This window comes from Athene noctua, chromosome 3 (assembly GCF_965140245.1).
Source record: "Athene noctua chromosome 3, bAthNoc1.hap1.1, whole genome shotgun sequence".
NCBI classification, from domain to species: Eukaryota; Metazoa; Chordata; class Aves; order Strigiformes; family Strigidae; genus Athene; species Athene noctua.
This window is the reverse complement of record NC_134039.1, coordinates 13221687-13489106: the sequence shown is the minus strand read 5'-3', so window position 1 is coordinate 13489106 and position 267420 is coordinate 13221687. Positions and strand designations below refer to the sequence as shown.

General features: G+C 42.4%; 1 protein-coding gene across 1 annotated transcript; it reads right to left on the bottom strand.

Moving 5' to 3' along the window:
• Positions 1 to 31067: 31067 nt before the first annotated feature.
• Positions 31068 to 253719, bottom strand: TMEM178B (transmembrane protein 178B). Its single transcript, XM_074901272.1, has 4 exons — positions 251698 to 253719; positions 190540 to 190653; positions 48444 to 48581; positions 31068 to 31318 (listed from the first exon to the last, which is right to left on the bottom strand). The coding sequence occupies exons 1-4, from the start codon at positions 252077 to 252079 to the stop codon at positions 31068 to 31070; spliced, it is 885 nt and encodes a 294-aa protein (XP_074757373.1). The 5' UTR covers positions 252080 to 253719.
• Between the last annotated feature and the right edge of the window lie 13701 nt (positions 253720 to 267420).

The window sequence follows — 267420 nt, the reverse complement described above, 5'->3', positions numbered from 1 at the left end:
AGTGTCCCGCCAGGGACGGGTGGAAACACAACTAAGTGGCAAGACGTGACCTCACGGTGGGAAAAGCTGTGAGACAATCTAGTGGTGGTGGCTTCTTCTAGCATTAGCTCAGGCACCTGAAAGATGGCGAATGGCCTCAGAGATTTCACAAAAGTGCTGAGTGGTGGCATGTGTGGCTAATGTTCAGAGGCACCCTGTCCTATGAGAAAGAAAGAGGTCATTCAAAATGAACCATTGGCTAAGTAAGTGGTGTGAGGAAGCAACACTGCTTTTGTAGACCACTGCCCTCCTCTTGACAGGGACCTGGGCTTGACAACTCACAATAATAACGATGCAGTCTGGCAGGGACTAGCAGGTCAGGATAATGAACATAAAGCTGGCCAGAATTTTTTTTTCAGAATTTTTTTTGTCTTGCAAAATGCTGTTTTCAGCAAAATCTGAACATTCACAAAAATGTCAAAGTTAATAAAATGGGTTTTCTGTAAAAAGCTTCCCCAAATCCTTCTGCTTAATGATGTCTGGATGGGATGAGCGTAGCAAAATAAGGGGGCTGCTTAAGGCAAAGTTTGGGACTCTGGGTATGCAAAAGTCTGTTCTGCAAAAATCAAGTTGGTACAGAAGATGGTCCAGAAGACACTCTGCTATTTCCTTATCACTATAAGGAAAGCAGATTAAACCCTATGGATTAACTTCCCTACTCTGTTTTGGGCTTCCCTTCATTTTGTAGCATAGAAGATTTGGGATTTGTTTTTCTAAGAAAAACATTAAACTATCAGCTTCTGATGAATATTTCAGGCACAACCTCATCCAGTAGCCATCACTTCCTGCTTAAATATTCCAGGTTCATCTGTCCAGTGCATCTCAGTGTGCTGAGTACATGCACTTGATGTACTGCTGAATGTTCCAGGTGGTGTGGAGTGATTAAATGTCATGCTTTTTTTTTGGTGATGTCCTACTTTCTGTGAGGATTCAGGTGGTGTGGCCAACTGCTAATAGCAAGAGATACTAGTACTCTCATCCTGCTTTCCTCAGCTTATTAAAAGACTGTGTGCTGATAAATACTTTTCAAATTCGTAATTCTCATGAGGTGCCCCAAATAATTTATAAGCATCTGTAACTTCCTATTTCTCAACCAAGTCTACTGAGTACAGTTGTGTTTATTAATGATGCTTCCAAAACAAGCTTGAATTTTTAAAATAAAGCCTCTTTAGTATGCCAATACATGTTCGGAGCAGTCAGAAAAATGCTTAAATGCATGAAAGACCTGAATATCTCTAAGATGGCTGAATGGAAATTTTCCTGAGTTCATATGCATGAAAACACATCAGAGTTAGTCTAAATGAGAAATTTTAGCTCAAATACTAGTTGTCTTTCAGCATCCCTAGCAGAGGGACTTGACCTTGGTCTGAGCAGAGGGGCTGGACGGGATGGGCTCCAGAAGTCCCATCCCATCTCCATTGTTCTGGGATTGTGTGACATTATCTGAGAATTTGGGCTGGTGATTTTGAGATGGGGCTTTTTTAAGAGAGCTGCCCTTAGAAGAAATAAACATTGCAGACAACAACGACAGATTGTGCACTTGTCTCATTAATTGGCTTTACTTAGGATGCAGTGCCCATCCTGAAATCCCTCCTGGTAAACATGTGTGTCCTAGTTTTTGGCTATGGCCGTCTGATCACCCTCAAGGTAGATCACACCTGCCATGCTGCTGCATGTACCAGGTGCTTCTCTTTTAGTTCTCCTAGTTTTCTGAATGTTAGATCAATAGAAGTGAGTATTAGAGTATGAGCAATGGAAAATGAGAGGATAAAGCGTTGCTCTTGAACATCCTTTAGATTATATACTAGCCAAATAAAATGACTGCTACCTTTTTCAGAAAACTGCTTAGAGGAGGCTGGAATATGTGTTTTGTTTTCTTACAATTGCTATATGGCTTTGTAAAAAAGGTCATTCGAAAAGCTGCTCTGCAACTCTAATATTTGACTGGGCATGCTGTCACCTAAAATTATCTCACAGGTTTGTGAAGACAGGTGAGTGCCTCATCCTGGTTACTCATGTCTGACCCATTTTTGAAGAGCAATTTTTTTATCATTCTGTCTTTACCATCAGTGCCAAGCCTGTTAGCAGAAGCAGCCTCAGATACATGACCACGCTTCAGGGACGTATTTGTTTGTAACTTTAGGAAAGTTACATGCTCAACCATCTCAGTTCTCTTCTTAGCCAGAGAGTATGATTGAAACAGTAGAGAGATTTTTCTCTATTACTTGGCAATGCCCTACAACTGACAAGGACAGAGAATGATTTAGTCTCCTTTTCTTGTCCAGCACAATCTGTCCTCATGTCCTCACCTCAGCTAACTCATCTGGGTTGCTGTGTTTATCTTGAGGTCATTTCTCTGGGAATGGGATTGAATATACGTAATCATTTTACTGAAGTCACTGATTTCATCACTTGGTGTCTAGTTTTGAGTGGGACCTTTGAAATCAGGAACAGAAGTCCTGTCCACAGCCACCACATAGTACCAGCAGGGCTTTTTTCAAATTCATGGTCTGAAAGCTCCTTCTAGCCATGTGGTCTATAGGTAATCCTCATATGGTTGAACTGGATAACCCCATCCTACTTCTCCAGTAAATTCTGTATCAGCACTGTACAAGGGCAGATGGGAGTTTTTGAATGATGGTAACATAAGGGATATATGCCTGTGTGTGCATAAAAGAGAGGCACATCCCCAGTCCATTGTAGTCATTCTGTCATCCTTACAGCAACAGAGAATGGAGACCCCTTTGCCTGCTGGTTATTCTGGCATTTGTGACTCAGCTAAGGATGGGCTGAGAGTATCAAATAGCAGTGCTGTCAAACACATCTCCTGCCATCATGGTGATTATATGTCTTCAGGTGCTTCCTTACAAGTAAAATACAAATAGCCACTTGGATTCCAAAGAGGCCAAATTTATTTCTCTGTAGGAGCTACCTGTTTGCCCCTTCAGTGTAAGTCTGTGTTCCTGCGAGACCGAGGCAGTGTTGTTTCTGGTTGTAGTCTGCCCTCTCCCCCATGCCCCATGTTGTTACACACCATTAATATCACTGTGGCCAGAGTGGCAGGGGAGAGCATTTTCACACAACCTTCAAGCTTTTGTGCAGCTGATCAGAAAAAAAACCAGATGCTATATCTCTCCATGCCTCTGGCCCAGCGAGAAAGATTATAATTTGTTTTGCTTTAATTCCACAACACCTGAACGCCAAGCATGCTTAAGGTGAGGAAGAGCCCTTTTTCTTGGTGGATGGGAGCAGGACCGACTGAGTGTCTCTCCAGACCAGGCTGTGGGATGGGAGCTCCAGCCTTGCAGGCACATCCACCTCCAGCTTTTCTGTCCCCACAAGCTGTGGACACAGGGTGGGCTGAAGAAAGAGCGAGCTCTTTTTCTCTCCCTGTTGGGGGTGGTGATGGTGGTGGTTGTTCTTGTGCTAGCTGAAATCTCTGGTGGGCTTCCCAGTGTTTCTCTGCTTCTCAAGGTTTTGTGTCCAGGGCCTGAAGCCGTTCTTCCACGCCATGTCCCAGGTCCCTCTCTGTGCCACCGTTGGCCACTGTCCTGTGGCAGGGGAGAGGGAGTGCTGCAGCCACTGAAGCTAATCAGAGAAAGTTCCTGCCTGTGAGAGCAGAGAAAGTTCATGATGGATTCTCTTGCCCTCATTTCCAGCTCTGCCTGGAGGTGTGAGTCCCCGGGGTAGTCATGTCTGCAGTCAGTGCCTGCTCCACTGGCTTGAGAAAGATCTGAATCACACTGGCAGGGTTTTTGGTTGGGTAACTCAGAGAAACTCTACACAAAAATAATCTCTCCCCTTCCTTCCCCTCCACGCTCTTCCTTGGCTCTTCTGTAAGCAGAACACACCGTGAACTTCACCTTCCCTAGAAGGAAATTCAGGAGTGTGCCTAGCATATTTCTACAGCAAAACCCACCACCTTTATGCCCTGCCTCCTCTTTCCACAACCGAACTATTACCAGAAATATTCCCTGATTCTCAGAGTTTATTAACCTTTTTTTACAAGGGAACGAATAGAGATATTCACAGCTTTTGAACAGCAGCAGAAATCCATTAAATTGCTGTGTGGCAATCTTGTCGGGAACTTGTTCCTTTAGCAGAGGCACATTTCAGAAGGCTCTGCACTCACTCCAAACCTATTTGGATTCAGTAAATGCAGGTGCCACTGAGGCATTAGGGTGAGCAGCACTGGACCCTAAACTTTAGATCTAGCAGGGTGACAGACAAAAACTTCTCTAAGCTTGTCGTCTCAAAGTTGGCCAGAGATATTAAGTCGTTCCTAGCACCAGTTAGATCTCCTTTGAGTCTGCTCTGAATGAAGGAACAAGGACAGTGCCCTGGGACTGGGATTTATCCATTCACCCAGCAGCACAAACTCCTGCACAGAAAAATCTGTAGCAGCTCCTGTGCTAATACTAGCCACTCTATACTCTGCTTTTCAGTGAAGGTGTTAGTGAGAGCTACACTGAGAACATCAATTTCATTACTGGTACAGGTTCCTACCCTTAAGAAAGTCCTGCTGACCCAGGCTAAGGTCACTCATCTCAGAGCTGATGCTGTTACCATGGTCCTGCTATGTATTAAGGGACTCTACATAGAAAATAGTGTGATACAAGGAGGGAGAGAGAAGGAGAGAGACCAAATGCGTAGTGCAGGCATGCTCACAGGATGTGCATGCTTGCTAAGCAGCATTTATTTGGGAGGTAGCTGTCATCCAGCATGCTGGTAATGTCTAACATCTCCTGGATTTACATCTGCAAGCAGGCATTTTCACTTCTGCAGACAGAATCTGAGTGATTTAAACTATGAGAATTTCCACTCAGTCATTTTGCTTCTGGCAGAGATTAATGCTTATTGTTTAACAAATAGGAAAAAAAAAACCAAAAAAACCAACCCAACCATATTCTCTCCATTTATCCCTGTTGTGCAACTGGATGAGAGAGAGGGTAGGAAATTAAGGCTTTTACACTGTTTCTTAATTTCAGTGTGCCCAGAAATGTGATGTTACATACTACTTACCTGTGTTTACATTAAGATATCACCTACCTGAAAATCCAGCTGCTGCTATATATACCGTCTTAGTTACATCCTGTGGCCAGATGATTTTATATTCAGAAGAGCTCCTGAAAACTACTAATACATCTGTATCAATGATTCATTTTTCACTGAGGCAGTGACATCCTAATCTATGGACCAGATGGAGTGGGGCCTTGGGCAATTGTAATCAAAGAGCAACAGCCACAGTTTGAAGGAAAGAGATTCCCAGTTGGTTTCCTATTAAATGCTTCTATTTTCATTTTGTTTTGACTCAATTGTGTGCATCACCATGGCCCACTGAACACATCTGGCTGACATCTTAGATGGCATACCCAGCACATTACTGTGTTTGCTCAAAGTTTCACTTCTTCCAAAGTCAATGGCAGTGCTCTGTGATGATTTTATCCTTGTCCTTAGGTGGAGTTGGGGGAACAAGAGAACCAGTCACAGGCAAAGGCGGGCTGAGAAAATCCATCACTGTAATGATGAACCACTCCCCTTCCTCTTCTCCAGCAAAATATCTTTGCCTCTGTAGAAGCTAGAAGATTAATTTGTCTTGGATTCTGAAGCACAAAATATGGATACATAGAAAGAGCACAATCCCTCTGAGTTACTATAAATTGGTCTAGTTGAGTCTCTGCCAAAAGATATATCCCACATCTAATACTGACAGTGACCTTTGCTTATAAATTGTTACTGGCCATTTCATCGGTCTGTGAAATAAAGGTCTTAATGTTTCTGGGTGTTGGCGAATGCATAACTCTACTTTGTTTTTCCTTTTAGATTAGTTAAATTAGAATAAAATCTGATATTCTGCTTTTTCATTGTCTCCCAGCTTTCAACTATTTCAAAGGTAATCTTTTCACTCTTCCCATAAGAAAAAAGTTGCTGGAGTTACGGATCCTGTCAGATATATACTGCTTCCTTAGGTTTTGGAAGACATTAGAGAGTTCTTCCAAATGTGTTTTCTGTATAAACTCTAGCTTTTCAGGAAATGTATTTCAACAAGCTCCGTGGCTAGTTTGGTGTTTGTACAGTTTTACATCGCGTTTGTCTTCCAGAAAGTTACTCAATGATATGATTTTTAAAATTGTTGTTATTCTTGTGTTATTAATTGACATGATAATTATAACACAGACATTGCATTTGAATTCCATGTAGTTTCTTCCACTGCATACAGTATATTTTCTTTGAATTTCTATCACATTGTGATTTGGTGTCAGTTCAAATGTTGGCTTTGCATTTCATGCTGTTCATTCTTTTCACTTAATAAGCTGCTTTAAGGATCTATGATAAGATGATGCTGAGGGCAGTGTAAAACTCTGGGATTCAACTAGGCTGCATTAGAACAGCATTGTGTTTTACATTAAATTAAAGTGGTTTGAGCCACAGTTACAAGCCACTACTTGTTATCCATGCTCTCCAAATTCACCCGAGTTATTGACTCTGCTTATATGACATCTTTGTGTGCTTTGTTTTCTTGCTTTCCCTTTCTGAGAACAGATGGGAAGAGTAATTTAAGTACTGAATACCATAAGGTACCTGGAGTAAAGTAAATTAAGGAAATACCATAAGTGAAAGAATGAAGCAGTTAAACCTCTAACAGGAGATTTACAGTTAAGAATTAACAGATAAGCTTTGCCAAGAGACAGAAGTCACTTGGTCCAGTGTATCTTGCAGAGGATGGACAGGGCTTTCACATTAGAGATATGTGGAGAATCCCAAGTCATAGAAAAGAGGAGACTCAAGGCATCAATCATGCAAAACAGCTTATGGATTTATGCACAATGTAGCAGGTAACATAAGTTGAGATAATGTCCATTATATGATGAAAGATGCAAGGAGTACTAGGGATTACCTCACTTTACAAGAACATGTGAATACCAACAAAAGGAATAAGTAGGATGAATAAAGAAAATAAGGGCAGCACCACTTGCTTAGATGAAAATTTTATAGCAAAACTATACAACACAACAGCAAAAGATGAAATGGTTTAACTGGAAGTAAATAGGACATTTATTTTTTAACTGTTATACAGAAGCAAATGTGTTGACAGAAATACTTTTAGAAGATGCTCGTAGGAGAGTCACACATAGCAGAAAGTAAGTATGGAAACCAGAATGTACAGTGATAAGCTAATTAAGCACAAAGATGTGAACAAAACTGGAAAATAAATGGGAAATATATTGGGAAAAGCGTAATTTGTAGTAGTGACTCAGGAGAGATCTCAAATGAATACAGAGCAGATCTGGAAGAGTCTCCCTCCCTTAGCCTCATGCTACTACTTCCTTCCTGCAATTTTAATTTTAGGAAAGATACCTTTAAGTCAAAGGCAAAGAGGAGATGTTAGCAGGATCATTGGACAGAGGATGTTAGAACAGGTACTGTCACATTCCTTTTTGTAGGGACAAAGCACAGTATATCCTAGTGCCAGAACTGCCAGAACAAAGCTAAGCAAACAGAAAATTGTAGATAATGTAAATAATGTATGAATAAATTACATTAACATAAAAAGTCAAATGAGTAGATCATGGTGAGATGGCAGAGGAGGGCCTGTCCTCCCCATAGATGAGGAAAATGAGATTCATCGGGAAGGTCGGTAACATAGAGACATTTTCCTCCAATGTAGCTTTTTGCAGCAACCACCTGGAGCACTGCTGCGTGGTGATGTTTAATGGATGTGCAATGTTGATATTAATACAGAGTCTGAGAAAATGAAGGAGTTGATTAGGGGACTCTATTCCAGTAGCTCACAGCACGAGTTAAGTTATACACTTATTTCTCCAAGGACACTATTAATGGTGCAAAACAATTTCTGTGCCAGGGATGCCAATGAAATGTGATATCAGTGTGTTCTAGTAAATAAAGAGATTTTGGCTTTAATTCACAGAAAGCAGTGTTTGCTGCAATTGGCCATGCCACACTCACTGAGATGGTCAAGCCTGTTGCTCTTGGAATTACTGTTTGCAGTTAAATGCACAGCTGGCAGGTATTTTGGGGGCCCAGACCCACTCTCAGCTACCTGTGTGCAAATACAGTAGGTGCAGCTTAGAATTAGATTTTGTGTGCAATGATCAGCTTAGAAAAACAACTAACCAAATATCCAAAGTTTTGTCCAACACTTAACAAAAGACAGACTATGATTGTCAGAGATATAGCTGAGAGACCGTAGAGAAAATAAATAACATTATTAGCAGAATTACTATTAAAAACTATGTAAAAATTCTCATTAGTTAGGATCAAAGTGGAAGTGTGAAAGTCCTTCAGGGACTGAAAAATCTAAGCAAAGAGTCAGGAAACTATTCCACAGACCATTAAAGGTACCGAGGAAGCTGGTAAAACTCACCATCTATACTGAAAATGCAACTGATTTAGATGGTTCATTTGGATGACGAGGACAAGGTGCAGAGCTGTGTATCTACTTGTGTGTGTGTACAGTAGTTGCCATCACTTTATTAAAACAGTGGGACACGAGCAGCTGTGTATTCACTGGAGACTGTGACCTCCAGCTATGTGATCATCTCCAAATCCAAGCAGGGCGGAAAGAAAGGGTCAGTGAGTCTACAACTACCTGATGGGAGGTTGCAGAGAACTGGGGATGAGCCTCTTTAACCAAGTAACAAGCTATAGGACAAGAGGTAATGGCCTCAAGTTGCACCAGGGAAGGTTTAGACTAGATATTAGGAAGCATTTCTTTGCAGAAGGGGTTGTTAGGCGTTGGAATGGGCTGCCCAGGGAGGTGGTGGAGTCCCCGTTCCTGGAGGCGTTTAAGAGTTGGGTTGACATAGCGCTGAGGGATCTGGTGGAGTTGAATCACACTCACAGAATCATCTAAATTGGAAAAGACCTTGAAGATCCTCTAGTCCAACCATGAACCTAACACTGACTGTTCCCAACTACACCCAACTATTGAGAACGATCGGTGTTTTCTTCAAGTTTTTTTCCAACCTAGATGATTCTGTGAGTCTTGTTTCATACAGGACAGGTGTCAGCCTCAGGATCTGCGGGTTCATGGCTATGCGACTGCTTTGTCCCAAGCCAGTATCGCAGATCCATACAGCAGCAGCAGATTCCTTGCACTGATCCTGAAATGTTGCTAAGCATTGATTTAGAAAGGAAAATGTGGTCTTGAGACTACAACTTTGATAGCCAACCATCCCTGTCACCGCTGTGCAGTCAGACTTTTGTCCCCATCACACACAGGCAATGGGAGCTGGACAAGACATAAGGCAGAGCTCTTTAAAGACAGGTACAATTTGATAACTTGGACTTGGCCAAACCTCACAGTTCACGACCCAACAGTAAAACTGGCAGTGGCAGTCCTGTAAATACGTTGGGTTGTCTCAGGTGTGGGTGCTGAGTCCCACCTCCACCACTGCACCTTGGGCTGTGGGGAACCACTGCTGCTGCCTGCTCACACCCTGGGCAAGGCTTTGTCCCACAGCCTCACAAGGCGGTGGGAGAGCCTGGACTGAGCATCAGTCACCAGATATTTCACTGTAATTAAATGTACATCCTGCTAATTTGGGAATAATTGTCTCTTAGGTTGATAGCCATTGATATCTTCCCTCACCAAGTTTATTTACTCCATTACATAGTTACTGTGTCTTAAACAGAAATCACCCTCAAAGTATCATCTAATTATCTTCTCATCATTCTGCAAATCTGTTTCATATTACCAATAATCTTATTACTACAACTGCAACATTCATTAAGCAAACAGAGGCCAATAAAAAGTACATGTGATAATAGCAATCAAATTAAGTTTGAATCTCACAGTGAGTGATGGATAATTCTGGAGGAGATTGTTCTCATAGATTTTTGCCCATTATTTTCTGAGAAAGGTTTAAATAGCTCAAGAAAATCCTGTTTCAGTTACAGAGTTCTTTTCTAGAGTTTGGCTATTTTACATCACCCAGTTATAAAAAAAAAAAAAAAAGGCACAGTCAGGACCAGAAATGGTTGCAGAGCCCTCCCCTTGTGAGCGGGAAGATCTCTCAGCAGAGACAACATTGCTGGGTTCCCATAGCAAACACGTTTTCGCGCGGGCCAGCCCAGAATGCTGCTGGAGACATGGTGAAGTTGAGCTCTGTCACAGCGATCCAACATCTCTTGGGTATGTCAAATGCTTCCAGGTGACAAACTGGATGGTCGTGCATGGGACTAGGAAGCCATCACTTTCTTCTTGACATGTGGCAGCTCCTAATGTTGCACTAAGCAAAGCAAAACCACAGAGGAGTTCTGAGGCATCCATATTTAAAAGATTTGGAACCCCGATTCTCAGCTCGTGGAAGCAAATGGAAATGCATTCATGAAGAGCAGACAGCTAGATTTTCAAGCTGCTGTTGCCTATCAGCCATGCCAGGTTATATTTAGCTCTGTTACACCTGCACAGAGCCACTTGAACATGTATCAAAAGAATTCCCATCCCCAGCTTTGATCCATACTGTCTAGTCCAACAACAGATCATCATTTGTCTCACTGGTAAAATAACTGCAGATAAATGTAAGGGTTTGGGTTTTTTTTTTTCAGCTGCAAATACATGAAAATATATTTGGAACATTTTATGGGTACATTGCACACCTGATGGAAACATTTATGACTGCTTCCTCTCTGGGAACATCAAAAATATCCTCATCCAACTTCACTATTTTTATCAACTCCACTCTTATACTTGATGTACATTTTGGCCTGGAAAACTTTTTTCTTAGTATCATAGATGAGTTTGTGACCTCTTTGATATGCCTAGCCAAATGCCTGAAAAGGAAATCCAGCTCCTGAAGTGAAGTAGGGCCCATTAAATCAATGAGGGGTTAGTATGTTATATGCATGTGTGTATGTGCAAATTACTGTATAAGAGAGGGCCAAGGCAGAGAGATGCTTGGATTTCGTTTGGACTTGGGAAATGTTACTGGTCATTGTCTTTTTGTGCTGGCCCAGCCTCTTTCTAGTTTGTATTCCTCCAAATAATTGAAATCCCTTTTGTTTTAATATACAAGTTTGCATTTACCTCAGTAATTCAGTACTACTACTGCAAATATAATAGAAATATAGAGGTACCCAGCTATATTTTTCAGTAAAGTGGGCAAAGGGATAACAAATAAGGGTTTTTAAAAATACAGAACTCTCCTGGATCCATAAAGAAAGAATAAAACAGAAAGTTGGAGAATAATATCCCACCTCTGCTGGTATAACTGCCTGTAAATCTCTTGTCCGTTTGTCATTCATGTTGTGTGACCCTCCTGTCTGGTGTACACTTGCCTATGACTATGTTCCTGTGGAGAAATACATCGCAGATGATGTATGCAGCCAGTTTTTGGAGAAACAAGGGGTATCCTAGGCCACAGGAGCTCCCACTATGCTGTTAAAAGTGATGCACATCTTCCAGTGTATGTGGAGGAACAAGAGGTTGAAGCTTTCCTCTGTGCAGCTCACCCATAACTCATGTCTTGTGTTGCACGCTGCCAGCATTTGTTCTGCTGCAATGCTGTCTGGAGATACAAAAATACAATCAACTTCGAGAAAAAACCAACAAATGAGTGCACGTGGTTTAGCGTTTGCTACATGGTTAGGAATGGTCTATCAGCCCGGTGCTCTGCCTGGCTGCAGGTCCCACTCAGGACTCCGTTTCATCCTCCTCCTGCCTGGTGACAGGGTACCATTACTCTGTCTAGAGCTGCTGAGGAGGAGATGTTTCTTTTTCTGAGAGAGGTTTCCAATCTCCAACACCCTCACACTGCTTAATAGGGGCTGCCCAGAGAGGAGAATTTGTAGGAGATCCCTTTCTAGCCAACTCTCCTCAGGGCTGCAGGGGGAAGCAGGGACAGAGCGATACCTCAACAGCTCTCAGTGTGGTTCACAGCTTTGGAAATGCACTGTGAGAGACTGGAAAACACTAACATGGTTACTCCGGGCCATTCTCTTCATGGGATGGAAGCTAAGCAGCAGACCATGGGAATACGGTTTGCCTTCAACCTCCTCTGATCTCTGCAAGCAAGAGGCAAGTGTTTTCTGAGCTGTCAGGAGTGAATGTGACAGCAAAGAAGAAATGAGAGAGGAAGGAGGATGAAGGGCTCTGCACAGAGATGGAATCCTTGAGGATCAAGCTGGCTAGCTGAGACCTTGGCCTGTTTGCAACAGCGTGCACTATTTGTGACTGGATGCAGGCAGCAAGGAGGCAGTAAAAGGCTTTTTAAGGTGCTGACACTTAAGGAGAAAATAAGAAAAAGAGAGATGCTAAAAGAAAAATACATTGCCTTTCATTCTTCTGTTCTCTCACTTTTTCCTTAAATTTTATGGGATGAACTCATTCAATTTAAGTACTTGTCAGCAAAGGTCTGACAGGGCAATCAAGAGCCATCCACAGTGCTGGTTGGGAAAACCGCCCAGAGGCCAAGTGCTGACAGCCACCTCAGCTCCGCCTGGGGGTAGAGCACTGCTCCCCTCCACCTTTTCCCCTCTCCCCACACACGCTGGACAGTGAACCTGGTGCATGACCTCCTGCACTCCCGTTATCGAGCCTTGCGAGCCCCTGGGCTGCAGGAGCACACCCTGTGTTTGAGAATAGATGAGCATGTTACTAATAAATGTGTGACTCAGATCTAGCTCTGCAGAGAAGTCACCAGGCTAGTGAAAATTAATTTGTTGTTACTGGCAAAATGGCGCAAAGGCGGCTCTGGGGCTGTTTTATACAGACTGGGACAATGCCACCTGGCAACATTTGTAGTGGCACTACCTTAGTAGCCTTCACAATAACCTCTTGCAGATATTAGCCTCCATCCCTGCGTACTGTTGGGCAAAGCAAGGCAGGCAGGTGTGTTGCGAGGTTTCCTGCAAGGCCGCTCAGGATGGTGCTGCTACAGCTAGAGGAGGGAGGAAAAGCTGGCTGACTGCCCATCCTGAGACACAGCTTCCCTCAGGGCATCCTCCTGTCTCTGCAGATATGTTTCAACTTGCCAGGTTTAGCTTGGGAGCATTCAGATCTTGTCTCAGACAATATGGATCTCTGCTCTGACCATGAATGTTTCCGTATCATCCTCCTTGGCGGGCTCCTTTTTCAGGGCTCGGACCCAGAGCAAAGATCTCAACAACCGCAGAGCCTCCCAGCTGAAAGGGAGAGCGGGCGCGACGTGACGCACCTTTGGCAGGAATGGCAATGGCAGCTGTGATGGGCGAAGGTGTCGCCCAGGACACAGAGCTGCTGCTGCCACCTGTGTCGACAGACTTGGCTGGGCCTCCTGGGAAACTGTGCATCTTCATGGAAAAACCTGAACTCTGAACGTAATATTTTTAGCCTGGTTTCCTAAGGAAATTAAGATTCTGTCACTTCATGTCTGCCCATCTGTCCCCATCAACCTTTGAATCTGCTGGCTACTTGCAAACAAATTCAATGGAGCATTAGAAGTCTCAAAAACTTTAGATTTCTAATTTTGAAAATCAGTAGCTGGGAAGAGATGAGAAATGCAAGGCAGTGCATGAATCTCCATCTGACAGAAGGGAAGGAAGGGAGGACTCAGCAGTCACCCGTTCTGTTTGAAAGCTCCTTATAAACCTCAGCACATGGTATTTCTTGCCACAAACATGGTGGGTAGATAATTCCCAAAAGGAATGAGCTAGGTTAAATGAAGCAGAAACTGCAGCCTGTCAGAGACACCCCAAATGTGAAACTGAAAAGTCAAGGCTTTGTTCAATGCACAGAACAACTTGTTTCACTCAGCCTCCTTTTCTCTGACAGGTTTGCAGGAAGCTTGTGAGAAAACAGAAAAGGAGGAAATCTGCCTTGCTGTGAAGATGGATATTCAGTTTTGTTTCGTGTTTTACCTACCAGTTGAGGGTGCGTGTGTGTCTGCATGTGTACATGCGTGTGTGCTCACTTAAAGTTTATTTAGCCATCAGAAGGCACTGAAGTACTAAGCAGCTTTCTGTGCCTAGCAGTTTCAGATATATATGGCCAACTCCAAGTGCTGACTGGCGCTATGAAGATTTCGCCTGTGCATTTTATTCCCTTCTCTCACCCTTTGGCTGCCTCTGCGTTTCCAAATCACATGCGCCTTATGGCAGGGTTCATTTTTCCCTTTATGTTCCTGGCATGCATTTTGAGTATTGCTGTGAACAGTTAGCAAAAGCCAAAGCAAGATCTCAAGTGCCTCCAGTTCTCCTGTTTAATACCTCCTGAAATACCCACCACCACCCTTGGCTGAAAAGGTTGTCTCAGGGGAGTTGAGTGGGGGAGATGATGGCACAAAGCTTAGACCTTGTGACCTCTCACGGAGTGTATCTGCTGGCAGTACAGCTCTTGAGCTGCTGGGCAGGCCCTTAGGCCACCAGCTCATTTCCTGGTAAAGAGCTGGGCTCTGTCAGAGGGCTTTGCTATCATGGCCAAAGCGGGTTTCACTCTGAGCAGCCAGCTCCAGGTGAGATCTTGCTCCTGGAAATGGCCACTTTGAATTTCAGAACTGAGAAAACCAAGGGTTTATCTGAGGACGGGAAGAAATCGCAGGGAGTTAAGCAGTCAAAGGGAAAGTGCAGTTTCTCACAAAGAAGTGGTTAGTGGTCGACCTTTGCAAATCAACAGCAGAGAGAGGGTTGTTGAGGCACACTGAGGACCCTGAGGCAAGCACGGGTCCTGCGTGGCGAGCTCTGGGGTGGCAGCAGCCTCTGCCACTGCTGGCTGGAGACAGGCTGAGTGCTTTGTTTGGCATGGGTTAGCAGGCTGATAAAATCATCGCTGAGCTGGCATAGTTCTTCCACTTCTGTCTGATGCAAATGAACAAGACCACACTCCCCTCCGAGCAGAGCAGGAGCAAAAATTCTAGTAAATGTAGCTTGTTAGGTGGTCTGGTTTTGGTCTCTGCAGGAAAAGAGCTCAGCCGTGACTCTTTAGAGGGCCCCTGGGGAAGAACCCAATAATGTATTGGAATAATGAGTGTCGAGCTATGAAAGCATTTCATTACCAGCATCTTCACCCCATGCAGCCCCAGTCTGCTGCAGTTATCATGTGCTTCTGACAAGAAAGGTCACTGTGAGATTATCCTGCCTCTGAAACAGAGCAGTTGCATTTCAGTGAGAGGGTCCTTGCTCCTGCGTGGGCAAAAGCATTAGCAGATACCCCAAAGCAAAGGGAAAGCTGTGCTTTGGGGTGTAGCTCAGGGGCAGAGCAAGAGATTTCACTGCTCTGAAAAACTGGAGTTGTTGCACCCTCTTCCTCTGACCTGCTGAGGCACCACTGTGTTGCAGAGGAAGCCAACGGATAGATTTGTCTCTCCTATACCTAATTCTCAAAATATTCACTACTTTCCTTTCTAAGCCAGTAGTTACTTCCCTTCATGACCAGGTGGAGTCTTAAATAGATGGAAGTATCTTTGAAGGTGATGGTGCTAATTCAAAGCGGGAGTTAGACCATGAGAGATGAGCACTCCTGCTGCACTTCCCAAACCATGAGCTGCCGATTGCAGGTGCCTGGCGCGGCAGGGAGGCAGTGTCTGTGTAAGGCAGCCTCAGCCCTTGCCTTCCCGACTGAAACGGCCTAACAAGGGCACAGCAAGCCCCTGCTCTGCCACAGGCGACTTGTGTGACGTTGAGCTATTCAGATCCCTCTGTTCACCCTTTCCTCTGTGGTGAACTACAGTTACGAGTCTTCCCTGCTCTTGCTCGCTCTCTGCTTTGTTTAGCTGGATTGCAGACTCCTGCATGGTGCTATGGCACTGCCCGGTGTCTTCCCTTGTGCCAGACAGCTTGCCCCTGAGAAGTGAGCAGCAGCCTGCAAAGCCCCATGGAGTCTGCAGCAGTGGGGCTGGGTGGCCTGGGCGCTGCAGGGAGCAACAGTGCACTGGGGGCTTAAAATTCAGCCTTCACATGGCTAATGCAAACCTGGCGTTTTACACACAAATCTTTCCTGAAGTCGACTACTCTCTTTCTACAGGACGGACCCTTCCATGATGGCATCTCTAGTTCAACCTTCAAGAAGCATCTAGGCTCCTTCAGTTCATGGTCTTCTTTTCCCTTCCCCATACAAGTGCTGAGCAGCTGAGCCTCCTGCCACGCAGCCATGCTCCTGAGGCTTTCCCTCCCATTGCTGCCACCAGAGAGGGCACCTGCTTTTCTCTTGTCACAAAGTGAGCTCTACAGTCTTCCATTTTTAGCACCAATGAATTACATTGCCTCTGCTGATGGCAGCGCAAAGACCCAAGCAGCCCTTACTACAGGCATTTCCCACCAAACCAGAGAGGTTTTAGGAAGCAGATGCAGAGGTCTGGATGGACAGCTGTGCCTGGCGTCACGGGCAGAGTAGGCAAGAAGAGAAGACTTAATTGAAAGGGTTTTAATTCCTCATGGTGCTGAACATGCCACCGTACAGCCTTTGCTCCCTTCATTTGCCTTGTGGGGGTTCCCACCTTCTGCATCCCCCAACCAGATCTTTCCCCCACCAGCTCTCTGCTTTTCTCTGCACTTTGTTTGCAGGAGCAGGCATGAGCACTGGTGATGCAAGTGATTTCACTCCAAATGTGGCAAAAATAGGCACATCCTCCCGGTTCTGAGTTTAGTATATCACCAAGATTTCTCACTTTCTCAGCCATTCGTGATAGGGAAAGAGGTCAAGGAATTTATTCTAGTACCAATGAGGTTTTTGACAGAGAATTCCCATTTATGCTCCTCCATTCAGACCCTTTGTGTGGTTCCTTACTGCAGCTGATATTTTAGACAATACCTCTATGGGGGCAGGAAGGACTCCATTCTGAGAACTGCAGGAGATTGCTGTTGCTACAACCCAAAGTCTGTTGATAAAAATCAGTCAGCTTGGAAAGAACCATCACCTAGAAAAACATGCCCCCTGGCAGCATGTTTTAGGTGCCTCCTTATATTTGACTGTCAGGTCCTGATAGGTACAACTGCTAAATCAGGTAAAAACAGTCAACACAGACAATTTCTATATTTAACACCACATCCAACAAATGTTTTAAAAATACCTTGACTGCATTTTTTTTTTTCATAGTTTGGTTCTAGGTTAATTAATTTAAAACTCATTGATTAAAAAAATAAAAAGTTGTGGTTTTCTCTTTGATTTGCTCTGTTGCTTTTCCTCTGCTAGGACAGTTGAAATCACTTTTGTCTATTCCTCTTAATTTATTTTTTTTTATATATTTGGGGTAGGTTTTATACCTTGACATTTGTTATGAATACCCTGATCTTTGGTGTTCAACCTGGGACACCTGCAGCCTCACTCTAGAGTCTACACTCAAAAGCTGTATAGAAAATGTATGTCTGATTTGTTATTGTTGGCCTGAGGTTACAAGCGTGCTGAGGAAGCACTAATATCAGTGCAGCATTGTGCCTGACAGGTTTCCTGAAGCCGTTACAGCTGAGCACTGAAAACCTGAAAGGCTGTATTTCATATTTGGTTTTGTTTGTTTATTTACTGGGGGAATTTGGGGGCTAAACTACTGTGACATCTCTATACATTGCAGTCTAATCACGAGCTTCTATATGTTAAGTGGCTCCAAAAAGGGATTAATGGTGTTAAGAGTACGTGCAGTTCCCAAGGCTCCAGTAGGAATCAATCCCTTCTATGACAGGAAGAAAAGTCAGACTGAGATACTGGCTGTGTTTGTAATGTTTCGTACAGTGTTTCTGTGGTTTTAAAAGAGCATTTCCAGTACCCCATAGCTCAGAGGACACCCACCTTCCAGTTCTTCTCTTTGTCCTTCATCCTTCAGGTGGGGATGGTGAGAGCTGTTCCAGTCCCGCTCCTGACACAAGCAGACACAGCCGCTTAAAACACACAACATGATTTTTTTTTATTTGTTTAATCAGTTTACATTCCACAACTGACAGTTTACTTATTTATTTTTTAGTTTTCCATGAACAAGTTGTTTAGTTAGTTACCAGACAAGATTTTAATCAATGGAAATACAGTATTCTGTGCCAATCTGGATAAAACCAAAACCAGACAAAATCAAAACAAAAGGAAAATTGTAAGATGTAACCAGTTTTTCAGCAAAGTCCTGTGATGCCTTCTGCAGCTTTTGTCTTTCAAAGTTACAGGGGTTTGTTCATTCCCCTGTTAGTTCCCTGATCTCAACCCTGCCACTAAAATGATTCTTCAGGGCCATGGTCCTGCAAACACTGATGCATGTACACAAACACCCATGTGTCTGCAGATTAGCACCTTGGATTAATGGAACAAGAAGTTTGGGTTTGTTTTGTGTTTAAACAACTTCTGTTCACCTCTTCTGCAACAGATTACAGGAAGAAATGGAAAAATACAATACACTTGATAACATGTCGCATTACTTGTGAAATTAGCCACCACACTCACATCTCACCAGAACGACCTAACGCAATAGTCAGTTGTTGATGTATTGTTAGCACCGATGGCCACAGGAGCCACTTTGCCTCTCACAGAAGCACAAAAGTCCAAACTTTGCAGGATGTGCCACCCTCAATTACTTCTGACAAATGGATGTTACTACCCAAAACTCATTGAACTCTGAGCAGATTGGCTAAAACATGTTCCACTTGGTTGAGTGGCTGCATACACAGTTCAAATATCCTTGACAATGCCCAAAACAATCAGAAATGGACAAATTTTTAGACTTTCAAAATATGCTAGTGTTTAATATATTTTAATATACTTTCCAATCTAGCAAAGCAATTAGGCATGTGCCTAGCTTTAAGCATGGCAATAGCATCATTAATGGGACATTCATGCTTGAAATTAGGCAAGTGCTTACGTGCTTTGTGGGATCAAAGCTCTGTAGCAGTGCTCTGATGAAGTCAGGAACCTGGGTGCCCTAATCCTGGCTTTCACATTTACAGCCACTGCAGATTTGGATAAACCAGCCACAGTCTGGATTTTCAAAAGTGCTGAAAACAGAGGCTCCACTTGGAGCTAGCAGAAGTTGCGAAGGGACATCAAATCACTAAACATCAGGTCTTTTCCCAGGATTTTGGCTTCCCATCTCTGAAATGGTTGTAACATCTACCTGCCTCAGACAGGTCTGATGTGACTAATATTTGTAAAATTTTCTGAAGAGAAAATATGCCAGATAAATGCAACATATCAATGCATTTTTCTGAATATGCCCAACTATTGTGGCATTCTAGGTCTTTTCTAATCCAGCTTTGATACGTGTGTACTGCACTTAGAAGAGATACAAACATCTTGGCCAAGATGCATCCACATGACAAATGTCTTGTACTACTCATATTATTTTACTTGGGAATGTCCTAGAAAAGTGCTGACATACTTCAATTTGCAGGCATTTAAGTGAATTATTATCCTAAGCCTCCCAAACTGTCAGTTACAGACAGTGGTGATGTCAACCTTTGTCATCACCAAAGGATGGTTATGGGAGTTGTTTCATTTCTTCTGAGCAGAAAGATGCTTTTCCTTAAGGAAAAAGGACCAATGAGAGAGTCAAGGAAGGGAAACCCTCCAAAAACTTTTAGCTAGTGTGTTAGTTCATAGCTAGGACAAATATTACTTGTGGCAGAAAAAATCCCGAAGAGCAAATACCTGCATGAGATGCACATACTGTGGATGGAGGAGACTCCAGTGAGTCTGATTTCTCACTAACCCTTCTGCAAAACACTAGTGCCTTCACACAGGTATGTTTTGCCATCCCTGCATGTATTTGCCATAGGGTTGTGTGGTGGCACAAGTGTGAGACAGAGAGGAGTCAGACCTACATTCTGAACTGGCCAAGTGGTTCATGAGCAGCACGGTGGGAGCTTGCAAGGGAAGGTGACGCTTTAGCTCTCTGATGCGAGATGGCCATGTGAGTTCCACTCGTCCTTCTGCCTGCCCCCTAGGATTGTTGCTGCTGTTCCGTGGGAGGCTGTGCATGTGCACCCTGCTGCAGGATCACAGGAGTGCCTATGGCTTTCATTAGGAGGTGATACAGGGTTTTTTTAAGAGAAAGTGGAAAATTATCCAAGAGGATAACTCAAGTGCTGCATGGGGATGAGGGGGCCAAGCAGGCCCCTCTTGGCAAGCGATACCCTTGGCAATGTCAGCCCAGGAGAGAGGAGAGTGTGCATGGCTGGACACACAGGGCTGTTGTAAAGAATGGGTAAGAAAGATAACTGGGGCAGAGTCACCCTTTAGAGCCTCCTCCCATGTGATGTTGCACATTGACTATCATTGACTTTTAAAAGGAGGTTTCGTTTGGCAGTAAAACTCTGAAAAGTCTGCAAAACCCTTGTGGCACACAGTGAGCTGACAGATAAAAGAGCAACCTTTGAGAGTCCCACATCCCAGGACCCTACCCATCCCTCTTACAGAGAGGGAGGGCAGGAGGGTGATGGTGAGAATTTAAGAACATTTTGAAAAGTCTTGCAGAAAATGGTGCTGCATCCTTAAATTTGATTTATTCTCAGGCTCCTCCTCATCTCCAGAGTTCACTCTTAAAGCCTTTATTTCTTTTTCACAGACATCTCAAGTAACAAAACAGTCACATATGCAAGAGTTGATATGGGATGGAATTTAGAGAAAAATGTCTTTACAGGAAGCATCTCTATATTGTCACACAGAGGAAGGAAAAGGAAGAGAGGGAGAGAGACATACATATCTGACTCCTCAAAAAAGGGAAAGGGAGAACAGGAGAGGAATGTCAGGATGAAACAGTACAGCTTGGTCAAGGTACCCCATGCTGAAAATTAATTTCTGATTTCTGGAACCCAGCTTTATCTTCTACTCTCTAGCTAAATTCTCTCCCTAATTACTGGCACACAGTATTGAATCTGTACTTTACAGGTCCCTGCAGGCCAGCTGAAGTCCCTCTTGTCATAACCTTAACAACCTTATTAAAAGTAAAGTTGTTCTGAGAGATGGGTGAAGACTAAGTCACTGACTTAAATTTAGCTGTAGAAATAAATACTAGTGACCATACATTGGCACAACATTCGAAGTTCACTTAGCCCTGGAGTTTTCGGAAATCAGTTTAATTCTCCCACTCCTCTGACAGTGTTTGTTTTATTCAGGTGAAATATGGGAATATACAAGAGCTCTGGAGTTCTTATACTGGATTAAATTGCTAGTCCTTCCAGACAGACTCACTATTAATAAGCAATTCCAAATTTTGGCTCTGAGAGACTCTTACTATGAGATGGAGATATATGTTCAGCCTTGTCAGAGCAGGTTTCTGAATAATACAGTCACAGTTCATTCTCTTGTTGAGTCCTCAATTTTTTTTGTTGAGGACAACTATAATCCCAACAATAAGGAATGAAATTACAATCTCTTTAATCTCCATGATGTAAACTGTTTGTAAAGCAGTTATTAACATTAAAAAAAAAAAAAACAAAAAACAAACCAACAAACCCAAAACCAAAAAACTACCCAAACTGAACCTTGGAGGACAATTTTTTGATTATCACTACCAGCTAGATGACTTTTTTCCGGTCTGTTTGAGGATGAAGCAAGAAAGTAACGTTCGAACAGTTCAGCCATTCAAATTTCTGGATATAAATTCACTGTTTGAACTGCTTCAGCAGTACCCAGGACTGGCAGAGAAAGGTGAAGAGTACGAAAGATCTCTGACCTCCAGCACTGGGACCACCTGTGTCTGGAGACCACCATGAGGAACTCACCTCAAATGCAATTTCCAGGGAGTGGGGCAAGCCCTATCCTTTGCAGTCATAGTGCAATTTTGGAGGGGAAGGCTGCTGTGAACATCTTCTTTTGCTTCAACAGTCTTCCACAATTAACACCTGTGTTTTGCACGGTGAGCCAGACCATGCACCTGATGCAAAGGGCCACAGCTGATCTCCGTATGGATGCTCTTCTGCGCTAGGTTCCTGATTCATCTCACCGGGGTTTAAGATTTTGACACCACTCAAGTTAGGTGAATTGTCATTCTGTGGGGTGAGAGGGAGCTCCAAAATCTGACTTAGATGCCAGTTTTACTGGTTCACCATTTAGAAGCAACTCTCTCTGTTCATTAACTATATAAGAAACCAAGGGACATGAGCCTGTTAATACAAAGAGCTCGGTTAAGTGCCTAAGGTTAATGGGGATGAATGCAAGTCAGAAAATCCAGGCCTTTGTGTAACTTGACTTCACCCACAAAGGTGCTCCTCACAAATGCATACCTAGTGTAGAAGAACAACGTCCATGCAAAGGGCCTCTCAATAAAGGATGAATGAGTCTACTGAGAGAGCTAATGTGCAACAGAAATTCTGCCATGGCTTTTTCAGTCCGTTTCTTTTCCTTAAAACAGCCCTTGAGACCCAGTTCCTATGACTGGATATATGTGTGTGGATGTGCGTGCTGCTGACCTTGGTGTGGTATCTGTCCTCAACAGGTGCAATGGCAGAATGAGGATTCTCCTGTGGAATAGTACTTTTTAATTTGTTTTGATTAAAATCTGAGATACATGAGGAACATGAAAAAGAATTTCTTTGCCTGAAATTCTGTACATCAACCTCAGGTTATTTCAGGCGATCATGAAGCTATGGACATTTTTCATAAATTTACAAATATATATACATCTATATACATATATACATGCCTATGTGTGTCAGCTTATGGGCTAGATTTACCACTGTGTTATTCCAGCCACAAACAAGTATAATGGATGTTTTTTTACAAAAAGAGAATGGAATAAAGTTGGAGTGACTTAGCAGTGACTGTTCCTGTGTCTATGTGAAAGATCCTTAAGTGGACTGACATACAAGTACAGTCCCCTTACCAAAGTCCCCTCATCACATACACGCATAAGTAGGACTCAGTCTTACAGTTGCTAATGAAGCAAATTTCCCATTGGTTTCAATGACCTGTAATCAAAAGGAATTTTACTTGAGAAAGAATTGAAAATTCAAGCCTGTTTTAGGTACAGTTTACAGGCTTGAAAGTTGTAACGTGTGTCATACTAGGCTTCAAAATGCTTTAAAATAATTAAAATTACTGCAGAAAAATATCTTCAAAAGTCCCCAAATATGCTTTTCTGTGTAAGCAGGGGAAATTTTGTCCTGCAAAAGATCAAACAACAAACACATTAATTTAAACACTCTAAGTGATGGAAATTGCTGAGTAAAAATAGTAACAGTTTAAATTAGATGTCTGTGATTATTGTTGGTGCCCAGGAGTTATAAATAATTCAGTACACTCTAACTGAATAGACTAAGGCTGCACTTTTATTTTTCTGATTACTCAAAACTTTTTCTTATGATCTATATTGTTAATGAATAACCCTTCATAAAACAATACAGCCTTATGGTCTACAGTCAGATGAAAACTATTCTTTAGATGAAATGTCACAAGAACTTAAGCAAATTAGGAGGGTATATGTTTTTTTAAAAAATATGTAGGCACCAAAGGCATTTAATCTTTTCCTCCAATGCACTATCTAAGGAGGAATTGGATGCTGAGGCCCTTTTGTGTAGCTGGCCCCAGGAGACTGAGTCGTATCTGATTCGTGCTCCTTGGTATCTAGATCACTTTGAAATGGGTAAAACCCGCAGGTCATGCAGCTTTTTGAAAATTTGACTCTTATCTCATCTACTGCAGAACTGCTGTTACTGTTTGGGTATTTCTGACCAGCTGGCAAAATAACAAGGCCACTGGAAGGAATTGCCTTTACAGAGATATTCCCGTGCCCTGCTGCCACAGGTAAGGCTCAGAGCCAGGGGGAGTGAAGCTCCATGCTGTGCCAAGCAGCATCAACTGTGGCCTACGTGCCACCGACAGCCCGCACAAAGCCCTCTGCAGAGGACAGAAATAAGACGCAGGTGGTGTCCTGCCATGGTGCTGCCTCTCAGCACAGAGAGATTTTTACACTAGGGGATCATAAACTTTTCTGATTTGGAGGTGATATGGTGCAATTGTGACTGAGGCCATCTGCGTCAGAGAAGCATCTTGCAACAGCGGGTTGCAAGAACCAATCTTGTGAATACCAAGGCTGTCCTTCTAATGGGACTTTTTTCCCTTAGCCTTATGCACTCAGTGACACCCATATGTACTGCACACACATGGTTACTAGCAGGGTCTGTGGCGCTGGAAGGTAGTAAGGACTTGTGGACAAAATTGCGTTTTTGGAGGTAGGGTGGCTAGCTCAGGACTGATTGGATCAGAAGCAGCTTTGTAGAAACCCTGTATTGAAGAGCACTGGTGGTCAGCTCTGGAGAGTCTGGCTGCAGTGTTTCAGAATGTTTCTGCCCTGAGCTGTTCAGTGCCTCCCTTCCTGCTGAATGTATCTGTTCAAAGGCAAAATAGGCAGAAAGAAACACATATTTGTGTCTCAGCTGCTTCCTTTCCCTGCATCTCTGGGATCAGAACAACACTGGCAACTCCTTCTCAAATATCCAGATACATTTTGATCGCAAATACCCAATTAGTCCCAGTTGTATTGTGCTTCCCCACGTCTCTTCAGCAGATAGTTTCCACGTGATCTGCACGCACAACCTAACACAGACACAGATGGCATCTGAATTGCATTGCAATTCCTGAGTTAAGTCTAAAAGAATAGAAAACAAAGTATTATGCTGCATTTCGCCATGTATTTTCTCTCTATATAGTACACATATTTACAGGTTACTAGCACCCACGTCGTGTGGGATATGCATGTGTGTGTGTCTAAGGAAGAAGGGGAGTGAGGGTGTCTGTGTGTATACACCCTAAGCAAGGAAACTTCTGAAGTTGCTTTCTGCCACTCTGCATGAGGGTTAATCAGCAAAGGAAAAATATAAAAATGCAGTCCTAGAAGGGACTGACAGTTCCTGCTGCTGATGCTGCAGGCAACATTGGATCGTCCTCTCGTAATTCTACCAATGCCTGCTAATTTTGACCTATAGGAACTGCTGTTAGGTTTCCTTGTTTTCACTCCCTTACCTTCCCCTGGAGATAAGCTATCTGAGCCTCCGTTATTTTCACTGCAAGTCTTCCCTGAGCAAGGAAGGACAACTGGTCTGTGATTCTGGAGTGCTTTACTAGAGGTGACCAGCATTTCATTTCCCTCTTGTGGCCTATAGTGAGGCAGTTGTCTAGGCTCTTTCTCAAAGTTAAATCCTAAACACGTGCAAGGCATGTTGCAATCAAATTAACAGCATTGTATCAGGCTCCAGTTCTCCCACTGATGTCAACAGGGTGTTTGCCAGAGCCCCTGGAACCAGCAATAGGTCATTTGTTTTAAAAAAAATGTTGCAATCTCTAACTATGGCTCTGAAGAAGTCTGTAGGATTGGGGTGTTAGTGGGGCAGACAGAATGGAAACCCTAAATTAAGGGGGGAAAAAAAGGTAACATCTGATGACTGTTGATTTCTAAAGCTGAAGATTAGATATTGTGTGTAAGCACGCATTTCATTTTCAGTGTTAACCAAGACGGCACTAAAATATTTTCTAAGGTACCTGATTCAAAACTCACTGGAGCCAAGGGGAAGCTTTCTATGGACTTCAACAGACTATGGAACAGATTCATTATATTCCTGGCTATAACTAGAAACAGTGGGGCTATAAGATTTGCACTCAACCCTGTTTTTATGAGTTTTCAGCTTAGACTGGCAGTATCAAGATCTTGTGGATCTGTCCTGCAGTTTGCAGTCAAACTTTAGGTTTTTTAGAAACTCAGTTCTTGACCTTGGAAAATCATCCATCACTAATCTTTACATGCCATTTGTGCTTCATGCACACTCTTTTACTCTTTGTCTTTTAGTGGTGCCTGGCAATTGTTCAGAACTGTCTCAGTTTTTCACCTTGAGTCTTCCCTTGCTGGCTGGATGAGCACAGCAGTATGGACCATGAAAGAGTGCAAAACCTGGGGCCAAGGAAATGCAGTACTGGTTTGCGTGAATGTGCCTGAGCACTCCTCTAGGCCTATGTAGAGACACACAGAGGAAAGAGCCTGAATAATGTATGTCTTTATTTAAGCTATATTGGTAACATATTATTTCCTCTCTGTTTCACTGCTGGCAGTTAGCTTGGCACTCAAGAATTAAGGACAGATTACAGTGATTTTCTTCTGAGCTCTGCTTATCAGTGGGGCTCCAGGGATGAGCCTGATTCAGAGGTGCTGCATGGTGGGTAAATGGACAGCCATGGACACACAGTCTTCCAAGAACGCTTGGGAATCTGAGATACGCTCTGCATATCAATCCTCTCCCTCACCAACCATTATTTTATTCACCATCCAATGAACTGCACACGTGCCATAGCTAAAAGTGGTCCCAAATGACACTTGCATCTACAGGAAAGCAGAATACCTGCACTCTCACAATTCTCTCCTGGGATCCTTTGTTTAGAGGACTCTGAGGGTTTTGGGGTTTTTTCCTTTCATTTGTTACTGCAGCTAGAATAACATTAAAAACAGTAATGGCAATTTTTCAAAAGAAATATTTCAAAGAAATTGCTCTGGTCACTGGTGGTTTGTGATCCACTTGTGACTGTCCCTGGGGTAGAATGAAAGGATTAAAAAAAAAAAAGCCCAACTAGAAATTTAACTGGAGGGACTGTACTGTTTAGATCAAGGAAGATCAGCTGTGTGTTTGCGGAGAGGGAGAGGAAGAGATGCTATATACACGTGGCAAATACGAGTCAGGAATTTTAACACACAAACATCTTTAGCTTGAAGAAGAAGGTGTCCTATACAGTACATAAGATACAGAGCACATGGACTCCTGCCATGTAGCCCCCTCACATATACAGTGCCCCGAGCAAGGACGGACATCAGAACCCCCTGTAGCTAACTTGCTTCAATCTTTGGACAACTTCACTGGACAATAACTGAGAGTCACTATACACAAAGCCTCGGGCCCCAGACTGCAGTGGGTTGAGCCAATTCATCCTGTGTCCCTAGGACTGGCATTTGATGACACCTGTGTTCACTGCAGTCAAGTTCCTCTGTGGTCTCTGGAGCAGAGTTGTGTTGTCCCAGCAGTGCAACATGGAAGGCCACATGCAGGAAAAAGCCTGCCAGCCACAGACTCCACGTTACCACCTCATGGAAAGGGAGACCAAACACCCGCTGGTACACCAGGCTGGGACAACAGTGTCACTTTATCTACAAGGAAGGGATAGGAAAAGAAGAGCAGGGGCTGGAATCTGCAGAAAACTGATCATCACCCAGGAAAGCATTCTTAACTTCAAGCACACGAATAATTTACCAAACTTAAGAGGATTAGTCACATGCTCCAAGTAAAGCACATGCTTAGGTGCTTCGCCAGAGCAGAGCTGAGGGATGGCGTCAAACCCCTTACTGCTGGGATCGCAGCCAACAGATTTCCAACTAACACTCCTCCAACTAGAAAACCACACACTAGTCAAAAAGCTTGAATCTCTGTTCAGAAAGATATTTCAAAGCCTCCCAAAACCGCAGAAACTCAGACTAGATGGGGAGTGTGCTTTGGCTCAGGACAGACAGAGACACTAACCATCGCAAATTTGGATTTGGATGTATTTTGAGTCAGCCGCTCTCTAAAGATGAGTCTGAGCCAACAGAAAGCATGGTGGGGCTGTGAGCCCCCTTCAAGGGTATCAAAGCATGCAGGGCTCCTCCTGGTTCTGCAAGTAGCATTGAGGGAAATTCACAATATCTCAAGGGGGTTTTGCTCTTATTTGAGCCAAAGATGAGAGAACTGGTGTTTGGATGAATGGTCCCTTTGGGGATCCAGTCTAAGATTAAGGTTATATGATCATCTGCTGCTTCAGACATTTACTCCCATAGTTTTTAAGATGCTTCATAGTCACACAGGTCTCAGAGTGCCTATGCTATAGTGAGTGGAAACCCACAGAACTGGCCTAAAGATCCAGGGCTAACATTTTTCTGTTGCAAATAATTGTAACCCTCTGCCACCATCGCCACACACAGACAAACACACCGACTCATATACAGCTTGTAAACCAACACTGTCAGAGAACACTTCATCAAAGCAGAACTACTTTCATGCCAGCTGCAGAAAGAAAGCTTTGAGAATCCATGAAAGAGCAAAATTATTTCCATTTCTTTAAATCTTATGCTTCTACCTCTTTCAAAACTGTATCTTTAAAAGAATACACCCTGTGACCAGTCACAGGCCACACAAGACTGTACAACACCACAGGAGCTGTTGCACTGCCTTCCATGCCACAGGACCTGACACTGGAGCCCAGCTAGATACCTCTGTGCCCTTTAGTTTACCTGGGTCACTCCAGGTGTCTCTATTCACATGAAACACCTTCCCTATTGCACTCAGAACTGCAGAGGAAGAAGAAAGTTTGTGTTCAAAGCTGCTTTAATGAAACAATTACCATTTTTATAAAGCATCAATCTCATAATGAGAAGTTGTTTTCTCTCAAAACTGTTTATATTTTGAAAAATTTCACAAATTTCTTTATAGGTCTCTTTTCATTTTCAGTTATTGATTTTCTGCTTTCAGTTTTCATTTAGCTTTCCAAGACTTGTTTTTATTTTTATTTTCCTTCTTCACTCCAACAGTAGTTCATCAGCCTCCTTACCTAGCAGACACTTGCACAGTCAAATGGTTTCAAAGCTTTTCAAAACCACTCTATTTAAAAAGCTTACCAGAAAAAAGAAACAAACCAACCTAATTAAAGAGGAATTTTCTTCAAAAGCCATTTTCAACATGAACAAATAAATACTTTCTCCAGTCAGATCTAATGAAGAATGAAATGACAAAACTTCAGTTGCCAGGGATGGCACTTCAGTGGCAACACACTGACTTGGCAGCTGGCATTGGCATGTTTGGGGAATTTGTAGACCAGAGAAAGCAAAAGCTAGGTAGTTGAGCAAGAATGAAAGAAACCCAGATTTACCCTACTCCAAAATGCCCTCTTGAAACAATTTCTTTGGGCACTGTTAATAAAGCAACATCATCAAACAAGGTGTAACGACGAGAGTAAGGAGGGCTGAAAGGGGAATGGCTGTCTATGCAACTGCATTGCATAAGAATTACTCGTGGTTGGATTTTTTTAACTGAGCAAAACACTGTTTCTTGACAGCTGTGTAAATGGCATGATCTGGAAATTAATGCCTTCATTTCTGTGCAGTAGGCACAGTTTCAACAGGTTGCCTCCTTCTCCTGGTGAGCTTTTATAGATGCAGAGGATGATTTTTATTGACGAATGAGGACTGATGGCATGCAGCTATCATGTCAGAAAGGATTGCTGGTACTAACCCTGAATTAAGAACATGTTGGGGTGGGTTGGTTTTGGGGAGGCCTTTTTGCTTTGCCCTGTCTCCCTTTGCCTGTACATTTGTCAGTGGTACCCTCACTCCTGCATATGGCCATTCAGTCATCGCCTCTTCAGACTCCATTTGGTTACACCCTTGGCCCTTCTTCCCCACTGCCACTGTTCTCCTGCAGGGATCCACTGCCCTCACAGCCAAAATGCTTTGCTTCCCCTAATGGCATTCACTCGCCTCTCCAGACTTCACCATTCATTTAGCTCTTCTGGGACATATGACCTGAATGATGTGAAGAGCAGTGAAGGAATAAGGAGACAACGGGAAGAGGAGTAGCAGGAAAACGAGAAAGACCAAAAACGAGAGAGTCCCATTTGCAGATTCACAATTATATCATACAACGCTTGAGCTCATGGGAAATGGATCTCCGTTCTCTGCATCTGACACTTTTGCTTCCATCTGTACACAGTTCTCCCAGATGGAGAGTGGAGATGTCCAGTGAACTGGGGCAGTTTCCAAAGACAAGAAGTGGGAAGGTCTTATTTGGCATACATGAACACAAAAAGAGGCGTCTCTTACTTCTCCCTTACAAAACTTAGCTCCCCTTTTCTCCTCGGCAATGACTTTTGCCCAGTCATCTTAAACATCCAAAATGGAAACTTGATGAAATCCTGCTCCAGCAAATACCTGGGAAGAACAACTGCCAGGGCTCCCCCCACCTCCCTTCTCCCAGGTTGGTCTTCCCTTGGATCCAGCATCCTGAACTCTCAGATGCTCCATGAAAATAAAAAAACATCCTGAAATCCATCAGAGGAGACACACTCTCTCAGACCTGACGGCTTTCCTCATGTTCCTGCAGTTGCGGTGCCTCGGTCTTGGGCCACAAACACAGCATGGATGGTTTAGTGGACAATCACATTGCAATGTTTTAAATTTTTCTTTTTCTTAAAAAAAAATAAATAAAAGAAGAGGGGAAAAAAAGGTTATACACACATGTATCACAGCATTTTCAAAAGGCCTTCTGCTGCATTTACATTAGCAGTTCAGCCTCAGTTGTAAGCCTGGATGTAAGGCAGCTGGAAGATTAAAACCACATTGTTGGAAAGTCCGCTGAGATGTCCTCATGGAGTTTTTTTTGTTGTTTTCTGTTTTTGTTAGATCTGTTTATTATTATTATTATTATTTTCACTTGTTTGCTTCTCTCTAAAGTTTGGCAGGCAAAAAGAAAACGCTTTTCTGTTTTTCCCCATGTTCTGTCCATTTTGTTTTCTGTGTTTTAAGAAAAAAACAAACAAAAAACCCCAAAACCAATGACAGGGCAGACTTCTGTCATTTTGTTTTAAGAAAGAAAAAGAAAAGATGGGTTCCTGATAATGGCCTTGAGGAGGTACGTTGTAGAGGTGGCTCAAATGCTCGATTTGTTCCTTTGCTTGCTGTTTGCATTTTCCCTTCTTGCTGCAATGGACAGACTTTTTTTGTCCCCCTCACCCCACCCTCCATGTCCTGCACAGATTCTGGTTTCAGATCCCCCACACGGACCCCCTGTTCCCCTTCCCAAATGGCAGTAGGTAGGTGCAACTGTATGTTCATTCAACCTCTAAGGTATGATGCTGAAGTTAAGAGTTGGATGGAAGAGCCATGTGAAAGAAAAGCTTTCCCATCACTGTGAGAAAGAACGAAGCAACACAGAGTCCGGTGGAGATGTGAGTGCCGTGTTGGACTCAGCTCTACCTTGGCACTGGCATTAATTTCAGATTATATATATATATATATAATTATATATACATATATATGCATGTATAGGTTTACATAGACATATATATATATATATATATATATATGTATGTGTGTGTGTGTATTTGTTTGCTATTTGTTTTAGCACACTGTCCCATTCTCAGGTCTAGATTTGGGGCAGTTGGTCCTGGGGACAGGTTGGACAGAAGGGGCCAGAGTGCAGAAGAAGCCAGAGATAAGAGTGAGGCCCAGGCCCCCCCACGCACAGAACATGGACCAGCCATAGCCATGGCTGATGTCGTCGGGAAGTCCATACAGGTAGCGAGGGTAGCGGGAGAGCTCAAAGTTGATTCCAGCCACGCACGTGCACAGTGAAATGATGCAGAAGGTTCCTGGAGGAGAGTGGGAAGGGGAGAAGGAGGGAGGAAAAAAAACAAAGAGAAGTTAGAAGAGTGATAGACATACCACTTTCCAAACTGCCTGAGAAGAGCTGGTGCAAGCATTAGGAAAATACCTAAGGGAAGATGTTCATTTAGAAATTGGCTTAGTCTAGCAGCTCCATGGGGAAAGAACTGAGTGCCACCAGAGCCTTGAATATTGATCTGATGCTGAACAGAGCTGTATGGAGAAACTTCAACAGGAACAGGTTTTTCATTGTGAGCACTCCTTTGGGAACCAGAATATTTAATGAAACCATTGATTTTCGTGGAATTTTACTTTAGCCAAATACAGAGTGAATTATCATGTGTCAATATTTTTGTGGGGAAAAAAAGCTGGAATTTTTTATTTCATTTCAATTTTTCACTGACAGATTTTATAGAAGAAAAGACTACAGAATACTTGACATACTCTGGCTCTGTTGAAACATACATTTGAAATGACTCAGGAGATTTTTTCAGACTTTTTTAATATCAAAATCTAAAATCTTTCATTATACACTCCCCTTTTAAATACCACTGTCAAAATCTTAAAATCCCTCACAAAATTCAGATTCTACCCTCAGCATGACTCCAGTCCCAAACTAGATGCCCTCTGCAGTGTTGGGAAATCTTCAAAATACCCTGTTCTTGTTTTCCATCTCTGCAGCAATATTTCATTTCTTCCTAAGAACGCTGCAAGGACAGGCTTCATAACTCTGTCAGGTGGTAAGTGTTACAGAAAGACACATGTATCAGATGAGGCTGAACCTTAGCCCACCCATATGAGTCTAATTTTGATCTTTGGCCCCCAGCTTCATCAAAGCTAAACTTTGAGCTCCTGAAATGTCACAATTGCCACCCACACACCAAATAATGGATAGCTACAGATGCTATGTGCCTGTCTCAAGAGGTAACTATTAAAGTCAACATAAAGCTGGTAGTTTATTTTTTCCTCTCTAATTCCTATGTGGGCCTCTCTGAATTGCCTGGAGAGCCCTGGGCACAGAAGGCAATCTACGGGACGCATGCTACAGTAACACGGGTGGTCAGTCCCGTGTGTCATCCCGCTGTTCATGCACCAGTCAGTAGCGTGCTATGTGTGCTACCCGTGCAGCATGTCCTGCCTCTGTTCACTAGCTGCTGCTGGTGAGGAATCTCCTACTCTTCCCAGTCCCATCCCTAAGACAGTAACGATCCTTCAAAGCAGTCACTGCCAGACTGATTTTAGTGTCAAGCTCACTTCCTCTGGTGCCCTTGCCTCTTTCCACCCCTTCCTGCCCCTGCTCCTGCTTCTCTTCTACAACACCTTTCCTGTTGTTTCTCTGCTGCTTTGCTCTTTTTAGTTGCAGATGCATTGAAGAATCTTACACTCCCCACTCTGAAGACACAGGTAAGATTATGTGGTGAATTTGCCTGAAATTAGGCTCAGAAAGTGGGGGCATTTTTAGGAACACATATACAACACAAAAAATGCGTGGACTTCCTACCATACCCACCTCTTTTACTTAGTAGGAATGTCACACAGGTCTTGAAATCTGCAGACAAAATGGACCTGCTGTGAGACCACCATCACAGCCCTCTCTCTGTTCCTTCTTCTGATCACTGCTTTGTCTATTTGGACTGTCTTTTCTCCAATGTGTTTTGGAGTGCCACTTGTAGATAGTGTCTGTTGTAAAGGTCAGTGAATATGGGAATTCTGGGTGCCTCCCCTAATGCTATATATAGCTGCCAGATGGCCCAGGTTATTCACAAGTACGCATATTATGATAGTGCCACAGGATACCAGGGAGGACCAGCAAGCTGCTGCAGTAGGTACTATGCCTATTTAAATAAAAACAGCCTTCTTGCCTCTCACCAGCACTCAGTTAGTCTACAATCAGTGCTCTAGACTTTTGCAAAAAGCCTTGTGAGATCCCAGGCTCTGGAGCTGTCTTCAGAGATGTCCTATGCTGCTTCAAAGCACAGAGGAGGGTAAATGGTGAGGTCTCCCTCCCAGATCCCTTACTCAAAAATCAGGTTGTTTGATTAGAAACCACACACTCCGTTTCGTGTTTTACCATGTCACTTAGGTTATCTAGCAACATGAAGGTGTCTGGCAAGAGCACAGTTGTTCCCTTTGTGACATGTCAACATGACTAGTACATTGTGGGATCAGGGAAAAAAGGATCCATCAGAGCCACTGTGCTCTGAACCAAGCTGTGTGGCTCATTTCAAATGACTGTGGTTAGAAAATGACATGAAAGGCCTTTCTTTGCTAGCAAGAACATGATAATTTCAGCTCTCTTGAAATATAAGATTGTTAAGAGAGGTGGGTGGGAAAATCTGTGCGGCCAGACTGAAGCTGCATTTGCTAAGTACAAAAGGAAAGGAAATAACTATGGATTTCAAATACTCCCCGTGCTTTCATGCTTTGTCTTGGCTGTTTTGAACCCAAGCTCTTCAATGCAATGAGTGTTGCTTACTCCTTGTATTCGAACAGTGCCCAATATATTTGCGCCCCACCTTTCTAGGGGTATTTTCCCTATAACAAATGAACGATAAAGAAGAATGAGTAACAACAATAGAGAATAAAGCATATCACGAGAATGAAACTTCATTTAAAAAAGCCTGCCCCTATCCTGCGCCTTCATTGGAGGATATGCTAAACCCACGACAACAAATGACTACTGCCATGCACAACATTAGAGGACGCACAGTACGGTCCTCAGCCAGCCACCTTCCTGTGCTTCTGCAGGATGTCTTGTACGGCACAGGTTTATCAGCCTCCCTAGTGCTATTCATTACAGACACAAAAAGTGCCATTTTATACCACCTAGAGGAATTTTTATGGCCATTATGTAGGTCCTATGTGTTTGTATTCAGCCAAGCAAGGAAGTTCCCACTTGTAGTTAATCTGGCCTCTCACCAGGAGGGTTACTGATAAAAACTGCGTAACTACCTCATGACTGTTCTGTAGCTTTTCCTCATGAACTGGCAATCAGAACACAAAGGATCATCCTTGCAAATTGCACGATTGTTGACCATCATAGTGAAAGAGTCATGCATGGAAGTGATGCACAGACTGAGCTTGCACTTGGAAATGTAGCCTCTGTTAGTCTGGCTAAGACACGGATGCCAGGAGGAGGAAGGCTGTTGCTCCTGCCTATGACACTGCCTGCACCATGGACACAGCACTTCAGAGGCAGCAGGATTGCAGCAAATCATGAGCATCCCCAAGCCTGAGATTCTTTTTCTTCCCAGAAAATAAACTGAACCCTTATTCAATTCCTTGGCAGGTTCTTGCTGTCGATGAGATGCCCTCCTACACATGCACTAATGCCCCAGATCCCCGGGTAGCTGCAGAAATACAAACTTTAATTTCTTTGTGAAAAACATTCCCTATAACTCCAGCCCAAGCAGATGCCCAGACCTGAAAGCTGGTGGTCCAGCCATGGCACCAGTACAGAGTGTGAGTGACAGGCAGTAATAAGAGCTCACTGGGGATGTGCTGGTACACAAGCTGGACGGGGGAGATAAAGACCATCTCCTTCAGCAGCTGGGGAAGAGCAGAACGTGCTAAGTTCTTTGTGCTGGGATTTACACATTATCATCCTAAGTGAAACACTAATGAATGAGACAAGGCAACAGTGGTGTTTTTGACAAAGGAAATTCATGTGTCACTGCAAAATGCTTCAGTCAGGTGAGAGATGAAATTTCATGTAAATCTGTGTCTGTGCCACAGAAACTGCTGTTTGACACGTAGTCAAACCTCCATCCTGACTCTTTATCAGATAGCCGCCCTTCCTCTCAGGCTGGTTTTGACAGTGCCTGTCCTGCTCACGGACCGATGGGCAACACTGGTTTAAGCACCTGAACTATTAAACAACTCATGGCTATCTTGTGCTTTTCCTTCTTATATATTACAGAAGAGTAATATTAAACATTACACTGAGTGTCTCTTCCATTTAGACCGGAAATTTGTTTAGGACAGAGATGAACTTATTTGCTATTTAAGTGTTTTAAGATTGGGGTCCTGCCATCCTTGATGCAGGGGCAGACATGGTCAGAAGAGGGATGACTGCAAAAGGTAATATCATTGTTGGTCAGAGACTAATTTTGTGTGGATTATGAGTCAGAGCTCTTTGCTGTAGCTGTTTTTAAGTGTGATTATATCAAACAGAGCCGTGGGCCTCTGCTGCTAAGGGGGGCTTTTTTTTGGTAAACATCCCTTTTCCTTCCGATCAGTCCGGCTGTGTGTGGGGCTGCAATGCCTCCGTTTGCAGTTTTCAAACCTCACCTCCAGGGGAGAGCAGAACTGCTTGTGAGTGAACCAATTTAAACACAAACAGGCTCAAACCACCCAGGCCAAAGATGTTTGAATTTTGCCTCACGCTAGCGCTTCCCTGAACAATGTCAGAAGCCATGTCCTTTGCCCACAGACCTGGCTCAGCTTCCACAGCAGTAGAGCTTGAGGGATTTCACAGGGTCTGTTCTGTGTTTTGTGAGACAAGAACTGCTGCTTTTCCTAGATATATTGCAAACGAAGGTGAGCCTTCGTGGTGCTGGTGTGCAAACAGACCCTGCTGGCAGGAGCTTCATCTAAACATCCTCATCCCCAGTATTAGAGATGAGGTGTCTGACTGTAGCCTGAAGGATACATCACCAGTTTGAAGTCAAGGGAAATTCAGAAAGCCAGTAATTAAAATGATCTGGGCAACAAGCCCATCTCTGAGGCCTTCCTCTCTACAAATAATTTTTCTTGTTATTTGGAAAACACTTCTTCCACATCTGACGGAACGATGCTCATTCTCCCCCTTCCCCCAACAGGCAGAAATGACTCACGAACTAACTGTGCTGTCAGATGTACAAAGTAAACAAACAAAAAAAACCCTGATTCTTCTCCCCTTCTGTTGGGTTTTTTGTTGTTGTTGTTGTTGTGGTTTTTTTGTTGTTGTTTTGTTTTTTGGTTTTTTTCAGAGATAGAAATGTCAAATATTACTTATAAACACTAGTAGATAAAAGAAGAAACACAAAGGTATGGTCATCAAGGTGTCCTCTGAAACCATGCAGTTCTCTAATAACTGTGAATCTCCACCTTTTAAAGTACTTCTAGTAGTTGTGACTAATGGTGATTTGTGACCACTAATGTCTTTGGAAGGAGTGCTGTTTATTGTATTACCATCACTTTTTTATTATAAGGTTATGGGAAAAAAAAATCTCACAAGTGAAACAACATTATGTTTACTTTTTCTCTGCCCTACTAGCTTTTACTGTTTTCAAGGTACATCAAACAAACAAATAAAATGAGGTCTGATCCTAAAATGAGTGTGTACCATTAGCTATTTAAATTATATTACAATCAAATGAAATTATTAAAGAGTAAACCAAATTCCCTCCCAACACAGATATGACAAAAGCCTTTTGGAGGGAGCAGCTTTGCAGTAAACTCCTTCTGTGCACGGATTAAACGCCTCAGCAGCACGCAGCTCTTGAGAACACTTTATTGCTCTGTGCATACACGCACAGAATATAAATTATTGCTTAATTATGTACTGTTCCAGCAGAAGCAGATTGCAGCATCACCGATAGGTTGCAGAATAGCAAGGGGTTTACTGGAAAATTGCCCTTATAAAAAGAAGCCTAGATGGAAGGAGAAGTCTGACTGGGTGATGGAGATTCAGTGTCCTTGTGAGACCATATATGCACATAGGCTGGAACTGAATGCATTTTTATTTTGTATCATGAGCCAGAGTAAACTGCAGGGTCTGTAGTGATGCTATGATATTGCATTATAGCCACTGACAGAATGCGGTTTGCATTTGGCCTTTGGCCTCCTACCTCAAAATGTACCAGCAGCACCCACACCACACCAGAGCTGTGTGCCTGCCACGTGTTACTTCAGCAGCGGTGCCTGTCTATTGAATTGCTGCTGCACAAGCCATAATATGTTATGGCACCAGAGGACTATGTATCCTCTGTCACAACCACAAATAGGTAATGTATACCATCCTCAGGCTCACGTAAATCAGTATAGTATACAGAACACTATTACAGCAGTTGTGGGCTGATGTCCAGTTTGCTATGCTGATACAACTGTCAGTCTATATTGCACGTTATAGCATGCTGTAGATGTGCACATGGTGACGTTTCTGCTACTGTATCCCATGGTGCATGGGACTGCACTGTGAGTGGACACCCAGGCTGTGCACTACGGCAGCCAGTGAGCTCCAGCTATGAGCAAGCACCCTCTGAAGTTACGAGTTGGCACGTAAGGCAAAAGCAGCACTACTTCGCTAAAGGCACATTGTTTTGATAAAATGGACTAGGGAGAGATAGGGGAGTTGATCAAAGCCTGAGTTGAATAACTCTCTGATTATTTTAGCAATGCTGATTCCTATGACCCACCCAAAATAACCTGGCAGTAATAAAGTGACTTGACTACAGCCATTAAGCAAACATAATGGCTCATGAACTTGCAGCCACAACAGAGGAGGCAGCAAAAATTGCGCCAGTTGTAGTAGTGGGATGTGATTCAGTATTTCACTGGGAGCAAAAGGGAAAGAAAGGAAGAGGATCTTTTAATGTCAAAATGAAGAAACACCCTAATCAAATGTTAGGGAAATTATCCTGTCCCTGTGCTGGCAAGCACCATGCTTGGCAACATGCAGAGGCTGCAGGCAGGTTTCTTTCATCCCCTGTAGTATGGACCTCCCAGGATGGCTCAGGCAGAGGCTAAAAGGACCATGTGCTGAAACCTTTCCTCTTGCAGAGGAAATACCTCAGCAGCATCTGTAGCCCACGTAAGTACATCGGCATGACTCGTGTCTGTATCCAGGTTGGGCAGAAACAAGGAAGGCCCCACTCATCTAGTTTCCACCAGGTCCAGCTGCTTTTTATGTGGAATTTCCAGTGGCCGGTTGGACTCTGTCCAGGCAGATTAGACCAAGCAAGCGTAGCAGTGATTTGTCCAAGGGGAATGTTGTTTTTCTAAGTTGATAACCCGAGGAGCCAAGAAGGTGAATCTAAATCTTGCTTCAGCCTCTGCATTTAACAACAAGATCTGCCACACACAGAGATTTGCTTCCCTTCCTCTCTGTAAAGAATTCTGTCTGTCTAGCAAATCATGCCAGTATTGCTCTTCCTTCTGTTGCATGTGCAGTCTTCTTTCCTCTTTGATGCCAGACATGCAAAAAACTCAGCAAAGTTTTTTTAATAAAAACGAACCCAATAATAAATGCCAGCTTTTTTTTCATTGTCTTCCTTTGGCCTTAGTGCGTCTTGACATTAGAATTCAGAAGCCAACAACAGATCAAAGACCTGGTGACATTACTAAGGGATAAGGAACAGCCACAGAATTTTAAAATACACATAACTTATTTTCCCGGGCTGTGGGTGGGAAAGTCTTTTGTATTTCTGTCGGATCTGTCTCTCCTACTTTGCTTCTACTTTAATTCACCTTCTCTCAGCCCCCCAAAGACCTACTGACATCCCTGAGCAGCAAACTAGATTGCATGCCCTTCATAGACTATGCTAGGTTTTCTGTTCTCCTAACTCTAGAAGGTACTGATGCTTCTGTCAGTACCTCCCGTCATGGTGAGAGAGAAATTACAAGTCAGTATAGCTGATTTAAAATGAACACACACGGGAATATGAACAATTCTTTTTGCTGTAAAGCTGGAGTGAGCTGACTCCTTATTTACTGTACACCAAGTTCAGGGAGACTGATTTGAGTTAAGGCTGAAAAACAATGAATTTATAGATATACATACACTACTTGCCCTGTCTTTTGCTCCAGGCTATAAGATCTCTGCACCTCATTATGAAGCCTTTCCTCTCCTTCTCCTAAATGTCAGTGCTCTTCTGTGATCAGGTACAAGGTTGCCGGAATTGCTTGTGTTGATGTTTCTCCCCTCAGTGTGCAAGTGCACATCTAGGAGCATCAGAAACAAGCCACAGGAAAAAAAAATCCAACACATTTGAAGGTTGTCTTTGAAGTTAGCTGATGATGTTTCCATGGAGATCAAATGCTATGGACTTGACAATGAATTCTCTCGTTGTGCCTCTTCCTCCAGGTAAAAACCCCCACCTCTAAATGACTACACCCTTCAGTACAGCTGTGTTATTGATTTTAAAAAATAATTTCTATATCCCACCCCCATTCTCTTATGGAGGTGTTAACTCTTAGGTCGCAGCTTTTCAGGGCTAGATCTGTAGTATTGACTTAAAGAATCAGCTAAATTCCTGAGGTACTGGAAAAAAAATAGCATCTAATGAAAACAGTATTCTGTGAGGAGTATTATAAGATGAAATTATAAAAGAGCATTTCAGTAACCGGTACACAGTAACACACAGATGCCCATCTAGTGAAAGTAGGTGATCTTTCATATTTCCAAAAAGTCTCCTACTTCCTTTTTAAAATGGGTGCCAGCATTAATGAATAAATGCAAAATGTTCTCAGTGTACCAGTAAGCATAGAGAAGTAATAGAATTAAAGATGTAACACGCTACCCTAGCTCAGCCTTTTAAGCATAATGTATTGTGAGCTTTGTCATGCCATCAGCTGAGAAACTCTTTCCTGACTTAGAAATGCTAAACAGGCCACCTTGGCATCATATTAAAACCCCAAAAGATGGCAAGGGGGATGCATGTCTGCATGGATGATTTCCTAAATGTTTATTTTTAGAGTGAAAATAGGAAATTAGATAACATTTAAAAAGGAAGGCGATACCAATTTCTAAAGACTGATTGTCAGGACGAAGAAGCACCTCCAGCCCTACCCACGTATGTGGACTCGACATGTATATGTCCAGTGGACCTATATCCATATATATGTATCTCGACATGTATCCATCAGTGTCCAGGTTTTGAAATACATAAAGAAAAGAAGGTCCACTGTTTAGACCCCAGAAACATAGCCTAAAACGGGACCAACCGTTTTGTGTTGCAACCCCATCTGTGAGGGATACCACAAACTGTGCAGAGCGAGCTGTTTGAAAAGAGGGACTGAAAATCCTGAAAGTGATGAAAAAGGACATTTTTCAAAATAGACAAACTCTTACTACCTTAATATGCATGTGCTTGGCCTTGTTACGTTACTGCGTGATGGGTACTAAGGCGCAAAGCCTGCGTGGCTGCTCCAAGCTCTGGGTCTTATCACAAGTCCATAAAGACCTTCATCAGCTCCTTTTCTGCCTTCTGCAACACCCTTGTAATGTGTTTGAGGGTTTTAAACACTCATGAGCCTTAGAGAGGTTTAAACATTTAAAACCTATTAACGATGTACATTAACTCAAGTTCATTCCAATTTGAGGCCTTAAATCACTTTAGAGCATAATGCAAAATTTAACTAAAAGCACAAGTAGGAACGAGTATGTGTGGTGTGGGAGGCATGGCAGAGGAGGGACTGACCTTGTCATGCTGAGGCTTGTTTCAAAGACTTTCATAACCAATTTATAGCATCTCTTGGTACAAAGCAGCCTTTGTCTCCATCTGGAGGTCAATCCATATAAATAAATTCTTAGGGGTCTGCAAAGAGTTGCTGAATTCATAGGTTCCTCTACAGTCATCACTAATTTAGTATCTCCAGCAGGATTAAAACATGATAGGCATCTCATTTTTTCCAGTGATCCAACATTTTTTCAATTATAAATACTTTTCAAACTGGCAAAAGGTATTAAGCCTTTGTGAAGACTGTACTGATGCCAAACTTCACAGCTCAGATTACAGCCACTTATTGTAGCCCTCTGTTTTTGTAAAGATCACGTGCTGTTGCTGAAGAATTGTATGCACACATTCATGTGCACACATATGCATTTGCACTTGCCTTTCCATATGGAAATAACAGCTTTATGTAAACTTTCTAACGCTATTCCCTTTGGGAAACAAGCACAAGAAACTGGATTTTCAAAGAATAATGTGGAAAAGAAAAAATAAATGTGATCACAGAAAATATCTTCCATCTTCAGGCATGAAGATCACATCACCACAAGTGAACATCCTGAAGAATGGGTAGAGACCTTGATTATTAGTGAGAAACAGAAATCCTAGGTGCCCTGTGAGACCCACTGTATTTCCAGATGAACTCTGAAAAATGTCTTTTACTTTCTCTTATTGTTTATCTTTCTCTTTGCCTCCTCTTAGCAGCTGCTATGGAGGTACTTCATAACCGCTTAGGAGATGTCAATCACAGAGATTTGCCTTACACTAGCTGTATTAAATTGCTCCATTTTTTTTTTCTTAAATTATTCAGCAGCGGAATGATTATTTTGAGATGGCGGGACCACAGTTGTGTAGAATAAACACTCTTATTTTCTATCGCTATGTGCTATTTTCAAAGTACAGTGAGTTAAATTTGGGACTCAAATGACTCAACAGCTGGTAACGATCCATGGCTGCAAATACGCAGATGCCTCTGTTGTCATCTACTAACATATGCACAGCACACGCAGAGGAAGCCCAGCACACAGGCTTGGTATTTTGTAGACAAGACTCTCCATGGAGGTAGGGAGTGAAAGAGGATACAGACATGTGCAGCACATCTGTACTGACAACTGTGCCGCACAGGTTCCCAAGCCCCGTTTTGAAGTCCCACTTTTGGATGGGGTTTACATCCCTCAGTATCAGCCTGGTCACCAGCTCCTGGACACAGCAAGTAGTGCTCTGGCAGCTGCTGGGCTCTAGCAGGCACTGGCACAAAGCCCTGAGTGCATCCTCGTCCTCCCGGCACCTTGTGACAGACCTGCATGAATCTGGCATGGCAAGGGCAAGAGGAGGTGACCCATGGTAAATGGTCAGTTCATCCTCTGGCTGCAGGGCTAATAAAGCAGTTTGTTGACTTACCCCTGGACTGAGGGAAGGAATATTCTGTAAATATTTCTGAGAAGGGAGGAAGATGGAAATGATTTATAAAAGATTGTTTCTCCCTGGATTGGAATATGAAAACAGAATGCACTCATACATTCATAAGAAGATTGTTCTTTATTTCTTTAATAAACATCCTTTCTTGCATATCTGAAATAAAGTGTTAAATTGTGCCAGCATACCTGCATAACTTTATTTTTTCTTCCCTCTCACACATCTTTCCTGCCTGCTTATCTCTGCTGCAGCAGTCAGCACTGGAAAGAATAGGTGTTCACCTCTGCTGTAGGAAAAGGTTTGAAGCTTTTGTAACCCTGACCTATGTGAGTATGGACAGGCTGCAAAGAGCTGTGTCTCTGCAGCACTCTTAGGTGAGTAGGAACACAAATCAGCAGCAGAAGTGGAGCTGGCAAATGGTGCTCAAATCCCCTGGACTCGCAGATCATCATTGGAGAGAAGGGAGGAGGAGAGGTTGAAAGAAATTCCTGATGTTTCTGAAAGCAAATGCTAGGGCAGAAAATCAGAGAGAAAAAACTCCATACATCGCTCTATGTGTATAGCAACAGTTTCAGGCCTTTCAGTTCTAGTAAAAAAGGGAATTTCAGGCTCACAAGCAAAGCCCCAAGCCCAGTATTTCATACAAAAATGTTGCTAGGCAAAGACAAGAAATGAGCTGCTATGTGAGACCACAGATCATTTTATTACAGATCTGCATGGTGAAGCTAAATCACATGCATAGGGCATTTAGCAGCTGGAATAATTTCCAAATAGACTAATTAGAGGCTGAATTATTAATGGAAAAATTTATCATTGGCTCAAAGCAAGGTTACAGCAAGAAACACACTTGACTTTGCAAAGAATAATGAATATTTGCAAGGCTAGTAAAATTATATGCTTCTCTAAGGAAACTGTTAGCAAATGGGGAAAAAACCCTAAAGTGATCCTAAAGTGCATGTCACAGGACAAAACTGGCAGAGACTAGGTAAGAGTGAAGAGAACAGGTAAAACAGTAAACAAATGCAGAGGTGATTTATTGCATTTATTTGCAGTAAATTTGGAATAAAATAAGACAAAACAGAAGTCTCCCCCTGAAGGGCTGCCTTGTTAGACATGCAGTAAAACCCCTAACTATTTCACTGAAATGTGTTCTCAATACAAATTACAGACTTACACAAGGAAAAGACACGAATGTGCAGCTGAAGGACAGAGCTCTGATAAGGATGATAAACCGTCATTCTTTATGGGTCTTTTAATACATTTACAAAGGCAGGCAATGTAGCTTTGGCCAGGGATAATTTTGTGCTGAAGTACCAGAACAAGACATTAGAAGTGCCATTTTATATTTCCAGCTGGGACAAGGCACAGCAGTTCATCGGGAAGGTGCGCCAGGAAGGGAAGGGGAGAACGCAACCACTGCCAAAACACTGGAGCGTGCCACCACGGGGCAGCCCGTCCACCTCATTTCCCCATGGCAGGCACTGATGAGAAGGAAAAGGGGTTTGGGGCATTTAGGTACAAAGTCAGCCCTGTCCTCAAAACTAGAAACAAAGCAAGCCACGTGATGTTTCAAAACAGCAGACTGAAAAGAAATCAGAGCTGAACTGGGAAAACAACAGGCTATCAGAGATAAAACTGATTTCATAAAGCAAGTACAAAAACAGAAGGTGTGGTAAGGTTGGGTTTGCATGCTTGTGGAAGGACAATCAACATGGCAGAATCTCCAATGCTGAAACAAGAAAATCCTATGAATGAATATGCTGGAGAGCCAGTGGAAAAACCAATAGTCAGATGGATATATAGCTTGTCTGCTTACCATGATACAGGAAATATTCTTAACCAATACAATGAAGAACTGAAAGGATGAATTCCTGAAGATAGAGGAATTTGCCTCGTTAGAGTTGCCAGTGTGCCAGTTCATGATGTCCCAACTCTTTATAGTTGGAAGTAAAACTGAAATTTGACCTTAACCTGGCAATAATATTATCTACTGTTGAGGGCGTAAAGACACCAACCAAATGAACTGACAGGTTTGCCACGATAGTAAAACCACAAACAAGTTATTGAATACATTCAAAGCCAGAAAATGTGAGCACTCTTTCCTGGAAACTGATGAGGAGGTCATATCTAGACTTCAAAAAGCAAAGGCAGGGTTTTGGTGCAAGTACATATACTTAGGTCAAAATACAATACATAAAACGCCCCACATGCGTTTCCTCAGGTAGATGTTTAACTGCATTCCTTTTAGACTACTACTAGGTACTTGATGAGCGTGACAGCATCAGGTTTGCCACAGGACTCTGACATTTGTAAGCAGTGTTACAGTTGTTTCTAATTTTCCAGAAATTGTTGTAAAATTATGGAATTACTAGATGACATGCCCAGTACGGAGCTTTTACTGGTGCACAGATTTTCAATAATTTCTATGTAGAGAAAACACAAGAAGCTGCAAGAGGATGTGCTTGGAGTCATGTATAATTTGAGTATGACCCACTTCTGTAACAGCATTGAACAGTCTCAAATAAGATGCATAAATTGAACTAGTCCTAGTGAAATTTAAGAGCACAATTCCAAATGGAGAAATTCTTGGAAATATAAACTCTCCCACCTTGTAGGATAAAATCATACTGACAATACTGAAATGAAACTACAACAGATAGTGCAACTCTGGGTACAGGAGGCTATGCAATAGTACCACCATGCAAAATGAGGTCAAAAATACTAAACATAATTTGCAGTATCCATCTGGCTCTACACAAGATGAGGGACTGAAAAAAAATCCTACTGTGGTCAGGCAAATGCTGTCGTTCAAGATAAGGAATCCAAGTACAAATTCTACAATAAATACAGAAAATTATGCACAAGAACTTCAGAAGCCATAAGAGGCCTGTGATTGCTGTTGATACAGATACATTTGGACTAAACAGAAAAGATGAATTATTAATAATTTTTAACTTGTTACAAAACTTGCTGAATAACAGTGTAAAACACACTCTAAATCACAGTTTACATGTCCTGGATTCCAGATGAGCTAATACCAGATAACGGCCTGCATTTCACAAATTACTTATTTCAGCAATTTGCTTGAGAAATTAGATCAAGCATACTAAAGCAAGTCCTTATTAGGCACTGCCACATGTACTAGCAAGAAGACTGTTCAGTAAATATAATAAAGAACCAGAGGTCCAAAGAAACCACGTCTGGTCTTGTTAGATTATCACAACACACTTCTTAGTGCTCCACTGAGATTTCCTGTTTAAAGAATTATAGGCAATAAGGGACAAAACACATACATACAGTAAGCCAGGAATGTTTAAACATTACAGAAGAGCTATTTGTCTAGAAATTAAAACAGAGCAAATGCTACAAACATGGCCAAGACAAGCAGCATTGCATATGGAAGGGAAAGTTACATTTCAGGCTGATTATATAGCTACCAGTTTAACAGTCTCCTCTCAACTGCAATGTGGTCAGATGTCATAAGCCTCCCAAAGCATTTTTCTCATGATTGGACCAGAGAAAAAGGCAAAACTAAGTGGCAGTCAGGTTCCATGCATTTTGAGGACCAATAGGATGATATGTCAACAGAATTTATGTCATGAAGTAACAGCTTTGTATTCAAACACCATCCAGCAATAAAAAAGTTCAAATTAAGACTCCTTGGCTATAGAAGGAATGACTATGTAACCTATGACACAGTCTGAAGACATTGATAGCTACTGACTTTTAGATTAGATGGCTCTAGTTGTGTATTTTACTGACTCACTGCTTCAGTTTGTAGATACTACTTTATGCATGTTTTCTGTTAAAATCAATCAGGAAAAGTATAGCAGTTGCCACTGACTTGTGCAAAACAAGAAAGAGAGTAACCTTTTGTAACCCTGATCCACGTGTCTATGCTGGAGCAGAAAATAAGTTTGATCTCCTCCCAACACATCTTTATTAAAATATCACACATCTTGACAGAATTTGGCAGATAAAATAATCCGGTGCCTCTCATTTCAATTAGTTTCAGATTCCAACTGCTGGATCTTGTTCTTATTTTGTCTATGGAGTCAAAGAGCATGCTACTATCAGATGGGTTCTCCTTGCACAGGTACTTCCACACTGTGTTCAAGTCAATTATAAACCTTCCGTTAAACAGTTTCAAGCAATTAGCTTTTTGCAGCATGATGTGTTTCCCTTGTTTTTCAGACCTTGAGTCATTCTTGTAGGTCTTCTGCAAACCTCTCCCAATCTTTCCACATCCTTCTTTAGTATGGACACTAGATTAGGATGTCCAGAAATAGTTTTGCTTTGCCCAGAGTAACCCCACCTCATGGTCTTATTGCATATTCCCATGAAAACTGGCACATTTAGCAGCTGCATTGCACTGAGAGCTCCTGCACAGCTGGATGATCCCAGAAACCATGATTCCAGAGACCTTTTCAGTGCCGCTGCTTTCTGAGAGGCAGCCTCTCATTCTGCAAGGATGACTGACACTTTTTGTTCCCAGCTGAATGACCTTGGATCTGTCTCCATTGAAACGCATATTGTTTGAGCACACCAAAAGATGGCTTTGTAAGCTATGAGCGACCCATCCCATTATGCATGGTTACACTGAATCTTATTTCACCTGAAAACTTTTATCAGCCATCTTTCAAACTACTGACAAACAAATAACATTAAGCCAATAAGTAATCTTTGCAGCTGTGCTAGAAACTCTCCCATATATAGTGATAATTTCCAGTTAGTAAATAAGATTTAGCTAGTTTCTAATAAATTTTAGTTTTCTGTATTTATTTCGTATAGTCCTAATGTTTTAATCCAAGTGTTGTTGCATATTAGAGCAAAATAGCTCCCTGTGCAAACTAGGTTTTTAATTACATAAGAAATACCAAGGTAATTTAGCAGACTCATTGCCCATAAAGCATTGACACCCACAACAAACCATTTACAGACATCCACACATAGACCAGTGTGTGCTTGCACAAGGTACTAGCAAACTTCAAATGTGTTTGTGGGCACTGAGAAAACTAATGTCTCTGTCACCAGCACCAACAGCACTGGAATATAACTACTTGTGACTTGAGCACTTAGCTCCTCTTCTGGGACTACAGAAGCTTTCCTGTACTTCACACACTTAGATGTGTCACACCACAGTACAGATGCACAGGTGACCAATGCATCAAAGTGATGATCTGCCTGGGAGGCAAAAACCCAGCCAAACAAAAACCACCAGCAGAGAAGAGAGAACAGAAGTGGTGCTGTTCACTTTGAGACAGTCACCCTGCACTGTGTTTGGGACTCTACTCTTACACCCTTCACTTCAAGTAAATGTGTGCCATGAAACTTGCTGATGACCTGGAGGGCTGGTGTAGTAGAAATGGGAAGAAGCTCAAAAGCACAGAGTGCCAGGGCACCTACCTGGGGAGAAATAAACAGAACCTCTGCTGTAAATTGGGAGATCATCAGTAGAAAATTGCAAAGAAGGAGAAAGGCCTGGATGTATTATCCAACTGAGGGATGACTGTGGGTCTCCAGCGTGACACAGCATGAAAAAGGCAAATAAAACCACAAAAATACTTCAGGAAAAGGATTTCCAGCAGAGAAAGGGAACCGTCACATCACTTATATGAGGCATTGATCAGACCTTATTTGGGAATGGTCCTTCTCATCTGTATTTGAGAAAGGCAAGTACCAACAAGAACAGGTCACAGAAAAGGCTGTTGGACTGATAATTGCTCTTACAGAGGAAATTCTGCAAGAAATAGCATATGTAGAGTGGGAAAAGGAAAACAGAGGATATCGTTTCTCTTCATAGTTACATCAGAGAAAGAAAGGAGACACATAAACTAAAGGTTACATTTGACTCAAGAACAACTGATGAGGAATAAATATAGGTTAAAGCTTTGACAGTTTCTTGTTATCAAAGTAAAGCATCCCATTATGGAACAGGATAGCGGTGGGAGTAACATCTACATAATCTTCAGATTTTTATTACTAAGGCTAAGGGTGATAGTCTTACTTGCAACAATAGAGTAAACAACTCAGAAGGCCATTTCCAGTCCTGTGTCTTATCAACACTGTTTTGTGATAGAAGTCACATGTAACTATGGTTGGGTTATCCTTGAGGTACACCAGAGGGAGCTCAGAATGAAACCTAGTCCGGATCACCTAAAACAACTCTGAAAACATATTTTCAGTGACTTAGGAGGGACATGTGGAAAGAGAGAACATGAAAACAACAAGGAAAATACATTTCTTCAAATGCTAACATCCTTACCTCCCATGAGGAAGAGAAGCCCCGCCACATACTGCATAAGGCCTCGATCCCAACAGCACCCCAGCACCCCGATAATCCATCCAAAGAGGATGATGGCCACAGCCATGCCCATGAAGCCAGCTGTCATCCTGCGCAGATCTGCAGTGGGGAAGACAGAAAAAAAACCATGTGTGTGAACAGTGATAAATTAGCATAATCAGAGATTCATAACAGTTTTAACCCAAAATGCTCCTGATCTGCAGTCTTCAGTGTGTTGGCACAGGATGATTTCAGTAAGGATGGTTCAGAGGGAGCAGAATCCATACATTAAGACACTACCTTGGGCTGGGGAGAAAAAGCTGGTGACCATTTCACCACACAGTGAAGCTCAGTGCATATGAACCCAAGTGACTCTTGACAATTTGCTCAGGAACTAGAAGTTGTAAAATGGCCTCAGTGCAACTCTGTGCCTAATAGCTCTAGTCTCTGGGTACTAGCACAATGTCTGTTTAAATCCTGCCTTCTCATCTCCATCCATTGCTCCACTGCATCCAAGCAATGTACCTGCTCAAACTGACATGCAAAGCAATCTCTATGCTTTGCTCCAGCACAGACATGATGGAAGATTCACTTCAGTTCTGACCCGCTGTGTCACTGAGCCCCTCTGGGCTGCAGCCTCCCATGTGTAAGTTGGGCCATAGTGCTTTGCTGTCCAGTGGTGGTGTGTGTGAAGCCTGGCACCTCCAGGATGGGAAGGCACACAGATATCCTGGTGTCAGAGATAATAAATGCACTGCAGATACACAGCTGGGGCATAGGACACTTTATTGCCCTCTCTGGTATCTAGACGGTGACCTTGTCAGTTGATTTTTCGCAAGGACGTGTTTAAGTGCTCCAGGGAACACTGAGAGTAGGAGGAGGGCAGTGGGGTGGAGCGAAGCATTTTGTGCTCTGTAGGTAGGGACTGAGTGCCACATCTGACATGGGTGCATGGGGTTGACCTGTATTTATTTCATAAATAAAGGAAAAAGATCCACAAGACCTAACGTAAGAAACCCTTAAATTAAGACCTGGATGAATTGCGTATTTGCCTTCTGCAAAAATGCTGCAAAAAGGATGGGACTACTGGGATCCCTCCTCTTGCATGTGCTCGGGGAAAAAATCTTCACAGCTGTTTTGATGTGAAATCTGGGCAGGGAGACCACCTGGCAACAAAAATAGCAAGGACTATGAGAACTAAAGAGCATCTTTACACCCTTAAATAATGGAACAGATGGGGGCATGTTCACTAACATATGATTGTTCCCTGTCCCCCCTCATGCACACACAGAAAGTTTAAGCAGTGATATGGCAAGTGTATATGTGAAGGGAAAATTCCAGCCAAGTCAGCTCTTCAAACATTTGCTTCCTTCTTGAAACAATTTTTTTTTTTTTTTCATAGCAATGATTCATTTTCTTTCAAGAAACAGAATGCTTATGACAGGGCGAGGAAGATTTGAAAACCATGAATCATCCACCAGTCTCTGTGGCAGCTTTTCTCCTTGGCTGGCCTTTGACTGTTTCTCTATTTCTGTTATTTTTACCCTTTTCCCACAGTGGATCTAAAGGACCACCAATACCAGGAGTGCAGGTTCAGTGAAATTTCTGAACAGTCATAAATTAGCATCGAGATTTATAAAACTTATCCAAAATGCTAAGTGTTCACAAGGTCTATAGGTATGTTGGGACCGAATGATTCAACTCAGTGGATGGCAGTGTTCATTATAGTAATTCTTATGCAAGATGGAGTTGCAGAATGCAACCCCTCCCCTGAAACTATAACCAGTTCCTGTAGATTATCACTGGTTCTTACAAGGAGTCCCTCCGACAACATAAAGATTACCAGGCCTTCAGCCCACCAGGGTCCTTTTAACAAGATACACATCTTAAAATTCATATATTTATCTTAGGGTTTGTGACTGTCCCATAAAAAAAAAAAAAAAAAAAACAAACAGAAACTCCCCACAAAGCATTTGAATATGTGCAAGGAGGTCTGGTGCAGAAAAAAAAAATGCACTTCCTGCAGAGACTCGTACTTCCCACAGGCAATACTAGTCTCTGTTCCTTGGGAATTTCTTAGAGTGCTTTCTAAAACAAGCAGTAAATGTAAGCATCTTTGATGGCAGAGTGTCTTCCAACTTTTCAGTCTGTGAAGGCCTGGGCTCAATTTGAAAGATAGATAAAAACATAAAATGTTTATTGTTTCCTATGTCATCTTCAATAACAGCACAACACGTCTCTGAGAAGCGCTGCACAGCTGTCTGTGTCAGCTCTACAAAACCCTTCCATTTTAACTTGCGACTGCTGACTCTGGGTAACAGCACTTGCTTGTCCTAATGGAAACATACCCTAACAACCTGCTTTTAATGAGCTGAATTTAAATAGCTGTATTCAGCTGCAAGATGCCAGTAACTCCTCAGACCTACCCCAATGACTAGCTGATGGAACCAGTTTTCATGGGTCCCGGAGGGCATCACAAGCATCCCCAAATCCTATATACCAAACTAAGAAACAGTTTTTACCCCACTAAAATCAATGTGAATTTTACCATTGAACAGAAGAGCTGAAGTAGCAAGACCAAGACCTCTATGTCCACTTTTGAAGCTTGTTTCACTTGTCCTCTCTTCCTGATGGAACCTGAAGTTCCCTTACTGACAACACAGCAAAATCCATCAGCATCTTAACTCTGGGCTTACATTATCTCTTGAAAAAAACAGAAAGCTAACATCTGACACACTTAATATCACATATAAAAGAATTAAAAACTGAAATTCTTTACAAAATCTTAATTCTTGCAAGTTCATTGGTCTTATTTTAAGATTACCACTGCTTTGGCCTGTTGCAAATCTGCTCCTCACAAGATCATCTATTAGGGCTTATGTGAAATAAATAAAATATAGTTTCTTTTCTATTCAAAATTATCTTGTCTTTTGTCCTACCATAACCTTCCTCTAGGGCAGCCCTTGCAAATGGCAGTGCTGGGAAAGGGGGTTGCAAAGTTGGTTTCATAAACAGCCTATGCTTGTCCAGCAGCATCTTCCCTGTGCTCCTCACCTGTCAGAGCCCACAGGAAGCTGAGGTCAGTGCAGGGAACAAGTCTCTTCAAAGTGATTATTTTTGTAGGAAAGTACTTAATGTATGTAACTGAATCATTACCCTCAGGCTATTTAGTGAGGAGATGGCCAGGGAACAGGAGCCTCTGTTCTCTGGACACAAACCCCTATTAGTGGTACTTTTTATGATTACTGTTCTGTTGTTGTGGTGCTCGACATGGAAAGGACAGCAGAAAAGCAAAGATTTGCGTGGTGTACTCGAGGCAATATATAAATTCCTTCTACTAATTTAGAAGCAAGGGATGCCATAGAAATAAACAATAGCTCATCAGTACGAATTGATGGGGTTTTGTCTGAGTTTGATTGGCATTGATAAGACCTTTCCTGAATACATCCTGCAAAGGTAAAAGGGGTCACACTTTGTCATGTAATACCACTTTATGACATTTGTGCACATCCTTGGGTTTGTTGTCTTATTTTTCTGAATTTGCTTTCTTTATTTTTGGACTATGAAATGAATAGTTCTTTACACTCTTCCTTTCTTCAAAAACCTCTCTGAGTAACCACAGCATCTCAGGACCACGGCATAACAGTCTCAGTCAACTGTAGGAGTGACTATGCCAGCAAAATGCATTGTTGAATCTTATGCAGTCAAATGGGAACTGCAACAGCAAATGTACCTTGTCTCAGCTCACTCATGTGCACTGCTTCACTGGTTCTACAGCTGATCCTCTCCTGGACATCCATCCCAAGTCCTCACACTGTAGCAAAGGGCACTGATTGCAGGGGTGCTATGAAACCCTCTTCTCAACCTTCTAGTAACCCAAACCTTTAGAAATGTAGGTGTGCAAGTAAGGAAGGTGTTACTTTGCTTGTTCTCTAAGACCTATAATACAGAAGTTCATTTTCAATGACTTGCCTGTATGACTAGTAGTTTCAATGATCTACTACATGGACTTAGGTATCACCATCACTTGTGGATGAAAGTGCATTATTATCTTTCCAATCATGTTTTAGAGACACCATCTTCACCCCATTTTCTATTCAATATTAACAGACTAAAAGCTATGTGTGAGTATCTTCCCCTTGGGAGTACTTTCCATGCCTAGCACTGCTACAGGTGCTGCTGCATGTAATAGGCAAGGAACTCATTCCTGACTCAAAAACAATGTGGACCATCAGACAAGGAATACGGGCATCATGTTCATGTAGGCTGGAAACAACAATTTCTTGATTGATAACATTGGAGAAAGGACAGGGAATGAAGTAATCCAATTCCCATGACTGAAACTGAAATGGTAAATTTGAAAGCCACGAGCTTTGTGATTCATGATGAAAAGAGGAACATTAGCATTTTAGACAACCTCCTTAAAAGAGAGGCAGATTCTCAACATGCATTTCCTGAAAGCATTGTAGTTTTCTGCTGGAGAATATTAGCTCTAAAGGCTTTCTGAAGATAAAGAAAAGTAGAAGAACTGATTAAGATCTATTTATTTCTAAGCAGCATGTGGTGGAAGGTTCTGTCAGTTTGCAAATGACCCTGTCCTTCATTTCACCCTGATATCTGTCCATCTGTATTTGTTATGAGCAATAAAGTAATTCATGCTGGTTGTCACATTGTGGAAGAAGTTTCACACCCCAGCAGCTGCAAACATAACATGTTCTCAATCAGCACTGCTTCTTGAAAATTTCAATATGCCTTTTTGACTTATGATCTGTCCTCTTCCTTGAAATTGCAAGTCATCTTTCTAAAGCAAGGGCTTGGTTTTCCTGTTGATGTTTCTCCATCTTCCTTTCGACAGAGAAGTTTAAAAATACTTCCAAAATATTAGAGATTTCTTTCCTCACAACACATACAGGAAGGAAAATATGAGCCTCTTGTGAAAGACGGGAAACCGAGATGAGAACAGTCAATCTGCTCATGACTAGGTGAAAAGTTTCTGGAGGAGTACATAATTATCAGGCTTTTTGGTCAGCCCTTTAACCACAAAGCACTGCTTTTGCTTTCAGAACTCCTTGTTCTCAAGCGTTTGTTACGAGATCAAACTACAGTGCTTGTTATCAGACCATCAGAAAGTGCAAATAGTGTTTCAGATAGTCCATCCTACATCTCCTCCTTTCTTCTTCCAATAGAGAAAGGTCCATGGGGACTAAGGACCCTGAAGTCACAATAACTAGAACAGCTTAGAAGACATTCTGGGTATAGCACCATTCTTTCCTGAGACGTCCCAACAAAAAGGGAAACTGAAAAGGAAATCACAGAGGTATTTCTATGCCCCTCTGGGACCAAATGTCAGAATATAGTATCGCCACAAGCAGAAATAGACTGGGATAGCATAATTCTTTAGCATCACCCTTCATTGTAGGTCACTTTGATTTATACCCTCCTGTACTAGACTCATTCTCATTTGTCTTTACCAGTGTGGGATTAAAAACATTTGTACTTGAAAAGAGTCTATACCACTCCTTTATCATCTTTTCCCAAACAAATATATGTATTGGAAATTGTTCGAGAACTGCACAGAGCCCAAGAGCACAATTTACCAGATTTCACTAAGCTCTGTTGAAGTGACTTCTCTTTCAAAGAATCAGCAGCACAGGGGTACTTTTCTCTGACATCATCCCTTCTCTTATCTCATACCAAAATTTCAGGGGGGGGAAGATGTAAAATTGGACAGATGCATCTTACGGAATACCAGTCCTACCAGATCCTAGCTACAATGAACAAGTGAGTATTAATGCAGGTGATTTTGAGTTGCACCTTCTGGCTCTTACAATTCTTGCTGCACAGCTTAAAACTGTATTTTAGATGAGGTTGGCAAATAGAGGGTGAGGTTTTAATCTTTTCTTTCTGCTTCAGGTATGGAGAGATAAGAAAAGAAATATGCATTAGTCTACCTGAGACTCAGTTAAAATCTCTGAGTGCCTTTTACTGAATCATGTGGCAACCCAGTCTTCAGTTTAAAGATTACTCTAACGCAATCATGATAAGTGCAACCCACTTCAACAAAGTAACAGTGGATTATATTTATGTCTAAGTACTCTGCACCAGAGAGTGACACAGAAATACGCATGTCACAAACACATACGCTAAAACACAACCCTCTCAAAGCAGAGAGAAGAGCAGCAGAAGGTCCTCACAAAAAGAGACACTGGGACTCTGAGGGATTTAGGTGAGCCTTCCTATCACAAGAGGTGCAATGGTGTTTATAAGATACATGCATAACTTCTAAATCAAAAAATCCCACCACCCTCTCTTGACTAGATTTTGTTGGTTTTGTGATGGAGTGTGAAGTTTTCATTGCCAGCATGTGTGAACTCGCCTATATGGAAATGCTGATAGGAAGCTTCACAAACTGGCTGTGGTCTGTGCTAGCCAACGTGTCCCTCAGGACAGGGTGTAGAACAGACATACTGACACAGGATTTATTCTTGTCAGGACAAAGCATCTATCTGAATTTCCTCCATCAGAGCTCTTGAGTGTTCTTACAGCTATTTAAAACAGAAACAATCACAAAAGCAAGGTGCCAGGTGTGCACTGCTGGCACTTCAGCCTGCCTGCCTTCATAAGAAATCCCACAACTTCAGAGTCAGATGGGGAAGAAACTCCTGTCTTCTACAAAGGCTGACACCTTCAGAGGTTCATGCTGACAAATGGCAAACTCCACATGACACAATTTCTTGTCTCTGGTGAACCTAAAGCACCAGGGAGGGGGTGTCCCAGACCAGGTCACACACTGGTGTGCTACTGTCTGAAAGCAATTCCTCCAGTATTTGGGAAAATTATAGGGGCTCAAGAAATTCTGCAGTGGCTGAAAGCACCATCTGGAGGTTGAATATCAAGTCTTGATTTTACTCTTGCCTTTTGCTTGTGTAGAGGAGAGGGGAGACAAAAGAGAACCCCTAGATAATAAGGGAGAGATTTAAGGAGGCAATAGAGAAGGAAGGAAACAAAGCTTGTTTAAGTGTAGGGGGATAAAGGCAAGAAAAAGCATCTTTTGACACTGAAAAGATGAATTTGTCTGCAAGAGACTTTATGATATGGATATTAGAGATGTCAGTGCATAAAGGAGACATTTACACTGCAGAAATTTGACAGATCAAATGCAGTTCTATTGTAGAAGGCAGAAAACCTATGTTAGGTCTTGGGAGACAGATGTCTGTGAATACCATCCCATAGAAGGGTGCAGCCTTTTGCTCCAATCCTACTTCCCCTTCTGCTGAAGAAGAAGCTTTGGCCAGAGAAGATAAAGGTGTTTTTATTATCTGCTATTGCTACTCAGATCTGAGTGACAGCAGACTAGGAAGGAAACAAAAGCTTTGCCCTTACAACCCCCTATGTAGAGGGTCAGAGTAGTTGAGCCCATGCCAAAGCGTTACTCCCCTGTACTCTACCATACCCTCCCCTACCCTACTCCAAGCCATTCCCTCCCCTTCTCTGATTGGAGAGATCTTTTTTTTCTTCTCAGAAAGTACCTGAAGTTGATAATTTGTACTTATTCAGTGATGTTCAAGAACTGATTTTGAAGAGTCTTTCTCCCTCCAGATTTACTATCTGGGCTTTTAGCACTGCAATATATGATCATCTTAGGAACATTTCCAAGCTTCAGTCCCAGCAGAGTACACTTGCAATTTGCGCAGTCAACCCTTTCATCCCTCCTCTCCCTCTTTCATTCCCTAGAAACAGGGAAGAAAGTCTGAGGCACCTGCATTTTTGTCCATCCTTCTTCAAATTCTTAACTTTAATCCTTCCTGCTCCTGCTAGGTGAGGCCACACAAAGCAAACATTTCCCAGTTGTAGCCATGCCAAGAGGCTTTTCATTACACAGCTTTTGTGCATTATGCAGGTGTTGAAGAATTTGAGGTACATGTAATAAAATGGCTTCTGCTCAATTTCAGTGTGAACTTTGGGACTTTATCAGATCAGAGCTGTGCTTTTTTCATTTTTCTCCCTTCCTGTTCCCTTGAAGAACTCAAGGATTACACACTTCTTTATGCTGGTCACTGCTTACTTTAAGCGACCTCTTCTTTGAGCAACCACACCACAAGTATGATCATGCTGAGGAGGAAGAACAACACAGTCCCTCAGCACCACATTAGCCTGACTAGAGGGATCATTCCTGTAGGATGGGAGGCACCAGATCCCTGCGCCCAGCACCTCCAGCCCCTGTGGCAGTGGGCGATGCCACGTGGAAAGCTCAGCTTTCTAAATGGAAATTTCCCTGCATTTTCCAATGGTCTGGAAGAAAGCTGCGATGGACTCTGGCTTTCAGGGCAAAGGCAACACCCTTCATTGTAAAGTGCTTCCAGTGCTGGTGACAAGTGCTGCTCTGACACCACTGAAGACTAAACTATTCCATTTATCCCCCCCCACTAGGTACAGAGCACAGGAGGAAATGCAGAGCAGGGCATCGAGGCAAGTTTCACTGTGCAGCCCTGCACCTTGGGAAAAAGTGGTCTCTCCAGCACCCCTACTTGCAAGGCACTGAGTATCTAGAGCAAAGAGCACAGTGGACTCTGCTTTCCCTGAAAAATCAGTGGGAGGGTTGGGTGCTCCAAAGCTTTCTTCTGAACATCAGACTTCGTCCTGTCTCCCAGGGGTGCCATGGAAGTCACTTCACCACTTTTTCGTCAGAGGCATTCAGATAACAATGGTGTACAGAGTACAGTAAAGGTTGTGTGAAAATAATCTGGATACAGAAAGCCCTATTATATATAGTGATGGCTTTATTGTCTAGTTTACAAAAGTCTCCTTCCACAGTGAGTAGACTCTCCCCTGCTACACTCTGCTTTTACATGCCAGCCACCACTGCAGTATCTACATGACCACTAAACACATGGAAGTTTATTAAAGCTTAATCTTCAGTAAGTATCTCTTGAACCGCTTCTTGCAAAGGAGGCCAGGGATCATCAGGGCCAGAAGGAAGCAGAAGTAAAAACAGAAACACTTTTTTTCCTCCCTTTTTCTTTCAGTGAAGAGAGAAAAGGACAAAAACAGAAGGAGAATGGGAGTGATGAGGAAAATAAAAGTATTAAAGATGACAAATGGAGAGCGACAGGAAGCAAGAAACATAATTGTATGTAAAATCCCATATCAGGCAGTAAAATGTAGGTTTGCCCTAAACTCCTCCTGAAGATAAATTAAGTTGGAGGTATGCAGGAATGGACTGCAGGAGGGGTAATACAGAGAGAGACTTGGTAATGCCTCCTCTGTTTTCCCTTGTTCCCTCTTCATTTGATTTCCTTCTTCTGCTGCCCAGTCTAACACCAAAGCCTTGCTCACATTCAGGGGAAACTAAAACATTATCCTAAAGGTTTTTCTTCCCTTTCAGCCCCTACCCCAACCACTGGTGCAATATTATACAGCACAAACCTGAGAATAATCCCATCAAAAAGCATTCAGAGAAGCAGGTATGATAAACAGCCAGCATGAAAAAGGCTGGAGGTGGAGGGATAGTATCTCTGCTTTATCGGTGCCCCAGCACTCTGCTCAAACATACTCATTCCCACAGACCCCAGCATTAAACATTTTAATTCAGAATCTCTGAAAGGTGTATTCTTGTTTTAAAAAAATCCCAACATTTAATGCAAGTGAGTCTGGGCTGGGGGCTGGGAAGAGAGGAAGGAGGATGGGGGAGAAGGAGGGAGGAAGTATAGAAAGACATTTAAAGCTGTGAGAAAACACTCTCCCTTATGGAGAAATTTTGATTTTGAAGTTTACTCTTCTATTAACATTTAAATTGAAAGGCGTTTCTTCCAAGCTCCACATAGAAAACCAGAAAATCTGCATTTAAATAGATACCATTTAAAAGTGGGGAAAAATATGTATCACCATTGAATGCTTCTCCATTTGTCTGAAAAGAATGTCGCTTATAGATGATTATTTTTTTTTCCTTTTTCTTTGTGTGTGCTAAAAAGAGAAATTGGAAGTACATTAAAATTCTGCTTGGCACGAGAAGGAGGCGGGGGGTGGGGGGGGTGGCTGCTTAATTGCCCAAAACCCAGGTTTTGAGCTTAGATATTCTACGGGGGGGGGGGGGGGGGGGGGGGGGGGGGCACCCTCTTCTCCTGCCTGGTCCTGGTGCCTGAGGGGCTGCACATTCCCACTGAAATGCCCACCTTGCTGGGGTCATCGTCAGGGCCCCCAGACCTGGCTGGAGAATAAAACCTTCCACTGTTTTGTTAGACACCTCTGTACCTTCAGGGCACCATCTAGAAACCAGGGCCATGCACCTCCCCAGAGAGCACCTAAGCACAGCTGTTATGTGTGGTGTTAACTGGGGTATCATAGGAGGAGAGCGCACAGACAAGGAGTCAGTGGGGCTTGGGGGGGGAGGTTGTGCTCAGAGGGTTTGGAGAGAAGTCCTGGGGCAAGAAGAGATGGCCACATGTTGATCCACATTTCACATCATGCTCTCACCTTGTGAGTTGGTGCCTGGGGTTCTGCACAGCCCACAACAAACCCAGAAACCTCGTATATGATTTGGATCTGGTGTTTTGCACAGTGCTACCTCCTCTCCTGCAGCTAAAGCAACAAGAACGAGAAAGCAAAAGCAGCCTCCTGAGCAGGCAAGAGCTGAAATCTCCAACACACACTGAGCAAAGTGGAAAGCTGGAAATTAATAAAGGGAATATCCCCTCATTGCATGCAAGTTCTCCCTACCTCCTACCCTCACCTGCTTGTACCGGCCTCCTCTCTGTCTGAAATGACCATTCTGAGGGTCAGCCTTGTCATCTGCCAGGGCCCCACATCCCATATATTGATCATCAGCTTGCATCCAGAGGGATGGGCAGAGGCCTGGAAGGGAGCCGGGAAGTTCCTGCCTTGTGGGAGAGGGGTCTCTCACTAGCTGTATTCACCACAGAATCCCCATTTCTTGGTTTTTATTGCGAGCGGTGAAATTAAAGTTCACCTACCAGAAGCATTCAGGGAGCAACAAAGATCCACCTGTGCAGGGTGCTTGCTCTAATTCCAGGGCACAATGGGCTTTGTCCCAGTGAAGAATCCCCAGGACAATCCAATTATTAATATTCATTCCCTTTTTTCCCACCGCATTTTCAAGCTCATTCCTACAGAAAAGGTCAGACACATATTACCTCATAGCAGTACATTATCAGACACCTCGAGGGCCTTTTCTGCCATGTCAAAAAGGGAATAATCAGGAGCAAAAAAGGGTTGGTGTCCCAGAGGCTCAGCTATGGACTCTGGCGGCTTTCACCTTTAGGTCACTGGTCTGAATCTAGGTCAGGCTGGCACTGGCTGTGAGCTACAGTCCAAAAGATGGGAAAATAGCCACTTCATACAAACCCAAAGGACAAGCACCTACATCATACTTTGGCTCTTTTTAGAGAGTAACGGCACAACATAGATTTAACTTTTTGGCAGAGTCTGGGCGCTTGTCCTCCTCCTCCTCCTGCCTCTCAAATGGATGGCTCCAGTGCTTGCAGATGGACATTAGGCTGACTTTAAAAAAACAAGGTGGAAAAGCCAAAGGATAAAATGAGGCATGAGATGGATCTTCAGTGATCCAGGTACTAGTGGAGAGTCTGTAAAGATGTAGATACTACTCTCTGCTTTCTCACAGACTTGCATGGCAAAAAAGTCAGGCTTTCTGTGCCTCATTTCTCATAAACTGAGATAATCTTATCTCACCGGGTCATTCTGAAGATTAAAACATTAAAGACTGTGAGCTATGTTCTCTGCAATGATGGCACTAGAAGACCTAAAAATGCCTTGAATAGATAAAATCTTTGCGGTAGGATATGGGAATTTTTTTCGTGGTGACTTTGAACACAATCTGATTAAATCTAAAAAAGCACAGAGGTGAAAATAAGCAAATCTCTATACAGGCACCTGTAAACTTGGGGAGAGCAACTAAATACTATGACTGTTTCTTGGGCCAAGCTGAAATCATGGAACCAAGACCCACAATCTCCCAGTTTGACACTGGGTTCCCATCAGACCCAATTTTTGCAGCATACTCCTGTCTCTAGTCACTGGGTTGGTGAAGATTAACATCTCACGTCACTTAACGCCTGAACAAATTTGGCCAGCTTGCTCTTACTGCCTCTCCATCTCCCCGTCCCAGCTTGCTGGGATCTTGCAAGGAACGGCCTCATTCTTCTCGGGGTCTCTAGCTGATTTTTTTACTATGCAGATAGCAATCACTTTCTGAAAAGTACATGACAAGGAGAAATGTTTAGTACAAGAAGCAAGTGCCTAAAAAATGGATGCCCATTTGTCCTTCCCTCCCCCCTCTCCAAAACCCAATCATTTCCCTGTTAATAAGCTTGCTGACTATAATGTGGCACTAACCTTTCACAATTGATGCCAGTGACATTTTGACAGTTCCACATATGGGCCTGCCGAAAGCAGAAGGAATATAAATTTGCAATTTGGTAAAAAGCTGGGTGAGCAGCCAAAGCAGCTTGGGGGAAGGAGAAGAAAACTGCCAACCAGCTAAACAAAAGCCCACTGCACAGATGTTATGCACAGCAAAAAGGAAAAGCACATCCACAGCTGGATATACCCCAGCAAATATGTGCTCGGAAAAAAAGCCTTAGGCATCCATTAAGCCCAGTCTAGCCTGAGATGCCTCCCAACAGATTCTTCTCACGTGGCAAATTTAGGGAAAGTCTTTCCTAGCAGAAGGGAAATGGGACACGGCATTCAATCTGTGCAAACTATCTGGTTAACATCAGATGTCACAGGACTCGGCAGTTGCTCTAACAAGGAACCTTCAATATTTCCACCAATGTGATCAGCCGTAGGGAAACATCTATTTTCTAACACTGTTTTGCGGAGTGTCTTTGAATTTACTTTTCAAGGTATCTGCACAAAACATCACTGACAGTTCACAGATTGGCTCAGCTACTTGGCACACGTATCACACACCATACATCTTCCCCAAATTACATCTATATTGAATCCCATAATATTTGGCTAAAAACTAACTTTCAGAAAGTGGTCCAATTGTCATGAGACAAGATGAAGATAAGAAAAATGTTGCATTTAGCGGTTGGTTCAGGTGGTTAATTAATCCCCACTGTTAGAAAGACAATCCTATTCTTTTATTTGAGTATGTCTGGTTTCAGCTTCCAGGCACAGTTATTGCTACATGGTGAGGTAAGTGGTGCTGTGATCGCTCCCTTTCTTTCTCATCCCCATTTCAGCAGCACTGAAATAACTTTTCTTCTGAAAACAGAGGACCATGGCTTTACGATGGTTTACTGATGCCTCAGTGGAGGTGGAGTCCCTGTATATGCATATGTAAAGTCATGTGTAGTAATGGTATAGCTGTTGTATGTGGCTAACTGGCAATGCAGAATTACTATTTAAAAATAATGGTTTATTTGAATATTTTTTATGATGATGTGGGTCCTCTGGGCAGACCAGGCAGGGAGGCAGCACAAGGGTCCAGATAAGCATACCCCAGCTCGCAACTGAGAGGCAGCAGGGCACACCCTTCCCATCTCCAGAAGAACAGAGACAAATGTGGATCCCAAAAGAGCTCTAACAAATGCCAAAACACTCCCTAAGCAAGGGTAGTGGGAGCAGCAGTTGATGGAAATGGACTCACACTGAAAGCACAGCCTCAGAAAGCTGGGTCTTTGTGCAGGTTGGGAACAGTTAAGCCCGATGAAAAAGTCAGATTTACTATTTTTGAGACATTTTCCCTGAAGTGTTTTCCATGTTGAAGAAATAATAGTAGGGTAGCTGCTGGACCACTGTATTAACCATGCTTATGGGAAGTGTGAAGCCTAAGACCTTTCTGCAGTAATGTCACTTGATAGGCAGGGGACTGCAGCCAAGGCTGCACCACGTGTGGGTGTTTCATGCGGCTGCAGGATACAGATGACTGCTACCAGCATGACATTTGTAAGGGGTTATGCTTGATGGAACTGGGAGGATGATGGGGGTCAGAAGTGTGGGTTGTCCAGCAGTCATGACAGAGAGCACAGTGGATTTCAGCATGGCATGCTTGATCTGAAGTCATTCACCTGTCAGACTTCAGGAAACAGCATGAAGTTGCTTCTAAAACCAGTATAGCATATTTAGCACTGACCGCTTCTGGCAACCATTGCTTCATCTGAAATGAGTAGTAGGATCCAATTTGGCATGTGAAACTACCTGGTCTCATCATATAAAAAGAGTGGGACTTAGTCATTATTTGGCCACGGGTCTGCAAGCAAGTAGGGTTTCCACACACAGTACAGTACAGAGCGTGCTCTTGCCTTCTTCTAGCAATGCTGGTGACACAAAATAGCCCATAGATGTTAATCTGAAACTGTCTGCTCAAGCCAGCTCATTCCTAGTTTTGTACAGGGTCTCCCTGGCCCAGCACCCATTTCCCACCCCCCAGAGGCCTCATTTGCTACTCTGACTTTCTGAGCTGCTAACAAGTTGTGTTGCTGTTCGAGGTTTTTTAGGAAAGTCTTATCCTTGCACAGGCTCTGCTGATGGCAGCCGCAGTGGAAGCACTGGATAGCAGCAGATTTTTCTACAGCAAGCATTAGCACTCCTGCTGCTGATATCATTACAAAAGCCTACACCAAACTGGTGCAACTGTGGGAGATTTTCTGAGAAATGACCACACATTAGTACAAGTTGCCCAGTTTAAACAGCCTCCACACACTGATTGACAGGGTAGGAGGATGGAAAATCTTGCAGCCGTATGTGGTCTTGTAGGACCTGTTACCTTTTCACAGAAAGCACCCCTCAGTCTTGTTAAGGAAAACAGTGAGTGCTGCTAATGCAGCAAAGTCCTGCAGGTAGCACTCTGCCTGTAGCCCATGGGTCTGACAGAGTGGTGTGAAGCCATGAGATGTGACTTGAGGTCGCTGAAGGAACTGATGCTTCAATGGTAAACAGGATAGAAGGGCCACGATTCCCAAGGATATCACTATACGTTCTATAGGATTATCTAAGATCACCTAAAACCAACAAACAACTCCCTCAATACCACCAACAGACCCTGGTGGCATTCCTTCATACCATGAAATTTTCAACTGTCATCCCAAACTGTGGATTATTATCACTACCATATACCCACCAACCCAGAAACTGAAGTCCCTGTGCACTGAGTCTCTGAAGTCTGCAGGCTGCACAGCAACGTGAAGACAAATCTGACTTTACCCTGCCTACCTCATCAATCAGCCAGAAGCAGAGCTGGTTATGTGCTTGGAGACATGCAAAAAGAGAGACGGTGAAAGAGATGACAGTTATAAATGTTCTGCAACCTGAATGTGACATTAATATATGTATGCATTGTATTCACAACATCAGGTATTGGTGCACAACCCTAATAAATATCATGTTCGACAGCAGTTTCACAAAACCACCCAATGATCTAGAAGAACTTGCCATGAAACAGTCTCTAGTTTTACTGCGAAAAAAGAAATATCCCTATACTTAGTCTGATCCTTGACTTAAGTGGAAATCTCAAACAACTCCAAGGAGCTCCATATAAAGTTTAATTACTCACAAGCATATTGAAGTGACCAGATAGCTAAGTGATCAAAACCTGCTCCATAAAACACATGCTTGATTTCTGCGCCCCAGAGGGGAGTTTTAATAAGTTTCCAAGTCTAGAAATGCCAATATAGGATGCATGGCATTGTAACATCTCCACCCAAGACACTCTTCTTTGTGGAAGGCACAGCTATCCTGCTTCTTTCACTGGGTGAGGGTCCAGTGGCTGCACTCGGAAGTCAGAAAGTTCACCATACTACATGGCTTGCTTTATGTGTTCCACTTTAAAGGCTGACACTGATGTAGATCAGAAATGTTTTAAATGCAAGTTGGAAGCTGACTGGCAAACTACGATGACATTTTCTTCACGCTGCCCAGGTGCTGTGGTGCTGCATGTGGAAACAGGCACATACATGCTGTAGGTGGCCCATTCCCCTTTGCACAGTACCAGAGCAGCCCTCTTGATGCAGGGCTCGGCCATGGCCCCAGGATGGTAGCATGCAAGTGAGGACTGGTTGAGGCCAAATTCTTCATTTGGCCAGATGTTCTATCTCCTGCCTCTCATGACAAAAACTTCTCTAAGAACTAGAGGAAGACATGGTCCTATGTTAAATCTTCATGTTCAGTTCAGAAACAGTGTAGTGGCTGGTGGTGGGGAGAACAGAGAGATGCCCACCAGGGCTGATCCCCTGCCCTTGGGAGCTGCTTCCAGCCAGGGTGGCAGCCTCAGCCCCACGAGTGCTATGGCCTCACCATATCAGAGCCAGGCCTAGGCCTGGCCAGGAACACCCCAAATCTCAATCCAGATCCTGCCTCTCAGCCAACTTCCCGGCTGGCTGTCAGACCTGCCTGGCCACTGCAGGCCTGCCTGGACTCTGTCCTCCCTCAGGGGCAGCCGACCCTTGCAGCTCCCTGGCAGCAGAGCACCCCAAAAGCAACGCAACAAGGTGTCTGTGAGTTACTGCTCAATTCTAGTTTTCTACTGTTTTTGAGATGTTAAAAAAGAAGGAAATTTAGGTATCACTTAAAAAATGCTGATATGCTCCATATAAAAACCCCAAAATGTTTCATATGGGCATTTTCTAATAATAAAATTTCTAACTTTTCATTTCAAACAGCATTTTTAAAATTTGCACTTACACCAAAAAGAAAAAAGGAGAAAGGATTCGGAAGGGTTAAGTAAGACAATCAAAGCATCTCAATTAAGCCAAAATTCTCTTAGCTGCTCCAAAATAAATTGTTGTTCATTTTGCTGAAAAACTTCTAAAAGCCACCTGCAGCCCTTCCACCATGCTGTTTTATTCACTTTGCCTTTCCAGCCAGAAAGCTCTTTATTTCAACAGCTCTGTCCATCAGTGCGGCACCTGAGCGGTGGCAGAGGGCTAATAATATCACTGGCAAGAATAAGAAGGCTAAACTTGGAAGACAAGCTTTGACAGGCAAGTAAAACCTGAATTAATCCTCAAATCTTTTGTTTCTGAGATGGCATATGGTTTCATTTTTGTGCCTACCCATGAGTGAGTCAATAGATTTGGGATCTGAAATCCTTGTAGCGCATTTTCTCACTTTTAAGAAGCTTTTCAGTTTGCCTGTATTGGCTGGTTTCCTCACTTCTTAATGGGTCTCTCCAAATCTGATACAGCGTTTGAAGCTGTGATGGGTACATATGCGAAGGAGGGGAAACAAACGGAGGGAAAGGCCCACTGTGCATTGCTAACAGTCACACGTTCCTCAAAAGCTGTGGTTTGGAGATTCCTAATTCAGTTAACCTCTTTGATCTCATCATGCAGCATGAAATACTAAAAGGTAATGAAAAGAATGTAGGCAGGTCTGCTACGTTTGCATATCAAAACACATGCCTCAGCCCGGTACAGAGCAGGAGACAGACACAGTAAATACACTTGTGATAGATGGAAAAAGCATCTTTTCATTGGGAAAGAAGAGTTTTCTTCCTGGTCGTGTAGTGCCCATGTGCATGCATAAGAAAAAATATGCAGAAAACTTGCATTGTATCAGGAAATGATGCACACTGGGGCCATGATTCACTTCTGCTGCACTCTGCTAGGCTACAGGCATGGTTTATCTCCCTTTTTCCCTTAGTTATTAGCAGTAGTGCAGAAGGCAAACAGCTTGCCTCAGACAACAATGATATGTCCCTTAAAAGAGCCTATCCTGACAAATGCTCTGTTGGCCAAAGGATGGGATGCATTTTATTAGGGTCCGGGATCCCATTCTCCTTTTCTTTAACTGAGGCCTGTCCACCTAGAGAACCAAGACGCATGTCCAATGCATGCAAATATCTGTATTTTAAGAAAATATTCCACCTTTCCCCTTCTAGCTGCCAGTCTGCCCCCTCTAGCTATCTCCCTGCCTTTTGTCCTATTTGTCCCTCTATCTTCATCTCTGGTGCAAATCCCCTCCTTTCCTCTACCTGCTCTTCTCTGTCTCATAGCCCTCTAGTCTTTCATTGTCCTTCACTCCCTTCTTAACACACACCTCCCTTCCCTTTCTAACACTCCCTTGTAATTTCCTCCCATCTCCCTTCTCTCTCTGTCTAGGCTGACACATCTTAACACCCTCCCAGTGGCTTTTAGAACATCTGAAAAGCTGTAGTCAGGTATCAGATTCCTTATCAGGTCAAAAGCAAATATTAGGGAAGTCAGTGGCCAGATGCAATGATTACGGCTCAGTGTGGACAAGAATGACATCAGTCTTTATGGTCCTAAATGAGATTTAAATTGTTGGTAAAATGCAACATAATTGATTTTCCACTTTCTCCCTTTGTGATATCTCTCAAGGGCTGAGGTAAGAGAGCTTGGGTGCCTTATCTCTGCATTTCCTACCTCAATGTAGTTGGCTTTCTCTTATGCATAAACTCAGCTGTGAATATCCTGGATTTCTGCTGTTTGATATTGTCCTCTGCTATTTTTACACATAAGTTACTGATACTCTTAACTGTAACACCACTTGATGATTTGATTAGCAATTTTCTTACTGTGTTTATTTATTTTTAAAATCACACATAATAAGCTGTATAGGAAAGTGACAGAGAATCCTATCTTCTGATATTTCTAATGGCTTGATGACCTGAAGTTCCAGCTTTACATTGCTCCTCCTAATTTAATCTTTTTTTTAGGACCAGTTCACACACCCAAAGCATGCTAGTGACTTTGACTTTGGCTTTTCACCTTCAACCAGCGTTTTCATCTAGGAGCTCTGTAGATGATCCTACCACTACAGCAAGGTGTGCAGAGGACGCTAAGCCCAGTCTCAGCGTCTTCACGCTCCAGACACCATTCTCACAGCAGCCATGCCCCAGCCACGGGGCTGCCGTCCTCAAGCCACGGTGAGTTTCTGGGTCCTGGCATACCGCTGGCAGCTGAGACCTCTTCCTTCAGGGGAAGGACATCCTCAGTGCCACTGAGTTCCTGCAGCCCACTGTCCTGCTGTGTTCAATAAGCCACAGAGGAAACACAGCAACTTCTTGGGCTCCTTTGTCTACATCTCTTAGTGACCTACACAGGCACAGACTCTGATAACCACAGCATCTAGACATAGCAATCATTAACAACTTAGCTTAATTGTATCCTAATTTCTTTATGTAGAGCCTATGAGCAAGATTTCAATTAACTTTAACTATATATAAGTTTAATGCATCTCTATCATTCCATTAAGGTGATCTGGGACAAGACAAAGATAAACAGATGTTAACATTCTATAAAGTATGAGATTTTTAATTAATTTTAACAAAAAAAAAATTATCAAGTTATTTATAAAGGCTCATAAAATTAATTTTCTAGTCACAGAATGTACTTTCTGTACATTTGGGATACATTTGTTCTGTCTCTCAAACAAAACGGAGATCCTGAACCCCTTTTGATCTAATCTGGTTTTACCATGGAGTCATAATCAGCAATTCTTATTAAAAAGAGCTTTGGAATCCTCAAATCAAAGACCCATCTATGTGCAAAGTTGTATCAGGGTTTTCAGTGAATATTTTTATTAGCATGTGAAGAGCTAAATAAAGTTTAACTCAGGCTGTAGCCTGTTTGACTGAACCAAAACTCTTCTTGCTGGTAATAACAGCTGGAAATATGCCAGACCCTTAAAATGAAGCCCCTTTAAAGTCAAGTTCTGCTACGGCCCATTACAAAGTCACTGTATCCCCAAGACAGGGCTTGAAGCTCTGCTGGCACATAATTATGCCGGCATTTTCAAGCAAAGAATTTCATATGATAAATCTGAAGATGAATCCATCTGTAGAAGAGAATGTGTCCTGAGTCGAGACTTTGGATTCACTTGTTAAGTGGGCAGCTCAGCTTCAGAAAATGCCTGGTCAGGGTTTGCTAGCCATTAAAGCTGCCCTGTTTCCTGGCTATTTCTTAATTTTAAGCATGACTGCATAAGCAGCCAACAGCCTCCCACGTGTTGTAGCACTATCTGCCACTGTTCAGCCAGCAGCCAGGTTTCCTGGCCACAGAGCTGCCACTTGGAGGGACGCTCAGAGCTCAGGGGTGACATCTCATGGGCCCCACACACAGACAGCCATTGACCACATGTAGGGCAGAGTCTGACAGCACCCACCTGCAATTACATTTATGGGAACGTTTCTCAAACTATGGGCATGTTTGTTAGGCCCTGTCATCTCCCCACAGATGGTTTTGAAAATGGTTAAAAGATTTGCTCCAGAGGAGCCAGACTGCTTTCTCTGGCACATGGCAAATGAACTTGTACCACTGGCGTTGGTGCACTGGGAAGCCCCATCCCTGAATCTCCTTCACACACACACACCTCCACACCCCCCGCCCCTGACAGGCATCGTGATAGAGGGAAATGGCTGGGCTCTCGTGTCAGAGCTGGGTGCTGGCCACCATCCCTGGAACTAGTGCTGTTAGTGGGTTGCTATGGAAGTTTCCTCTCCCTGGAAAAGGTGTCAGGGCACCGCTCAGAAGAGACAAGGAAATTAAGGAGGAGGAAGGGCAAATTCAGATGACTGAAGGAAAAACAACATTGCCCGTCAAAACTTCCCCCCATAGCATTACCTCGTTGGCCAAAGCAGACCAACACCCTTTAAAGTCAGGATTGTGTATTTTGTCTCTGAAGAAATGTTCGCCTTGCCATGACTAATACAACAAGCAAACACAGCACAGCAGAAATGTCACCAAAGTCCCTCCCACACAGGACCTGTGATTACCATAAGCGAGCACTCTTAACCTGCTTCATCTTTAATTGATAGCTAAAGAAAGCTGGGAAGGAGGAGAAAACTATGCTGGATTTTGGTGTCTTCTTGACTCTCAGTAAAAACATGGCTTCTAAAAAGAAAAAAAATCCACCAGGCAAGTTCAATTCCCTTTGTACTACTGATTCCCAGCTTCCAAGCAGTGGAGAGAAACAGAGCAAATCCCTCACGTGACCATACCTCCCGATTGGAAGAAGAGTACAAACAAGACTGAGGGAGAGATTTAGTTCCCAGCCCACACCAACTGCTGCACCAGTGGGGAGAAGCAGCCGGGGGGAGAAGCTGGGAACGAAAAGTCTTTAAATGGTTTTTGTTCCTCTGGAGTCATAGAGGGTGAGAATCCATAGTCTAGGTAAATCTGGATGTAGAACGAGCAGGGACCCAGCTGGAATCAGTTTAGTGATATAAAGACACATAGTCTTAATTAAGGGAATTGTGATTTGCCAATGAAATCCCAGCAGGGCGTCTGTCTGCCTGATCAAAGACTCGACTTTCTGATGGAATCTTAAGTGCATGAGCCATGAAATTACTTTTTGAAAAGGGAACATGCGGCACAAAGAGGCAGAGCAAGAGGGGAGGAGGTGGAGGGAAGGAGGGAAGGAAGGAGGGATGGGGAGCAGAGCAGAGTTCCAAGTGATGCTACTGGGAGCCCCATTCCCTCCCTCCAAAGCAAGGTAGAGCGGGGCAGGCTGGAGAAAAAATTATGCCAAACTGTCTGCAGAGTCAGCATCTAAAATCATTACCCAGCTTGCTGAATAAAGACACATTCCTAATTTGCTCTTCAAAACTATTTTTTAAAGTACTTAACAGAATTTTGAGTAAACTGGTTAATTTTCTAAGTAAATTCCTTTTTCTCACCACCATATGCCCCTCCTTATTTGCCACAGACTAGACAAAGGCACCTGCTATTTCTGCTCTGAGCCTGATTTTCTAATAACACCAGAGATGAAAAAAAGCAAGGCCTTCTCCAAACATTTCCTTTTTAATTTTTTTTTTTTTTACAGCAACACAACAGATCTCCCTCCATTCTGTTGCAAAGGAATGAATCAGTAAGAAATGCTTCAAACTATCTGATCCAAAAGAAACCAAGTTTTTCAGTGTACATGGGAAGAGTTTTAGATCAAATCCTGAAGTAGGCAAATTCTGCACAATCTGGAATTACAATGATGCAAGACCATAAAACACTAAAAGCTCTGTATATCAAGACACAAAGTTGACTGAAGACGCACAATCTACCAGCTTCATTTATCATGTCTGTACCACATGAGCATTCCCACAGCACTCAATGAGCTTCCCAAATCCCACCTCCTCACGTAGCAGACTCAGCACAAAGCTATGCAGATTAACCCAGGACAACCTCAGGTCTATTTCTGAAGGTCTGAGGAGGCATCTAGAGGACATCACATTTCCAAACATCTTACAGAGGTCTTTTCTCCTCTGACACTTAAATGTGTATTTTTTAAAAAGCTCTCAGTGCCAGATTAAAATCCAATGTAGTGTTTACAGAAACTATTATATCAGAAAAAGCCAACTGTCACATTGCCATGCCATCTTTCTCGAAAGTGACTAGAGCAAGTGCTTCGAAGGAAGAAATAAAACACCCATATGCACCTGCTGTGCAAGGCAGGACTCCATTTAATGGAGGAATAATCCCAAGCAAGCACACTGGGCTGTTTTACTGGTCAGGCAACAGCATGGACCTAATAAATCACAATTGGTGGACTGATGCCATGCCAGGATCAGAGAAAATTAAAAAAAAAAAAAAAAAAAGAGAAAATAAACAGTCAAGCCTTACAAATTTCTAGCTGTGTTCAAAATACCTGGAGGAAAGCAATGGATGTGGTAAAATAAAAATAATAAAATAAAGATTAAACCAGTGTGAGAAAACACTGCATTTTCAAGCATCTCCAACAGTTTGTATAGCAAAAAGCCCGAGGGTTTCTGACAAGTGGCTGCACAGTGCAGAGTGCAGCTCTGATCCTAGCCAGTTGCATAAGGGACATGGTGCCTCCACCACTCCCCGGTTTACTTGGCTCTTACTCATGTTACTAGATTTAAAAGGAAAAAAATCTCAGCATCGTTCACGGAGTCAGCTCTAAAGCTCTGCTTTGGGACAGTGTAGCTCTTGAGAAAAGCTGCAGGTTGAACAAGTAAATAAGTGGGTCAGAGAACTCAAATGTTTACCTTAATTACCCTGTTTCAACATCAAGGTGTGTCCCTTCATGCCCCACTCACCTGATTTATTTAGTAAGGGAGGCTTAGTTATGCCGTGGCTGCATGCTGCCCCATTCTTGAGCCTAGTGAAGGCTTCCCCAAAGCAGAAGTGGGCCTCCTGGGCACCGGTGCTTTTCTTGTAATGGTGGAAGAACTTTTGAAACTAGCACTGGTGAAAGAAATTTTCCTCACTGCTTTTTCCCCCACAACATCTGCTGTCACCAGGCCCCTCCTCTCTGAACAGCTTCACTGCCGTGGGATGAAAGAGCCTCCTTCACCACAGCTGTGGCCACCAGCTCCCTTTCACTCAACCACCTTCTCACTTCTCCATCTTTTCAAATCTCAGAGAAATAGATTTTCTCTCTTGTCTCTTTTCTCTCTCTGCCACTCTCACAGCTTGCTGGCTGTTTCTGTACTCTAAAATTTCAAAGAGCAAGCTTATATAAAAAATACAACTCCAAGTATAAAGAAAGGTGTTTTCCAGGAGACTGTAGCAAAAAATGTGGGGTTTTTAAGGAGGATTAACAGCTATTTCACATATGTGGCTTCTTCAGAATACCTTTTTTCTCACTATCAGAACAGGCTTGACAGCAAAGCAGCAATTCACAAGCTCAAATTTTCCGTGCTGGGTCTGTGCTGTGCTGTAGGGTCTAATTAGAAACACCAAAATACACTTTTAATTTGTGTATCTTGAGTCATAAACCGCTGGCTCTGCTGTTCAACCCCAAGCGTGCTTGAGATCTAGAGGAAAGTATCCCAACATAACAACTCCTCAACAAGTTCTCGTCTCAGTTGCTCATGCTTTATTTTCCAAGCCAAAGAGCAGCAGGTGGCTGCTCAGTGTCAGGAGGAAATCTGAATTTCAGGCTGCCTTAACAGACAATATTCCCTGTGCCTGGGACTTCATGTTTTCTCAATGTTTCTGACTCAGGAGCGCCCAGCACCAGCTGTTGAGCCATCACACAAGCCAGGATGCTGCACGTGGCTGGTTACTAACAACATGAGTGGTTAGACCCCAAGTAAGGGCAGATCGGCACGGCTCCACTGACTCAGTGGAGCTAAAGTGCTTTACGGCAGTTGAACATCAGATGCACGACACACAGCTAGACCTGTGGGCATGTGTATAGAGCAACTGCACACATATAGGTATTAATGCTAAAATATGAGATTGCAGACTACGCAGTCTTTCAGAAGGCTTTTTTTGGAAAGGTTTTATTTGGTATACTCTTCTGTATTTCCCTGAAAAACCTAAGTGGCCAGAGTCCCATAATGCCATGCCACGTGCCCTCCATCACTATAGGACCAGATCAGCAAGAGGGTGGTTTTCTAGATAAGGCGAGGAATAAACACTTGGGAGGGGTGAGTCCTGCTCCTGCACTTCCCTCTTTCCCTCCATCCATTCCTTCTCTCTTTCGCTCCATCCTATAGTACGAGGCTTGTGTCCTTTTCAGATGCTACAGATACACCAGACCAAAAAAAAAAAAAAATCACAGGAATGAGGTGCTCCTGCCTACCACAGACCATGGGTTTTTTCTGCTCTCCTGGCTATGTATTTCAGAGTGCTTCTGCTTTCTCAGTGCAGACAGCAATTTCTCCTCTAAAGAAAAGGGGTTGCTTGTAGAGAAATGTGATCAGCAGTTGCTCCCTGCTCACAGCTTCTAGCTCTGCTGGAGTTCATACCTGTTTTGCTCATTCGCAGGGACCTCCTCTACTTCCCCCTCCCCTTCCATATATAGTGAAAAAGTCCTAATCCACCCCTCCCCACAACCACTCTGCTTAAAACCAGTACTCATTGTAGTTAGTCCCCAGTTCTCAAAGGGCATTAATTGCTTTGGGCTTCACCTTGGAGCTGTTGAATACTGATAATAACTGGTTTGCCTGGGCTTACTGCCTAAATAGCTGATAATTACAGCCCAAGAACAGCAAGGAGCACGCTGTCCTTCTACCATAGCCATCTATCTGGTTTGCTAGGCATCTGTCCACCTGTCTCTAGGTAACTGTTCCTATTTCTACTTGACTTTCTTCTCCTTCTCCATGTCTCTCTGTTTCCCTCTCTTCAATGTATTTTGCTTTTCAGTCACTCTTTTTTGTCTTTCCCAGAGCTCTGACATCTTTGATCTCTTGTCGACAGGGAACACAGCATGCTGGCTACACATTCAGAGATCCAAACATTTTATCACCCCCCAGAAGCAGCTCAGGATGTGACAGGTGAAACGTCAGAAACAATTACAGAAAGAGAGAGGCTTTCCAGCCCCACGGGGGAACCATGCGGTCTGCATTCTGCGCTTCACCTCCCAACTCTGCGGGAATCAGAGATCTGAGCTGCCACAGCACCCATCCAGAGAGACAAGTGGAAAGAGATACAAACATACAGACAAGATGTTGAAGGTTTGGGGGGCTAAAGGGGGGGTGTCCTTCAAGGGAAACCGGTTGGATCCTCATCTAGCTTCCTCTTTAGCTGTGACAAGATGCAGTCACGACTATGCATCCAAGAAATATGTGCCCCTGTCAGAGGTAGTTTTCATAAAACCTCATTGTGCTGTTGTGACCATCTGCTCCCCCACCCTTGCCAGGCTCCCGTGGACCATGAGGATCACCATACACTGACCAGGGAGACATGTACTGAAATAGAAGCACAACGTTACAAGCCAGAAGGGTGATGCAGGAATTCAGTCTCTGCTGTTTCCCATTGCACTGGAAACCCAGAGGATAAGAAGAGCACAGAAGCTTATTGGGAAAGTGGGACAAAACCCAGGGTTGACATACTAGTTTGCAGACCATGGCACAAGGCCCACAGAAGAGCAGAGGCATGTGAAGTGGCACATATTAACGGTGCCTGAGGCCCCCATAGCTCACAAGAATGCAGGTGAAGAAACCCATAAGAATAAAGTCACACATAGGTATCAGTGGAGCCTCTGATGTCTCAGAGTCTGTTGGGCACAACTGGGAAAAGAAAGAGTTGCCTTGACACAGCTCTGTCACAGCATCTGAAAGGTGACAGGCCACCTGGGACATGTTGTTTGTACAACCTGAAGTCCTAGGACTGCCACAAACTGAGGGCTTTTCTAGCAAAGGAGCTTATGGACCTTTCCAACCCCTCCTGGTTGCCCAAACAGTACAGATGAGCAGTGGAAGGAGCCCTAGACACTGCTGCTGCCAGAGAAGAACTGCAACATGCTTATGTATTGTGACACACAAGTATTTTAGATGAGGAGTTGGATGGATTTTGAAGAGCTCTGGGTGGAGATCTCTCCCTTCCATTAACTCCTTTGCAGGCCAAGAGGCCAGAGCCTGTCCCCAAGAGACCTTGATGTTCTCCACTGCATCCTACCCTGCAAGAACATCACTGCCTCCTCCACTGCCCTCCTGGAGACAGAGACCTCAGGCACACGGCAGTACTGTTTTTTGCTGAAGCAGTAGAAGACCTACCACCAGCCCTTCCTAATGACTGGTGTTGAGCAACTGCCTCAGCTCTGGGAGGATGGGCAGAGACCCATCCAGGTCACTCTGCATCAAGTAGGACCGAGCTATGCCCCAAAGGGTGGCACAGAGCACAGTGCAAGATTAGCACTGACCATACAACACAGGCATAGTTGCACTGGTGTTTTGTAACAGGAACACTCTAGGATACCATGTACCTCTGGAAGCGTGATGCCACCACAGTGTCACCCTGTCAGTCTTCACTAGTGCAAACGGAAAGGCTCCAGGCTGGGAACCCACAGACATGTCAGGGGAACTGATGTACCCACAGGGAGTCAGCCACCCACACATGTTGCATACATATTTCCAAAGATCAGGAAACTCAAGTGTTCATTAAATGGGCAAACAGTGAAAGGAAAAACTAGCTCAAACCTTCCCAAAACTCTAAAAAAAGTTGTAATTTAAACTATCTGTGAAAGTTCAGCTCCTAACTCCTCTCCTGGCTTCACCTCTCCCTCTCATGCATGGCTTCTAAGCAGACAGCCACTGGGTCCTGGAAGTAGCAGCTAACCTCTGCCCTAAGAAATTATCTCACCCAGCTCCTGTTGCTGCGAATTGTACAGAACGGTTTTCCTGCACAAGCTTCTTCCCTCTCTTTTACTCCATAAAACTGATCCAACAAATAACCCTTTTGCTTCCTAACAAATAGCACTATTTGCCTTCCATGTGCATGCACCCTGCGAGATGGCAGGGTGGAACAACTATCTGCACAAGGAAGCATTCTGGTTCTCTATGCACGGGACAAGCCAAAAGGAAAAGGAAAAAAACTTTCAGGTGATGTGTCTCCTGACACAGACTGATGAAAATCCAGGAGACTGATACTCCAGCCTCTTTGCACTTGTCCCTCATTTAATTTTTTCCTGTGCTTTGATCTGTGGGAGTAGAGGACTGCCAATCAACAGAGGCTGGAGGAGAAGCAAAGGTAAAGGTCTAAGCTCTTCTGGATGCTGAACTAGTGCTAGAGCTCCATGTCCTTTGCTGCAGTTTTCCAGACCATGACTGGAAAAAATGGCTAAAAAATGGACAGGGGAAAAGAGAACCCTTCCCACTCCAGCTTGACAGACCTTCTCTGTAAATCATGCACCAGTGTCCAGAGGTGGAATGGAGTCTGTGTTAGCCTAAATATTTGTTGCAGTGTCATGAACAGTAATTCCTTGTTCCCTAATGTCACTTGGGGTATCTGGGACGTGAGATATGTTTTATCACATTCTCACCACAACACTGTGGTCCTTTGCTGCAACTGTGTTGACATGGATTGTGTCTTCCAGGTCTTCTGGTGAAAACAACCCCAGCAGAGTCTGTATTTTCATCCAACCTGACCTTAAAGACTTTAATCCAGATTCAGACCTGGATCTTCAGCTTGTGGGAACAAGGATTTAAGCTGATGCTGCTCAGTGCATATACAGTAACATCACTGCTGTGGCCTAAAGGTAGGCACCCCAAAGACACTTCCAGTGTCTTGATTTAACCATCTCTCAGTCAGCCTGCAGAAAATATTCCACATTTGAGAACCACCTTTAAAGATAAAGTTATGGTCTGCCTGTGTATTCAGATATGACTTTTCCCTGTTGTTACTGAAAGAAATTCAGCTTGAAAGTCTCCTTCAGTTCACACTGTACCTAGGAGCACAAGGGTGGGTTACTTGAAGAGTGCAGATCTCTGAGTTCCTAGGCTGTCTGGAGAAGAAAACAGTCTGGTGTCTTAAAATTTTGAATGATTCAACCTTTAACAGCAGTGAATGCAAAACAAAATGAGCCTGACGCCATTTTCTCCAGTGATGTGCCATGGCTTATGAGGGAGGGGTTATAAGCTGCTTTCCAGTGAACTTGTTCTCGAAGAGATAAGCTGACTAGTGGGAAATCAATCACTATAAATTTTGATAGCAGCGCCTGCTGAAGTAATTACTTAAAACATCAATAATTCTGCTCACCTGCCTGTGCAGTTTTCAGTCATACTGAAGGTTAGATTAACGCCATGGAGCTCCTGAGGAGTTTTTCTTGTTTCTGTTTTTCCTATCATTTTCCATCTACTTCCTTAATTATTTTTTTTTAAATGCTGATGTAATTGAAATGTCACATTGTCCATTCCTCTCTTTCTCTGTTTTCTCACCCAAGTCATCAACATGAGTTTGTTCATGCCAGTAAAATTGTCTCCACAATTCTGTGTGTGCAGGAGCTATTGTTGATCCTTCCTGTCAGACTTACCAAGCATTGAACGCTCACATCACATCTCTCCTCAGCTGTTTATGCCTGTGTTTAAGTTAATACGTATTTAGAGAGAAGGTCAAAACAACTTTAGAGCCAAACACTCTTCAGCTGAAGACCCTCACAGTGACCTCTGTACAGTGTGATTTTAGTTCCCACACAAATAAGCATGTCGGTTCAGGTTTTGTCACACAGTACAAAGACTGGGTGCAAAGACAATTAATAATTTAAAGCACATCTTACAAAAATTTTAAGGTTATATAGCATCACCTAAAATATCCAAGACTCAAAATTAATTCCCCTTGAAAGCAAAATGAGAATGGTTGGTACAACATGTGTGTACATGCTTGCATGTTCAGCAGATGGGAAATTAAAGAGGGTATTACTCCACAGAGAGGCCAAATATTTCATCCAGTTACTAAACACTATGATAAAATTATAACATTATCCAAAACGTGTATCATTTTAATTTTAAATATAATGTATGATCCTAGTTTTGGACTACTGTGCTTCACAGACTGCAAACCTCCTCCATTTGCCATATCTCCTAAGCTCCTGGATACCTCCTGCTGCCTTATGCTAAATATCCTCCAAGTCTCCCACTGCTGCCCCTTTTATACCCAAATTTCATGCAGCCCCAGTAGTTCTGCTCACTCTGCTGGAGTAGCAATGTATTTATTACTATATTATTATTGTATTTCAACTCCCAGCTGTAGAAAATTCCATCCCGCTGTAACCCCTACCTCCATCTACCATTAGACAGCCTGGGATTCCCACAGACTTGGCAAATTTGATAGATTTGTTTATCAGCTCATCAGAACTGATGCATGCATGGACTTACTGCCTGACTGCAATTGAAAGCTGGCAGAGATGTGCCGGGGGGTACTTTTCTCACTTTCCTTATCTTTCTCCATCCTGTGTGGGGAGCAAACAACGGTGATACTCCACAATTTATTTGCATGCAGGCTTCATTCCCATAAACAGCCCACTCCTCTCAAATTAAACATTTTTAAAATCCCTTTTAATGTCAGTTATATTGAGCTGTGAGGCCTAACTTATATAGATGTCCTTTGTTTGTAAAAGTGACTGATTGAGTACACGTCACAGCTTTCAGCAGAGAAAGCCCTCTGCAGACCCAATTTCAGATCCAAAAAGTGTCCTGCTGACAATTGCCCACATAAATCCAAGCAAGGGAAGAATGAAGACTAAAAGCAAGTGCTTTCCTGTCTGAATGACAATTCACACTCCCAGCAAAGGATGACATCCATCACTGCAGCACCACTTAGCTGATCGCTGCAGCCATGGTGGGAAGGGGAGGGGAGGGCAGGGCAGGGAATAGTGCTGGACACCATGGATTATCAGGACTTTTTCACACAGGCTCCTTTCTTGTCACTTAGCTGAAGGCAGCCACATGTGAAAATAAAAACTGCACCTACTCCCATTATCTTAATATGGCTTTGCTGAAGTCAGGTAACCAAGAGCTGAATTTGGTCCATATTGTCCATAATGACAAGTTGATATTTGATGACCTCCTGTAACAATGTCTATTCAGTTTATTAACAGGAAAGTGCTATTTGTTGATCTGACACTGTTTATCTCATTGTTATCAAAACTCTGAAATTAACTGTTAGGAGAAAGGAGGACATCTCTCCAAAGAGAAAATGAAGTGAAGAAGAGAAAGGCTTTTAGTGGCTGAGGGGAGAGGAATTCAGCACCACCCAACCAGCTAACAAGTCAGCAGAATGCTTCCTAACTCTGGATTTTAAAACAGAGTTTACACTCCTCCAAAATACATTCTGGAATCTCAAAATTTTTCTTTTCTGTCTTTGAAGTCGCAGGAACATTGTACAGCAAAAGATCTGAAATATGTGATATTTGCTTAGTACTTTACATAAACAAGTTTAGTGGGGACCTATGAAAAGGCGTGAAGAGGGAGGTGATTAAGCCTCCAAACAATGACATTTGTTTAATCAAGAGTGAAGAAGAATATAAAGACTTTCAGCTGAACCTGGCAAAGATATGTGAATGAGCACAAAGACGAGAAATGAAACTCAATGCTGAAAAATGCAAGGTACCAGAAGGAATCATTTGAACTCCTTGCACACATTACTGGCTTCTAAATTATCTATGAACTTCATGGACTCTTCAGTGTGCAACAAAGACAGTCTTCAGGATAAATCAAATATCAAGATGTATGAAGAAAAGAACAAAGAAAAACACTTGAAATATTATAATTTCATTACAGCAAACCATGACATCCATGCACAGGGAAGAATTAATAAAAAAAAAAAATTAAAAAAAAATAAAAAAAGGGTATGACTGGATGAAAAAAATCAGGGGGGTCAATTCCAGACAATTGTTACAAGATTTGAAACACTGGGGGGGGAAAAAGGATTTTAAAGACTGAGAGAGTCTATGTTCGGAGGAACAAACTCCATCCAGGAGGTGAGAATAGCATGAAAACAAGAAATGGTGAAGAAAAGTCAAATTAAGACATTGTATTTCTCTCTCTTCTTCCTATGAGAAGAAGATAAATTAATCACTGGTTTGAAAAATGACAGTTGCCTGGAAACCCACCATCATGAACAGATTACAATCAATAAGGGCAACAAAAGTTCAATGCCTAATAGTAATACTTATGTATACATACCCATACGTATACAAAATACACAGATATCTAAAAATACTCTTAAGGCTTCAAGAGAAGATATTTGAAGAAAATTTGAGTGAAACTGAGAGGAACCAGAAATTAGACAGGTAACATGACTGAAAAGCAGAAGCATTTAAAACAAGAAGAGTTAATTAACTAGTCAAAATGTTAGTCTCACAGTCAAGAAAGCTTACAACCTTGGATAAGAAAACAATGATTGGTTTGAAGGCAAATAAAGCAGTACTTAGAAATAAAAGCAACATATGGCAAAATGTAAGGCGGCAGTTACAGGTAGCAGTCAACAGAAATGAAAGTTATGGGGCATAAGTAACTGATAAGGGAAGCTGAAGACATTACAGGAAAATGCCTGGCTGAGTTAAGAATGACAAAATGTAGGTGTCTGAAAATACTCTGGGAACAAAAGGAATCTGAAGAAAAGTGAAAGTGTGATACCAGTTAAAAGTGTTAAAACTGTTAATGACAAGGCAGCACAATATCTTACAACTATTACTGTGGCTATTTAATATACCTGTTCTGAGTTGGCAATAATTAATTCCATTAGTAAATAATGAACATATTGGAGACCAGGGACAAAGAAAGTTCTTCAGGCCAGACAGCCTATACCCACAATTCTTAAAAAGCTGGCTTACAGACATCCCTGGCCTCCTGCTGTTAATTTTTAATACACTGTAGAATATCGAGGAACTTGATATGACCGGGAGACTCCTAATGTTGAGTCAATAGTCAAAAAGGGCAGGGGAATAAGGAAGGTTCTCAGCCTGACAATACTCCCAGGGAAGATCACAGAAATGCCAAGTCAGTATTAAATACTTAAAGAATTAATCTGCATCAATAAATTTAATGCCAAGAAACAGAATTATGGGGACAAAGTCTTTTTAAAGCAATATGATTTCTTACTCTAATTAAATTACAAACTCAGTTGACAAAGGTAAATGAATACCTACAAAAATTCTGGCTTTTGTAGAGCTTGTGACTTATTACTTCAAATCATTGTGATTTAAATTGCATTTTACATTAACAATAAAAGTACCTATTCACTGGATTGAGGACTGTCTGAGGAATCTCAAAAAGGAACAACGAACAGGGTATCATCATTCAGTAGGAGGATTTGGTGTGAGGTTCTGCATAGATCATGAATAAACAGAGCATGATTTTACATCCTATCACTGATGTGTAAGTAAATGCAAAATACTTGAGGTGATGTTTGCAGAGATTGGTAGAGGAGCAGGCATAAAGTGGATCACTTCTAAATTATACCTGTACAAAGTGAATATATTTTAATTCAGTCAAATACAGAGTAATATGTCAAGGACGAAGGAACACAGACCATATCTACAAAGCAAGAGAATGCAACTGGGAAAGCAGGGACCTTGAAGAAGATTAAGGTTCACTGTGATTAAGCACAACTATGGGTGAATGCAAGCCTGGAAAGTGAAGCAAGGCACCTTCAAACTAGAAATGAGGCACAAATCACACTGCAAGTGTTTAACTACTGGCACAAACTACCAAGAGAAGCAGTAACTTCTCCATCTCTCAGTCTCATCACATCAAGCATCAATCCCTTGGAACATATGCTTTCACCAAACACAAATTATCAGCCTCCACAGAAGTTAAAGTTGATGAAATCAAATAGCCTGTGTTCTACAGAAGCTCCCTCCATACAATGTCTTGACTCTTCTGGCCTTGAGCTCTTTGACTTTGCAAAAGGAGGCTTTTCAATGAATCAAAAGGGTAACAAACTGAAAAACGTGAATAGGAGAGACTTTCAAACTGATAATGTGGAAACTTTTTTCCAAACACTGTTGGCTGTCTATGCTATAAACTGCGGGGTTCTTTGTCTCAGCAAGGATGCTACCTGCAAAGTCAGTGCTCCCACAGTCCTGGTCTCTTTGTGGGCTTCCAGAAAAACTGCTGGTTCTCTGCAAACCCTGCCTCTCTGTAACCTGCCATGACTCAGACCTTAGGGCTGAGGTAAACCAAGCCTTCTTGCCATATTGCCATTGAACTTGGGATTTGGTTGGGAGGTTTTTGGGCAAGTGTAGTGGGAAGGCACAGGAGAAGCACTACTACTCTCATGACTGAGTCTATACCCTCAGAGCAGTGTGGCCTTAGGAAAGGTGCTGAGAGCATGGGCCACCTGAGGCAAAGGCGTGGGAAACAGGAGCCACAGGGCAGCTGGGAGAGCACATCTGCCCCACAACAGAGAGCTCAGCAGGGTGTCAGTGCATAGTGCCATAACCAGAGGAACTAATGGACCCTGACTGGCAGAAGATGTATGTCTCAGGGCAACTTTTCCAAACAGATTTTCTGATGCTCGAGAAGGCGTGGTCCCTGCAGCACCCTTCTCCACTGGGGGTTCTCTAACCAGTTTGGCCAGAGAGGTTCATACTTTTAACAGGAAGAAGAGGCACTAACCCCCTCTCTCTCTCTCTCACAGTGTTAATATCTAAACCCTGTTTATTTAGAAAACCAAAGTAGAAAAGATTCAGTATTTATAGTCTTGCTTCACACTTATACTAAGTCCTCAACCAAGTACAGTGGCAAGAAGTGAGCGTAGATGTAATTTACTCTGACTGTAAATGCCTAGAAACAACCTGCATCTACATACAATCACCCCAAATACAAATTAAGCTATCTACATGCAGTTTTCACAAATATAATTCAAGGTATAAAGCATCAAGACACTCAGGCCTTCAAACACATATGCTAAAAGGATGTCTCATCTGCAGTATAGAGGAGAGTTACCTCTGTTGTTGGATGTGAGGGCAAAGAAGAGGTTAGTATGAAGAGGGGTGGGCAGGAGGAAGGAGTGGGGCTACAATGAGTGTCTGAAGGTGTCTGGTTCATCATGACAATTCGCAGTGCCCTGTCCTATTCTGCTAAATCCACATGATGAACTTTATGCTGGTATTGTGCTCATCAGCATGGGGCAGCTGGGTTTCAGGAGTCCTGTCTCATGATGTTAGTGCTGCCATGACTCCATCCTGCCAAGTCACAAGCAATTTCTGGGCCTGAAAGAAATACTGTGACAAGGCACTGGAGAAATGCAGTCACATCTTTTGAGTCTGACTCCTCACATCAAAGCAGCTCATCAACTACAGTAAGAACAGCACCCAGGCTTCATCTTATGCCCAAGGACAGACTGCTTAGTTCTAGTTCAGAATAATTTAAAAAAAAAAAATTACATAATTACGATGTACATGTTTATATACATTATATCTGTCTGTACATATAAATAAATATAACAGTGGGACCTTGGCTATGGAGAACAGAGCAAGAACCTCTAATAGCTGGACAAATAAGACAAGTCCAGGAAAAGAGCATAAATGGGTAAGAAAGAGAAGTGTGAGAGAAGGAGAAAAAGGGAGTACAGGGGAAAGGGAGACACTGATTATGTGCCGACAGCCTGTGAAAAGGCAGGAAGGATATGTAAGGGAAAATGGTTTGCAAAAGGGCTTTTGGCTCTAACAGAACATGGGGAAACAGGCAAAAGGAAAGTACAGAATGAGCTGAACATAAAGAAATGCCAGGGAAACCAGAGAAGAAAAACAACAAACATCAGAAGGGAATTCTTTGATTAAAAGATAGGACTGGAAGAGGACATCTTTCCCTCCCTTCTCACTGGTTACATTTCTTCATTACGTCTCATGTCTTTCATTTTCTCTCATACACTTCTTTCTATTCTTATTCCAGTCCCTTATAGATGTTTCTCTTTAGAAGCATTAATCTGCACAGGTTCTTCACTATGCCCCTGCCCCTCCGCTTCCCTCCCATCCCAGCACACAAGCATGATAAGAGGAAAGACCTCTCACCTCTACCTCTACACAGCGTGAGCTTTTGTCAGCTTATGAATCACTGTCAGGTACAGGACACAAAGACAGAACAATTTACCTTCAAAGAGAAAGCCTCATTCTGACAAACCCAAAGTTTGTTTCCACCAGAAGATGTCCCCCAGGGGATGGAATTTAGCAAATCATAAGCAGTGTGATACTAATTTTTGTGTGTTATTTCAAGCTGAAGGCTGTCTGTTAGATGACTGTTTTTTCCTAACAGGATTATTCCACTGGGAAGAAAATTAACTCTTAATAAGCATTTCTTCTGTACTCTGTCAGGTTCCCAATTTCTCTCTTTTTCAGTTTCCCTCATATACTCTCTCCATCTGCCTTCCTCATCTTCTTCCCTGATCTCTGTATCCCACTTCCATATTTCTTATTCCTACCTTCACTCTTTTTCTTCACTTCTCTGTTTTTTCTTCCTCCATCCTGCCTCTTTCCCCTTATTTTCCTATTCTATACATTCCTTCTTTTACTTTTCCTTATTCTTCTGTTTTGCTATTTTTGCCTGCTACCTCTCCTGTCCCACTCAATCCATTCCCCACAAGTTGCACCCAGAGAAATGCATAATACATTCAAGGTATTTCTATAGTCACAGAGCCATAGGGGAGCCAGACAATTTAGAAACCCAGCCAGCCAGCCCTATAGAGCATACAGTGTGGCACGTTATTCTGCAGGCCAGTAATTTCAGCTCCCACAGCCATAAGGGAAGCAGAATAAAAACAAGCATCCTCTGGAACCAGGTGTTCAGCATCTTTAGGGGTCTAATGCAAGAATCTGGCTGGGGTTACACAGTGCTCCAGGCTTTGAGACAGATGTGCAGAGCAGAGATTAGGACTATAACTTCAGGTGACTTTAGGGTAGGTAGTCTAACCCTGCTGTATGCCTCTGCTATATTTAGTGGTAAGAGAGAGGGGGACCCTTCAAAAAAATGAATTATTCCATAATAATTACTTGTGTCAGATGAGGTGGCTGTCAAGACAGACTCAACACCAGCTTTAATTAATAGCCTAAATTTCAGACAGTAAAAGCTAAGTAACATGAAACACCAGAGATAGAAGATAAAACAGAAGGGGAAGTCTGCATGAGGGCAGAAAAATGGCAGAAACTGAGAAAAAGCAAGAAAGATGGGAAATCTACCTCATTTACTAGTGGACACACACACAAAAAAAATCTTTGCTAAATCAGCAGTACGTTGAGGGCCAGGGTTGCAGACAAGCTGAAGCCCCACAGCTCCCATTGATTTCTCCTGTGTTTCAGACTGTTCAGCATTTCTAGAAGCCAGAACCCTAACACCTCTCCTCAGCTGGGGACTGATCTAAGAGACTTGCCTTTCACAGCTAATGCTCTGGACATATCACCCCCAAAATGCTGACTTCATTACATTTTGCACCGTACTGCTACTAAGGAAAACACTGGAGTGAAGGAACAGAGAATTAACACTAACAGGTCTCACAGAACAGCAGTCAATATCTGAGAAATCTGTCTCAGGCTATTTCCCTCACATCATTTTCCACTAGTATAATTTAATCTCCTGACAGCACGGACTGTCAAGTCCCGGAAGGGAGTGCACATATGCACACACATGCTTGTGTGTCTGGCTGATGAAGCATCAGCGATTTAGCTCTACAGACATGTATACAGCAAATCGCCTCTTGCCAAAACTGGCTGGGAAGCATAGCATCCTTTTCTGGGGGGATCAGTGTTGCCTTCTGCAGCTGGAGAGATCTGGCATCTCCATGCGTTTATCCACTGCATATGAAGACACAGGATTTAAATCATCAAACATGGAAAGAGGCTGAGTACAGTGCTGCTTACCCAGTGGTGCAGTCTGATCAGGTTCACATTCAAAGCTTCTCTACCAGGCAGGGTACTCGAGAAGCATGTAGGAGACAGGGTGACAGGCAGGAGATGGAAATTTCAATGAAATTAAGGAAGGAGGAGGCAAACATAAACCTACAGTATATGCTACCAACAGTTCTGTGAATAATCAAGGCTTTCTATGTGCAGCACATCCCAAACCATTGCAAAATTGGTGGGTTTTATAAATGGCTTAGACTGGAACTAGTGCATAAGAATGATTTTCACTTGTTTTTTGGAAGCAAGGGACCAACGGCAGTGAGAGTAACACAGTATTTATAAACGTTGACGCTGACTTAGAAACAGCATGCCTACATGCTGACTGTATCAAGCCTTTTGGATACACACAAAATGTTTGGGGCCTATGGCCTCCAAAACTCCAGATCCTGGCTTCAGGATGTCTGGGAGGAGAGCTCAACAGAGATACCCTCTTCAGCTCTTTTGGTCTACAGAGTATCTATTGCACAGTACATTGGGTGTTAAGAATCAAACCTCTTGTGAAGTACAAAATCTATGTACAGAAAGAAAAGACAAGCAATTTCAAGACTGAACATTTTAATGAAGAAAAGAGGATGTAAAATGAAAAAGAGGATAGGCATAGTGTGGTTTTGGGCTTTTTTTTTTTTTTTTTTTTCCCTGCCACTTGTGTAAAGCAGCTTCAAAATAGCCTGTGGGCTAGTAAATCAAAGAAGCCCTTTGCCCAGGTGTATTTTTGGTTTGGTTCCTGAGCCTGGCTTCTAAGCTATGCTATGTTTTCACTGGTCTCTGACAAGGGAAAACATCAGGATTTTTGAGCTTTTGAGCTGACTTCTTTAGGACATGATTGGGGATGCTGGGAGAGGGCATCCCAAAAACAGACCCTCAGCTCTGGAGCTCATCTTCTTCCTGTCCCTGTCCAACCTGAATTTGATCAGCATTCATTTAATGATTTATAAGGAATTCTGGAAATCTGGTTTTAGCATAATGAGAAGGTTGTTTCCATTTTCTAATACTAGCTGGTCTGTATAACTGTGCTATTCCTACCATAGCCTTATTGATCAAAAACAAGTGACTTCTCTGAAATTGTATATTAATCCCTGCTTGTGATTTTATTATGTTCTCATGGGTTTTTTTCTGCCATAAAACATATTGCATTGGAGATACTTCGAAAACAAAACAGTAAAATGAAACTATTTGAGAGTCATGGATGTCTCTACTCTGTGGTCACATGTAAGCTATTAAAACATTACTAATTTGGAACACTAATATGACCTTTCTTTTAATTCAGTGTTAATAAGTTTGTATAGGAAATGTTAGTCTTGGTTAAGAAGAACCAGGGTTCAAAGAAAATGCAGTGACTCGAAAATACCTCAAAGGAAGGAATGAGAGGAAAACAATAAACATTTGCCTCACAAGCAGTGGGCACATGCAGAAGTACACACGTGCACAAGCCCAGAGACACATAGAATCATTTAGGTTTTAAAAGACCTTTAAGATCATCGAGTTCAATTGTTAACCTAGCACTGCCAAGACCACCACTTAAACCATGTCCCTAAGCACCACATCTACACATCTTTTAAATACCTCCAGGGATGGTGACAACCACTTCCCTGGTCAGCCTGTTCCAATGCTTGACAAGCCTTTTGGTGAAGAAATTTTTCATAATATCCAATCTAAACCGCCCCTGGCACAACTTGAGGCCATTTCCTCTCGCCCTATCACTTGCTACTTGGGAAAAGAGACCAACACTCACCTCTCTACAACGTCCTTTCAGAGGCTGTAGAGAGCAATAAGGTCTCCCCTCAGCCTCATTTTTTCCAGACTAAACAATCCCACTTCTCTCAGCCACTCCTCGTAAGACTTACAAGACATCCATTCCAAGTTTAATTTGTATTTCAGAGGAAGTGATGAATACAAACAATAGCAGTGATTTGTCTATTAAATGCACCTTTCTGAAAAAATTTGACACTGATGATGAGTAGGTGTGAGAAGGAAGAGGAAAAGATACAGTGTTCAGGCTGGATCACCTTGCTGAGTGAAAGGAGCCAAGCCAATGTGTATGTGTAGATAATTTAGTGTTTCATGGCAATTTTTTCCCTATTTTACCTTTCTCTCTCCATTTTAAGGCAAGGGGTGATGCACGCTCTAGCAGCTATGATGACAGCAAAAGGTGTTATCAGCAGCCAGAGAGACAAGCAAGCACCCACACAGCCAGCAACTGCCTTCACCCTGTGTCATTACCCCCATGCACACCAGCCAGTTCCAGTAGATGGGGACAGCTTGCTTCTACCATGTCAAGGGACACATTAATTAATTAATAACGCATAATCTGTACTGATCTGCTGATTAAAGCACACCTCCGCCACAACCTTTAAGAACAACTCAGAACTTGCCAAGTCCTACCCTCCAACTCATCCCAGTCACTGCCAATGAAGAGTCAATAGAGGTCTACCATTCCAAGCAATGTGATCGTTATCCAGATATATAGCTTCAGAGAGGTGTTTCAGCAGCAGAAGAGACCATTAACACATTTTTTCTTTTTTCCTCACCCATATTGTATAAGCATGTCTGTGTTGGTTACTATAAATATAGGAAATGGAATAAGATTCTGTCCCCTCAAATGTCCCTGCATTGTACTCAATTATATTTTTCCTGGAGCAAATGGAAAATATAATTGTTACAGAACAATGAACCCAGAAGAGAAGTGTCAATCGAGAGAAAAAACAGAAAGCAACACTTGCAGGTGGCATTCAGGGACAACACACTGGAAGGCAGGCATGGATTTACCTGAAAAGGCTGAGTGGACTAAAAACTCTTTAGCTCTACTTCCCTCCGTGCCCTTCCTTCCAATTAAAACTACTGGTTGTGGGCCAAGCTCTCAAGTCCCTTGTCACAGATGTACTGATATGGCTGAACAAGACCTCTCCCCACCACTCATTCAGATCAGGGGAAAGAATGCAAGAAGACAGAAAGGGAAGAGGTGGCAAAGAAAATGGAACAGAGAAGGGAAAAAGGCAAAGATGGAAAACAGGATGTTAGAGTGACAAAGCTATTATACTCAGATATAGAGACTTCACTCTCAGAAAAATAGGTAATTTGGGGCTGTTCAATAGAATGATTAAGAAAAGACAAGGACTATTACCTAATCTACTTTATCTAATAAGGAAAACCGAAAAAGTTAAATAGGATGGCTAAATAAGGAAAGTCAAAAAGGTATGTGCATAAGGTATCCTTTGTACAGGAGGATCACAGAGGTTGCTAGTCAGGTACCTGGAGCCCACTGTGCAATATCATGACACAGACCTCAGAATGCTCTACACACAAGGTGACCACTTAAAAAGCATGTAGGGGGTGCAAAAGACAAGCAATGGGTGGTGAAGGATAAGAGAAATTCCCCAAATGGACACAACTGAGTGCACATCTATCTGCATTATTTTTTTCTACCATATGCACTTAAGCAAATATATAAGAACAGTGGGACGAAAATGAGCATAATAAAAACCAGAGTCATTTCCACAGAAGCTGTTCTGACTCTGAAGCCTGCCTCTGACCCAGGCAGAAGCCCCCTTCCTTCCATACAGACATTCAAACTAGAGTAAAGACTGTATTTGAGGAAACAATTGTGAAACATGTATTACCTAGGGAAAGGGTATGCAGTGATAACTGGCCCTTAGAGAGGAACCTCCTAGATCTTGCTAGTTCAGCTCTGATTGGAACCATCTCTCTCTCCTCCTCCTTTCACACACAGGCTCATCAATGGTGTTGAGGTTATTAATCAGCATTAAGTCCCCAGAGCACCTCCTGCTCTGGAATGCCACTGATGAGCAGATGGGATTTTTGGCAAGAAGTGACCTGGCATGAAAATGAACAGAGGAGGAGAGTACTAGAAGGGAGGGGGAACTGCCTGAAGCTCTCCATTTAAAAGAATGGAGAAAACCAGATTTTTCTTCTTTGTTGATACTGTATTTCATCTACAGTCATGTAAGGAATTATTGGAAGCCACTTGTGCGCATCAACGTGAGCCAACTTCCTTCCTAAAGAGCCTGGTAAACCTATATTTGTGTAGATATATCTAACTTAACTTTGGTAATGCCAGCACCTACCTACAGTAGGGTTGATTAAAAAAAATGTTTACTCAGCCCCTTGGGTAGGCTTTGTAGCTCACACCAATGTCCAGGCAGGTGTCATGCTAGGAAGACCCTGTCTGGCTATTTTAAGCTAGTTTGGCCATATCTGTCTGAACTGCAGCAGTGGCAGCCTAGAAAAAATGCCTGACCCAAAGCCTTTTTGAAGCCTGTTGCTCATTGCCCTTCCACATATCCTTTTGCTCAGAAGATAACAGACAGGGTTCCCCCTGACACTCCCAAAATTCACATACAGGAGGTATGGGCTCGCAAATCCTTCAGTCATGAAATGGGCAAAATGCCTCAAGAAGGTTTTCCACATTAGGAATTACAGAAATTAGTGTCATTGTGAGCGCAAAGGAGATTCAGTTCTTACAGGTCAATGAATAGTCAGTTTTAACTCTGGAAATCTCACTGGTGGTAGTGAAAGCTGGGGAAATACATCCCAGATTACAATCTGCACCTTTAGAGTGCTACAGTGCTGAAAATCACTGTTATCTATCTTTGATTCAGATGTGAATATAATATTTGAAACAGCAACAAAGACTATTTATCTTAGTCATATTTCTTCTTTTTTGAGAAATCTTACATCTTTTTGCAGTTACTAAATTAAAAACACAACGGCAGAACACAGTGTTAGTCTGGCAACAAAGCAGTCTGTGTGCAGGCAGCCTAGGAGATGAGCACCTGTTCAGGATCATTAGTGAATGGAGATGGAAACACTTCACTGTCCCACGCTCTCACTTCACACGCACTTTGAAGAGACATGTGGTGCATCGTTTAGTGATGCACATGGCATGGTAATGCTTCTTTCTATAGCTCATGCCATACAAGGCTCTCAAAACAGTTTACAAATACTAACAAATGAAGCCCTGTCTCGACAACATCAGTGTTATAATCTCTCTTGATTTTCTCCTAAGTCTTGCAACTTTACTTATTCTGGTTTATGTGAAGCCCTAATTCTCAGAAGTCAACTGATATGCAAGATACATAGCTACATAATTGGGCAGGGGGTGATGAAAATCAAGCCTTATGATTTAAAACTCTGGAGGTAATTGAAAAACAGTTTCCACTTAAGAAAAAAAAAAGGTCTTGCTTAAGTCAATTCTCTTACTGCATGCCTGGCTTCTGATTTCTAATTCTTGGGATGGTAAATTGGAACATTTCTCCATTAATGGACAAGTACTCTTATCCCTAGCTGGCAGATCAGAAAATTAAAAGGCAGCACTAAACCTGGCTACAGTGTCAGTGAATTTTCAACACAGCTAAATTCCTGTTACATATTAGAGGGCTGAACTGTGCCTGTAAAAAGGGCAAATGATGCATTTAAGAACAAAGCATGGAAAAGTCTGAAGTAAAATCCAACTGTCTTACTCTCAGACCAGTGTCTTAACCAACAAACATGCTCTTTTCTAAACAAGGAATTCAGCAAAAATTCTCCTATTTTTAAACAAAAATCTACAAGTCCACCTGCAGAGCTATTTGAGGAGAGAAAAACCTAGTTAAAAACATTGGAGCTTCTCATATCTAGTTAGGGAGCTGAAGAAAAAAACCCCTTCATTTTTAGAGCACTTTGGAGATACTGCCTCATATTTAGTTTGTAACAAACTAGGAAGAGTTTCCTAGCCTGAGCAAGGACAGCAACAGTTAGAGACCTTTAAGCTGTGAGCCAGTTCAAAGACAAAAGCAGACAATAGCAGCAGTAAGGAGCTACCCAGGAGCTAAGGAGTTAAGCAGATTTCATTCCCATTCACTGCACATCCTTAAAAAGTCATTATAGATACATCTCTGGCATAGCTGGGACCCAGAGGCCTTTTGTTTAGCTTTCAGCATATGACAGGAGATGGAGCCCACACCGTGTTGTTTAGTGCCCACTGAACAGGATGATATGAGCTGTTTCAGGCAGTGAGAAGGTTGCACATCATTCCCGGTGAGTAGATAGCTACTGACTTCTCACGGACAATACCTTGCTGTACAAACAAAGCAAGAATTGTGCACTCTCCCTTGCTCGTCCTGCTGTCCACCTCTGTCCCACTTACCCCTACATGGGGCTGAAAGCTGGAAATCTGGAGGAACAGAGCAATTGGTTTACACCATCTAAACATGAAGGAAAAGAAACAGCAAAACAAATTTAAGCAAATGCAAAGGAAAAAAACCAAACACACTCTCCCTAAAACAGCTTCAAAAATAAAGAAGCCTTTGCAGGCAATTTCAACACCTATCTTAAGGGAATAAGAGGACTGGATGCTGTTAAGGTCCATAAAGCAGATTATAAAGAGTCACACAAGAGCAACACCATATATTGTAACATGCAATTTTATAGAGGCCTTGAAATGAAAATAAAACATTGGGTAGTTGGGGCTCTCTTACATGCCTGCAAAAAGTCAGGAAAGGAGAGATTGTATCAAGAATTTATAAACTGCAGAGGAGAAAGAAGGCACAAGAGAGAAAGAGCCAGTAAACATTTTATTTTAAAGTATCATTTTACTTGTTCCAAAAAAAATTTTGTGGGTTACTGCAATTTATTTCCCGGTTAAACAAATAAGTAAGGCTTCTGTGAGCTCTCTTCAAGAAGTAGCTGTTAAGTAATAGAAAACACCCCCTTGAGTAATATGTAATCAAGGCAAGAAATAAGGAGGGATTTTAAAATCAAAATACCCTACACAAATTAGTTAGTAGCCATCTCTCAGATGTCTTTTTTTTTTCTTCTTAACTCTGGGGAAGAGAAGGGGTGAAAGAGATAAAGAAAACAGGAACAAAATTAGAGAGAACAATGTTTTGCCCTTTCCTGCATCTGTCAGGACAAGTGTGAAAGTTTTTTGTGGAAGGTGAAGGTCAGGGGAGACAGCTATGACATATGGCAGTACAAGTCCAGGAAACCAGAGGTCCTCAGACTTCTCATGATGGAGGAGCTTGATCTCACATACACTACATTGATCTGCTGGCTTTTCCACACATAAAAAATTATCAGATTGAAACTAGGCAAGCTCACCCAGGGGATTCTTCCTCAAAGCCACTTCTGTTTGCTCCCGAATCAGCAGACAGGGTAAGCAAACTTGTCAGAGAAACAACACAGACACTATGGCCAGGCTCGCTGCGTGTGACTCTTGCGCTTGCTGCTGTAGTGCCTTTTGAACTGGGATGTTCACAGATCCCACCTCCTCCTAAAGCAGAGCTGAACCCATGAGAACGAGCACTGAGTTTACGCCAGAGAAGGAGGACATTTACAGACTGTAAAAAAACTCCGTGTGAGCACAGAGTACCCCTGTCAAACACCCTATAGCTTCCTGAGATGCCACTTATCACCAACACTACACATATTAGCCACATAAAACTCCACAAGGTTACTGAGGACAGAAACCAGGTCTGTCTGATCCCTGAAGCATAGCCCTTGCAAACTGAGCCAAAGAAGTTTTCCTCGAATGAGAAACAGTTTAGCCTCTCTGTAGTAGTTAGTGGCTCCTACTGGCACTTCATTACACTCATTACTGCATTACTGGCTGTAAAATGGTGAGCGGCTGAGACAAGCACACCGTTTTATTACCCTGGACTGCATGAGCTCCCCATCACCAGAAGCACTGTAGGGAATTGCAATGGGAGAGCCAAAGGCTGCTGAGGACACGACAGGATGGAGAGGACTCCTATAACAAACAGCACTGTCCCTCATTCCTTCTTGGACTCCTCCTCTCCCCCTAGTTAGATCACCAGAGCTCACAGCAATGTGGCACCAGGAGGGGCCCCATCCCCACAACACTCCAGGACATACACTGTTTCACCTGGTGGCTTTGTCTCCTCCGTGTAATCCCCAGCAGACCACTGCCATGGGGCTCGGGCTGCACACCCCTCAGAGCGGGGGCCTTTTCTGGTACCTCTGTGAAGAGTCACGTATGGCTGTAGCACAGTACTGGCACGACAGTGTGAAGAGTCACGTACGGCTGTAGCACAGTATTGGCACGACAGTGGCACTGACACTGGATGACTGAGGAAAGACCAGAACTGTCCTGTTTATTGTGGTGCTTTCTCTCTGATGCAGTGTCATTACCTTCAAATCCCAGTACTGCTGAGCTCTCCAGTGGCATGCGAGCACTCTGCAAAACTTGTCTTTCAGAACCTTTTTACAGACAATGAGCAGAGGTAGGAAAAGGGCATTATTTTCTAGAGAAAATGCTAACCCTCAGCTGCCTCTGAATGTAGCAAATGAACCAAAATACAGGGCACTGACTATGGCTATCTGGAACATGCAGACCAGGTTAATGAGAGGACAGAAACCATCCATGCATGTAAGGAATAAAATCTGTCCTACAACTGAACAGTTTCACAGACTGAATCGCTTTTTAAAAAGTAAGTTTATCCTTCCCCCTTTCCACAATGGGAAACCATTGTCTTTTTTCTTTTCTCTCAGCTTCTCTTTTTTTACCCCATTGGTGGCTATTTTGTGCCTGTGTGGACCACATTCCCGTCTAGTGTAAAATCCTCTAACTGCAAAACAGAAGGTTGCAGCAGAAATACAACTGGCACCAAGTGCCAATTCTGTCATTTCCTCCCCTGTTTCTTTCTCTCCATGAGTCAAGCTCTTGCTCCCCGCTTCTACACATGCGCACAGCACGGCATAACCCACTTTTGCATAAAAGCAACATTTTGTTAAAGCAGTCCAAATTATAAGTGAATTCCTACTCCAGCTTTTACCCTAATGCTACTCTCTTGTCCTAAAACATGTAGCTTTCATGTAGCTTTTCTCTAGGTAGTTCCAAAATAACAACCCTTCCTAACTGTAACATATGGCTGACAAGGGACAGTCAGCCATCGGTTACACTCAGACAAATTCCAGCAAAGGCTTAGTCTCTGCAAAGAAACATTTGAGAACCTTTTATTAACACTGCTGTTTGCATAAAGCTACGGGGTCACAACCTCAAATAACAGGAAACATTTGCCAAGGAGGCAAAAGAAAATACTGTCAGCCTAGCTGAGGTCTAAATACCCACTTTTACTCTGGGTTATGGTTTTGAAGCCTTCTTTAACTAGCTATCTTTATACACCTAGTAGTCCTACTACAATGACCAATTTCCTTTCTTTAATTCTAACTACCCAGCTCAGTATTCCCAAATGCACTTACATAGGAAGAGGTAACTATGCAATGACAAATCTGTCCTTTCGTTGTTCATGTCATTTCATCTTTCACAGATGCCAGTCCTCAATATCATATGGAAAATAAATCATCGTCTCCCAGGAGTCCATAAGAACAGAGCCAAGAAGCTTATTCACTTGAGACCTTGTTTATCTCCAGTTCTGATGATTAAACATAGTGAGCAATGCATAGCAAGGAGGGACAGATGCAACCTGGTTTAAAACCAATATTCATTAGGTGACAGTAATGACCTTCACTCCTTCAACAGAAGCGTACAGATGCTGTGGGTCAGAGTGTTGCTTTACTCGAGTCTTTTATTTCGAATGAGATAATACTGATGAAAAGCACTATGCTGATAGCCTTAGAGATAGAAGTCCACCATCTGCATATCACAGGTAACACAGGAAAGCAACAGTGGTGATCAAACATCTGGAAAACATGACCAAGGGGGCAGAGTTTGAAAGGAATTCAGGGTGTTTAAGTGTCCATGAAGCTGAAAGGAGATAGAGCAGTTTTCAGACATGTGAAAGTTGACTGCAGAAAGGCAGGCAATAAGCAGTTTTCCTTGCTCACAGGGAACAGGACAAGAAACAAGTTTGAACGGATTGAGGTGAGCAAGATGCAGGTTAGACCTTAGGAAACTGTCTCCAGTGGGGGCTCACCCAGGGAAGAGACTGTCTAGGTGACTGCAGGGCTTCCAGGGCAGAACAAGTAATGAAAATACCTGGCAGAATGGGTGTGAGTGTGGCTGGTCCTGCCTCTGTGCAGGGTGATGACCTGCCTGGCCAGTGGAGATCTGATCCAGGTCTTTTTCCTGTGACTCTCAGATGCCATCATTATAACCTTTGCCTTGCCAATGTGCTTGTACCCTCAACTGGAAATGCCAACACACAAATTTATGGGTTATCTCCCTGTCTACACCATTCAGTCCATGGTCATGCTGCTCAAAGTGCTGGCAGAAACGCTAGCCAGTGCAATTTGCACTTTAGTGTTGTTGGCATCTGTCTATTTGCAAAAGAACCGAGATCAACTAATGCACAGTATGGCAAGTGATCATTACAAAAAGCCTGAAAAAAACCCAGAAGGGAAAGGAATAACTTCCAAAAAAAAAATGGCTCACAATGCAACAAGGGAGTGTTAAAGGACACCTGGACTCCAGGGGCATTCAATCCATGGTTTGGCCCAACAAAATTGCTGTGCACAGCTGAGAGACTTGCCAAGAACTTCTCTGAATCTGTCTATAGTCTTATAATCCTGGCAACTCCAGATAGCTCTGAACTGCACTTGGTGTCTATGGACCGTATCCCTTCCTTTTTGCTTATGCCCTCTGTGCCTAAAATATGAGGTGTAAATACCTACAAGCCAGCAACTCAACTTTATCCCAGTCACTTGGTTAGAAAGACTTGCTGGCCCCCTTCCTCTACAGAAGTAGTTGGAGAGACTTTAGTGATTACTTGCAGCTGGAGGAACAGGGGCTGGCAGCAGAAAAACCTGGTACACCTACCCCTGCATTGCGGAGTGTGTAATGGAAAAAAGCTGATGAGAACACACAAAAAAGCAATTAGTTAGAGCTCACATTCGATTCCAGAAATTTTACCATCAGCCTCAACAAAGTAAAAAATGCCTTTATTTTCACCAGTGCCACCATCATCCCTGCTGTGATTGCCGCTGGGAGTGAGTGCTCCTGGAAGCAGAGTGCTAGGAACAGTGTCTGTGATCTCTAGCCCAAATTCCTCTGGGCTCCCATACACCATGTTCTGCCTTCTGACCACAATATGTTGGGAGAAGCAGGAGAAAAAACGAAGATTTTGGTGTCAGTGACAATGGTCTCTTTGCAGAGGATGATGAAAAATAAAGAAGACGGCACTGACACATCATGACTACGGTGATGATTATATCGCCTGGAGTTAAACAGTGGAGGGAATAAATCAGTTTTCTGCCACTGACAGGCATGACAAGAGGAGTCTGTAAAGCACATGTAAGTAGCACTCAATTTTCCATTTTGACTATTTCTCCTCTTCCAAGTTCCCCCACCTCTGAAGTTGTCTGTGAGTGCAGAGAAGTAGTACTCTCCACTCAAGGATAAGCTGACAAAGTTAATTTGCTTTACTTGCTCCCAAATCCCTGATTCATCCACTGCATCTTAAAAGGCAGTTACTAAGCCACTGGTCTAACTAAGACATTATTGTTATTAAAGTGGAGTCTTTGGCATTGTGGTGCAAATTAGCATAACGGCATCACACCCTGTGGGGGCATTAAAACAACTGCTTTTATCGTTCCAGTTTAGGTCTTCAGAGATGGAAGCCTCCGATTGTGAAACTGCTCTCAAAAGTCTCATTGGAGTTATCCTGCTGTGTCCTATTAGGATGAACCAAACTCCAAGGACCAAATTTGTGATGTTCTTTAGATAATACTGAAAAGATCCAGCACGTCCTAGCTCTCTTAAAACATTAACTCATTTACAACTACCTTGGTTTTCCAGTTCTGTAAATATATTCTATTACAAAACGATAACCGATAGTTACGGTGAAATGCAGCAGGCAAAAAGCCACAAGTGGTTGGTCCTGCACTTTGTAAACTGCCTAAAATGCAAACTGAAATTGTTCTTGTACACAACTGCAAGTGAGTAAGCTCCAAATCAGCAACTTTTCAGTTGCTAAATAGCTATATATTATGCATACACATGCCTTCATTAGTTTTTTGCAAAGAATAGAAATTCCCTCTTCTCAATGCATGAATGTGAAAATCCCTGCTACACAGTGAGAGCACCCTGCTTACAGGAGGGACCAACCCTGTGGAAATGCCCTAAACTAGACCATACAACCGGGGAAGGAGTTCCAGCTCCAGTTGGTTCTAATGACAAGGTCATTAGAAAGGCATGGTCCACCTCAGTTACCTGCAAGTAGACTATTTGGATTGCAAACATACTGGACAATGCTGCAGAGACACAAGATGGCTCTGTCTAGCTCTATATAGATCCAATCAGCTTACCAGCAAGGGTAACCATCATGCAAACACACTGTCCTGCTTCCAGACCAAGGCTGAATCTGTGTGCATGCTTAGCATCCACTTGTTATGTGCACAACTCAAAACAAGGTTTTCTCCGCCCTGGCAGTAGCATAAAGAATCCTTTCTTTCTGTGCAGATGTCTCTGCTGATGGAGCAGCCAAGAAACCTCTAAACACTGAAGCTCACCCTGCAGGACAAGGCCAGTCCTAACTGCCTTCCCAAGACTCACTACACTCTTTTTAGGCAACTCACCCAGACCAGCTGCTTTGGGAAGCCCTTCCCAGGGGTGGGATGTCCACCAACAAGCTTTCTGTTTTGCTGGGTCTGTGCATCCCTAAGCACTGGCTCATCCCTCGGTAGCAGGTACTGAGCAGGACGGACCAATAAGCTTGGTCAAAGACACCCAAGCTGGGTCTGGAGCTGGTTCACTTTTGAGAGTAGAAACTGTAATATGGTTTGTGGTTTTCCATACCTGGAGTTCATGTTAAGTGAGAGATTGGGGAGTTTTCAGTATGCAGTTAGCATTGATAGATTGGTGCAATTAGCAGAGTAAGACATCAGTACTGTTCTCCTGACTATTTTAGCTGTATCCACTTCAAAGCAGTTGGTTCTTTTTCAGACCAAACCAATTCAAAAGAGAATCAGGCCCCTCCATGTAGGGTTTTCTCTTGAAGCCTGGCCCCTTGGGTCTTGCTGAGTTTAAGTGCTTGAGAATAGCAGCCATAGCATTTCTAACTCTGACCTGGGGACTCCCTTTACACTGCAGTGCTCCACTTCTCAGTGCTAGTGTGAATATCACTTCTATTCCTGGCTTTTGAGTGAGTGTCCCAAAAACACTGAATTCCAGCTGTGACACTACAGTACAGGGTGGCAAACTCCAGTGCACAGGTTACCCAGAGACGTGCCACAAACCATGCATGTCTTGCTGAGCATTAGCTCTTTGTTTGCAAAGAGCTGCCTGTTCAAAGAGTGCACATACCCCCCACCTAAAAATACACTGCATGCCATCTTAAGATTATGTTTTTCCTTGGTAGGCAGTTGCTGCTGCTGTCACAAGGAACTAATGCACTCTTTGGCAATTGGGGGATCTTATGCAGGATAGCAAACTGGAAGGAGGAGTCCACAAGCCACTCTCTTTACATTAAAATATGGTTTACTGTTGTGAAGGAGACTGAGAAGACCTGTAGTGCAGTGGCTGAGAAGTGATCAGTGTCATGAATTACATCTAGTCCAAGATGAATAACAAGTCCTTGCTGCAGTCTGACTCAAGTAGCCCCCAACAGAACATGTATCACAAGAGGCTAAATGCCATTTCCACACTAATTTGAGTGTTTGGATGAGAACAGCATACTGTGTGCTTTCTAAGCTGGTAGGTAGGTGATGCAAAGTCACTTTTATGCTGCTTGCTCCTGCTGTCCTCCTGCCTTGCCTTTATATAACTGAAGTATACCGCTTTCCTGTTTTGACTTTGACAAAGAAACCATGAACAGCTCCAGTTTGCATGTTCATCTTGCAGCCCTAACAATTAGCCCCCAAAAGAGTTGGGGAGGCAAAGAGGTGGTATGTCCTGCCCCTTTCTTCAGCTGTCCTGAAGACAGCCAGAGCACACCGGAGAAGCTTCCTTAAGAAATACATCTCACAGACTAGCAGCAGACCTATCACCCAGTACTGCTAACGTACCTCTGTAACCTAAAATCTATGATCAAAACAACAAATACTGGCCTGTGGTGTCAGCTCCCCAGCTACTGTAATGACAACTCAGAATGAGCTGGCACCACATACTGCCTTGATATGAAGGTAGAATAAAATATGAGGCGGGAAGTGAGAATATCAAAAGGAAACATGAGAGGATGCTACGCAAGGCAAAGCTCTTTGAAAATATACTGACGGACTGCGTGTGAAATAAGAAAGGTTTTCAGCTTCCCACTGTGAAACCTCTCTCTCTTGCCCTGCAATGGGGGGCTCAGTAGGAACTGACCCAAGCTGGGTAATTTCCATCCTATTGCCTTCACAGCTCTTTCCTAGAGTCTGACAAATGATCTTTATGATAGCCTTGCAAAAATAATGACAAATGAAAAACAACTGCAACCCAGAAGAAGCAATGAAATGTTGAATTCCTGCAAAGTGTAGTAGGCAGCACTAGCGGGGAAAAGGGCTTCACAAAAGGAAGCCAAACAGAGAAGACCACAGGCAGAGAGCTGAATGGGGCAGGTGTGTTGGGTGGAAAGAGTGAAGGAAGTCACATGCCGCCTGAAAATGAAGAAAAAAGAGATGGGTAGGAGGCAGGAGAACAAGGGCAGGGCTGATGCAGCCACACAGTCTGATTCACTTAAATGGTAACGACAGTGCCATAAACCTGAGCAGTAATGGAGTGGTGAGTCAGTTCCTTGAATAATTAGACCTAACTGGCAACATAGCTAAAGAAGGAGGGGGGTAGAAATAGCAGAGCAAATTCCATCCTATTTGCACTGATGCAAATCCATAACGTGTAGTTTAAAAATTCAGTGTTTTGTTTAGAAAGACTAAATAAACCCTATACTGTATAGGCAAACGGCTTTTCTAATCACATGGAGAATCCTATAAACTTGTCATTTTACACTACAGCCATTTTCAGATCTTCAGGATTAATATCATGGAGGTTTCCATATTTCTAGTAGTACTGCAGGAGGCGTCACAACTAGAAAGTTATTTCTCATGGCACGATGCAACCACTAAAAAACAGCATCAAACTATTTTCCATTCAATATAACCTATTTACTTGACAAGTTAAATGTTTCAATACAAGTTGAAAACTATATTTCTTTGAAGACAGATAGATTTTAGTGGGGAATTTTCGTCAACAGCGATTTTTCAGAGAAGAGATGGCCCTGTGAGTCAGGACACTGCCCTCTGGGAACCTGAATTCACACTTAAACAAAGCATGAGTTTGATAATTTCATTCTCAGCCCAAAAGAACATCAATACATGTCACAAACACACATCCCTATCCAATGTGAATGGCAACTTCCCCTCAAGACCTAGGAGTGGAGCACAGAAGCAGTTACTGCAAGTGAAATTGCCTGGCAGATTTATTACATTTGCAATGGTGTCTTACATCTGTACACCACATGGCAGCATTTCAGTGATACCACCTCTGTTCCCTAGCTAATTTAATGAGAACTAAATACAGTTATGATGTACTTGCCAAAGAAGAGACACCTTTGATCCCTAATTGGTGATAAGGCCATTCAACCTCTATGATCACTCATGGAAACTGAACTACCGTCAGTGGTCTGCTATCAGGAGTAATGGGGGAGATGCTGGGTTATCTCAGAGAACACAAAATTAATCTGGCTAAACCAGTTGGGAATGTGATACAGAAACATCCCAGGGTCTCTATATGGAGCCAACTTAAGTCCAATTAACTCCAGATGAACATTATCCCTCCTGGACTAGATTACTTGCCACAAGGCCTATGGGGTGGGGTGTACCTCCGTCATGGTTCATAGTGTTCCTGGTGCCAGGAATCCTTGTACTAGGCAGAGGACAGAGCCTCTCCATACCTCCAGAATCAGCTATGTGTAGAGCTGGGGTTGGTCTGGCAAAGCTGGAGCTTCTACAACCAGTTGGATCCACAACTGCTCCATGCAGAATTGTTCTCCTGCCACCACTCCCCTCCCCACTACCCCCAAGTCCAAGAACACCTCAGAGACACCCAAGCGACTGCACTCTTGGTGGAGGTGATATGGCCTGGATGTAATGCAACTTCATGCACACAGCACTGTGCCTTACTTAATAACCTTTCTGAGTTCAGGCTGCCTCTACATCCAAACCATCAGCAGACCAGGAAAAACCTTCCTATATGTTCACCCTGCATCTTGCAAAAACAGAAGCAAGGTTGGGCTCTCCCAGAGAACCTTGAGAGCCTTCCCAAACCACTTCATCCATGCTGACAGACCCCAAACAACGTCACCAACAAGCAAAGCTGAGCCCAAACTTCTCTCAAAAGTGGAAAAGCAGAAATGATGCTGAGGTAAAGGCAGAATTTATCTCTTGGGAAATGGAAAAATCAGCACAGTGCGTTCCTTGCTGTCAAGCTCAACGGTGCTGGGAAGGTATCTGTTCCAGAAATTCTACCCAAAGGCATTAATCTCACAGTTACAAGTACAAGCCAGTAGCCTATCTTCGCATGACAGGTTTTTTTAAAAATATGCCCCATCCTAGCAGAAGGTCAGACCAGAAGTGTGAGGGGAAGGAAGGGAATGAGAGCAACAGAGCAAGGGAGGCAAGTGAAGGGGGAAGGACATGGACCAAAGAATCATTGTTCCACTCCCACATTTCCCATTTGGAATGACAAAAAAGTGGGGAGGAACTCCTTTTTTTTTTTTTAAGGCTTCTATGAATTATTCTTCCTGACTTCAAGCCTTCAAAAATCAAATGGGCTCAATGGTGCACGCAACCTGCTGAGCCAAAGAACGTCATGCCAAACTGACCTCCAAATATACAGGTTATTTACAAGCTAATGGAGGCAGCAAGCAATTCCACTGCTGCAAGGGCTCTTTCCAGCAAGAGGCAGATCAGAAGACATCACAGGCTGATTTAATAGATCATCGAAGGCCAGCAATTGAATTATCACGTCAGACATCAATCTCACCCCTCGGTCAGTCTTTATTACAAAGAAACAGTTATAGAGGGACGTGTGTGAAGACGCCAGAAAGACCTGTATTTCAAAGCTGTGGGTGAGTGAAGGTGGAAAAAATGTAACTGTGATTCACTAGAAAAGAGAACCGCTGGTTTCACTCAGGAGGAATTACTGACCAACTCAGGCAGGAGGGAAGGCAGGAGAGCAGCGTGGAGAGGGGGAGAAGTGCTTAACTGCTCTTTGGATTTTTATTGGTGTGTAAACGATTTCCTTCTCCTTTACTAAAGACTTAGCAGTGTCTTTGGAAGGACTTGTAATGAGGTCTCCTGCTGGAGAAAAGGGAAACTTAATTCCATCTGAAACTCATCTTCCTTCTTTCTAATTCTCATTAAAACAAGAACTGATGTCAATAACAAACCCATCCCTTTCTCTTAAAAATACTTATTTCTTGCTTGGGCCCCAAGCCTGGGAGATAAAAATTGTTCCCAACCACTGCTGGACAATGAAGCTCAGAGAAAGGCCTTGAGGAGGATTAGACAACCAAATGTCACCAGTCCTGATTGTATCCCCACCACTGACTGCCACAGAGAGTTTGCAGAGAGAAGGTTGGGATGGGGATTCCGGGGAGCGGGTAAGAAAAGTCAGACTAGGGAATGCAAAAATGAAGACCTAAACCAGATTCAGAAAATCTTTCCTCAAACCAAATATGTTATTCTGATAGAGTTGAAGCTAGTCCAATCAGAAATAGCAGAAGAGGAAAATTAGAGACATCTGAGGGCCTGGGAAAACAGGGCAACTTTGAAGACTTATGTTTCTGACTGTTTATATTTCACGTTCTAGTACAATTTTGTGGTCTCTTTGGTCTTTTGGAGCCAGGGCCTACATGGTGATTAAAATGATGTGTATTATTGTGGCATTTGCTCTGCATGCTACCAATCAGCTACCTGAAATACCCACTCAGAGATGTGTAGGTGTGGGGCTCAAAACAGGAGAAGCAGGGTTTGGAGGAGTGCATTTGGCTGAAGCTGTAGGTGAGAAGTCTGGGCCTGGCTCTCAGCAGAGTGCAGTTTCAGGAAGACTGAAGGCTGAGACTAAAAATCCTTTTTTATGGGATGCTGCATGACAATGAAATGATGGCAAAGTTTGGAATTCAGGGGGAGTCTGGTCACAAGCCTTTAACTGAGTCTCTTCACCCCGTCCTGGCATTCAAACACTAAGGACCAACACGGGATATTCTGTGGCAAAAGAGTAAATATACAAATGTCTAACAGTATCGAAGCCTAAATGGAAAAAGAGAGCATCATTTCTACAGAGCACTGGAAGGTCACTTTGCCCTTTCACCTGTTGTTTTTGCAAGTCCTAGTTCCTCTTAGCCCTGACAGCACAAGACAGAAGAGACATATGTGTAAAATACATGTAGTTTTTAAAAAAGCAAAACAAACTGAACATCAATAACTTCTCTAGAATAATTGGAAATCTAGGATAAAGTTGAAGAAGAGATAAAGGATTAGTACACCCTGTTCCGCCTTCCTCCCACCTCTCCCCCCAAACACACCCGACAGGAAGAGGCAGGTAACAGACTCTGTCAGCTCCTGATCCACATGCTCATTTTTGATGGCAGAGAGAGAAATTAGAAATTCAGCTCTCACCCACCTCCACCCACCCACTGGAGTGCTGAAAGCGATAGTTTAAATTAAAATGGTGATATTTCCTTTTAGTCTTCAGGGGGGTGGAGACTTTTGGGGGTGGGAAGAGCAATTTCACAGTCTTTTTATTTTTTTTTACCTTTTTTTTTTTTTTGACCAAGTGTGAGACAAAAAAAGCTGTATTTGTTTTGTTGGGTTGTGAAAGGTGGGGAAATAACCATTCCACAAGATAAGTAAAGAGCTGCCTCCCCCTTTCCATCAGAACTACTACACCCACAGCCCATGAAGAGCAAAAACCAGCAGGAATTGGGTTATGCGAGTGTGAAGGGCAGGAATACCCTGTTTTTAATTCAGAAGTCGTGGTCTCCGGCAGTCTTTTGCCTCTCTTGTCTCTGCTGGTCTCCATAGCAACAGCAACCCGGCAGAAGCATCCTTCTCTTGCTGGCTCCAACACAGACAAATTCCACCAGGGGTCAAAAGCAGTCCCTGCTTTCAGGAAAGCAGGACAACGTGCTGTCTTCCTTCCTCTTCCTTTCCATTGCCATCCTCTTTTCCGATTGTTTTTTTCTTTCAGGTGCATTGGAGCAGGTGCTAACCTATCACACTTCGGGGTTTTTTTTTCAGAAAACAGCAGAGAAAAATGTGTTTTATTTTCAGGCGTCCCTCCAGACAGCCTGATCGGCCATATTGTGTGCAAATCGGGATGTTTGTGAGAGTCACGCCAAGAGAAACCCAGGGCAGGACAGTGGGCTCCAGCCTGGCTGCCAGGACATGCATGCCATGTGACACACCGTGGGAGGGCTGCCCATGCAGCACCCGCACTGGATTTATGAATAAAAGCAGGGGGAGCACAGCCGAGCCATTAATAAATGCTGCATTGTTATTTGTTGCCTTGTTATTTAAATATCTTGTCTGAAAACCCAGGAAGCTCAACTGACACCGTCCAAATGGACAAGAGAAATTTGTTATTCTCTATTCTCCCTTTGCACTTCTTCTACTGAAAATGTTTCAGACATCTGGTCAAAGAGCAAAAGCACTAATGGAAAACCTATTTCAGGGACGATTCAGTTGTGCAGCAGATAGCAGCAACATTCATTGACTGAAAAGTCCCACACTACTGGGCGATAGTCAGAAAGAATGCATTAGCCATAATCAGAATCAGTTTGCAAACAGAAATGAACCATATTCACTGAATATTTTATCTGGAGCTAAAAATCCTCCCAGTTCTTCTACTGATTTCTTCAGGTTTGACAATAAGCCTTGCTTAAGACTGCAGGGACATAAAGATAAATGACTAAACAGCTCAGTGTTTTCTGAACACCTCTGTCACCACAGGACAGTCATGAATACAAATATAAGGGAACAATATTAGTCCTACATCCAAAACACATCACCCTGTGCTGTGTGCTGTTCAATATCTTGCTTTATCTGAAAGAGTCCTGGGAGAGATGAGGGTGGCTAAATTGCACCCTGGCTCCTCTCCCCCTTACCTCTCATTTCTACTTTGCCTTTTATAAACTCATCAGCCCTCTTAATCCCTACCAAAGCCTCTTCCCAATTTTGAGTTGGTGCTACGGAGAAGGCTGGAATCAGAAGGTATGTCTAGGTATGGCCTGGCTCCAAGGCCGAGCTATTTTCTGTCCCACCCTTGATCATTGCTTCCGTTGCAGAGGTGGGCAGGAGGAGCTGCTGCTGCTGCTGGGAGTCGGGAGAGCCTCAGGCCAACTAACTGTCACCCGTCCGCATGATGGGGAACCACCCCCGGGCAGCAGGAGACTAAAAACTGTGAAACAAACATTTTTAACGTTGTCACCACACATGATGCAGCAAGGCTCTGCTGCCAAGAAACATGGTACCTGACGGCATCCTGGTGTCAGGTTCCTTGCTGGAAAGCAAAGTATTTAAATGCTTCTGAAATATCTTCTGCCCTTTCCCCTTTCCAGGCTGGGAGATGCCACCAGCTGCCTCCCCCCATCCTCTCATCATTTCCAGATGTGCTCCAGAGAGGACACTGCTCTCCCACACCAAGAAGAGAGAAAAGCTGTCAGAAATATGAACATGGTCTTTAAGCGGCTGTGGGCCCTACCCACTCTTGCTTCATTCCCACTTGTTCCACCCTCTCCAAAACTTGTTTTCACATGTCAAAACCACTCCTACTCCACTTCCACAGGTCCCACGTAGTCTTCCTTAGCTTCCACCTGCCTCCCCCTTGCTTCCTCTCTGTCTCCACTCATCCGACCCACTCCTGTTCCACTTCCGTGCGTCATCCCACTTCTGGCGTGGGGAAGGGTTGACAACCTTAATGCTGAGCTATTGCAGACGCTCCCTGCTCCCCTCCCTTCTCTCTTCCCAACCTTGCACATAGCTATTTATATTGATGATATACTTTAATCTTCCCTTACGTACTGTCTTGATGGCCTGTTTCTCTAACAAGCATGTATAACTACTGATTTTGATTACCCGTCGGGTCTCTGCTTCACAAGCAACCATCACAGCAGAAACTGTGAGAACATTTTGGAAAACCTTTAAAAGAGCCAGTATTTCCTTAGCCCAAAGGTCACTGCGTGAAGTCCCCAGGGTACCTTTACAGCATTAAAGACAAGAGAATCCCAGAGCTAACATGGGTTTTCAGGTTTTGAGTAAGGGCAGTGATGCTGCTAGAGAAAGTAAAACATAGTTTGTTTCCCTGACACAACCAATATCAAACAAAACCAAGGTGGAATGAAAAGGAACATGAAGGATTGTGATGAGCTGACAGGACCTTATTCCCTCTCTATACGGCTACATTTGTGCACGCTACTCTGGGGTAGACCTTCTCATATGTGTGGATTTTGACTGACATCTATCATACCAGTTAATAACCTCAAGAACAGGAAAGCCTTGGATGTTTGGTCAGTAAAACTTTCAATTGTAGGCATCCTCAAGCTGTGATGGAAACGGATGTCAATTTATCTTGGAAGGTTTTATTGTAAGAGACACTTGAGATGTCCTGAGAGGGTGTACTGAAAGACAGGAACACACACAAACACACACAGTGTCACCTTTTGCTTTTAAATAATCACAGTGGTATGGTGGAGGTTTTAAATCGTCCTGCTGTTGAAGGGAGAAGTAAGCTGACTGGAATGAGGTTGACCCAAGAGATGAATTTAGAATTAGAAGCCAAGATTAATATGTCTGTTCTTCTGATTTCCAAAGTAGAAAACAAGGTGGAGAATGAAGAAAGAGGGAGGCTGGAAGAGAAGTGGAGTATATAATTGCCTAATTAACAGGATTTTCTCCACTGATTATAATCACTTTCAAATTAAAGAGGGTTTAACTGCATCATAACCAACATTTTTCTTACGCTTTTTTGCATTAGAGAAGTGCCAGCAGTGTCAATAAGACAGCTACAAGGTTGGAGCTCCAGTGACAGAGCTCTCATTAGTGACCTGAGGCCAAATTTTCACAGCTGGCCTAACCTGGCATGACTCCAGTGAAGTCAGCAGATTAAATATGACCTCAAGACTCATTCGCCTACTGTGCTGTGGAAGAGGGAGAGTGGAAATACAAATCTTATCTGGTTGTTTGGCAGAGTCCAAGAATATTCAATCAAACTGCAGAAACTATTTCAACAATTATTTTGGAAAAAGACACTCAGTAAACCATATATTATTATGCTATGAGATGGGGGAAAAGGACATGTTCTTCAAAGCAACAGCTCAAACTTCATGAGATGAAAATTTCATATTATGCTCCAAACTGCATCAGTTTCATGTATGTTCCTTTGCTGCTGTAAACTGGTATTTGGGCATCCAAACTTTGGATTAATTGTATATTCAGCCACCATTTATTTATGTAAGTGCTCCAAATTTGCATGCATTGCCTTTCAAACCTAGTCCAATGTTGCTTGTTTTTTCAACTGTAAGCAGGTAATAATGACAAATCTCTTCAAAAGTGTGTCTTTGTGAAACTTCACCTCAGTTTTGAAAAATTAAAAAATGCTCTGAAAACAGTCAGACATTTCTTTGCATCAGATCTCTGAAAATTCTGAAGTGGAGAAGAGACCCCTTGGATACATCAAGATATCCATGAAAGGGGCAGTACAGAAGGCTATCTGCTTGCCCTGGTTCATATTTTTTCTTATGATAGCCACAGAAAGATCCAATGATAGCTCTTTTCTAGCTGAGGAGAGGTACTGGGCACTTTAAATTAAAATCTTTATGGGTGAAATGGATTTTCATCATTTAGACATGAAATGACCTTATACTGCAAAATGAAGAGTCATCTTTAAATAACAAACTAATGGCTCCCTGCAGAGAACATAATGCCATACACTGTACTACACCAGATCTTTCTCTTCCTTTGAGAAACTATCACAAATACTATTCACTTCCCAGCAGAAAAGAAAATGAAAACTACCTTAGGAAAATATACTCATATGTCTCTATATTTTACAATAAAAAATGCATAATAATATTTTTTACAACTCCATAGTATATAGTGGGTTGCCCTACCTAAGGACCTATCTTTGGAAAATACAAGAACACATGAAGACATACATGTATGCAAAATGTAGTGTAAATATGTGTATCTTACATGCAAAATTTTTACTTATAACTCGGACACCTACAAGCAGAGACTTGGACATATCTACACATGCATGACTAACATACCTTCCCATTTCTGAAACATATACACTACTCTAACAACCACTAAATATGATGGTAAATGTTCCACCTGCTTACACAGTAATACATGTGCACCCCTGCCTAACCCCACACATGCATCTGTAGTACACCACGTTGTGACCACACAGTTGTAAGGTGAGTTAGCATCATTATGCTGTGTGCACCACGGCCACATGGGGACACACATAGCATTACCTTCCTACAATGCTATGAAAGGATTCTGTGTCCTTTGCTAAAACATGCAACTGCAAACAATCCTCAGGGAGCAAAATAAAGGTATTACAAATAAGAAATCTCTTCCGGTTACAGAATCACAGAATCATCTAGGTTGGAAAGGACCCTGGAGATCATCTAGTCCAACCTCTCACCTAGCACAGTTCCCACCTACAGCATATCCTTAAGCTCTAAATCGACCCTACTCTTGAACACCTCCAGGGATGGGGACTCCACCACCTCCCTGGGCAGCCCATTCCAACGCCTAACAACCCCTTCTGGAAAGAAATGCTTCCTAATATCTATCCTGAACTTTCCCTGGTGCAACTTGAGGCCATTCCCTCTTGTCCTATCACTTGTTACTTGGTTAAAGAGACTCATCCCCAGCTCTCTGCACCCTCCTTTCAGGTAGCTGTAGAGGGTGATGAGGTCTCCCCTCAGCCTCCTCTTCTCCAGACTAAACACCCCCAGTTCCCTCAGCCACTCCCCATACGACCTGTGCTCCAGACCCTGCACCAGCTCCGTTGCCCTTCTCTGGACACACCTGAGTAGTTCAATGTCCTTTTTGTAGTGAGGGGCTCAAAACTGAACACAGGAATCAAGGTGCGGCCTCACCAGTGCCGAGTACAGGGGTGAGATCCCTTCCCTGTCCCTGCGGGCCACGTTATTGCTGACACAAGCCAGGATGCCATTGGCCTTCTTGGCCACCTGGGCACACTGCTGGCTCCTGTTCAGCCGGCTGTCAATCAACACCCCCAGGTCCCTCTCTGACTGGCAGCTCTCCAGCCACTCCTCCCCAAGCCTGTAGCGCTGCTGGGGGTTGTTGTGGCCCAAGGGCAGCCCCCAGCATTTGGCCTTATTGAAACTCCTCCAGTTGGCCTCAGCCCATGGCTCCAGCCTGTCCAGGTCTCTCTGCAGAGCCTCCCTACCCTCGAGCAGATCAACACTCCCACCCAACTTGGGGTCATCCGCAAACTGACTGAGGGTGCACTCGATCCCCTCGCCTAGATCATCAATAAAGGTGTTAAACAGGAGTGGCCCCAAAACTGAGCCCTGGGGGACACCACTCGTGATCGGCTGCCAGCTGGATTTAACTCTGTTTACTCCAACTCTCTGGGCCCGGTCGTCCAGCCAGTTTTTTACCCGGCGAAGTGTGTGATTGTCCAAACCTCGAGCAGCCATTTTTGCCAGGAGAATGCTGTGGGAAACAGTGTCAAAAGCCTTGCTAAAGTCAAGGTAAATTACATCCTCAGCCTTTCCCTTATCCAATAAGCAGGTCATCCTGTCGTAGGAGATCAGGTTTGTCAAGCAGGACCTGCTTTTCATAAACCCATGCTGACTGGGCCTGAGCATCTGTTTGTGCCTCATGTGTTGAATGATGGTGTTTAGGATGAGCTGCTCCATCAGCTTCCCAGGTACCGAAGTCAAGCTGACAGGCCTGTAATTTCTCGGATCGCTCTTCCGATCCTTCTTATAGATGGGCATCACATTGGCCAATTTCCAATCAGTCGGGACCTCCCTGGTCATCCAGGACTGCTGGTAAATGATGGAAAGCGGCTTGGTGAGCACCCCAGCCAGCTCCTTCAGCACCCTCGGGTGTATACCATCCAGTCCCATTGTGTATGTCTATGTGATGCAGTAGGTCACTGACTGTCTCCTGGATTGCAGGGGATCGTTCTCCCAGCCTCTGTATTCTGGCTGTGGAGGCTGGATTTCATCAATACAACTGATCTTGTTATTAAAGACTGAGGCAAAGAAGGCATTAAGCACCTCAGCCTTCTCCTCATCACTTGTTACCAAATTTCCTCCTGCATCTAGCAGGGGATGGAGACTCTCCCTGGACTTTCTTTTGCTACTGACATACGTATAGAAACTTTTCTTGTTATCCTTGATTGCAGAGGCCAAATTAATTTCCAGTTGGGCTTTAGACCTCCTGATTTCCACCCTGCACAGCTTCACACCCTCTTTGTAATCATTGTGAGTGGCTAGCAGGGCACCTTCTCTGGTCGGTTCTCTCACCAGCTGTGTCAGGAAGTTGTCTCCCACATATTCTAGGAATCTCCGGGACTGGTCTCGTTCTACTGTGTTGTATTTCCAGCAGATGTCTGGGAAGTTAAAGTTGCCCACAAGAACAAGGGCAAGCGATCATGAGATTTCACCTAAGTGCCTATAAAATATCTTGTCCATCTCTCTGTCCTGTTTGGGTGTCCTGTAGTAGACTCCTACTACAATATCTGCCCTGTTGGCCTTCCCCCTGATTCTAATGCAAAGACACTCAACCCTGTCTTCACTACACCTGTGCTCGAAGCAATCATAACAGTCCTTAACATACAGAGTCACCCCACCACCTCTCCTTCCCTTTCTGTCCCTCCTAAAGGGCTTGTAACCATCAATTGGGACACTCCAGTCATGGGAGACATCCCACCATGTTTCTGTAATAGCAACAACGTTGTAATTTTCCTGTTTCATCACAGCATTACCTAACCCATTATCTGCTAGTGTAGCATGACTTCTTCTAGATTACTTCTGACTCATATTGTAGATGACTGACAAGCCCATCTGACCATATGCAGAAATGGGAAGCACCTCTGAGGAGCACTGGGAGCCCAGAAACATCAAAAAGACAAGAGCACCTATCAGCCTTGACAGAAGGCAATATACAGAAGTACACCACCTATGTCTGACATATAGCATTTCTCCCCAGAATAAAGAGATATGATGAATGTCTGACCCCAGTCTCCCTGGAGAGCTGAAATGATGTCTCTAGCTGCCCGTTTATCGCCTACAGTCCTTGACAGCATTGGCAAGGCCATCCATATTACTGACATTTTTCTCCGCCCTCCTCTCACTGCCACCCTTGCTTGCTATGGCCGGGTAGTCCTGCTAATGTTGCCATTTACAAGAACAGCTGAGACAGTAGTGCTGATGAAGCATTTCTAAAGCGCCATTATCGATTCAACGGGCGTACAAAAAGCCGAGGGGTGCTCACAATTTTCCTGTGCACTTACAAAAAGGAGGAAGAGTCGCAGAGCACAGAGCAGCCTCCCCCTGCACTGATACACCGGCTCACTGCGTCTCCCAAGCACACACCATACCCAGTATCACCCTGGATGCTGAACACGTCTGCCAGCCCCATCAGCAGCTTGGCCCTTTGCCATAAATCAATAAGTTCTCTTTAGAATTCCACCTTCCAAAAATATTTACTGTACATAATTTAATATAATACTCTCCTGGATAAAGAGCTGACATGTTTAATTACCTGGCTCAAGTGCTTTCCTCCTCCAGAGTACTGTACACCCAGCCAGGAATGTGGACAAACACACAGCAGATTTTTAATCTGTTGGGACTTTCGGGTGGGAGAAACTTCAGTCTGGAGACTCCTCTCTGACAGTATCCTCCCACTCCTAGGTTGAGTTTGGGTTTGACCCTAAGAGGGAGTAGCCTCCTGCCCACACAGCTTGACAAGGCTGTCTTTGCCTTACCAACAGCTGATGGGTTTTTAGGAAAGAAAGAGGTGCTGAAAAGAAAGCCCATATCTTAATCAGCTCAGCAGATCGCTGTTGTCACTGATTTGATGGTAGGACCACTTACCCTGGATGGACTTCTTGATGAAACAGCACTGGCAGAGTTGTATCACCCACTACTGCTTTGTAGATATGAATGTACAGGACTTCTGTTCATAGGGCAGCCTAATTTACACAGAAGCAATCTGCCCTTTTTTCCTCACAACTTTCAGACTGTAGTTGTATTGGAAAACAATTTTTGGTATCTAAACCCTCATTTACTCTTTGTATTTATCTTCCATTTCAGTATGTATATACTGCCATTTGTCAGATGTGGCATCCTTGCCAAATGCAATGCATCCCCTTCTGTGCTTAGGATGCCATCCTAGGGCCCACCTCCATTAACTGGGACTTTGGTTTAGCCTTTCTGCAGTCTTCTTATAAACACACAGCCCAGATGGGGAGTTTTCAGTTCAAAGTAAATTTCTTTGATCACTTAATTCCATGCTGCCTGCTCCAAGTTGTATCATCTCAGTGAAAGATGTGCTAGAAACCAGGTATAGACCGCTGAATACAGGTATGTGAAGTGAAGGTGGCATGTGAATATGAGGACATTCTTAGGAGACTCAGCAAGTACAGTTCACACAGCTTTGTGCAGACTCTGACTTCTGAATATCCAAAAGCTCCAAAACTTAGGAAAATTCACCAGTACACACACACATAAGTTAGCTCACATTTGGATTTCTGGGAATGAAAATACCCCATTTTGCATACACTGCCGAGAAGTTCTGAGTGACTTCTGCCAACTGTTTCCCTTTGATGACCAGACAAAATGGCAGCTCTGCACCAAAGGCCAGAATCAAAGTCAACTGAAGCTTAGTCTAGGTATGTTGAAAGAAGTTGTCCTTTCTTCCCTGCATGATATATATCAGCAAAGTTTTCTTGAGAAATATGTACATTCCAGTTCTACTAAGTTTGCCTCAAATTTTCATGAGGATCAAGGAATATCACTGCCCTGGTTTTCTTTTACATCAGCTGAAATATTTGTGGCTTTTTAATGACAAAATATTTCTCTGAGGCTTATTACAATACTCAGTAAAATTTTCTCTACAGTTGCCAGGAACAAGCAATTCAGTGATACAAGTGTCTGAAGTGAAAAGTTGAGTGTAGATATTATCAAAGCTGTTCTTTTGTATGTTAATGATGCTTGTTCAGCAATTCAGAATGGCAAAATATGCTGGATTGGTTTGTTTTTTCAAAATTACAGTCAACATATTCCTTCAGCTAACCTGATGTACATCCTCTATTTGAAACAGAACCCAAATTTAATTTAGTTGTCGTAAGAACCCTTTTACCTAACCCTCGGTGACTTCTGATCTCACTCAGTTAAAGCCTGATGATCACTTCTAAATGCAAATCAAAACCCACTTCTAAAGAGGCGGATGTGTACTTTGAGCAGAAAGGTATAAATTTAGACCCAAATGTTTTCACAGTAGGGGTTTTGTCAGGTTTTCAGACCTGACACATTTACTCCCTCTCTCGGTAATTCAGGGAGGTTCTCAGCAACGTTCGATTTTTTTTTTTTTTTTGGTTTGGTTGCTTTAGGGTTTTTTGCAGCAAGGTAGGTCTTGGTTGATCAGATGGGTCCCTAGCTTGAACACAGTCTAAATCAAAATGTTAGTAAAAGTATCCCTACCTCTCTTGTCTCAGAGGAAAGCAGAGTGTCTCACACAGTACTGTGGTGGATCTGACACCTTGTGTGCAGTGCTGCTCTGATACTGCATTGGGTTCAATCTTGTCATGCGTGACATCCCATGGTGACGGCAACATGCATGCCCACAGCCCACAAAACTGTGAACAGGAGTTGTTATGTAGCTCTTGAAATGCAAGAAATGTGGAAGAATTTGGAACCCCTTCTGTTAAAAGCAGAAGTCTGAAACCTTCAGAATAGCATATCTTTGAAATGGATACAGAAGCTTATGTTACATGCCCTATCCATTCATGCACCATGCAATTTTTCTACAAGTAATAATATATCACTGTCAATGTACCTCAGCCTTCTTCTGTAGTGTTTTCTGCTATTCTTGTCCCCAGACTGTTTTACGCAGAAGCTGCCTATCACGCCAGATTTTCTGCTAGTGACAAACATCTCATATGTAAAAATAGCCCTGAACCAAATACCCTCTTTCTGGCCAGTTCCACAGGGCTGAGAGAATACAGATTGAGAACAAACATTTGGATTTTGCATCTGATGTAAAAAAATTCTCCTAACCGAGCACTGTAAAAATCTAGTACTCTTGTAATCTGGATTCAGATCTGTTGTCTCCAGATCATCTCTGATGACCAGGTCTCAAGAGAAACCACAGATTTATTTTGCTTGTGACCTAACAGTCATTGAAAGCAAAGAGTGGTTTTCTGTTGTCTTCAGAGGTCTTAATCAGGAACTAAATCAGATTATAAAGTAGATCCAAGATGTAGCCAGTGTATTCACCACTCTGTATCCTTGCCTCTGGTCTCTCTTTAATAGAAGAGAGCTTTGCTCCTCCGTGACATGCTGCGTACCAGCTCCCTGCTTTTTGCACAGGCTAACTCCTACTCTCCCTAGGAATAGCTTATCAGAGTCTCTGACATTGTTTAGCTGGCTATAAACCAGCAAGCAACTTCTGTCTCCATGGTGAATGATTCTTTGTCATCTTTTCCTCAAAGCTTTCTAATTAGACATCCTGTAATTTGCAGCTTTTCTATAACATATTTGCAGTGCTGTGTGTGTGCGTGTGTGCGCATGGAGAATAAAAATTAAAATATGGCAGTGAATCAGCAGTCTGTAAATAATTCCAATAAATAAACAAACAATTTTTTTATTTTTTTTTTTAATAGGACATGGACTGGATCTTCTTTCAGGCAAGCAGCTGGTCATTTTACTGCTTCATCCTTAAATCCCCAAAGCCAATCTGCTGTATCAAAGAAAGACATCAGTTTCCACCTATTCTCAACATTATGGGATGATACGTCTGATTTTGTTGATCTGTCCCACAGTCTGTGGGTGAAGCAAAGAATGAATTCAGAGGAAGTGAGAGCACAATAAAATAACATGCCATTTAAGAAAATATTCACCTCCAGTTTAGCATTTCTTCTCTAGTCAAGAGCTGATCAAAATCTGTTAGCATTTACTAGACATCTAGCATCCTTTGTGAAATGAGCTGCTGATTTCATCTCGTTCCTGCTGGACAGGTATTTACCTCACAAAAGCAATCTTTACAGCAGGTATTACTTATCAGGCCGTGGAGACATGCCAAAATAAAAAAGGAGCTAACAGAAAAACACTGAAAGGGGGGGAGGGGTAGTGGGACAAAGGAGAAAAGGAAAACGGAACTAGTGATTCAAATTACTGCTTTTCCCACTAAAGATTCAAATAGCTAAACTGCTTATGGCTGTGTCCCTGTCCTCCTTGTGACTACTTGGCCACCCAAAGCATGGAGACCTGAACACTGGTGCAGTCTCCTCTGATAGAGCTTCTGGGCTGCACACCAAGGGAGGGAAGGGTGCACTGCCTGGCATATCTCCTTGGGAGTGTCCAAGCATGAAGCTACTTCAAAACCTAGACCTTCCCCACAGCATACTCACTCCTGACAGAGGAAAACTTTCTATTACCCAAATGAACCACTGAGGAGTATTCATCCCTTATTCAAAGCAGTGAATAAACTCTACTACTGCCTGCTGACCTTCTCAATAAAATATTCATATATAAAAAATGCTTTTTTATACATTACATAGTTTGTACATACAATCATATCTGCTCTCTCAAACTTATTTGACATTGCTAGGAATACTGCAGAGAAAAAGTGAAATTTCATCAGTGTCTCGTTCATTCCCTAGTTGAAGTTGTAAATCCCTGCTTCTAATAACACAATCAACTCCACAGAAATATACCGCATTGTCACAAAAAGGGGCTTACAATTTCAATTTGGCCATAATTAGATGGAACAGATGTGAATGTCAAGAGTATCTGTGTCTGCAAATTCCTCCAATAATGCATCTGATGACCACAAAATGTTTTATGAGGTTCAAGCCTCATCCACAGCTAATGGCTCCCAGTTAATAGAACTAGTCAAAGGGCAAAGAAAGGAGAGGGGGGTGTTCATGAATATTTATGAAGCAAAACAAGCAGCAGAGATATTCCCTTTTAACAGGCTTCATTACTTCTTCTTCCACTTTCCTGATGAAGCAACTGCATTAAAATCCAAGCATTTGAGTGTTTCTCAGCTGCCAGTCACAGACTAATAAAATCATTTGAACATATAGATATTTAAATCTACAAATGGAAACAGGAAGAATCAGACACACTCTATTCCTTTTTAAACAATTCTGTTGCTTGAGGACAGGACCAGATTGACAAGACAGCCCTCTTCTGTGCCTAATTCTGCAAGCTGCTGAGTACCTCCTGAAAACACTTGAGCCTTCTCAGAGCCATGAATGGAAGACGAGACTGCTGAGCCTCTCTGAAGAGATATTCAGCAGTTTGCAAGATTGGTCCCTTCATTCTCAAACCAGAGGTAGTATGGGAGGACTTTACCAACATGGCTTGTGTCCATGCCCTTGGTCAGCATGGCTAACTTCTAACAGAAGGGTAATTCCTTGTCAGCCTTGCTCCTTAACAGCTCTGGTGAGAGAACTGATGGGAATGGATCTAAATGTCTATAGGCATGTAAAAACTTAGTAAGATCACGGACTGCCAACGCTTATTATATCTGCCTATCAACAGCAATGACTTACTGCCCTCAGCAGGTTGGAGTTGCCTTAACTGTATCAGCCTACTTGGTTAAAGAAGTAGGCTAACACCAGCAAGTAAGTCTATAGTTGGAATTTCTAAACTTGGCATGGTATCTGAGTGTTACAGGAGGACTCCCTTTACCTAGTGTGCCAGGCAGCTATCAGCACGCCGGAAGGCACAGAGTGATGGGTATAGGAGAGGGCATGCCCATTGTGCTCTGTCACAGTTCACAACAGACTGCTGGCAGAAGCTGGAAATGCATCAAATCAGACATGAAGCTCTGAGTTCCTTCCCAAGTCGGGAAGACTCACCCTGCATCTCTTGCAGGCATGCCACAGACTGTCAGACAAGTGTACATGCATAAAACATACTCCATGAGCCTCTGTGAGACACAGAAGTGTACCTAAATTCAAACTGTAGTACACAGATGTTTGCATGATTGTAACTGCACTGTACACCTTGTCCTCGCTACTGGTCTCAGCTGCATGCTCAACAGAGGAATGGCTCAGCAAAAAGAAATTTTTGCAAAAACTCAAAGGATAATATTTATAACCAGTAATCTAAACAATCTAAGGGATACAGAGAACATTTCCTTGGCTGAAGTTCAACCTCAAGACCTTGGGAAATGAAGCCTGGTGGTCCAACCAAACCTTCTCTGCCTCCCAAGCAGCCCTTTTACAGTCTTGAACTTGAAAGACTGTGGGAGGAAGAGGGCAACATGAGAATACCCAGCTACATCCTTGCAGACCCTAAGCACCAGTACCAATAGCCTCTGTATCTTGAGCTTTGAAAATAAGTCTGATTCCAGACTTTTAACCTTGTGGATAAGCTGAGACAGGAGAACCTCAAACTAAGCCCCTTGACAGTAAAACGGTTGTAGTGACCATACAAAATTCTCACATCCTGACCTAGCACTGTTAGTTAGTCCTCCAACTCTGTTCTATGAAGAAAAGTAAGAAAGAAGATAGAAAGGAAGACAAAGACCATAGGATCTTGTCTCTTGGTTATTTCAGTGTCTTGGTTGTCATGCTGAAATCCAGGTGGGAAACAACATATTTATGCTCATTTCCCCAGAGAACACTACCTAGTCTGGAGTCAGTGATGCAGAGGGTTTGAAATGGCATCCTGAGAAGATGCTGACTTTGTCATAGCTCAGCAGCATATGCACACACAGTCTATTGACACAGCCTGGAAGTTCCCCCATACACCAAACCTTCAAAAGCTCCCAAAACTGTGGTGTCCCACAGACACATTACTCAGATCAAAGCAAAGCTCATCATTGTGTTCTTTAGCATCCAAGTTCTACAACACTGCAGTAGACTAGAACATGGTTTGCTTGGGCTTTTTGCTATGGCCACTTTTCATTAAAAATCCCAATCAAACAAACAAACGACATTCTCTTCATCAAAAACTTCTATGAGTTATGCAAACTTTCATGAGAAAATAAAAAAAGTATTTTAGTTTTGGATTTAATGCTTGTCTACATGTACTTGATTTTGACTAATGATTTGTGAATGTAGATATATTCTTGTAAGAAAGTATGTATTTTCCAGAGAAAACAAAAACCAAACCATATTTTAGGCCAAAATCGAATTTGGCATCAAAAAAAGCCCTTAATAGAGGTTTTTTTACCCAGCCTTACCCAAAATTCTGTGCAATATGTGAGCATTTTTGGCACCTCTTCCACACAGAGATAAATTGGTATCTCTTTCTAGCACTTTCCCAGGGCAGCTTTTCTCAAGCAGATTTCAGCATCCACAGCCATGTACCTGACTGTTCACACCTTCTGTTTGTAAATCTTTTGGTCCTGATTGCTCCCAAATTATCATTGTCTATACTTTTTCACAAATGTACCCTGTCCTTTTAAAAGCTTCTTGACCTCAGGTCTTTACCTGCACATGTAAAGCACATTAATTCTGGAGATTTCTAGCAAAGTAGACAGTTAATGGGTATTTTAAAATTGAGCATGGATCAGCAAGTCTATGTCATTTTAGCCCCCTGCCATTACACCTGCCATGTCTCAGCAGGCTGTATACCCATAGAAATCCCACAGGATCATGATTGGTAGATCCAAAATTGTCCTTCTTGCAGTATGAATACGGTCCTTTTTTCTTTAAAACTCCATTTAGTACAGCATATTTGCTAAATGTAAATTTTTTTGTTCAAAACAATGAATTTTATCTTCATCTTACATTAACATAATAAGCGTGAGACTCCCACGATTTCCATGCAGCTATTTTTAATTTATTCCAATAGAAAAGTCAACTAGGTTTTCATCCTGTATTTATTTCCATACATGAGATATTTTTTCCACATATTCATCACTCCTGAATGCCAGTTCAATCCTGATCATCATATTGCATCACTTATTTGTCTAACATGCAACTTTTTGCCAAGATGAGAGGAATAAGCAACAACCTGTGTTTCAGTATAAATCGGGATAGATTTGGTGTTAGCAGTACACATCTGTTACGCTACACTCAATACTACAGTACTGCAAAATGTATATAAGTCACTAATGAATTCTGAAATATGTGGCCTAAACTAGAGTTCATCCATAAAGTTTTGTTCCTAATGGCTAGAAATATTTGGGGTCAAGTAAAGGTGAAGATTATTAGTCACTTCTAAACTCTCAAACCGGACAGTTAATTCCGGTCTGCTCCCAGTGATTCCTAGATGCAAGTAGTGGGGGCTTCTCAAGTACTTGTGCAATTGTCTGTATTGACCTCAAAACTCCCCAGAACATTTTAAATGCATTTAATAAAAGCAAAATGTTTTGTTAAGTAAATTAAAATGGATACTTTGTAAATTTTCAATGTACAAAGAAAACCTTAAGATTTCCTTCTGACTTGTGGTGGCACAACTGTTGGGTTTTATCTGACAGTACTGAAGTTTATTAGGAAAAAATTTATTTCCCAAATTAATCAAATACTGGAAGTCACACTTCTACAGTTTCATTTCTGAAGGACTTTTATAATGCTCAAACCCAACAGAATTGTTTCCATGGGGTTATATGTTAATTTAAAAAGAAACATAACAGTGGAAGCATTTTAAATATAAACTAACAATCTGCTCTGGCGATTGCATCTCTGTGATGCTGCATAAAATCTTAAAAAGTGAAACTGAGCAGAAAATTACCATATAGGCAAAAATGAACATCACTAGCAGCTCATTAACAGAGGAAACTGCATTGTGGTCAAAGAATATGAATACTGACAAATGAAAACTATAATTTTAATCTTCCGTTTTAATCTTCTAAGGTTATTTTAAGTAACAAAGTAAGTACATTTGTATTATTATTACTTTTAAATACAGAGACAAATTATTTGCTGGACAGCTCTGTGGTGTACTAACAGCTCCATGATTTTTACCCTGACCAGACCCTTTAACTTCCCTGTTTGTAGGAAAATTCTGCCCTCATTTTGACAGCACTCAACCCCTCTTTAGCCTGAAATTATATAGCTTTTTGTGGGATTCAGTCTAGGACATAGTTCAAGAAATAAACTATTTGGAGAGCCAGAAACTGACTGTGAGAAATCTAAGATCAAAAGTTTCTATCAGAGCTTACTAGTTGATGGATCAAAGGCACTCCCCAAATAGATGGCTGAACTTCCTTTGAGAACTTTACTTTATCAGAGACTGTTCCCGTTAGCTCCTTTAGAGAGTCTGTGACATCTAGACAAAAGTACAGCAGAAGCATTTCCCTACTTAACTTTTTATTCATAAATGCTTTTAGAAACCTGGGCTGCCACCTTTCAGTTCCAGAAGTTGTAAAGTGCCATTGCAAGAATGAAGAGGGTCACAGCACCTGGAAGGGCTTCATGGACTAGTTCAGAGGAGAGTAGCTAACCACGGTCATCATCTGTGACTTCTGCTCCTGGTCTCCCAACAGAGACGATGGATACCTGGTTTAAGCATGTGAAGAATCTTGTATTAACCATTAGGCAACTGGGTACTACCGAAACCATACTTTACACTAGTGACCTCTCAAGCCACCAGCCTCCCTTTTCAAAGCAAGTCAGCTGAGAACCTGGCACAAACCCAGACTTGTGTCAGGGCACTGGATGCTGTTCAGTCACCTTTGGACCAATGCATAGTCCGAAGACAGGACCCGCTGCACTGTGGGATGAAGGGCAGGCGAAGTGTCCCTCTGTTCTTCTGGTTACATAGCCCTGTGAGAGGCTGCAGAAGTGTACAGGGCTGTTCTTGAAGCAAGGTTTTATAGAGAGAGATAATCTTTTATTAGACCAACTGATATAGCTGGAAGAAACAGAGACACAAGCTTTTGGCCTGAAAAACCTGTTTGTTTTTTTCCAGCTATATCAGTTAATCTAATAAAAGATATTGTCTCCCTATAAAACTTGCCTTACAATTATTTTAGACAATCTTGACTACAGAAAGCCTACCACTGCTTATTTTAACCATTTTGAAATGGCCCAGGGTCCTTCCTCTCAGATCAAAGACAGATGGTCACTATGGTTAATTTTTCTTTCCACCTCCCCAGGCCCTTTGGGTCCATTCTCCCTACCCAGGCTGCTGGCATTAGTAATGAAACCATACAGCATGAAATGCAGATGACTCCAAGGTATATTATCTTTCTTATAACTAAAATATATAGCATTGTTCCCAGCTTTTTCAACATAGGCTTGCAGAAGGAATGAAACACAAAGACCTTTCTTCCACTAACAGTGCAAGTCTTCTACCAACATGATAAACCCACGTGATCTCACAGTCCACCTACACAACAGGCAGCCTTGCCTTCCTGTCCCCCAGCCATTCATCCCCTTCCCTGCTGCCAGGGGACAAGATTGAGAACCAATCTGGATTTAAAAATTTGCATTTTGTATATGTTAGGGTCACTGAATACCAAAATAATGAAGTCAGCTAAAAGTGTAACCTATATGCTTTTGCCACTATAAGGATTACATCCCATCTCATCAGACATATCTGGCTATTATGGTTGAGGTATCCATGATGTCAATATTTGACTGTGACAACTAGTTGTGCTTAGGTATCCAGCCACATAACTAGAAAATCTTCTGTGCATGTAAAATGAATGTGCTTACTTATTATTAGCTACATCAGGTCATTGTACACATCAAAGACTCCTCATTAAGTCTGAGGGCATTTCAATTTTTTTGTCCTCTGCTCAAGTTGTTTTATTTTCATGGTACTGACAGTAGCTACTCAAGGGATCTCACTGTAACCTCCAAGATAACTGCACTGACTAAGCAATTACACCACTGACTAGCAGTGGGAGGCTTATGGGTTACAACTTCTACACACTATAGCCATCACTCACAGCTTCGTTAAAAGTGCAGGTCTACCCACATTCAGAGGTGAACACAAAATACATCTCTGTAACTGCCTTTCTCTCTACAGAATTGCAAGTCACGCCTTTACCTGCTGCAATATACTCAGATACATATGCATGTACATGCACAGTCTGTGGAATGGGAAAAAGGATTATTAATATTATTTCACTTTTAATACCTTAGCAGAAGTTCACACACTTTATTTATGAGGTCATATGAGCATTCATGTGATAGCTTGATCAATCAACAGATAAATAGCTCAACTGATCATCTGTCACCTTTAATTCTTTCATGATTGTATCTCTCAAGACAGAAGAAAGACACATCTTTCAAATACCTTACCAAAAAAAGCAGATGTATCAGCTGTTTCTCTAGACTAAATGAGTATTAATGAGCACAGGATGCTTATAAGCCTCTTCTGCATCTTTGTCATTTCCAGCAGCACATTCAGTTACTGTATGGAAATAGATGCATTCACCTTGTTCAGTACAAATACCAAGGATTTGAATGAAGCCATACTTAAGATCTGTGAAAGATGCTCAACTCATGTCTCATTGCTTTTTATTGTAGCTGATGTGGTAAACTGAGTTCTTTATCTGGGTTACCTGACCAGAAAACAACCATCAAACACCGATGCTTCCTAAACTACCTCACATCTCTCAAACCATGAGTCAGTCCAGCAATTACAGGAACACAGTCTGGATTCTCAAGCCCTCCTTTCTCCAACTGATTGCCCTACATCTTTGAAAAAAAACATCCAGTCTTACTCTGTCCCAGTTATTCAGCCTACAGAATGGATGTGTTAAAGCACACTACGCACAGCAGACAATGCAAACCAGCATCAATGAAATGCAAGATGCAGCAGCCTGCATGTGAAAGTCTCATATCTGGAACTTGAACAGAAGTCTTTCCAGAACTGAAGGCATTAATCCTTCTGATTTCAGGAAGACGGGAGGTTTCCTATACTGCCATCTCACCCAAAGTAGGCACAGAGAGAGGATGCACCCCATACATGCTGCCCATGGATCACCCTGGCATAGAAAAGCCAAAGCTCCCACAGTCTTCTGTGGCTACAAAGGATCCCAGCCCTGGAGAACACCAACATAGTGATGCAGAAGCAGAGATACAATCTGAAGACACTTTTCCAAAGGCAAGTCATGCTCTGGGGAATCTCACAGTCAGGAAACAGGAGGATCTGCAAAGGGCAGGGGTGCAGAACAACAGGAGCTGTTAACACAATCAGTGATATGGGATCCTTAATTCATGGTGAAAGAAGAGCATTTGGGGCAGAGGCTGACACTTCTCCAATTCCAGAAGAAAACTGAAATACGGAGAAGTGATGGCAGGTCCATCCATCATATTTGGATTTCTAACCACCACATTCAGAGTGGAGGGCCCATGGTAAAAGAGGCTTGCCGTGCCTCAAGCGAAAACATTCAATGACACCATTCCTTACAACAGAAACTGCTGCTTCTTTCAGCTGGGTTCACATCTCAACATGAGGATCAGTGAGGTGAGGCACCACAGGAAAGAGTTAAAGTAGTGTGGTTCATTTTTAGGAAAGTTGTGTAATGAACAGAGAGACCAGCAAGGATAGCAAAGGAATCCTCTCTAATAAAACTTTCTCACTCCTGCCAAAATAGCTATAGTTTGTGTTTTTCAGGAATTCATTTAGCGTTAATAAACTTAACACAGAATTGGCCAGATGCTCAGGTCAGCGTAAATCAGTGCAGCTCCCTTGATTTCTGGGTAGCTAAAGCTCAGCACAGGATACACCCAGTGCCAAACATTCATCATTACTAACATAACACATCACTGCTTACTGAAGTAAGGGGTTTTAGTGCTGCTTCATGACCACCCAACTACAGTACATTTATCTTTCCTGCTGTTCAGTTGTTCTCTGCTTCCTTGAAATTAACATGCACATTCTTTAAACAACTGTCACGGTAATGTGCCTTACTTTTACTTACTTCTGGAAAAAGTTACACTTTTTTCATTTATCTCCCAACACACACAGAGACTCAGAGTGTATACAATCAGTTTGCAAAGTGTCGTGTGACCTAGCTGGCTGAAAAGTGCTCTATGAGTATCATAAATCATTCTTTATCTACCTTGGCTCTTTTTATAAATAGCACATCTTGGCTTTGTATGTCTTCAATGCTTTGGACCACTGCTTTTGTTTAGGGGAAATAAACAGCGATAAGGATTTGTTTATTAACGGGGAGAGAAAGACAGGTATTAATATTTCTGTGCTGTTCCTGAAAGCACAGTCCCAACAGAGGCTGAATTTCCAATCTTTTGTATAAAAGCCATCGACAACCTTTTTCACTAGGCTACCCAGGATGTTGTTTAAAGCTCAACACACACAAGAAATTTCATATAAATTAGCCACCTGAGGGTACCAACACAGACCCATGATTGTAATAGAAACATATTGACATTGGCGTAGAAAGGGCTAATTAACTGCTTCCTTTCTGCCAGTTGCACACTGGATGCACGCTGCTGCTCAGCATCTCCTGGGCTGCTGCAGAAACATCGGGAAATATTCTTGTTCCTTGGAGCCCAGTGCAACAGCTTCTTAAGAGGTCTGCACAGAAGCATAGGGGAACAGCAATACGAGGGGATGAGTGCTCCACAAGCAAAGGGATAGAGAGTTCAAAGTGTATATCCCCTTCCTTCATATGAAGCAAAGCTCTCTTCATGCATGCACCATTTCTAAAAAATCAGACTTGACTTCATATATTTTTCTTCCTCAGTACAAAGAGCCATTGAAATGCTGTAGTTCTATGCAGCGTGTTTTGGACTGATAAGAATAACAGTGTGCGGAGAATTTAGTCCTTCATTTCACACAGAGGAAAACAGACTTTGTGGTATATTCTGACTGAAAGACAACCCCTAAGAAGGATGTGAACTCACAGCTTCTAGAGGTTAAAGTCAGACAATTCACCCAGGGAGTTGCACACAGAGGATCTTAAGGTGTTAAGTAAAAACCTGTACACTTCCATGAATGCCGCTGAAATAAACTGTGAATTACTGAAGTAATTCTCAAGTGCTACAAGGCTTGATTGCCTTGTATAGTGATTTGCACCCACACATTGTGAGTATCAAAAGCAGGTATAAAATGCCTGCAGTGGAGGAATAGGGAATGCTGATTAAGAGCGTTTTATACACACATTGCCCTGAACTTAATAGGTATGAAAGCATCCTACAAGTTAAAGTGGAAAAAATTCAGACCCCAGAACTCAAAATACATGTCCTTTGTGGCTATTAAGTCCTTTACATTTGCAGAAGTCCTGATATTAATGCTTGCTCTTACAATGCACTAGAGAGAAGTCCACACCAAAACCCTGTTCTTAATCCCATGGATCTGAATTCCAAGGGTCTGGAATGCCTGAAACCCATTCCCGGGGTTTCCTATTCACCCCGAGTTTATAATATTTTCATTCTTCTGACTCACTTTTTTTCTCTGTTATACACAGCAGAAGATGAGCTCAAACTCAGCATTTTACCTGTAACGGTTCTGCATCCACAGCATCACCTCACACAAAGAAAAACTTTATCTAGCCACGAAGATGATGTAAGAATGAGTGACTGCACAGGCCAATGGGACAGTAAGCCTTTCATCTGAGGTCACCAGAAAGAATCCAAATCGTTTCAACACAAAATGAAAGTAAAATGAAAGTTGTTCCACTTTAAAGACTTTTTGGTCAACTGTGAGAAATGAGTTAGCAGTTTCACAATAGACTGAGCTTCATGTCACAAAAAATAAATAAGTAAAATACATAAATAGAAAACAGTGCTGTCATCTGACTCCAATGCTACCTCCCAATAATGAAATCAGGTCTGAAAACCAAACTAGCTTCTCACCTTTTGTCTTCTAGTTAAGGATGGAGGTGCTCTGGTGAGAGGAAGAAACATGCGTTTCTGTTGTCTGTGCTGTCCTCATTATGAAGAAAAGCATAGGACTCAGTGTCTGGGGATGTGAAGTCCGCACTAAAGCCACCACAAAACGGGGGAAGAGATGAAGGGAATGTAGGGCACCAGAAATATTATCTGTTTGATTCTTACACAGTTGAAGCCCAAGGAGGAGCAGAGGACACTTCACTGTAACATCATCTCCTGCCTACTTAGTATTTTTTTGCTACCAGATGGATATACACACTTCCAGGGTAAAGCCCTTTACGTGTCAGAGAGCACCAGAAGCAAAAAGAGTAATTTAGAATCATTCAGCACCCCTACAAAGCTAGTTTATTTCACATTTTTACATTCTCCAAACTCATCTTACAGATAACATTTTCCCTTCTGGCTAGAAATTAAAACATCTCTTTTTTTCTCCCTTTTATTTCACTGGCTTCAAAAAAAAGCATTCCAAGGAAGATGGATGCTGTAGCAAATGCACACTGAAAACGTTAAGAGTTAACAAAAACACTGGCTAGGAATAGGAGATAAAGTTAAGGGCAATGACCTTCTTTTTTGCTCCTGAAAATGTAGAACAAAGGTTAGCTGTTCTACTAACCCTGTTCACTGTTATTTTTTGACTCCTCACAGCCCAAAGAAGGCCTTGAAGCAAAAATATTGCCTTAACTCTCATGGCCTGTGTGAGGTGTGCGTTCTTTGAGAACCTCTTCCTTTCATCAGATACAAAGCAGGCAATGAATGAAGCCAGCTGCCCCGGCAGAAAGGAGAGCACTCCCTCACACACTGGGCTTGGGGTGCTTAGAGCACTCTGGCAGCCATCAGCAACACTTAGGCAATTTATTTCTCCTGTTACATCCCTTCACGTTAACCACTGTGTGCCCAGTTGGACTGCTCCAAAGAAAAGGGTCAGTCCCTAATTCTGTTAGTCATCACTGACTAAAATTCTGATAAAACAGGACAGGAGAATAATGCTAGAAGGCATACTGATATGTCACTATCCTAAAAAAAACCCAAACCTGTAGTTGACCGTAAAGTAGAAAATAAAAATAGAAAAGGAAGCAAATCTCTTGCATACCACCTCCAGACTCCTACCTTACCTAGGCCTCTGGACTCATTCAGACTGGTGTGGCCTCTCTGAATTGTTTTCTTATTTTATTAACAGCAGTAGTGATGATCTGCTTCCTCTGTCTCAGAGCTCCACATGATATTGGAGACTTGCTTTCAAACTACAAACAGTTTTGTGTGAGAGGCTTTCTTGCCTCTTTTCTTCTAAGATCTCTGTCTTTAAATGAAATTGTAAGGCTGGCAGGACTGGACTGAACAAGAACCATTAAACCCTGATAATTTTCTGCTAGAAGAGACACTTTAAGCCAAAACGACAGTCAGATCAGGAAAAAACATCCACTTTGATAAGCTGATAATTAAACAGCAAGCAAGCTGGTGAGGCAATGTGATCAGTCACCCATGCTGGCCAAGATGTTACTGTCAAGTGGGACAGCAAGTTTTAAAGGCAAATTTTGCTCATCACCTACTTAAAAGAAAGACAGAAGATGCCACAGATACTCCACTGCAGAGGAAAGGTCATGTACAGAAAAACAGGAAGGATCCTGGACTTACAAGAGAACTCAAAATACAAGGAACATGTCAAAAGAATGAGAAAACTGAAGCAGAGAGATGTTTTTATCATTTTATTGATTTTGTCACATGTCTTATGATGTGTGAAGGGAGATTGACTTGGAATCCCTCAGACTGTGTATTAAGTATTTCAAAAGTCCCAGGGCAATCAGCCATCAACTGAAGCAAACATAAAGCTGAAGATCTGGAAAAAGATAGGTATATTACATGGTATATTTTGTGAGGACCAGAACTGGCTCTGGAGGCCTACGAGACTTGGAAATGGTATGTACCAGAGGAGCCAAAGAAAGGGACAGTACAGAAATCTTTGCAGAGGAAAGGGTTTAAAATCACATCAACTCAGCCTGTGGAAACTAAGCAAAGGCAGGTGTGCGAGTCCGTTAAGAGTCAGGCCTGTAAAAACAACCAATTTGCATTAATTTAGATGTTAAGCTTTGCAGAGCTCTCCTACCTCACCACATTTGCTAATGTTGCTGAGGCTGTTGCTACCACTGCCTTCATCTCCTTTCTTGGTGCCAGTCCCTGACACGAACACCAAGGGACATCTGGGGACCCTTTAGTTCAGGGCTGAACCCCCTGCTCGGGAAGTAGCGGTCTGCTGGCCACTGCACAGCCCCACATGTCTGCCAGGGAGGAGTGCAGGCTCAAAAGATGCCTCAAAGTGGTGGTGTACACGTGTTCAACCATGAAAGAGGCCACCACAAAGCTGTACTGATATAATTGAGGAAGAATACTAAAATCCAACCTTTCTCCATTTTTTCCTCTTTCTCTGCATGACCAACATTTTCCTGCCCAACAGAGACTTTGCATGCGAGTCACCCACCAGCATGCATGCCAAAGATTCCCCATTCCTGGCAGGTCTGAGTGAAAACCAGATGTTTGGCAATGCCAACCGCCCCTGACATTACAAGTTCAGTATGTGGCTACCCAGATATCTCAGTTATCACCTATCAGACAGATGGAGAGATCAGCACCTTTAGCAAAAAAAGACAATTTTTAATGGTGCAAGCAATAATATAAAATTGTATTTATTGTAACAATATTAGGGCTTACTAAGACTATGTATGCAGCAAAGACCACCACAACTGGTCTATTCCCTATTTAATACAAGGCACAGAGGGTCCAGACAGGTTTTTCAGAAAGCCCAAATGGTGGAGAAATACAAAAATCCCCACTGAAATCACTAACAACATTAACCAATGACCTCTGACATCACTGGAAATTTATATTACCTCCAATGGATGCAGGATTAGACTCTTGTACAGTTATGTGAGTTACTGAAAGTAAATAACTTATTTAGAGCTTGATACTCTGGGATTATTTTTTTTTTTTGTTATGAACAGACTAACTCCTAAAAATATGTTTCCTATTCAATCCTGATGAGCAAAGGTTTAGTGCAAACAAATCTGACCTATGAAGTGCTTATTAAATGTCTTTCTTGGACAGCTGTTACATTTATATAATTGGTCACTTCATTCCCATGGAGCTGCCTCTGTTGTCAGAATAAGATGAAAGTAAGTGCTAAGAAGAAACAAGAGCATTTTAAAGACAGAGATTGAAGAAAGTGGGAAGTCTGTCGTTCCGGAAGTCTGTCGTTCCAGAAGTCTGTCTACTGACAGATTTCATTGTCTTTCAACATAAAATAAATTTTGTCCACAGGTATCAAAATCATACTTACAAGGGAAAAAAATCCTGTGTAAAGCATGGAAGAGGAATAAATATAAACAAAATTTAAATTTGCCAATATTTCTGAATACTTTTTGCTACCACTCAACTACTTCTGCTCATAAATTAGTAGCAGCACAATTCTGAGACCAATTCAAAAAGAACAAAATATTTTAAAGAGTATTCTTAAAAGGTGCCATAGTCATATGCAGTGTGCATTTAAGGAAAGAGCATTTTAGAGTCTTTGAATATTAACATAGCGTGCAAATTTCTGTTAATAGTCAGCCAGATCAGCCATCAGAATAGCAAAGCATTAAACAGCATTTTCCCAGGTGTAGTGGTCTTTCAACCATGGTTCAAGACTGTAGAGAGAATGACAGACCAGAGACAGTGTCTGAAAAGAAAATTACTGACAGAAGTAGTGACAATCATGAAAATGAAGACCCGTGATAAATAAAACCAAGCTGTCACTGTTCTCAGTTATTAGCACAGGAATGAATGGCATTCATTTCCTCCTCCTTTATGATTTGCCATCTCTGGTCAAGTCACTCTTTCTTTGAGTCTTGAACCCCACTGCTGACTGACACTTCAATAGAAGGTAATAGTGTACCTGGGCAACCAAATAATAAGCTGTGGTATGGATTGGGGCAATAGGACATCCATACTGGCTCTTGCATGTGATTAAAGTTCACATGTTGAACAAATTTGTCTTGGAGTCTTCTAACATACTTAGGTCAGATTCACATATTGAAAAAGATCTCAGTGGAGAAGGAGGATGGACCTATACACCTGTTCTCATCATCAGTGTCAGTGCTCCTTTAGCTTTAATTCATGCACACACACCATTACTAGTATATTTTGCTACAGTATTTCATCCGGGCTGTAATAGTAGTAATTCTGACTAAGCACTGGAGCTAGCCAGTACCAGTCTCTATTACCTTCATAACTTCTGGTTTTTCACTGTAGCTACACAGTGGGGAAACTGTCTCATGAGCTCCCTCTTTAACATACTGTTAAAAAGTCGAGTGCTTTTCCAGACTCTTCCCAAACTTGTCATAGTCCAGGATGTTATTCTGATTTACACCAAATAACAGTGCAAAGCATGTGGCTGAGCCTGCTGCAGAACCACAGGAAAGAAAAGGAACTACTGATGGATCAAGGGAGGGCAGGGGGGGAGGGTGTGCAGAACAGGAAAAAAAAAATTGCAGATGTGTAAGGAAGCTTCAAGGCTACAAACTTCAGTTCAAGTTTCAGACCCTTCCAAATGCACAGGGATTTGAATCTGTGAAATGTAGCTTCAAATTAATAATCTAAAATTCTCAAAAACCTCCAAGAATTTTGACATTTAAGGTCTGTATTCAGACATATAGACTTCAAAACTGGTAGAAGTTTCCTTGTTGCTCTGAAGAGTCTGAAACATTAACAACCAGTAACATTTTTATTAGCACTACTACAGTTTCTCTCAGAGTAGGGAGTAGTTTCTCACTCCCTGCTCTTAAATAAGTCACAGAGCTTCTTGAATGTTGCCTGCGAACCACTTGATTATTACCTGGTGGGCTTCTTCCCACCTTTTCTTTTATGTACACTCACTGTGTATCTGCACAGAAGCTAGGATGTATATTTTGCAGCATGCTTTTTAGCACATGGCTCAGCATGCAGAATTCATGCTCTCTGGTCTGACTGTCAGTGTTCCCAGCAACAGGACACAGCCAAATAGCTCTCAAGACAGGGCTTATTAGGCTCCATCGAATAGCCAAGAGAAGCAATATATTTCATAAGGGAACACATTCACCAGGTGGAAAATACTCATCACTGGATTTGAGCAAAGACACATATTGCTCTTAAAATACTTCCTAGTATCTATTTAAAAAAAAAAAAAAAAAGTAGAAAATCACATCTGAATTAGTTCTCTCTGGCTTCATCTTCTGCAGCACACCCCAAAGTCCTGGGGTTTACCTAAGTGGGGAAACCCTTGAAGCCTTGTCATTCCCATCTGCCCAGGTTTACTCCCCAAGCAAACTGGAATGAGTTGGGAAATGACATCTCCTCAGGCCTTACCATGACAGACAGTTTTAGCAGTGACAAAGTACCCACTGCAGACAGCCATGAAGGATCCCTGATCCCACTGTTTAGATATACGGGGCCAAATCTTATTCCTTTTATATTGAGCTTTTAGTCTGCACTCCAGAGGCCTGAAAGTGGCCGTTTCAAACCACCAGCTGCACATTTTTTCTCCTAAGATGCAAAAATAAAAACACCTGAATCCACAAAGTATGTTAGAAAGCATAGGTGGAAAACAAAGGTGATGACCAGGCATTATAGGATACACTGTGGCTGTACAACTCAGAGCTGCTTCCTGATGTAAAGCGATTCAAATGTCTTTATTCCTAACGAGGAGTTTTCTGGTACTTACAGTAAATTTGAGGCTCTTTCACACCCATTGAGTAAATTTGCACTACACAGAACTAACATTAAATGCAGAATGGTCCTACAGAATATTTTTTTCTTTTGTTTTAAACCTTCTCAGGACTGCTTTAGCACAGAAACACACCATTTTCTAGACTGTAAGGCTGTTGAACTGAATTTCCATTTACTGCCAGTGTGGAACTGAATTTCCATTTATTGCCAGCGTGAACATTCAGACAAACACCAACAGACCGCAGGAGAAAAGCTGTAGGGATCTTTTCAGGGAATCTGGTGGATCGAGACTGAGGGGGCTCTTCTGCAAAAAAACAGTTCCCAGGATTGCAGGGTGAGTGAGAGGCTAGGAAGTTCATGCTGAAAGTGCCTGCACCAGCAGGACCTGCAGCTGCCGCAGCAGGGACACGGGGGCTTGAGGAATTTGCCTTCAGAAAACTCTCTACCCAAACAGAGCCAGAGCAGAGAGCTAGCTTCTGACTGCGAGGGCTAAATAACAGCTTGGAGACAGTCTGAAGGAACCACTGAGAGTGTCACATCAAGAAATGAAATCTGTGAGGAGACTGTGAAGTGACAAAGACTGCCATGCCAGAGGCCATGTCATCAGTGCCTTCTACCTCTCCCTGCAGAGGCGGCACCACCAGTGCCCTGGCAGAAATGGCACCTTATGTCCATAGGGAGATGGACCAAGGGAGAGGGACCCATCGCTGCCCACCCCGTCTCACTGCCGTAGTCAACAGGGTGGCGTCAGGGCTGTAACCAGCCTTCTGACACCAGGGCTCAGTGCAGCACTGCATTCCCATAGGAGCCTTTGCCCTGCTGCTGCCAGCGAGGAGACAAGCCCATGCTGCATGTACTGAGACAGGGAATGATGTATTTTATACTGACACTGTCCCTCTTTTCACTGCTGATGCCTGCCCTTGCTGAGACTAGGAGAAGTCCCATGTTCATATGACAGTGGTTTCATTTCAGGATTTATTAAGCATGTTTAAATATTAAATAGTCATTTAACACCAAATCAAAACAAATATTCATTTAAAATGTAAAAAAGAGGTTTCAAGCCAGCAAAAGCCAATGACACACGAAGACCCACTCAGGGGAGTGCACTGGCCTGATAGCACCAGAACAGATGTCCCACCTCTGAAGCTCTGTTTCAGCTTCTCTTGGCACTTTAGGTTTTTATTTTTATTGCATCTCCAAGTTCATCCCTCTTTTAGAAAAAAATAACAACAGAATTGCACACATACAAAATTTATTTCACCCCCACCCCGATCCTGAGGGGATTTAGAAATAGCTTATCAGTCATCCCAAGTCAAAATCTTTGAAATACTATTATTTCATGAATGCGCAGGGTGCAGCAGGGCAGCACTGAAAAGGCCAGATTTTGCCCTATCACTACCAGCTCCAGACATGACTGTAGCATGGCAGGAGAGTTCAGGCTCCGCAGCTTGCCTGCAGGCTGTGCTCAGCCTCTGCCACCTCACAACAGATGTGGTCGATACCAGGCATCACTGAAAATCCCACAGCTGATGTGAAAAGGTTGCTGAGCACAACATTCACTGCTGAAAGAAAAATCAACACTTTCCGTATACTTTGCCTATAGCGTTCAAGGTACCATGGTGCTTTCTCTTCACTGTTGCACTTTATTGATACAGCAAAGCTACAAGACCCTGTAAATTGCAACCATATTATTCATGCCATACCTAGCACTTGGCTACAGTTAGGTTTCCTTGAGGATGTATGGGAGACCTAAAAAGGAAAGATGCTGTATAGGAAAGTGTCATGCCAGAGAAAAGCCCTTCTGTGAAGACAGTCTTCTCAGCAGAGGAATATAGTTAGCAAGTAGCCTGAACAAATCACTGGAGATCCATGGTCAGACGTCACAGATGCAGTTAGAACCCAATACCAGGGTGAAGAGAGGGGAAAACACATGCAGGGTCTGACTGAAACCCCAGAGGACAGACTTCAGAGGACTTTGGCTCAGACTGTTCCTTTACAAATCCTCCCAGGCTTAATTTCCACACCAGCTAGGTCTGCATGATTTTATATCATTATGTAGCATAGTGTGTGAGTTAGAACATGTGCATAAGCTTCCCAGAGGTTTCCTCTTTGGTGTCTGTAAAGCACCATGTATTTAAACTGCATTTCCTAAATCATAAACAAATAAATACGTAAGAGTTCCTGATTTACGTTCAAGGTATTTTTATTTTTTTTAATGTGAAGGTCATCTTGAAAGCTGCAGTGTAAAGAGCTAACTCATTTTATCTCTAGCATCAGAGTCCTGCCTCTGCCTGCAGTAGCAAAAGATCCTCACCACATGAAAAACTCATTTTTAACTCTTGTGCAAAATTGACCTGTCACAGATTTTGAATATGCAGCCATGATCAAAGAGCACCTGCCTGACTACATCAAAGAGCTGGCTGGGTAGAAAAGTGCAAGATCCCTTAGCACTCTGCATACTTTTGAAATAACTTTGGAGAGGCAATATGGTTTTGGAGATATGGTGGCCCCGGCATTCAGGAGACCTGAATTCCATTTCTGGCTCTGCCACTGACCTGCCAAATGACTCAAGACAAATGACTTCAACATATCTGCCAAGTTTCACAAGCAAGTGTGAGACTTGCACTCTCCCATTCTCCCCCAAGCAGCTCTTTCACAGCACCGGCATCCCACACATTTGAAGCATAGGCATGGCCTCTCTTCTGCCTCTTGATCCCTTATACAAGCTACAGCTTACCAGTCTCCTCCTGATGTGCCAGGCTGCTGTGTCTGGGGTACAGAGTCCCAAAGCAGGAGCGAGGGTTCAGTGCTACAAGACAGATTTGTCAAAAACCTCCTCCTTCAGCTCTCTCTCCATGTCTCAAGGCCTGATGTGTCCAAGAAGGCTTCCTTCATGGGTTACAACTCATGGACTGTCATCAGCCGTGCACACTCAGTGTTGAACTGCATGTATCTCACAGAGATGTGGGAAGTCAAGAAGTCTGCTTCCATTTGTGGGCCTCTATTTTTCCTTCTACCACTTCCACTGACATGAAAATTTGCTTGGCACAAGGATAACATTTCCCACAATCTGTACAGCAGAAAGAGACTCCAGCTTTCCTGAGGACCCCAAGACCTTCTGTGCCTTCATGACCTCAGATTCATTTTTCCCACCCGGTAGACCCTTCCTCCACAAAACCACCTCTGTAACGACTGAAGTACATCACTGATGATCCCATTTGCCAGGGTTGGCACTGATTACTTGCTGGATGACTTTTGAAAAGTATTTCACTGTCCTGGGCTTATGTATCTTCAGAATGCAAATATATCAGTAAGAAAGGAGCACTGTAATCTGTGACTGAGAAAACCTATATGTGAACCAGCTATTATTATTATTGTTAAATATTATGATTATTTCATTAGTTACTCTGACACAGGAAAATATGTACGGTGAATAGGAATCACTAGGGAATTCTCTGCCCAGCCTGATACCAGCCTCTTCTCTGTAAACACAGACCGCCTGCAGCATGTTGATTTTTGTTTACCTTTCACAATGGAGAGGTTGTTACAAGAAAACATAACTACCTGCACAATTTAAATTAGCCTTCTGTATATATATTCATTAATGTTGCTCTGCCTTTGGTATCACTTGAAATAAGCAGAATTCTTGGTGGGAGAGAGGGGGTGGATATCCTCTCTTGTTTTGAGGGGACAAAGACCCCACAGTATGCAGCAGGATGACCAGCCTTTTCTGAAAGCAATTTTAGCACTGCTTGCATGATATAGTAATGAATGATATGTCTGCTTCTTAAAAATACACTTCAGTTTAAGCTACTTTATTCAGTGTCTCCTCACAGCACCCAGACAGTAGCAGAAAAGAGGAAAAGGTGTTGCATCATGTCATCAGCACTATAAATGGCAAATACACAGGGGGAGAGAGGGGATAATGGAACATGCCTTGTCAGGGAAGAAAATCCCAAAAGGAACCTCAGCCATCGGTGAAGAAACCCTCACAGACTTCTCCCAGCACTACTTTTGTTCTGTGTGTAATAAGTGAAATGCCAGGAAGGGAAAGGATATCACTGGATGGGCACCATTCTTACACACAGAAAGGGAGGAGAGTGAGCTTGAAAAGTCTGAAAACTACATGATAAAGAGTCAGAGAAGGGAATTGGAAGGAAGGAGCCATCTGACAGAAGAAAAACTGTGGCAAAGAAATAAGTTCAGCATCACAGAGGAAGCCTGTTTCAGAGGTAGGTGTTTGAGACCCAGGACAGTGCCCTCACCTGGACAGTGCCCTGACAGAGGAAATGCAGGTTGTTTCCAAGTGTCCTTCAGCAGGGACGAAGAAGTGAGAAACTGGGACAGGCTGAGGAATAATATTCTCTTGGCTCTGAATATCTGCATCCAGGAAACAAAGAAAGTAAGAATTTTCTTTCCTTTGAACAAAGGATATAACTTCAAGCAAAAGCTCAATGGCAAATACCTTGACAGAAAAGAAACAAAGCCTTATAGTTGAGAGGTTGGATCGACCACTCACACAGGTTTCTCTTAAATCCTTGTTGTGTGATTCTTATCTCTGAGAGAAGAGTAGCTTTTTAACACAGTTTTTATCAACATAAATAACCTTCGGTATTTGAAAATTGTGAACCATATAGTTCCTCCACCCTGGCTTTAAACTAGGGTCCACAAGAGTATTGAACAGAAACTATTCCTCCCACTGATCTTCATTCACAGAGAAGCCAATAGCAAGAAAACACTCACTCCAGACCAAGCCTCTTCCTCAAGCTTGCATGCACATTCCTTTGGGAGGACTGCTCCATCCATGCTCATGCCGGCCCAAGGAGCCAGGAGTTCCTCAAACCTAGAGCTTGAGGCCCCCTCAAGCTTATCTGTGCAGGAGTTTATGCCTCTGTTTGAGAGGCTTGTGCCAGCAAGGATCCAGCAGCCCTTCTCAGAAAGATCCTACCACTTACCAACAGAGGGGAGCAATAGGAAAATCCCATTCCCTGCTTCACCCCAGTCCAGCACACAGCTGAGTGCCAGCGCAGTGGTACTCTCCCCAGCATTCATTTCAGCATGCATACTGAGTGTTTAACTACTTCCTATTTCATGATCTTCTATTTCTGTAATGCTTAATGCTGCCAATCCACACCCACCCGCAGCCTGTCCTCAGTGGACTCAGAGATTTATCTGGGGAAGCTTCTGGCCGCTCACTGCACAAATCTTAAACTCTAACCTTGGGGAGGCAAAGAAGTGCAGTTGTTAACTCCGTCAGTATTTCAGGTCACTAACAGAGGTTGCAGTCTTCCTCTGGGGAGCACAGCCACGGAGCACTGAGAAAAGGCTCCTGTGGCTGAGTTATCCTGGAGGGTCAGGATACAGTTATTTACAGATAAAGGCCTGTTAACAAGGTTAGCCATGCATGCCTGTAAGAGGGAAGAGCAGGCTCTGAGGAGCGAGAGTGCTGGAGGTCTTTCCTGGCAAAGCAGTATCCCCCTCTAACGAGTTCAAGGCTTCAGATTCCTTACCCAAAGGCAAACAAGTAAAACACAAGCACTGAAGAGATGGGCATGACAGAAAGGAGAATGGAGGATTACCTGGCTCTAGCAAAGCCACAGGGAACCCATCCACTTGAAATGTGAAATGAACAATTCACAAAAAAAATGTGCTGTGGATATAGGGTCTTGTTGTCAGCCCCTTCACTGCTAACTATTGATTTTGCAGTATTTGTAAGATTTATCCCCTTTTATTTTCACCAGGGGAAATTAGGCTGTCAGGATCTATTAACCCGAAACAAGCCATTATCCCTCTCATGATTATCGCCTTCCAGGGCTGGCTCAAAGTGCCCCCAGGCTCCGTCTGCCCGGGAAGGATGATGCTGCCGGCTTTTACTGCCTCTCCCAGCCACCCTGCCTGTCCCGCTCAGGGTGCGGGTGGATCCACTGACTAAGCTGCAGAGGACGAAGCCAGCAATTTGTGTCTGAAGTGATATGCTTCCCCCTTCTGCGCTATTGCCCAAGGCCCAGCGATGTGCCAAACAGCTCGTGCTGTCCCATCGGAAAAGCATCTCCCTCTCACATCCTTGTAAGCAACCGTGACACCCTGGGGCGGTGTGTGCACCCCGCCAAGGGGCAGCGCTCAGACCAGGGGTAGGAGCGTCTGCATGACTCAAGATGACTTGAGCATTCAAACGCAAATGCAGTGTGTGTTTCTCCATTTACTCTCTTACAGTGTTTATATCTGCTCACTTTATGAGAAAGAAGCAGAGTATCAAAAGATACAATCATGAATCTGCAGGGATATAAAACTCCCCAAAATACAGAAACTAATTTGCTAAACACCAAAATGGTGCTATATCTCACCAAATTTTGTTTAAAAAGTGTGGGCAGGCTTGATAGTGGCACTTCCAAGGAGATCAGGGACTTCAGTTTGTACCTGACCTCAGTCAAGGCACCTTGTGGAGCACAGCCATTCTCAGGGCCTGTGTTAATGTGCCTACTAAAACCTCAGCTCTAAGCAGAGGGGGTTCAGTGTGGGATGTTCAAAACCCTTAAACTGGTCAAATAAAAATCAGTCACTGTTGGATCACAACCATACTCTGTTCCCCAGTTGCAACTCTACTTCCATAATGAACTGCAGCTCTCGAATTCCAGGCAGCTCAGCACCAGCCAGAGGCACTAAACAAGAGTTGTGAAACACAGAAAATTATGAAGCACAGTCTTGGAAATAGGATTCATGCCTTCTCAACTTCTAGAGCTGAGTGCATTTCCCCAGGCAACAGAGGTGTTTTGACTGGGGGAACAGCAGGCACTATGGGATACACTTTTCTTGTCTTAAGTTTTTCAAGCCATGTCAAAAGCAGCCTGTGCTTTTAAAGCCCTTTTGAGGCCTACCCAGCTGACTGCAGAGTGAAATTACTCACTCACGTACAGTGCCTCATTCCTGAGATGCACACTTAAGCCCACGAAAAACACTCTACATTGCAGGCTCGGTATGTGATTTTCAGTGCTAATATTGTGGTAAAATCAAACTCAATTTCCTCTGGCAAAAGGCTCCACATCACTTCAGTGAGGAGCGTTTCCACCTTAAATCACAACTTTCAAACATCTGCCATTACTGCTGAAAAACAGTTTAAGAAAACCATCACCACCTAAAAGACACTTCCCATCCTCCCCTTTTATTTTTCTCGGGAATAACTAAATGAATTTTGCTCTTATTTCAAAAGATGGGACGGGGGGGGGGGAAAAAAAAAAAAAAAAGCTCTATTTCAGACCAGAAACCAAGTATGACAAATCTCTGCCAAATGCAAAATGCCTCCCAGGTTCAGTCTGAAAACAGGACTTTAAAATGTAAAGCACCTCAATAATCTTAAATGCAATTCTAGCTGCACCCATCTGTGCTAAAAATGTTCATTCACTAGCATTTCTGTCACTTTGAACTCCTGGTGGTTATGGCAAGAGGGAATGTGGAAAGTACATCAAGGCATATCCGTGTTAGCCACCACTCTGCTAACTGAAGAACAGCCAGCTTACTTCTAACAGCTGAACCTGGCACTGCAAGCAAGAGTGGATCCAACTGGGGACTCAGCCACTGCAGCCAGGCCATAAGTCCTTGGGAAAGGCTGAGCTGCACCATCTGGGGGCAGCTCACATCTTGCCATGGGGCCATTTGCATTCCTCTGATGTTCGGCCTTGCTCTGCAGAAACACACACAAAAAAACAAAAATAGAGACTGCACATCCTGTGGATGTGGTTTGGGTTTTCCCATTTTCCCTTCTGACAGCAAACAGGGAATCAGCCCTGTAAGTTCTGTCTGGGGACAGGTATGTTGGCAAGCAAGCCACCAAGATAGAGTATTTCCATGCATGTGATAGTAAGCAGAGGGGGGACTAGATTAACAATAAAACTATTAGAGGAAGCTCTCATCATGAATTTGAGGCTCTATGAGCTATGCTTATGATCAGAAGTTGACTGCTTCTGCAAAGAAAATGGATGTCCTGGAGTCACTTGCAATGAGGCACTCCCAGTGCACCGCTGATGGCATGCAGAGTGTGTAAAAGCCCAGCTGGGAACCTCAAGGATAACCACCACCCCAAAGCCACTTTGTCTTGGGGATGTTTGAACTAGGCCTAATGTGTTGTGGAGCTTGTGCCACTGAAGTGCTCTGGAGAGATTGGAAAGGAACAGTCTCTGACACACCATCCCTCATTTTATTCCCTCTGGAGCAGGATGGTGCCAGAGCTGGCCAGAGTAATTAAGCACACCATCTGGGCCTCAGTGTCTCATGTATGCACAGATTAAGTCTGCATCTTGTTAACCCTTCTTCATCCATACTCATTCACTGGATGAATGCACTAGGATGAACAAAAATTTGGAGTAGGTGTAAGGTATGCAGCTGCAGACCCTTACACAGGCACACTCAGCACTGCTGGACTGAATTAGACACTCTCCAGTTCAACCATGGGAAGAAGCAAATGATCCAAGGGTCAGCTGGGTGCAATCCAAAAGTGATCAGCCACAGTGCTAAAAACAATGGTTGTGATCTTTCAGACTTGTCAGCAGTGGTAGTCAAGCCTTTTCATAGAGTGAAATTAAACCAAAAAACAACAGAAGGGACTGCATCAGCAAGAGCAGGAGACTGGCCAGATCACAGCTGTCTCTACTGAAAGGTTTCCCAGGTTCAAGTGTTACAAATCAGGGGATGAGCCAGTGTCCAGATGGTGTACTGGAGACAGAAAGCAGAAGTCGTCTTCACAAAAGTGAAACCCTGAGTAGAGGCAGCGGATATGCCTCCTTGGCACAGAGCTCATCAGAAGGAAAAACTCTGGGGACTTCTGATGAAGAAGCTTTGAAAACTCCCACTATCATTTTTCACTCATCAGAGAAATAGAGTTTGGTTTAATTATCTTACATAGAAATTAGGTTATACCAAGACTTGTCTTAATTTATTCTACTGACTTCCTATCCTACTAGAGTAGAGTCCTAAAGGACCAAACTTCAGGTAGCCACAGAAGGAGCAGGATACCATCACCCAAGTAATGCAGGTGGGCTTCAGGAAAACCTCACCTAGAGAGAAGAATCAGAGATGCTGAAAGATTTGTTTATTAAAACATAGGCATTTGATCATGCAAAAACATTTGTGAGATTTCCCAGATGACTGTCTTGCTTCAAGAAAGTAGAGAAGGCAGTCAGAGAGGTGTTGTGTTTACCAAATTATGCAGAGAGATTCAGGACCGAGGATATGACACAGATCATGTTAATATACTATGGAAAGACTAAACAATACATAGGCAACATTTGGGATTGAAGAGAGATTAAGTTCTGGCAGAAAACCCTACAGAGTCTGATTTGTGATGTGACCTGTACTTGAATGTACAAATACCACAGTTCACTCCCAGTAACAGGCCAACCTATGACAATCTCAGATAAGAAAAATACCTCTTAAGCCCTGCCTGAGTCACAACAGTGTTAAGGCTTAAGGAACAACCCTTTGTTTCACCCTCAAAAATGCTTCACTGGAAAGTATGTAGAAGCAGCTTGGCACTGCCCCAAAAAACAAGTATCTCTGGGGAAAATGAGACAGCACATGATAAGCACACAGAGCTCTTAACCAGCTGAGAAACCTCACTGCCCTTTCTGCCTATCAGACAAGCAATAGACAGACAGAGAAAAGGCAGCCGACAGCTTATGAGCGCAGCCATGACATCCCCAGGCCTTGTCATACAACTTGCTGGCTAATCAAATATTCGTCAGTGACTCTGGAAGAGGAATTATAATAAAATACTGGGTTTATGTTCTGTTACTGCACACTGTGTCTGAACAGCTTAGTAAGTCAGGCAGCAGCTTCCTCCACGGGGCTCCAGGAACACTGCCTACACATGCAAAGGAGAGAGCGAACTATCTTGTTTCTTCCTTCTACTGCCAGGGCACACATTAAATGCATTCCTTTATTTTAATAAGCCAAGAAGCTGCATCTTACTCCCTTACAATCTCATTCCTTACGTGCTCTGCAGGCCTTGGCATGCTTGGGTGCCTTGATGAAATGGAAGAGCAAAGAAGGGAAACATGGAGCTCTGAGCAAGGGAACCAATAAATGATGTGCAATGGCTGACACTGCTGAGGTTGCAAGGAAGAAAGTACAGCCTAGTGGATAAAGCACACGAAGTTAAATGTGTGCAATCTTCCCAGCTTTGCTACTGGCTTATGATGTGGTTATGGAGCATCTCACCTTCTTCGCCTAATTAAAAGAGAACAGTAATGCTAACTTACCACAGGGCAGCATAAAGATGAGTGATTAGTCTTTGGAGAGTGCTTTGAGATCTTGAAATGGAAGGTATTATGAAACACAACGTCATGGTTTTCCACAGAGGATCGTACAGATAATTTTAATAGGAACATGTATAAATATGGCCTTCATGTGGTACATCCATAGCATGCCAGGATCTGTTTAGATATATATTTTATTCCAGTAACATGAGAAGGGAGATTTAACAATGGTAGAACAATAGGAACAAATGAAATCCCAGGACCCTTCTTCATCACTAGCTCTTCCTCTGAAATTCCTATTTATTGCATTTTCCCTGCAGCAACAAAACTACAGCAGCAGTAGCTATTACTGTTCCCATATACAAACCATATTAGACAGCTTTTACAATATTAGCTGTCAAATAACATCCTTCCCCCTAGCTCCCACTCCTTAATATACACCCACCAATGTGAGAAAATGAAGATTTAGGTATTGGGAAGGGGGGTATCTTTCCAAGCTGGTGTGGCTGCATACAGACTACAGTATCATAGGGATGCTATCTGCAGGGCACGTGGGAAAGAAACTCAGAATTGAAAAGGAAAGATAAAAGGGCAAATCCTGAAGTACTTTCTGTGGAGATGACTGTGCTTGAATTTCCTAAGGTATTTTTCTGCCATGCTGCTACCAAGTGCCTCTTTCAAATGATGTGAAAAGATGTGATCTTTATTTGTATTACTGCAAGAAACCGATTGCTCAAACAGCACGCAATTAAAACAACTTTTTTTTTATTTTGCAACAAAACTTAATATATTTTATATTTACATAATAGCTTTCAGCCCAGGACCTCAAAATCATTTGCAAATACTAAGAAGAATTTGGCCTCCTAGTATCAGCACAATACAGCAAAAAGCTGCATTCCTTTTTTACCAACAGGACAACTGAGGCACAAAGATGCTGTGCTACTAGGTTATGATTGCAGAATTTGGAGTGGAATCCAAGTCCCCTGACTCCCAGAGCTGTGAAAAAACAGGACTGTATCCTTCATCTTCCGTGTGTTTAGCCCCAATCAATCACAATGCCTCAGCCTTGTCTGCTGCCACAAATATGCCAACTCCAGCGCAAGCACAGCTCACCTTGGACACTCACACACCTCAAAACATACCTGCACTTCCCCATATACCTTCACATATTGTGCAAGCACACATTTGCCTTCTCTTGTGCACAAGCACTTGCTGAGAACTTCCCTATACCAGGTGAATGCACAAAACAGCTACATCATCATCTAGAGCAATGAGAGGGAAAGAGGACCTGGCCTCTCAGACCACACAACAAAAAAAGTCCCATACCACTGCAAGGAACATGCAGCAAAAGGGAGATGAGGCTGAACCAATAGCCCCAAGCCACAACAGCTCTTACTTCCTACTGAAGGGGGAAAACCAGAGTGATCTGCATTACTCAGCAGCTCTGTAGGCTACAGAGCAACGCTTACCACTGAAGTCACATCTGAACTCTATTCTTTATGTCTGCTTTCTCATGTCGTCTTGTGGAGCTCTTTCTCGTGTAACAAAATACTAAAGCGGTTTGTTTAAAGAGAAAACCAGACTGTCTCTCAGCACCTTGCGGAGCCGTTCACATGGGCACGCAGTAACTACGGCATGCCACACCAAAATGGCAGCACTTGGAAGTCGCTTTGGCAGTGATGCAGATGACTGCACATGGCACAAGGGATTAGAATCTATCACCCAGCCATTTTCCCTGAAGATGATAAATCTGCTGTCATCCACTAAGAAACCTCCCACATCTAGAACTACCGAAAAAAGGGAGTCTGGTTAGCAACTTGCAGGCACTCCTGCAGTCCTGCACATGCTTATCCTTTCACATATAACATACCACGTGGACATATATGGTCAGGAAAAAGCTGATACCTTCAAAGGGCAAAGCTTCTGCACATGAACATGCACACTGAAAGACATGTCTAGTTGTGCTGACAACTCTTATGCTCTCCCAAATTGCTTCTGCAAATGCAATTGTTCGTTTTCTGTCAAAATGCAAGAGAATAAGTTTGCTCTTTGGTCGCAGTTTCTTAATGGGGAAGAGGAATTAGCATCAGCCTTTAATACAAATTGAGGGTCCGCTTCATCATCAGTCGATTCCACCCTGGGCCATGGGATCTAAGCAGCCACCTGCCTTCAGTCCATTGGTCCAGTTTCTACATCTTAATGAAAAACTGGACTGAGGAGGAGGAGGGGGTGTAAGGAGGGAAAGCAAAGGCATAAGGTCAGAAGCTATGTCACATAGGCCCTATTTCAGGGGACCCTTGCACTGTACTGGGATTTTTTTTTTTTTTTTTTTTCCCTTAACTGTTTCACTGCTGGTATTTCTACAGCATGCTGAGCTACTGTTCTACAGTGGGAATAAAATAGGAAGGTGTAGACTAAAAAGGACAATCTAGCATTTCAGATCTTGACCACTCATCCAGATAACATCAGTGTCATCATTATTTTCATCACAGGAATATTAAACTGGAAGGAACTTCAAGAAGATACAGCTGCATGAAGGGCAAATATGTGACACACTCTGTGTTACAAAGTTGTAAATGTACATAGAAATCAGTATTCTTGTTAAAACTGATGAAGTTAGCATTTTACTTTTAGTGGTAACTGTAACATCAACATTCGAAACCATTCCAAAGATAGATGAAAAAGAAAAAGTTTTAAAATTAATTTTTCATTCAAAACTGAAGTTTTCTTCAAAATTTCTTGGGGAAAAAAAACCCCTTTCAATTTATAAAGCAACGCTTGCAGGAATTTCTACCAATATATGATGCTATTAAACTTGTTTTATTTTGCTCACCAGGGTATCTTTTTATGGAAGGCTTTGGTTTTGATTGGGGGGTTTTGTCCCAAAAAAGCTGACAGACAAATGCCCAGGACAAGACTGTAGGATGCTGCAGCTGTGGCATTGGCAGAAGAAGCAGTTTTGGTGACTGGAAAGGCGGTGCCTCTCGTAAAGCCTTTGCATGAGCAGAGGGGAGCACCTTGCTCAGGGTTCAAGAGCTGAAGCCATGCCTTGGGCTTCTGGCCCTACACTCCAGTCCTGGCATGGGCTGCTGACCTTCCACTCACCAGGGGTGCGACCACTGTCTTATCAAAAACTGTGCTTGAACTTGCTTGTTTATGTTTGTTCGTTGTTTTGTTGTTGTTGTTTTGTTTTTGGTTTTTTTTAAAAAAAAAAGGTCTTTGAAGGCCTTTTCAATTTCCTGTAGCTAAATGTCACTGACAAGAAAAAGTTAAGAAATGCTTCGTGAAGGTCTATTTAAAAATGGTAGGAGTTTTTATTATGCTTAGGCTAAAGCACAGCTCTGCACCATGTTCCAGCACTGGGACTTCATCTCAGTAAAGGGGCCACCTGTGGAGACAACCACCAGTGTAACCACTACCCATCTATTCCCCAGGAAATCCTCTCCTGATTCTATCATTTCAGGAGAAGGTACACTTTGGCTTGTAAGAAACGGAAAATACTAAAGTCTCCAAACTTGCAAAGAAACCACTAAAACGATACCCCAAGTTGAAGGTGAATGATAGCCATCTGTGTCTACAGACAGCCCAATGGGCACTGGCTGGGAGGTATATGGCTACCACTGCTCTCAGCTCTGGGGATCACACAGACAGCATCCAGCCAGTGTACAGGAGGAGGAACGTGGCACAGCCTGGGCCAGCCAGGCAGTTACTCCCCCAAGAAATAAAAAAAACCCCTTTTTCTCCATGTTGCACGTGATACCGGTACTTCCTTCACTCAAAGGAGAAGTGTCACAGTGAGGGAGAGGACCCAGCATTGCCGTGCTCAGGTGGGGATACCCACCAGGGACATCTGAAGTGAGGGCGATGGAATTAAGACATGAGAGTACAGCTACAAGTCACAGCAGAGATACTGCCCCAGGTCTGGTGTGGTTACAGCTCTCAGTTTTAAGTAACTGTATTTTACATCTTCCTGCAAAGAATTTTTTTGATTACCTGTGTCCACTCTCCATTGCAGTTATAGAGTGCTTTGCATTGTAACATGCCCAGCATAACAAGTCACACCAAGTCTTCCAAGATAGCTTCCTTGCTGTTTTTTAATCCATGTGCAGTCCCTGAATATCACAGTGATAAGTGCTTTATAAAGGGCAATAAATAGAATCTATGGATTTTGACACTTGCTAGTGTAACAGGCACTTTTCAAGGATGAGGAACAGCAAAATGTTCAGCAAATTGCCAGTATCGGAAAACCTAACATAATTCTCTAAAACAGAACCTGATGTAAGAAAGACAAGCATATATTTTTGAGAGCCATTATCACCCGCAAATCTTTTCTTTTGACCAAGAGAAAGTTACTGGGCTAATGGATCTTTTATAAAATACGCTTTCACTAACAGATTTTTTTCTTGTGACAATTTCAAAGCCATTACAGGTGCATCAAAGTCGCTTCCAGAAATTACTAGTTTAGACTGAAAGACTCGATTCTTAAACTGAATTACTATTTAATAATTTTTTTAAAGCACCACTGCTATTTATGTACCAACAAAAATGAAATTAAATGCTTTATAAAATGTTTAAAATCTTGGAAAATCATACAACAAAGACATTTTGACTTACACAACAGTTAACGTTGCTAAGTGACAATGAAGTATTTATTCGTCCATTAAACACAGATATCAAGGGCTGAACTTGGAACAAACAAGCAGTGATATTTTCTAAAGCATCACTCACAAAGTACAATACTAATCTAACTCGGAAATAAGTACAAATGTACTTGAGACAACAAAGCAAGGCATCAGCCACAAATTCTGCAGCTGCTAAAACTGCTTTCATACATTTTCTGTCAGGTATCTCCTGGGGGAGTTTCAGAGACAGGACCAAAATTAAGGAATATTTAAAACTGTCCTGTGTGTAGGAAAATTCCTCTCTGAGATGCCAGGTAATCCTCATATGCCAGCTGAAATAAACAATTTACACTCCTTGCAGAGAAAAAAAAATAGTGACAAAAAAAAGCATCTGTTTGTAATATGTTCACCCCTTTACCACAACCACATGCTGATCAGCAGTACAGCATTCATGATGTTACCACTGAAATTATAGTAACCAGGCACCAGAGTTGCATGCTACCAAGACACAGCTCCTGACAGGTCCACATGCTACAGTTGCAGGCTGCCTGCAGACTCAGGTGGATGCTGCTAACTCATTTTCATAATTTTCTTCACAGACAGGAAGATCAGTGACTTCCTCTAAAAAAACCAAAGAATGTGAAACTGGAGAACAAATATGGCCCAGCTCAATTCAAGCCCCAGGAAATAAATAACTGAGAAGCTCAAAAACTGCATTCTGCCCATGCAATAAACACTTTATTCTTATCAAGTGGGAAGAAATATCTTTTATCACAGCTCAGCAGCCCTGAAGGTGACCTGTAAAGGGACAACCAGCTTGGTTTGGAGCTCGCTCTTTATTGGTCTATGAACTATGAGAAGATTTTATATTTTTTTATGCATTTGTATTTTAAAAGGTATTTTCCTGCTGGTATCTTAGATGTGAAATCTGGATATTTTCTGGAAGATGTTATAATGACTTCAGAAACTGTGAAATGTTAATTTATCACAAGTCCAAAGCTGGGGAAATTTTAAGAGTGATTAGTGGAAGGGATTGTAATTGTGCTATTTATAAGTTTGGGGATTTGGGGTTTTTTTGGTTACGATATTTGGGTTCAGATGTGCAAAGGAGGTTGCTTACTTATTAACATACTTTCTAATATCAGAGTTATATAGCATCTGAAGGAAAGCAAGCCATTTTTAAAGATTTTGCATCCTTCTCCATTCAGTTATATAAAGCAGCTAATATGCTGCCGGCTCACCGGATCATGTACTTGGTCCTGACACCGGCTGAACTCTAGACACGCACCAATGTCTATACAGAGGATCAGAACTTACATTTCTCATATTTTCACAACTGCTCTGGACTATCACAGGTAAGCTTGAACACTCCTCTAATTTACATGAATTGCCAGTAGTCCAAAAAGGTTGGTAGAACAGTCAAAAAGCAGCACTGCACAGGAAAAAAATAGTAACATCCACTGAACTTTTACCTCAACATTGCAGGCATCAGGAGAGATCAGAGAGAGAGAAGCCAAAAGGCTAGTATCACCCAAGACATCAGATATTACATTTTCTGCTGCAAAACTTGACCAGGGGGCAACAAGAGGCACCTCTGCGAAAGCATGGGATTTAGGCCGTTACTACTTTTCAAATGCTTAATATTTGCTTCTTTCTGAATGCCTGCGCTTTGTCTGCAATGCAGGAAACATGCTTTCTCAAACCTTAACTAACAGAAGGAATTTTTTTTGTTTCAATCTGTTTTGCATACCCAGCATTACAACTTCAAGCACTTGCAAGGCAAAGGTTTAAATAAACTGTATCTTTTCTAAACAGCAGTTTGCTAATGACCTTGCTTACCCCACCGGAGACCTTACACATGGCTCAGAAGTTAGAAGAGGAAGCAAGTCTATGAGCACAACTTTCTAAAAATCACAGCTCTGTGATATGAACCACAGACACACAACACAGAATAAAAAGAACAATGCTTGGATATATGTCAGACCAGAAATTGTTCAAGGGTTCTTGGCTTTGTAGGTAAAATTTTGAGCAGCAACAGCACAGGTTCTGGGTTGAGGAATGAGTAGCAGTGGACACCAGAGGGGTGAAGAGGGCTGGGAGTGAGCTGAAAGCTCTCAGGAGATGGTGGATCTAGACAGGGGCCAAGAGAGAAGAAAGCAACTTTAAGGGATCTCTTTCTTCATACACAGTCGCTCCTCCTCCTTGGTGCTCTCCTTGTATCCCCATCCTCTGAGATACTGCATTCCCTTAGTCTAACCTGAGACCCATGAACTGTTACTTCTGTTACCTCTGCAATAAGGTCTCCACCAACCTTTTTCCTCACACACAAACCTCTCTTTACACTCTCCTGCTTCTCTGGCTGCTAGAAAGGGCTTGAGGGGAAGAAAGGGCAGGGCTGGTGTTAAGTGTTGGAAGCATGAGAAAAGCAAACCACATATTTCCTTGACACAAGGTGCCCAGAGCAAGCATAGGATGGGATGAAGGTCCAGTGATTTGTGTTTGTCATGGTGCCAAGGAGGAATGCGAAGTGAGGTGTAGGCAGCGTGGTCCCATTCTTTCTTTTTTCTCAAGGATTTCTGCAGTAGCTAGCCGGCCTTGGTTCTCATACTCCCTCTTTTTCCCACAAAAAACAGCTGTACCCCTTGCACCAAGGAATACACTGTGTTGCTACTCAAAAGATAATGGCTTGACTACAGTCCCACCTACTCACACATGCATACTAAGATAAATACCACCCCGAGTTTGTGTCTAACTCGGTGTTGGACTGTCATCCCTCTAAATCAGAGACACAGATCAACAGGTCTGTCGTTCCCCCCCCCCCCCCCCCCCGAGAAGGGATGCCTTTTGGTAAAATTTGAGCCCTGAGCTGAGTGATTACCTGGGAACCAAGTGTGTGTGATTGCAATCAGTTTTCTTTTGTATAGTGCTATATAGCCAACCTGCAGTTTGTGCATTTATCATAGGCAATCTCAAAGAATCTGTAGATGTTGCATAAAAATAAACTGTACTATTTGTGAATCTGACAGCTTCTCCTGAATGCAGCCAGACCTACAGCTCATGGGCTTTTCATGCATCCGGGTCAGACCTATAGTTACAGCATTAGCTGGCATACCTATTAAGAGATAAATCCAGCCACCCCTAGCCCCTCTAATCTCTAAGGACCAGCTAGAACACAAGGGGATTCATCTCTTACCAAATTAATTCATCACCTTAAATGCAACAGCTGGTCATCAGTTCCACGTTTACATGATACAGGGCAGAGAAAGGACATGATCAGGAGCATCAGGGTCCCCACAGGGCAGGGATTTCTGCTCCTCTCATGCCAGGAGTGGGGTAGGAGCAGAGGTGGGGGCTGTGATTTGTGATTTTTTTTTCAATTAGGAGATATGACATCTCACAGCAGTTGTCATCTCCTTTCAACACCCCCTGTCCCTTCTCTGGCACCCCAAACAGCCTGGGCTCTGCTTGCGGGGTGGCTTCTTAGAGAAAAGGGACTGCTCTGCTTTGGGGCTGGTGGAGCAAACTGCCAGGAGGGGGACCAGCCTGGAGACAGAGAGGGCTAGGAGCTGTTGCTGGAATAAGGAATGACAAGACAGGGGCTTGAGGTGCAGGGCCAGAAGTGTCTAAAAGGCATTGCAAAGCAGAGGTGGGATGGAAGAGTTTATTGCCATTTCTCCAGGAAACCAGGCCAGATGCCATCTCAGCCAGCTGCCTATTTGTCCTCTGCCCTGGGTCAGCTTTGCCCAGGTTGACTGTGGACAGCCTTCTTCAATATGGATTTCCTAACACTCCAGCTCTGAGGGAAGTGCTGCTTCTGCAAAGTACCCCATGGTGCCAGGTGGGACTGATGCCAAGCGCAGATCATCATGTACACTCCAACCACCGGGCTCAAGAAGTAACAAATTGTGAAAGAGTGCCAAACAGGAGGCATCTCCACAATAGGAACTGCACAGTGCAGGAGATAAATGCACAACATACTAAAGCAGAATAAATCCAACAAACTGCAGTTGGACTACAAGGAATCTATCAGAAAACAGTTATTAGCTGCTCTGATTGAGCCTGGTCAAATAGTGCTGCGAAGTAATTCCTCCTTGAGAAACAGGTATGTAGGCAGAGCTTGCTGTGAGAAACGAAAAGACAAGGAAGGGCAGAAAGAAGACAGCCAACTTTTCCAGACGTTCCTCCAAGTTTTTTGCATGGCAAGAGAGAAAATACCAAGTGCCATATTCCAGAGATGGGAGCTAGGGATCAACTGTCACCTTGTCATGATCACAGAGTATCTGGCATCAGCCATAGAGTCACGTTTGTTTTTAACTGATGCTTCTTCTAGCTCTACAACTGATCTGCTTGATGAGATTGTACAAATCGTCTAAACTATATGTGACTCAGTTTCCCTAGCTCCAAAATAGTTTTTGCTTCTCTTCTTTATTGGGACTTTTTAATTAATGTTTGCAAAATGACTTGACAACATAAATGCTATCAGGACTCTCTGCAAATTGTCCAAGAAAAAAACCATTCCTATTGAAGGTGAAATTATGTCTAAGGAATCAGGCAGAGAACCATGTAAATACGCTCATCAAGTTTTTCTTCACTGTTTGGCAGGCCATTCTTTCCCTAGCTAAAGCCACTCATCTTGGGAAGGCTGCACTTTATTTTTTGTACAGCTCAGTGAGCTGTTAAAAGGGCTTCTTTGTCACACTTACTTTTGTGGAGGGATGCAGAGGCCAACTTGAGGGTGCAAAGGCACAGTGGCTGAAAAAAAAAATCCAAGAGGGAGGTTACAAGGTCAGTTACACTGTGCACTACTCTGCAAAATCCACAGACCCTGGATGTTTGTTAAAAAAAGCCTGAAAAACAAATTTAAAATACCCCATTTCATTCTAGGAGCTCATAAAAACTGGGATTGCTTTCTAGCTTCCTCTGCCTTTATTTAAAACAGGTAAGAAGTAGGAAGGGGAATGCAATGGGTTTGGAAGTTTCTCAGCAAGTCTGGAAGGTGGATGCTTGGGAGGGCCTATAACCCATTTCCAAGTCAGCAAAACCCCTTCCCAAGTGGTTCATCTGCCCTTCGATTTCCTGCAGTTGACTTCACTGAGAAGGAGAAAGGACTCCTATGGTCTTTAAAGCTCAGGTCACAAAGTGCAACAGAATTGCTCTGTCTCCAAGGGGAAGCAGAATGCAGAGGCTTAAAAATCACAGTACAGGAAACAAAAGCACATGCTGGGGGTGCAGCTTGTGGACATGGTGACTATTAACAACGTACCAGCTCAGCTACCTGGAGCCAGCCTGCCCAAAGTTGGGTGTGTGGAGTTTGTTCCACACAAAGTTGGCTCAGTGAAGAAGAGGGTATTTAACACCCTTCCGTCCCCTGGAGCAAGAGATCAGCAGTGAAAAATGACACCTGTACCTGCCCTTTCACTGCGCCTGTTATCCCTGGCTTTCCTCTAGTGCACATATGTGGCAGCTTGAGCCCTATCTGCTACCCCCTGCTAAAGGTTCAGAATTCTGTCCATGCTGCTATTCCCAAAATTGGAAAATAAGGTGGAGAAATGAGAAAGCAGCTGCTTGCAAAGTGAGCCAGTCTGGGAGATGTTCCCACTGCTCATGGCCCAGAAGTGACCATCTCTCAGAAGGAAGAAAGTAGTGGAAGAGGAGAAGGAAAACAAGGCAGAGGGGAGAAGACTTATGACAGGTGCAGAAAGATAAAAGAACCGTAAGGAGATGAAGAGACGGAACATAGGAGAAAAAGAAGAAAAAGGGAGAAAAAATTCTATAGAGAAAGGGAAATTTCAGAATTGAAAGCACGAGTGTGGCAGTCCTACTCCCTGTGTCAGCGCTTTTACCAGTGAACATCTGTGGAGTGTGTGCAGGTCATCTTTTAATATGGGTGGTATACCCCTTAAAGGGATACATCTCTTAAAAGACCGAGCATAAGACCAAAAAAGGATTCACAGTATCAGTACTAGTTCTCTGGATGCCCCATAGCAAATCATCTAACCTTTTTACCCAACCTCTGGCATCCTTTGCAGGAAATGGAGAAAATCCCGTTAACCTTACAAAGGGATAGTGAGTCCAAATTCAACTTTTTGTTCCCCAGGAACCTGGAGGTCAGTTCTTAGCTTTAAACTTGCTTCAGAACAGCAAAAATTAGTTGACCTGTACTAAAAATCAAGGGACCTACATTTCCCACAACTAATACAGTCATACCATTAGATGGCCTAAAAATTTTAACAGATTAGCCCTAGGTAATGCTAACAGATGGCACGGCAGGGCACACACATGGCAGAGGAGGCAGGCACCACTTAGTCATCTCCCTGCTCTGCTGTTAACACTTGTGGTACTCCAGAGTCGTATTCAGCAATGGCCATTTTCCCCAGTTTGCTCCACTGGCAAAGTCAGCTTTACCTGAGAATAGGATAAAGACTGAAGCTCTGTGCTGTCAAACAAAAGAACACAGCTCAAAAGCCACTCTGGGACTCCTTGCTGTGGTTCCTGCTAAGGAGACTGTAAAATGAAATCAATTAATACCAGAAGCAGCAGAGAAACTAGATGAAAGAGAGAGCAATTAAAGACGCCAGTTGGAAAGGGACAGGGAGAGAGGCAACAACCTAAGTCACTGTTAGAGGGTCACACACAGAGAAAAGAGCACAAAGCCCCTTTAAAAGGGGACTGCAGACAGTTTTCCAAGACAAAATATCTGTTGCTAGGCCAGCCTTGGAAGAAGCCTCTATGTTGCTGGGGCGAGTCTTGGAAGAAATAGAGTGCCCGGGGAAGGGAGCACCTTCTCTCTAGCCAGCACAGCGTGGTGGCCTGGCAGTACAACAAACCAATACTCAAAGCAACCTTCGCCACCTCTCAATGTCCCTCTGCAAACCCTTCCCTCCTGTACACCCGCACCCCAGCAGAACAACCTAGGGCAACAAGCACTGCTGGGGGGCAGATTCATTACAAGATTCCAGAGGAAGCAAGAAGATGGTCTTTCACTTAGCTCTGAAGCAGTAATGCTGTGGCTTTGGGGTGGGAAGGTCTATCAACCCCACTACCTTGTGAGTGAAATGCACTGATTTTCCCTTCAGATTTTTTTTGTCGTTGCCTGCAGCAGAGCTAGTGCAGTGCCATCTCGTGGTGCTTTTGAACGATTCATGTTAGGTAAAAAACTGGTCTAAGGCTTAATAAACCTATAGCAAAATGGAGCTCAGCTCACTGCATTTGTGCTGGGGCCTAAGCAGTAACACCAAGCAAAACGCCAGTGTGGGTGAACAGTGAGACAACCCCTGCCATTGCCATGAGCAGTGGTACAAGGCTGTGGAGCTAGTTAAAAAAAAAAAAAAATTAAAAAAATCTTGTTCTCCCTGTTCAGACAGCTCACCAGGCATGCACCCAAGCAAATCTAGCCTTCCGTTTCACACAGAGATCTCACACAGACCAGGACCAACGACAAACTCAGGCAGCAACATGAGGTGGAAATATCTGACAGCATAGGGCAGGCTGTATTATTCCCAGATAGTAAGTGATGCTCTGCTCACTGCCCACCTACCATAAAACTGACTTTGTACTGCAGTGTGGCACTGCATTAAAGCTGTCTAATCATCCCTGATTACAGCCCAGGAGCATGTGCAAAATCCAAAATCCAAGAATTGCACTCATGCTGTGCAGATTTTTTTTTTTTTTTTTTTAAGACCAGAACCTTCCTTATCTGAGATTCTGAAGATCCAGGGAGTTAATACAAACAGCAGCAAACAGGGAACAATGACCTTGTGTATAAATATCTCATCAGTACATATAAAGACAGCTCTGCAAAAGAATAAGGAAGCAGCCTTGTACATCTTATTAAATTTCATTCAGCAAAAAGTATTTTTAGAATACAGTGGTTATCCCGAAGATTTTCTAGAACTACTTTTTCTCCTCAAGATCAATGCTGGGCTGGATGACTGAGTGCACAGGAACCAGGCTTGCACATATGCTGTGTTTTAAAGTACTGGAATGGTACTAAATCCCAAATTAACACGATCCTAGAGACTTCATTTCACCTTCATACAGCAAACTGAATTCTGAGTCTCCCAACTAGTAAATGGAGCTCACTGCTGCACCTAAGGCGAGAACCTCACAGACCTTTACTGCCTGCACAATGTCCAGTTCTGCTTCTGTGAAAATACACCTGGTCGCTCAGCATTAAACCCTCTAGTCTCATCCCTTTTGTGGGTCAGCAGACCTCCCTACAAAGAAGTGAAGGTAACATTAACTGAAGTTCTGTGACCAGTGAAGGTAGACGGCAAAGCCTGAAAATCAGAAAGTGTTTTCTTCAGTTATCTAGGACTAGGCTATTAATTCTCCAGAAAATGACAGAGAACATGAACTATGTCCCCACATATCCTCCTCTTCCTGCCTATGCCTACATAATCTTTCCTAGGTAGGTGCTACTTTTTTTTTTTTGGCAATGCTCAGCACAGATATGTCTCCAAGCAAGCTTTAGAGATGGGAAGAGTGAGCCCACCTGGCTACCAAAGGCTGTATAAATGTACTGCTTGTCTCTTCAGCCCCTCACACACATTCCTCATTCCTAACTTTCTTGTTAATATATACCTATTGTTTTAATGTGACAAAAATCCATGTGCTGGTAAAACAGTTATCGGTCAAGATCTATGCAAGTAACTCAGATTTGAAAAAGCCTGAAAAGAAAATAAACATGAAATATGAAATAACAGCAGCACTGGTGTATGACTGAAAAGGATTTTCCTGAACTAACATTTTAAACAACCTTCTAAAGAAAATTTCAAACTGTTCAAAAGCCATAAATCTTTTGTCCCTTTTATGAAAGGGACAGAGATGAGAGAGAGCAAGAATCTCAAAACTGGTGGAGGAAGGGGATTGACAGAATTACCACAACGCATACAGGAACACACCTGTAGCCTCATATACACTGTGTGAGGCATCTCCACATGATCTTGAGCTTTCCAGATAGAAGACTCTACACCAGATCTTACATACAATAGGCTTCAAGGGTAAGGATTCCCTGAATTTTAGGAAGGGATGCAAAGCCTCCTTGTACTTCAAAGGTGCAAGCAACCAGCAACAGGTTAGGAAAAAAATCCATACAGCCTTTGAGCTTCATTGGGTTTGCAGCCAGAAGAGGAAGAGAAATCTGTAATGACTTTCATTATTCTCTTCCTTAGTGAAAGCTATAGAAAAAAAGAAACACCAAAGGAAGGATGAGGATGGTGGCAAAGATTGTCAAAATTTACAGCAGTCTTAGAAGTTGCCTAAATCAGGGTCAGGGCTCTTTCAGCTCTCAGCAACAGCTTAAAAAAAAAAAACAAAAAAAAACAACGTAGAGTCCAACAGTAAATAAAACCTTCTAGATGTACAGCATAATTTGATCTTTTATTACACGTTGTCCCTCTATTTACATTAGTGTACATACATGCTACATTTAAAATACGTTTTTGTATGAATTCCTATATACACATATATATGTACTTATTGAATTATTTCAGAGCTTTGCAGTGAGAAACACTGTAAACAGTGAGAACACTATGAAGTTAAATCAGGTGAAGCTTATTTCAGTGTCTCTCACCAGAGAAAAACAGTTCAGATTACTTCCTCCAGTAAACAGGCAGTATAGTATATATCTACAGGCTTTGTCAGAAGTTTGTGCTAAGCACAGTTCAGATTTACAGACCAAGCCCACAAAACACAGATTACCCAACAACCTGGACATGTGCAAGACCTACAGGACGATGATCCTCTCCGCAACCTTAACCAGCCTTTTGCTCATGTCACAGAAGGACGTGATGGCTGGAGTGAGGGCAGTGCCTTACCCTAGCAGGATTTGTGACTTTGCCCCTTTGTGAAGGTTGGAAGATACGGACTGGCAAAACACCTCAAGTAAATATGTCCCTTCATATTTGATAGGCACAAAGGAAAGTGTGGAACAGACACAGCTTCAAGGAGAAGATTAAATGAATTTATTGTCTGCCTGGCAGAAGGTACAATAGAAAGCTAAACTGAATTTTTTTGTGTCTTACTGGCCCATAGGGATGAAAGTAAATGTGTTGGGTTACTGGGAATAAGTGACTGTAATCCTTTACTGAAAGTGGTTCCATCATGTGAGCTCAAAATTTCATTTAATTTAAGCCTGTCACATTCTGGTATGGCTCTTTACACCTTCTCCCTTGTTCATCAGATGATATATCCCCATGAAAAACAGTGTGCAGATATGGCAGAACAATACTATTTCAGAGGCCAGCGTGCATGAGCAGCCCTGCCCTGATACCACAAAACCACTTCCCTTTGCTCTTGCACCACTGCCCCGTTGCACACCGCATGGATCGTGGGTCTCTGTAATAAATCTGGTCTGGAAAACTGATTCAGAAGAAAAATAAGCATTTTCCCCCTCTCTAGGTCATTATGAAGGGGGATCAGCTCCCTGATCTACTTTACTGTGCAGACACCCAAGGTTTTGCACTAGCACCACTGAGGAGATGGTACAGAAGTAGGAACAAGTGGACAGGAAACAGCACGCTACTGACGGCAATATGCACATCACAGGACATAAGTGACAAACCCATGAACTGTACAGTGTCTCTATTCCGTATCAAGTAGACTTCATAGCCTACTTCCAAAACTTTATACTGTCATATATTCTCTATATGCTACATGTTAAAAAAGGTCTTTTTGGAACAATACAAAGAGCTTTTTAAAGTGCTGCTAGGACTGTGTTACTCATTTTTTAAGCTTAAGTACCAGGTGCCTTAGTTACAACCACCCCAACCACAGAGGGCTCAGAGGAAGCCATTAAAACTGACAAAAAGAAAAAAAAAAAAAAAAAAAAGACTTAGAAATAGGTTTGCTATATCTAAATATATCTTGGCTCTTATCTCAGACCTTCTGAAAGCTGGAGGAGAGTTTGTTCCACTGGGAAAAAGAGGGTGACTTCCCTTCCCAGTGGCACAAAACTCTTGTCTGAAACTCTGCATAGATGCAAGTTATCTGACTTGCACCATATCATATCATTATGTCCAAAGGACCATAGGCAAAACAATCACCATTTTAGGGCATGTTAGTAACCCTGAAAGAAAAAAATACAAGCTCATGGTAGGAGAGGAAACACTACTCTGCCAGGCTGATTATTTTTATTTAGTGTCAGATTTTTTTTTAAAGATGCTGGAATACACTCGGAAAAACAAATTACTGAACAGAAGCCACTTGACATACATGTTTGATTGGTATCACATGACATCTCAGTTTAATATCACCTCTACATCTGTGAGGGGACATCCATGTGTATCTAATCCACAACTGCTGCCAAGAAATGTTGAAAGAGTAATTTTCTCTGTTTATGTAGGTCCTACCTTGTGTTATCTTTTCCAGCTTCAAAACAAGCAGAGGGAGCATCTGTTAACTGAAAAAGACAATTCCCAGGGCAGAGAAGACATTATCTAACATTGTGCAGGTGTTTCAATAATGCACTAAAGCCAGGTTAATTTTATACCTATTGGAAACAAAAGGCTATGGAAAAGATTTTAAATGACACTCTCATGTCTCTATCCCACATATACCTCATAGCATAAGGGCAAAGGATTGAAATGTTATTTATATCCCTTGACACAGTTCACAAATATGAGAAAATATTTTTTTTTTTTAGAAAAAAAGCAAAGTGAAATCTTAATTTTCATGCCAAAGTCTGACTCCATATTACCTCTTTCACAGTTAGTTATACAGGTGTTTCAAAGCTTCCTTTACATTCAAGAGCCAGAATTTCACTAGTGCCCATAAAGCTGCTTTTTAGAGCTTCTCTCTCCAGCTCCAGCCATAATCCAAAATTCAGTCTGAAGTGCTGCATTTTTACCATCACTGCACTTTATATTAATGTAGGTGTTGTGGTTTAACCCCAGCTGGCAACTAAGCACCATGCAGCTGCTTGCTCATTCCTCCCCCACCACTCCCCTCCCCAGTGGGATGTGGAGGAGAACTGGGAAAAAAGTAAAACTTATGAGTTGAGATAAGAACAGTTTAATAACTGAAAGAAAATTAATAATAATAAAAATGAAGATTAAAAAAATTCTAAAAAGAGAAGATAACAAAAAGAGAGAGAAATAAAACCCAAGACAGACAAGCGATGCACAGTGCAACTGCTCACCATGCGCTTACCAGACAGTCCCTGAACAGCAATTGGCCCCAACCTGGCTTACTCCCCCCAGTTTATATACTGGGCATGACATATGGTATGAAATAACCCTTTGGCTAGTGTGAATCACCTGTCCTGGCCAGGCTTTCTCCCAGCTTCTTGTGCATCTTCTTGCTGGCAGAGCATTGGAAACTGAAAAGTCCTTGACTTAGCACAAGCACTGCTTAGCAACAACTAAAACATCAGTGTGTTATCAATATTATTTTTATCCTAAATCCAAAATACAGCCCAGTACCAGCTACTAAGAAGAAAATTAACTCTTATTCCAGCCAAAACCAGGACAGGAGGTAAGAAATTAGACTGAAAAATATGCTAGCAATTTACCACTAGAATTAAATTGACTCAGCTTTATTCTTCAAGATTGCATTATTTGAAGGAAAAAAAAGCAGTGCTCCTGCCTCTATTTTTTTTTCCCCCCCTTTAAACAGTTGGCAAACACATCTCTATTCCCCTGTTCTTCCAAAACCTTGGATGCCACTGTAATTCCAGTTTGGTTTCTGTTATGTCCATAAGTATTACTGATCTAAGTAGCTGTTCCTTGGCCTTTCTGAAGTTCCACTCATGACAGCAAAAAAAGCAATGAAAACTTTCAATGCCAAAAGCAGTTATTTTTGTTAGAGCAACTGACAGAAATACCAAGATTCAGTCAGGCACGCAACCCCTTCTCCAAGGAGGAGACACTACCTCTTCCTAAAGACATTATCTCTTCCTACAAGATGATATAATTATAACCTGAAACCATCATACCTAAATCATTATCAAGAGTACTTGGGTGCTGTTTATAGATTATACTCAGATCAGATTCACATAGGACTGCCTATGGTTAAGCACTTGCCTCTGCCTTTACACTTGCAACTAGATTTTTTCCAGCTTCCCTTTAAGGGAGTTTCGATGAAAGGGCAAGTCCTGCAGTGAAACACGAAAGCAGAAAAACCTGGATCTCTTCTTGGTGTACCACTGGAAGCTTTCATAGAGGATGCTTCCCACTGTCACACTTCGTGTACTGCATCTACATGATAGACTATGTTTATCTCTCACAGGTTTATAACCAGGCTTTATCTTCTGCACTGCATTGGACAACTCCAGCTTTTTTGCCAAGTCCTGACAGGCTTTGAGATCATACAGCTCCCCCTTCAACACAGGGCATTACACTACCCATCCACTTCTTAAGCACAGCTGTAGCTTCAACTTGAAGCTGGTGCAGTCCTGGAAACTATGAAGTATTTAAGTTCTTCAGTCTTTGAGTTCACTCATCAGAAATGAGTGCATTATCACCAAACACTATTTCTATTCAATAAAAAAATAAGAAATTTAAAAAATGTTATTTTTTTATTCTGCCACTATGAAAAACACACTAAGTATCAAATTTAGCTCTGCAGCTCCAGTTTTCATCCACATCCCAGAGAACTGTGCTTATGTACCTGACAGCAGATTTTAGTTCCCAAAAATTAGAAGCAGGCCTAGATCAAAATATAGGGTTCAAACCTAAGGCCTACTCTTAGAGACATATTTCTTAAATAATAACTCAAACGTCGGAATATTGAAGTGAACCAACTAGATAAACATTTAAAATTATTTAGTGACAGTGATTTATGTGTTATCAACTAGCTCTACTCAGAAAATAAGTAGTTTATGGACTCCCTGTATATTCACTCAGCAGAGTGAAATTCTGCTTCAGATTGAACCTGTTCTCATTCTACTCATCTTCCCCCAGTTACACTCATCTATACTTTTACATTATTTACAGAATCTTCATTTACATAGTATTTAAGTAACTTATAATTTATAACATCAATCAGATAAATAATATTTATCCCAATTTTACACATAATAGCTGAGGTGCTGCAGTTACACAGCTTGCACACAGTCGCATCAGTGATGAAATCTAGAACTCAGACCTGCACACTGCCTCTCCCTTCCAGCCCATTTCTATAAAGGTAGTTCTTTTTTGTGCTCCTGGTTCCCTAGTTTCTATCCTGATTGTCAGCAAGGTATGTTATCAGTATGGTTTAAAATGTAGTGGATCTGATAACAACAGTATCTGTCCAGATTATCAAGTGGTAGTGATTGACACCCATTACCTCTGGTCTGGATGTAACCTAAGACTTCAGAGATGAAAGTTCTTAATCCTTGAAAATTAAATAAAAAGATAGAAGCATCAGCTGATCTTATATTTCTACTACAACACTATCTCAATTCAAAGGTTAAAACCTATCCCACTTCAAAATGAGGAACAGGGACCTTCTTCCAGAATGTCTGTATTGCTGCACTGGTTTCCTGGAGCCATGGAAGAGAAATGAAGGAGCTGGAGGCTGGTTCCCCAGTGCCAGACCAGTGAGTTGGCAGAGAATCCAACTTTTTATAGTCCCATGATAAGGAATGTGTCAGGGACACAAGGAGCTGCAGCGGAATTGACTTCCTCGGATAAATGAGATTCAACAGCCACAGAGCAGCTTCTAGTGCTACCCTAAGTCCTGTGAGGCTATGAAGTCATTTTGTCTGTTCTTTCCTGGTTGGAGCTCGTGTGCTGCACCCTTCCAATTCACAAGCGGCTTTGCCAGGAGCAGAGTTGATCCCTGGCACTGCACTGCCTACTTACGGCAGCAGCAAACACAAGGAGCACAAATGACTGCAATACCTACAGCAGGGACATGGAAGTGCATGTTACCTCTTGCAGAGAGTGTTAATGAGCGTGACAGGGCGCGGGACTGCAGCAGAGCATCAGAGTAAAACAAGATTTTGTCTAGAGAAATCCCCCAAGCCTCCACAGGTGTCAGTGTTGAAGGCAGTAGCTTAGAGGCATGAACCAAACCCCTTATGCCTCCCAGATGTTGTGTAAACAGAGATGTGATGTGCAGCATGCAGGTTTTGGGGGCTTGTTAACGAATAATACTGATTAATGAAGCAACCCACTCCTGTGTTCTTCCTAGAGTGTTTCGAGTGCTTGCTACATTCCCCCTTTTGGCATGGACGAGAACCCCTCTAGGCATTGCATAACACTAGCATCTAGATGATGGGCATGCTAGCAGCTCAGCTTGGAGAGTGGAGATCCAGAAGAGAAAAAGGAACGGCTCCAGCACATAAGTGATGGCAGAGCAGACGGCCATCTCTGATCAGAAATCAGATTGATTTCCTTACCACTTTTTAAGCAGACACTTACATGGAACAGGGTAATTGCTAGCTCTCCATCAGGCAAGTTTCACACCACTTTCAATACTGTCAGATAAAAGAGATAATAAACTCATTTTCTTCCTCTCCTCTTGATTCCCTGACTCACTCTCCCTTGCCTTCTCCCGCACTTTGACATTCCATCCCTCGTAACCAGTTTTCATTCCCTTCACTGATTATTTTTAGCTTGTGCTAGTGCTACTGAATTTGTCTTTCCTTCTCTTTTTTACACTCTCCTTTCCCTTCTATCTCCCTCCACCTACCTATTGACTTCTTCTCTGTCCTTGGCTGTCCTTCCCCTCCTCTTATCTCTGCTCACCCCTATACTGACACAAGGAGTCTTTTTCTCTCTCATGCTTCCACCGGCTCTTCTAGGAGAGACTGTTAAAAGTGAAGGATATAAGTAATTATGAGCAAAATCTTGACATGCTAAATTAAGAAAACAACCTGGGAAGCTTTTGGCAGGTGCATCTCACAGGCAGGAGCCATTTTCTCTCATTCACTAATGTGCTGAACAGCACAGAAAGACCCAGACATGGGAGACACTTCAAGGCCTGTTCCTCTCCCGCTATTTCACGTACTTCTGTAATGCTATACAACGTCAGCTAATCCACCAGACCAGAAAGCGGGTATTTACAGTGTCCTGGTAAGTCTCTCCTTCGAAGCAAAAAGAAAGAATTTTGTTTCTGTTTCAGAACATTTCTTGTCTTGCATTCTTAATAACATTTGGCATGCTCTAGCCCTTGGGTAACTAATCCTTATAACCAACCTCGCCTCCAGCCTGTCAGGTAGGGAAGTGTCATCATTTCAATTTTAACGTGAGACACTCAGTCAAAGATAGCAACTGAGCTGGTAAGAGTCACTGGAAGAACAGTGTCAGCGCTGGGAGAGAAGCCAAGAGTCCCTGCTTCCCCAAACCATTATTCCATCCAATTCTCTGGGGAAGAAGGTGGCACTAATAGCATCTTATTAGCATATGTGTAGGAAAGCTCAGTGGGAGGTATGGCTTGGTATACTCCCCTGGGGAAAGGCAAGGAGGTGACCTAGAAGAGGGATCTAAGGGCTCTGACGAGGCCAATATACAGCAACTAGAAGCAGAATAACTGGAAAAGACTTAGGGGTAAATTCATCCCAGGGATGGAGAGACCCAAGCTGAATTTCCACATTAAACCCAAAAATAGAAATGCTGAAGAGCATCACACAGAGATATCAAAGGCAGCAGGACACAGGCCAGCTCAGGTCTGGGTGTTAGCAGGCTCTTCAGTGCAGGCACGGTGCCATGGAGAGGCAGTTCTGCTGCCTCCAGGTGCAAGGCGATGCATCCACTGGGTTTTTCACTGTGCTGTACCACATGGAATAAATAGCACAGGTGTTGCTTGGGAGGTCCTGAATCATAATCCAGCATACAATGTACTCATGACCTTGGATTCAGGCTGGTGCTGTATTACCTTGACCACCTTAAAAACCAAATTCCAAGAAAAGGTTAATAAAATCATCCTAAATAAAATCCATGCAGCCCCTCTTAGGTCTTCAGAGCATCTGGTTGTTTATACATGTCTTGCTGGAAAGTACTGTCAAAAAAATGTATTGTGTTTAAAAGGGGAGTCTTTTAACCCAACATTACTCAGAGATTGTAAAAAAATATCTATTCAAAAAAATGTTTCAATGGAAAACTAGATTTTTGAAAAAAAGCAATGTGGAAAGTATTCACTTTCCTTTTTTTTTTTTTTTTTAAAAAAAAAGAGTTTTTGTTGAAGAAGTAAATGCTAAAGAATTTTCAGCATTTGTCTGAAGTTTGGAGGTTTCAACAGTTCATAGTTATAAAAGATCAAGACCCAAAAAGTTTTTACCTGAACACTATAGAAGAATTACTGGGAAATGCCAATGTTCTCCTCTCAAAACAAACATTAGATTTTTTTGTCATGGCTTTTAATGGAAAAACATTCTCCAATCACTCTTATTAAACATACCTGAAGCAGTTAGAACTTCATTCATTCACAAGCGGCTCCAGTTCATGTCTTCTCTTGTATGTGATTTATTCATATGAACAAGTTTTGCTCTACTGTGCTAACATACAAAAAAAATGAATAAACTGAACCGTATTCTGTCTTGCACATCAAAGTAACTATAAGGTAACATCTTTCTGGTAACTGTCCTTCATACCTTTCTGCAAAAAAGCAAAGCACCCACATTGTATTTCAGAACAAAGGTTTGTTTTAAAGGTTTTTGCAATTGGATTATATCTTAAGTAAATTCAATAGGAAAACCAGAGCAGGTAGGGACTACTGATGCTCTTCCCACAGATACTTTTCTGTCTACAGGTTCTCTCTTTACAGCTCTCTCATCCCCTATCTTGTTGTTGATGACCTGTGTGGAACTGAGGAACAAAAACCTAGTATCAGATTTTTATGACTAATAAGAGTTTGTTTAAAAACAAAGGTAATTTTAGAGGTGCATTTCACACAAAATCAGCTTGAATATGGAATTTTAAAAGCTGTGTCAGGAGAATTTTTCTATTCAAGTGTATTTATTAATAATTGTTTTCTTCTCCTTGTTAATGCAGTGCTTCTGAAAATTGCCAGACTGAAAGCTCTTGAGGCATAAGTCCTATTTATTCACAAAATAGGTCAAAAATAGTCATTGAAGCAAACACTTTCCCACACACACATCTCAGTCAAGAAGACACTGTAGTTTGTGCAGATTCAGTGATGCCAGTCTTCTGTGCTCAGCTGTTAGCAAAGGTATTCACACTGTGTAACCGTGCTATGGACATCTCACTCCTGTGAAGTATATTCACATGTCAAATCTTTAGAGGCATCACACTGTAGAACCTTTTCATTAATTTATGACCTGATGAAGTACCTTGAGGTTCATCCCTCGCTGAGAATATGGGAAACGTATCAGTCTTCCACCTCTCACATTTAATATCAAACTTATCTGCAGTTTGAATGGTTGACGTTTTTTGTACCAAACAGGTGTACTTACAAAACAAGAAGATACCCCACTGCTCTCTCTGGTGTACACGCCTTAAAAAAGCCAAAGAAATAGTATGGTCACCTAGGACCCGTGCTCCTCCATAAGAATTCCCAAGTATCCTCAGTCTGCAGATGATGAGATAAGCCATTAGAAGACATTCACGTCCATCGGTCCTCAAAACACAACTGGTTCAATATGAAAATACCACCCTGTTCATGTAGCATTTCCACACTCACCCATTCTTTCTCTGTATCTTTTATAAGTATGTACTGACGTTCAACAACTGTAAATGGGTTTGGCTGTGAAATCACAGCAGGAAGCATTAAAGTCATAGTGGGAAAAAACTCAGCTCTGGGTTTATAAAAGCCTGACAAAAAAATAAAATAAAATTTACCAGCAATAAATAAATTAAAAAGGGAAGTGATAGCATACCAGAAACTGGTATCCTCCATCAAAGATTATGTGTGTCAAAAATGGAGGCACCTTCTCTACAAAGATCACATCAGTAACTAACATCCTCATCTGTACAACGACAAAAATGCAAGGCAACATTCTGCCTCCCATAGACAACATGGGCCTCAGCAAGCTTGCAGGGAGTGAGGTAGGGAATACAGAGCAGCACGACAGTATGCTGCTCTCCTCCTCCCTGTATTTGGTGAGCTGTGTCAATTTTCCGAGACTGGTAAAAAGCCAGAAGGATATCTCATGATATTATAAAGGCCCAAAACCAGTTTACAATGAATTGGCTTGAATGAGGCATATAATATATTTTTTTTAATGTAATTCCTTGCACATGCTTTCAACAGCACTAACCGGAACACCTGCCAAAAACTTTCAGACAGATGAGATGCTTTCTAGTTGCAAACAAGTTAAAAGATGGATGATGCCTTCATGCCATGACACTTCTCTCTTAAATAGTTCCTTCAACACTGCTGACTCCTCATAACTTAAAATCCTCAAAAACTGCAGCCATTCCAGGATCCTGCATACAAGTACTCATGAGCCAAATCCAATATGCATGGCATACACGTGCCCAAGTTTCTTTTCACCAGTCAAACTGTATTTTAAGAGGATTAAAAAAAAGGTATGTGAAAAAAAGAAAAAGTATCTGATTTTCGCAGACATCTTTCATATGCCCATATACAAGGGGTACCTCATGTATGGCACTCAGGCGGCAGGGGTTTTTACCAGTTCTATTTCCCAACTTGCTCAAAAACACCGTATAAAGAAAAGTCACTCTTCCCTCCTGCATCTGCTGGGGGGGGGGGGGGGGGGGGAGGGAGAAAAACCTCAAAATTAAATACAAGTTCAGCTTAAGCCTGCTCTCTACATTTCAGGAGAAGACTTGGGAACTCTCTTCAGAATCCAGTTTCTGGGGTTCATCTCAAGTGAAGTTATCCTAAGCCCAGTCCTTCTCCCCCCTTATATTACAGGTCACTTCCTTCCACAAGCCAGCAGAATGCAGAAAACCTCTCCTAGCAGCATAAATACCTGCAAAAAATACAGGATAATGCCAAAGAACATTGTCAAGTAACTGCTGTTTGGGAAGTTTAGCGTGGGTGAAAATTTGCTGAAGTCCCCAGTTTATTCATACAGCAGAAACAGCTCGCAGAGTGGCAGCTTGCAAGCACAGTTAAAAAGAACAAGAACTCATCTCAGCTGTGACCAGGAGGGAGCTTACCTGCCAGACTGAGACCAGCAGAGTCTCTTGATTGATTCAGCTCTTGGCCTCTCTTCTGAGACTGCTACAAGGTGACAACTGAATAGGTAGTTGTGTGAAATGATTGAGGCACTCATGGAAAAAGAAGGAAGAGCAACTCTCTCTCCACACTGAGGCCCTTGCCCTTTCTGTCTGAGCACAGAGTAACTCAGGGATGTTGTACTCCCACTGACAGCATTGTTATATTGCGGGAGCACGGAGCACGCACACGACCAATGTGATCAAGCAATGCCCGTTTATTACAACTCAGAAAGCCCTTTTTTAATGTTCTCCCGCACACGTGAGTAACATGCAGTACAAGTCCTCAAGATTGGACAGTTAACTTAGCCCGCGCTTTAAACCTTCTTATGATTGGATGAAAGTGCCACATCAGCCTTGCCAGGCTTCCTGCCTTGTGGAACTTACTCTTCTGTCCCAACCCCTTCTGGGGGTTGTTTGTCTCATTGAGTTTCTCCCCCTTATTCAGGGTCACATCCTTATCGCATTCTTGCTCTGCTGAGGCTCTTATCAGTCTTGTTCTCACGCAGGACTGCTCACATGTCCACTCTCGCAGAAAGCCCTCTAGAATCCCAACAGGTATATCAATGTTAAGGTACTTGTTTAAGGGCATTAAACCTTGAGAAGGCATAGAGAAATTGTGCAAGATGTCAACATACGTGACAAAAGTTACTGATACCATCAAGCTCTCAAGACTATCCACTTGCATTGACTTCCACAGTTTTTCAGTAGAGACAACAGTATCCATAGTTACCATTAGTAACTGCATAACAACCGAATGTTTATTTATGTTCACATCTTGCACACTTGGGACCTCTGTGCAACATGATGAGCTTGCTCTCAGTCCCATATATATGCATGTGTATGTGTCCGCCACAGGTACAAGGGAGAGAATAGGAAAGAAAGAGACACAGTCTATCAAGTATCAAAACTGAAGACTGTAGTCCTCAGCAGGGTGGGGGGAGCAATCTGTTAGTTATGCTTCAACTCAGACAATCACATCCCATGGAAGGAAAAATTTGAGCATTTTGGGTTCTTGCTTGAAACAACAAAATACCAGGAACACAATTCTGCTGTGAGCAGAGCACTGGGGACCAAACACCAAGAATGCTCTTGGTATGACTGTCATCCCTCAGACTAGAGGATCTTTAGGGCTCAAGAGGACCTGATACAGCAGAAATGCAAGAGGAAAGGCAGCCTCGTTCTGCATGGACTAGTTTAGCAAGTTCAGTGGGAAAGACAAACCCCTCCTCTGGAGATGAAATGGGATATGAACTGTAATGAGAAAACCTCAAGTGAACATCCTTAGATGTCAGTATGGTTCTGCTCTCACTGTCCTGTGAGAAATCATATTCAAATACTTATAGGATGAAAAGGGAGTACTGAAGAAAAAAAAAAAAAAGGTAAGTTCTCCTGTAGAATACTTATTGCATAGGGAAAACTAGACAACTGCAACATAAGGAGATCACTGGAAACTGAAAAAGAGTTTATTCAGACATTATAAGGCCCATATCACTAGGAGAGGGGCAACATCAGTCTGTGCACAGAACCACTGAGATTGTAGCTAAAATTTTCTGCCTGAATAGACTAGAAATGGCTCAGACAGACTGTTTTTAAGAACACTCAACCCACACACACACTTCTGATCTCTGGATAAGAAGATATATTTCTAAATTTATCTCTAGCCACTTAACTAACTCCATACAAAACACCTTTGGTATTTTGTGCAAGCAGCCTGTTTAAATCAACTGTCCTGAATAAACCCCTAACTACAGATTAATCTCTTAGGCACTTCCTGGCTAAGAGTTGTTGTTTCTTATGCTTATACATTCGTCATGGATCTTTAACGTAAAGCAAGATCTGCCTTCATTTGCTAAAGGGTTAACAAAAAACCCTAATAAATAAATTAGCAGCAATCAGCTAAGGAGCTCCCCAGTGCAAAATCTGGTAAATATCAATTCCTGTTCTCCTCTAGGATAACGGACCAGCCAAGAAAACTTCCAACTATCCCCTGCAGAGCTGTAGCTAACAGTCACAAATGTGTACATGTACTGTCCCATCTCTTGCCTTCCATCCACAGCATGACCCCAGCTCCCTGTGGCAGACGTGACATTATATAAAATGGGCCAACTTACTCCTGGTTTTCCTGCATTCTCCAAGACTGAATCTGGTCTAACATGACAGCTGCAGCAAGTGATTGGAAAGTGAGACTTAACATGTTATAGAAGATACTAAATACATGCTGGTCCCAGAAAATTGGAATTTACACGTGAGCTCAGCAGAGGATTGAGAAAAGCCCTCAAAATCCTCCCAACTCCCTGACATGTACTTTCTTTCCACCATCCCCTAAGTGACATCTCTGGGACAGACTGACTCTCTCAAACAGTCAGTGTTCCCTCTGACCAAGCAGAAAGCATCCTTCTTCTCTCCAGGTGTTAAAAAGCCAGTTAAGCCTCTAGAGTGGGCAATAACCACCACAGGGTTACATCAGCCACAGAGACTTCTCTGACACCCTCTGGATGATGCATGACCTGTCTTGTTCTGATTCTCCTCAACAGAGGGCCATAAGTTGGGAAATGGAGCTTTCAAGAGGGTCATCTGTGCTGGGGGGACATCCATATGCCTCATAGTGCAGCATTTATTGAACAATGGCACCAAGATGTTTGTGATCAATGATTAAGGGAATCGTTCTGCATCCTGAGCAACCACAACGCCAGTCAAACGTATCAGACTATTTAGGACAGAGCAGAATGCAGTCCCAGAGGAGGAGGACAGCTGCTTCTTTCCCCAGAGAAGGAAACACATGGGGTTTTTCCCAACAAGAGAGCCTTCGGCTTGCTGCTGCTGAGGGCTTCCCAAAGACATAATGCATCAGCACATTAACCCATCAGCTTGGGTTCTGCTACTGCCTGAAATAGTCCTGTTTATTTGTGAGCAGCCACAGCTGGAACCAGGGCTATTTGTGTGGCTTGTGCCATTATGTCTTAATCCTGTCAATGAAAAAAATCCACAGCAATTATGAAAATAATTTGCTCTTGTGATGTAAATTTATAAAGTGCCACGCATGCTATTTGTTTTGCACTAGGGAGTGTATGTTTGTTACTAAAAATATGAAGGTGAAAAATTATTTGTTGATTTCAGCATTTACAAGTTGATTTAAATTTTACATCAAATGTTTACTAGAGCAATTCTGAAATTTGCAAGAATCAACAGCAATAATCAATACTGAGAACATCCATCTTGCCACATACTTAAAGGATATTAAGAAAGTGAAGCCTTAAATTTGTCCCTAAGGGAGTGTGAGGTGACACACAACACACAGTAGCAGCAAATTAATGCGATCTTTATCATCAATATTTTTAACGTAAACTGAAAAACACAAGCTTATTTCAATATTAACTACATCAAAACAGAAGTGCAAGCACATAAAGAGTGTATTATCTGTGCATTACTGTTAATAAACTCTGTGCACCATTAATAATAAATATGCTAATAACATTCAGTCACATAATGCTGATATTCCTCAGATACTAGAAGTGTGTGACAGATGTGTCTGAATTTTATTCTGTAAGAGTTTCAACTAGAATAGTAACTAACTAGTTATTTTCTTCTCTTTTGTAAGTAGAATGTAACAAAAGATATCCCTGTGATAAAACCAGCACAAGGTTAAGGAAATTACATCAAAAGACCACAAAAAGTAATTCCATCATGCAGTCAGCCTCCTCATTGTTAGACTTTGCATCAAGCACATGTCAAAATCTCTTTCTACAGTTAATGTGCTTCTAAAACTGAGGTGCATGAACTCAGACAAGTTTTCCTACCCAAGAAATAATTTGCAAGAAATTCAAATTCTAATCACAGCTTGCTCTACCGCCCACTCCATAGGATGTTGTGACACTGCAGTACTGGACTTTCTGCAGCTCTAAAGATAGAGCCATGCAGCCAGAGTCTGAGAGCTGCCAAAGCAGCGCGTGAAGGACCTGAGCAGCCCTGGGCAGCAGCATCTACTGAGTAACTGCAGCCCGCAGGATCCTGAGGTTGAAAGCATGGGGACGGGGTCAGGATGGTGCCATTATATTATGTGCAACATTAGATCTTGTTAAAAAACTTACCTTGTAACCAAGGTGTTGAAGAACAAACCTGTCATAGGTGTGCTTTGAGCTCGACAGGTAAGCAAGCAGAAGCACAAGCTACCTCACAACTTAGGCACAGGCCCAGAGACATCAGCAGCTTGTGCTGAGCAAATGCACTGACAACGTCTCCTGGAAGATGCCCCACCCCATGTGCAACAAGTCTTAGCAAGGTGCTAGTGTGCCCTTCTACAGAGGAAATGGACATGGAGAGAGGACATAAGGGAAACAAAGCAAAGTGGAGGTGTACAGACATCCTTTATTCACATAATATAAGAAGTTCACAAAAACTTCCCTCTTATATACTTTCTATTAGCACACTGCTGACTGTCTCCCTTAGGGAAACGTGCTCAGTAAAAAAATACCCATATCTGATGGATAAATATCTGATACCTGAATGTCAGAGAGTTGAAGCCAATGAAAGCACAGGAATAGGGCTGATGGGAAACAGTATAAGAATTTAATAATCGTATTGACTATTATAGTAAGGATTCACAATGACTTTTTAAAGGAAGGATTTTAGAGTCTGGCTGCTCTGACTTTTGCATGGTAACTTATAAATCCTATTAGGGAGTTAGGGGAATTTGTTTGTTTCTTTAATTGCTATGGATTAGAAGCCAATAATGGAAAAAAACAAACTCCAAGTACTAGTTCATGCTACAGTTTGGAAAAAGGACAACAGATGAGTACGGTTTCTTTCTGAACATATAAATTTGAATATTCAACTCATTTCAAGTATATGCTATTTTGTGTAATTACAGTCCTCAATCTTGTCCTGAAAGACAAGATATTTTTCCTGTGTTTAGTCTACAGTGAGTTCTGAAAATAAGCAGTCGTCTTTTCCTAAAAATTCTGGATTATCACAGATTTCTCTTGTATGCTCTCAAAAATGAAACTCAAGAACTACATTTTTATAAAATAATGGCATGACTTGATGAGAACACTGTCAAACATCTTGCTAAGGCACGTAAAATATCCATGTAAACTCAACAAGACCGCAAAGCCTATGCTGCCTGAATAAATAAAACTTTGCCTGCAGTATAATCATGTTCCATTTCGAGGCTGAACTGGTATTTTGCACTACTAACCCAATCCAAAATATACCTGTGCTGGTAATCATGGTGGTCTGAAAGAGGCTGTTTCAGATCTGAAAATGAGGAAAGCGGACAGAAGTATACTGCACAGCCCCGTAGGCATGTTAGTCCTTCTACACTTGCTCAGAGCTGATATCAGGCAGGCTGCTAACTGCAGTAGCAGCCACACGGTCCAGCAGCAACTGCTGCCACCAAATGTTGCTTCCAAGCCCTCTGTCAGCCTCACTAAGGGCCACCGCCATACTAGAGGTTAACCCCCATATCCCTCTGAGATATGCTGGTAAGCAAATGAAGGCATGATGGATGTGCTTTTAGTTGAACGTTGCCTGCTCAGCTCCAGCCAGTAGTTTAAATGGTTCATACCAAGAATTATCTAGGGCTCTTTATCCATTCATTCTGCTGAGAAGTCAGCTTGCCACTACTCACCTTCCTCAGATCAAAGGAAACTCAGTGTCTTCTCTATCCTTTGACTGTCGTCACCACAGGCAGAGGCAGGGAACTGAACCCAAATACTTGAGATACCATTGTTCAAATAAATAAAAATTCTCTGATCAAGTACCACCTAGCACCAGATTCATTGCTACAAAAAAAAAAAAAAATCAAGCAAAGAGAGAAACTAGCTGAGAAATCATCCCATAGTTACATATAGAAACAACAGGGATATGCATATGAATATTAGGTAATTTAAAGTGCAAAAGAATATAAAAATTGATGCATTTAGAAAGGAAGGAAAAGAAGCAGAAAAGGTTAAGAAACATAATTCAAAATGTATATTGGAAGGTGGGAGGGAAAGGGAATTCCACCTAATGAATGATCCACTCCCCCAGACTGACACTCAAAGCTCATGCTGCAAGATCATTATTTCAAATAGCATTTCTGAAGGAACCACAAGTTTTGTGATGTGAGCTACGAATGTCGCTGTAATTATGACTATTCATCTCAAGACAAAAACTTCGTATTCAGAAGGTCCTTTGACTTCAGCTACCATTTGCCACATATCTCCCAAAGTCACTTCACACTACAATCGACAAGAAACTTTGCATTCATCAGTTTTTGTGCTGGTTCATCTTCTCTAGGAAAAAAATATGAATTTTTTCAAGATTTGCCTGTGTCTTTCAGGGTCATTTGGGATGCAAGTCGTCCAAGTGCTTTTAGAAATCCACACAGTATGGTAATTTATAATTATCCCAGAATTATAGTTCTCCTGCTTTTAGAATACCAACATCCACTGTATGTGTGGAGGAAACTTTTCACACATAGCAAAAAATATCCAGTACTATGGTGCAATTTTGCACACAGCCTTTTCTCCATGAGTTGGTTCCTAGCCAAAGCTCTCTTTCACTGAGAAAGCAGCATCTTCACTGGAAATTTCGGGTCTAACTTACACAGAAATAACAGACACAGCCAAACAGCAAAGGGACACCTTTGCTGGGCAGCTGCCTATACTAGGAGGTATTGCTGCACATAAATAGCCAGATGCTGACAATCTCGCTCAGGCTGCCAAGGAACGCTGAGCCCTTTTCCACTGACCATCAGGCCCTTTCAAACGTACTTCACAACAGAAATCTCAAAAACAGTTACCCCAATTCATTTCCCCCTGAAAAAGAACATGCTTTTATAAATAAATATCTCACTGATGTCAAAACCATGCTCCAGATATAGGACTGCTTCCTATCAAAGCTAACAGGGCAGCTTTCTCCATGGGCTTTCCAATGGCTGCCTAAAGGTCCCATTTTTCTCAACAGTCACTAATTTTGCATGTACAACAGAGGGTGTAAAATACACTTGAGGCTTTTGTCTCTCCTTTGTAAATATCGCCTGGAATTCTAGTCTATGACCCTGCTCTTGGTACCAAAGAGTTCAAGGACATGGAAAATAAACCCATCCTGCCTCCCCATTTCAAGGCCAGGGCTCACCAAAATGTCATGACTTAGAAATGGATGGAAAGCAATGCCAGCACCATAGACAAAAGGATTTACAAAAGCATTAATAAGTGACTGTCACTTCTCTTGCCTCAGGACTTTTCTGGGTAAATTATTACTCTTTAAAACAGCGCACTGTGAGTAAGCTGCCTGACTCCCATTAACATTAGTAGCAGTGGCATAGCATAAGCTTTATGTGTGAGTTCTGAGGATTAATCACAGAATTGTATCTGTAGGGCACTTGCTTTGAACTCAGCAAATCTGCAACAGAACAACTCTTCTTTGTCAGACTCTTCTTTGAAGAAAAATCACAAGGAAGTGGGTGGGCTGCCGGCTAAGCCTCTTCTTAACCCACCAGCACTTCCCCCAAAACTCTAACAGAACAGTAAAGCAACAAGTGAAAACATTAAATAGCCATATCTTGCTGCATCTCCAGTAGTATTAGCCAAGGTAGGGGAGCAAGAAGGAATATTTTTTTGGAGCAGGAAGAAAAGATATTTGAAAAATCACAAAAATAATGCAATAAATGTGCTATCAAGATAAGACTGTGTTTTTCATATGGGATGAAAGCTTGAGAATAATTTCCATGTATGGATTTGGAAATCTAAAAATAACACCTCATTTAATACAAGATTATAACAACTGACCCTAGAATAGATGGTGATGAATACATTCAACATCAAATTTTCTCTATTCTCTCTTCCCTTCTGTGCTTGCTGGCATCTTTCCCCCAGCCCACCCCTTGTCATTTCCCTAAAGAGGGAGGAGAGGTAATCGTGTCTCAGCAGCCTCAGAGCAACTTTGGCAGAGCAGGAAAGCCACGACAGCTAAGGCTTTGCAGGAGGGCAGCTTCCTCAACTCAGGGCTTGTTATTGTTTGCCTGAGGTGCTGGGATTTTGTCTCACTTGATGGTACAGTGAAAAATTTCCACCTCCTGTGGTTTTTCCACATGATGTCACTCCATAAGCTTCTAGACCTCCCTTTTTGCAGCTCTTTTGTTCTCCTCCACTCACCCCCAGAAAGACCCACACGGGGGCACCACGAAGGAGAAGGGGAGTGCAGGGATGCAGCCAGGTCCTGAGCCTCAGCATTCCCTTTCCAGGGGCTGGAGGCAGGCCACAGCCCTGCTGCACCACTCCAGCTGCACCCCAGCAGCACCTTCAGCCCACTCCTCAGGCAGCTGGCATGCCTTCAGCTTACAGGAAGCCAAAATCTCTGACTCTATGCTAACCCTTGTTCTCCCACTTCACAACTGAATAAGAGCTGACCAGTCCCTCCAGAGGGCTTTTGCTCTCCAATGAAATCTACTGGTGCAACAAGTTCTCAGGGCCACATCTGTCAGGCCCAGTTACAACACACTTGCATCAGAGGCCAAAGTGCTTGTAGATAGCTGTATGAGAAGCACATAAATGCATCAAACAGACACTCTCTGCCCCAAAACTAGGGCGTGGATAAAGCCAAGGACATCAAGATCAGGGCCATGAGTTGAACTCATACCCTACAAATGGACATGAGTCTACAGGATCTGACCTCCTCTGGGAAAGCATTGACACTGAAACAAGACATGTTCCGATGCAAGGGGCAGCCCCAGGAACAGAGCTACATGGCTGCAGCTGTAACAGTGCTACTGTGCAGGAAAAGCAGGGCAATACAATGCAGGGGAAGGTTCAAGACACAGCAGCAAAGTGGTCTGAAGACAAGAGAGTGCACCACACCAACAAGGGATCAAGGCTTGCTAGAACAACAGTTTGTACATGGTGATTAAGCACACTGGTGTGGCTGTGACTGGGAAAAGTGCCCAGTACTTGCCTGCAGTATGCCTGGTTTTAGCCAGTGCTGTCAACTCTCTTGCTTTCACAAGCAATACGTTATTTCAGCCTTCCCACACACACATACCCCCAAATAAAGAGAAAACTCGTCTTACTGCAGGAGCCAATGTTCTGTTCCCACTATCTGTTCATTCACACCAGAGGCCCACCAGAACGGTCACCTAACTGCATCTCATTTACTTTTATTGATGATGCCAGCATTGTAGCAAGAGAAACAAAACAACACATTGAATTTATAACAACTGAAAAAAATAATTTTCTACTCCTTCATAAAAAAAAGTCAAGCATCATCTACTGATGTTTTCTAGAAGTAATATTCCACTTACAGTGCTTACTCTCCTGTGCCACCTGTCGTATATCCATCCCAGACATTCACATGCAGTGGGTATCAGATGGTATATACCACAGCGCCTACAGTAATGTTTTCCTAACTTGGTGCTCTAGGTAGTCAGTGATCCTACCAGGACAACTATTTTCCTGATGACACTGTGTACTGACAGCCCTTTTAAAACTACCTCACCAAGACCAATGTTTCAATTCCTGAATGCAACAGTGAGCAAGCCTTTCAGTATGCAGCAGTCAGGAAACCAAGTGCACTGAATCTCACGCACTGCCTTGTTATGCTGCTTTCAAGCTATACCTGCAAGGTTTGTTGGGGTTCAGTGCACTGGTGCAGTTGATTGAATGATCTAATGACCCCTAAATGAACTAATCATCCCACTACTATTCTTTTATGTAAGTCAGTGCGCCAAATGTGCTGTGTTAGCGGGCAGTTGCACATGATCTGGTATCAATATACATTACAGAGATTGACTAACACTGAAGTCTAGTCCCATCTCCACATCACCTGCAGCTCTGCCCTGGATGCTGTGGTCCAGGACATACATACGCCCAAAGTTGTATGGCACTGCAGCCATTGTCATGGACCACTGGTAAACAACAGAATACCAAACCTATCTCTAGTCAAATAGTTTGGCCAGGATCTCCACACACATGCCTCAAGGCACATCTACCTGTTGTGTGATCCTCATTTCTGTGCTAACATCATCCCTCTGATGGGGTCAGTATAAATAACATGCAGGCAAGAGCTCTTCTATGTGTCCCTTAGTACTTTGGTTTTGGGAGCTGCCTGCAAGCTACCAGCAAACATACTTTTAATTGCTGTTTTTGTTTTGTCATTCAGTCGAAATGAAGAGATTGATCTCTATTGATCTGTGGAAAGGCTTTGCTTTGTTTGCTCAACCTTTCTGTTGCTTATCAGTGTTGTACCATGCGCTTGACACACACAGACCAAGAAGTAAATTTCAAAAAGTAATGAGTGATGGCAAACTCATGCCAGTTTGCTGCAGATGAAAAGTGACAGAGGAAACAGCTTCTGGTTATTGTCTCAGCCATGCCAGCAATGTCAGGAATTTGTCCGATTTTCAGATGAATCTAATGCATCCACGCTGATGCATAATAAACAAGGGAGAGAGGCTCTCTACAGACAGAAGAGCATCTAGGCACTGCATTTTTATTTCCCCCTTGGAAATTTTATTTCCCCCTAATGGAAAAGCAGCTTTTCCATTACTCTGTTTTCTCTTTTAGCTTCTCCCCAGGTGTTTGTACAGATCACCTCAGCTTCCTTATTCATATTCTTAAAGGCACCACTAAAAGATTATTCAATTGCATCCTCATGGAAACATACACACACAAGAAAGAATCCCAGTCATACAAAGAGTTCATCTTTTCACTCATCACTCTCCAAGGCTGTAAGAGTCCTGCTCCTACACCAGAGAATTTTGTCTACTCATGCCTACAATACAGGAATAAAAGACTAGTAAAGCAGCAATGTTCCTCCAGCTGCCAACAATGCCACTAAACAAGCACCCACCAGATGTCTTTCACCTTTCTATCAACATCAAAAATGAAGGCAGCAGTCAAAGTAGGTGGCTGCCCCTAGCTAGTTTCTTCCCAACCCCACCAAGATGAGATTGCCATGTGGGTCACAGCCTTCTGCAAATAACTGGGGCCATGTCAGCACCCTGCCTATAACCTCTTTGACCGAAGCTCCTTCTGACAACTTCATAGTCAAGTTTACAATTCTTATAGGCCATCGTTGCCTGGGAATTAGCTCTCCCCAGTCCCCCACTCAGGTGGAACCCTTCCAGCTAACGCATCTCTTCTGGGGACTACACTACCAGGTTTAGGGGCCCCCCAGACCTTACACTACAGGGTCTTACACCATACAACAGTATTTACTATGCCTTCTCTAAGCACTGCTTTTGTACAGTGACAGATCAGCTCCTCTGCTCTGTGAGAAAAGGACAGCAAAACACTCATCATGAACCCAATAAGCTGATGACAAATGGCCTCTCTTTTCTGGCTAGTAAAATACTGAATCTTCCTCAATAGTGATAAAAAAAGGATATCCTTAAATTGCACTTGGTGTCACCCGACTGCCATAAAATGGGGATACATTTACCTCTGAAACTCTGCTTTCTTACTTGCGTAGGTGATGGCTTTCCATGGAAAGCCAAGGCCAGAACCGTTAATCGGAGAATCCTACAAACTAGCAGCCAAAGAGATACATCAAATGATCTAATCCATCTATGCATCACACAGACTTCCAAGCTGCTCCTGCCTGTGCTACCCTTGATCCATCAAAAAGCTCTATCTAACAGAGCTGTCAATTCAGCTCCTCAGAGAACCATCAATTCCTCCTGGAAAACTTTAGGAGGACTACTCTGAAAAGCTAATCCTACTACCATATCAAGTAGTTTTTACATTTCTCTGCCCTGTTCCTTGTTGCAAAAATCTTTTGCGTTAATTGTCTGCTTCTTAAAAAAAATAAATCTCAATTGCTTCCACATGAAAAATCTGATCCTACTTGGAAGTGATGTCACCATAGACTTTTCTACTTCATCAGCTGAAGTCAGTACACAGGGTTAGTGCTCTAGTGAAGGGTTAAGTGTCAGAGCCAAGGCTTATTTACTGAATAAAAATCCTGCCTTCATACAAAGACCTAAAGAGCAATAAAATACATCAGAAATAATCAACATGTAGGTCCTGATATGCCAAGTTCCATGAAGGATGAAGATACTCCTGAAATGAGCCAAAGACCAGTTCAACCTAGGTTTATGTTGGAATAAATCACAGGTAGCTCTACTACAGCCGGGCAGCGGATGGTTCACAGTTATAATTGTGGTGCAGGACTACACCTGCCAATTAATCAGTTCCTCACCCATGACATTTTGGGATGAGGTGCAGAGCTGGCTGTTGCCACTCTGCTGGCCAAGGAGGATTCGTCATACAGGAGAGGTTTTTCCCAGGCCATATCAGGAAGGCCATTTTGAAATTATTTCCCTACAGTTTTATATTGTGTGTATTTCTTCTTCCAGATCATTTTATGGCTCTGTAATAGGACTGATAACTATTATTTCTCAAAATGTACTCATTTGATCACTTTTCAAATAAAATTACACTTAAGATTACTTTCAGGTAAAACTGGGTACCGGTATGTTATTCTTGCTGTGCATATCAGTTGTCTTGACAATCAGTGAGACACTGGTTTTGAGTCCAGTTCCTATGTGGGAGAAAATCCACAGCACCTACACATATTCTAATGGAGATAATTTTTGAAATTATTATTCATTCTAGTTGCTCACCCTCAGATATTTCTGAGGATCTGGTTTTCAGCAGGTGCTGAGGAATCCCCACTTTGTAGACCTTAATTTATTACCAGTCTTTGAAGGTTCTTTGCCATTACTTCTAAGAAAAAATCATCACTGAGGAATGTAATAGATTCTAGCTTTGGTCAGTAAGCTTTCACTTGAATTTTTATTTTTTTTTTTATAAATATCTGTAAAAATACATTATCCCAGATACAAGGTTTTGCAATGGACTTCTCTAGGAGACATGCTGCATAATCTCTGGCACTACAGGAGGCAGTATTGTCTAGCACTTACAGCAGTGGGAGTCCAAAGACCTGAGTTTTGTTTCTGGCTCTCCCACTCACTCTCTGTGTGACATTTAGCAGGTCAATTAACTTCTCTATAACTCTATTTCTGCATGTGAAATGGGCGTACTTGGGTTCTACTCCTTCCTTCAGCACCTGGCTTAATTCAGAATGATACTGAGTAAAACCATTGCCCAAGTGTTTCAAGAGGCTAGGATGGGAGGTGCACTACACACTGTCAGCAGCAGCATTAACAGAAAAGTGTAATTGTTGAACCTGTTCAATTTTACTGAAATATCAAAAACTCCAAAATCACAAGGAGCACTTTTTCTGAAATCTACCGAATATTTCGCACCCAGATGCTGATTTCACATTATTTTTATCTCAGAATATCTATTCTTGCTTTAGTAGAATTATTATTCTGGTATAAATATAAGAACCACCAAACTCTCAGTCTCCAGCCTATTGCTCCCTTCTGATTAGGATCTTTGTGTATATGGATTCATGCCATTACTGACTTCCTCCCAATACTAGAAAAAAAGATTAAGCCTTTCTTCGGCAGGTTTTTTTTCTTCCCATGGCAACACAATCAGGTATGAGTGAGAGTTATAAGGAATGGTATTGCATCATGCTCAAATATGTGATTATAACATGCTGCAGAATGGATTCTATGAGGAAGACTGATTTAGTACATGCCCATGATGATGAGTAAAGAGCAGCTAGTACTGAGCTAATGCATTGCTAAAGATTGTATCAGATAAAACGAGTAATTCAGCCACCTTCATGTCCCCCTCCCATAAAATTTTAATAAACCAAATCTTATGGGAAGAAAGAAAAGACAGGGACCCTACTGAATTATTTACAGCCTTAGTTGTGTATGGCAAAGAAGTCCCTCTTAGGTCAGTAAGTGATACTCTTCCATTGATTTCTTTCTCAGAATATCTAGGTGAGTATCAAGTTTGGGGGAAAAAGCCCTAAAGAAACAGGGATACAAAGGGCAAGCCAGAAAAGACAAAGCTGATGGAAGTGGAGGTGAGAGTTTGTAATTATGAAGAGATATTGATCAATTGCACACACTAGCGGCAGATAGACTCAAATTAGCTGTCATAATTCCAGTGATGCAGAGGGACACACAGACTCAAGCTCTATTAAATATAACCTACATCCAGAGCAGCCAGATGAGATTTGCGAGACTGAACTTTGAAGTCCCACAGGAGATACCTAAAGTTGATTTATATTCCTGATTTCCTATTCCCTCACCAACTGTGCAATCAGTTCCTGGAGGTGAGCAGGGAATAATTGAACAGCTAAACTGTGATTCACCCAGCCAATTAAGGAGTCTTGGGATAGGGCCCAAGACAAATCCTTCAGCTTCATCCAGTCTTTCTGGGCCAGAACTACATTCAACTCTGACAGTGTGGTCGAAATCGTCATGGCCCATGTAACAATATAAAATTCTGAGGTTGTAAAGCTGCATTATTGTTTTCACACATTTTAGACCTTTTCAAAGTACCAGGTAGGAGGATATCCCAGATGTACATGAGGATTGGTTTTATTCTGTAATCCAATGTACAAAGAGCATCACTGCAAAACAGTAATTAAAATGGCAACCACTGCCTAGTAACTATCAACATATAAAAATCTCCTACAGGTTTCAGTCTGCAGCTTCTGTCAGGGTCAAAGCCAGGTTGGTTGATTCAGAGTTTGTTGGCATCTACCTCATGCTGGCTGCTGTGATGTTCCCTTGTGGATGGTGCATGGCTTTGTGAACAAATCACAATAATCTCATTTCCAAAATGTTCCACTTAAGTCTTTCTTCTTGCACTGAAGCAAGGAAGCACTTACTTCTCATTACTAACTCTGTGTGTGGCATGTGGCACGTAATCACCTTGAAACACTTAACGGGCTGGCTTTCATCTCACTAACAGTGTGGGGTGGGGCATCAGACTGGGGTAGAAATAAAGTGGAGTATAAATCATCATAAACCAGGCATTAAATTGGTATATAAATCAAAAATTATAGAAGTCAGATGGAAGAGACCCATTAGATCATCCTGTTTGTTCTTTCCTGTGTTCTCACCCTAAGAACGCACAAGGCATCATTCTTGATTAGCCAAGAGACATAGAAACACGCCTATCTCTACCCCTCTGTGTCTCTCAAGAGGGAGAAATTGGAAACAGAGAGCTCTGTATGCATATTAATAAAGCTATATTTTGACTGGCTGAATGACTGAAAATGATTAGCAATGGTATGTTTTACCTGTCAACATCTCCACACTGAAAAAGGCAAAATGTCTCTAATACTCCTTTGCAAAAAAAACACCAGTAAGGCTGGAGGAGGTTTGCTCTCAATTTTCCTTCACTCAGAGCAGCTCCATAAATACCCGAAGACTCTTTTCATTGATGAAGATAAAAACATGTCTTCTTTTTTCCAATATAACAGTGAGAGACAATGTAAAATATCACCTAAACCAAGGGGAATCCAAGTGCCTGCACTTACAACTATAACCAAAAAAAAAAAAAAAAAAAAAATCAAAAATCAAAACACAAAGGTTACCGAGTCAAGCATGCCAAAGGTAGGAAATACAAGAATGTGACCCTTTGAAAGGGTCAGTGTGAAAGGTAAGAACACATGCAACCCTTCAGAAAGAGCAGTCAGAGCCACGATCAGCCAGCTGACATACAGCTCCTTCTCCCTCTCAAACAAGCACTTGTCTCTACACTTATCCCAAAAGACCATGGTGATAAGTCAATTAGTCTAAGAAATATCTTTAGAGGTGGTGCCTAGACATGTTTTGCTCATTTACTCGGACCCAGTGTGAGTTGGGTGACTATCTGAAGTCTGATTTACAGGGTATGAAGCACTTATAACTGCTCTGAAAGTCAATGGGAGCTGTGCTCCGAACATACAAAAGGCTAAGTACTGTAAAACCCAAGTCTTCATCATCCCCAACTGGACACCCAAAACCACCCAAGCCAGTTAACTTTGATTGCCAGAACTAAAATGGAAATTATAGCCTACCTCAAAAGGTTATTAGACATACCATGCTTCAGTACAATAATTAGAAATGTGACAAAGCTCATGAACTCTGTCTTTGGAGCAGGAGCTGTGTATTCTGCAATAAAAAGGCCAATAGCCATACATTAAGCAATGAAAAAGAAACCAAACATCAAAGACATCACTGAATGGCAACAGAATCCCCCAAATGTATGGTATGTGGAACAAGGCAGGGGTCCTGTGGAAAACACAGGATGTGATTACAGTAATTAAAGACTTGATAATGAGCATGCCCAGAGGAGATAAATTAAGGCCAAGTATGCAGCCTGAACTGTGTCATCTCCTAACTTTACATTTGCAACATCAAAAATGCTCATCTGATTTTAATGTCTTATCTTTAAACAAACAACAACCTGGAAAAGCAGGAATCCTAGTTTAGGGTTTCTTACTAACTCAGAAGAGCAGCAAGTGGTTCATCAGCAGAATAAGACTCTTCTGATTTGCCTGTGAGCTCCCTGTTACATGAGCTGGGGGAAGAACCTGCTAGCTGAAGGAGCAGGATGAGACCTTCCCTCTGCCACACATGCATTTGCAGGAGATGTACAGTAAGACTCTTGACTTGTGCACTTTGAACAGGGCTTTGGAGGGGATCCTTCCCTGTTCATTCCCCACCCCACTCCAGCACACACAAACAACAGAGTTTGGCCATTTTTGTACCTTCCCTACCAAATTATTCCAGTTGTCCACTCTAGCCCTTATCCCGGTCTTAATGTTCAGTAATCCCTCGTCTCACGTCTCCCAACTCACCACCACAAAGTTTTACACTTTTCCTTGTCCTCATTGCCTCCCTTTCCAAACCTTGGCCATGTTTTCTACTCAGACTCCCCTGTCAACACAGGGCTGGGAAGTCTACTGGGTCTACTGAGTACTCCTCCCTTACTCCTTCCCTGCTCTTCTGTCTTTAAGAAGCAAAGGTAGTATGGGAAATAAAAAGTAGTATGCAGTTGGGAAAGCTATTCACTAGTGTAGGTATTAAGGTCACAGCCATATTAGCAGATCCTAAGATGAAGCCTAGCAGAAGGCAATAAAATCCCTTACAGATTTCAAAATAGGTCTTAGATTTTGATGCCAAAAAACCATTTTTATATCTTAGCTTGAAATAGCAGGGTATGAAGAAAACCCTACAGCAGAGAGAGAGAAAGGGAAATGAGAAGGTCTGTCACTACCACCTGGTCATAAGCTATGGGAACAATAAATATGACAGAAATCCAACAACACTAGACCTCTAGGCATGTGAGCACCTGCTGCCTGACTAACCTCCAGGACGGCTGCCCCGTCTGCTTTAATAACCAATGCATTAAGGAATGACATCATATTGTCAGCCAAATGGCACTGACCAGCAGGACAGTGCTGTACTTCAGGGTGTACCTCCATCTGGGGGGTCAAGGTAGCTAATTAAAAATGAACCAGCATTTCCTTGTAGAGGAAGATAGGAATGGAAGGAGACCCAAGGGAATATGGGAGAGAGAGTAGAAGAAAGGAGCAAGAAAAGTGGGATGCTGCCTATTTATTCCAAACACTGCTTTCGGTAGTACCCAGGAAAAAAACAAAAGCAAAAATTCTCTTGGGTGAGCACTTAATACAGATACAGTGATAAAATATTTATTGTTGCTTATAAAAGCAGACAGGGTCAAGCCCACGAGCCTACTGGTGTTACTAATGCATTGTCAAGCTATCAACAGAGCTTCTGTGCAAATCTCAACATCTTGTTCCATGGAATGAGAAGGCTTGGGAAGCCTATAGAAATTAGAAGTGTAGGCATTACAGTCTTTTCCAGAGTGCTAATTGTTGCCACTGCCATCAGTACCATAACTGACCTCCACAAAAGGAGATTTTTCCAGCCCGTCCCTCCCAAGTAGTTATACTGGTTATAAGGAGGTGTTTGAGTGCTTTGTAGGCCTAAATGAGAAAGCCTTAATCTCCTGCAAAGTTTGTACCATTAAGGGTGATAAAATCCATTCAGCTTTCAGCGTGCATGCTATATGAATTAAAATATTACCACTCTCTATATCCTGTAGAAATCCTTCATTTCCTCCAATACTTGCTCCTCTCAGAATGTGCCAGGCTAATACTTCTGACTTCACAATTCATTTTTTATGCAAATAGCTTTCAGACCACCACAAACACAAGATTATTGCAGTTTTCAACAGCTCAGACAAACGTTATCATTCTAATTAACACAAGGCATTCTGGTTCCTCTTCTCCTGACAATGCAGCTCCCTACACCAGTCGTCTAAATTCAGAGCCCATATTCTGTGGTGCTGCAGTAGAAGTGGGGGGTAGGAGACAGGCAAAGGAGATCCCACAGCGCTAGACAAGAAACATTTCCAAAATAACAGGAAATTCTAAACATTTCTCAGGAAGCATCAGCTACTCATTTGTGAACTGGTTCTCTCTAAAGGAGCCTGGTGACACAATTTCTAAGCTGTGCAGGAAGAGACCAGTTTCCATAGCAATTCCAGCCACTGTCTGCCCAGATGCCACACTTTCCATATTCCTGAACACAAAACAGCCGCTGTAGAAGACAGGCCTAGGTGGCAATAGCAAGCTGGACAAGAACAAAAAGAAATTCCCTCTTTTGTGGGCACATTTAATCCAAAGTACGTATTCAGGTTTGTGATATATAGGAACAAGAAAAAAATAACACTTAAAGACCCAGCTATCTAACTCTGATAGGGTCTGTGAGTCGGCAAAATAAAAGCTTTGGAAAGAAGGAAGAATTTTTCATCTCTCTCCTGATGTGGAGACTTGCGTGCGATGTAGTGCAAGTCACCGGGAGCTCTGCAGTACAAAGGCTCTGAGCACCATGCAGCATTTGTCCCATTTCACCTACCAAGTCAGGAGAAAGAGAAAAGACAGTAGTTTGACTCTGAGAGAAAAATAAATGTCACTCTTCGAGAACACGCATCAGCAACTTGGCTGTTTTCAGTGCTTTAAAGGCACAATACTTTCTTCACCTGCTTTGAAGAGAAGGTGGCCCTGGAAAAGTCCCTTTACCTTTCCCTTGCCAGGACCACAGGGAGGAAGACTGCAGTGACCCACATGTGTCAGCCCTGTGAAGCTCCAGGCAGGTCTGAGCCCCCAGCAGGCTAATCCACAATCCTATAGTACCTACACAGTTCTCTTGTTGAAATCATTCAAGGAATGCATGCACAAAGCTGTCCCACAGCAAATGTAAGTGTGTTCAAAGGTAAAAATAAGCATGGAAGCATAAGGTCTAAACAAAAGAAGCTAGAGGCAAAAATAAGACATCATCATGCTAGACTGGTTCTAAAAGTATGACAATCCCTCTCCTATCATCTGCATCTTCCTTTTCTGCACTATTTGTCTTCCTCAAAATAAATTTCTAATCCTAACTTGCCCAGCAAGACAATGAAATGTAGATAGCTGGCTTAAACATACTTAGAAATGCCTCTCTGCCTCTATCTTCTATGCTGTGGCTACCCTTTTTCACAAAACAGTTGGGGTTTTTTTTTAAAAAAAAACAAAAAAACAACAAACAAACAACAACAAACTAACAAAAAACCACCACCAAAACCCAGAAAGGAATGACCTTCCTACATTTCTTATGATACAAAACAGCATCAACTCAACAGGTGTCTGTTTTGCTCCAAGGAGTAAACCAGTAGATTAAATACTTCCTGGGCTTTGAGTGCCTTATCCCCTCCACAGGGCCTTTAGGGAACAGCACCACTGGTCTCTGGAAGATGCCAAACTCAATATAGCACATGCCCTCATTGCCTTGGTGGTATTACCATTGTCAAAGCAAACACAGCCTTTCACCTTCTTTGCCATAATATACCAGGAAACCGTTATCTGAAGTTTTTGAGATAAAAGAAAAAAAAAATAGCATCAACATAGTCTCCTTTTCATGGTCAACTTCCTTAAAGTACAAGCATCAGGTTAAAGTGCTTATTTCATCACCTGAAAATGCCTCTATCCCCTCCCAATGCCTGTACCATACTCTACAGCTCAAAACCCTACCATGATCACTTTCCCCATGTTTTGTGAACACAGATCCGTAGTATACTGAAAGTGAACCTATGAGAACATCATAAAACACAGGGAACACAGAAAATATGCGAATAAATATAGTATTGTTCTGACTTTCTTGGATTTTTATTTAAATAACATATATGCCTTCATTTCTAAAAGTATCAGATGCTGCTGGAGGTTTTCAGAAGACAGAACTATGGATCAAGCTTCTGTGCACAAAGTTGGGCCTAAAATGTGACAGGGTAAATGCTTAATAGTGACTTATTCATATCATTACACTGGCATCTTCTATAAAGAGACAGTTACTCATGCTAAGAGTTGTTGGACACAGCTTTTCTTCCCTTCCCAGCTCTTGTTTTGTCTAATTAGATGAACATTTATCTCCTGACAGACTAGAGCTGGCAATACTACAGTCATCCTTCCTTCCATCCCTGTTTAACCAGAGATAGTTGAAAGGAAGTGATTGCAGAGAAGTGAAGTCCTATTTCCCCAGCTCATGCTGCCATAGGCAATCAATTTGGAGCAAAGGTTCCATCTTGAAAATGTCAAACAGAATGAAAAAAGATAAAATCAAAAAAGATAAAGTCAGCTCCAACCATTCCTCCAGGTCCAGCTGCTCCCCTGGGTTCTTCCAGCACTGCTGACAGCATAGCTAGAGGAATATCTGCTTTCTGTGCTGACTGGTGCCACAAGGTCCTCAGCCTCAAATTAATTGCCCCTCATCCACTCCTGCAATTCAAGAGAAACTGCTGGAGTATCACTCCTGCCGGCCACTCTGGAAAAAAAACAGTCTGCTGCGCACAGATAGACCTTTATCCCCTCTGATCCCCCACCCATTAAACAGACAAAGCAACAGATTTCCTTCCTAGGCACCAGGGTTTGCTGCCTTTGCACCGGGGAAGGAAAATAACCACTACTGAAATACAGATACGCCAAAGGGCAGCAGTGGCTTCAGCCTGGAAGAGGCACCAGACCCCCTGTTCCCTCCAGTTCTTCTGAAATTCTCCAGGATGCCATTTCACCCCAGTGTTTCATCAGAAAATACATTTTTCCATCTCATGCTACAGATCTGAGAAATTACCCATGGCAAGAGCAGGAAGCACAACAGGACTGGGCCCTGCTTTTTTTTGCTGTTTGTCACACTCAGCAAAAAGGAAATTCTGAGCAGGAAATAGTTCAGAGTAAAATAATGACCACGTTGACTTGGAAACACTATTCTACCTCAGAAAGAGCAGTGATGAGCTGAAGTAGCTGTGCCCTGGGTGAGGCTAGTCCAGAGGTACAGAACCCATTCAGCTGCTAAGGCAGGGACTAAAATTACAGGGACTTAAGAGTCTTAATTATGTCTACTCCGCTGCAAAGGGAGAACATTCCCCTCAATCAAAACACAATTTGAAAAGATCAGTACTGCCCTTGTCTTAAAACAGGTGTTCAGAGAAAAACAGCAAGGCTGCTGTTCCTAACAGGAAATAGTTATACAGATTCAGTTCATTCTTAAATGCAGTGACCTCCAGATCCTCCAGCAGCTAGCCCCATATACCAAGTACTCAGCACTGCACCTAACTGCTTTGGAGAAGAGAGAGCTTCAAAGTATCTCTCTCCTTCCCTGTCTTTAGATAGAACTGAAGGCTGACTCTCCCTGTCTACATCTACCTACACTTATCTGACTCATGAACTAGCAAGAAAATCTGGGTCAGAAATATGCATGCACACCCACACATTCGGTGTACCCTCCCCAGGGAGGGAACAGGCAGCCTCACCCTGAAAGTGCCTCGGACAAAATCAGATATCTAAGTGTGTGAGCACAATGTGTCTAGACTGCCACTTTGGAGACTGACAAATGTCCTACTGAAGGCTCCCGTCTGCTGCCAACACAGCAGGCTCGGGAACTTGCTGATCCCACCACGGGATGCACACATCAAGTGTCTTACGTGGCCAGGTATATTAGCAATGATATTTAAGGGGAGGCGACAAGGAGGAGGGGGGAGGGAGTACACACAGAACTTCAGAATAACCTTCTACTCGAGCCATTGCCAAGGTAAAGATGAACTTCTTTAAGACAATAACATTAAATAGTAAGATTCCCAGTGGATGGGTGCAGAGAAGTCATTGTTGCTCACAGCAGTGGCAAAAGCACACGAACAGAAGCATCAACCAGAGCCCCTTCCTAATGCCCTATGAACCCTAACAGAAGATGTCTTAGGTGCAGGGTGTGTTTATTTTTGCCCACAGATGAGAAATGATAACATAAAACTGACACCAGCAGAGATGACAGGTGGTAGCAGAAAACGTGAAGGGAACTGAACAGTCTGATCTTCTGATTACGGGGACAAACAAGCACAGCACAGTATTTTGCAAGACCAGAGAGACATGAATTCAATACACCTTTTCTTAGTCATGCCACTGTAAAAATATGTATTTATCCATGGAGAGACATTTAAAAAAAAAAAATTAGTTTAGCAAGACCCTCTAGAACTTTCTTAATGCTTTACCGGATTTGACCAAGCATGCCTACAAGCACCAACGAGTTTCAAACCAGGCCTGACCTTACCAATGCAACTATAGGAGGAAATCAACAATATCATTCATTACACCTTCTCCTCCCCAGAACTTAAAAGGACCCTCCCAAAGCAACAGCCACGTAAGACAGGAGTGAAACAGAGACCAAAAGCCCTAGGAAGACCAGAGGTCTCACACATTTCTCAAACTGACACAGTCTGGACAGTAGCTGCTCACTACCACCTTTCAAGGTTTTCAATCAGAATCAGCACCCCTCAACCCCTGCCATCTTCAAGAGCTGTTAACAGCTTCCACCGAGACAGAGGAGCTCAGGACATTCATCAGTCCACTATGTAGTAACAAGTTACAATGGCATTGTTCCTTGTGAAATCCTACCTCTTCCATTTTATCAGTGAAAATCCTTTTCCCTCTCCAAGATGAGAAGGAGAAAAGCTTTAAGGCCTGCCAATACATCCCAAGGCAATTCCATCCCTGTCAGATCTTGTTGCTTCAGCAAATGTTACAAGTTGGTGACCACTGGCTACAATTATCACTGAGGGTTAAGCTCTTTTCCTGTGCCTTAAAGCGTGCAGCATTTCTCTTTCTAGATCTTCAAAGGACAGTGATGCCACAAGTCAGGAGCTGCTGGCAGCAGGACATATTCTACAGTAAAAGCCAGCAATGAATTCTCCTGGAAGCAGAAAACTCAGCAGCAGCATGAACTGCATGAGAATATGCTCACACACAAAGCATTCTACTGAAATAAAAAACAGGGCATTGATTTTGTTATTCATTTTTGTATTTAACTCAATATTAATCTCTGCATACAAATGCCTCTTCTCCACTGCTCCTTCCTCATGCCTCAGCAGAATTTCTAGTCAGCAGCAGAAACAGAGATGTAGGTCCTAAGAACAAATCGATCAGCCTGCTACAAAGATAAACTCTATGTGAGAAGAGAGCTCTGAGCAGATTGTCAGTCAAAGCCTCTGTTCTCATTTATCAGTGAGTACCTCTCTTAGTCCGCACATGTGGAGAATGGAGAAGAAAGCCAGCAACACTTACGCAAGGCATGCCACTCATCCTGGCGGATTGTCTTGGTGATGTTGTACGTGAGGTTCTTGGGAATGGTCGCTGAGGAGTAGTGGTACTTGATGTATGTGCACCGCTCAATTGCTCCTGGGAAGGGCAAAAATGCAGAAGAGAAAGTACTGTTAAATTAACGTGACATGTCCTCCCAGCTGTAGACCAGACTGGCTTGACAACCAAAAGCAAAGGCTAGGAGCAAAGCAATCCTTACCATCAGTCCACTGGGACAACCCATGCTGTCTTTGGCCCCTGACATGCACCAGCTACATGTAGGTTAAGTTCACATCCAGATTTATGATACACCAAAGGCCCTGCAGTAGCTGCCAGGGTGTCTGCTTTTACCGTCAGATATATATGTGGCAAATCACCTCAAATTTCTTTTCTCTGAACCATGAGCTAGTAGCAGGCATACCAGCACCTACTGCTGGGAAACTGTAAATTCATGTCTTAGCTTATCATGCAGTAACATGTCTTAGTGCCCATACTCCAGGAGATAGACAGAGCAAACATCTTTGATCTTTCCTTCAGTAATAAAAAATAGCACAGGAAAAGTAATATATAGATAGTGAACAATTTTCCTGACCCCCTTCCACCCCACAGACAAGAAGCAAGACAAGCAGAAAGATACATGACAGGCTATGGTATGTCTCTTGAAGGTACCCAGACACTTTCATAGCAGGTTCAGAAACAGAATTTATTGGCACCCCTGGATGATGAGCCTCAGATGGCAACACAAATGGCTGAAATGGACAAATCCACCCCCACCCCCCACCCCCCGTAGTCAGGATTTCATCTACGTTCCATGGGAAAAAGCACCCTGTGCTGCTTCTGTTTGTCTTCTGGTCATATTATTACATTCTCCTTTTACAGCCACTTTGCTTCCTCTACAGTATTCACACCTTCAGCCCCTGATCTCCTGGCATCTCTCTGCATAGAGGAATGGGTCTGCCATAGCCTGATGCTTTCCAAGAATTATAGCCTAGCCAAATTTCACATCTGATCAGAAACCTGTGGTAGTGCAACCATTCTCGCATTGACAAAAACCAGTGTCCCGGCTTCAGCTGGAATAAAGTTAATTTTCTTCCTCATAGCTGGTACAGTGCTGTGTTTTGGATTTAGGATGAAAATAATATTGATAACACACTGATGTTGTTGCTAAACAGTGTTTATACTAAGGTCAAGGACTTTTCAACTTCTCAAACTGTCCTGCCAGTGCGGAGGCTGGGAGTGCAGAAGAAGCTGGGAGGGGACACAGACCAGCCAAAGGGGTATCCCATACCATATGATGTCATGCCCAGTGTATTAACAGCAGGGATTTGGCTTTGGGGCACCACAACTCAGGGACTGGCTGAACATCAGACAGCAGATGGTGAGCAATTGTATTGTGTTTAACTTGTTTTGTATATTCTCTTATCTTCATTATTATTATTTTCCTTTCCTGTCCTATTAAACTGTCGTTATCCCAACCTGTGAGTTTCACTCACCCCACCTTGATTCTCTTCCCCACCCCACTGCGAGGGAATGAGCAAGTGGCTGTGTGGTGCTTAATTGCCAGCTGGGGTTAAACCATGACAAACAGTAAGGTTTCCTACATCCCTTTTGCCAGCATCCTCAACTAATGCTGGTTTTATTAGACCTTCTCTCCAAGTACTCGGATTCAGCGCTCATGAAAGTCACTGTTCCATTAACATCATGGTATTTTGGACCGGGCCTTTAATAACTAAATAGGTATCCTTGATGTGGTCGGCCACACTGTTTACTACTAGATATCACTGGTCAGAGAAGCAAATATGCTGGAAATGCTTTTATATATTAAAAATACATTAAGACAGGCAGTCAATAGAATAAATTAAATGAAACGAGTTATATAAATAAGAGTGCTATATACACCAAGAAGCAGGTAGAGAACACTTACTGTCAAGCCTGAACTCAAAAGGCAGAGCCATTAGCTTTATATCAACAGCTCCAAGGGGTTAAATATGCTGTTATGCCACTAGAAATACAGGTTTCTACCTCAGGTTGTAAAATATTACTTGGCATGAACTTAGATCATACACCATGAATTCACAGCATGATTAAGAAAACCCATGAAACTAAATTAGCTACATTGCAGTCTTCCAAAGTTAGTGCAATACAAACATTTGAGGTCCTCATTGTTTGCTCCTCTTAAGCATTCTTCACATTCTGCCTCTGACAGCAATTAGATTAGACAAAGCCAAATATTATAGGGGAAAAAGGCAAAATATTTACATATGTATCCGCCTGCCCTGACAGCGTGATGGGCTTCTGTGTGAGTCTGCACCATCTGGGCACCAAATGTACGCCCAGAATTAAAGTTTCAAACCAAGAACAGTATTTTAAAAAAAGACAGCTAGTGTGCAAAGAGGTTTAAAAAAGGCCCCTAATCACAACCTTGCCATCTTACAGGTTTTCCTATTCCCTTTTGTTCAGCTGCTTTCATGGATCAGAAGCATTGGCAAGAAAATGGGAAATGCTTATTTGTCAGAAAATAATCTTTGAGTTATCAGATACCTGCCCAGAGAAGAGATTTATATAGAACACCAGACAAGGACATGAGCCAAGATTTAAAATAAAAGCATACAGACGGAGAGAAGAAAAAAATCCTGTTCCTTTAGCTACAATTTCTACTATAATCAGCAGAAAGCACCTCCTTTAACACCAGAGACCAATTTCTAGTCAGGTCCATCAAACTTTTTATTCTTACTGTTAGCAGTAATGCAGTGAAATGTTCACTATCTTATCTCACCAAAGTTTAAAGGAGAGAGATTGTGGTCTGAATTCACCATATATATAATTTTGGGCTTATGCTTACATTCCTATGGCTTTAATGAGACTTAAGTACATGTTTAAAGACTGTCTAGAACTAGGAGTACAACTGCGGTGGCAATGGTTCAATGGTAGTTAAAGTACTGATGGATTCGAATGGTAAATTCCATTATGATCTCCTTTCCAGCCACACGATGTATTTCAACACTGTTCCCACCTCTAAATAACACGCTATTAGCAATAAACATCATGACTCCAACCCTGAGTTTGTGGGGATCGGAAAGTAAAGTGCTCTTCAGTGCACATGGTGAGATGTGTTCTTTTTTCTCCTACTTGTCTCTGAAATATCAGGGCTTGCCACTGGATGCACTCAACAGGGATGAACACAGTACAGAGAACTCACTTGCACCTAGGAATTGTCCCCATTACTTGTCTTACACAGGTAAACATACCCCCAGGTCAGACAGACAAGGATGCTGCTCCTGAAATTTCACCCTTCTCTGGAGCATTAAACATAGGTTCACTGCCAGAATGGGTAAAGCCAATTAATTTTTTGTTAGAGGGCTCCAAATACTTGAGTCTAATCCAAGTTACTGGGCTCCATAAAGGCATAAATGTGTGAAATACAATGGTCCATAATATACCAGAGATCAACTTGCATGAGCTAATGGGGCCTTTTGTCTTCAGGCTATTAAGCTCTCTTGTGAACACTGAGCTTAATACACTCAGGAGAATGTAGTTGAGTGTTTCAAAGCTGTCTTCTGTTAGCTTCCAGCACTTTGGTTACTTCAGAATCTAGAACAGCAGCAATGGCTAGAGAGAGCATGCAGCCATCTTCACCCACGCGGCCACTGCTGATAGGAGAGGCAGACACAATCTTACTGGGAATCTCAAGCTTTTCAGAGTCCAAACTGACAAGGTTTGCAATTGCTTGGCATTTAAACATGAGCCATTTATCTAAACCTGCTCTCACAGGTGCAGAAGAGTGACCCTGCTCAGTTAATCATCTGCATCAGGGCATATCTAGCCAGAGGTGAGAGCGCGCTTTTGAAACTTCATAAAATCATTTGCCTGGACCTGCCAATAACAAATTAGGAACAGGATGAGTTTACAGCAGTTACAATTTCATACTTCACGATGTTTCCCTACTTGTCCCACACAGGAGATAACTAAGTTCAAGACCCCCAAACATGCAGTTCTGGAGGCCCCTGGGAGAGCAGAGGCAGTGACTGCAGCAAGTATCAGAACTACCACTCTCCTGGAAAGTCCTCTCAGAAAAGCTGTAAGAAATCCTTACCTTCACATAAGTGAATAAGTTATGTTCACTCCAGTCTTTGGAGTAGGAGGGGAAGCAAGAGTATGTTTAAAAAAAAAAAAAAAAAAAAAAGGAACAAAAACCAAAGCACCTTCTCTTCCATATGCTCAATAGGGTAACTGCAAGTTATGTAGCATCTCCAGCCTTCAGCACTAATTTAAAGAGACCAAATGCAACTGCAGATGAGCTCTGCACTTTGCTCAAAGAGCTGGGAGCAGTATTTATAGAGCAAATGAGTGAACCTGTTTTTTCACTTATGCAGCTGCCATAGAAAGTGTCATAGCTGGCCAAAAGAAACATGAAACCACCACAAAGCTGCTCCACTGACAGATGCAGTATATTTCTTGTTCCTCTGATCAAAGGGAACTATTTGCTAAAAATCCTAAAGAAAAGTGGCTGACATCTTCAAATAGAGTGCTAGGAAAGGGATCAGCAGGAAGATGCAACTAGAAGCATGCAGAGCAGAACTCTGCCATACCACCCTCACATAAGCACAGATGCTCAGAGGGGATTCGGCAGCTGGTTGGCAACCCGCTGCTCCAGCAAAGTTCAGATGGCAAGTAAAATTGAGATAAGGAAACTAGAGATAGCTCCATCCAGAACAATTAAGTATTCACAGCATCAAACATGTCACACTTCTTACTGAGCCACTTCCCTGCTCAGCTCCCCTCATATACCCATTGAGCATTGCTCTGTACTATCACTTTATCATTATATAATATTTCCTTTTCTTTCCATTGCAAGCAAAAGGCTTCAGCTATGCTATAGGAGGAATACCACCTGAAAACATTGTGTGGTTCTTTTCCAGTCAATTTTCAAAACTATCCCAATATCCTGATGTTATTTCAGCTGCTAGTGAAACTCAGCTCCCACTGCATTACTGGGGCTGTAAATACTACCCAGGTAGCCACCCCAAACTGTCTGGTAATTCAGGGGTGACTGAGCCAAACAGGGTTGAGATCAATGAAAGGGAAGGTCGTACCACTGGTACCTATACTGTATTTGTCTGGTGTGTAAACAGGCAACATTTTTCAGATGTTTTGGGCCAGTGTCTTTCTTTATCACCAAGCCTCACCCCTCCCCCCCAATACAATAATATTCCAACATTTTCAGACTGCTCCAAGAAGCAGTCTTTATCCGTGGTTAATTTAAGAAATAGAATGAAAATTCAAATTGCCACCAGGGTATTGGTCACATCAGTCCTACAGTTTGGATCTCAGTAGTGCCCTGAGGCATTTGCCCTGTGAGGTCAGCTTGACTTTTGCAAAGGTGGTTGTCAGGTTTCAGGAATGTACAGTTATTGTGATCATATAGTTTAGTCTTCTGCATAATACAAACAAACTCATCTGAGAGCTGGCAACAGAAAGTAGTCCTTCAGATGGTCCTTCATGAAACTGGTAGTCTCTGAGAGCAGTTCAATGTCAGTAATGTCACTTCAGATTCAGACCAAGATGGCACACGGAAGAGTTACTTGCACAGGTTATCTGACTATATTCCCCTCCTGCCAACAAGGGCTACAAGACTCCACTTTCCTGCCCCCAACCCTGCAACTTTCAGGGCTGCAGACTATAGAACCATCCTTAAGGTACAGATTAGCCCAACACTTGTGAACAAGTTACCTCTGGTAACTTGAGGACTCACAGCTACACATAAGAATTTCTCTAAGACTCTTTGCAGCCATCCTTGAGTAAGAGAAAGCAGGAATCTCAGACAGACACAGAGCCAGCACTGCTCTGGATGAACTATGGCACAGTCATTCCAGACTTCTTAACAAGCTAGCACTAACATGACAGTCACCTTACTTTCTGTAACATGCAGAGATCTGAAAACAGGTGGTAACCATTCTTCTCTTGTAGTATGCATGTTGATTTCTAAGAAGGATCCAGCTGCACAGCCAGTATTTGTTTTATTACATTTCCTGCCAAGGCTTTTGATATGAGGAGCTTCCCTGAAAAGACTGACGTAGATGTTCCGAGCCTTTGCTACCTCCAGGCAGATTTTCCTCCTTCTGTGCTGTAGATACCTCTGGATGAACTATTCGTAGCAAGCAATTTATTCCAGAGAATTCACTCTTTGTGCTAACTCTAATTTTTACAAACCTGTTGGAGAATTACTACACAAACATTTCCCAGTAAAAGGAATCTTAGCCTCTGGCTTGCAAACTGCACTCACTACATATATTTACTATTCATGATGAGAAACTGCCTTCTGTATGAGACATCACCTTAATCCCATGGTTTGGTTACTGTTCCCTCACTGGGTGACTATATAGCAGAGAAAAGATGTAGATTGGTCATTTAACTTCTAATTGTTTCACATTATCTTCAGAAACTCTGTAGAGCAGAGAAAGTTTATAGTTTTTCCTTTGCATAACATTTCAGTAAGGTTTCCACGGGCTATAATCATAGTTAGGGCTAGTAACAGGTTACACAAAGCAATTGCACCTGGCATACATATAATCTGTCAGTGTCTTTAAAGTCTTGTCTCCCTCGCAAAAGTTCATTGTCACATTGTGCTAGCATTTTATGCAGCCTCGAAAGCAGCCCTGGCCATTCAGTTTGGTACAATTTAAGAATTATGGCCCTCAGCTGTATGTGCTGCTCTCAGTCTCTTAAATAATTTCATATGTATCATATGAACTCATCTAGAGGTACCTTGATATAGGCAAGGTGGTTGTTGCAGTTGCAAGATGCATTAACTGGTCAAACTAAACCCTGGAGGAAGGTAAGAGGGCAAATTAGGTCTACCTTGGCCAGTTGCTACGACAGAATTGCAATCAGATATGCTGACTAGTTAGTGAACTCATGATGAGTAACTATCTTTGTTAAGATGGCAGAAACTTCAGTATAAAGTATTGCAACACACTTAATAGGATTATTTCATTAGTTCTGGAGTAATACCAACCATTAAAGTATTGTTACATATTTGTGCCCATCTATAAATATAGTAATCACAAAAATGCAGGAACATTATTCTTCTGCATTAATTGTACAATTATTTATGTTAGAAGGGTCCTCTACATGTCAACCAGCCCAATCCCCCCCCCCCTCCCCCCCAGGAGGAACAACTTCAATATTAAAATCAAATCATAGTTCACATGGCTCGGGATTTGTCCAGTCAAGTTTTAAATACCTCCAAGAATGGAGGTGCAAAACCTCTTTGAGCACCTGTTCCAACATCTGACCACCTTAATTATGAAATTGCCCCCCCCTAATATCTAATCAGAATTTCCCTTGGTGCCACATAAATATCTTGCATACTAGAATACCTAAGGGTAAAGGTCTAAAAATCTAGGAAGGATATGCAAATAGCACCACCTTAATCAACATATATGATGAATATTCATTAACGTCTATGCATAAATAGAAACCAATGTTCTAATTAATGGAACTCAAGATAGATTTTCAGCCACAGCATGGGCCAAATTTTTAGAACAAGAGATTGTATTTGGTTTTGGCTGTCTAGCATCATCCTGAATTGAAGTTTGGCTTGGTCTGCCAGTAAAACTTGTTGCTACTTGTCCTAGGTAAAGAGAAAGCTTCTGGTACTGCTTGTTGCTTGCTGTCATCTGCAGGGAAATTGGGCTGATGCCTCCCTTCAGCTGACAGGTTGGGATTTGCGTCTTTTGTGTTTAAGACAAAACTGCTAGTCCCTAACTGCTACCTCTACAAGTGGGTAGAGGTGCACTATCAGCTTCTACTCACACTTACAGGTTTATGTATAAATCAGAGTGAGGGATGTAATACAGTCCCCTTCGTCATCTGCAGGCCCACCCAAGGTCATATATCGGGAGATACAGTGAATGTGCAGGAGTACACATTTGAAAGTGACCCGATCACCTCTAGTTACCATGCTTTGGTTCATAACACAATGTGCTGTAAGACCACAATAACTAGATTCTTCACAAATAAAGCTAAATTGAAAGATGAGCTAATGGGAATTCAGCTAATGGTACAAGAGCAGAGCCAGTCTGAAGTAACACCCTTCCCTGAAAACACAAAACAAACAGTAGGCCCTAAGCACCAATTGTTTCTTACAAATCCACCTTCATTGTACCATGCTGTTTACAAATGTGCATCTAACCGGTGCTGCATGCTGTGTCTCTGCAGTTAGAATCATCCTAGCAAGGGCTGCCAAAGGAAATTCAGCCCTGAGTGACCACAACTCTAGGAAAGCTGCCCAGAAGGATGCCTTATCACCTAGATGGTTAATCTCCAAGACTGGAGAAACATATGGAGCAGCCACCATAATTACCATACGAACAGTATCACAGCGAGAAGCACAGGTCTGCAGACAAGTTCTGCAGAGCTGCAGACATTAGTGATACACTCACAACAGCCACACTCACAAATAGTACAGGACAGGGAACACTGACACAACCAGGAAAAACCAAACAAAACAGAATTCAGATCAACTGAAAAGTTTTGTACAGCCACAAAACTGTATTAATCTGTAACTTATTTTGACAACTTTAAAGAATAATTTGAAAAAATTTTGAGAATTCTAAAACACCGACATTTTTCTTAATTTCATGGTGTTTTTTTCCAGCTGAAACCATCAGTCATATTAGATCGAGTTTCACAAGTGGTTCTGCTCCCTTGCAAGCTCTTTGCTTCAGATCCAATTTTCTGCATGGGAATAAATAATAATTTGCTAACTGTACTTATTAGAAATGTACTTACAGACACACTAGGTACATATTTTTTCCCTGTTGGATGAAATGCAGAAAGCCTGCTAGGCTGTCAGAGGCAAAGGGATATTCCAATAGCCAGAACACTACAAGATCACCTAAACTTGCTTTTTACACGTAGACGTCTTTACTGACCACCAGAAAACGTAATGAACGCAGAACTTCAGCAAAATATACTCAGAAGGTAACAGCATCCTCTGTTTTACCCGAAGGAAAAGCTTGCTTGTATTCACCAAGTTGGCAGCCACTGAAAGGATGAGACATTCATAAGATAAATATTACTTTGTCCCTGAAATGGCACATACCCAGCAGATACATTAACAAAATGTACAGTTTAAAGATTTTCATTAGGAAAGTGAAGAAAGGGGTTTTCAGTGTGACAAGCAGAACCTTCCTGGTCTTTTTTTTCCCTCCCATTTTTCTTTTACAGTTTATCTCACTTATTTCCAAATCAAGACTCTTGCAGAGCCTCTAGCTTAGTAAAACTTGTTAGACAGTGCTCAGCTGGTAAAGAAGCCTTGCAAAAACCCAGTGAAAACATAGCATGGGGGATAGTTAAAGGGATCCAACATACTTTACTATACTGCACTATTCATACATAAATGGGCTGATAGATGACAGTATGCCATTCCCGTTCTTCCCAGGACACCTGGGATGAAAACCTGCCAGCTCACTTTCAATAGCAGTCTATTAGATCTCTAGAGATACAGAAAAAATGAGATACAAAGTACACATGAAATGGAAGCTATGCATGAAGCTTACGGATCTCCAGACACACAGCTTTGTCATGTGTGGGCTGTATGGTGACCAGATTCCACACAGGGACTTCAAATATTTCAAACTGAAACACCTACATTTCAATTTCAACTTCTGTTTCCACATCGAAATATCTAAATTTCCTTTTCAACCACCGTGTGAGTACAGATAGAGGTGCAGACATGTGTGCACGCACTGAGCAGACAGCAACATTTTCAGAGTAGAGGAAAAAAAAAGTGCCTGAACAGCTTCTGCCCGGCCTGTTCCCCACATGCTCTCTGGATATCCCAGCAAATAGCAGCTTGCTTAAAGCAACCAGCTGGCAGAAGATAAATATTCCACCCATGATAAGAAAAGAATCCAAGTACAACACCAAAAGCTGAATTTGCATTGGAAATTGATGAGCTCACACTTTCTCTCCAGGGACCAAGGAAAGGGGGCTGGCAGGGAAGCTGGAGCAAGAGGATGGTTATGAAACACTTTTTTACTTCAGCTATTAATAACAGTCTCCAAGCCACAGGGCACTTGAGAGGAGGAAGGCATCTCCTTGCTTCTATTAATCTTTTTGTCCACCAATTTGCATTGGGCTGGCCACAGGGGAGAGGGAAGCAGAGCACAGATGAAAAGTTAAGGAGGTTAAAAGGGCTGAAAAATATCTGCTCCTACTTGTTTGGAGGCAGAAATTAAATGATCAATAAAAAGTCACTGAGACAGCAATTACCAGTAAAAACTCACCGATGACCCAATAGTTCATGGAACAAAGCATTATCTCAGCACTGCTGTCAAGCCAAAGAAAAAGCACAGCAAAGGCTATGCCATGGACAGGTTTCTTTTATATGAATGTACAACTTCCGATTCTTATAGTAAGATACTCCCATAAAGCTCGGTATTTATTGAATGAGCTTTGAAATCTATTTCAAAGAGATGTCTATGAAGCAGGGTCCCAGGTTGCCAAGAATAAAATAAGGATGGGTCCAACAATATCATTAATTCTGCTGAGGATCTGTGGTCATGCACAGTGAAGCCCAAGGATGCCTATCTCTGTAGCTTGGAGATATCTTATATGCTGATTTACAATATAAATGTGGCTTTTTACCACATTTACTTCTCTTCTTAAAGTGAGAGGAACATACACCCTTCTCTGTGTCTCCATACTGTTAGTTTACAGCTAGCTCCACAAATTGCTGAGCTGGAGAAAGCACTTAGCTTTCTTGTAGCACTTCAACCTCGTGTTTAAACAGCAGAAATCACAACATGACAGAGAATCATTCAGATGCTTTGCATCTCACATTAAGGAACTGAAACTGAGACCTAACACAGACTAATCTCCCAGAAGGTCCCACTTATAGTCTCAGCCTCATCCAGCACCTACAGCAGCCTCTTAAGTACATCACTTAAATGAAAGGACTTATGTGGACTATGCAACTTATCTACATGACACTATTTTCATGCAAGTTTTGTTCCTTGACTGAGCTTGCCGGGGGGAAGAGTTTCACAACTAGTACATATTGTGGTTAAGAAAAAGAGGAGAGAAGGATAAAGTTCTTGGCAGGAGTCATATGTTAGGGGATCATAGGAATCAAACTAAGGAAACTCATTTTTAGAATAACAACTATATTTTTTTTCCCCCCTATCTTAAGGACTGGCACACAGTCAAAAAGCATTTTGCTTATATACTGAAGTTAAGATGTGGTTCCTAACTCTCATGGTTACGTGCAAGAGGTGAACTGGCTCATCTTCATCCCTTAGATTTGGGAAAGCACAACACCATTAGCATGGATCACATTTTAAACAAAAAGTAACGATGAAAAACCACAGGATTTGAAAGTTTTTGCAGTTCCAAAACCACTACCAGCAGGCAACTAGCCTATCAAAGAAATAAGTGAGGAAGGGATTCAGCATCAGATTTTGATCAAGGCTGGCTTTTTTCCCCCCCATGAGAAGACTACAGAACAGATAGACCAGAAAAGGTGCACACTGCTATGCTCATCAACCATTCTCTCAATTTACTGTGAACTGAGCTAGTAACCTCCTTTTCTGACAAGACAGACTATCTCCATCCATCAAGAAGTCTATTGAGACTTTAAAACTATGCAAACAGAAGACTTTAGACATATTGTCTCTTTGGTGGAAAGATTCCTTTTTTAATACATCCTTATCTTCTGGATTCCCTAAGATTTACTATACTTTTTTTTAATGTTGTCCCCATTCTAGTTATTTCAAATAACTGTTATGGTAGTATGGTTACAAGGCAGGCATTTTCACAACATTACTTCATACACAAAAAAAATATTTCCCAAAGGTATACCGCAGTTATTAAATGTATGTGCAGTGTAAAGCTAACAGACAAGATCAATCCTAAGTGATCAGAGTTTCCCCTCCAAATTCATAATTTCTCTTGCCCCATAAACTCTACCAGCTGAATATCTACTCAGATGATGCAGCCTGATGGATAAAAAGCTACTGAAACTACCTTGAAATAAACCTTAGAACTCTTTACTGACAAGTAGAGACAGGATGTATAATGGCTCTCCAAAGTAAGGAGTAGTTTCATGTTTGACCACGCTCTTTCCCTGTAAAGTCATTCCCAGGATTATCCTTGTTCAAATTATTCATTAACTGGTGAGTCGCCATCACTAAATTACAAGGATGCTCCATCTTCCTTTGTAAAGGAGTATGCATTCAGAGGGACAAAAGATTTCACAGCTGACTGACCTTTCCTTGCAAGGCCGTTTGCTGTGCTATTGTAACTGGACTTACTATCATACATGAGGGTTTGAATCAAATAAAGGTCTAAAGAAATTAAATGTTGTGTAAGTATTTAAAAAGTAGTCCTTGAATAGTCAAACAAACTGAAAGACACAAGTAGAGGGAAAGGGAGAAGAAGATAAAGATGATGGTAATAAGATCAGACAACTGTACTGTGAAATCTGAGACGAGCTAAAGCACAATTTGGTCGTTCTAAAAACCTATGAACCACAGATATTGTTAATCTCTCTGCAGCTGTCCAAAATAAGTGGTTTCTCCCTTACAGAAGGAAATGATTCTTGGAGAAGTATTTGAATTAGGAAAGGTTGGTGGATGTGATCAAAAATATTTTTCCAATTGGCTGGACTGTGGCCTCACTTATCCAGTGATGAGTTTTGCAACACCATCATATAACCCATGTGTCCAGAAGGCTTAGACATTGAGTGCCTCTCTACAAATGCTATAATTATTCATTTTTGGTGCTAACATGAAGTTCTGGCTGCACTCAAAGGTACTTAAGTCAACAACTTAGGGCTAGAATCTCAACATCACTGCACACAGTCTGCATCAAATGAGAAAGAAATGTTTAAGAGTGGCTGAAAATACTGAAAGGATAAATACCCTTGTATGGAGGTAGAGGGGGGCAGACACTGAGAATGGACCAACTTACCTCCAGCCCCAACTTTCCCTTTGCTTACTCCCAATACAAAGCTGGGAGGACTAGGTTTTGCCAATATATTGCTGCCAGCTATGGGAATGTTAGAAGTGGGAATACCTATTCCCAGCATGGTCTTCAACTAGGAATTAAGTTACTCTAGCCAGATCCCAAAGGCATCTAGTCTCCAAGCACATTAGCTAAGATTCACGGCATTTCTTTTAAGACATCTGTAAGACATGCCATTTAATACAGAAATTTTAAAATGGCAAAAGCCAGCCCTGCTTATGTAATAAGGCAGCAAAACAGAGTAGAGAAAGCCCAAGTAGCACTAACAGCACATACTGCTTTTTTTTTAAATGCCAAAGAAAGTTACAAGTTGTTGTAAAACCACGTGACCCTAGCTTAGATCCAGAGCTGGTGTACATTTAAATGTAGAAAGACTATTGTGGGATGAGAATTTCTCTCCAATAGACTACTACTGTCTGCTGCTGGGTCAGTGCAGACTGAGGAGCAGACTGGGCTTTTGCTGCTGGGGTTGGGTTTGGGGGTTTTTGCATGGAGAGGTATATGTTGCTTTGCTTTCGGAGGCTGTTGTGGCATGATGTTCCCCTGTTTATAACATCCTCTTGTCATTTGGTCAATGTAATCTACCACTATTTGCATCATCCTGTCTGAAATGACAAATCAAATTATTACGTCACAATATGAAAGTCTCCCACTCTCCTTACAATATTAGAGGTTCTGGCCAGGGCAGTCTGGACTAAATATTTCTGCTGCCTGTCAAGAAGGATTGATAGCTTGACACATGTGATTCAAAATACAGAGCACCATTAGTTAATATAACTCTATTGATGGCAGCAAGAAATATTATCTAAAAGGTAAGCATTGCACCTCTGAAGACATCTGTCATTATCCATCTTGTCCCACACCCCTATTCCTGAAAGATCAGCAGAATCCCACCGGTGCTTATAGTCATAAATGTTATTCAGCCCTTTACAAGTCAAGAACCTGCTTTACGATCCTCATTCTGCTGTGAGGATTCAACCTATCCCCAAAGACCTATCAACATATGTGGGATCAGCAAAGAAAGCACTTCCTAGCACCACTTGCAAGGTACAGAACAGCCCTTTAACTCCACACTGGAATTTCACCAGTTTTGAACATTGCCTCACGTTTGGAGAGAAGGGGTTACGGAAACTGGCATTTATTTAGACACTGTCCGCTCAGAATTTATTTTCTTTTACTCTTTACTCTTAGTCTGAGCTGCAATAAATGCCTGTGTCTCAGTAGCATCTGATAACACCCAATGGAATAGAGGTGTTCTTGAGGCAGATTGATGTACAGTGAACTGAATCTGTGCCCTGGAAGATTTTTGCTGTTGCTCTGTTTTGTACCTTCCTTCCACATCTAGTTGCTCTTTTTGTTTAGTAGGTAAAGATAAGTCTTGAACCGTAATGTATGATTTTAGACATTAACTCTGATTCAGCCTCCTATGTGCTTCTGGACTTGTATTTTTATCTGTACAATTAATTCTAAATTCAAGTGTTATTATAGACCATTGCATTCTATTAATGGTTTACTTTCTATTCTAATTACTATCCTAACAATACCATGAACAGTATATTTCTTAATATCTCAAAGCATTTAATAAAGGTAGTATTGCTGATCATTACACACTATCCCCCCAAGAAGTCAGGCCTTACTGTTTCCTACCTTTGTACACTAACTTGTGGACAGCACAATCAATCCCCTTTGCAATAGGTCTAAATGCAGACTTTAATCCATCATTCTATTAACTATAAATTATTTATTAGACAGCAGATCTCTACTGCCCACCTTCCAACATCACAATTAAAAGTTAAGGCAATAAAAACATGGATAGTAAGTAATCACTTCTTGTCCTAAGGACCAACATCTTATTACAATAGGAAATTCTTCCTACATTAAGTTACAACATAGCTTAGGAGAAGGACTAGGCAAATGTTAACCTACTTTGCTAATTTCTTTCCTCTTATTTTGTCAGGGGCTGTGTTCAGCCTCTCAGACTCCAAAAGCATGAGGCTTCAGTTCACTGACTGCAGGAACAGGTGAAGAAGATCCAGGATGATTCTTAACATGCCTTCACTGGACCATCAGCCACACTGATGAAGGGTACAAAGAGAACACCTCAACTTAATGGAAAAGACGTTCTTTGGAAAACATCCAAACCTTTAAGAAAATATGTCATTAGCTTTATTGTTATCCCCCAGGGTTCTGCAATATCAGGTTTAATTACAACAGTTGTGGCAAAAATCATAGTAAAGAGATATAGCTGGAAGCTGATCTTGCCCAGAGATTCCACCTACCGGGGTAAGAGCCAAATGCAGCACTAGAAAGAGACTGCAGTACCAGCTCAGTGAGCAAAATATAATCAAATCATTTTCAACAAAAATATTTCTAGCTACAGTCTAACTCAAAGGGTAGAAGAGATTAAGGTGGCAGGTACGTGGCTGAGATTCAGGGAAGCACTCCCAGGACAAGGAGACTTAGGAAGGAGAAGCAAAAAGCTAGTCTCATGCTGCAGTAGAAATGCAGTGAGGGTAGACAAGTGCCAGACACTGGCAAAACAGTCAGTGCCCCAAATTGTCATACAATAGACTTGGTTTTCATTGCTGGAATCAGCTGAAAAAAACAAACACTAACATGGCCTCCTCCAGCAAATGATTAGCATGATCATGCCTAGAGAAAAGTGCACCCAAGCCTACACGGTTAACAGGATGGATTACAGCACTTATGCTTGTAGCTACATAATTGCGCAACAGCAAGAAAAAGGACCTAGCATCACAGAGCTCTAAAAGAAAATGGGAGAGGAATAAAAAACAAAATAGCCCAATTTCTGAAATTTATAACATCATTCTACATCTTTGTATAACAAATCTGCAGATGTGGTGTATTTTACACCTCAAGGATCAAACAGCTCTTCTAAAGATGTCCACAGCAGCTGCAGGACACAGGGATAAGCATTTTCAGTACAGTGACACAGTACTGGTAAAATACTCCAATCCTAAAATACCAGAAAGCAAACAGCTTGGACTTGCATGAATGTGACTTCATCCACACAAAAAAGAGAAGCCTTTGCCAGGAGCATGCACAGGGGTGAGACTAGATGTCAGCACTTCATAATGGATTCTATTAAAGAAAAGACACCTTGGCAATATAGAATCCCAGAGATTTAATAATTATCTTGACAAAATGAGTGAACAAGTTACCCTGAAGTGGAGAATCCTTCAGCAGGTAGAAAACGAGTATGTCTAGGTGGTATTTCCCACCATCCAGTAAACATCTTTCCTACAGGAAAATAACCAAGTTACATTAAAGAGTGAGAAATAACAGTATTCATCCATTCCTCCACAGCCTTTCAGCTATGGAAGAAAGATTTGGCTATTATAGTATGTGATAATAAGTTACTTGAAAGAAAAACAAACAGCCCTCCATGTCATATAGACTATAATATTTAAGAATACTTAGGTTGCCATCAAAAGAAGGGAGCAAGAGAACATATCTTTGTTCTCTATTCCTGCAGTCTTGGTGACATTTACTGTATTTCAGCAGTGCTGTGGCAATGCCTATGAGCCTCAGTCTTGGACCAGGTCTCCATGAGGCCAAGCACTGTGCAATCATGAAATCAAAATTGTCCCAGACCCAATTCCTTTACCATTTTATAAAAATTTCAAGTGCTTCTGAATGCCTCCAATACCACACCTAATAATCTGACTTTGTACTGGGGTGGGGAGAGGTACTTACAAAAAAAAAAAAAAAAAAATCAGTGAAAGAAAATATCTGTATATAATATTCAAGGCCCAAGCAAAGACATAACAAAGTGAAACAGTCTCATTATGCTCAACCATACATCTCACCTACCCACACAGCCTCATTATGCTCAACTATACATCTCATCGACCCACAAGAGCTCTTCCTTGAGGATAAGCCTGTAATTTTATTATTTGTATTACACTGGTGCAGAAAACAGAGTTTGAAATAGTCCTGGTTGTTTAGGAGACTCAGCATGCTGTACCCCAAGAGGAAGTAAGAATATGTAGACACTTTAGGTCACAGGGCAAAGTACTATATAGTCATTTAAGCTGCAGATTGTCTCTGCAGTATTCTTTGAGTCTCAGAATGCTCCTCTGATTTATTCAAACGCCTTTTGTCTGATTAAGAAAAATTAAGTCTGAGGTTTTGATCATTCCACAGTGCTGATTCCATGCCACAAAGAACAAAATCAGTACGGGCATTTACTGCAAACAATTGCACATGACCCATGGCAACATCATAACACTTGAAGCATTTCAGCACAGCTCTGCAACTTCTCACCACTGACATTCCGGAACCAGAGACCCAAATATGCTGTCCTGGGCATCAAGCTGAGCATGATTTCCTCTTAGCTATTACTCCTAATCCCATAAACTGAATTTGAGTAATACCATGTGGCCTTTGTGCACAATAGCTGAAGGATGCCAGTCTCACTTCTAATAGGAGATGAGCAGACTCCTGTCACCACAGATATTCTTAATGAGATTTTTAGGAGGAGTTTGGTTTTTTTTTTTGAAAGCTATGCTAGATATAGTCTGTTACTTATCTCTATCTGGAGAATGTTGGTGCCTGCTGGATCCTCAGCCTCCTGCTAGAAAGGACAGGGATAATCACTCAAGTGCCTTGTCAAAAATGGGCACCCTCATACTTGGAGGAATCCACTTACTTGTAGCTGTGCTGCATTAGAGATGTAGTCAGATAGTCCTAGACAGGGAGAGGAGATATTCAAGCATGACCTGTACTGCTCTGCCACATCACGTAAAAGCATGATAGAAGGTCCTGAGTGTATCTTGCATTAGGGTTAGGGCTATGCTTCTCCCATCAGTCAGATATAACACAACAGGAAAAGTCCAAGTACTGTCCTGCTGGAGACTCCATAGAGTGTCTTAGCAGGCAGACCCAGTCTCCTGTGTCATCAATTACCTGATCAGAGGAAGGGAAACTTGTTGCAACATTATAAAACAAATATTCCTTTCATTGGACTAACCTTATCCCTACAGTTCACCTCTCTGAACTACAAACAACAATCACAAGCTAAGAGTATTTAGGAGGGGTAAAGAGCTTCTTCCTATTTCAGAAAAGGAAATTTACTGTGAACTGCACTATTTAGCATGAACTCACACCAGATGATTATGAAATGAATTAGCAATAAAAATTTATTTCATGTACAAAAGTCTTTTAAAAAGAGAAATAAGCCAGGCTCCAAATTACCATTAAAATTAACTTTCATCAATGCTTTGCAAGTGCTGCTGAACTAATGTTCTTTGCAGAAGCCAAGTGGCTTGTTTGATGATTGAGTGCTATCAATCAACACAAACTATTTTGTTAGTTGCTTCATCTAAAGATCAAAGGAGTTTGTTTTAAGAAGAGCAGGAAAATGCAGCACCTCTAAGGGTTCCCTGTTCTGCACCCCTCTCCATTTCCAATATATAGTCTCTGGCATGACTAGCATTCTTTACCAAGTAGAACTCTCTGTAATTAAATAACCACCAACCGTAAAAGGAAAAAAAAAAAACAAAACCCAAACAAAAAAACCACCACATCCTCTGAGAATTAAAGCTCTGAATAGAACAGCTCACAGACCATGGGCAACTGAAGTGTTATATTACAAAGCCATCACACAGCTTACTATGGCTGAGTGATGTTCAAGTGAGTGGACGCAGCTTGTGCTGGTTTCTTTCCCTGTGGCTCCCTGGCAAGAAGACAAATCGCTGTTCAAGGTGGCTGCCTGTTTCTTTCATACTTTTACCAGTAACACTAGCAGGTCTTTTTCAGCTCTTTTCCTTGTCAAATATCAATTTGAGATAGGGTGATGCTTATATTTTCCTCAGCTTATAAACCACTCAATTTTTTTGATCCATGCTAGAGAGCTGCAGCTGGAGGCAGTTAAGCAATGAGCTAGTTGTGAAAACTGTGAAGGAGCATCAAGAAGGGGAAAATTATGTATGAGAGAGTTCTGGCTGCCCCAGAAACTCTCACACAAATTCTCTCAAGTGATTCAAACCACTCCCATCAGTAGCTGAAACTGAAGCAAGTCTCTGGGTAAACAGTTCAAGAACTGTTGTAGCCTTTGTGATTTGTGCTCAGACAACATCTGAGTATTCTGCCTTTGACTCACACCGGTTAGGACAGGTATACAGGCTCCATTTTATGGCTTGGCATCACCAGAGTTTCTCTGTACTGATGGCAAGTCCCACTGTAGTAACTAAATTCAAGTAAGTGGTCTACCCTGATTTCAAAGTAGGCAAAGTAACTACAACACAATCCAAATGTGGGATGTTAGCAAATGCATCTACTACAGCCACAAGAAACAGGTTCATGAACTCTGTTACTATTAACATCTTAATTAGCACAAGAGTTATGGCTGAAAGGACAGGACCGCTTCATACCTAAAGTGCATCCATTGCTTCTCTTTGCTCTTTAAGGGCAAAGAAGAATCTACTCCATCAGTTGTGAGTTCTGGAGCATGTTCTCCATGTTAAATCCCAAAACACCCTGTAGAGGCAAATAAGTAACAGGAGATATGGAAGGGAGTTAAGGGACTGACAAAGGGTACATTCTGCTGTTGTTTTGAGATGCAGTGGAGTCAACGAGGCAGAAAAAACTCATTCTGATGGCAAAAGCCGCAAAGGAGAAGACTCACATCACTGGGACAAGACTATTACCTATGAAAATACAGAAAGTTAAGAATGAGGCCAAACCTAAAAATGCATAGATGTAGTCCTACATTTTGGTGGGAGCCAAGAAAAAAGGGCAAAAAACCTAATTTTTCAGATGTAGGTGAAGACATTTATGTCTGCAATTCAGCAGTTCTCCCTAGTCCTACACAGAGATGTCAGGAGAAGACAGTAGGAATGATCTGGATTTCTTGGAAGTGAAAAGGGAAAACACAAGTAACTACACATTTTAATTCTCTATGTGGAGAATTCAAGATATATAAAAATATACTAGTAGTATATTCTGACACTATGAGTAATTACATTATTTGAAGAACTCTAGTCAGCTAACATGAAGGATCCACCACCTCTAGCCTCCATTCCACTATACCCACCCTTCCCCACCCATAAGACTAGATTAGTACAGCCTTTCAGAACCTTCTGTACAGCACCAGAGCTGTGCTGCCTTGTACAAAAGAGCAGCAGGGAATACGCCGTATAGTATTTGCTCCTGAAGGGTAAAAAATTATTCTGAAATTACTTTGCCTGGTAATGAACTGCATCTTCTTTCACTCTATTGTAGATCCGGAACAGTGATTCTTGCTTCATGTATTTGCCTTAAGTTTATTTTTTGTTGTTTTGTTCATTTTGTTTTACAGATTTGTTTCTATCATAATTAAAGCTAGACAAAATACTACAAAAAGCAGGGGAGAAGGGAATGCCAATATTTAGGGAAATTGAGTTTTCTCTTACCTTGCTAAAATAAATTAGTCAAGATGGCCAGGAATCATCTCAGCGGAAACAGAAAACTTGCAAACTATTTTATTTCCAGGGGAACTAAATTAATTGTTAGGATAAAAAAGTACCAGTGTAAAAAAAAATATATATATATATATTTTACTAGTTGAATGTTCCCTGCCCCCCTATATTTAACGTAAGTACTTCTAAGGAAGGTAACACTGGACTGAGGACTGACTTTTGGAGTGGAAACAGTTGTGTTTAAAACTACTTTCTTATGTTTGATAGGTGGATAGCACAGGTGAAATCTGGACAACACTGAGGACCTGACTCAAACTATGTTCTCTCCATGCACAACTCACCCCACCTAACAGCTAAGATCCAAGTTCCATGCTGATCTTCTTTACTTCCCAGACAAGCAACAAGTATTTAGCAGGGTGGGAGCTGCTCAGTTTTATATTCTTAATCTCTGAGTGATTCCATAACATCTTAGAAGACAGGATTCATTCACATTCATTAAAGCCAATCTCTTCTTTTTCTTGTTTTTCCCATATCCATTTCTCCCACTTAGACCTTTCTCTGTATTTCTATTGTCTCATTCACCAGGCGACTTGGTTCATTGTCTCTGAACTCAAGAGTGAAGCAGAGACCATTTCCACCTTTCAAAGCAGGTATGGCTCACACACATGCCAACACCAGAAGTTTGTACATGAGTCAGGTTCTGAAGACATGCCTCAGTTTAAGAACATGAACAGTTAAAAGATGTTCTGTGTGCGATGCACGTGCAACTCACATTCCTGAAAAGATGTCCAGCAATTACAGAGATAATTAAATACATATTTTCTTGCTACGCAGTGAAGTGCACTTCAACAACACTCCTGTGAACTTATTAAATGTTTTCTCCTGGAAGACCTCCAGAATGATAAACATTCATTAATCACCACAAGGTACCTGTAAGGTACCAAACTACTTGAAAACTACATCAAACAGGTGAACAGAGACAGAGGAGAGGCCATTTTATAATATGACAACTTTATGCTGCTCTGCTGACACACAGCCAACTTGCTGTGAGCCATTCCAGCCCCGGAAGAGCTACTTTTCTTGTAAGAAAACATACTTTGGCCAACAGCACCCCTGCATTTTTCAATCATCCCAAAAGCTTCAGCTAAAAGAAGAGAGGGGAGATCCATGCATTCACGAACTGGTAATCTTCAGCTAACCCAGCATCTGAGCCAGACCACAGGCTGTCAGTACAAGTGACCTTCAGCCACACCTCTAATGAGTTCTCATGGGCCAGGATAGAGAAAAGCAGGGTGGAGGGGAAGGAAGGACACAGCCAGACCCCACATTTTCCCCAAGGCCACAGGATCACAGAACTAGAGTTTAGTTAGCTGAGTCACCTACGTCTCAGGAAAAGAGGACAGAGACCCTTGCCATTGTAACAGGTGGATCCCACTACCCACACCTGACACAAAAGCTTCTCAGCGAATAGCCCATAGTGTAAGACTTCACTGGAATCGACAAAATCCTCTAGAACACAGACTCAAGGGGTAGTCTGTATTAAAATAAGGCTTTCACATTATTATTGCAGTAAAGGCAATATTTCTCCTGAAGAATCATATGAGCAGAAACTTCAGTACACTGCATTAGAGGCAAACCTCCCAGCACTAGTATAGCTGATTTTTGTTACAGAACTGCAACAAGCTATTTTACTGGAAAAGCTGGAGGTTAACTAAGAAAATTCAGACACCAATGTTTTTTGTTTATTTCTCAGCACAACTGCTAACACATCATCAGGCTGTTTGAAACACTGTGCCAACATAGAAAAAAAGACTAAACAAAGTTTACAGAGAATTTGCACTGCAGAGTGCTACTGTCTCTGATGCTCAATCAGGAGAAGATAAAAGTTTTGGTGCTTTCATGTGTATACACGAGTATGTGCGCATATACATGCTTTAATTAAGCCTTATTAATGTACTTACTCTATTTTCTCACTGTCATTATACACTTATACAGAAAAACATTCTAAAGTCTAGATGACTGAGGAGTTGGACAACAAAATATGAACTGCCAGATATAGTCAATAGTACAAACCGAGCTACCCAGTTTAAGTCACTAATCTGGAGCAGACTGAATAATTTAAATACAACTTGACAAGTTTTGTCCTCTTTTCTTTGTTAATTGTCTGCTAACAGGCAGTAAAAAAAAAAAATAAAATTATTCATTATTCAAAATGATTCATAAATGTCTTCACTGACTAGCTCTTAACCTACAAATATCTTAAGCTATGACTGTCATAACTAAGTAAACAATTTGCAATTCATGGTGTGAATTATGTAATGAATTTTTTCACCTTATGTAACTAGCTGGAACAGTTTAAACAGCTGACAAACACAGCATACATTTTTAATTGCACACTCACAGTTAACAGTTGGGTGGCTACAGGAATCACCCTCCAAGGAAACAAACAATGCCATGTGATTTAGGTTGCAAATACCGAATCCTTCATTTGAGGACATGCTGTGAAACTCACTTCTTTGCCCACACCTGATGAATTATGCAAGCCTTCAAGCTATAAATGAGTTTTCCACATATCCTTATGCTGTCATAGTAATATTAAAAGCCTTCCAATTAAGGATGATTTTCTCAAATTCGGAAAATGACACTTTTCTTTATTCCATCTTCCCTATAGTACTCCAAGATTTGGAAAATACACATTTATGAATAAGCTGTTGCCTTTTTCCTAGCACCACAAAGCACACACAATGAACTGCATCAAGCACTGGGGTTACACTAACATGCTCTATTCCTGATGTTGCATTCTACTTTGGGAGTTTGAGATAAATACATGAAGCCACATTACATGAAGCTTTAAGTAGTTTCTCAAACAAATTAAAAGCTTCAGGCAATCAGGGTTTACAGTTTATCTCAGAATCCAATTCCACAGCTTATGACCACAGACAATTGTGTCTTGTATCGAACTAAAATTTTACTTTTCAGTTTATTATTAATTACTTCCTCTATGTGTTTCCCTAAACTTCCATCTCACTAGAGCCATGAAGATCTTGATGATCTCCTGTCTTTTGCTCCATTTTTTGTGTCAAGGTCCAAAAGCTGGATTTTGATACCATTAATCTGGCTCTCAAAAGTAACCCTTTTAATTGAGCATAATGTCAGAAGGACAGTGACTTTAATGGGGCTACTACTCAACATGAATAGAAGCTCTGATATCTGGCCCTACTGATTTAGCTTTGAAAAGAATTTAACACCTAAACCGATCATCCCAGTGTCCCAGTTTTTACTGTTCTTTGATTTCCCCCCAGTATTATTCTGATAGCAGAGTGAAATATTTTTGTGCAGCAAGTCAATAGCTATCAACAGTTCTGAGGTACTCTGATGCTTTGCCCTCTTCTACACTTATAATACATTTTTAAATCCTGTCAGTTTAATATCCGTTCTCACACCAGTTACAACTGTTCATATTTTTTGACTAAAAGGAACTATTCCCAGACAGGACTCTGCCCACCAGCAACGAGACCTTTACAGAGCCCAGGCTTGAAACAGGAAGGGCCAGTACGAGGTCTCTGGCATTACACCTGTGAAGCATCTCTTGCCAGCTTACATCAGTGGTGAATCAGATCCCAGGATCATTACCTTGAAGTAAGTTGTTTTTTCTTGACTAAATTATGCAAGTCCTTCATGCTTTTTATTTCTGTTACTTTCCATGATTTGCTTGGAAACATTATTGAAAATTTCAGTTTAACAATTAGAAAACTAGGATTTCATTATAGCAAGTTTAAAGATTATATGAAGAAGTCTAAAGGAGGAAAGACAAAAGAAAATGAGCCTATCTTGAACTACCTAAAAGTCCCATACCTAGGACTATCCTTCCACAACTGCCTTCTCATTTTTCAGACAGGTCTCATCCCTGGGGCTCCATCAGTCCTCAAGACTTCCCTTTGCTAGTGGTAACCCCGATGACTTGCTCTGAATGTACAAGCAGCCATGTGTACTCCCCCCCTGCCAACACATACACTTGTCTTTTGTTCCCTCCTGCCCATGTTCCACTGCGCTATTTTAGTCTCTCTTCTCTTGTCTAGACAAATTTAACAGCAATTGATATTACTGGTTTTCCTAATAAAAATACCCCTGTGCAATCTGCCATCACAAGGCCTAAGACATATAAATTAAAATTTAAACACCCAAAATAAAGCTGAAAAGGCACATAGGCCTTATATCTTTTGGATATGCAAGATTCACACAAATAAGAAATTTTCCAATTCTTCCAAGTAGGCTTTATTAGATTCTTTTCTTAAGAAAACTCCCACAGTATAGATGATGGTCCCACCAAACCTAACTTTAACAGTATATCTTTTTTTATAAGACTATAGTATTTACAAAGAGTAGCATCAAATTCTCTATTATGCTCCAACTGCCAACCTCCAACTCCAGTTACCAACCTTTTATATTTTACTTCAATGTTTTTATTTTTAAAGGCTCAGCTCCAGGAATCTAGCAGTTGTACTCATGGAAGACAGCTGAAAACATATCCTGAATATCTGGTTATTGATCAATAACCAGAATAAAATAAAAATTAAGGCAATATTTGTCAACCTTGTATTGTTTTTAAATCTCAAATTTTTTTTAGAGCTAGACAACAAGAGGATGTTGTCAAGTAATGAGCAGAATAAAATTCAGATATGAGCAAAAGCATTAAAACATAGACCTCAGACATAAATCAAGCAAGAAAGACAGTTTTTCTAATAGTTTCCCTATATATAATATTCTTCTCAACAGCATTTGACACAAAGTAGCAGTTATCCCCCAAAATCTCACGTGATACATACTATAATAGGGTTCATTTAATATTTTCACTTATAACACATAAAATATAAATTCAATTAAACTGCTATCATTATAGCTTCCCTATAATAGTTTGCTCTACAGATGTGTGATTAGCATGCTTGCTATTTGTTACTCTGGGAAAAAGTATTGCTATTGCATTATGTAATGGACCATCAAAAGGTAAGAAAGCTGTCAGAGTTCTGGGTTTCAACCGATTTAAACTCATGGACTTATAAAGCATCTCAAATAGAGGCATAGATCCCCGGATAATGAATATAAGCCTAATGACAATAGCCTCGTTTTCTTATTACCTTTCACAAATCCTTAGAAATAGTCCCCGGACCATTGGTCGAAGGCCATTACTTTAGGGCAGTGAAGAATTACATGCTGACACATACAGTACTGCTGACCAAGTGACAAGCTGAATAATTACACATATTGCAGCAAAGCAGCAGCTTCCATGACTGGCCGGTCCTAGGCTCTGTGCCAGCATACAGGTACCTGTGCGAGCGACTGCCCCAGTACACAGTACACAGTGTCAGTGCAACAAATGAAATCACACAAAGGTGTTAAATTTCATACAGAAGTATTTGCTGGGTAAAGACCTCAACAAGGATGCAACATGACAACTTTTAACTGCCCCCCCCCCCCCCCCCCCTTGGCAAGTCAACAACCCCACAATCAAAACCCCCAAACTGGAAAAACAACACATACTTAAGGAACATTATCTGGCCTGTTAATTTTTCTTGATGCATCTGACCCTTGAACTAAGACCTTTCTTGGGAAAGGGCTGGTAAATTCCTTTCTTGTTTAAATCTATTTCTACTCACTCACAAGTATACATACACAAAGCACTTTCCCCGTGCTACTCATTCAGCAGTTCCACTGGCCGGGTCATGCTGGGTGGGCCCTGTCCCCTTAAGGCCCACAAGCTCGGAGCCATCGTGACCTGCCAGCACTGGGACACCTGTAGAAGCTCTCAGGCAGATGGAGACCCCACACAACGGCCTCCCCAGACTGAGAATAAACAAGTTGAAGAGCCAGCCTGCAAGAGGACAACCCTCTGCTGACCCTGCCCAGCCTCAACACCCACAGGCAGGGGGTCGGTGCAACGCCTCCCTCACAGGCAGCCAGTTTCTTTATCAGGATCACACACACCTACTTTACAAGCCAAGTCTGCCTTAGTGCATCTCCCAACCCAAGCCCCAGTGGGACATCACCATGTTAGATGGCTCATATGAGAAACCCCCACAGCATCTCCCAGAAGTGATGATGCCACAAGCCAACAACAAAATCTCCCCAAGCCAAGCAAAAAACCACAAAGAAAAAGATGCCATGTCATCCCCAAGTTAACATGGTGTTTCAGTTTCTCAGGCTGCACGGCCAAGAGCTACACAACTCCTGGAGACACAGGGGAGGTCCCTGCAGCACTAGAGACTCCCATGCCACCTCCTGGACCAGGGGAGCTCCCCACCTGAGGAAAGTGCCACACCTGTACCCACAGAGCCATGCTCCAGGACACACGACCAGCATCACCTCTTACGCTCCTGCCTCACTCGCCCCTCACCCCTGTGGGGTCTCAGCCAGGTGCTGCTTGCCTTCACACAACCTGCATGCAAGGAGATCTGCACCCAGTCCAGGACACCACGGAAGCCCATGTTGCTGGTTCAGCCTGAAGGAGCCACAGCACCCTGGTCCTCAACCCACAGGGACACCCTAGTCTAGCTCCCACCAGCTTCAGGGGACTCCAGGAGCACAAAAACAAGTCCTACATGCACCACAGGGCCCAGCCAAGCACATACCTTGTTCAAGCAGCAGGCAAAGCCTCATGAGGGATATAGCCCTACAAAACTGAGCATGAGAAGCTGGTAACAGGATCCATCAGCACAGTAAGGAGTGAGCTGGCACCATGGCACACCCCAGAGATGGGGCTGGAGACCACCACCCCACAACAGAGTGCAAGAAAGGGCTGACAGTCTTAGAGGATATTGTTGTACCTTGACACTAAGAGAGCTGAGCAGAAATGGCTCCCGGGCTGGGGTGTGGGAAGGCCTCAGGTGGGGTCAATTCAGGCCACTAAGGGCTGTTAACCCCCCCGGGGCCAGCACTACCTCTGCTGAGGGGAGCCTGTGTCTGCTATCACTGCCATGTGGTGGTGGGGAGGGGCTTGTTTTCTCTACAGAGATGTGGAGCAGCTCACTGTGGGAGTCACTAGGCTCAGGGATTGCAGCCACTGAAAATGGTCCCACCAGTGTCCAGTCGGGGTCTGACCTGCGACAGCGAAGCTTGAGTGAAATGTGGTTGGTGTTTCCTTTCCCTCAGGAAAACTTAAAACTGATAAAAGGCAAACAAATCCCCCCCTTATTTTTTTCAGGATTATTTACAACATTCATGTGACAGAAGACATTAACATGTAGAAGCCTTATGTATCTTCCCCCTCCAGCAGTAAACAGCCACTGAAATAAATGAATTGTCAAGCAAAGAGCAAGAGAAAAGCGCCCAAAATTTCCACCCTTGCAGCAGCACTCAGAGGACGTGCACTTCTGTCTCTTGCTTGCCTTGCTCCTCCAAAAACTGACAGCACCCACAGCCTGCTGAGGCATCCTCCTGCTCATCTCCTTGGCTTCTTGTCCTAACCCGCAGCCCTGCGGCAGCACCCAGGCACATTTCACATCAGCTGAAAACACCCTCCAGAAATATTTAGCAAGCAAGGACCAAAGGTCTGATCCAGAGCCGCTGCCTTTGGGCATAAACAGTCCAGTGCTGCACATGAACAAAACTAAAGCAATCTGAAGTTTACTTGGGGAAGAAACCAAAATTAAAAGGAATGCGGATTTTGTCTCCAAGGTTGTAGGGGCTCCTGCTAAAGGCAACGGGGCCTCAGGCAATGAAGAGATTTGTTAAGTGGCACAAGGAAGTGTTTCACCCTTAAGGAAGAAGACAACATTTGTTCTTCTTAATTGTATGGTAAGGTACATGATGGGTTAACTCACCAGATCTTAATGTGTTTAAACCAGCAGAGGAATTCTCTAAGACTGGTTTTGCAGTTTCAGAAGACTAGATATTTAGATAAAACATTTTCAAGATTGGGCTATGTTAACAAGATTCCTGAAATGTGCACACTCACTGGGAACATAATAAGGAAGTCATAACCATGTAGCAATAAATTAATATGCAAATTAGATTTGTTGGGTTAGAAGAGGACAGGTTGAATGAACGCTGCATTTGCAAAGATGATATTTTTAATATTTCTTGATCATCTTGTTCTGTCAGGCCAGGAGTTCACAAGTGTGAAAGGGTTGACAAGCCCCTACAAGGTTTGTGGCATTAGAGGGCTTCCTTGGTGGTGCTAATGAAGCAGATGACTATTATCTCTGTAACTTTCCATAATAGTAATTCTCCTAAAAGTAACTGGTATTGATCAGTCTCTCTAATCTCACATCTGACAGTTGACACTTTACTTTGGTCTATTATTGCTTGGCAGAATATATGGAAAGGAAACTGACAGTGTGGAAGAAACAAAATATGTGGTAGGTGGAAGTTGTCTCAAATAGGTGAACAAGAAATCTCAGATTGACCTCTCTTCTGGTGCAGGCTGACTCAATCCAGTATAGCTTCTAAAGTTTTGCCTCCAGGGCCTTTATCTTGTTACCTTGCCCCTGTCACTTTATCACCCTATCAGTTTACTGACAACAAAAGCTGAAGAAAAAGTTAGTACTACATATTTTGACAGCAGAAAGTTCTTTGTAGTTTTCAGACTAATTTGTCACTTCCTTGTGTGTCATTTCTCATCATATACCCCTCTGAATCACACAGTCATTCTTCTCCTCTTAGCATTAACACCTACCAAATATTTGTAGTCTTTTAGGGCACCTGCACCTTCATCATCTCTTACCCAAATTTAGCTCTTCTGATCTTTCCACCTAAATCAATTCTGAGGCCATCCTGATAATTTTTGTTGCTCTTCTTTGAACTCCTTTCAGTTTGTTGAGAAACTGCTAGTGAAGTTTTGTGCAAGGCTGGATGTGATGGTTTTAGGTGTGAATGTATCAGAACTGTATAGAGTAAATCTATTACCACCTTGAGCTGTGATATGGTGCTTCCATATATGCAGCTCAAAACCATAGTCACTTTTCTGCAAACATGCTGCTTTAGAAATTAACATGTAATGTCCTATCCCGAGTCTCAGAGCTAATCTCCAGGCTTTTGCTTCTTTCTGAGCAGCGTGAGTTCCAGATTATTTTCGTATCTTGCTTTTTCTATTAGTAGACAGATACAGAGCTCACATGCTCAGAAAATCTCAGTAGGAGGAGCATCAGAATATACTATAATAGTCAGAAAAGAAAGCTTCAAAATATTTTCCAAAGTTTTTATGGCATTTTGGCCCTGAAGAAAAGATTTGTTTAACTAAATCCTTATTTAGTTTCTGTGTGCACAGAGACTACTCCTGAGACAGCAAAGGACCACCAAATCCCACAATCACACAGTCCTGAGACCACTGCGGAGCTGCATCTGTCACTGTATACAATTTATATATCCTCAGATTATGTATAGCCGCATTCCCAGAGTGAAGGAAGCTGCTGAGTCTCCAGCCACAGGATCCCAGGGAGACACATGGTACAGTCTTGCTGATGGATGGACAGGAGATTGAGAAGACAGTGAGGAAACAGTACTGGAGGGAGGACTCAAAGTCACCCAACTCACGTATGGGTTAAATCAAAGAGTACACAGAGGAGGATCCCCTCCAGCCCTCTTTAAATGCCTCCCAACCTTGACTTGTTGGTAAGGTGTAATTTACCCTAGACTGACTCCTGCCCGCTCACTGTATTGAGGGTCCCTGAGAAACCAGCTACCTGTGTGTTCCTGATGTGGGAGGCCAGGACTCCTGCATGCTGGCCATCTCTGGCTCTTCAAAGATAGGGAACCTTATGAGTTACACCGTACAATTGGCATGGAAAGGCACAGGGTCGATGCAAAAAGGGCGTGGGATGAAGGCTAGGTTAAATAACAGGCTAACTTAAAAGGACAAGCATAATAATAACAAAATGGGGCTAGGGAAAGAAACAGAAAGGGAGCAGAGAAGAGCAGGATCAAAGGAGAAGGAAGAATAGCAGTAATGGAGGCAGAGAAGAAAGGGTGCTCAGCCCCAGACTTGTCACGCTGCAGGGCAGCAGACGGCATCAGGAAACACAGTCTCATGTCACTCACTAATGTGATCCAAAGGAAGGCTTGGCAGCTTCCAAAGGGACACCCTCCACATTTCAAACACTATTGACTCAACATGGAGGCGCCCCAGACTAAGCGGCTAGTAGGTGAGTGTTCGAAGGTAATAGCCAACAGCCATTTCTACTGAGATACCTGGTTACACATCTGTTTGAGAAACCAACAGAATCTCATCTTTCTCCAGACAGAAACTGAGTAACTCTAATAGCCTTGTGATAGTAATACTCCTTCCTTTACTAATAGATTTCAAAGCGCCCTACAAAGGAGGTATCTCCATCGCCAATAACAGGTGAGTAGGCTGAGGTTTGGTGGGGTGAAGATGAAGACCTAAGGAGGTCTAGCAGCAGATCAGGGAATAGAGACTGGCCACCACTCTCCTGCTCTAGTGCACTAGTTGCAAAGCAATCCTTCCTGTAAGCATGATCTTTTCCCTTCTCTACTTAACAGGGATCACTTTTGCTTCACATTGAAGAATATGCTTCCTCCAGTTTCCTATGGTTACCCTGGTGACAGGATAGATGCCAGGTGTCATCCACTCTTCCCTTTAACATTCATCATCAGAAGTAAGGAAGGTAGGTGTGGCTAAGGGGAAGGACCAGAGCCCTCCCAAGCAGTGACATATCCCACTTAGCCTGTGCCAGCCCAGCTTCCTCCTCCTCGCCTGACTGCTCAGCATGCTAAGTACATGACAAGTGGATTAAAATAACATTTAAGACAAGACTTAACACTCATCAAAAAGAGGTGAGATCTCAAAGCAAGCTCAAACTGCATCCTCACTTCACCCTGAAGAGACGGAAGATGGCAGCTTGCCGCACAGATCGCTGGCCATTTCTGTCACAGCCCATGTCAGGCTGCCACACATGTACCTTAAATTCACAAATGCACACGACAAGAAATTCAGGAGGGTGTTCAGAGTCGTGTGTCAAACCCCATGTGGTACAATGCTCAATAAGGAGAGCTCCAGGGCTGGAAACCCCAAAATCTGACCACATCTTCCATTGGCCAGCTGATCACTTTGCAGAGCAGAGCCCCACATATTCCTCTCTTGCCCCCCTACTTTTGATCCCACAAACACATTTTGCTTTGGAAGCTAGCAGATGGGCACAAAGGTGGGTAAAAGAAGACAAAAGGGATTGCTCCCAGGCTTAGTATCATAGGAGCCCAACAGTGGGGTTGTCTGGGAAATATTTTGTTAAAATAAAATGCATTTGTGGTGGGGGAAAGCACAAAAACAACTCCATCTTAGCAGATCTGCTCTTCATATCATCTTGTTCTGGCTTGCTTTACAGATAGCATGCATTTAAGCAATTAATGATGAAGAGTCAGCCTAGCTATGGATGAAAGACTTGGATTAATGTTTTTGTCTTGTGTATGATAAACACCAACTTGTCAGCTAAATCCTGTCTGTAGAAACTTTATTAAGGATGATTATGCATGAGTCAGAAAGGACACAGCTTGACTTTCAGATCCCAATTTGAGTTTAAGGGCTGGCTGGTTAGAAACATCACCTTGAAAACCAAGTAAATTTGATCTGGATGCCACTGAAGAGAATAAATACGGAGCCTGGTGATGTAATTTTCCTCCAAAGTCACTTTTCTGTCTGCAGCAGGATTTTACCTTTATTTGAATGAAGACCTTCCTTTTGACTTTTCTTGTCTTTGCACTTTATAAACTATGTAAGAATAAAATAAAGGAAAAAAAAAAAAAAGAAAAAATAAAGAAAATATAATTGTCATTTTTGTGCAATGACATTCTTAGCTGTGACACTGTGTATAGCTGCAGAGGAGAGAAAACAATAAAAGTTATTTATAGGGTTTTTAAGTTGAGTAGATAGAGGTCAAGATGTTTACCTGACCCATTGCTACAGTCAATGGGCTGAAGGATGTTTTAGAGGAACCAAAGTGGGATGAAATATTTACAGACCCATAATATAGTTACACATTATGAAAATTTAATGCATTTAATTTTCAAATTTTTTTGCCTTTTTTCACATTCAAAAATATCTACTAGAAACTGTCAACCAAAAATATATTTAATGTCAAATTAAGTGTGCAAGATCAAACTAGCAAAGGTAAAGATGTTGTTTTAGTAAAGAATGATCCATCAGATACAGTTGGCTAAATAGAAAAATCAGGAAAAATCAAATTTGAATCAAGCTGAATAAAATTTTTAAAGCTTTTCAGTGAAATGTTAAGACAACAAATTTAATTTTAGGTCAACCCAGAATGTTTTGGTCAAACCATAATGAAATGCTTTGATTTTTAATATTTTTTAACTGGATCAATTTTTCCTTGACAAATATTCCCTAAAAAATGAAAGTCTGTTTTAAGAATACTAAAAACTGCCATCATTTCCAGTGATACTTTCGCACTGAAAAAATTGCTACTTTTTCACCCTTCTGTTTCCCTTGACCCTTATCTTCTAATACTATAGTGACTATTTTGTCACTATACTTGGCAAAAATTCATAAGAACTTTTGATTGTCCCCCAAAACTGATAAGCTTAGCTTTTATGAAAAAAATATTTGACCAGCTCTGCAATGCCAGTAATTCAGCCATGTCATAGAGATGTCATCCTTCTTTTTTCCATATGTCTGATTACACTGACCTGAGGCTCTATTCAGATTTATAATACTGGCGACAAAAGTCTACATTTCTCTTTGTTCCCTGTGTAGACCATACTTGACTAATTTAGGAAGGAAGGATGCTTTTATAGCTAAGGCATAACATTAGGAGTCAAGATTTTTGGACATATTTCCATCTCTAGCTCAGATTTTTGTGTGATTGTGGACAAAGCATCTTGAGTGTCTTGGCAAAATAAGGAAAACAGAGGATCTCAATAATTTTTTCGCTGTTTAGACTTTATGCTTTGAGGCAGTCTTTTTCCTTATTACATTAATCAACCCCAAATTATATACACAGTCCTTAACTGGGGACTAGACCTTCTGCTGGGACCCTTGGTAGAAATCTCATGCTGAGGTTTCATTTTAATGCTTTTGAGATGGAATTATTTTATTTTCAGTTCTGCATTTTGAAAGGTGAAAGCTGCATAATTTTTCCGATCAGCAGACCTTACCATAAACTGGCAGCACCATGCCCAGCAAGTTGTGCTCCTCCAGTCTGGTGATGCCCTTCTCATTTACCGAAACCACCATTTACTTCAGGTCTCCCAAGCTGTGTCTGCCCAGATGAACTGCACCTCGAGGGTTTCCACCTGGCACCACATGCCAGTGCCACACGGGCCATGTGCTGCATCAGCAGATGCTAACAGAGGGCCGCGGCTCCTGCAGCCTCCCCCAGAATATCTATGCCATGCTGCAGCTCCACTGAGGTCCATCAAGATACTCCTGCCCACATTTTCTGCTTCTTTTGAAGAATCCCTTTCAGTGAGCCTCACTGCCACCATACCACCTCCCTTGATGTGCTACCATGACACTGATGGTTGGGGGACACAAACATCGCTGTGCAACTCATGTTCAGCTGCGACAAAGACAGCCTTGTGGTGAAAACACAGTTAGCAAGAGCAGTAGAGCCCCGTTGGCCTCTGCTCAGCATTGCTGCATAGGGAGCCATGTGAAGCATCTTGCACCCTAAATCACCCCAGTGAAGAGCATACAGGGCACTGGGCAGGGATGTTTCTATAAGGGTGAGCAGACAGCAGGACCCAGTTTGTACCCATGACTGCAGGACTACACACAGCTGAAGAAGAAGCCGGAGTTCAGACACGGAGCAAAGCTTTCCCCCACTGTAAGGAGAGCTATAAAGACATGATTAAGTAAAGTCGAAGGGTCAGCCTCCAAGAAGGCGCTTGCCACTGCTCTTTTCCTATAGCTGTGCACTGCGACATTTCAAGCACGGCACAACTGTCAGGGCTTGGGGAGAGGAGAGTGGTGGAAGAAGGGAGGCTCTGGAGATTTAGCAGCAAGCGGTAGACAATACAGGCTTACCAAGATAAATGAATAAATAAAGCAAAATCAGAATTAAATATCTCAGTTACTAAAACAGGAGCTTTCAGCTGATTCAAATTGTCTACTTTGGTGTTTTGATTCTGCGTAAAATGAGCTATTTTGACTTTCCAGATCAGTTCTTGCAAGCCTTCCCCAGCTTGGAAAACTGCTGCCTGTCACTTCAAGCAAAACAGCCCAACTGGTCTCCCTCCTCCTGGGCCATGGCTCTGGCTCTACATCTCACCCCATCTGTACCCTGATGAAGCCAAGTAACTCTGGGTAGTCACAGCACGTCTGATGGTGCTCTATGGCATGGAAAGACCTGGCAGACAGCATCCTGATTTGTCCACAGTGTGATACCCTGCATAGAGCAAAGCTGAGCATGTTGTCGCATCGGCACACGAGGTAAAAAAAGACATGCTGGGCACAGCCTGCGTTGCCAGTCTCTACCCTGCCTCAGCAGAGAGGGGGGCAGAAGCTTCCAGAAAGACTTTATGCCACCTTTGTATCTTCTGAAGATGGAGGCTCTCTGGGGAGTGGGACCATCCCATGCATAAGTTGGAGCAGCCCAAGACTTCTCTAATTTATGCAGGCCTGAAATAGCTTTTGCAGCTATTTTACAGCTTGTGTTATTTTCATGCTCTTGAAAGTGCATAAGCACAAAACTTAGAGTCTGTTCTCCTTGCGCTTTTGCTGAGGTTTTAGTCCAGCCGTACTGACCCTGGCTCTGCTTAAAACTTCCCAAAAAAGCACCATTTGTGATGGTGGTTTGGTAATGCAGACAACTGTCTGCTAATAATTGACTGAGACCAATACATTTCACATAAGCCACTTACGGTAATAACTTTTGGTCACTAGTGATGCGAGCAAGGTCAAATTAAAACCCATGGGTGAGAGAGTGCATAGTCCGTTTCGAGTCCCTTAGGACATCCGTTCTCCAGTGTTGATAACTGAAGTAGCAGGATGGCTTGCCGAGAAAACTTAATTTGCAAGCAAGGAAGTATCTTGGAGCTTGTGCAGAGCTGTCAGCAATGTGATTCTGCTGGGCTGGAAATGTTCTGAGCAAATATGATAAGGTGAAATTGGCCAGCACCAAGGCCTCAGCACCATGTCACTCTCAGAACTCTATTTTAAGGGTTTAAGAAAGATTTAAGTAGTGTAGAAAAGTGAGACAGAAACTGCAAAACAAACACCAAAGAATTTTAACTTCTGCTTGCTTCCCTTTTACCTGTCCCGCCTCCTTCTAACTGCTTACATACGTGGCTCACTCTTCCAAAATGAAACGAGGTCCGAACCGCATGTCCCATCATGTCAGTATAGTAGAAAACAAAAGCTGACCATCCATGACCTCAATTAAAACTGAATGCCCCCAGTCATAAAGCAAAGTATTCAGTTCATCTGTGTTTAAGGGATTCTTCCCTCCCTTTCACTTCTTGCAAAGCACAACCACGGCACTATCTTCCCCAGAGGCCACTTCCTCCTCATGCAACAGCCCAGAACCTGCTTCTGCAAACAAGGTGACAAGGGCAGGAGGTGCAGGAGCTCAGGAACTAAATATGGAGCCCAAAAGGGCTTGCTCTGTTATATGGGTTACTTGAGAGGGGCTGGGCAGTGAACACTTCCGAAGTTCTGGCCAGTAAGTGCTGATTCCCTGCAAATTGCATCCTGTGACTATCTGCAGGCTGGAGAAAAACATAAATTAAGTTCTTGCTTTTTAATTGAAATATGGCAAATCTTGGTTTTTAATAGCCTGTTTTCCCATATGTATAACATCTATGTAGGATTTTTTAAGTGACATGATATAGCATGTCTGTGTTTAAAATAATAATAATAACAATCTTATCTCAAGCCTGCAGGATGCTGGGAGGTTTAGTGTTGGGTGAAATGTCACCCGCACCGAAGATGGGCTGAGGAATTTGTGTGCAGCAGGAGCTTGTGATCTGAGCACAGGGGTTTACAAGAGGGCTGCATTTCATGACCTACAAAAGAGAAAAAAAAGAGATTTACATTCCAAATGTGCTGAGCAGCCCTTTCCCTTTAGTTATTAGAGGCACTTGGCATATAATTCATAATCGCCTAATGGCAGGGTGGTGGGGGGAGGTGCACCACTGCCATTTAACATCAAAATCCCTCCAGGAACAGCAGTAACGGGGTTCTGCTCTTATTTATATCGTGACACTAAATGGCTGGCAGGAAGATACCAGCAAATATCAGAATAAATAATTCAGTAAGTGTAACAGAAGGTCACGAAGACTAACAAACATGGTTTTGTTTCCTCTCCTTTTCTTCCTCCCCCTCCTTTATTTACGTGCTCTTCCTCTTCTGGTCTCCCACTTCTGGGAATCTCTATTTTTTGTGCAACACTTCTCCCCCTTTTTTTTCTTATGTACACAAAAATATGACTTAAAATACAGCTTTCCCATTTTTCTGCTTTCTAGCCTCCGTCACGCTTCTGATGGTTTTCCTCCATCTATCCTTCTTTGCTACTTTTCCCTTATATTCTTTCCCTTTTTTATTGCCTGCTCCTGTCATCACCCAGCACACCCCTTCTTGTGGGACAACTGGCAGTGCTGACTTGCCAGGGTAAACTCAGCTCTGAGTTACACTATGCTAAAATGCTGCTGAATTTGATAAAATCCTCTCAGCTTGATCTCAGAGCAGCAGCAGAATATGGCCCTGCATTAAAAGTGCTCCTACGTTACTGCATTGCTACACCACCAGATCCACCCAGTTACAAAGTGTAGTAAGAATGTGTGCTTTGAAGTGGATGCATTTGACTTTGTGTACTTACATAAAATACTACGAATTTTGATCTACATTCAGGAAAGCCAGAAAAACCCTTGGCTGACACATAAAATCTGAACTCTTGGTGTCAGGCACTCGTTTTCCAGTGCCACAACTTACGTGTAATGTTAAGTCATAAATTATGAGCCCAGAAGGCAGCTCTGTGATTATTCACTCAGATACCCAGTAGAGTAAAGGCCACAGGACTGTCCTGAATTCATTTCTGTTCAGAAGATACAATCTCAGTTTTCAAAGTGTTTTCAGTGGAGAATTTGCCACCTCTGAGAGCAAGTTGTTCCTGGGATTAATGCCTTCCCTGCTAACCTGGGAACCATTAACCATTGTTGGCTTTCTGTCTTCCTTGAATTCAGCTGGTTTAACCCCAGCCTTCCACTTGTGATGAGCCCAGTATCTGGGTCCTCTCTGAGCAGGCTGTCTTTCCACACGCAGTGTTATAGCCTATGATAGAGCCACCCCTCAATATTTTCTTTGTTAGGCTTGGCTGGTTGAGCTGGTTAAGCCTCGCATTACAGAGCATGCCCTCCTCAATGTCACTGTCACTTCTGCCCTGAACCCTCTCCGCTGTCTCAACCTTTCCTGAGTCTGTGACTGTCAAAATGGAAAAGCCACAAAAATTACATCATTGCAAAACAAGTATTATCAGCCTTATGAAGCCTTTGTAGCCCAGTGAGTGCTATGCAGGGATGATATCTGGACCAACAGTACCCCAAGACATGTCATCTGAGGCACAGCTGAGGTACATAATTTGCTTCCAGTACAGACATGAGGATAGATCAACTATATCTATATGCCATCTCACTGTCCCAAACACATGTACCTGAAGTACACACTGGTTTTGCCCACTTTACAAAGAGGTCTAAACCATTTCCACAGAGTTACCTGGTTTTCATTATTATTTATCACTCCCCAAACTATTACTAGTACCCTTTATGGATCACTTTGTCATGGTTTTTTTCTAGTTCTTTTATAAAAATGGTAACTAGCCTAATGCAAAAAGCTGTTACCTGTAACACCCTGTAAAATCTGTTTTACGTCTATGGAAAATTTCATTTTAAACTCTACAATTTAGCTAGCTTTTAATCCATTTAATGCGCATCAGGTTGGTTTCTGTAGCTTATTAATCAAAATGTCACCTGGTACTGAGTTAAGTGCCTAAAAGAAGAGAAGGAATATTCAATCAACGCTAGAGCCTTTATCAACAAAAATTAGTTTAATGAGAACTATTGTTATAAATCCATGTTGATTAGCATTAGTTAGCATATCTGCATTTAATTCTTTATTAATTTATTATTAATTTATTAATTACATTAGCTGCTACATTACTTTTCCTACTATTGCTATATTTACAGTTTTTGAGACTGAATAATATCATCTTTCCCCTAGGTCTTTGATATTTCACCAGTATCCTGACAAATTCTAAAAATAACCATTTGTATGAATTGAATCTGGAAATTTCCTTAGCCAGCTCTTTTAAAATTCTTAGTATCAAATTATTCAAATCTATTAAATTAAAGTGTCTGACTTTATTAACTGTACCCCACCAGTCTAAATTATTGCTGGAGAAGAAAGCCTTCTGTTGTCATCATATGGCAAGAATAACTCACCTTGTTTTTTTTCCAAAAGAAGAATAACAATAATTATGAAATATATCCTTGATTTCCACTGAGTTTTTTTAATCATTTCCATTTGGCAAAATACAAATACTATTGTTAGCATTTCTATCATTAATATGCTTTGCTATTACAGAGTATATCATAATAATTTACTTGAGGTGTCTGGTTTTTAATAGCTTTTGGAGCTTTGTTTCCTGTATTAACTCAGCTACACATAGCTTTCCCTTCTTTACTTCTTTTCCTATCTAGCTTTTACCCTTCCTAGTTTCTAATTTCCAGATATTTCAGTATGTTGCCCTTTCTTCTTCCTGTATGTGAGAACAGGCATATTCATAATTATTTTCTGTTACTTTTACTTCCATTCACAATGAAGTTGTTGTAGTTTTTAACAATATGGTGCTCTTTATCATATATAGTACCACAGCTTTTTGCAGACATGTAGTAAAATGTTGTTAATAAGTTCCAAATTACCTGTTAAGATTGTTTCGGTTTTATCTCCAAATTAATTTGGTCCTTCATTATTTTCAGCTTTGTGAAATGTTACTCAGTTCATCGTCCTTTTGACTTCAACCTTCAGGGCTTTATTTTCGTTAGTATGCTTGCATAGTTTGGTGGGAACTGTTTCTCAATAGGCAAATATCTACAACTGTTTGTTATTTGTCTGTCTCTATATATACAGTTGCAGACATGCAGGGCAGGAAGATGCTCATGCGGAAGGGATAGAAAACACACTGGATCTACTCTTCCAGTGCCAGACCTGCTGGATTTCACCAGCCTGAACGTGCCATCGTGTTGCCATACGGTCTGACATCCGCCTGTACCGTTAGCACTGTGCCGACCCTGACAGTTGGCAGCCTGGCTTTAACTTAAATCCCCTGTACACAGCTACAGAGTCATCAAAGTGTACTGAGAGCTATGAATCTGTGCTGAAAGGAACAATTTAAGTGAGTTAAGCAGAATGATTTAAGTCACCCCTAGCTATGCAGTGCTCTGCCACCCATGGGTAAAGCCGGCAAGTTTTGTAAGCAAATCCTTTCCCAGCACACAGGCTTAGTCATCAGCGAAAGCTGCTGGCTCGCTCCCATCCCAACTGTGGTTCAGCTGCTGCTCGGAGGTCAGCTCTGCAGGCACTTGATAAAGCTTCAATTAAGTGCTCTTCTTGCAGCACTCGCTGATTTACACATCTTCTGCCCGCATCGGCCATTTTGCTGAATAAGCCCGCATAACGGCAAGGACCGCAGGCACAGAAGTGTCCAACTTTCCCTGCCTATAGTGGGAATTAATCTCCTCAAGCCTGGGTGTCACCAGGCATCTTAAAATAAAGAATAATATTCAAATGAAGTTTTTAAAAGGGTGGGGGGAATAGAGCTGCAGAGGGTATAGTACAAATATTACTATAGATAGTTCAACTGGGTAATTAATAATACATGGCATATCTATTCCAGACAGTTTCTGAGCTGTATTTCCTTGTGGAGATGTGCAGGTCTGTGTTTAGATGTTACGGTGACGGGATGGTATAAAAATTTCGGTGACATGAACATCATGGTACACTTCTCCAGCCTGTGTAACAGCCTGGTAGCTCAGCCCCCCCCCAAGAGTTTACAATCTAAAGGCCTGACCTTACCTGCTTATTAACAGGAGTCGCACTTAACTGCAGTGAGCAGCTCTTACCAAAGCCTTGCACTCGTGTTCAATTGCTTAGGCTACAAGTCAGAATGGAAAGTGACTCGTAATGACTGTAAATCCCTCTGGGAAAAATGAAAAAGTAACAAGCATAAGACGATGGAAATTATTTGGTCGACACAACGTGCATCAGGGAAGATCTGTGTTATTTATTTGTGAGTGACACTGTTTGAAAGGGAACATTTACATTTGCAGCTCTCACAGAAGAAATGAGTTCTGTAGAGATTGCGATGTTAGAGGCATATTGAACTATCCAAGGAAAGACCCAACATTTTCATTTGTAAAGGTAGTTACATAAATTGATATAAAATCTCAAGATTATTTTTTCTTGGACTTTTTTGGGCAGTGATTCAGAATAACAGCCTTAAAAAATTCACTTGAAAATTTATCAGCCCAGGCACAAAATATTCTTCCTTGCCAGGAGTGTAGTGAAGAAACAAATTAACATCATTTTACTCCCTCCTCGGGAAAAAATACATATCCCAGCCAAGCAGGCAAGTGGAATTTGGCAAGACTGAATGTTGACATGGTTTTATTATACCAACAAATAAAACATTTTCTGCAAGTGTTACATGGCACTTGCCTCGTATGTAGGTCATTTTCTCTAGGCAAACCTCCTGCTCAACTCAGGGAACTATTTCAGAGGACTCACATGGCAGTGAACCTGTGCAAGGAGTGATTAGTCTAGAAGGCCTTTCTCCATTTTTACTTCAAGTCTTTTCACAAGCAGAAACTAATGCTGGGCAAAATCTGTGTCCCACTGAAGTCAAAGGCATGCTTGCTTCCAACTTCAGCAAGATTGACTGTGCTACCCTGAACTTAAAAGCAGTTTTGCTTGAGCAAGAACTGAGTAAAAGCTACGTGTGATCTTCAGCACATTGCCCTGGGCTAACTCCAGGGAACACAACACTCTCAAAGCCCAGCTGCAGACATGAGAGCTTATTTAAGACTACTTTAAAATGCAAATTATATCAGCATGCTCATCATATGCCTATGGATCCACTAACATGGAAATATGCAAGTCCAGAAATATGCATGATCTGAGGAGGCTCACTAGAGCCAGGACACCGAGAGTTAAGAGTGAAAATCCCAAAGAAGGGTCCATCCCAAACTTGTGCAATGAACAATCAGGAGGGATTTGCTCTGATCTTTCATGCTTTTCTCAGTTTAAGTCAGAACTCTTAACCTCGTTTTAATATGGATTTTCTACAGGCTCACCAACAGAACAGCTGAGAGGCAGCCATGAATTGCAAGGATATAAATATGTCCGAGGGCTGTGGTGGCTGGCACTCAGTGATGCATTTTGTAGAAGCAATCTGATCGCTGATTATTCCAGGTAGCTAGGAAAAAAATAGGAACCATGATTACTCTCACTTAATGATTCTGGCAACCTGAGCCTGTCCTGTCATGTTGGTGCTACCCACAGTGCCAAACCCATGGTGACATCCCAGAGCTTGCACACAGGGCAGAGTTACACTGGTCCTATGGAAACAGCCACCAGCAAAGCAAGATAAGTTCTCCCATGGGCAGCAAGAGCCCACAGAGGCACAGCACTGCCGGGGGTCACAGTCTGCACAAGGAAGGGGTGTGTGGCTGCTTCCCTGTCACATGCCATGGAGCACAGGAGGCATCAGGCAGCACAAAGGGGAGCCATCAAGCCAGTCTTCCTCCATAAATCACCCCACAGTGATGGCTGGGGAAGACTTGCATTGTTAGATGTCAGCCTTCAAGGGCAAGGCTAAGAAGGCGACTTTGACAGGTGTTGGTGCTGCTTGGAAGCTATGACCTGTCTGTATTGCACTGTAACCCTGGCCCTGCCTTCCCTTCCCCTTTCCTTGCTTCTTGATGCAAGGCAAAGCTGCAGACACCACAGTCTCCTGGGGGTCTTGACCTTGGCTTGAGCTCGTTTGAAGGAGCTAATTCCAACCGGCTCTTGCATCCTCTCACATACTCCTGTGTACACATGCCCCGTGCTAGTCACAACCTCCTAGCAAAGCTATAGGCTTTGATACAGTCTATACTCTGCCCATGATGGCAGAAGGGACATGTTCAGTTATCTGTCCTCACCGCTGATAGGAACAAGCTGATCCCTGCTGTATTTCCACAAGAGCTGTGTCCCATCTAATTTCAAATGTCACTTGTAATAGCTGTTTTTTCTTCTCCAAATAACTTTTGCAGCCCTGCAGTTGAAGTCATCTGAAACCACAAGATTGGAGTTTGAATGGCCCTTGATATTATCAGTGAGCTGAGCCATTGCTCTGCACCTCAGCTACTGTTTTCCCTTTCCATCGTTCACTGAGATGTACACGCAAATCCGAAGGAACCAGTCAGTCAAAGGCAGTGAAGCTATCAGACATACTGCTCCTCTTCCTCAGCAGATGAACCCTCATTAAAGCCAGGGGGATATCTAGGTAACTGCAGCCAGTAGAGGGATTTAGGGCCTCCACAATGCGTGACAAAGCTGTCATTAAGGCAGTAGAGCAACACTGGGATCTTGAAAAATGAAGATAGTAGCGTAAACAATGAGGAGGTCTTGTTTTCTTACAAGTTATTCCCAGTATACCACAGTATGCTCTTGAGCCTCCTGAATTCAGTGTCATCTGCAATGCTCATTTCCCCTTGGAGGAATTGCTGCGCTATCCAAAAGCTCAATTACACAAACTTATTCAGGGTCCCTTATGATGTTTGGGCTATAAGGCTCGTGCTGTATATTGATTTGCCTTCTCTTCCTTCCTGCCCGCCTCGGGGCCTCCTCTCCCACTTCATGTACATTGGCTTCCTGGATTGCAGGGGGAATTATCTCACAGTCATACCAAGACGCTTCAGTATAGCTGAGCGATGAAAAATATATGTAGCCCAAAACATTGTATAAAAGCAATAGATTGAAAATAATGCCTCTGGCCTGAAGGAGCCCTGATTTATTTAAGATACATATGCACACTTTTAAAAACTGCCCGTACTTCACCAGTTAAAACAGTGAGAACAAATGAGGCTGTGATCTGTCAAGTGATCCTTCGTCACTCCCAGCACAGGCCCATAATCCTTTGGTTGTGATTATGCAAAGGAATATTACATTGATCCCGTAAAATATCTCTGATTGGATCAACGTTATTTTCTCTCGCATTGACAAGGTCTTACTAGAGAATGACTATAATTCCACTGCTAACACTGTCTTAGTGAAATCCCTCAATAAATCCTCCAAGCAGCACTGTTACTAATACCTTTATTAGACTAACTAAACAAGATATTTATATGCAGGGCTTTCCAAAGGACTCTGGCTCCTTCTTCAGTTTCTGGAGGAAAACTTGCTCAGAAGTGCTCTTCTGGAAGACTTGGCCCCAAGGAGGATCTGCAAAGACTTAAGTGTCAGGTGAAATTACCCTTTCAAGATTCACAGGGTTGGTCACAGACTTGCCCTTGTCCTGCCCATACTACAGTGAGGACCCAAATACATCTTTGACAGAAAAATCTCATGGTGAGTCTGGTTCACAGGCAGGTTTGGAGTTCAGGGTCTCCCCACACCTTCCAAAAACATGCTATCAGTACAACAGTTTTCTAGCAGTCAGAGGGGAAACATGGTCTTTATGTACCTGTTAATATTTTGGCATTTGTTCAAGGTCAAATCCTGGCCTTTATACTCAACAGAAGACCTGCTCTCCTTCTAGCCACTACTGCCTCCGCTCATCGATGCTTATGTTCTCCTCTCTTTTCCTTCTATCTCCTGTAAGTCTCCTCTAATTTTGTCTCCATTTTCTTTTCTCCACAGCTCCAAGCTTTCAGTCCCAATGGTTTCATTCCCATACTGACCTCACCTTCATCACTGAAGTTGAATTGTCACCTTCTGGCTTGAAACGCGATGCTCCAGTGAGATGAACAACAGACTCCAGTGATCACCTTACCAAGTCATTTTTTTCAGGATGCCTGAGCGCTCAGGTACTTGCCATATCTCTGCTTTCCCTTGGTTCATTTCAATAAAGCTATCTGTAAAGCCACGAGAGCTACAAACATACCTCTGTCTTACCTTCCTAAACTTTTAAATAGAAACATAATCATGAATAAACAAGGTACTGTGTCTAACATAAAACTTGAGCACAGCTGAAAGACCAGTATATACAGCCATACATCAATTAGCGGATGAAAAAGCTATGAAGACAATGTATCAACAGAAAAACATCAAACAAACAGCATGGCAGACAATAAGCTTTCTTAAATCCTTTGAAACCAGGTTGGCATCTGTGATGGGTAAAACTCTGGCTCTTATATGTTTCATGTGAAAACTTTCTCCATATTCTTTACAGCAATATACTGAAATGTCAGAGGAGTCACTTCTCAGCTCCCAAGCCCTTAGAAACAAAGGAAAAATAATTGATATTAGCCTTTGAAACAGAACAGTCTGACAGTAAAAGAAACTGTTAATTACTATAGAGGACTCCTGACCTATTTCCTCCATTTACATCATTTTTTAAATGCTGCCTCTACCTTTCGGTTCAAATATCTGTGCAACAGATGCCTAAACTGTGATGTCAACTTTGAAGGTCATTGCCATAGCTGTGATGGATAGCAAAACTTTCTCAAATGAAAACTTAAACTCGGGAGCACTGACCTGCCTTAAGGAGTAGATTCTGTGACAAATGCTACGGCTGTGAAACTGCAGCATATAGCAGCCCAGTCTGCAGACCCCAATGGCCTTGGCTAATACATTGTCACAACAACGGGGTCCAAGATGTAGGAGACAAGCTCAAGGACTCTCACCCGTTCACCAACCAGGCTCCACCAAATCTATCAGAAAGTTTCTGTGGCCTCTTCTGACGCCACACAGAATGATACACTCCTGCTCCAGAGGAGGGGTGCAGGTCAAAGCACATTTTAGCACAGACCAAAACTCTGGAAAGAAAGTGTTGAAATGAATGGAGAAGTGCTCGTACCTGATCCCTAAGTGTTAGGACTGTGTCCTACCCAGTGTAAATGGACACCAGGATGGATAGAAATGGGGCAATTTGTGTCCCCTGAGATCTGAACAATTGGATCTCATTTTAAAAAATGGAATCCTGAAGACATGCACAAAATACTATCACAAGCAGCCTGAAAAGTCTTAGTCCTCAGGGGAGGTATTTCAGTGCCTAACTCACATGCCCAAGATGAACATTCAAACAATTTTCTAAGTGACAGATACAATGTACCATCCCACCACAGCAATCAAGTGCAGGTCACCTCAAATTGCAGGTCCAGGAACTCCCAAAATGCCATAAATTACATTAAAAGGGAGGAGAATCTTTAAAGAAGGTATGTCCTTCCAGTCATCCTAATGCTGCCAGCCAAAAACTACACCCTGGCTGAAGTATGGTAACAGTACCAAATGGATGCCACAATCCCTTGGTTTGAAGCAAGGCTGGCAGCAGGCAAAGCAGAGCTTGGGCCTGAAAACTTGCCCATGTCTCAGCACTGTGGGCAACTTTCTGGTAAGAGAAATCCTGCTTCTTTCCCCTTTCTCCCTCTTTGTACCTGTATTCTTAGAGACATACACAGGAAAAGAATACTTTGGTGCTAAAGTGCATCTGTTCCTGCTGCTTCTTCTTCATTTGAGGGCATTGACAATGCAATCAGTTGCTGTGTCACAGGTGTGATGCTACCAGTAACTGATGAACAAGAAGGGAAGGATGTGCCACCAGTTCTGGTGTGGCACAGAGTGCAGGGGACACCAGTAAGGACAGGACAGGTTCCTAACTGCAGGGATAAGAGGGAAAGGTTGGGTTATCCCTGTAGTGCTGTCGCTCAGTGTGAAGCCAGACCTTATGCTGACATACACTTCTCCTCCCTTCAGCCACTCAAGGAGCCTCTCCCTCCTTCTCTTGAAGACACTTGAGTTGCCCTGCTTTTCCCCACGAAACCTCCTGTTTAAAAACCTCACCCAGATACGAAACAATTCCCCATGCTTTTCCCAAACAGAGGTTTTGAAGTCCTGAGGCCAGGATGCTGTGAAAGCCCATTCTGCAGCCACTTTATCATGAGAAACATGGACCTTATGGACTGGTCAGCATGAGACAGTGTTGTCATGCTCCCATTCCCACAAAACTGATGCCACTGCTGGGAGTCTGTGGCTACCTCTCCCAGTTTCCCACCAGGACCAATGGCATTTGAAAACTGGAGGGTCCTCAGGACACCAGGTAGAAAGGATTCCTCTTCTCTCCTGGATATGAAAGATTATTTCATAAAAAAGGATGTCTCAAGTCTACATAAATGAGCACAGAAAACCATTTCTCTCTGCCCTTGCTCCAAACCCTCAGCAGCGTATAGTGACTTAGCATAGCGTCCCTCTGCCACAGACATACATCTCCTAAAAAGCAGCTGTCTCACATTCACACAGTTCAGCGCACAGGCAGAGGACCTCACTCACATCCAGCTGCTCCCACATATGTGACATGCCCATAGAGGTAACACCAACAGCCTCCAGTCTCCCTCCCTCGGTCTCTGTCACCACCCTTTCCAGATCACCCAGAGCAGCATGGGACCTGCTCTCCATAAGGCTGTGGTCATTCCTCAACAAAAGCAGAAAACAAAAATTCTTTCTCCGATCCACCTTAGGTAGAAGGCTCCTTCTCCAGGTACTCAGGCACAGGTCTGGGTAACACTTCCTTTCAGTAACGCAAAATGCAGCTTTGCTGCCTGGAGTCTCAGGCAAGGTTCCCCAAACATCCAGACAGGTAAAGCATCCCAGCTTGTCTTGCTCCATACTGACTGATACAGCCCTACTTCCACGTTTTGTGGGAGCTGAACCATAGTCCAAAAGGCTATCCCAGATGATGCCTTCCTACCTTTAGTGCTGTGGGGCCTTTCTGTTCCCTGTAAGGCCTTTCCTAAAAACTTCTGAAAGAACTGTGGCCTGCTGCTGCACACACAAGTGAACAAAGCCCAGAAGCGGGTGCCTTTGGCCCTCATAAGCTGGTGGATCCTGTGTCAAAATCTTTCCCGCTATAAGGAGACTCACCCAGCATCACCAGCCAATGGCTGAACATTTTGTGAACTGAAATACACATCCCATGGTAATTTAAGTATGTGCAAATAAGAGTTTAATTCTGCTGCTGCCAACCATCCCAAATGTTTAAATATAGTACGGAAATTCTCTTTTATTTTATATAAACTATTTTAATGAAGAAGTTGAAGGCTCTGCATTCTCCAGGCTTATGAATACAAATGGCTGAGAATCTAACAGGCCTTTGCTGTCAAGTGTGCTCAGGCAATATGAAATGAAAGCAGACAAGGGAGACAGGAAATAAAAACTCTATTAACTGCATTATCTAAAGGAAAGCTATGTAAAATATGCATTAAATGCGCACGGTCCTCATCCCCAGTCCTTCCTGGATGTGTGGGGTGTCACAGGAAGGAAACAAAGCGCAGCTCAGATCTAGGTGAAACAAAGAGCTGGGATGGTGCAGCTGGGTTTGTCTTAGGTCCTTTCCCTCTCACCAGACACATGTGTCTGGTATCAGGCAGCCCAGTGGCAAACATTCCTTCCATCAGGTCCTGCTTGATACAGGACTGAATATGCTCTTCCTTGGGGAAAAAAAGGAGGAATTAATAGTAATAATAAATTAATCCTTTGCAGTCCTATGGCACATTTCACAAGGACACAGCACTAAAAAAGACTGTATTCATTTTCCTCATAGCAGACAAGTATATCATATAGTCCCTCTTCCTAAATATATCCATCTTCATCCTTATAAACCTGTTAGAAGTCCTGTGGCCTCATCACTCCTTCCAGAGCCCCACTTCAGCACAGCTTCCAGCCTACATACATTCATGGCCTTCACACAGCTGCTTTCTATGCTAATGTTGTCCTTAGCTTAAAAACATCTTCCCCCTCTCCTGTGTTTAACCCCATTTCTTCTGGATAACAATTATATTTGTAAAATAGATTTTTCATGCCTCTCCTCACACTAATAGCCCCACTCTGGACCTGGTTTAAATTCAGCTTTCTCAGAGTTGGTTGACAAGAACAGTAAAGATTGTAACAGAGAAGGCTTGATTAATACCTAGCCCATGACTTTAACATTTCTCTACTTGAAATATCTGGCCAGGTCTTTTCTTCAATCACATCTGCCTTTCTCCTCATCATGGCTCCACCGCTCTCTGGATGCACTTCAAAATAGATGCACCTTAATGAACCCCGTGTCCCTGTTGAGGTGTGCTCTGTGGTCTCATCCCAACTGCATGTTGGGTGAGATTCAGGCATGCACATTTCCCAACCTGAAAGGAAACCTGCTGCAGTACCTGGGCAGGGAGGAAAACATCTGAGCCCAAATCTCCTCATAGCCTGGATGTCTGGGGGATCAGAATTCCAGTGTGCAACACAAAGGGTACTTACCCAACAATGTAAACATGTCCTTCAGGACCAAAAGTTCACATTGAAAAAAATCTCACATCTTTCCTACCACTCAGTCCTCAACATCACCCAGTTCTTTGTATATAATATTCCAGGCCTTCTTTCACTTGGTGATATCTTATTCTTGTGGCAGCAGCAAATGTCTTAAGTTCACTCCTTTGTGCCCAGCCCAACAAGGGCTATCACCTCACCTTACAGGCCCCACTCCAATATCATTAATGACATTATTAAATAAGGTTGGTCCCCTACTTCAGCAACTCAACCGTTGACCCTCATCTTGATACTCCTCTTCCAGCACTTGTTGCTTTCCTTTGGTTAGTTCTCTAAACACACCTTAAACTGTGTATTAATTACCATAACATTGTAACAAACCATTTCCTTAGGGGCAGAATATAAAATCCGTTACCAAAATCCTGATAAATTAGGTCTAATGCATTCTCTTGTCTCAAAATCCAGTTATCTTCCTAGCAAAATATATGAGGGTAGTTTGGCACACTTGAAATAGAAAAATATATGTTGCTTATTTATTTCACTTCCACCTGTGCATTTAATTGATCTTTCTTTCCACACTTCCTTTAAACACTGCTTGGTATTCTTCTGATCAAACCAAAAGGTCCGCTGTGGCCCAGACAACTTCTTCTCCTTTCTTAAACACAGATTTGCTACTTTTAAATGTACCATCCTAATTAGACTTATTGCAAATCCTTTTTACTGGACTTGCAGTGTTACATACCACATCTTTCAGAAGTCTGAGGTGGAAATCATCCAACTTCCCAATTTGAGCCCATTAACCTATTTGAGTTTTTCCATTTCCCCTGTTCCTGTTAGCTGGCTCCTTTGTCTCTCTGATCAGTGTAACGTTCCTGCCTATCCCTTTAACTATTATGGTATAACTATTATGAGCAGAATTGGTAATCCTGAGGACTGGTGAATAGAAAAGGGATGAAATTTAACACAAAACACTGGCTCATGCAGTTAGGGACTACCAATGAGAAACTTCTTTCCAATGTGAACTTTTGGCCTACAGGATGTTTGCATTTCTGGGCAACTGTCCTCTGGAAAACAGGGATAAATCCCTGTTTAAAACAGGGATAATTCCACTCTTCAGTGGAATTACTTTTTATGGTTAAAGATCAAGAAGTACAGTATTCAGATACAGTCTCATTGGGAACCACCAAAGTACCTAAGACAAAGCAATGCAATTGGATCATCAGCTACCATAAATCAGCATCACCCCTTCAAAGTCAGGAAAGTAATCTTAATTTATACCTTTAACATCCAATTGAAAAATATCTTTGGTTCTTTTTTGTGTTTGTTTCTGTTGTAATATTTATGTCATTAATGGCCACTGGGCAGAAAGCAAAAGTGTCTACATTATAAAGGCTCTTTTGCATATTCAAAGATATGTACTGATTAATGGGAGACACAGAGACAAACACTGTACATTCATATTAAAGGAAAAAGATATTTTCAAATAGCTTCTGTTACCCAGTAAAATTAGCGTAACTGTTTCATACTATTAGAAAGTCTAAAAATACATTTAGGAACCTTTTTCTGAAATATCTGCTGTTAAAACCAACAAAAGGTCTCAGAATTAAATAAGGGCTGTGACAGGTGATTCTCAGTGACTTTCACTCGATCTGGTGGGATATCTTAATGGGACCCACTTTGCCATATACATGGGATATCCTGGAACCTCTGTTCCTTTATGGTGTTTCAGCTTGCATGCTTATGGTAAGAAACAATAGAATCACCGGGCACTTTTGAACAGGTGGGTCAGACACACTGAACAGAGGGGGATGAAGGGGTTTCAGAGCCTCAGCGCATTCCCTGCCATATGACAAGAGATGCTGATAATCACCCGGCTCGGCACATACAGTTTCCTTCTCAATATCAAGTGCAGAGTCCCTCCAGGGACAACTGAGGTAGAGCTGCTGGAAAAAGCAAGTGAGGATACTGGGAAGAGACTCTCAGCTCTGTTTTAAGGGGGTGTGAGTGTCAGTTTTCTGGATTCTCTGGCACTCTCAAAGCACATTAGGCTACTGCAGCTTGTTCCAAGGTTACACCTTCACTGGAGTCAGAAGTGGTTACAAACAATATCAGGCCACTCGGTAAGGAGAAATTTGACTGTTAGCCCAGCAGAGCAGTACCAGGCATGTGCCAGATTGCCACAGGGTCTGAGCAGTTACATCTGACCCAAAATTCCCTAGCTGGCCTGACATTTTTTTGAGAGACTGCAGCACCTGAAGTGCAGAAGCACTGGGATGGGGGTCCAACAGGCTGAAAAGAACTTTTCCATAAAAGCCCCTCAGCTCTGTAAATACTTTTCTCCATCCCCCCCACTTTGTGGAAAATATCCTGAATTTATGGTTAATATTTGTTTATCCACACTGGAGGTTCAATCTGAGACTGGAGCATGGTTGTTCCAAGAGTTGCACAAACTCACTGACTCCTGTTGTGAAGAACCACGCTGACACCCCTGTAAGGGTACACAGGATGAACTCACAGCATGAAGGCTGGGCAAATTATAGAAGAGAGTCAGTGATAGGGACTTCTCTGCACCCTAAGCTTTATGTTTTAGTGTCTCCTCCATTCAGACTGCAACCCCAGTTGATCCTGCCAGTCACCAAAAAGGCACAGGGCTTCATACTGGGCCCTGCAATCTCCACCCATCCCCCTGCTCCTCTGCTTGGCCCATCCCCTGGACTCCTTCTGCAACAACCATTGGCCACCACCTTCACGCTAAGCTTGCTTGGCCTTTCTGTCACCTCAAATCATCAGCATTTAGTTCTTGTTGCCTGCTCTCAGTCTTTTATCACCCTCTTTATCATTTTTTTCCTTTCTCCATGTGCTGATGTTATCCATGCTGCACTTTTTCATTCATAGACCTTTTGCCCTGCATTCTGCTATCTGCTCCTGCCCTGATATCCCAAATCCCAACTGACCCATACCAGTTGGTCGCTTCTATGTCTCACACAGCAGAGCATCTCTAATGGGAACCCCACTGCCTGGCTAACTCTCTCCACTATAAATGCTTTGTTCCCCCATTCAGTTCCACGCGTTTCCTCGACTTACTACTCCAGCTCAGCTCAGTTAAATCTCAGACTCACAGTCATAGTCACCTCTTTGCCACGTTTGGCTCATTCCTCAGACCCTCCCACTTCCTCCAGCCTCCACTTCAGCTGTTACGCAAGATTTCACCCAGTTCTTCCATGACAAAATTGACAAATTATGATCTCCCTCTTCCAGTAGCTTTGCCTTCTGTTTCCTCTTCCTCTCCTACAACTCCTTCCTCATTCTTCTTTCCCACAGATGAAAAACGTCCTATGCAGTTCTCTTCCCTTATTTTTTTTATTTACCACTGAACCAGTCATACCCTGCGGGAGTGCTGAGCACGCACACGACCAATGTGATCAAGCAATGCCCGTTTATTACAATTAAGAAAGCCCTTTTATAATGTTCTCCCGCACACGTGAGTAACATGCAGTACAAGTCCTCAAGATTGGACAGTTAACTTAGCCCGCGCTTTAAACCTTCTTATGATTGGATGAAAGTGCCACATCAGCCTTGCCAGGCTTCCTGCCTTGTGGAACTTACTCTTCCATCCCAACCCCTTCTGGGGGTTGTTTGTCTCTTCGAGTTTCTCCCCCCTCATTCAGGGTCACATCCTTATCGCATTCTTGCTCTGCTGAGGCTCTTATCAGTCTTGTTCTCACGCAGGACTGCTCACATGGCCATTCTCTCGCAGAAAGCCCTCTAGAATCCCAACAACACCCTATCTCCTGACTTTCTTATGGCTGTTCTTGTCCTCTCATTCTCTCTTCTCCTTGACCTCTCATGCCCCTCTGTGTCTTTACTCTCATAACACAAGTACCATTCAATCTCCTTCCTCTTAAAATCTTCTCATCTTAAAACATTGTTTCATCTTAAAACATTTATTTTCCTCTCTAAATACCATGTCTTTTTCCCTCCTCCCTTTCATCACTAACATCTCTGAATACACCAAATGCAAACACCTCCTGGTGTCCCTCCACCAGTTCAGTGCAGCTTCCTCTCCCTTGCAATTTCTGCTGCTAAAGTCTCTACTTAATGTACAGGGCAAATTTCAGCATGGTCTGAATACTCTGTTCTCAGCTGCTGCAGTATGTCAGCTGCCCTCAGTAGACTCCTGGGCTGTATTAACCAGAAATGGTGGCCTTCTTCAGCTACCATGACATTATTCACTTCTCTTGTACCACTTGAATCTGCTTCTTTTGCATGTCTTCCAGAAGACACTACTTCTCCCAGCTCTACCAAAAGTTCATGGGGCTTTCCTCTTTCTGTATTTTATTCCTTGGTAATTTCTATCACAAACATAGATTCCACTACCATCTCAATGTATCAATTTTCAGATTCACTCTTCTAACACAAACTTGTCTCCCTAGGTCCATACCCATGGACTCTGTAATACTCCCTCATAGACATACAGATATCAACCTGAGCTTATTGTAGCTAAAACAGAGTTCGTAATGTCCTTCTCCCTTCTTTACTATACGTTCTTTTCAGTATTTCCCCTCTTGATCATCACAGCCAACACTATTACTTTCCTTGTTGTTCTGGTCAACAACTGGTGCAATATCTCCATCTCATGTCTCTCACTGTGTCCACAGATACAGGGGATGTCTAAGGTTTGCATATTCTTTCTCCATCCATCCAGGATCTCATTATCTCATGCCTTTATTACTACAATACTTCTTTTTCTGACCTTTACAAATGTGATCTTGCTCTCCGTGTATCCATTCAGGATGCTACTAGAAATATAATTTTCCTAACACATCACTTTGACCACGTCATTTCTCTCAGCAGCTGTAGACTGATGCCCCAATATCTAGCTCATTAGCGTAATCGACTTGCCTTCATCAAGGAAATGTCAACTTCTTCCTACAGTCAACCAAAGAGGTCAGTCCCCATCACCTACTTATTAATTTTTCAAGCAGATATGACCCATCATTTTTCTGGTGCCATCCCTCAATCTCTGGAAGACCATGTTGTAAATATCTGCACCTCTTATTCATTATCCTCCTTTACAACTCTTCTAGGAATCCCGCATTTCATGGTGCTTACAGAAATGTGGTTAGCCTGATGGTGTTTTAAAACCACTACCGGTCACGTTGAATATAATTACCTTGTCATCTCCTTATACTCTCTCATAAGGCTGTATTACTTGCCAATATTTAAAATGCAGCAACATGTCAAAGGGATGGGGACATTTTTCTGATCCATGATTTCTGATCCATGATTAAGGCTCATAAATCCTGTGGTAGAACTCTAACTGGTATTAATAATAATGAACGAAATCCCTATTATACTGTTACTGAGCTGAGGTACGAGAGATTAAGTCACTTGCCTCAGGCCATGAAGAAAGACTATGACAGAGTTGGGACTGAATTCTGGCTTTGCAAGCCCTGCCCTAACGCAAGTCTACCTTTCTTCTATCTATTTTGGTAGTTATCTACAAAGGATTATAATTTCAGCAGGCTCAGCTGGGCAGTTCCAAATATTTATTTGTGGAAGAATTAGGCTTTATGAGAAAGAAAATGAGGAGATTTCCATTTTACAGATTGATTTCTCTCCTGCAGAGAAAATATGTTAGTTTATATTATTTTATTTCAAGTGGATTCTATTCTGAATGGTCTGTTAAGGGCACCTGGATTCCGGAATCCACATTCTTTATTTATTCCTTAAAAAAATAAGAAATACTATCTTGTTTATTTCTTTTACTCTTAAAGAGGTGAATATGTACTGAAGGGTTCCAGAAACATTTTTTAGCAATGAGCCATTAAGAAACTTACATTATCAATGATTGTCATTATTTTTGCAGAACCTACAAAATACAAAGTCTTCTTCCTCATTTACTGGCTCTGCAATAGTTAATGAACTCATTCCACTTTTGAAATTATTCTGAGTGCACAGAAAGACTTTTTCAATGAGAAAAAGCAATATTAATATGGATTTTTATTGCTGGAGATGACAAAACTGTTCAGATCATTTCACGTCTATTTAAGTAAAATAATCTTTTTTATTTTTACAGTAAACGAAACACATCTGCACTCATTAGATTTTTCCTTCACACTTTTAAAAAAAGTTTCTAAGCAATGGGCAGAAAGGATAAAAGTGTTGAGAGTTCTCAAATGGGTTTGGATGCTCAATTAAATGAACAGGAATTAAGCATGCGGTCCTGCAGGCAGCTCTGAAAATATCGGTTTCTCTTGAGAAGGGCATGATCCTGTCATTTTTACTCAGGCAAAATTTCCATTTGTCTTCACCAGCAATTTTGCTTGAAAGCCAACAGCTTGATTGAAATTTACCCTTTAAATCAGCATGATTAAAAAACAGTTGCAGCTCTGCTAAATTACATATATGTTCTTAGTGGGTTTATGCATTATCAAACTAATTATCTCAGATGTGTCAGAGGAACGTGTCAGGTTCTCATTACTTGTGGTAAATATACTTTTAAATGAATTGCTATTTAAGTTTGATGCAATTAAAATATTAAAATTGCTTATTTAAAATATGATGGGCCAAACTGTCCTGGAACTCACATGCCTGAAACACCAGTGATTTCACCCATTAAACGATTTGAGAAAATCCCTAAACAAGAGAATGTCTTTGTTGTACCTTAGAAACAAATTACAGCATTGAAAACAGTGAAGGCTAAATATCTGGGTAGTCAAAGATTCAACTCAGAGGCTGTCTAGTTAAAATTAAATTTCACTGGATCCCTCCAGCAGAACTCTGCTGTGACAGAAGGGAGAACAGACCTTGCATTGGCCTTTCTATCCAGGGACAGTTTTAACCTCAAAGGAAACACTAAAGGCCTGAACTTGCTGTATCACCACGTTCAATAAAATAAAACATTTATTATTGACTTCACTAGGAACAGAATTGAGACTTCAATAAAGTCCCTTTTATAATGAGTACATTTGGAAAATTGTTGGGATTTCAAGCACACATTTCAAACAAAGCACTTGGATTCTTCAGTGTATGAAGGACACATGAAAAAATGGCTGTCCTAATTTACCTGGCAAAAGCACTTCATTTTAAAAGTCAAATCTACAGCATCGCTCAGTATTGCAAGTAGGTTTATGAAAATAATTCTTTTTACTCCTAGAGATAGCTGCACGTAGCCTCTCTTCAGGTTTTTCCAATTGTGTATGAATAATCCCTCCTGACGGCCAGAGTAGTCCTGTTAAGCCTTTCTTCCTCAGCTGCGCTGTGTATCTGACAAACCCAGAGAACACTTTCATCCCAGAAATCTTGCATATTATTTGGGGTGGAGGTAAGCTGCACAGGAATTACTTGTTTTGGTGGGTTTTTTTCAGTGGTGGCATGGGCTAAGTATACTTGTAATAAAATGTTTCAAAAATAGGATTTACTATAACTTCCAGGGATCTTGGGGGAAGAAGGCAGGCAAAAGGGGGATTGAAATAATAAGGTCATTGTAGTTTATTATTTTTTTTTTACATAAAATTGGATTCCAATGGCAGGCAGTAGAGCCCCATCCAGACAGGTTTAACTGGCAGCCTTCCAAAAGTGAGATGAAAGGTTCTCTGAGTAGTAATTGTCTAAATGGAACAGACTCTGGTTATTGTGCAACTTCTTCATCTACTTTATTGTACCTTTGTAATTAAATGATGTAGTTCCTTTTTTTTCTTTTTTGTTTTCCTCTCGACTAGTGCAAAAAAGCATCTGAGCAACATTGCCATAGGTTGCAGGCAGATAATGTGGCTTCCAGGTTTTTTTTTCTGGGTCACTACAAGTTGTATACAAGGAGTTGCGAGCTGCTGGTTGCCAAAGCAGGACATAAACTCTGCCTTCTCCCGACCACGAATGGACACTTACCTGCATTTCAACTCTCTGCTTGCTCTGCTGTGGAGGTGGTTGGTTTACTGGGATTTTTTGGTAGGGTGGGGAAATACCACTTTTGCTAGAAACTCAGTGTTAAACAGGCAAACTGTGGCTCTAATAGGATATAGGGAACACTATATTCAAAGGGGCTTTAAGCAGCAAGGCTGTTTAATCCATGGAGGAGACTGGACACACACCTGAGAATTGGAAGAAGCTTGTTGTGCTGAACAAACCCAGAGTCAGCCTTTCCTGACTCTGCAAGGCTTTAGAGATCTGGACTCGAGTCCCAAAATGCCAAAAGACTTGATCAGGTGTGAAAGCAGAATCAGAGGACCAGCTTTATAAGCTTTTTCTTTTTGACTGGTCCTTCTGCACAAGAGTGCTTTCCCTCAGTCCAAGTAGCCCATTCACAGGAATAAAGATTATTCAGGCGAGTAAAAGTTAGCAAGACTAGGCCCTGAGTTTGCATGTTCAGCTCCAATAATTTCTTTATTGACTGTAATTTCTGTTGTCGCCGGTTTGATTTTTTTTTTTTTTTCATTCATGATAACAAAGAGAAGAAATTAACTCCCTAATTTTGATACAGCTTTAGACTATTTTTCAGGCTTTTGGTCTCATGCCTGCCTGCCTCTCGCTGAGCATGCTTACTTGTGACAGTCTGGTTTAATACATTGCCTATTTATCTAATTGTATTATTTTGAAATATGCACCTGAGTTCTATGGAAATATAACAAAAACAGATAGGAGAAATTTAAATAGGGCCAACTATTTTATATATGCATTCCTATCTATTACATCTATCCATAAGAAATTTGAAGTAACAGATCTCCTGTTTTTCTAGCAAAATCCAGCATTAAGGTTTTTATTTATTTGCCAGAAAGTAAAAACTAATAAAGACAGAATAAAATTACAGAAAGGACCCAGCTTATTCAGAAACAAAACTGGTTTTAAAACCACTGGCATCAGAATACTGCCAAATACCATAGGGCCTGATCCTGCCACAAGCCATTGCCTACAGCTTGTATTAATTTCAGCAGAGTTTATAAGCAGAATAACTGCAGGGTATTTGCAAAGCTAGTTAGGCTATTAATGACCATTTTTTCTTATCCTTTGATAGACAAACCTATCATTCTCAATACTGGAAGTTTTGCCTAGGGAAAAATGTAGGATCAGTCTCAAAATAAATGGATCACTTAGATCCTGTCCAGCGTAAAAAACCAAAACAAACCAACCAAACAAAAAAGCCTCCACCACAACACCAACCCCACCAACCCTTAATAGCATTTACATTCAATTACATATAGCATTACACACAATATTTGGATTAGCTTATCCACTTCCAGAAGAGGTGTGCTAGATTAAATTAACAGCTGGCAAAGGAAGGAGTGTAAAAGGCCTACATACAAGTAACATCCTCTTTTATATGGTTTTTGCCCTGGAGCTCATACAGACTGACATTTCATCTGTGAAGGAATATGTACCCCGGTCAGGGTATTTGATTACTACAGGTAGAGAACATCTGCAGCTCTTCACAGCTGCACAGGGCACGCTCTGCCCAGGCACCCACCCCTACAACCTCCAACTCCAGACGAGTGTCTGCTGTGGAAATAAAACTAGAAAAGCAAGGTGGTGCTGTCAGAATAAACCTAGAACACCTGACTCATTTTGAACTCTCAGCTGTTCTCAACATCGGACAGCGACAGCAAATGTACTTATTCCACTTTCATCATATAACAGGATCGTAAAGAAACAGTCTAGTAGCTGGCCTTAGGTAGGAACAAGTACACTAGCTGACTACCCATGTAAAGCTGATGCCTTCTAAATCAGTGATTCCAGCACACAGGGATTTTTAGCAGATGTATATTTTACATTACTTTTTGGTAAGGGGAAAATAAAATCCATTAGTTCTTTTTGATCTAACAAAATATAAAGTGGACAAGCAATCCTACAATATCTCCAGTTCTATTTCTGAGCAAGTCAAACACTCTATTTTATCAAATTGCCATTACATTTGCTTTTCTATGTTACAATCTGGAGGTGCCAAAGGAACACACCTCTATAGCATTAGTGCCAATGGGTGTCTTAGTGGCAATTAGTGTCAATGGGAGTTAGAGTACAGGTAGATCCTCACCCCAGAAAGACCATCAAACAAACTATAATGTTGCTATTCAGTGTTACACGTCTTCCTCCTTTAACATTTCCCTCAATGTCCAACTAAGTGTGTTAAATGTGTATCAAAAAATGTTTAAAAGTAAAGAGTTACACACATCAATATTTGCACATACCTCCCTTAAGTGCACAGTTTGCACTTCCGACCTTGGGGAGCGACTCTGCGAAGTGGCTCTCTGGCCATCTGCAGACACACATGTCCAGGCAATAGGTGTGCAGGAATGCACACCGTGCCTGAGCCCAGGAATCCCTCACTGCCAGCTGAATGCTGCATATTTAGAGTTAGTTCACTACACACACACACTCATTCACCACTCATACACACACAAGTTACAGCAGGATCTTTTGACGACTATCTTCTGCATTTAACCACCTCAGCTTGAGTCGCCACACTTTCTCTATGGTTAACATTTAGCAGAGCTGCCATTACTCAGAGCCAGTGCCAGGAAATTTCAACAGATTCTGGCAGGAGAAACGGATGTTCCTGAACCCAGGACAAGGCAGGAGGTGAAAGAGGAATGCCTTGCTTATTTCAAAATTAAAAACCTCTCTAATAACTGAAACTCCATTTGCCAAAGGTGAGCTCTGGAGACATGTTTGCCCACTGTCAATGTTGAATTTCTTTGTTTATGCCCTGAGCACAGCAAGCACACATGGCAGAGTGATCCAGCCCTCCATGGCCAGCCCAGCACATCTGTGCCCTCACCTAGATGGAGAATCCCTCCCTCAGCACTGAAACCAGCAGCAGGGCGCCAGGGGGCTGACAGGCTTTGGACACGTTCATTTGTCCATTATATATAGAACTGAAGCCACCAATTGATTTCATGAGGGTTGTTAAATTAGCAGCTAGACACTAAGGGCCACTAGCAACACAGACAGGTCCCCAAATAGTGATCTAGGTTCCCTGCTACACCACTTGTTTGTACGGTTTCAGTGCAAGTCTATACCGTGCTACTCACCTCTGCTGCTCACTTTTAAAACATATGGATCAAAATGTATACATTGGCAAACACATGTGAGAGTATATCCCTCGCGAATAATTAGCTTTAAGCAATAATTCCACTTGCAGTGTCTGAAGAGGGAATTAATGCAGGCTGTCAAGGGAGTTCGGGACCGAGAACACACTTAGAAAACAAGTATTTTTAAAGATTGCATGGTGTAAGAGGCAATGAGTTAACTGCAATGGAAATAAACCATTGGGGAACCATCTGAATGCAACAGAAGAACCATGGGAGGGAAATGTTTTGTTGTATGGAGTAACCATGCTGTGTGGGTAGCAAAGATGCTGCCATCCTTTACTGAAATCCTCATCATCCTGCAAAAACATGTATCTTTTGTAGACAGGATGTTTAGGCTGGGATTTATGCATATCTCCCCTTCCTACACTTCAGATCAAAGAAACATTTGAGGCAAACTGACCATCTCCTTGAACTGGTACCTTGGGGGAAAAAAAAAGTACCAAAAGACAAGAAAAATATAGCACAAAAATGCTACAGGCAGACAGATGCATCTCCACCCCAAGAGAAAATTATTCCTTTCTAACACTCCTAATAAATTCATGTAATGTTTTGTAGACACTGAAAATATTCCAAAATATAGCTCAGTGTAAACAGCAAGCTGGGTTTCCTCCTGTTCTTTAGCATTTCTCTTTGTTTACTCTCCATTTGAGGATAGAAAAAGCCTACATGTGAGCACTGCAAATGGTGTATTTCAGGACTGATGGGGCATTTGGTAAGGGAATGATGAAATACAGACATATGTAGCCTCTGATAAAATCATATATACTTTGCCTGAGTCACCTGGATCAAACAATTTTTAAAAAATCCTTTATTAATACTTTTTATTTGTATGCGGAAAATAATCTGATACCATGGTGATGGGCAACCTATATTAAGCTGAGAGAGAGACATGAGAGAGACATTCTGGGGTGTGTCTGCTCTCACCCCCACTGCCTTCTTGCTCCCAAACCCCACACCTCATCAGTAGACAGCCATGGGAAACTGCCCTGGCAGTGCTTTGCGAAGCCATGACCAGTCAGGTCAGTTCACCCATCGCAAGCAGAGGTACTTGGCTAGAGACACCAGCTCCCATCTGTGAGCCCAAATGGCTCCGCTCAGCTCAGGAGGGCCTGGCACATTCATTTGGTAAAAAAACAGCCCTTACCTTTGGCAATCAGCTCCTCCAGCTCTTGGTCGAATCCTTGTCGGTGGCATTTCCTCCAGAGCCCCATGTTGGTCGAGTTGTACTGTCTGTTGCACTCGTCGACTGCGCTCATAGCAAAGATCTGCCTCCTGTTTCTTGCCAAGAGGAGTTTCCCTTCCCAGCGGTCCAACCTAGACCTGCTGGCCCTGAGAGGCAGGTTGTTGTTGGAGTTATAAATGAAGCCAGGATCATTTCTCTTAGTGGTGATGCTCTTGCACCTCTCTCTGTGCTTCCTGGCATCAGTTTCGTACCAATGGTCAGAGCAGATTGCCACAGCCAGCATGCCCAGGGCACACAGAGCTAAAGAGAGGCCAGCATACAGCAGTAACCTTCCAGCAGCCATACCTCAGCTTCACAGAAACACCATGGACATCTTCACAACAGGCAAAGCCCTTGAGCGTGAGACCACGCAAAAGCCTCCGGAGCAGCTGCTCGGTGTCACTTGGCAGAGACTGCCTCAAACATCCCCAAATCCCGTGGCGCACATCCACGCTGCGGAGGGATGCTGAGAGAGCTACAAAGTTCTGCCCTGGAGGCAGTCCTGGAGTCTCATCTGCCTCTTCTCTGCGGAGGAGACCTGGTGAGGAGAAACACAGCCTTCCACCTCGAAGGGCAGCGAGCCAGCGACCCGCCTATACAAAGATGTCCTGCTCCCCTCACCACCAGCACCCGAGCGACGGGGCCCGAAGGAATATCTCCGCCTGAAGAGACCTGAAAGCTACGGCCGATCAGTCCATTAATCTCTTTCGATCTGGCCAGCTCAGGAATCCAGAAGAGATGGCTTTCAGATCAGCAGGCTCACCACAGCATCATCACAGGACATCACTGAAAAGTTCAACAGCTAGAGATCTCCCGCTTGCAAGCAGCCGGTTATCCCGGTTTCAGGAAGGGGTGACTTGCCTTTTCTTTGTCAGGGGCTCGGCAAGAGCATCGTCGTCTGGACGGTCGGTCACTTGCTTGGGTTTAAAGCGGGGTCGAAGGGGAGGGAGCAAGAGGGGGGAGCAATCTGTTGTTGTTGCTGCCGCTGCTCTAAATCGCGGCTAAAACACAACCTCGCCGGCCGGGGCTGGAAAGGCAGGCGGCGTGCGCAGGTCTCGCTCTCCCTCAGCAGACTTCGCTGACAGTCACTGACATCTCGGCTTCGGAAACACCTCGGCTTCTCTCCGCCAGCCTTGCCATTCACTCGCTGCTTTGCTCGTCTGCGCTGTCATCCAGGCAGCGTAACGCCGCGTTCCCTTCCCCCGGAGCGCCCCAGCACCGCTTCGGCGGCACGTCCCGGCTCCCGGCCCGGGGAGAGGCGGCGGGGGCAGCCGCAGCCCCGGGGGCAGCCGCAGCCCCGGCAGGACCGGCCGCCGGCCGCGCACCTCCCGCTAGGCAGCCCTGGAAGCGGTGCCGGGCCCCAGCATCGCTCCTGCACACACACACGCACGCCCCAGCACCCCCCTCCCCTCTCCGCCGGGCTCTGAGAAGCTTCCTCCGGCCCCGGCGCGGGGATGCGTGTTGTGCACAGTTTTCCTAACACGGCGGCACGTTAGCCATCTGCAAGATGAAGGCAGGCGGGCAGGGCTACGGCTGGATGAAAGGATGCGAAGGGATGGGGAGGGGAGGGGGGTCGGGGGGAATCAAACCAAAACAAACCGGCCGGAGCGGGAGGGGGGGGGACGGAGGGGGAAGCTACACACCTTACACGGGGAGAGGAAGGCAGCCCCTAACTGTTGTCAACAGCTTTCGGTCTGCACCATTTCTCTGCCATATGGCCCGATCTCCACGTCGGAGCTGAGATTTTTAGCTCAGCAGCTTCATACGAATCGTATCCCCAGCATCGGCAGTTATATATTCAGACATATTTTTTTTTTTCTCCTTAAATTTCCACTCCCTCTCTCTCTAATGGGAATAACTCACCCATCTTGTAGAGATCAAGTGCAACAGAAGGCGAGCTGGAGTCCCCAAGCTTTAGAAATTTCATTTCACCGTTTTTAACCCAAATAAGAGCGAATCCAATCTTCTGTACACCTGGGAATCTTTCCTTGTTCAAACACCGAGCCCTGCAGCCTTGGCTAAAGCCTACAGACAGAGAATACAGAGCGCTGAGCCAAAAGCCAGTGATGTCACCCATGCAACGTGAGACTCATTTCTTATTTCTCTAGCCTCCTTAAAGATAAACTGCACCACTTCCCAGGCAGGAAATGTCGAAGCCTTACTTTCTTAAGAAGGGAAAATGTAAAACCTGGATTTAACTGGATCCTGCTCATTTTTGGTCACAAGCCCTTACGTTGTGTCAACCAAATCCAAGAAAAGCGGAGCTGTTTTGTACTGCACCAAAAAATCCCCAACCTACTATGTAACACAGAGCGTGAGCATGAAAAAAACCTGGTTCAAGACCTTCTCCGTGATCCAGAAAATGGAGGCCTTCAGACTCTGAACTGTACTGTTTAAAAAGGAAATAAGCACGGCCATTTTCCTTGCATCAAAAAGCTCTGGACCCTGGCACACCTTGGCCTGTGAGTACCACAGCATCCTGGGGCTGGCAGAGGGACCGAGTTAGCCCCATCCAATATTTGGCTCTCACACACCAGAGACTCCACAGCATGAAGAGCAAACAATGTGGTCACTCCTACTGCACCAAAAAGTCCACAGCCTGATGCCTCTCCAAGGACAAGGGCCGCAAAAATCTACATGCATGCTGGATCCTGCCAGCTTTTGGCCCCTAAAGCCCAAGCTGTGTCATATGAATGGAAAACAAGCACATCCTTTATTGGAGCCCCTGGGTTGGGGATAGTCCTTGACTCTAGGAGGGGAGTACTGGGATTTTGCTACCTTTTAACCCTAGCCACACAAATTGTACTCGTTCCAGTGGGGCAAACGGAGGGGGGACATACAGCTCTTCGTATATCAGAAATACATACTTAGATTTTCTTGTGCCGTACAGCTGCATCAGAAAAAAACACATGGCTGGATCCTGCCAGGTTTTGGCACCAAACTAAATTGTATCATCAAAAAAGGCACAATGACTCCTTCCATTTTACCGGGCAAAACCAGGTCCCAAGTCAGCTGGGATTTTTAGCTTTGAAAGGGCATCTCTCCTGTTAAACCCTTTTTAGTTTGAAATGTACTGTATTGTCTAACCCCCTCACATGATTTCAAAACTCACAAAAGAGAATCGATCATCCAAACCATAGACATTGTGATCATCTGCATCCTCTGAAGCAGCCCTATTGCAAAATTTCAATGTTATGTTATGAATACTAACTGTATCTGGAAAGCTCTTAGATAAAGTTAACCGTTTTATTGAAACCAGGCCCTGGTTTAAAACTTTTTTAGCAATAGCTTCCCCTTGTTGTTCATAATAAAAGCAAATATTTAAGAATCTAAGGCTTTTTAAAAATAGTTAGGCACGGGTGGATCCACTTCTATAACTGGATTTTTCAACCAACTACACGTCAATACATAAAAGTTAAATTTTATACTGGCCTTGGAGCAGCCATACTTGTCATCTGTTCGGAGATAAAATTTGGAGGCTTGTGGTCAAAAAGCTGCTTGTTCCTATGAGAAGATGGTGAACAGGTTTCTTGTATTGCACCCACACAGAGATGAGAGTGAACCTGGATTTCTTTGTCAATTTTTAGCATCAAATCCCAAGCTGGAGGATGAGAACACGGAACAAGCCTAATTTTACCAAATGTGGCTTTTGGCTGATTGTTGCATTTTCGATTTAAGGACGAGAGTCTGCTACATTTATTCTCCATTTAGACTGAACTGCAAGACAAAACTAGAAGATTGGGGATAAGAGCACAATGGAGGATGCAGCTACTAGAGTTGTTTTTCTCATTGTATTGTCCAAAGATATGTTAGGGAACAGGAAAATCTTTCAATGTAATCATACCTACATTTCTTTTCTAGTTAAACATTAGGATTATAGTCCAAAGAGCCAAGATTAGGTTGAATTAGGTTGAGTTAGGTTAACCAGGCAGGTTAAGGTGCTAGGTTTTTCTGTCACACTCTGAGGCAGTAAGAGAGTTCAGGGCAGGGGGACTTTTGTACCTGGAGAAGCCAGACTTGTTCCCTCTTTTTGTTCTTAAACGTGGGTTTGAAAGTCAAAAATTGGCATGCAGTTCCAGGTTTTATCTTTTTCTCTGAAAAGGAATTTCAGTGGCAGTTTCTATGCATTTTTATTTTTTTGCTTGCATTTGTAGCTTTATCAGATGGCAATCTATATCCTCCTGCAAGTCACCTTAAATATATAAATGTAGGAGAAAGTGTTGGATTTCAGATGAGCTCCACTTTAACTCTTAGAATTAAACATGTCTCTCCGTCATCATCAGTATCCCCTTCTTTTCAGGAGGGGCAGGACATTGCTTGCTGCAGGCATTAGGAACCTCTCCTCTGTCTCTTCCCAGGATTATTATAGACAGCCCCTTCTCAGCGCAAACAGATCATTATTAAATTCTCTTCCTCCCACCCCACCCCCGCCTTACCACAGGGGAAAAAAACCAATCCTTGTCGATCTTCAGATGAATGTAAGCTGGGAGAAAGACGTTAACCAAAAACAAAAAAACCTCCACGCACACTTGGGCACGCTACTTGGAAACTGCTCCCTCCGGTGAATTAAGGGCATCTTGGCAAAGGGAGGTAACTCATGGGTCTTAAATCAAACAGGGAGTGAAAATGCAGTTTTAGTAAAGGATTGAAAGCTGAGACTTTCCTTTCTGCAGATTATGTTTTCAGTGATCTGGAGGGAAAGCTAAAGCACATGGGTGCACACAAAAAATATCTGAAGGCATGGGACAGAGAAGCGGAGCCCGGCGAGTCTGTTCAGAGCCAATTCCTTGTGACAAGCTGTGCGCTGCCTGCTGGACCTCACCACGGATGTTATCTTACAGACAGGGCCAGTCTCCTTTCCATTCCCTCCCAGGATTGTTTGTTTTCCTTAGCATCCTCCAACTACCATCACCCACAACCTTCCAAGAAAGCTGCAGACACAAAAGCAAAGAGAGCGCCAGTACCAAGGTACACACGGGCAGGGTGCTGGGTTCGAAGGGGGGAAGGGCAGAGTTAATGGACAACAGATTGCAATTTTCTTTTCTTCGTTTTTTTTTGTTTTGGGTTTTGTTTTGGTTTTTTTTTTTTTTTTTTTACATCGAAATGACCTCCACCATATTTTTCTTCTTTCTCTCTTTTTTTTTTTTTTTTCTTTTAAAGAAAAAGAGTTCAGTGCCATCTAGTGGGGGAGGGGATTGAGCAAGTCAATGTGCTTCTCATTTCTAGGGATCTGTATCGCTAACTCAGTTATTCAATAGGGAGAGAGGATCCTCAGTATTTTCCTTCTCTCCTTGTGATCTCCATTTCCCAAGAGGTGATGTTTAACTTACATGGGCTCCAGCCTTCATTCTTTATAATGAACCACCTGCTGAAGCCAAAGGAACTTGTACTAGTGTTGTATTACTTGGAGTAGCACTGGCTCTGGAGGCAGTTCACCACTCTAATTACAGGATTTCAAATACAAGACAGTAATCAAACCAAACACAGATACAACAAATTATATCTACTAATATTTTTTATCATTCCAATGCACCTTGGATACTGGTGTGGGTGAATCCCCAGCATGCCAGCCCTTCTACTAACACAGACAGACGTAAAAGATGCCGCCTATCCTGTAGAAGCATCTTATACTAACTCCCACAAACACTTGATCCATCGGTCAAACAGTTTTTGGGGTGTTCAGGTGACTCAGATCCAAGCAGAGGCTCTATAAAAGAAGATCTGGACCACAAAACATATAAAAGTTTGTCATCTGAAACCTGGGCATCTAAACCAGTTGTTAATGCTCATTCTATTTTTTTTATTTATTTTTTTTTTTCCAATAGGGAAAGGCTTTTCAGAGGGAAACATTAACCAGCTGCATAAACACAAGCTAGCCTACACACACGCACACACAGACACAGACACGGAGAGATTTGGTAGACAGCTATGCACACACTAGTGTTTTGCTGTACACATGCTCATGTCTAGCTGCACACACCAGCACCTAGCTGGACATCTGCTCTCCACCATGCCGACTCCCAAAAGGGATTTGTTTTGCTCTCTCAAAAAACATTTGGATTGCAAAGTTAAACAAGTTAGTGAATGCCAGATTTAAGATCACCCATGCAACATTAATTCACCCCTTATGCAAACACATTATGATACAATCTTTAATTACATGATTTTTGTTTCTATGGGTCTCCTGCTTTTTTCAGTGCAAAGGATGGATGTTGCTCACTTAATGAATGCTATTCAAATTTTCTCCAAGCCTTATCATCCAATGTGTGGTGCATGTATTATTTACTGCAGAGCACCCAGATCTTGCATTGAATACAGAATGATTAATTTCCTCATGGGCTTTTCTATAGTGGTGTTCTCATTGTACTGTTTGAGGGTTAGGGGTTTTTTTGCAAACATCGATGAATTTATCTTCACAGCTCCCTGCTGAGGAATGGAGATAAAAGCCAATATTTTCAAACATGTCAGTGTGTTTTGGGTGCTCAATTAAAGAAGCTTAGAACGAAAACTTTCAAAGTGCTTAGCACTTCCTCAGAGAACAACTCCCAGTCACCTTGGCTCTAGACCCAGTGGGCAGTACTTCTACAAATTAGTGAATGGGTGACTGAAACTGGATACACAGAAAATGGGGACCACATGGACAGTAGTCAGGAAGAACGTAATTTATTTGAGTCACCTAGCCTCATCACAGCAACTCTCACAAAAGGTGAAATAAAATCCAATTTTCAATTTCAATTGCCTTAACCATGTAACCATGGTTTTTCCTACCTGTATTTGTCTGCTAGGCTCACTATTCAGCCTCCAAACTCTCCACCAATCAGTCACCATCTCAGGACTGTAGAGTCCTAGTTCATCCATTATCTACCATGGAAACAGAGTTTGTGTAGAAGGTAGGATCTGATCATGTATCTTTCTTCATGAACACAAGACACAAGTGAATGGCAATGGGCAATTTTTATTCTGGTATTTTCTCAGAGTCTTGATTTAGTGACCTGAAGTTGTGACGAACATGCATGCACGAGCTGAGACAGAATTAATCAGGAGGTCAGGGGCTGAATGGAGTGTAGTATCAAAAGAGCATGTTTGGTCAGAAAGGAAGCAAAACTAATTGCTGGGCAGAAAGTGGGAAGATATATAAGTGAGTGGCCCTATATCATCTTCTTCAATAAAGCTGAGGGAATGGCCAACACTAAATCGCCTCACACAGAGACAGGTAAAAGACAGTACCCAACTAAAAAGAACCACAGAATAATGTTGGTTTTCCAAAGAAAAAACAACAAAAAAATCATTGGGGCCTTTCCACTAAAATTGCTTCCTCCTATGAAAACTTCCTCTTTATTATTTAGTTGACAACTGTCAAAACCACATCACTGTTAACAACCTAAGGCTACACTGTGGACACTACGGATGATAACCACTGCTTCTCATCAGAACATCTTCAAGAATATTTTTAAGCTCAGGAAAAACAAGGATGAACTTTTAAAAAGCAAATTATAATTAAACCTTCCCCCAAACTGTCCAGCACAAACATGATTGGAAAATGTCAGCCCAAGAAGTTAAAGTTTAGCAAAGCTATAAGCTACTGAAAATAAGGCCTGGGAGGCAAACATAGTCAACTGAAGACATTATCCCTGAACCACCTCCACACAGACTGAGTGTTCATGGGCTCTGTTGTAAACTGCAGAATAACTTGGAATTATTGCTCCACCTCCACCTTTAAAGGTGTTGCCACAAGTTCTATCTTTTTCAGTGAGGTGGTTGGATCTAACTTGTACCAAACTCACAGCTGAGCACTAAAGAGACTCAGGGAAGCCAGCCTTGTCCCTGTCTCTGTGGAGTCCTGAGTACACAAACACTCAAACTCTTGCAATGTCAGAGGAGCATCAAGAAATATTTAAGAAAAGGCTTACGTTGCACATGTATAAGTCTCTGTCGATAGAGGGAGTTCTGCTGGGCTAGGAGACAACTCAGACAAAGCACACAGGCAATCTTTAGCCCTCAGGGCCATTTCAAATTCATCTCCCTACAATGGAAAACACATCTCAGACCTTGCCTTTGCAAGCAGAGTTTCAGCTTTACTCTGGTGTGCTCAGTGATCACAGCAGCCACTCTACTATGCCTCCTGCTTATTGTCTTGCCAACTTGGTAGTCAACATCTTCATATTCTACAGCTTCTCCCCTGAGTTGGACTAGGTTTAACATGAACTCTCTCCTGCGTACCTGTTTCTCCAGATGCCTTGCTAAGAGGACTACTGTTTCATACAGGCTCTCCCGTGCTGCCCCCAGTTTACCTGATGGATACATCAAGGCCAGCTTCCTACCCTAAATCCCGCTGCAGGAAAAACCGAAAGCCTGCTGCAATGATGAAGGTGACATTGCTCTGAATGCAGGAGTTACACAGCAAGGTTACTTGCTGCCTAAAGCCAGCTACAAAAGGAAGATGGCTCTCCAACATCACCATCATTGGGCTCAGCTGAAAACAGGAGATATTACTTCTCATTAAAATTCATAGACCTTGCAACTTTTATAGAAATAGCAAGAAGAATCCAGGATGTCAGAGATGAGATATTAGGGCCAAAGAGTACTGACTCAGAGCAAAAACTCAGACTTCTGTCTGCCAATAACAAGAATATTTTGTAAGCAGCGACTTTTATTCTTAAAGCTACATCTAACACATTGATCTTCAATATATTAAAGCCTGAATAATTCTGATTTTGCTGTAGGGCATAAATAGTTAGTTCATACAGGCAGTCTTATATGAAGGCACATCTGTACTACTGTTAGTTTGACACAGCAAGTCACACTGCACAACTGTCCCTAAGCTTCTGACAGATTTCAGAAGCCATTGCTTGTTCCCAGAGAGATTTCTGGACATGGGTTCTATGTTTTGTGAACTAATCCACCAAAAGACAGAGCCACAGTCTTTGCAGACCAAGAACACAGTCATTGGTAATGAATGTATCTCATCTGTGACTGGCTTCCAGCTGCCAAATCAATTTGTTGCTTCTTTTAATCACAAAAGAACTACGAGGATTAGTTAAAAATCAGAATTCATAGATCATAAGAAATCATCATGGAAGGGACTGGGAAGAAAACCAGTAAGCAAAGCCAAAATTAGCACCTGCTTAGAAAAACTATATTCTCTAAACCCACTCGATTTTAGAACATGACTCAGAAGTAAGACCTCAATCTTCTTGTATTTCATTTGGCTGTGAAGTCCTAGCAGAATAGATTCATTTAAAATCAAAAAAGAAAAAATGTATATACATATACATTGCCTGTCTCTGTAAAAGCGAATGACATCTAGGGTGATAAACTCTCTAAGTATGCTATTATCTTCAACAATTTTGCATTTACCTCCCTCATTTATTATCACCAAAATATTTGCATGAAAATACAGTATTTGGTTCTTCATTCATTTGTGCAGTTCATTTCCTCACATGAAACTTCAGCACTGTGATATCACAATTGGTTGTTGAGGAACTGATTAGATCACAAGGAGAGGATTAGAGCTCCAGGTGGGAAACATGCAGCAGGAAGAGATAAATGCCTAAGCAAGAAGACCTAGTTTCCATGCAATTGCCATTGGTTTGTTAGTCTTAACAAAGAAAAAGGAAAGAGGAGGAAAGAAAATCTATACATTTCAGCAGAATTCCACCAGTGCTCATTTTCTAAGAGATGGCAGCAGCTCCTTAAGGACTATTCTTCTGTCAACACTGAGTTGAAATCACAACAGCACATGACATTGTTATTTTTCATTGGAAATTGCAGTCCAATATATTATACCACTAAATCTGATACACCAAATGAGGCATTTACAGAAACCTACAGCTTTTTGCCTCTCTTCTAGAGCACCTTTCAGAAGCTGGGCTTCTCAAAGTGCTTTACAGCAACAGTGTATATGCTTACAGTGCAGTGAATGGATGCAAACACTGTGGGTACAACATGTTTGAGGGAAATGCCTGTTTGGAGTGTCCATCCAGGACAGTCAGTCACTTTCCTCCCACACATCTGACTTAGGGCTAGAGTGATTTCTACAGTCCTGTATTCAGGCAAATTTCTGGTTGGAGACACCATGTAGCAGCTGACCATTTGCCAGTGTCTTGCATGCTGGCAGCAGTAGCTACAATTGTGAAGACCTCATGGGAAGCTCAGCTCAGCAGGCACAGCCCCTTGTTGCCATTTTCAGAAATCCTGTTCCTAACAGAACTGACCCATTACTAGGGCAGACAGGGGCCACTTCAGCCAGGCTGAATTTTGAAGCTCAGTAATAGTAAATTGCTTGTCTGCTTAACTGACGGAAAAAAGAGCACTGCAAGGCATCTCCAGCACTTCCAGGAAGCTCAGTGTAACACTGGCTCAGCAAGAGGACATCTCTAAGACCATGACAACAAACTTAGCCCTGCTTTGAATACTGTGTTAGCACTGAGTACAACAGGGCCCTTCACAGAGCAGGATCCAGCCTTAACCACTTAAGGCAAGCAACTGACAACAAAAGGTCTCAATGCCTCCAGAGAGTAGTTTGTGCGGACTACCCGCCACAGCAGGGCAAAATGAGGAGTATGGTGTGTTTTGACAATTATTTGTGGTATTCAGTCATCTTCAACACAGTCATTGTGGCTTATATTCTGAAGTTGTTCTGAAGTGAGAACCGCTGTGCGTTGAAAGACGGGCATTTATTCACCTTTGCTGTAAAGGCCTTAAGTAAGTCCCACCAAACAAGAAACAAGGGGGAGTACTAAGCCTCAATGGCCATACAGTGATTGTCCAACAGATATATATTAAAGAGACTGGCCTGCCAGATGCTAATTCTCTTGATCATTTCCAGAGAAATGGACTAAGGAACAAAATTTCCAAGGACAAAATTAGAAGAAAAGGAAATTTGAGACTCATGGCCATAAAACCAGAAGAAGGAATTTTTTTCAGGAAAAAGGGAAGAGGTACCCAGAGAGTATGTGTAGGAGCAAGGCTCATTCAGCCTGGGTACTGGGAAGGTCAGAGGGAATGAGCTGAATAAAAAAAAACATTTGCAGCTAAAAAGACAAGCACAAGCTGCAAGAAGAAAGATCATGAATACTCTCCAAAACCTGAAGAATGCTCCCGCATTCAGGCTGAAGAAACTGAGGCTGGGAAGCGCATGCAAGATTGATTATGGTTCCTTAGACAGGCAAATTCTGAAGCAAAGAGCAATGTTGGTTACTAGTGCTGTGCAAGGTCACTGCATGTACCTTGGAGCTACCCTGATGAAATGGCAGCTTCATGTCACCCAGCAGGACTGGAGGGAAGAACTCCAAACTAAAACCAAAAGCATTATCTGTTTCCATGGCTCTGCCTCCAAGAGACAGGAAGAAGGAAAGGCTGATCAATGATGTTTAGGTCTACAAAGAGTGCTGCTGAGATGATGTGGTACCTGGGAGTCCAGCCAGACCTCTGAAAACTTGCTCACTTGTAAACAGAGGCAGTCAGAGAGTGGGTATCTAGAGTGGTCCCAAAGACCTAATGATGTATCCTATGGTTAGCACTGGTCGAGATACCCTAAGACAAGAAGGGCCCTAAACCAGGAAAACATTGAGAGAAATCTCCATTGGAATGCACCATAGAGGTCAACAGGGATATACAGTATCAAAGTCTGTCAAAACTCAGGGTAGCCAACAGCTCACAAACCCAAGAGGTCTGGATCCACAACAGCATCTTGACAAGAAGAGTTCAGCATGCAGAAACAGAAACGTGAACTCAGACCTGACCAATCTCCTTGGATTTTCTGTAAGAGACTGATGTCTTCCTGAAAATGTTATTGCTAGAACATTTTTATTTGCTCTTCTTTTTTATGCTTGGTCAAACAGAGGTCGAGATGGACAGCTGCTTTGACCCTGTTTGAAAACCTTGGTGGCTGTCCTTTCAGATGAGTTCTGAAAAGAATGATGGAAGAGAAACTACAAAAGCTTTTATCAGCAGTGAGTCAGATGGCTCCATTATTTCTTTTCTATTCAGCCAATTCCATCATTTTAATATTTTTCCTGTTTTCCCTCCTCCGTGCAATACTTTGTTCCAGCCAAGAAAGATGCATCTTTGTCACTGTTGCCTGTAAAAGTTTTATGTGCGTGTTGTTGGTAAAGTAACAACAATACTTATGTAGTATGTTTTTCACTAGGGGAAGCTGAAGCATTTTCTAAGAATCAATCACTCTTCACAACCTATTTCTGAAGCAGACATTATTATTCCTAGTTTACAGAGGGATGAAATGGCAGATAGGTTAATTAACTTGCTTAAGGTCATCCAGTGAGTTAGTAATGGAGCTATGAAAAAACAAGATTCAACAATTCTCATTCCCAGTCCCTTGATCTAACCACTAAGAAATATCCCTTCTCTTCAGTCTTAAGTATTTCATTTAAATCACCGATCATTTATTCTGACATACTGTTAAACTACAAAGTAGTTGGCCTAAATCACAAGCATGTAGATAGGTGAAGATCTAGAACATCCTCTCCTCACTTGCCTGTTCAGCTTCATGTACTCCCTGCTACGCTGAAGATCTCATCTGCCATGAAAAATGGACATGCTACAGTTCTTCTGGAGATCTGTCAGTACCATTTCAGGCATCAGTCCGAGGGCATTGTAAGAGAGAGGAAAAGCACTTGCTCTCTTTGCCCAGAAGGCGAGAAGGCTGCCTCAACAGCCCGGCTCTCTGGGAAAGCAATAAGACTCAAGATGCCAACTGGCTTTGAAAAATAATTTCTGTTTTTCTCTTATGCTGCATCTGCTTCCCAAATGTTTCCAGTGTTAGATAGCTGGAGTGGCAGTATTTAATAGCTGCATCTTTTTAGATTTCAATCTGTGGCATTAGTTTGATGAGTTATTTTAAAGTCAAAATATCCTTCAAATGCCCAAAGTCTGTCAGTCTCTTAATATAACACATTCTCTCCAGAGGGATTTGCACTGTTAGATGTCTCCATGGCTCAGCATGAATCGCTGTGCAACAAAATACAAGTGAAGTTCACTAGTTAATCATGATCACGTAAAAAATGAGTAACAAATGTATTCTAAACACAGATGTAACCAATACAGTTTTATCAAATGCTCAGAGGATCCTTCTACTTGACTTAGATGAAGATGATTTTGTTCCCTCAGATCAATATTTATAACAATAAAATGTTAGAGACCATTTTATGGCATGAGATGATAATTCTAAGCATAAGTCTTCGGAGTGAAGTTGATTACTGTATCATACAGGAACTACTCAATTGCCTCATTTCCAAGATCAAATGAAACAAGTTCAGACTTATTTCCTTGTACATGTCAGTAAAAAAGCTCTAATGAGCAAACTGGAATCCTGATCTTATTTTTTTCTTTCTGGGTATACCTTTGCCTTCTCAGGGCAAACTCTCAGCGGCTCAAGTGTTGTTTTTTGTCAAAAAGCTACCTTAAGGCTATTCAGCATTCAGTTGTAACTAAAATACATACACAAGAAGAATTAACAAGATAAGTAATTCCAGATCAATGTTGATGAAAAAAAATAATTCCAGATCAAATTACTTCCAATTGTTTGCAAAAAGGTCCTCCCTGTACTTATCATGAGGTCTCTTCCCCCTTTTTGCTGCTCTGCATGTGCTTCATGTATGTTTCTTCACTCCCTTGATTTCTTTTCTTCACAACAGTCCCCACGCAGAGAATGCCCATGTTGTCTCTGAGACCCACGTCAACTCACACACCTTTAACTCCTTTCTAGCTTTTTTTTTCACTCACCCATCTGCCACTGCTTTTCTTCTAAAAAATTGCTGACAAGTACAAACACTTTGCTCTATTTACAACAAAAAGCTCCAGAGGATCTAACAACACGTCCATAGAATTCAGTTTGTCACAAGCCTGTTCCTGTTGTCAGCCTCTGCTGCTTCCTTCCATTCCCTGTTCTTATAATCTCTTAGCATGTTAAGTCTAATTTGGACTGTGAAAACCTCAGAGTGGGGACATTCATTTTATGTGTCCAAAACACTACACACCCACTTACAGCATAAATAATATTACATTGGTCTGATTAGACAGGTGGCTTTTCATATCAGTCTAAATACCACCAGTTGAGGAACTTGAGGAACTTGAGGTCTTGTGCACCCCACCTCCATAACCGCCCCATCATTCTGCACTAGCATGAAGGTGGATGAGCTTCACAGGGATGAAGGAGTGGAACGTAAATGTCTTCCATTCCTGTCACCTCCCTACGGCGCTTATGAAAAATTTCAGCAAATACCTTCTGTGACTAGAAGCACAATAATAAAGAACTTGGACAACAATTCAGCTATCATCCTGAACGTTAAGCACTAGCAACGAAAACAGAATGCAGCCACCAGTATACTGCTGGTGGTTATTATTCCCAGGGATGCATGATATGGCTCTGCTAGGCAGCCAGACTGGCCTGTCTGATCTGTTCTCACAGCAACAACAATGATGGTGTCCTCCACGGTGAAGCACATCACACAGTGATCTTGAACTCCCCAGCAGAATCTAGTGAGACACAGTCCCTCAGATGAGGGGTGCAAGACCATTTATGGCTACATGGGTTTCAAAACATGCTTTGCCTCTGCAAATTTGCTGAAGTGTTGAGTTGTCATTTTGTTGTCTGCTGTGACCTTGATATGCCTTACTGTCTAAGATGCTAACCCTGGCTGAGTGCTTTGCAAGCAGTTCTCCTCATAACCACAGCAGTAACAGTGATATAATAACAAAAATATGCTCTTGTGAGTACACATTTACTTTACTGCTGACCTCAGATTTAATAATATTTGCATGTTATTGCATGGCTGACAGGAAAAACTACTGATTTTAGAGGAAAGTAGGCAGAAGAAATTAACTAATGCACATGTGTTTCCACCACACCAAAGAAGCCATGCTGGAGCCTGCAAAGTGTAGGCAACAACACTGGGTCTCTGAAGAGAAAATCTTTGTATTGTGACTCCTTCGTAGTAATCCAGAGCTGTGATGTGCAACTATGAATGAAAAATTCAGTTTGCTGACTGCCCCGACCAGGAACAGCCACAATTCTCACATCAGCCTAATACCCTAAATGTCTCTGGCCTGAAACTCAGCTGAGCAACTTTAGAAAATCAGACTCCCAGGTAATAATGTTGCAGAAAACCAGAAATGGAACCAGAACCATGCTGCTGGGTCCATTTTGTAGGTAAATCAGTACTTGGAGGGAAAGAGGAAGATGTTTTTTAGTGGTCTAAATGTCAAATTTCTGAGTGTGGGTAACATTCAAGAGGAATTGGGTATTTTCATTGATGAGGATAAATGAGATGCAGAGAGAGTAGCTTATCCCAATTAACCCTGTTGAAGAGGGGCAGAATGGAGTAGAGATGGATACAAAGAATTCAACTGCTTATTTCTCCAATGTACAAAAAGTGTGCTCAGTTTGGAGCTGTATGAGGAAAAAGCCCCAAATAGCCATCACCTGTGTCTCATTAGATTTTTCTAAAACTTCTCTGTGACAGAAGTTATCCCGGTCTATATGGAATAAGTGTTTTGGAACTCATAACGTTTAAACAGTTTAATCACGGGACAAAAAAGTGGTGGTTGCTTAGGAGCCAGCAATCACAATTTGATTATAATAAGCAAAAACTGACAGTCCCAGCCAGGGAAATACTCTCCTACACA

Coding starts and splice junctions, on each gene's coding strand:
- TMEM178B (XM_074901272.1), bottom strand. CDS start 252,079: ATGGCTGCTGGAAGGTTACTGCTGTATGCTGGCCTCTCTTTAGCTCTG. Junction 48,582..190,539: donor GGATGAGTGGCATGCCTTGC/GTAAGTGTTGCT, acceptor TCCCCACTGCAG/ATCTGCGCAGGATGACAGCT. Junction 31,319..48,443: donor GCTTCTCTTCCTCATGGGAG/GTAAGGATGTTA, acceptor ACTCTCCTCCAG/GAACCTTCTGCATCATTTCA.